Source organism: Eleutherodactylus coqui, chromosome 4 (assembly GCF_035609145.1).
Source record: "Eleutherodactylus coqui strain aEleCoq1 chromosome 4, aEleCoq1.hap1, whole genome shotgun sequence".
NCBI lineage: Eukaryota > Metazoa > Chordata > Amphibia > Anura > Eleutherodactylidae > Eleutherodactylus > Eleutherodactylus coqui.
Window position 1 is genome coordinate 151,309,815 of NC_089840.1, and position 288,358 is coordinate 151,598,172.

Sequence of the window (288,358 nt, forward strand, 5' to 3'; positions counted from 1 at the left end):
AACTCACAAGGCATCTGAGCCGAGCCGCGGGAGGGGCCGATTTTTATACTCGGGTGACATCAGATCTCCCCAGCCACTCACAGCAGGGGGGTGGTATAGGGCTTGAACGTCACAGGGGGAAGTTGTAATGCCTTCCCTGTCTTTCAATTGCCCAGAAAAGCGCGCTAACGTCTCAGAGAGGAAACTGAAAGTAACCGGAACACCGCGTGGTACTCGTTACAAGTAACGAGCATCCCGAACACCCTAATATTCGCACGAATATCAAGCTCGGACGAGTACGTTCGCTCATCTCTAGACCCGAGCTTTTATTTTATGTCTTCCTGGATTCTAGGTGCCAGTGGATCCCCCTATACAAGGCGGATCCCACTGAGCACCAGGTGAGTCCTCAGCTTTATTCTTGAAATACTACATTGGAGCGCAGTTTCAATTGTGAATTTATTTCAATAATATCTACATGAACCCCTTAGTGACCACCCATTTGTGTTTTCACGTCCTGTGAAATCACTTTGGCCCAGTAAGATAAAGCCCCAGGGTCTGGAAGTGTGAACGGAGGTAGCCAAGAGACTGAAGCTGTCATGGGGGGCTGCGGTGTGCAACGGATAACGGCGATCACATAAAAGGAAAAAAAAGTTTCAAAAGTTAAAGCTTAATCTTCCCTAATAGATCCGTTCTGTGAGGGAAGCAGAAACTGTTCACCTAAGGCCTCCGAGATGTCCCCCGATGATCTCATCCTGCAAGGATCCTTCCCCAGTTTCTGCACCTGCGAGCCGGCAAAATGGCGACGCACATGCTTAGAGCCGGGAAGGGGCGGGAAATTTAAAATCTCATTGCGCCCGATTAGCAAAGGTAGCCAGAGCCTGGAGCTGTCACTGGTGGCGGCAGTGAGCGGTTGCTGATCACGCGACCCCCGTTATCCAATGGATAACGACGATCACATTAAGTGTAAAAAAAGTTAAAGCTTAGAGATGAGCGAGCACCAAAATGCTCGGGTGCTCGTTGTTCGAGTCGAACTTTCCGCGATGCTCGAGGGTTCGTTTCGAGTAACGAACCCCACTGAAGTCAATGGGCGACTCGAGCATTTTTGTATATCAGCCATGCTCCGCTAAGGTTTTCATTGGTGAAAATCAGCAAAACCCAAGAAAGTGATGGAAACGACACAGAAACGGATAGGGCAGGCGGGGGGCAATATGCTGGGCTGCATTTCAGGTTCCCAGGTCCCACTATTCAGCCACAATAGCGGCAAGAGTGGGCCCCCCCCTAACAATTTTTACTTCGGACAAACCCTCATGAGAAAGGCACACCTTAGCTAAGCACCACACTACCTCCAACTAAGCACAAGCACTGCCTGCTGGACACACCCCTGCCTCTTCTCCTGGGTTACATGCTGCCCAACCGCCCCGCACGACCCAGTGTCCACAGCGCACACCAAAGTGTCCCTGCGCAGCCTTCAGCTGTCCTCATGCCACACGCTGGCCTCACAGCCACACCACCCTCATGTCTATTTATAAGTACGTCAGCCATGAGGAGGAACCGGAGGCACACATTGCAGAGGGTTGGCAGGGCCAGGCAGCGACCCTCTTTAAAAGGGGCGGGGCGATAGCCCACAATGCTGTACAGAAGCAATGAGAAATCCAATCCTGTGCCACCTCCGTCAGGAGCTGCAAACGAGGGCATAGCAATGGGGAATCCATGTGCCACACAGTATTCATTCTGTCAAGGTGTCGCATAGCTCAATCCACACTGCAAGGGGAAAGCCGTCAGCGCTCTGCCCTCTACCCAAGTCAGTCAGTGCCTTTGTGCCAGACAGGTCAAACACCGCGATGGGAACTAAGTTTGCACCAACAGCATAGGGGGGTCCTAGGAAGCCCAAGACATGAACAAAAAATTGATCTGAGCGGCCAAACATGGCAGACTTGCACCGCGCCCACGACAGGCCTTGGCCCACAGCTTCAGCAATCCTAGGCAGGAAGCGGACTTTCACTGCACCAAGGACATAGGCCGCTGCACAAACCCTCAGCAATCGCGAGCCTACAGTGGACTCCTATGCTAGCGTAGCTGTGCACGTCTCATTAGCGCTGTATTGCTCCTGTAGTTTGTCCAATGCAGTGCCCCGGATAGTAGAGCCAACGTCAGATTAAATACAGGTGGGCTTCGGCCCACATTGCATGCCCCAGTCAGACCGGGGTTTTTTATAAATAGTCACAGGCAGGTACAACTCCGCAATGGGAATTCCGTGTGCACCCACAGCATGGGTGGCTCCCTGGAACCCACCGGTGGTACATAAATATATCCCATTGCAGTGCCCAGCACAGCTGAGGTAACGTCAGATTTTATGCAGGTGGGCTTCGGCCCACACTGCATGCCCCAGTCAGACTGGGGTTCTTTATAAGTGGACACATGCAGTTACAACTCCGTGTGGACCGACAGCATGGGTGGGTCCCAGGAAGCCATCGGTGGTACATAAATAAATCCCATTGCATTGCCCAGCACAGCTGAGATAACGTCAGATTAAATGCAGGTGGGCTTCGGCCCACACTGCATGCCCCAACCTGACCGGGGTTTTTAATACATAGACACAGGCAGGTACAAATCCCCTATGTGAAGTCCCTGTGGACCCACAGCATGCGTGGCTCCCTGGAACCCACCGGCGGTACATAAATATATCCCATTGCAGTGCCCAGCACAGCTGAGGTAACGTCAGATTAAATACAGGTGGGCTTCGGCCCACACTGCATTCCCCAGTCAGACCGGGGTTTTTAATACATAGACACAGGCAGGTACAACTCCCTAATGTGATGTCCGTGTGGACCGACAGCATGGGTGGCTCCCTGGAACCCACCGGCGGTACATAAATAAATCCCATTGCAGTGCCCTGGACAGCAGAGCTAACGTCTGATTAAATACAGGTAGGCTTCGGCCCACACTGCATGCTCCAGTCAGACTGGGGTTCTTTATAAGTAGACACATGCAGTTACAACTCTGTGTGGACCGACAGCATGGGTGGGTCCCAGGAAGCCACCGGCGGTACATAAATAAATTCCATTGCATTGCCCAGCACAGCTGGGGTAACGTCAGATTAAATGCAGGTGGGCTTCGGCCCACACTGCATGCCCCAGTCTGACCGGGGTTTTTAATACATAGACACAGGCAGGTACAAATCCCCTATGTGAAGTCCCTCTGGACCCACAGCATGGGTGGCTCCCTGGAACCCACCGGTGGTACATAAATATATCCCATTGCAGTGCCCAGCACAGCTGAGGTAACGTCAGATTTAATGCAGGTGGGCTTCGGCCCACGCTGCATGCCCCAGTCAGACTGGGGTTCTTTATAAGTGGACACATGCAGTTACAACTCCGTGTGGACCGACAGCATAGGTGGGTCCCAGGAAGCCACCGGCGGTACATAAATATATCCCATTGCAGTGCCCTGGACAGCAGAGCTAACGTCAGATTAAATGCAGGTGGGCTTCGGCCAAGAATGTTTTCATAGTTGGAGGAGGAGGACGGGAAAGTTTTTGAGGCAGTACGTGTCCTGTTCCCGTGTCCGTGGTTATATGCACCTTCCCAGTGACCGCATTGCTGAAAAGTTGTTGCGCCTGTGGAACCTAGTAGCGTGGCCTCGCCACCATCATGTTTTTGGAAAGCCTCCGTTTCCACTACCCTGTAACATTGCAGTAGCAGCAGTATAGGCAGAGCTGAGAATTAGTAACATTTCAGCGGTAAGAGTATGCACAAACCCCTGTAACATTTCATTGGCAGCAGTGACGACAGACCCCACTAACATTTCATTTGCAGCAGTATACACAGACCCCGGTAACATTTCAGTAGTATCAGTATAGACAGACCCCAGTAACAGTAACGTAGAATCAGTATGGGCAAAGCAGCAGATTCACATTTCCCTGGCAGCAGTGTAGGGAGAGCATAGTATTGGTAAGATTTCAGTAGTAGGAGTATAGTCAGGCCCCAGCAACAGTAACGTAGCAGCAGTATGGGCAAAGCAGCAGAAAAACATTTCCCTGGCAGCAGTGTAGGGAGAGCATAGTATTGGTAAGATTTCAGTAGTAGGAGTATAGACAGGCCCCAGCAACAGTAACGTAGAAGCAGTAGAGACAAAGCAGCAGATTCACATTTCCCTGGCAGCAGTGTAGGGAGAGCGTGGTATTGGTACGATTTCAGTAGTAGTATAGACAGGCCCCAGCAACAGTAACGTAAAAGCAGTATAGACAAAGCAGCAGATTCACATTTCCCTGGCAGCAGTGTAGGGAGAGCATAGTATTGGTAAGATTTCAGTAATAGGAGTATAGACAGGCCCCAGCAACAGTAACGTAGAAGCAGTAGGGACAAAGCAGCAGATTCACATTTCCCTGGCAGCAGTGTAGGGAGAGCATAGTTTTGGTACGATTTCAGTAGTAGGAGTACAGTCAGGCCCCAGCAACAGCAACATAGAAGCAGTAGAGACAAAGCAGCAGATTCACATTTCCCTGGCAGCAGTGTAGGGAGAGCGTAGTATTGGTAAGATTTCAGTAGTAGGAGTATAGACAGGCCCCAGCAACAGTAACGTAGAAGCAGTATGGGCAAAGCCCACTATTAGTTGGGGCGTAGCTCCGCCCCATGACGTGTGCCAGTTCCAGCCTCCTGATTAGCTGGAATCGGCACGTGACGGGGGCGGAGCTACGCGATGACGTGTACAAGGGGGCGGAGCCAAAACGCCGATGCTGCCGAGCGGAGCCGAAGGGAGAAGACCGCACAGCGCAAGCGCGTCTAAAAAAGCAAGAAGACACCGAAATTAGACAGAACCATGGCGACGGGGACGCTAGCAACGGAGCAGGTAAGTGAATAACTTCTGTATGGCTCATATTTAATGCACGATGTATATTACAAAGTGCATTAATATGGCCATACAGAAGTGTATAACCCCACTTGATTTCGCGAGACAACCCCTTTAATTTTTAACTAGGCCTTGAGGCAGCCCAGTTCACAAAACAATTGGTTCAGGTGGAAGTTTCAATGCTTTAATGAGAATTGAAACAGATAAATATTATTTTGAAAAGTAATATGAGCCTTTTGGCCCACAGAAAAATTGCCCATTCGCGGTGATTATGAGAGGTTTCAGGAGGAGGAGCCGGAGGAGGAGGACGAATACCATACACAGATTGACAAAGGTCTTTAGGTAGCGCTGCTGTTCGCTGGTGGAGAAGAGAAGTCTGGGGAAATCCAGGCTTTGTTCATGTTTATGAGTGTAAGCCTGCCGGCGCTGTCAGTTGACAGGCGGGTACGCTTGTCCGTGATGATTCCCCCAGCTGCACTAAACACCCTCTCTGACAAGACGCTAGCCGCAGGGCACGCCAACACCTCCAGGGCATACAGCGCGAGTTCGGGCCACGTGTCCAGCTTTGACACCCAGTAGTTGTACGGAGCAGAGGCGTCACCGAGGACAGTGGTACGATCGGCTGCGTACTCCCTCACCATCTTCTTACAGTGCTCCCTCCGACTCAGCCTGGACTGGGGAGGTGTGAGACAGTCTTGCTGGGGAGTCATAAAGCTGGCAAAGGCCTTGGAGAGTGTTCCCCTGCCTACGCTGAACATGCTGCCTGATCTCCGCGCCTCCCCTTCTACGTGGCCCTCGGAACTGCGCCTTCTGCCACTAGCGCTGTCAGATGGGAAGTTTACCATTAGTTTGTCCACCAGGGCCCTGTGGTATTGCATCACTCTCAAACCCCTTTCCTCTTCGGGAATGAGAGTGGAAAGGTTCTCCTTATACCATGGCTCAAGCAGTGTGTACACCCAGTAATCCGTCTAACACGAGGGTCACGAGAAAGGCATGCTAACATAAAGTCAGCCATGTGTGCCATGGTACCTGTACGCAATATATGGCTGTCCTCACTAGGACGATCACTTTGAGTATTCTCCTCCTCCTCCTCCTCAGGCCATACACGCTGAATGGATGAGAGGCAAGCTGCATGGTCACCCTCTGCAGTTGGCCCAGCTGTCTCTTCCTCCTCAGGCTCCTCCCCCTCCTCCTCCTCCTTCACGCGCTGAGATATAGACATGAGGGTGGTCTGACTATCCAGCGACATACTGTCTTCCCCCGCCTCCGTTTCCGCCCGCAAAGCATCAGCCTTTATGCTTTGCAGGGAACTTCTCAACAGGCATAGCAGGGGAATGGTGACGCTAATGATTGCAGCATCGCCGCTCACCATCAGGGTGGACTCCTCAAAGTTTCCAAGGACCTGGCAGATATCTGCCAACCAGGCCCAGTCCTCTGTAAAGAATTGAGGAGGCTGACTCCCACTTCGCCGCCCATGTTGGAGTTGGTATTCCACTATAGCTCTACGCTGCTCATACAGCCGGGACAACATGTGAAGCGTAGAGTTCCACCGTGTGGGCACGTCGGAAAGCGGTCGGTGCACTGGCAGATTAAACCGATGTTGCAGGGTGCGCAGGGTGGCAGCGTCCGTGTTGGACTTGCGGAAATGTGCACTGACCCGGCGCACCTTTCCGAGGAGGTCTGACAAGTGTGGGTAGCCTTTCAGAAACTGCTGAACAACCAAATTAAAGGTGTGGGCCAGGCATGGCACGTGCGTGAGGCTGCCGAGCTGCAGAGCCGCCACCAGGTTACGGCCGTTGTCACACACGACCATGCCCGGTTGGAGGCTCAGTGGCGAAAGCCAGCGGTCGGTCTGCTCTGTCAGACAGTGCAACAGTTCGTGGGCCGTGTGCCTCTTCTCTCCTAAGCTGAGTAGTTTCAGCACGGCCTGCTGACACTTGCCCACCGCTGTGCTGCCGCACCGCACGACACTGACTGCTGGCGACGTGCTGCTAGTGACAAATCTTGATTGCGAGGTAGAGGTTGCGTTGGAGGAGGAAGGTTTAGTGGAGGTGGCATACACCGCCGCAGATACCAGCACCGATCTGGGGCCTGCAATTCTGGGGGTGGGTAGGACGTGAGCATTCCCAGGCTCTGACTCGGTCCCAGCCTCCACTAAATTCACCTAATGTGCCGTCAGGGAGATATAGTGGCCCTGCCCGCCTGTGCTTGTCCACGTGTCTGTTGTAAAGTGGACCTTGGCAGTAACCGAGTTGGTGAGGGCGCGTACGATGTTGCGTGAGACGTGGTCGTGCAGGGCTGGGACGGCACACCGTGAAAAATAGTGGCGACTGGGGACGGAGTAGCGCAGGGCTGCCGCCGCCATCATGTTTTTGAACGCCTCAGTTTCCACCAGCCTGTAGGGTAGCATCTGCAGGCTGATCAATTTGGCTATGTGGACATTTAAAGCTTGAGCGTGCGTGTGCGTGGCGGCGTATTTGCGCTTTCGCTCCAACGATTCTGTTAGCGACAGCTGGACGCTGCGTTGAGACATTGCTGGATGGGGCCGAGGACAGCGGAAGTGAGGGTGTGGGTCCAGGCCAGGAGACGGTCGTGCCTGTGTCCTGAGAGGGGGGTTGGATCTCAGTGGCAGGTTGGGGCCCAGGGGGAGAGGCAGTGGCGCAAGCTGGAGGCAGTGAACAGCCTTCGTCCCACCTTGTGGGGTGCTTCGCCATCATATGCCTGCGCATGCTGGTGGTGGTGGCTCCCCGGCTGATCTTGGCGTGACAAAGGTTGCACACCACTGTTCGTCGGTCGTCCGGCGTCTCCGTTAAAAACTGCCACACCTTAGAGCACCTTGGCCTCTGCACGGTGGCTTGGCACGAGGGGGTGCTTTGGGAAACATCTGGTGGATTATTCGCTCGTGCCCTGCCTCCACCCCTGGCCACCCTACTGCCTCTTCCAACCTGTCCTGCGGCTGCAATTGCCTCCCCCTCTGAAGACCAGTCCTCAGTTGGCTTATCACACCAGGTGGGGTCAGTCACCTCATCGTCCAGCGGCTCTTCCTCCGAATCCTCTGTGCGCTCCTCCCTCGGCCTTACTGCCCTTACTACTACCTCACTGATAGACAACTGTGTCTCATCGTCCTCCTCACCCACTGAAAGCTCTCGAGACAGTTGCCGGAAGTCCCCAGCCTCATCCCCCAGACCCCGGGAACTTTTCAAAGGTTGGGCATCGGTCACGACAAACTCCTCCGGTGGGAGAGGAACCATTGCTTCCCAATCTGGGCAGGGGCCCGAGAACAGTTCCTAGGAGTCTGCCTGCTCCTCAGAATGTGTCATTTTCATGGAGTGAGGAGGCTGGGAGGAAGGAGGAGCAGCAGCCAGAGGATTCAGAGTTGCAGCAGTGGACGGCGTAGAAGACTGGGTGGTCGATAGATTGCTGGATGCACTTTCTTGCATCCACGACAGGACCGGCTCACACTGCTCGGTTTTTAATAAAGGTCTACGACGTGGACCCAAAAATTGCTATATGAAGCTGGGGACCCCAGAAACTGTCCTCTCTCCTACTCCCGCAGCAGCCGGCTGCGATTCACCTGGACCAGGAACTCGGCCTATGCCCACACCCTCACTTGGGACTCCGCGTCCTCGACCGCGTCCACGTCCTCTGCCCCTACCCCTACCCCTCAGCATGCTGGATTAAGAATCGAGTAGAGACAGAGCGGTGTAAAAATGTTTGTGAATTATTGCCGCGCAGTTGCTGGCTGCCAGTGGTTATATAACGCTAAATGAAGCCAGAGATAAATTGTAAGGAAGGCTGCACGCAGGCTAGGCTGTGAGCTATGCAGTTTGGATGCACGTAAAGTCCCACAGGCCACGCAGGCACATGCACTGGGTAACCGTTAGCCGTAAAAAGGAAATTTTTTTTTAATCTCCTTATTTTACTCTGCAATGCAGCCTGAGGCTAGGCAGTGTGTATTGCACTTTCAATCTATGGGCGTCAGGCAGACCGTGAACGTCTGAGACAGCACACATATAACAGAGCGTTGTAGAAAATGTGCGGTTTCTTGGCGTACAGAGGCAGACTGCAGTGACGCTACGCGGACAGAAAAATATTTCTAAATGAAGACTGCACGCAGGCTAGGCTGTGCAATGCAGAGGTACTACAACTCCCAGCAACCACGGAGTTCAATGCACACGGTCGCAGGTTGCCCTAAGAAGAACCGTTGGGGTAATTGTAGACAGGATTCTACACTACCACTGTCCCTGCCTGACCAATACTGCCCCTATACTGAAGTACAGACTGCAGCCTGAGAACGCTACAGCCTGCACGCCCGATATACATAAAAAAAAAATTGGTGCAAAAGTGATCACAGCACCCACTACAGGTACTACAACTCCCAGCAACCACGGAGTTAAATGCACACGGTGGCAAGTTGCCCTAAGAAGAACTGTTGGGGTGCTTGTAGACAGGATTCTACACTACCACTGTCCCTGCCTGACCAATAGTGCCCCTATACTGAAGTACAGACTGCAGCCTGAGAACGCTGCAGCCTGCACGCCCGATATACATAAAAAAAAAAAAAATGTGCAAAACTGCTCCCAGCAGCCACAACAGTAATGCACTAGGTGAGCTGTGGCCCTAAGAAGGGCCGTTGTGGTTCTTGAAGACGCTAGCACTGTCCCTATAGCAGCAGCAGCATCAGCATCAGCAGCACTGTCCCTGATCTCTCTTAGCGTGTGACTGTGTCGAGCCGCGGGCGGGGCTAATTTAAATACTCGGGTGTCATCTGATCTCCCCAGCCACTCACTGCAGGGGGGTGGGATAGGGCTGGAACGTCACAGGAGGAAGTTGTAATGCCTTCCCTGTGTTTCTATTGGCCAGAAAAGGGCGCAAATTTCTCAGGGAAGGAAATGTAATGAAGTTGAGTGCCGCATGGTGCTCGCCTCAAGTAACGAGCATCTCGAACACCCTAATGCTCGAATGAGCATCAAGCTCGGACGAGTGCGCTCGCTCATCTCTATTAAAGCTGCATCTCCCCTCACGAACTTGCGTTTTTGGTGCGTTGCGTTTTTAACATTAGAAAGTCCCATTGACAATTGGAAAAACAAACGCAGCGAAATTGCAGCAGAAAAAAAAATGCTACTGGGTCGGCACCCTGATAAGTTCTGTCCAGTTTTCTGTCATAATACTTGAAACACACTGCAGCATGCTGTTCTATTTTTCCGGCATGTATAACTGAATCCATGATGGAACGAACGGAAATGTGAATGGAGCTTTAGGGTTTGCTCATGTGAGCGTTCTATTTCATGTGAGGTTTGATGGCGTGAATAGGTGTGCGCCATGTGCTATTTCTGTGTTTGTTATGGCTGTTGAAGTTTGGTTTCTTGAGTATTCACTGCGGATTAGTGCAGCAACTATATGGACCCTTCTGTGTACGTTTTTGTGTGCGCAAACACACAGGAGCTGGCGAAATGCGGACGCCAGCGGTTTTTGGTCGTGTAAACACGCAGCATATTTACGTCACTAAATTACGCTTCGGCCCGTGTGAATGAGCCCTTAGAAATCTGATTACATCAGCTATGTCACTGACGGCGTTTCCTTGGGACGGGCTCATAGCGCAGGACGCAGCGACACATCGGATTCTTAAGCCCCTCACCTTTCTGTGAAGGCTTTTTTCTAAATAAAAGGGGAGATATAAAGCGAGAATGATTTGGCAGCCGCCATCTGGGTCAGGGACGGTCCCACTGGGACAGGAGTTCTGCATATTAGGGGGCCGGGATCGCCCAATCCGGACTCGGATGCAGGAGGACGTGGTAGGAATACGAATGAGCAGCAGCGGCGACGGGCGGAGGGAGGAGCAGCCAGGCTCCGGACTACTGCAGGCAGAGTTGCAGATAAGCGGCGACCAGCGGGCAGCAGGACGGGGACTCCGGCAGCAGGTAACGCTGAGCTCGGATGCGGGGGCAGGCTGGCCGGCCGGCCGGGCTAGGGCTCCTTGCTGCGGCGCCGGGCTCTGCGGTCCGCCCTCTACAGTAGCGCCGCACATTCTGCAGCATCAGCGCTCTGCGCCTCCCTCATCCCTGGCGCTAATCTACTGAGTGCAGCCGGGAACAGCCGCAGCGCCCGACTACTGGGGAGGGTGCGGAATGCGGCGTCCGGGGAGGCGGACCAGGGCGGAGGAGACGCGTCTTCCACAAGTTTGGCTGCTGCGGCTTTTTCTTCTCTTGGCAGTGGCTAGAATGTGATCCCTGCAGGCGGCATGGAGACAGGAGAGGACGGTCCTGCGGATTGTGTGCCCCCTGTATACCACCTTGTGTACCTCTATGTATACCTCCATGTGTACTACCCTCTATGCCCCCTGTGTACCTCTATGTGTACTACCCTCTATGCCCCCTGTGTACCTCTATGTGTACCACCCTCTGTGCCCCCAGGTCTCCCCATCTTCTGGTTGCTGTAGTTCTTGCCGCACCGTCTTCTCGTCTCTACGACTTTCTTATTTACTCCCTCATTTACTTCTGTCCAGGGTGACTTTGCACAGGAGTTCTGTATTCCTGTATGGGCGATGCATTGCTCAGCAGTGTTTCCTCCATCTGCATAGGTGGGAATACTGCAGGAGCACAGTGCACCATAGTGCATCATAGGGCATTGTGGGGTACCTTAGTGCATCATTGTGCATAATAATGCATCATAGGGCATAATAGGAGATTATAGGGCATCATAAGCAATCATTGAGCATCAAAGGGCATCATAAGGTATCACAGAGCATCATAAAGCATTGTAGGGTATCAGTGTAGCGCTGGGCACCATAGAGCATCATAGGTCATCATTGTACATCACTGTACTTAATAATACATCATAGGGCATCATGAGGTATTATAGCACATCACTGAGCATCATAATGCATTATAACACTGATGCCTATAATTATGCCGCTGATGCCGTTTGATGCACAGTAGTACACCATGGGGCATCATTGAGCATTAGAGAGCATTATAAGGTATCATAGGGCATCATAATGCATTGCAGGGTACCATAGTGCATCACAGGGCATCTCTGTGCATCATAAGGCATCACTCTGCATCATATTGCATTGTAGGGTGCCATAGTACATCATTGTGCATCACAGGGCATAATAATGCATCATGGTGCACAACAAGACATTACAGGGCATCATAGTGCATCAGGGGCGTCATAGACCATTACTGAGCATCAGAGGGTATCGTAGGGTATCACTGTGCATCATAAGACATCATAGGGCATTGTACTGTACTATAGAACATCATAGGGAATCATAGTGTGCCATAGTGCATCAGTACAGCATGATGCACCATAGTGCATACTAGGACATCAAAGGGCATTATTGTGCATCATGGTACACTATAACGCATCATAGGGCACCATAGGTCATTATAATGCATAATTGTGCAGCATAGGGCATTATAACACATCATAGGGCATCATTGTGCATAATGAAGCATCACAGGGAATCCTAGGGCATTACTGTACATCACAGAGCACTATTGGGAATCCTAGTATGCTATAGGCCATCATAGTGCAACAGAGTGAGTCATAGGCCATCATTGGGCATCATAGTGCCTAACAGTGCATCATAATGCGTCATAGTGCACCATAGTATATCATAGGGCATCACTGTGTGCCGTATTGCATCATAATGCACCAAAGCGTATCATTGGGCATCATAGTGTACCATAGGGGTATCACAGTGCATCATAAGGCATGATAGGGCACTATAAGTCATCATAATGCATAATCGTGCATCATAGGGCATCATTGTGCATAATGTAGCAGTATAGGAAATCATAAAGCATCATAGGCCATAAATGTACATCACAAAGCATCATAGGGCACCACAGGCCATCATTGGACATCATAGCGCACTACAGTGCGTCATAGGCAATCATTAGGCATCATAGTGCGCCATAGTGTATTATAGGGCATCACTGTGTGCCATAGGGCAACATAGGACATCATAGTACACTATAGAACATCATAGGGCATCATTCTACATTATTGAGCATAATAGTGCACTATAGTGTTTTGACTGTGCATCAAAAGTCATTATAGTGCATTAAAATGTATCGTAGAACATCATAAGACATCATAGCAAATCATTGGGCATTATTGTGCATCATAGAATAGCATAGGACATAATTGTGCATAAAAGGACATAATAATGCTTAATAGTTCACCATAGGGCATTATAGCGCATCATAGAGCTCCACAGGGCATCATAAGAAATCACAGTGCATTATAGGGAACCATAGTATGTCACTGAGTATCATAGGACATCATAATGTATCGTAGGACATCATAGCCATACATCATAAGACATCATAGGGTATTATTGTGCATCGTAGGGCACCAGAGAGCATCATAGAACGTCACTGTGCATCAAAGGGCATCATAGTGCACCATAGTGTATCACTGTGCATCATAAGTCATCACAGTGCATCATAATGTATCGTAGGGCATCATAAGACATCATAACAACTCATTGGGCATTATTGCGCATCATAGAACATGATTGTGCATCAAAGGACATCAGAGTGCATAGTAGTGTACCATAGGGCATCTTAAGGTGTCATAGTGCACCATAGAGCATTGTAGTGCACTATAGAACATCATAGTGCGCTATAGTGTAGCATAGGGTATCAGTGCAGCATAAAGCACAATAGAACATCATGGACAGTATTGGTGCATCATAGGACATCATTGTGAATCATGGTGCACTATTTGGCATCATAATGAACAGTAGTGCATCATATGACATCATAATGCATAACAGTGCACCATAGGGCATTATAGTACATCATTGTGCATCTTAAGGCACTACAGTGCATCATAGTGCACCATAGGGCATTATATTCCATTAATGTGCATCATAGGGCATGATACTGCATCATAAGACATCATAGTGCATTAGAGGGAATCATAGGGCATCATAGTCCTTCATAAGACATTAGTGCTGCATAGTGCATCATAAGACCTAATAGTGCACCACATGGTATTATAGCACAGCATCGGGCATCAAAGTGCACCATAGGGAACCATTGGGCATCATAGGGCATTGTAGTGCACAATAGGGCATCATATGGCACCATAGGGCATTATCGTGCATCATAAGGCATCAAAATCCATTGTAGGGCATCATAGTACATCATTGAGCATCATAATGCACCATAGCGCATCACAGGGCATCCATGTGCATCACAGCACATCATTGAGCATCATGGGGCATCATAGGGCTTCGTAGTACACCATAGTGTGACACTGGACATAATAGGGCATAATAGCACATCATAGTGCACCATCGGACATCATTGTGCATCAATGTGGATCATAGGGCATTGTTGATCATAGAAAACTATAGGACATTATTGTGCATCATAGGGCATGATAGTGCACCCTAGGGCAGTGGTGGTGAACCTATGGCACGCGTGTCAGAGGCGGCACTCAGAGCCTTCCCAGCTGGCACTTGCCGCCGTCGGCTGCTCACCACATAAGTAAATACTGGCAGGGGTGCCGCAGCTCCCCTGCTGGTATTCACTCAGTAGAGCTGCTAGGGGTGCTGATCCCGCTGATGTCAGTGTGCAGCCGGGATCCTCTCCCCCCACCCCCCCCCCCCTCCTCTGACGTCTCCTACTTGGTTTCACGAGAGCAGGGGAAGGGAGGAGGTGTCCGTCAGCACGTCACAGTGTGCTCCTGGGATCAGTGGCAGCAACAGCACCGAGCAGGGGAGGTGTGCGTGTGGGGGTGCTATTACTACAGGGGCCACTGTGGGATATCACTATTACTACTGGCTACTGTGGGATGTCACTATTACTACTGGGGATGCAGTGAAGTGTCACTATTACTACTGGGGACCACTGTGGGGTGTCACTATTATCGCTGGGGCCGCTGTAAGATTTCACTATTACTACTGGGGGCTGCTGTGGGATGTCACTATTACTCCTGGGGCCGCTGTGAGATGTCACTATTACTACTGGGGCCACTGTGGGATGTCACTATTACCACTGAGTGGTGTCACTACTACTACTCGGGCCACTGTGGGATGTCACTATTACCACTGAGTGGTGTCACTATTACTACTGGGGGCCACTGCGGGATGTCACTATTCCGACTGGGGCCACGATGCGGTGTCAATATCACCGCTGGGGCCGCTGTGCAGGGTCACTATAACCACTAAAGCCGCTCTGGGGGGGAGGGTCACTATTCGCGCTGGGGCTGCTCTGGGGGGGGGGGGTCACCCTTACTGCTGGGGCCGCTCTTGGGGGGATCAATATCACTGCTGAGATATGTTTACACGAAGTGGAAATGCTGTAGAATGTCCTCAGTAGAATTTCCATGGCAAATTCCACAGCATTCAAAAAAAGTCAAAATCTGCACCCGGTCTATTTTGAAACAGCCTTGTCCTTTTAAGAATGACGGAGCTAAAAATCATACGTTGTGATAAGCCCCGCCCCCTGACATGTTGGCACTTTACAATAAATAAGTGGGCTTTGAGTTGCAGTTTGGGCACTTGGTCTCTAAAAAGTTTGCCATCACTGCCCTAGGGCATCCTAGTGTGCCATGGTGCATCATAGGTTATTAATGTTCATCATTGCATCATAGAACATTATAGGGAATCATAGGGCATTATAGTACACTACAGGACATCAGCACAGCATAGTACATCATAATGCATAATAGTGCTCCATAGGGCATTATATCACATTACAGTGTAACATTGGGCATTATAGTGTTAGGGGGGGTCTTTGATCAGACCGTTCAGCTGATGCTGTCTGCTTCCGAATTAGTCTTAGATATGAGTACTCATAGACAACTCAGATGGATGACCACAAGGGTGTGCGGTTAGCCAAAGAAGAAGTGAAGTTTATTCAGCAGAGTTACAGAAGTTATAGAGGAAATCTCTTTACGTAAGATTTAATTACTGCGTGTGTCCAAGGTCGCTGGACATCTGGAGGAACAATTAATAATACTTCTTTCAGATATCTCCTACAAGAACAATATATCAACACTCGGTGACAACTGTATCAAAGCAAAATATATCCTTGAATAAGTTTCTCAGAAAAGTTTCTCAGAACAGGATGACATGGGAAAGTACAGATAAGACATGTGAGAACAAGATTCAGGGTCATATAGAGAGAGAAAGTTAGATAAAGTAAAAGTTGAAGGAGAAATTAAACGTATTTTTCTTTTATTTATTTGAGACAGGAGAAAATCTAGAATTAACCCCTCACAATAGCATATCATGTAGCATCATAGGGAATCAAAGTGCATGGGGCATCATAATGCACTAAATGGCGTCATTGGGCATCATAATGCACCATACGGCTTCATAGTCTATTAAAATAATGTACCACAGTATATCTTAAGGCATCTTTCTGCATTATAGGGCATTAATGTGCATCATAGTACGTCATAGTGCATCATAGAGTATCATTGTGCACCATACAGTATCAGGGCACCTTAGTGCATGATAAGGTACCATAGGGCATCATAACACATCATAATTCATCATAGGGCATCACAGTGCGCCGTAATGCAGTATAGGGCATCATAGTGCGTCATAGGGCATTACTGGGCATCATGGGGCACCACAAGGTATAGTATTGTGCCACAGTGCATAGTAGGGCATCACTGTGTGTCACAATGCATCACAAGACATTACTTTGAACCATAGGACAGCATTGCCGAGCACTGTCCATCATAGGGCATCATAGTGCACTATAGGGCATCATAGTGTGCTACAGGGCATCAGTTCAGTGTAGTGCACCATAGGACATCAAAAGGCATCAGGTGACATCATAGTACATCAATCATAGGGCATCATTTGTACATGCGTATCATTTCAGGGGAACTGGGATCTTATTTCTGAAGATGCTGCTATCCCTTAAGTGCTCTACGTCTGTCCAATGCTTCACAATATGATTGATGCTGGTTGTTTACAGTGGGGCAAATTCATCAGTAGGTTGCTGCGGCACAAAATTCACCATGAGATTATTATTATTATTTTTTTTTAATGTTAAGAAATCTCATGGCATATAAGAAACACTTGAAGACACTGCACTGACCTATACTTCCAGGGGCATACCTAGAACTTATGGGGGCCCATTACAAAACTCAGAATTGGACACCCCCACCCCAGGCCTTCCCAGTGGGCCGCATAGCATCTGCATCATCTTTTGCCATCGGCGACACAAAACTGTGTTTTAAATGTGGTGCAGGAACAGGCCTTGCCCCGACACGGCTTTTTTCACCACTAAAGTCTCTTAAGATGTTGAATGATGCTTCTGGTAGTGTCTCAGCGGTTTGCAGGACTTCCATACTCCAGTTTTAGTTGTTTAGCTGTGGGACAGCTTGCAACCATTAATATTAGTTTCGGTAAGTTCTTTTAGCTGATGTTGGGTTCTGTTGTAAGACAGTGGAGACTCTCAGACACCGTTGCTATCTGCATTACTACAGATACTCTGTCAGACCATCATGTCTTTCATTAGTATTGGAAGCATGTTTATTTAAAGGGGCACTAACTTTTCTGACAATTTATGCCCATCTACTGGCTTGTTAGTTTCATCATATCTGCAGTATACTTGCATTAACAATTTTGCTGCTTTACTGCTGTAAATCATGTTTGAAGTGGCTGCCACTAGGGGTCTCCCTTCCAGCTTCTCTGCAATCTCTGGTAAGTACAGAGCTTCCTCAGTAACAAGGACGCACAGATGTTTCTATAGCAACAGGGGGAGGGACTATCTTTACATGTGGCTCATCTGTACTTACAGGCTGCAGGCTGACAGATCTGTAGACACTGTGATAAGAATCCCCACAGTCTCCGCCTCTCCTGCTGTTACAGCATGTGTGTATACACACACACACACACACACACACACACACACACACACACACTCACTCTAGTGGGTATCCTAACCATTTAACCAGAATGCCTATAAATGTCTGTTCGCTCCCGGCACAGCAAAGGGGCAGATATTCAGTTACTGCCTTGCTGCTGATTGGAGAGAGACTGCAATGCAGAATGGGAAATAAGGAAGTCAAGACAGTGAACCACTGGCAGAATGCTAGGCTTGCTACACGCCCCTTCCTGAAAGTGGACTGCAAACAGCAGAGCAACAGAAAAAAAATAAGGAAGACCACTGTAGCAAGCAGAGTGCACACGCCTCGGGATCGCTGACCTCTTATATGGAAATGGCGCACCACACATGTAGAAACTCCAGAGACGTGGATTTCTTTATCTCTGGCTCCTGCCAGACTTTATTTTCACAGCATACAACGAAAACACAGTTCATATGTACCCCACCTTGGGTGGGAGTCCAGGGTTGTCGTCCCTGTCGGACTCTGGCTTTTGCTAGGCCACCAGCCTGCAGCACCTAAGCTCTACTGCACTGGTCCTCTCTCTCTGCTGCTTCCTGCACAGCTGCCTCTTTTGTAGCTAACTCTTGCTACAACTAGGGTATTAACCCTTTCTTTCCCTCTTGCAGGTATTAGAATGCCTGACTAGCACACTCTGCAGGTCATTCTGTGTAATGCACCGCTACACCACCTAAAATCAGAGAACCGGGGGGATTTTAGAAAACGTGTTGGAAACTCAGATACGCTTTTAACAAATAAGAAAAATCGAGTAGCGGGATTGTATGAAAAAATTCCTTAAAAACACTGCAGCGAAAACACAATTTTTCCATCTCAGCACCCCTCACCTGACTGCCTATCACACCCTGGACGTCTGTGAATATTGCAGCCACTTCCATTCGGTGTAGCCTTCTGTCTGATGCTTATCAGACACCTTCTTGATTCTAGAGTTCTCTATGCTTCCTTTTATGCTATTCTGTGCATATAAGTCCATGATGCATCAGCACAGCATCACCTGATTAGCCAGAGACAGTGCTATCTCTGCCTGCTGGGAGGACACTGTAATTATTATTAACCTCTACAACTACCTGAAGTAAAAGGTAAAGACCGTAAATATACAATCATGCAATCACCAGTAACTGTGATAGCAATCCACTCCCACCTCGCCCCGTGAGCAGCCTCTGTGGTACAGTTCATGAAGTTCTGGTTACGGAGTTCTGGTAACCCTTTGAGAGACCAGAAAGGCAAGTAATTCCCAGGGGTTCACAATGACATCACATGATGAAACTGAAGAGAGTAACTAAACAAGGTAATACCAGCTGACTTGTATATTCTGGGGGGCTAGTTACAAAGGAGAGAGGAGAGGGGTCCTGACTGGGGTTGCCCCTTGAGGACTATGAAATCTAACCAACAAGGACAAGTAAATGAGTAAGTGAAGCACAGGAGCTGCGGATTATTGGAAGAAATAGACGTGGGCTGCCCATTGCTACCACACAATGGCTGCTCCGGTAAAGGGGTTTTCTGGACAATTTGTATTGATGACATACGTCCAGTACTTCCAACAAATAAACATGAATCCATGGCTGCAACAAATGCAATAACAGAAGCACACGCTACAGCACTCAGATACATTTAATAGCTGAATACAATTGCACAACTGCTGGTTATACTAACCGCATGAAAAATGAAAGGTTCTTAGCGCACATTTTGATTGAAACATGGGCATGTCCGCCTTGACCAGATGACATAGTAACATAGTGTGTTAGACTGAAAACACACCTCTGTCCATCCAATTCAGCCTATTACTCCCCAATGTTGATCCAGAGGAAGGCAAAAACCCCCCAATGAGGTAGAAGCCAATTTTCCTTATATTAGGTGGAAAAAATTCCTTCCCGAGGCCAATTTGACAATCGGAATAATCCCCGGATCACCGACCCTTCTGAATAATCAGTGATATCACCTGTAATATTGTAACACTCAAAAAAGCTGTCCAGTTGAATCTTATTGAATGGACACACCTCTGTGGGCAAATCGCTTCCCAATAAATGGGGAAGCTGTAGACCTGGCTATATACTGTCACTGAGACCAATGGGTGAATGGAGAGCGCTACAAAAGTGCATAAATACAACAAAGATCAAAGTCAGCACTTCCAACAAATGTGAAGCCGTGGCTGCAGCAGACATGTGTTCTGGCACTTGTAAACATTTACGTCTTAGTGACGAAGCCAAATTTTGGAAATCTGATATATGTCACTTGAGCATAGAATAACTCCGTAAAGGTTTTGCATATCCAAGCGATTCTGTCATTGTTTTTTCGCCACATATTGTACTTCATTTAGGTGGTAAAAATAGACCAATAGAAATTGTGTATATTTATTAAAAGTGCCAAAATTGGGAAAATTTTGAAAACCTTTAAATTTTTTTTTTTCCATTTTCAACTGGGATATATCAAATATGTGCAAACATACTGTTCAAATGTTTGATAAGATATATATTTTCCTCTGTTTACTTTTACGCATTTGAAAAAACTTTTTTTGGTTTAACCATTTAGGAGACGTACAAATTTAACATTAATTATTAAAATTTAGAAGAACACTTTGTTTGCCTACACCAAGCCAAGATTGCAAAGGCTCATAGGTGCCAGAATGATAGATACCCCCACAGATTACCTAATTTTAAAAATTACACCCCTTAATATATTCATTGAGGGGTGTCATGAGTATTTTGACCCCATAGTTTTTTTTTTCAAGAGTTAATGCAATTTAAAAGTTGAAAAAATAAAATTTCATATTTTTGCAAATATGTCATTTTAAAGACAGTGTTTTTTTCTGTAGTGTAGATGAAAATGAGGATTTGCACCCCAAACTGAATACCCCTGTTTGTCCTGTGTTCAGAAACATACTCATTGTGGCCCTAACCTCAAGTCTCTATGCATAACAAGACCCAAACCGAAAGGGACAGCCGGTGGCTTTCAGAACAGACATTTTGCTTGAAGGTGTTTCAGGCCCCATTGCCCACTTGTAGAGCTCTTGAGCGGCTAAAACGATGGAGAATCCCCACAAATGACCCTATTTTGAAAGCTAGATCCCTTAACGAATTCATCTAGGTTTGTACTGTGTATTTTGACCCCACAGTTTTTGAATGAATCTAAGCAAAGAAGAAGGAAAAAATTTTGTTTTTAATTTTTACTTAAATTTTTTTTATGTACAGCAAATATATGAATGAAGACTTTCACACCAAAATGGATACCCCTGTTTGTCCTGTGTTCAGAAACATACCCATGGTAGCCCCAATCTATTTACAGGACACATGGCTAGGCCTGTAATGGAAGGAACACCCATTGGATTTCAGGGCACAACTAAATAAATTCCAGGGCCCATTGCTCAATTGTGCAGAAAGAAAATTGACTCCCTAAAAAGACGCCCCTCTCCCGGCCCCTCCCGCCTTTTGGCATTCCCCATATATTTGATAAGGCTACGGCCAAATGGGGCGGAAATCTCGCAGAATGACCGCAGTGGGAGCACACGGTAATACAGCGAGATTTCCGCGGCAGAAATGCAGCTTCAAAAATCATGCCATAGAGAGGAGAGATGGTTGCAGCGGAGACGGTGATAAAATTGGCATGCCGCAGCTTTGAATTCTACGCGGCATGTCAGTTTCATCGCAACTTGGCCACAACGGCTTCTCCACAGCGTGTGGACGAGATTTTTGCAAATCTCGTCCATTTTGCTGCTTTATCCCAGGATAAAAATTGCTGGCGGAATTTCCATGCAGAAAGGTCACACAGAAATCTCGTGGCAATTCCGCCCCGAGGAAACTCAGCCTAAGGCCCCCTGACCCTGGCAGTGATTTAGCCGGCGGTAAATCGCCAGCGAATCATGCTGGCTGAAGCTTTCCATAGCATGGCTCAGTGGCATGGATGGGGTGTAGAAAGTGGCGCTCTGTGAACCTTCACACCTTCTCAGACTTATAAGCTTGCTGAGGTACGGTCGTCTCACACAGAAGGTGTTCAACAAACTGCTCCTGGAACTGCAAGAAGGTGAACATTCCCGGGGACCACTTGTAAATTAGGTATTACAGGCAGCGATCTGAATTAGATAGATCGCTACCTTTTTATACCAGGCTCCGGTCTTATGCTTCACCAGGTATGGCTGAAGCACCTAGTCGGACAGGTCTAGACCCACCATAAATTTATGAAAATCAGTGACACAGACAGGTTTTCTTTTGTCCGTTGCAGCCTCCCTCTCCCTTACTGCTACTGAGATGTCTGGGTGCAGTCGAGAGCATGTAGATGTCCTTTTTGTTGTGCCACTTGACAGCAAGCAGTGAGTCACTTACCAGTGCGTATGACGCCCCCCTTTCCACCTGCCTGGACACAAGGTGTTGTGGGAATCCAACTCTATTTTTTTCTTATTATCCCGGCAGGCCCCTGTATTTGCGTCATGGAGGAATTTGAATAGTGGGACACTAGTATAGTAGTTGTCCGTATACGCATGGTACCCCTTATGTAAAAACGGCCTCATTAGCTCCCAAACTATTTTCCCATTTACGCCGATGTTATCTGGGGGATTACGGTATATCGCCGGTATATCCTGCTGCGCTCTTACACACCCTATATAATTTGATGCCATACCTGGCGCGTTTAGAGGGGATGAACTGACTGAAAGAAAGCCGCTCTTGAAAGTCATCAGGGACTCGTCAACGGACAGATTATTATCAGGGGGGAAATATAGTTTTAAAAGTTACTTTTAACAGGTAGATTAGTGCCCTCAATTTATATAACCTGTCATAGGCAGGGTCTCCTCTTTGGTATACTAGGGAATTATCAGCAAAATGGAAGAACCGCATTAGCGGGGCATAGTGAATGCAAATACTGGTGCTGTGTGCACAGCACTGGTAGACCAGTACGAGTGGATGGAGTACTTTTTTTTTTTTTTACTAATCCCATTAATAATATGATTCCCAAGCATTTTTTAATCGCTGTGATATTTGTGGGGGTCCACAGTCGGGAATACACAGAGGTGGGGTGCTCTGTAATAAATTGTCCAGCATAGAGGTTTGTCTGCTGCACAATTAATTCCATGACGTTATCACTAATAAATGTAAAAAATGAAAGGGGGCAAAATTAATGACTTCGACATTAACGCACGAAGTCGCTGCAAATTGGGGTATTTGGGGTGAAAATAGATCTGAGGAATCCCACATTGTGGGAGGCTTGGCACTACTCGGCCCTGATGACGCAACAACTGCTTCAACCTTCATAGGGCTAGTGGTAGAAGCAGAATCGTCTCTGTTGGAATATATGTCTTCCTCTGACACACTTTCAGTATCACTACCTGCACTGCTTGAACACAACAGCGTTGCTTTACACAATAACGTCTATGCCCCATTTTAGAACAATTTTTTTTCAATGTACGTAGACCAAATGTGTCTGTATATGATATATATATTAGTGGGAGGACAGCTCGGTAGAAAGCGGGTGGGCGGCAGTCAAAGGCGGAAACCAGTGGATAAAGTCCAAAAGCAGGCGTGACCTGCGTTTATTTCAGTCCAAAATGGTTAACACAAATGCAGCCTTAGCTTCAGGCACAAAAATAACAGTCCAGCAATAACAATAGGCAGCCTCTGCCTGACCAGGTCACGCTCCGCAGGTGCACCACACAGCAAGGTTTTTCAGCTCTTAGCAGGTATTACAGGCTGCCAGGGTCCAGCAGCTATCTCATTGTACTCCTGGCTTTTTCATGTTGCAAACAGCGGGACATGCACTTCCTCCAGCCCTACTAGGCATAATAGCAGCACCTAAGGGCGATGTAGCGACCATCCACTATCACGCCCCTCAGTACCTCACTATATATATATATATATATATATATATATATATATATATATATATATATATATATATATATATATAATTATAGTAATTGTTCTCCACACAGCAATTTGCCTATCTTTGTACCACATACAATAATAGTGCCCCCTTAGTGGAATCAACGCAGCAATAGTGCCTTTTTGTATCCATAATAATACCCCTTACTCCTCCCACACAGTAATACTGCTCCCATCTGCACAGTAGACCTGTCAATCAGTGGCTAAAGGAAGGGTAAGGGTTGGGGAGCGTTCATGCGAGAGTATCAGTAAGCATCACCGAACTCATCTTGGGCCCTGCACTACACACAAATATAAATTAGAAAAAATGCTTAACGGATCAATTTATGTGACAGATGATTGAAATTCGTGTGTCCTGAAGCGTTCTAACACCTTCTTGGGCTCAGTTGAAAATGTCTTGAGTGAACCCCCTAAATTTTTCAGTGCCTCAAACAAACACAAACATTTATACTCTCCTAACCCCACACACTGTGGCGCTCACCTGTTTGCTGTGCTCTCCTGGGGCCACTTGACACTGGTGCTCCGACTCAGGCTGCAGTTGCATGTTTTTCCTCTGTCTTCCTTCAGTGCAAACTGCTCCACTGCAAGACAGCTCTTCATCCCAACACTCCAAACTGGCCCCATTCTTTATTTAATACAGACCGCCATGAGGACTTCTTCCAGTCCCTTTATGCCCCCATAGTAATATAAGCCCTTCTGTTACCCCCCCACCACCCCATAGTGATATGTGGTTCTCTTTAGCTTTTCTTGACTGCCCTGTTTAACCCCTTCCCGCCCCAGGACGTATCGGTACGTCCTGGGAGCCTGGTACTTCCCGCAACAGGACGTACCGGTACGTCCTGGGGATAGCGCGGGATCATATGTGATCTCGCGCTATCCCGCAGCGGGAGCCGGCTATCAGTCACAGCCGTCGTCCCGCTGCAACAGCGGGGGGGCATCGGAGATGCGCCCCCCGCTGTTAACCCCTTCCCTGCCACGATCTAAGTAGCTCGCGGCAGCGAAAAAGTTCATAGAGGGACCGCACTCCCTCTGTGTCTCCGGCCGGCACTCGCGATGTCACTCCGGCCGTCACTCGCACTGGCGTCCTGTATTGCCTATGCCTATGATCGCTGTATAAGCGATAAGGCATGGCAGAGCAGTAGCTCTGCCATGCCTTATGGCTGCGATCATAGGCACAGTGCGGCAAGTCCCTCAGAGGGACTCAAATAGTGTAAAAAAAAGAAAATAAAAATGTAAAAAAAAAGAAAATAAAAATGTAAAAAAAAGAAAAATGTAAAATAAAAATGTAAAAAAACCCCTTTTTTATGCTTTTTCTAATATTAGCATAAAAAAAATGTAAAACCCCACATATTGGGTATTGATGTGTCCGTAACGACGTGTACAAAAAGAACACGCTTTTTATTTTGTACGGCAAAAAGCGTAACAAAAAACGCTAAAAAAGAGGCAAAATGCTAATTTTTAGCATTTTGCCTCCCAAAAAATGCAATAAAGTGATCAAAAAAGCCGTACATTCCCCAACATGGAACCAACAAAAACTGCAGCTCGTCTCGCAAAAAATAAGCCCTTATAGAGCTCCGTACATAGAAAAATAAAAAAGTTACAGGACTTTGCAGCTATAGAGAAAAAAAAATTTCCAAAAAAAAGGGCTTTTATTGCAAAAAAGTGTAAAAACCTAAAAAAAATATAAGAATTTTGGTATCGTTGTAACCGTACCGACCCGCAGAAATAATTTAGTGTGTCATTTATGCTGCATGATTAACGCTGTAAAAAAGAAAATCTATGGCAGAATTGATGCGTTTTCTCTCCCTGTTATCATAAAAAAAAATTATAAAAGTTTTACGATATAGCCTATGTACCCCAAAGTGGCACTGATAAAAAAAAAACAGCTGGCCACGCAAAAAACAAGCCCTTATAAGGCCGCGTCGACGGAAAAATAAAGTTATGGCTTTTGAAAAACGGAGATGGAAAAATACCAAAAATCGCTTGGTCCTCAACACCAAAATAGGCCATGTCATTAAGGGGTTAAAGTCCCATCCAGTGCTGTCACTTCTTGTTTAAAGGGGTTGTCCAACTTACATTTTTTTTACAGCCTTGTTCCTCATGCTGAAAAATTATAAACGGCTTCCTACTCCCCCTCTTTACTCCCGACGTGTCTCTCACTGGCAGCTCTGGGGTCTCCCCTTTGACGTAGTGTTTACAGGCTACAACAGTCTTTTACTGGAACTCGCAGGCTGCTGCAGCCTGTAAACAATATGTTAGAGGGGAGACCCAGAGCTGCCAGTGAGGGACACTTGGGGAGCAGGGAGACGTGAGCATGGGGAAAATGATTGTGTAAGAGAAATGTAGGTTGGCCAACCTCTTCAATGACCTGGCCTTGTATACATCCTGGCACACTTGATGTCCCAGCAACACGCGCCCACGGTCCTCCTCCTTTGTACCTTCTCTCTGGTTTCGGTGCAGTAGAGAAGGCTATAGAAGATAAGGACTGTGGCTGTGCACTGTATACAATGCCAGGGCATTAAATAAGGAGTACAGCATCAACATGGGACAACAAAAGAATCATTAATATGGCAGTCAGATTGTCTTCTGTGTCTCCCCCGTCTTGCGCTCAGGTTTTCAATTGTGCTCAATGTCCAAAGGGAGAATCGTGCTGCCAGCTTTTGCCAGGGGTTCTGTTGCAAGTGCACCATTTGCCCTATGGCTATAGCGATCTTGAGCATGTATGTCTTTGTATCTCATTAATGTTACTAAAGACTAGTTTTTTGGATTATAATAGTATAGAGCCTGTAGAATAACATTTATCTACACATGTAGCAATTGTTAACATGACCGACCTATCATAAGTCGATTTACAACAGTTGAGTTGTGATAAGGCAATAAAAGTCAAGTTAACGTTTGTTAATCCGTACATTTAGCAAAGAATGGATTGGAAGCCTGTACAGAATGCTGCTGACTCAGCGATCACATGATCAGTGCCCACTGCACGCTTGGTTGGTGAATGTGATGGTTAAAGCAAAAGCATCGATCAATAAATATCATTGTGTATGTGAGAGGAGGCAACAGTGGGACCCCGTAAGAGAGCAGGGATATCAGTGATGTGCATGGAGAATTTCCCTTTTATTTCACATTATTCCAAAAATGTCCCTGCCCTAATTAGCACAATTATCATGTCCGCATAATTCTCTTGTCCACTGCCCACATCCTCAGGCTATCGTGGTGTCGTTTCTCTCTCTAGTCCCTTCTCTTCTTGCCAAGAAGCTGCTTTTGTTGCGTCGCAATTATTTATGTATTTTATTTAACTTTCTAATGTATTTAGCGGAAGGTATGACGGGGGTATGAGGTATGACTGAGGTATGATGGGAGTATGAGGTATGGCACGGGTATGATGGAAGTATGATGGGAGTATAATAGAGGCATGATGGGAGTATAATAGAGGTATGATGGGGTATCAAGTACGACAAAGGTATGAGATATGGGGGGGTATGACAGGGGTGTGAAGTATGACTGAGGTATGATGGAGGTATGAGGTATGGCTGAGGTATGAGGTACAATGGAGGTATGATGGGAGTGTGCTGGAGGTCGGAGGTATGATGGAGGTATGAAGTATGATGGAGGTCTAAAGTATGATGCAGATATGGAGGTATGACAGAGGAATGAGGTAGGAAGTATGACTGAGGCATGAAGTATGACAGAGGAATGAGGTGTGACAGGTATGACGGAGGTATGATGGGAGTATGATAGAGGTATGAACTATGATGAAGATATGACGGGGGCATGGTAAAGGAAGCAGGTTTGGCAGCATATTTGCGTGCTAAGTAAAAGCAAACTTTATTGCCCCATCACAAAATAAAATGGGCCACGTTTCGACCGTGAGGTCTTTTTCAAGCTTGTGTGAAGGACACAAAACATTGATTGGAACTGATACAAACTATACAGTGGAAAAATTGATATATGTGGGTATCACTTGATGCTCTCTATACCAACATACCACACAACAAAGGCCTACAGGCGATCAAGTACTTTCTTGAAACAGATCCTTTAATGTCAAACAAACAAAAACAATTTATCATTGATTCCATAGAGTTCATTTTAAAACACTTATTTTATTTACAATAATGAATTTTACATTCAACAAAGAAGTACAGCCATGGGCACCAAAATTTGCCCCATGCTTTATCAACTTGAGCTGTTTATGAGAAACTCATCTATAGCCTTTCACAAAAGGTTTATAGATGACGTCTTGATTATATGGGACAGTTTTGAGCCGATAATACATGAATTAGTTCACTCAGTCAATCAAAACGATTGGGGTTTGGAGTTTGAATGTAAAATGGATGATATAAGCATATATCTTGGTATTTTTAGATTATGAGCTGTTTGTATCACACAACACTATACAAACAATGACACACTTTTAAGAAGTAGACTCAAATAGCTAACTCGACTTTAAGAGTTGTCATCAGAAACAGTGGAAACTTAATGTACTGTACGGACAGTTTTGTCGTTTAAGAGGCAACTGTTCCCAAAATTCTTACTTTATGAAACAATCAGATTTCCTAAAAGAAAGGTTTAAACAGAAAGGTTACCCGAAGGGCCTGCTAGATTCTGCAGTGAATAAAGCGAAACTAAAAATAATAAATACCGCTAAGAATGAAAACCAACCAAGACAGGAGAGAGAGAATAATAAAGTACAAGCTATAGAAGGGAGGAAAAATAATGTTATAACCTGGTATAATACACAACACAAAGTGATTAAAAAAATCCTTTACACACACTGGGAAATACTAAAAGGAAACCCATTTTTGAATAAACATCTGGACCCAAAATCCAATATAATATATTGGAAAAATAAAAATCTAGGAAATATACTGGCATCATCTTTGCTAAGTAATAAATATTGAAATCAAAGCAATCGACATATAGGGATTGACAAAAAATTTCTTTGTGGATCCCTTAAATGCAATATGAAAAATTGCAAATGCTGTAAAAATATTTGCAACAAAAGGAAAGAGATAAGCATACTGTCAGGGATCTGGGGTCCGGGTACCGGATTCCCTGAAAACAACCCACTACCCCTGTCCCTACCTACTTGCCCCCCTGGGCTAAGCCCCAGGGCGACAACTGGGCGATGGTCCCTACACTCACTAGGGAAGTGGGGCACCGGGACCGATACAGACAAACACTGGAAACAAACGAACACAGAGGAGAGTCAGACAGTCCGAGTCGGCAACTGGAGGGTATGAGGTACAAAGGGGTCAGGCAAAGCAAAGTCGGGTCCGAAGTCCGAGGGTCAAAAGCCGAGAGCACAATCCAAATATGCAGGTGTAGCCTAGAGACAAACATACACTGGCAATGCTGGGAGGAAACAGGCACGTTTTTAAATGCTGTAAGAACTCCCGCCCCAGCAGCTAATTAGGGCAGGGCCCTGCCAGCAACCAGACCCAGACATAAGACAACGAGTGCGGAGATCCAGACATCCAGCAGCAAGTGCAGATCATGCTAGTCAGGATGTCATGGCAACGGGGACAGCATCCCCAGCAACTCGATTACCCAGGCGCCGCCCCCTGAGCACAGGAGCATGCGCCCGGAGTCAGTGTCCGGGACCCCGACAGCCAGGGGAGGTCACCAAGACCGGAGCTCCCTGCGCCGCACCTGATCAGCTCGGGTGATGGGACCGGTGGTGCGGACACGGAGACCCTGAGAGCCGCTGGTCCTAACACATACCTGTGATAAAGAATGGGAAAACGGAGGAAAAGAACTATGGAATAAAAAAATTTTTGACTTGTGGCTCCAAATACGTAATTTACCTATTCGAATGCGTCTGTGGGCTTAAATATATAGGCCGAACCATTAATACCTTACGAACAAGGATAAATAAGCAAAGGTGGAATATCATAAATTGGTATACAAAACATGGGGTTTCAAGGCATTTTTCAAATTTCCTCAATAAAGACGCTTCTCTGATGAAAATAACACCTATTGAGCAAATACCTGAGGGCCAGTTTAATTTTTTCAAGAAGAAAGAGATGTATTGGACTTTTTTATTAGATACATTACTGGCCTGAACTGCAGGCGACCGGTTCAGCCCCTGGATTCTTCTTCTGTGAAGCCATGCTGTTGTGATGGATGTAGTATGTGGTTTAGCATTGTCTTACTGACCTATACAAGGCCTTCACTGAAAGAGACGTCGTCTGGATGGAGCATATGTTGTTCTACAACCTCTATATACTGCTCAGTGCCTGTCAGGATATGTAATCTGCCCATGCCATAGGCACTAATGCCACCCCATGCCATCAGAGATGCAGAACTGTTTACTGATAACAAGCTGGATGGTCCTTCTGCTCTTAAGTATGCAGGACATGGAGTCCATTGTTTCCAAAAAGAATTTCCCATTTTGATTCATCTGATCACAGAAGTTTTCCATTTTGCCTTAGTCCTTTGTAAATGAGCTTTGGCCCAGAGAAGACGTTGGTGTTTCTGGATTGTGTTGATATATGGCTTCTTTTTTGCATGATACAGTGGTAACTTACATTTGTGGATTAAATGGAGAATTATTTTAACAGACAATTCTTTCTGGAAGTTTTCTTGAGCCCGTGCAGTGGTTTGCATTACAGAATCATGGGTAGTTTTAATGGAGTAATACCTGAGGGCCCGTAGATCCCGAGCATCTACTGCAATATTGCCCATCAGCCTTGTCCCTTGTGCACATGAATTTCCTCAGATTATCTGACTCTCTTAATAATATTATGTTCTGTAGATGGTGGTATATTCAAAGTCTTCACAATTTTACGTTGAGGAACACTTTTCTATCATTCTTCCACAATTTTTCGATGCAGTTTTTCACAGATTGGTGAACCTGTGGCCATCGTTGCTCCTTCGATACTCTGCGTCTCTAATATGCTCCTTTTATACAGTCATGTGCCTTAGTAAAACATTGACCCTCCATCTGTTTTTTTATTAGAGCTACTTACTTTTACAGTCTTTTGTTAACCGTGTCTCAGCTGCTTTTGAGATGTGTTGCTGCCATCAATTTCTTAATGAGTTAATTTTGAAATAACATGGAATAATGTCTCCATTTCACCTTATGATCCTAAGCCAAAGGTAGTTAGGACAGTGCCTCCGCAAGCTGATTGCAGCCAGGAACTTCGCATCAGGAATGCCTATCACACTGAAGCACCTACAAGGAAAGCCGTGCACAGAGGAAACACCTTGTCCCAAGGGACATCCAGTAGAGAGCTGCAATAGGGAGAAGATACCTGTAGACCAGCAGGCCCCAGGTGAGCACTGTGAACTATAAATGTAGGAAAAAAAGAACCCCTGCGCTCAGTGTCCCAATGAAACCAACAGCACCAAGATACAGTGAGAGGTAATCAAACCAAGGCTGTATGCATAAAGGTGATGTGGACTCAGTAAGAGGAATGTATAGAAAAATACTGGTTTATTGAGTACAAAACAGAGAACAGTGCAACGCGTTTCATAACAAAATAAGTTCCTTTTTCAAGCACACAACTACAGGAGAATAGAGGAAAATGGAACACAGAATTTTGCATACATACATGAATGGGGGAGGGGAAACAAACAGAAAAGCACAAATTCTTAAGAAAAATTCTTGCTAGTAACCTATACATGGATATACATGTAGGATAAAAGGTACATAGATCAAATGCTTGAAGCAAACAGAGTATGCAAAAAAAAAATTGCATAAAAACAAAATATAAATATATGTATATACATATGGGTCTGAAAAAAGGCATCAAAAATGGCTTCTGTGAATGGGTTTTGAAAAAAGTATCAGGTTTAGCTATGTAGGGCTGTGAAATTGGCCACAAAGGAAGGAGCATTAAGGGAAAAAAGCTTATCAACCATTGCTCAGAAGAGCATAATGCTACACCAATACATAGGAGAAGAAAATGAAGGTACCTGATGGAAAGTGCATCGCAAAATAGCAGATTGAGAAGCACTTACCCAGAGTGGGTGACAGCAAAGCGTGCCATACTGTAGTAGGGGAGAGCCTTATATGCTGGGAAACACTGGGGGAGGATGCCAGAGAGTTAGCAGCATTGCAGGAATGGAACAGCGTGCAGCTGCTGGCATAAGCAGGAAGAAAGCCTGCTGCGTTCCAAACTCAATGGCCGTGTGTTCCACAGAAGAGAAAGTGAAAGAACACTAGCTTCCAGATAGATTGTAGTAATTTACAGAGCCCCTAGGGGCAGCAGAGTGAAGTGAAGGCAGGCATTTTGTATATTAAATATAAATAATAATGGGAGGAAAAGAATTATGGTGTGAGGCTGTATTTAAATGAATAAAAAAAAAATTAAGTAGCCATAAAGGTCATAAATGGACAGATAATGAGAGAAATTTTATAAAAGGAAAACATCAGTAATTCGAACCAGATTGCAGAAAATTGCCAAAAAAAGGAGAATCTGGGTATTACTATTACTACATTGATGTGTATATTCGAATTCCGTTTGGAGATAAGAATAAAACACACAGGCGCTGCCTATGTGACTATATGGAAAACAATTAATATGGATCTAATAAAAACATTTCATATATGTATAGGTTAATAAAAGTCACCAATAATCATACTGAATGGTGATTGGGAAATTAAAAAACAAACAAACAAATAAAACAGTAGTAATAGTAGAGGAGGAGCACAACAGTCCCCTGATACAAAGATCATATTTAGATGGGGTCAGGCACAATCATATTTTTTCTAGCACCTCATTGAGACCACCAGGTTTTAGAGTGCCTAAACGAAAGATCCAGAACATCTTTGTTTTTTAATTGCGAAAACAGACCTGTTGTCACTTTTTCAATAGGTGTTATATGCAGAAAGGATGCATCATTAGAGTGTGCATGGCAAAAGTGCTTGGAGACACTGTGGAGTAGATATCCCCTCAATGTTAGAACAGTGCTGGCTGACACAGGGTGTTAGTGGTGCACCCTACATATCTGAGTCCACATGGGCATTCGATTAGATATAAAAGGTAAGAAGAACCACGTTTTAAATTTTGTCTGATCTGGGAGGTCTTTCCGGTTCCTAATATTTATCTCTTTGGTACCATATTGGATATTTTGGCAGCATTTGCACTTAGATATTCCACATCAATAGACCCCCCCCATGTGTTAAATAAGGGGGAGAGTGTGGGTTTAATGGTATCCAAAGATTTGGGACAAGAAGGTGCCAGGATGTTCTTAAGGTTACGGCCCTTATTAAAGATGATTTTAGGTTTGGTGATCTCGTCGGCTAAAAAGGGATCACACTTCAGAATGGCCCAGCGTTTGTTGAGAATGCTTCTGACCAGTATGATGAGCATTAAATTGAGTTTTGAAAAGATTTCTAGAGTCAAACGGCACCATAGTGAACCGTTGGGAAATGGCTTTAGGTTCTGAAAGGCCCCGATGGTATGATGAACTGACTAGAGTTTTAGGGTACCCTTTTTCCTCAAAGCGTCTAATCAGGATTTTGGACTAATCCTTAAAGTCCTCTAACACAGAGCAGTTCCTCTTTGGCCTTCTGAACTGGCCGTAAGGTATGTTTTTCTTCCACTCTTTTGCGTGACTGCTGTTAAAGTTTAAATAGCTATTCACATTCACCTGCTTGAAGTTGGTCTTGGTCAGTATGGAGCCATTCCGAATGAAAATCTTAAGGTCCAGAAAGACAATGTTTTCTTTGCTGGTGGTACCAGTAAAAGTAAGCCACCACGTGTTGTTGTTCAGAGTTACCATGAAGGTGGACAGGTCCTCCTCAGTCCCATGCCAAATAATCAAGATGTCATCTATATACCTATGGTGGAAGATTATGTGGGGGTCCCGTATTCCAGACTCAAAGGCCCCCATATATAGGTTTGCATAACTGGGGGCAAATTTCGCCCCCATTGCGGTCCCATGGGTCTGCAGATAAAACTCCTTATTGTAAGAAAAATAATTGTCATGCAGTGTAAAATTTATAGATTTGAATATGAAGAGTTTTTCATGAAATGGCATAAAAAACAAAGCTGTTCTGGATCTTTCGTTTGGGCACTCAAAACCTGGTGGTCTCAACGAGGTGCTAGAAAAAATATGATTGTGCCTGACCCCATCTAAACATGATCTTTGTATCAGGGGACTGTTGTGCTCCTCCTCTAATATTACTACTGTGTATTTGTTTGTTTTTTTTTAATTTCCCAATCGCCATTCAGTATGATTATTGGTGATTTTTATTTTTACCCATATATAGATGAAATATTTTTATTAGATCCATATTAATTGTTTTCTATATAGTCACATAGGCAGCGCCTGTGTGTTTTATTCTTATCTCCTAATGGAATTTGTAGATATACATCAATGTAGTAATGGCAATATCCAGATTCTCCTTCTTTTTTTTGGCAATTTTCTGCAATCTGGTTCGAATTACTGATGTTTTCCTTTTATAAAATTTCTCTCATTATCTGTCCATTTATGACCTTTATGGCTACTTAATTTTCCATTCATTTAAATACAGCCTCACACCATAATTCTTTTCCTCCCATTATTATTTATATTTAATATACAAATCGCCTGCCTTCACTTTACTCTGCTGCCCCTAGGGGCTCTGTAGATTACTACAATCTATCTGGAAGCTACCCCATTTCCCTGAAAATAAGACATACCCTGAAAATAAGACATAGCATGATTTTCCAGAATTTTTGAGGATGCAAAATGATTTTCAGGCTTTTTGAGGATGCTTGAAATATAAGCCTTACTCCAAAATTAAGCCCTGCTAAGAGTTAATTAAATAAGTCAATTTAAATAGTGTCCAGGCAGCTATACATGTAAAAAAGTTAAACCTTTTTGAACAAAAATTAATATAAGACAGTGTCTTATTTTCTGGGAAACACGGTAGTGTTCTTTCACTTTCTCTTCTGTGGAACACACGGCCATTGAGTTTGGAACGCAGCAGGCTTTCTTCCTGCTTATGCCAGCAGCTGCACGCTGTTCCATTCCTGCAATGCTGCTAACTCTCTGGCATCCTCCCCCAGTGTTTCCCAGCATATAAGGCTCTCCCCTACTACAGTATGGCACGCTTTGCTGTCACCCACTCTGGGTAAGTGCTTCTCAATCTGCTATTTTGCGATGCACTTTCCATCAGGTACCTTCATTTTCTTCTCCTATGTATTGGTGTAGCATTATGCTCTTCTGAGCAATGGTTGATAAGCTTTTTTCCCTTAATGCTCCTTCCTTTGTGGCCAATTTCACAGCCCTACATAGTTAAACCTGATACTTTTTTCAAAACCCATTCACAGAAGCCATTTTTGATGCCTTTTTTCAGACCCATATGTATATACATATATTTATATTTTGTTTTTATGCAATTTTTTTTTTGTTTTTTTTTGCATACTCTGTTTGCTTCAAGCATTTGATCTATGTACCTTTTATCCTACATGTATATCCATGTATAGGTTACTAGCAAGAATTTTTCTTAAGAATTTGTGCTTTTCTGTTTGTTTCCCCTCCCCCATTTATGTATGTATGCAAAATTCTTTTTTTTTTTTTTTAAATTCGTTTTATTTTAAGAAAACTGAAGCATTGTAGAATACAGAATACAAAGAATTTGTTAGTTGTATCGTCGTTCATACATATATTTCCATTGTATTTAAATCCATATAACTTATTGCTGTATTTCTAGAATAACTTGACAACAATAAACTTTATAACTTTTTCAAAACGGTTCTGCTCTGGTTTGTTTCGGTCTTAATAGAGGAACTGTGGTGCAGGTCTGCTGACACTTATCTGAGGGGGGGGGGTGTAAGTCGGGATTCGGGGCTATTCCATTTGTAGGGTAGAGTGGGAGTCAATCCATATCCCCCATACTTTCCCGAATTTGGCGGGGCATCCTCTGTTTTGGTAGATGATTTTCTCGTAGGAGATTACGGTGTTTACCATTTGGGTCCAGTGTAGGATGGAGGGAGCCTCCACCGCCATCCACTTCATAGCTATTGTCTTCCGGGCCATGAACAGGACCTTTTCAAGAAAGGTGCGGGTATGGTGTGGCCATACTTCCTCCTCTAATAGGCTAAACAGCGCCACCTTGGGGTCTAATTCAATAGTCAGTGGGGGAGGCAATAGTGTGTTTTATGAGGTTGGTAATTTCCGACCAGTATTCATTAATTGGGGGACATTCCCATATCAAGTGCCAGAAGTTCGCCTCTGGTTGACGGCACCTGTGGCAAGCATTTGAGGATGCGGCGCCCATTCTGTATAAGCGGCTAGGGGTGAGATAAGCTTGGTGCGTTATGTATAGTTGGATTAATTTATTATTTACAGCAGGGGAAACTACCAGGTGGGATTCGGAGATGTCCTGCCATTCCTCGGGTGTGAGAGATGGAATAACTTGCTTCCATTTATCATATGCTACAAGTGGGTTAGGGGCTATTTTGGCCGAGAGGAGATGTGTGTATAGGGCCGAGATTAGCCCCCTAGGTCCCTGAGACTTGAGGATGCCGATTGTAGGGAATTTAGATATATGTGTTGAAGCGGGTGGGAATTGGGTATTTAGGGCGTGTCTCAGCTGGAAGAATCTGAATAGTTGGAGATGTGGGGACTGCAGCTTATCGCGTAGTTCTGTGAATGTAGGGAGTATTTCATCTGTGTATATGTCGTTTAGTGTGTGTACCCCTTGGGCCATCCAATATTGTGGATCTGGGATTGATTGTAGGGCGGCGAAACCAGGGTTATTCCAGAGACAGAGCTCGGGTATTATGTCTCGGTATCGTTGTAGCGCTTTCACCTCCCTCCACACCCCAAGAGCTAGTCTGTGAAGTGGGACCACGTCGGAGGGGTTAGTATATTGTGGGAATTCTAGGTAATTTAAAAGATTATTGCCTTTTACTTGTTTCGCCAGTTGTTTGTCTGCTATGGGCAGCTCCCTGTTCAAGACCCAGGTCCGTATGTTCCTCAGCTGTCCTGCCAAGTAGTAGAGTCGGAGGTCCGGGAGGGCCATTCCGGCTTGCTCTTTGGGTCTTTGTAATGTCGACAAGCTTAGTTTGGAACGAGTGGAGTTCCATACAAAGGAGATGATCAGGGAGTTTAGTGTCCGAAAGAGGCGTTTGGGGACTGTTACTGGCATGTGCTGTAGTATATATAAACATTTAGGCTGAATGGCCATTTTAATAAGATTTATGCGCCCCACCACAGAGAGTGGTAGTTTGGTCCATCCCTTTAGTTTGTGTCTCATATCGTCCAGCAACGGGTCTATATTTTCTGCTATAGCGTTGTTGTGGTCGTACGGCATTAGTATTCCCAGGTATTTGAATGTCTGGACTGGTCTTAGCCCGTATTTAGTTACGTAGGGGTCGTTTCCGGGGTTGGAGTTTGTGTATAGGATTGTCGATTTAGACCAGTTGACATATAGACCTGAAAAACTGGAAAACCTGTCTATGTGGGTCATGGCCTGGGAGAATGAGTTCGTTGGGTCTGATAGGAAAAGAATTGTATCGTCCGCGTATAGTCCCACCTTACTCTCAATGTCCATCCATCTAATACCTTTTACATTAGGGGTATCTCTCAGACGTATCGCCAACGCCTCAATGGCTATGGCAAATAGGGCCGGGGACAAAGGGCATCCCTGCCGGGTGCCTCTTGCCAGTTGGAATTCGGGTGATGGGATGCCATTTACCACTACGTTCGCGCTCGGGGATTTATATATGATTTTGATCCATTGTTGAAATTTGGGTCCAAATCCAAAGCGGGCCAGACAGGCCTCAAGAAAAGCCCACTCCAGTGAGTCAAAGGCCTTTGCCATGTCCAGTGAGACTAAAGCCCAGGGCATATTATATTGCTTTCCCAGTTGCATAGCTGTCTGAACTCTACGGATATTTATTGTCGTAGATTTCCCAGGCATGAAACCCGTCTGGTCCGGATGGACAATGGATAGAATCACTTGATTTAATCTAGTTGCTAGGATTTTGGTTAGGATTTTGTAATCGGCATTTACCAGTGAGATTGGGCGGTAGGAGCTACAGTCTGTCGGGTCTTTTCCAGGTTTCTGTATCACTACTATGGAGGCTTTGTAGAATGAGGATGGGAGGGTGTTGTCTATTTGGGCTTGATTTAATGTCTCTAATAGTAGCGGGGTTAATTGTTCACTGTATTTCCGGTACGTCTCTATTGGGAGACCATCTAGACCGGGTGATTTATTAGGGGCCATATCCTTAATTACCTGCTGGATCTCCTCCAGCGTGATAGGCGCTTCCAGAAGTTCGACCTGATCTGCGGATAAAGTTGGGAAGTTTAAATCCTCCAAGTAGCTCAGGTTATCCGCCACTGTGCTCTGAGAGGAAGAGTTATATAGATTACTATAGAAATCTTTGAAACAGTTTGTAATGGATGGGCCGTCAGTCAGCTCTACCCCGCTTTGGCTTCTGATCCTAAGGACCGTATTTGTTTTGTTTCCCCGCCTAATGAGGGTGGCCAGTAGGTGACTGGATTGATTTCCCAGTTCAAAATAATGTTGCTTGGTAAAGAATAATTTGCGTTTAGCTTTAGCATATATTTGATGTTTATGAAGTCGAAGTAGGCTGAGCCAGGCTGTTTTATTGGCATCTATGGGGTTGGATGTGTACATCTTTTCGGCCTCTATTGTCTGGGTTTCAAGCTCTCTGTCAGCCTGGGCTGTCGATTTTTTTAATGTATGAGATGGTGGACTTAAGGAATCCCCTTACGTAAGCCTTCAGGGTATACCATTTCAGGGCGGGGTGGGTATTCTCGCTGTGAGCCTCTAGGAACAGGGATATGTGAAAAGGCATTTGGTCGTCTGGTCCGATTAACTTCAACCAAAAGGGATGGAGCCTCCAAGTGGGTACTATAATTTGTTGAGGGAATTTCAGCGTTAGCAGTATGGGGCTGTGATCGGATATGCCACGTGGGCAGTGCGTGATGTTAGAGAGGTATAATGCCAGATCCGCTGAGCTAAATATGTAGTCAATCCTTGCCAGCGCGCTATGTCCTGGGGAATGACAGGTGAACTCTCGCACGTCAGGGTGTTTAAATCGCCAGAGATCGATCCAGCCGACACTTTCGATTAATTATTTAAGGGAAGAGTTTTGGGTGGAGGTCGTATTAGGGGATATGTGGAATCTGTCTACAGCTGAGTCCATTACCATGTTAAAGTCACCTAGGCAAATCACCCCCGCCGAGGGGTATTGATGTGCGTATGTTATAGCGGATTGTAGAAGGTGGAGGTTATTATGTGGTGGGTTATAGATGGATAGGATAATATAGGGTTTTGAGTCGATTTCGCCAGATATGAATATGAACCTGCCTTCTGGGTCCCTGCGAGTATTGATAGGGTTCCAACGCAATGACCTATGGATGAGCACAGAGACTCCTCTAGAGAAGGAGGTGTGAAAGGAGTGGGCAGCCCATTGCACCCACGGTTTTGCAAGGGCGTCGGCCTTTTTTTCTAGTTAGGTGGGTCTCTTGCAAACTTATTATGTGTGGGTTAGTTTGCCGAAATATAGGTAAAAACCGCTCTTCGCTTGAGGGCGGTGCCGAGACCCCGGACGTTCCAACTAAGGCATTTTAAAGCCATTTCTGATTATGTGAGCATGTACTTGAAGTGTTGCCTCTGTGTCCCTGGGGTAGGGAGAGAAGGGGGAGATCGGTAGGTGTAGGGAGGGGAGTTGTGTCGGTGCAGACCTGCTAAGAATATTGTTAAAGAGCAGATTACAACAGTTTAAACCTTTAACCTTTGACATTTTGCTTAATTTCGGCATAAATGTCAAAAACATCAAACAGAAATAAACAGTTTAGCTACAATCTATTCAGAAGTAGCAGATGTTTCTCTAATATGGGGGGGGGGGGGGGAATATCCCGGTGGCCTACAGAGGATCGTGGGTATTTGCCAGATCTATTGGCGATTCTAAGGTGTTGTCGCCCCACGCTTCACCGTCTATAGGTCAAAGGGGTATCAGTCGCACAAACTATGACTGGATATAAAGTCCTGCCGTAGATGTTGCGGGATCAATCGTCCTTCGGTGCTTGCGGGTGCATATCCAGCCACTCCGAGGCCTCGGTGGCGGATTGAAGAAAAATCACTTTTCCTTGGGCCACAATGCGCAAGCGTGCTGGGTATGCCATTGAATACGGGATGTTTCTTTCTTTGAACTTTCTTTTGGCTTCTATGAATGTGGCCCTTTGCTTTTGTAACTCGGCGGAAAAGTCTGGAAATATGGAGATTGTTGCAGTGTTGTGCTTTAATGGGCCCTTTAATCTAGCCTGACGGAGCGCCGCATCACGGTATCTGCAGTTGAGAATCCTCACTAGGAAGGGGCGCAGGGGGGCTCCCGGCTGCGGTGGTTTTGTTGGGACCCGGTGAGCTCTTTCCACTGCAAAATGCGTAGAGAAGGTTTCGTCGCTTAGTAGGGACTTCAGCCAGGTTTCGGCAAATGTTTCTGGGTGGGAGCCTTCTGACTTCTCGGGCAGACCAATTATCCGTAGGTTATTACGGCGCGACCTGTTTTCTAGGTCGTCCGTCTTGGACTGGCAATATTCTGCTACCCGTGTGGCTTTTTTAACTGCTACAGAGAGCGGGCGTAAGGAGTCTTCTGCTTTGGAGATGCGATCTTCCATTTCTCGCATTCTACCTCTCATGTTCTGCAAGTCCTGTCTCAGTAACGAGACATCGGACTTTATCTCTTCTATTTTATTGGTGAGAGAAGACTTGCAGGTATTAATTGCTTCAAGGAGCTGTCGCATGGTCGGTTCCGGAGACTGCCCGCTCTCGTCTTCAGGCTCCCTCATCTGGGTAGGTCGTATTGGCCGCGGCGTATGGTCTGGGGTCTTAGAGTGGGCAAACTCTTTTAGCTTCTCCGCTGCCGAGCCACCCCTGGCCCGCATGCTCATGGTGGAGGGCGTAAATTGGTGTGGTGGTTTATGGGAGTGGATGCTTTTCTTCTTTTTTTCGTTTTAAGGTTTTAAGTTTCGGTGGTTTAATACGCCTCTTACAGAATTTGGATGTTGTCGGTTAGAGTCGCTATGGTTGTACAGTTGCGGTGGTTATTAAAGGATAAGGGACTTTTTCCGCTTGGCGTACTGCGATATATGAAGTATCAAGGGTTATTGATGTGATGAGGGCCGGAGGGCAACTCCAATAGCTCGGCGTGACTTTGCAACGCTTAGATGTTGATGGTTATACAGTTCTTGTGGTTTTGCGCTTATACTGGCTGTTAACAAGTGAAGATTTCTGTCTTTTCCCGTTCAGTGTAGTATAATATAGAGGGTATCAATGACGTTACTTGTGGCAGGCAACCAATGGTAGAGCCAACCGTTTGATGCGACTTTGTGGGATTTAGATTTGGTTAGTTATTCAGTCCTTGTAATTATGTGGTTGCAGTGATTGTTAGAGGGCGGAGGTCCCGCGGTCCGGGTCGCAATTATATAGAGTTTGGTTGAGTTTATGTTCGATTGCAATAAAGAGATAGGAGTTGGTGCCGGTTCTATGTCACGACACTATTCGCCGCGGGGAGTGGGTCGAGTAGATGGGGCTGTGGGCCCAAGCGGTCCGCTCCTCACGCACTCCCCCAGATATTGTTATGTGGTAGTATAGGCGGCTACAAATGTTTTTTTCCCCTCAGGGGGGTAGTAGGGGCCTATTGTTGTGGGCAATTTGCCCGGTGTATAGTCCCGGAGGGGTCAATGTCCCTTGATGAGTGCGTTGTCCCTCTGCTGTTTACTTACAGTTTAGCTGCCGGCTCCGCAGGGCCGGGTCCGGGGGAGGAGAGCACCGCGGCACGGAACTCCCGGGGTCGCCGGGTGTCGCGAAATGGGTCGCGGATAACTGACCGGTAATGTGGTCGGGTCGGCAGCTGTCTGTCTGGTAGCTGTTGATAGAAGTCAACCAGCCAAGGAGGTTCCCAGCTCGCCGGTCCGCAGGTGAGGCAGCTGTCAGGACTGGAGTTGGGGCTCTTTGTGGTGCCCTGCGTCACCGGAGGGCCGTGGTGAGGTATAGCACGACGGTCTGTGCGGCCGCGGTGTCCGTGCAGCCTCTGCACGGGAGAGAGAGGGTCGGAGGCTGTGAGCCAGGCAGCCCCCTCCGTTCGGGAGGGGCCAGCTCCCCGCCAAATGCAGAGGATCTTCAGCCGCTCCGGGCCGGACGTCGGATCAAGCCGCAGCTCCGGTCGGGGCCCCCGCAGCAGGTACTCCTTTCAGGATCGTGGATTGAGTCCTCCCGACCGGAGGGATGGGTCTCGTGCGGTCCGCGCGTCGGCGCGGGCGGGCGGCAGCGGAGGTCTCGGGACGGCGGGGCGGCCGGAGCGGCTTGCGAGTCACGGCTCGTCCCCCAGCCCCAGCGCAGCTGATTCCTCCCTCGCCGGGAGGGCAGGTCGTCCCGTCTCAAAGGCCGGGGTCCCGCCGGCGGGGGTCTTCCTCCACCCGGGTCGCGTCCGGCCGGCGGTAGTCAGGGAGAAGGGTCGGCTCGGGCGGTGACCGGGTCCCGGGGGAGGCTTGTCGGGCAGCTCTCAGTGGGCAAGGGCGGCTCTTAGGTCTCCACTTGGCCCCTCAGGCAGGGGAGCCGGGGAGATCCACGTCGGGCCGAGCGCGGGAAAATAGCGGGGCACTGGCGCCGCTCCCCCTCGGTCCGCGGCTCCGTTATGGGTTCAGGGGGCTCTTAATTGCTTCCGGGCGCGGTCCCAGCGTCCCCTCAGGAGTTAGGAGTTCCTAGGCGATGTCTGGGATCTCAGGATTTGGATCTGGCCAGGATTTTTGCAGGATTTTAGATTTTCTCCTCGGGAGCCCTCCTCACGTGCGACTGCTCATGTCGGTCGCTGGCCACGCCCCCGTATGCAAAATTCTTTGTTCCATTTTCCTCTATTTTCCTGTAGTTGTGTGCTTGAAAAAGGAACTTATTTTGTTACGAAACGCGTTGCACCGTTCTCTGTTTTGTACTCAATAAACCAGTATTTTTCTATACATTCCTCTTACTGAGTTCACATCACCTTTATGCGTACAGACTGTGTTTTTTTCCCCCTACATTTATAGTTCACCTTCTGATGTGTTCTATTGGAAATAAAATAGGGTTATATGACATTTCCAAATCCTTGCTGTTACATTCGTGCGTGCAAACAAACACCAGGCCCACATGAACGTGACCTGAGGACACTGGTTAGAGAAAACTGACCCTGTGCTTCAGGCCGAACTGACCTATTAAATGCACAAACTCACTTAGTACACAACCTCGCACACTAAAGCAGATGGTACAGCTGAATATAAAAGCAAGGGATTAGTTCGTACATTGGCCAATGAACTTAAGCTACAAGGCCCCAACGAGGCTCCTCGTTTCTTGCAGTCCCTTCTCTTGGAGCCCCCTACTCCTGGAGCTAGAAGTCATATTGCCATAATGACTTCTAACTTCAGAGTAGGGGGCTCCAAGTCCACAGGCTCCACCTCATGCATATAGTTCCTCTGAGTATTACCATAACCTGTCCTTGATACTCTGTTGGTCATTCAGTTCCTTTTCATTTTTGCCTTTGATTGTGCCATTGCATGCCGTGAAAGGTTTTCAGGGCCATCTAGATCTGTGAGAATAGGCCTCGCATATGCCCTTTCATGGCAACGCTCATTCCAGTCAAATTCCTTATCTTTCTTGGCAGCCCTTCAGATACAAGGGGCTGCTGATAAGTATTTGTGTTCTTTTTTTGTTTCTATGGTAACGAATGTTACATCACATGAAAGCCTTATGTGTCTAATGTATGTTTTCAAAATGTTGTGTTTGTAGCTTATGGCAACAGTGATCTAGGCATGTGGGAAAACAAAATGGCAAAGTCTAAGGCGATATTCACAGCAAATGAGAGCAGAGGAGTGATAAAATTCTTGTTTCTGCAAGAAAGTCCACGAAGGATATTCAGGGTGATATGTCACAGACATTGGGGGGATCAATGCCCTTCATATTCTACAGGTAATAACTGGGTTGCCAAATTTAAAACGGGCCCCTTCAGCACCAATGATGAGGAACGTCCTGGACGACCGAGAGCGGATGTTGTTCCGGAGATCGTCAATGCTGTGCACAACCTCATACTGGAGAATCGGCGAATGTCAGCTAAAGGAATAGCAGACATCATGGGGATTACTAATGAATGTGTTTGTGTCATCATCCATGAACATTTGAACATGAAGAAGCTATCTGTAAAGTGGGTCTCCAAATGTTTGACAACAGATCAGAAAAGCATGCGAGTGAAAACTTCCCAGTCCATTTGTCAGCGTTTCCGGACTGATAAGAACTTCCTGGATTGACTGGTCACTATGGATGAGTCCTGAATTTATTTGTATGACCCTGAAACCAAGGAGCAGTCAAGAGTGGAGGCACAGTGGTTCTCCTCGCCCAAAGAAGTTCAGGGTGCAAAAATCAGCCACTAAAGTGATGGCATCTGTGTTCTGGGATAAGGAGGGTGTTCTGCTAGTGGACTACCTTCAAAATGGTTCCACCATCAATGCAAGGTATTACATTGAACTTTTGGACCAATTGAAAGCAGCTCTGAAGGCCAAAAGACGCGGCTAGCTGTCCAAAGGAATCTTGTTCCTGCAAGACAACGCCTCCGCTCACACTGCACAAGCGACCCCAGCAAAACTGATGGAGCTAGGCTTCCAGCTGGTTGACCACCCACCTTATTCACCAAATCTAGCTCCCTCTGACTATCATCTGTTTCCAAACCTGTAGAAACACCTCAAGGGTACCAAATTAACACCATTTCTGATGCCATGGCTGCTACGGATGACTGGTTTGAGGCACAAACGAAATCCTTCTTTTTGCAAGGCTTACAGAACTTGGAATACCGATGTAAGAAGTGTGTTGACATCAGTCGAGTGTATGTGGAATAAATGTAAAGTTTCATCTTCCTATTTTGAAGTTTCAAAGAAAAAAAGTTTCTTTCCGCACTCCTGCTGTAGATCTTCTTATTCAGAGCCAACCAACTGTCATAGCAGATAGTCTTTATTGTGTAACAAATTTATTCCAAAACAAAGGATACAACGGGATTGCATACAAGAAAAATTCTTGCAGCAGTATTCATACAACGTGTTTCGGCGTTCTTAGACGCCTTTTTCAAGCATAACAATAAGTTGAAAATACATCTTTTAAATAGCATGTCTTACCTTGTGGAGGTGGGAGTTCTAAGTGCTCAGCGCGCGCCTCCATATCGTGTCGCTCTGGCGCGATATCTGGGCGTCAGGTGAGTTATTTCATCGTTTGTTATATGGTGGCGCGGATCGTTGTTCTAATCCCATCTTCCTATCTCGTTTCTGTCTGGGTAAAACCAAAGACTTATCAGCAGCCCCTCGTATTTGTAGACAGCTGTTAAATCTCCTCTCAGTCTTCTTTTTTTGCAAGCTAAACATTCCTAGATCCTTTAACCGTTCCTAATAGGACATGATTTGCAGACCGCTCACCATCTTGGTAACTCTTTTATGAACTTGCTCCAGTATGTCTGTCTTTTTTTAAGTGGGGTGCCCAGAACAGGACATAATATTCCAGATGAGGTCTGACTAAGTAAGAGTAAAGGGGAATAATTACCTCACTTGATCTAGACTCTATGCTTCTCTTAATACATCCCAGAATTGTGCTTGCCTTTTTGGCTACTGCATCACATTGTTGACTCATGTTCAATCTATGATCTATTAGTATACCCAAGTCTCTTTTACATATGCTGCTGATTAACCCAATTCCTCCTATTGTATATATGCTTTTTTTTTCACTTTTCTTGCCCAGATGTAGAACTTTGCATCTGCATAGTTAATCCAGAATTTTAAGCTGCTATTATCTAAATGGCCACTAGATGGTGCCACAGCTCTGTAGTTGTCAAATATCAGAGGTGAATAATGCAAAAAGTTCTTTTTCATTAATAATTAGGGCTCCGCTCCCTTACATGTGTGTTTTTTTTTTTCTGTCGCTTTGTGAACCCTCATTAGGAGGGAACTGAATAAATGAGAACTCGGCTCTAAAAGGAGTTTCAGTGGTGGGTTGGATGTCACAAGAGCTGGGGAGAGGCTGTTGGTGGCGGTGGTGGGGGAGGGGGGTTAAGGGTGTCTGGGGGAAGAGGGTGGACTTCTACAAGCAGGCTGCAGCAGACTTCCTGACCAAAGCTGTCCAGGACTGTGTCAGCACTATACCACCTCTCCAGTCTGTACCATAGTCCTCCCAGGTTTTGTGCTGGCCTCAAGGGATGTTTTATTCCGGACCAAAGAGAAAAAAAAACTGGACTTTGTGCAAATGTTCTGTGTTCGTGCGGCTGCAGCTAGCCATAATCGTATAGTTAGGGAATGACTCTGTTTACTAAGTGCTGGAGAAGCAGGATTTTGTTTGTGCCTAAAGCTAAGGGCTTTATTCAGACAGCCATATATCGGCCGGGTTTTCAGCCCGGCTGATATACGGTGTCCCTCTCTGCAGGGGGGGGGGGGAGTCTGGAAGAGCCGGAGCAGTGCAGTGAGCTCCCGCGCCCTCTTCGTCCCTTGCCACTATTTGCAATGGGAGGAGGCAGGACAGGGGCGGAGCTAAGTTCTGGCGGCGGCCTCCCACCCCGTCAATGTAAGGTCTTAAAAATGCTGACAGCGGCCCCTGCTGCAAGGGAAGTGCACAGCGGGTTGGGCAGCAGAGAGTCCAGAGCACCGTTTAGCGGATGTACCGGCAGCCTGCCCCCCACCCCATCCATGTAATGTAGTGTCGGCAGTGCGTACATCGCCCTCCCCATGGGACTTTTACCTCGCCTTTGCGTTAGCAGCGCCCCCTTCACCCATCATGTCATGCTTCCGTCGCCGCAGGGAGCCGACAGCGCCGGGGAGAGACACTGACAGATGGCGTCCAGAGACTGCAGGAGCTGAGCACAGATCACAGTGGCGATGGACAGGGAGGCAACTGCGGCGGAGCAATGACGAGTATGGTTACAGGGCTGCAGCATCACTGACATTCCAGGACCTTCGAGGACATTGCCATCTTGCGCCTATCAGGAACTAGGGGTGTGACTTGGGCGTTCCTCCTGTCAACCCCCTAGCTTCCGGTAGCGTCAAGGTACACCAGTACCCATTCATCAGTGTTTAAAAACATTTGTTATCTACAACTTCATCAGAGCTCGTGTATCTCACAATTTTGGGAATAATATGCCTGGGACCTCTGACTGACTGACATCTAACTGCACTGCTGTCCGCGCTCGCTGTCTCTTCAGATGGTCAACTATTCTCTTCTCTGACAGGCCACCACTCACCCGACGGCTCCTCTTCCCTGACTAACAACCCACCACACAGCCAACGGCTCTTTTGCTCTGTTTAACAACCCACCACTCAGCCGGCAGCTCCTCTGCTCTGACTAACAACCCACTACTCAAGCAACAGCTTCTCTGCTCTGACTAACAACCCACCACTCAGCCGACGGCTCCTCTTCTCTAACAACCCACCATTCAGCCAACGGCTCCTCTTTGCTAACAACCCACCACTAAGTCGACGGCTTCTCTGCTCTGTCTAACAACCCACCACTCAGCCGGCGGCTTCTCTGCTCTGACTAACAATCCACCACTCAGCCGATGGCTCCTCTTCTCTAACAATCCACCACTCAGCCGACTGCTCCTCTGCTCTGACTAACAGCCCACCACTCAGCCGACTGCTTCTCTGCTCTGACTAGCAACCCACCACTCAGCCGACGGCTTCTCTGCTCTGACTAGCAACCCACCACTCAGCCAACGGTTTCTCTGCTCTGACTAGCAACCCACCACTCAGCCGTCGGCTTCTCTGCTCTGACTAGCAACCCACCACTCAGCCGACGGTTTCTCTGCTCTGACTAGCAACCCACCACTCAGCCGACGGCTTCTCTGCTCTGACTAGCAACCCACCACTCAGCCGACGGCTTCTCAGCTCTGACTAGCAATCCACCACTCAGCCGACGGCTTCTCAGCTCTGACTAGCAACCCACCACTCAGCCGACGGCTTCTCAGCTCTGACTAGCAACCCACCACTCAGCCGACGGCTTCTCAGCTCTGACTAGCAACCCACCACTCAGCCGACGGTTTCTCTGCTCTGACTAGCAACCCACCACTCAGCCGACGGTTTCTCTGCTCTGACTAGCAACCCACCACTCAGCCGACGGTTTCTCTGCTCTGACTAGCAACCCACCACTCAGCCGACGGTTTCTCTGCTCTGACTAGCATCCCACCACTCAGCCGACGGTTTCTCTGCTCTGACTAGCAACCCACCACTCAGCCGACGGTTTCTCTGCTCTGACTAGCATCCCACCACTCAGCCGACGGTTTCTCTGCTCTGACTAGCAACCCACCACTCAGCCGACGGCTTCTCTGCTCTGACTAGCAACCCACCACTCAGCCGACGGCTTCTCTGCTCTGACTAGCAACCCACCACTCAGCCGACGGCTTCTCTGCTCTGACTAGCAACCCACCACTCAGCCGACGGCTTCTCTGCTCTGACTAGCAACCCACCACTCAGCCGACGGCTTCTCAGCTCTGACTAGCAATCCACCACTCAGCCGACGGCTTCTCAGCTCTGACTAGCAACCCACCACTCAGCCGACGGCTTCTCAGCTCTGACTAGCAACCCACCACTCAGCCGACGGCTTCTCAGCTCTGACTAGCAACCCACCACTCAGCCGACGGTTTCTCTGCTCTGACTAGCAACCCACCACTCAGCCGACGGTTTCTCTGCTCTGACTAGCAACCCACCACTCAGCCGACGGTTTCTCTGCTCTGACTAGCAACCCACCACTCAGCCGACGGTTTCTCTGCTCTGACTAGCATCCCACCACTCAGCCGACGGTTTCTCTGCTCTGACTAGCAACCCACCACTCAGCCGACGGTTTCTCTGCTCTGACTAGCATCCCACCACTCAGCCGACGGTTTCTCTGCTCTGACTAGCAACCCACCACTCAGCCGACGGCTTCTCTGCTCTGACTAGCAACCCACCACTCAGCCGACGGCTTCTCTGCTCTGACTAGCAACCCACCACTCAGCCGACGGCTTCTCTGCTCTGACTAGCAACCCACCACTCAGCCGACGGCTTCTCTGCTCTGACTAGCAACCCACCACTCAGCCGACGGCTTCTCAGCTCTGACTAGCAACCCACCACTCAGCCGACGGCTTCTCTGCTCTGACTAGCAACGTACCACTCAGACGACGGCCTCTCTGCTTTGACGCTCGACTAACTTACTATAATGACACAACTCTAACTGACCTCTCTCTCCTGTATCCTCCAATGACTGACTGACTCCAGCAATCTCTCTCTTCTCTCTTACTAACTCCTGACTGAACTGAACTGTCTCTCCTATCTCCTCCGACGACCAACTGCCAAAAATTATTTATCCTCCCGCGCGGGCTTTCTGGCGCTGTGTAGCAACAAACGCACCAATTGCTGAAGGCATCACTCCTGTCACCTCACAACTTGGCAGCCTATCAGGGTACTCGGCTCATCTCTGCTGCTGTCCAATAAGAGCTAAATCTGCTGTCAACCAATAAGAAATAAATGGCTCAGTTGCAGAACAGGTTAACCCGCGGTTAACCTCTACTTGTCCTGTAAAAGTTTTAATGCCTCCATATAACAAATCTTTTTGTCGGACCCCCGACCTATCAGCAATGTAAATTGCGGATGGGCCGTGGGTTGAATGGCTTCCATTAACTTTAATAGTGCATGCTGCGATTTTATTTATACTTGTGGAAATCGCAATTGCTGTCGAGTCATGTGAGCGGACATGTGCTATTCTTGTAATCTGTGCGGAATTCCGTAGATCGTGCGTGGGGGGACTAGTGAAAACATGGTTCAGACTCAATGTTCCGTTGATACGGAACATGGAGCCTGAACCGTGTTTTCACTAGTTTGTTGGCTTGAAAAAGACCTTGTTTGTAGGTCGAAACGTTGCCTCTTTTAAAACTGTGAAACAATAAAATATGCTCCTTTTTAATCAAGAAGCTTTTTTTCGCATCATTACATGCTGCCACAGCTTTGCTATAGTATTGGGATTGTGGAAGGGGCTTAGGTCCATAGCCCCGTTGCTGGCTTTGCATGAATATTTTTCGCTACAGTGAAGGAAACATTTTGAATTTCTCTCTGTCCCCCCCAAGTTTTCTTTTCTGGTGGGGTCGAGTGAGTGCCGTGGTTCTTTTTTGCTAATTTTGCTAATTACTGTGGATTATATTCCACTGTGTAGACCTTGAACGTGGCGTGAGCAGATCCTTGACTGTCCGTTTTCTGTACGTCCCTCCCCCCCCCCCCCCCCCCTGCATATTTCATTATTCCATGGTGGTCTCATCTCTGTCTTTTGCAGTGTTATTGGGGAGGTCAGCCACGGATCGGAGAAGATTCCTCCATTACACCCCACACAGAACTTGTGATTGTAAGCGGTGACCACAAGAGAAGGTAAGGCGATGCAAAGCTTAGCGGTTACTGAATTCATTTAAACATGTTTCAGAATATAATGGTGTTGGATTGTGTAAACACAGGACCTAACGGCAAGGAGTGAGAGTCGCTCGCTGGTCTTCGTCTATAAATGGACGCCTGTTAACTGCGAATGCAGCTGAAAGAAATCTCAGACGACCTCTGCAATACTCGCTGGCAAGACTGTTGCCCCGAATAAGAGTATCTTAAGTCACACCTTTGTGCAGGAAGAAATGTTGGTTAAATGTTTCTGCGGTAGATCCTATAATTGCCAGACACCCCTGACTGCACCTTTAAAGGGAACCTGTTACCTGCCTAATGCTCCACAAACCAACGTATGATGTTTTTAGGTGAGGTGACAGGGAGTGGGGTGATGTATGTTTTACACCTCCTGGTCCCCGCGGTGCCTGCCGCTGACAATTGCACCCCAGATGAAAATCTCACTTTTCATAGTCCTGTCCCATAGACTTGTATATGAGATCTCAGATTTTCGACTGGTGCATGGAAATCAGTGGTGGGCATTGCGGGAAGTGGGCGAGTATGAAAAATCCAGCACTCGACTGCCTGTCACCTCCCCTAACAGCGCCATATGTTAGTTTGTGGTGCTTCAGGCAGCTGACAGGTTCTCTAATCATCAGTAAAAGCATTCATAAAGCACTTTGCCTGGTCATTGGGAGACTCTACAGCTGCTCATACCTGCGCAGTTCTCCCTCTCCAGCACAGACGTGTATGATTAGTACAGGGCAACATGGAGAGCACTGTAGCAATTCATAGTACTTAATGCACAACACGCACATTTAGCTACCTGCTAATAGAGTCGTAGAGCCGGGAGAGGTAAGTAGATCAGACCACCAGCTGTAGGGCGATGTGACCGCACTAGCTCTGCAATGAGTTGACTGAAGCTCAGGGGGCATACTGTTGGAAGGTGAGATGGAAGGTTTCCTCTCTAGAAGCAGCAATGACTCTTCACAGATATCGACCATGGCAGCAGATGCCAGCCATCTGTCATCCCAGCAGCATCAGATTCTGGCGCAGATTACTTGTTTCCTGACGTTTAGAAGTTATTTTTGCTATGACAACCCATCAGCTTTTAAATTGTAGGTTCCTCCAGCTACAGGGACTCGTCGCTATCCGTTTCTGAGCTGGTTATTCTGCAGTCTCATTTGCTACCCATTTGAGTAGTATTGACCCTGTATTAGGTGCCTACAGAGAACCCGGACCCGAGGGACAACTAACATATGATTGACATACTGTGTTCGTTGTACCATTGATAAATAGCTGGTAGGTTATCCGTTCCTCTCTGTCAGATCTTTGTTCCCTCTGAGTTTTACAGAAATAAACCACCCTACTAATGAGTGAGCCCAAACTGTCCTCCGTCATCACTTGAAGTGCTGTAATATAATTGGAGTTTTTGAAGTGTTGTCTCCTGTCGCCCTTCTACAAAACCCTCTCTTTACCTTAGACCACCAAAGTTAGTGACATTAAAGGAGCTTTCCAGGCAGAATAGATTATCCATAGTTGATCGGCTGGAGTCAGTGGTGTACATGGAAGAGATGGGACCCCCATTATGTTGTCCAGGACAGGACAAGAGGGCCTGGTGTTTGTTTCCTGTACCTTTGTAATGAAGCTTACGCAAATTCTCCACCTCTTTGTTTGCTAACAATGCAGTTGCTTTTTGTAAGAAGATCTTTCATATGTTCTCCATACCCAGTATGAAAGGGGGTGGTTCAAGCAGTTTCAAAGTTTGGGCCCTCTCCTTCCAAGGATCCCATTGCAGTTGCATAGTCTGCCTCTATACTATGTTCACCCTTGGCTGAGATTCTGGTTGATCAGCTGCTCAGGCATCTGCTGCCAGCGCAACAACACCTGTACGGAGCAGAAACGAATCCCCCCAACCTTTGTGTAATAGCCTGCACTGATAATTGCAGGCATATCCCTCATTAAAGTCAATAGGAACTGCACCTGCAATTAGCAGTGTTAGCCACTACAGTACACTGTGATGTGGCACTAACAGTGAATCTTTTTATTATAGAAGTAAAAAAACATTACAGGGCGTAATAACAAAAATAGCAAAATAACAGAAGAAATTGCCAAATACAGTCGCAAGAAGCATATATACATATTTACAAAATAACAGAACAGAAATATCTCTGATTTACTGAGATTGACTTTAAAGTTAGACAACCTACCAAATAATTCAAATTCCTTCAGTATGCATGGGAGAGCTACTCTAGGGTTGGTGATATACACCAGGAGGTCATCTGCATATAGCGCGACTTTGTGTTCTGTTCTGCCCACCCTAACCCCCTGTATGTCGGGGTTGGCTCTCAACGCCCTCGCCAATGTCTCCATCACTAATATGTAGAGGAAGGGAGACAGGGGACACCCCTGTCTGGTGCCGTTGTTAATCTTGATTGGCTGGGACAGCTGCCCGTTGACCTGTACCCTAGCCACAGGGTCCCTGTATAGTGCTAAAACCCTGTCCAAGAAGCGTGGGCCTATGCCCACCATCTGCAGAGCCGCTTCTAGAAACCTCCAGTTCACCCTGTCAAATGCTTTCTCGGCGTCCAGGGATAGCAGGTACAGTGGGTCCCCGGAGCGGCGTGCCCTGGACACAATAGCCAGAGTTCTCATTGTGTTATCCCCTGCCTCCCTCCTGGGGACAAATCCCACCTGGTCTCTGTCTATCAGTAGGGGGATAAGAGGTCTCAGACGGGCCGCTAACATGCTAGAATAGATCTTGGTCTCGATGTTTAGCAATGAAATAGGCCTGTAGCTGCCACAGGCCAGGGGGTCCTTTCCAGGTTTAGGGATGACTGTTATGGTGGCCTGTAGGGCCTGTGGGGGGAATGGGCACTCACGCGAAACAGTGTTAAAGGCATCTAGCATTATCGGGGCCATTGCTTCACATATTTTAAAGAAGCGCGGCGTAAAGCCATCAGGCCTGGGGCTCTTGCCAATTTTGAGGGTCTTGATTGTGTCAGTTAATTCCCCTAGGGAGAAGTCTTCTTCTAGTGAGTACCCATCTGCCTCAGGGATGCGTTTAGGGCTATGCTGTGTTCAGTAAGTGTCTTGTAATGTTACTGCCTCGTATTCCAACCTACTAAATAGAGAAAAAACACACATTAGTAAAACAAGAATTTTTTTATCCCTCCCTCCCCCTCCTAAACTACACACGCATCATCCTCTACCCATCCCCTGGTCCACTGCCAATCATGCTTGTAAACATATAAGTTTTTTTGTTTTTTTAATATACACACCCACATAACATAAATACTACCCCCCACAAAAACTCAAAACATAATACCACCCATAAAACATGATACCACCCACGAAAAACCATAACACATAATGCCACCCACCAAACCATATAATGCATAATAATCCACAGCCTAAATATACAGAACAGGAAAAATTGACAAAAATATAACCATTACCTCCAGCCCTGGTTCGGGTCCTGTAAGCCTTTTATTCAAATTTTAACTTAAAACAAAACACAAAGCTAGGGTGAAAGAATCCAGCCCCCCACCGGTAAACAGCTCTCCAGGCTAGGGAACCCCAAAGCAAAAACCCCTCCAAAGGAAGGCTGCTCGAGGCCTACCCAACCTTTCAAACTCCAGAGAACACACATTCACCATGTCACCGAGAATGTTCCTACTTGCCTCGTCCTTGAGGAGGATTTTATGATGCGCCAATACTAAACACTGTGCGTTCCATGTGTAATACGTAACCACTAGACTTACTAAAAATAAAGTGCAGCGGTCCCTGCCACCCAGATCTCTGAATGCTCCATAACACCACTCGGCATAGGTAAGATCAGCCAGCCGAGGCCAACCGAAGGAAGCACCTACCCTCTTGTATACCTCTGTATTAAAGGGACAGTAAAGCAGGAAGTGGTCCATGCTCTCCAGAGTGTTGCCACACGCCTCTCAGGGACAACCCCTTTCCTCGTGGTCCTGTGCTTCAAGTTGTCCCCCACATACAGTTTACCATGGAAGCAGCGCCAGGTCAAGTCCCAATACTCCCTCAATCCCCACCTGGGCAGTCTCTGAGGGCCAATGGACTCTGAAAGCAGGTTGCCAAAACCCTCTGGTCCAGCACACGCCTGGCCAGCATCCTGACTTCCCCCACGGTCAGCCTCTATTGGCGTAAAACCTTCAGAACCGGTGCAATGTAAGGCGGAAGATGTCCGTGCGGTGTACGAAAGTCCTTCACACGCCCTCCTGTCTCCCACTCCTGGAAGAATGGCCGAAACCATCCCTTACAGGAGGATACCCACGGAGGAGTCTCTCTTTCCAGAGGTTTGCGATATTCGTTTTCAAAAAGGTATTCACGAGGAATACCACTGGGTTAACCATACCCAACCCGCCTAGTCTCCTCGTACGGTAAGTAACCTCCCTCTTGACTGGGTTCAGCCTATTCCCCCATAACAGCTGGAAGAACAGGCTGTAGACCCGTGACCAAAGAGGTTCTGGCAAAATGCAGACATTTCCCAGGGACATCAACAAAGGGAGCAGATAAGTCTTGATCAAGCAAACCCTTTCTCTTCAGGGTCAAAGACCACCCTTTCCATTGATCCACCTTTTGAGTGGCATTCCTCAACCTGCCTTCCCAGTTTTTCTCGGGATAATTTCCTTGGTCGAAATCGATGCCTAAAATTTTAGCGGAATCTTGGGGTTCTGGGAGAGTGTCCAGAAGATCAAAAACAGGATCTCCCCCTCCCAGCCAAAGACTCTCGCACTTTTCCAGATTGATCTTTGACCCAGAGACCTCCAAATAGCGAACAACTTCCGGCATCACCCACCCCGCCTCCTCACAAGAGGAGACAAAGATAGTAACGTTATTAGCGTACGCCACTGTCCTCAAGGCCGAGCCTGGCACCCCCTGGTCCATCCTCATCCACGCCAACGGTCCCCCGTCTACCCTTCTGAGGAAGGGATCAACAACAAACGTGTAAAGCAAGGGGCTCTGAGGACATCCCTGACGGACAACAGACCCGATTACAAAAGGACCGCGAACGCAACCGTTCACGAGTGGGAAACTCTCGGCCACTGAATACAATGTTTTTAACCATTTTACGAACCCCACCGGCAGACCATATCTCAAAAGGACAGACCAAAGGTACTTGTGATTTACTCGATCAAAAGCTTTAGCCTGATCCAGGGAAAGTAAAAACCCCTTCCCGCCCTGCCCTGCTCCACAGCCTCCCGGACACTCAGCACAGCGCTAAACGTGCTTCGACCGGGAACGGAGCAGTGCTGAGCCCCAGAAAGTAGCTCGGGTGCAAATTTCACCAACCTAGTGAACAGCACTTTTGCCAAAATCTTTCTGTCTGCATTGAGGAGCTCTATGGGATGCCAATTCTCAATACGGAGCGGATCTTTACCCTTTGAAAGAATAATTAGGGCCGACTTCCTCATTGACTCCAGCAGAACGCCCGAGGATAGACATTCATTAAAAACCTCAGTCAAGAGGGGAACCAAAATTTCCTTAAAGGCTTTATAAAACCAAGACGTTAAGCCGTCTGGACCTGGCAACGGTTTGGACCGAAGCCCATCAATCGCCAGTCTGACTTCCTCTTCTGTAATTGCTTCTGTCAAAACGCCAAGAGAGGGGTTTACTCCTGGTTCAGGAATGGTTTCCACCAGGAAAGCCGAGATTCCGTCCCGATTAAGTTCTTTCCTGCCGAAGAGATGCGGGTAGAAGGATTTGACGACCTCCAGAATTCCTGATCTGGACCTTTTCAGGGAGCTAGTACTCTCTAGCAGACCTGTAACCAATTTACAACTCACTGACATCTTACAGTTCTTGTAGGGGTTGGGCGAGCGGTACTTCCCAAAATGCCTCTCAAGAACCAAAGATGCGTGTCTATCATACTGACATCTCTTGAGCAAGGATTTCACTCTGGAGATCTACTCGTGGCTACCTCCAATCGAGACGAAACGCTTGAGTTTCCTCCTCAGGCTCTGATACATACGCTGTTTGTTCAGGCTTCTGAGGTTGGAGATCTGTCGGAAGAACCTCCTTACCCGATGTTTGAATGTCTCCCACCACACTCACTTACTGCTGCATAGGCCCAGTAGCGTTTCCTGGCTCTGAAGAAAATCCTCAAAGGACTATCTTATTTCCGCTTCTTCCAGGAGTGACGAATTCAACTTCCATAAACCTTTAGCCCATCCGAGGGGTCTCTGTGACATTCAGAGAAAAAAGAATCATACAGTGGTCGGAAAACTCCACCTCCACCACCGATAACGATGAGGAGACGGCTTCCTCCTTTAAAAAAAAAACCTATCTATCCTTGACCTGCAATAACTACCTTTAAACCAAGTGAATCCCGTGCGCCCTGGGGTGTGCCGATTGTGGACATCCACAAGGCATGTCTCACTAACTACGCTATTTAACGCAACGCTATCATAGCCTAGCCGGTCATTGGAACCTCCTCTATCACAGAGCCTTGTGACATTATTAAAGTCTCTTCTAATTTCTCGTTTTCCTCGTCCGCACTGTCTTCATGGGAGGATCCAGCAGAACTGGCAGCCACCTCCTCTCTCTCCTTCCTTCTGGTTTTCTTAACCACATCGCTTTCCCTTGGGGCCTCAGCAGCTCGACTCGCCTCCTGCCAGACTCCACCTGATAAACTATGCTCACAATAGGTCATCATTAAAAATTGCCAGGAAAAAGCCCTTTAACCTCTCAACTTTCTTGGACCCTCATGGAAGTTTTAATTAGTATGTTTTTTTTTCCTATTGTCATTGTTTAAACCCCGATGCATCCTGCTGTCTACTCGGGTGCATCTTATAGTGCGCAAATACAGTGCTTCGTCCAGGTATACTAAATAAGAGTGTGGCCTGTTTTAGACCTTAAGGATGCACAATTTTTCATTTCACATCTCCAATATAACCATTACTTGGCTTATTTTTGTAGAATGAGTTTTACTTCTTTTTTTTTTTTAATGGCACCTTTTTGGGATGCAAACAAGCAGCAGTGGGGAGATGATGAACGTGTCGTACGGACCAAAATGTAGTGAGACAATCAAGATATGGCAAAGGACTGTGAAAGGAAACACAAACTAAGCCCTTAGGCCAGGCTCACACGAATGTGTTCACTGGAGTGCCACACGCATCTCTCACATGCAAGCATACGATGACGTGTACTTGCTGCGTGCTCCCAATCCCTATACACAGTCTGTGTGTATGCAGTAGTGCATGCCACAATTTTTTTCACACTCTTAATTAGTAAGTGGCAACATTAAGGTTCATGGGATTTTGATACTGCGTATTACAGAAAACTGAGCGGCTAATGCACAGTGAGCATACGGTCGTGTGAGCTTTACTTTAAGCTTTTGTGCGGAATTATTCAGAAGATTGTAAAAAAAAAAAACTAAAATATTTGTTGTAACACCTTACAGACTGCATAACTGAAATGTATGCCATACAGTCAGCTAGCTCTGATCACAGTGATTAACCAGTTAGATGCTGATGGCAAGGCCTAGTAAAAGCTTCTAGGGCTGCCATGCACGGATGCTTGTAAATCCTATAAAGTGATCACAAGTCCTGTGGTGGAACTAAATAAAAAAATTAAAAAGTATTAAACTAAATAAAAAAAATTGTATTTGTGTAACAGGGAACCTCTCACACTGCTATTCCCTTTAGGCCTCATGTCCACTTGAAAAATACAAACCGCGCAGAATCTGCCGCGGATTTGCTTTAAATGGTATTTTTTTGTATGCATATATCCGCACACATTGCTATCAATGTGATAGCAATGTTGCCCATCCGCGCGGAATCTGCAGCAGAATGGAGCATGCCGCGGTTTTTTTCTTCTGCGCGTGAAAAACGCAATTCTTTTAAAATGCCATCCGACTTGGGGTAGGTTTACATGTGGCGTAAATTCCGTGGAATGTCAGTTGGTTTACATTTCGACTGGAAATCAGTCGTGTACCTTCAGTTGATTTCATACTGCTAGATTGACCCGATCTTCGCTACGCGAACATAAAATGTTTACCTTCATGTAGTGATGCTTAGTGTGTGTGCGTACATACGTGTAGTGATGCTGAGTGTGTGTGCGTACCCGTGTGTAGTGATGCTGAGTGCGTGGGCGTACCCGGGTGTAGTGATGCTGAGTGCGTGGGCGTACCCGGGTGTAGTGATGCTGAGTGCGTGGGCGTACCCGGGTGTAGTGATGCTGAGTGCGTGGGCGTACCTGGGTGTAGTGATGCTGAGTGCGTACCTGGGTGTAGTGATGCTGAGTGCGTACCTGGGTGTAGTGATGCTGAGTGCGTACCTGGGTGTAGTGATGCTGAGTGCGTACCTGGGTGTAGTGATGCTGAGTGCGTGTGCGTACCTGCGTGTAGTGATGCTCAGTGCGTGTGCGTACCTGCGTGTAGTGATGCTCAGTGCGTGTGCGTACCTGCGTGTAGTGATGCTCAGTGCGTGTGCGTACCTGCGTGTAGTGATGCTCAGTGCGTGTGCGTACCTGCGTGTAGTGATGCTCAGTGCGTGTGCGTACCTGCGTGTAGTGATGCTCAGTGCGTGTGCGTACCTGCGTGTAGTGATGCTCAGTGCGTGTGCGTACCTGCGTGTAGTGATGCTCAGTGCGTGTGCGTACCTGCGTGTAGTGATGCTCAGTGCGTACCTGCGCGTAGCGGTGCTGAGTGCGTGTGCGGACCTGCGCGTAGCGGTGCTGAGTGCGTGTGCGGACCTGCGCGTAGCGGTGCTGGATGCTGTGTGCAGACCTGCGCGTAGCGGTGCTGGATGCTGTGTGCAGACCTGCGCGTACCGGTGCTGGATGCTGTGTGCGGACCTGCGCGTAGCGGTGCTGAGTGCGTGTGCGGACCTGCGCGTAGCGGTGCTGAGTGCGGACCTGCGCGTAGCGATGCTGAGTGCGGACCTGCGCGTAGCGATGCTGAGTGCGTGTGCGTACCTGCGCGTAGCGATGCTGAGTGCGTGTGCATCACTGGGTGTAGCGGTGCCGAACGTGTGTGCGTACCTGCGTTTAGCGGTTCCGAGTGTGTGTACCCGGGCTGTATTTGCACCTACCTGCGCTATTTGTTGGCATACCGGTGCTGTGGGTGTGTGTGCGTAGCTGCATGTAGCGGTGCTGAGTGCGTCTGCGGACCTGCGTTTAGCGGTTCTGAGTTCGCGTACCCGGGCTGTATGTTGGCGTACCTGCGCTGTTTGAGGGCGTGCCTGCGTGTAGTGGCGCCTAGTGTGTGTGCGTGTATTCGCTTGCAGCGGTGCTGAGTGCACGTACATACCTGTAGCCGCGCTGATAATGGCTCAACGTTGAAAGCTTAAAAAGAAAACCCTGGTCTTTTGCTCGGTTTTGTTTCAGGCTTGGTACCTCCTCAGCGTTGATAAACTCGTCTCATTTAATTTGTTAAATATATTTTTTCAGCGATAATGCATTTCAAGAAAGCGGAGCCTCCGCCTGAAGCTCATACAATGCCGAGCAGCACAGAACCGCCGATCGTTTCGCAAGAAAACAGCACTACGGTCGCCGGATCCGGAGATAATAATGCCGACACATTCAGGAAAATCCAGCAGGAACTTATGAATCAAATAAACAAGATTCCATGTAAGTCCATCGTATATCAGTATCACATTGACTGTGAATGTAATATAAAACATGTAGTGTACCATTTAGAACTGTCAGTTCTTGGACAGTAATGGTGAGGGGCTTTGATGATTACGGGGGAAGAAGTGAAGACAGAGCTGCTAAATGGGTTCTGCAGTTGACAGCACAATTGAAATACCTAAAGAGACTTGGTCACCTACTTTTAGTACTACTAGTAATTATTAGGAAATTTATAGTACCAGTGCAATGTGCCACACACCTGTGCTACGTGTATGTTAAAAAAAACCCAGCTTTGTTGCATGCAACTCACACACACACAGCTCTGCTATGTGCACGACACACACACAGCTCTGCTACGTGCACGTCACAAACAGACATCTCTGCTACGTGTATGTCACACACAGCTCTGCTCCGTGTATGTCACATACAGCTGTGCTACATGCACGTCACACATACAGAGCCCTGCTACGCGCGAGTCTCGCGCGCACACCCAGGCAGCTCTGCCGCGCGCGTCTCGCGCACACCCAGGCAGCTCTGCCGCGCGCGTCTCGCGCACACCCAGGCAGCTCTGCCGCGCGCGTCTCGCGCACACCCAGGCAGCTCTGCCGCGCGCGTCTCGCGCACACCCAGGCAGCTCTGCCGCGCGCGTCTCGCGCACACCCAGGCAGCTCTGCCGCGCGCGTCTCGCGCACACCCAGGCAGCTCTGCCGCGCGCGTCTCGCGCACACCCAGGCAGCTCTGCCGCGCGCGTCTCGCGCACACCCAGGCAGCTCTGCCGCGCGCGTCTCGCGCACACCCAGGCAGCTCTGCCGCGCGCGTCTCGCGCACACCCAGGCAGCTCTGCCGCGCGCGTCTCGCGCACACCCAGGCAGCTCTGCCGCGCGCGTCTCGCGCACACCCAGGCAGCTCTGCCGCGCGCGTCTCGCGCACACCCAGGCAGCTCTGCCGCGCGCGTCTCGCGCACACCCAGGCAGCTCTGCCGCGCGCGTCTCGCGCACACCCAGGCAGCTCTGCCGCGCGCGTCTCGCGCACACCCAGGCAGCTCTGCCGCGCGCGTCTCGCGCACACCCAGGCAGCTCTGCCGCGCGCGTCTCGCGCACACCCAGGCAGCTCTGCCGCGCGCGTCTCGCGCACACCCAGGCAGCTCTGCCGCGCGCGTCTCGCGCACACCCAGGCAGCTCTGCCGCGCGCGTCTCGCGCACACCCAGGCAGCTCTGCCGCGCGCTCGGCTCTGCGCCTCCGTCTCTCTCGGGCGCGCGGGCTCGGCTCTGCGCCTCCGTCTCTCTCGGGCGCGCGGGCTCGGCTCTGCGCCTCCGTCTCTCTCGGGCGCGCGGGCTCGGCTCTGCGCCTCCGTCTCTCTCGGGCGCGCGGGCTCGGCTCTGCGCCTCCGTCTCTCTCGGGCGCGGGCTCGGCTCGGCTCCTCCGTCTGTCTCGGGCGCGCGCGGGCTCGGCTCCTCCGTCTGTCTCGGGCGCGCGCGGGCTCGGCTCCTCCGTCTGTCTCGGGCGCGCGCGGGCTCGGCTCTGCGCCTCCGTCTGTCTCGGGCGCGCGGGCTCGGCTCTGCTCCTCCGTCTGTCTCGGGCGCGCGCGGGCTCGGCTCCTCCGTCTGTCTCGGGCGCGCGCGGGCTCGGCTCCTCCGTCTGTCTCGGGCGCGCGCGGGCTCGGCTCCTCCGTCTGTCTCGGGCGCGCGCGGGCTCGGCTCCTCCGTCTGTCTCGGGCGCGCGCGGGCTCGGCTCCTCCGTCTGTCTCGCGCGCGGGCTCGGCTCCTCCGTCTGTCTCGGGCGCGCGCGGGCTCGGCTCCTCCGTCTGTCTCGGGCGCGCGCGGGCTCGGCTCCTCCGTCTGTCTCGGGCGCGCGCGGGCTCGGCTCCTCCGCGCCTCTCTCGCGCGCGGGCTCGGCTCCTCCGTCTGTCTCGGGCGCGCGCGGGCTCGGCTCCTCCGCGCCTCTCTCGCGCGCGCGGGCTCGGCTCCTCCGCGCCTCTCTCGCGCGCGCGGGCTCGGCTCCTCCGTCTGTCTCGGGCGCGCGCGGGCTCGGCTCCTCCGCGCCTCTCTCGCGCGCGCGGGCTCGGCTCCTCCGTCTGTCTCGGGCGCGCGCGGGCTCGGCTCCTCCGTCTGTCTCGGGCGCGCGCGGGCTCGGCTCCTCCGTCTGTCTCGGGCGCGCGCGGGCTCGGCTCCTCCGTCTGTCTCGGGCGCGCGCGGGCTCGGCTCCTCCGTCTGTCTCGGGCGCGCGCGGGCTCGGCTCCTCCGTCTGTCTCGGGCGCGCGCGGGCTCGGCTCCTCCGTCTGTCTCGGGCGCGCGCGGGCTCGGCTCCTCCGTCTGTCTCGGGCGCGCGCGGGCTCGGCTCCTCCGTCTGTCTCGGGCGCGCGCGGGCTCGGCTCCTCCGTCTGTCTCGGGCGCGCGCGGGCTCGGCTCCTCCGTCTGTCTCGGGCGCGCGCGGGCTCGGCTCCTCCGTCTGTCTCGGGCGCGCGCGGGCTCGGCTCCTCCGTCTGTCTCGGGCGCGCGCGGGCTCGGCTCCTCCGTCTGTCTCGGGCGCGCGCGGGCTCGGCTCCTCCGTCTGTCTCGGGCGCGCGCGGGCTCGGCTCCTCCGTCTGTCTCGGGCGCGCGCGGGCTCGGCTCCTCCGCGCCTCTCTCGCGCGCGCGGGCTCGGCTCCTCCGCGCCTCTCTCGCGCGCGCGGGCTCGGCTCCTCCGTCTGTCTCGGGCGCGCGCGGGCTCGGCTCCTCCGTCTGTCTCGGGCGCGCGCGGGCTCGGCTCCTCCGTCTGTCTCGGGCGCGCGCGGGCTCGGCTCCTCCGTCTGTCTCGGGCGCGCGCGGGCTCGGCCCCTCCGTCTGTCTCGGGCGCGCGCGGGCTCGGCTCCTCCGTCTGTCTCGGGCGCGCGCGGGCTCGGCTCCTCCGCGCCTCTCTCGCGCGCGCGGGCTCGGCTCCTCCGCGCCTCTCTCGCGCGCGCGGGCTCGGCTCCTCCGTCTGTCTCGGGCGCGCGCGGGCTCGGCTCCTCCGTCTGTCTCGGGCGCGCGCGGGCTCGGCTCCTCCGTCTGTCTCGGGCGCGCGCGGGCTCGGCTCCTCCGTCTGTCTCGGGCGCGCGCGGGCTCGGCCCCTCCGTCTGTCTCGGGCGCGCGGGCTCGGCCCCTCCGTCTGTCTCGGGCGCGCGGGCTCGGCCCCTCCGTCTGTCTCGGGCGCGCGGGCTCGGCCCCTCCGTCTGTCTCGGGCGCGCGGGCTCGGCCCCTCCGTCTGTCTCGGGCGCGCGGGCTCGGCCCCTCCGTCTGTCTCGGGCGCGCGGGCTCGGCCCCTCCGCCCCTCTCGCGCGCGCGGGCTCGGCCCCTCCGCCCCTCTCGCGCGCGCGGGCTCGGCCCCTCCGCCCCTCTCGCGCGCGCGCGGGCTCGGCCCCTCCGCGCCTCTCTCTCGCGCGCGCGCGCGGGCTCGGCCCCTCCGCGCCTCTCTCTCTCGCGCGCGCGCGGGCTCGGCCCCTCCGCGCCTCTCTCTCGCGCGCGCGCGGGCTCGGCCCCTCCGCGCCTCTCTCTCGCGCGCGCGCGGGCTCGGCCCCTCCGCGCCTCTCTCTCGCGCGCGCGCGCGGGCTCGGCCCCTCCGCGCCTCTCTCTCGCGCGCGCGCGGGCTCGGCCCCTCCGCGCCTCTCTCTCGCGCGCGCGGGCTCGGCCCCTCCGCGCCTCTCTCTCGCGCGCGCGCGGGCTCGGCCCCTCCGCGCCTCTCTCTCGCGCGCGCGCGGGCTCGGCCCCTCCGCGCCTCTCTCTCGCGCGGGCTCGGCCCCTCCGCGCCTCTCTCTCGCGCTCGCGCGGGCTCGGCCCCTCCGCGCCTCTCTCTCGCGCTCGCGCGGGCTCGGCTCCTCCGCGCCTCTCTCGCGCGGGCTCGGCTCCTCCGCGCCTCTCTCGCGCTCGCGCGGGCTCGGCCCCTCCGCGCCTCTCTCGCGCTCGCGCGGGCTCGGCCCCTCCGCGCCTCTCTCTCGCGCGCGCGGGCTCGGCCCCTCCGCGCCTCTCTCTCGCGCGGGCTCGGCCCCTCCGCGCCTCTCTCTCGCGCTCGCGCGGGCTCGGCCCCTCCGCGCCTCTCTCTCGCGCTCGCGCGGGCTCGGCCCCTCCGCGCCTCTCTCTCGCGCTCGCGCGGGCTCGGCCCCTCCGCGCCTCTCTCTCGCGCTCGCGCGGGCTCGGCCCCTCCGCGCCTCTCTCTCGCGCTCGCGCGGGCTCGGCCCCTCCGCGCCTCTCTCTCGCGCTCGCGCGGGCTCGGCCCCTCCGCGCCTCTCTCTCGCGCTCGCGCGGGCTCGGCCCCTCCGCGCCTCTCTCTCGCGCTCGCGCGGGCTCGGCCCCTCCGCGCCTCTCTCGCGCTCGCGCGGGCTCGGCTCCTCCGCGCCTCTCTCGCGCTCGCGCGGGCTCGGCTCCTCCGCGCCTCTCTCGCGCGCGCGGGCTCGGCTCCTCCGCGCCTCTCTCGCGCGCGCGGGCTCGGCTCCTCCGCGCCTCTCTCGCGCGCGCGGGCTCGGCTCCTCCGCGCCTCTCTCGCGCGCGCGGGCTCGGCTCCTCCGCGCCTCTCTCGCGCGCGCGGGCTCGGCTCCTCCGCGCCTCTCTCGCGCGCGCGGGCTCGGCTCCTCCGGCTCTCTCTCGCTCTCTCGCGCGCTCGGCTCCTCCGGCGCTCTCTCGCGCGCGGGCTCGGCTCCTCCGGCGCTCTCTCGCGCGCGGGCTCGGCTCCTCCGGCGCTCTCTCGCGCGCGGGCTCGGCTCCTCCGGCGCTCTCTCGCGCGCGGGCTCGGCTCCTCCGGCGCTCTCTCGCGCGCGGGCTCGGCTCCTCCGGCGCTCTCTCGCGCGCGGGCTCGGCTCCTCCGGCGCTCTCTCGCGCGCGGGCTCGGCTCCTCCGGCGCTCTCTCGCGCGCGGGCTCGGCTCCTCCGGCGCTCTCTCGCGCGCGGGCTCGGCTCCTCCGGCGCTCTCTCGCGCGCGGGCTCGGCTCCTCCGGCGCTCTCTCGCGCGCGGGCTCGGCTCCTCCGGCGCTCTCTCGCGCGCGGGCTCGGCTCCTCCGGCGCTCTCTCGCGCGCGGGCTCGGCCCCTCCGGCTCTCTCTCGCGCGCGGGCTCGGCTCCTCCGGCTCTCTCTCGCGCGCGCGGGCTCGGCTCCTCCGGCTCTCTCCTCCGTCTTCCTCCGTCTCTCTCCTCCGTCTTCCTCCCGCGCCCGCGCGCTCGGCTCCTCCGTCTCTCTCCTCCGTCTCTCTCGCTCGCGCTCTCGGCTCTGCTCCTCCGTCTCTCTCGCTCGCGCTCTCGGCTCTGCTCCTCCGTCTCTCTCGCTCGCGCTCTCGGCTCTGCTCCTCCGTCTCTCTCGCTCGCGCTCTCGGCTCTCCTTCTCCGTCTCTCTCGCTAGCGCGAGAATTTTTGTGTGATTCCCTGCATTCACCTTCATCACAGAGGTGCATCGGTGTCGGTCTGCTTACAATCACAGATTGTTGTTTTAGATCTTCTTGCAGATCGCTGCTTGTCGGATTGAGATCTTTGCAGGGTCTGAATCTTGTCAGCTGAAAGCGTTCCTATCTTTTGGTCTCCGCGCTTGTCCCCTTCATATTGCGGTGTGTGTTTTGCTGTTTAATTTACTCCCAATAAAAATCGATATTTTGGCTGTTCATGAAGCTGGAATTCATCCACTTTATTCAAGCTAAATCTTTGTGGCTTTTCGTATTGACTTATATTTGATAAAAATGATGTTTTATTCGTCTCAAAAAGCTACGGTTCAATGAAAAGTCTAGTTTTCTTTCCATGTACTGTAGTATATGAATATGCAATACAATAGTTTACATGAAGAACTGCTTGGTTGAGCCACCCCCAATTTGAAGACAAAGCAAATGAAAAAAGACATTTTGTTCTACCAATTGTGGTTTTGCACACAGGTTCTTGTGCTTGGGCGCAGAGCTACAGAGAGATCTTTGGTTATCATGTGGCCTAAGCCTTATTGCAAGGGCTAATTAGAATGATAGAAAGGTAGAGTTGGAAGGGAACTCCAGGGTCACCGGGTCCAACCCCTTGCTCAATGCAGGACTAATTAGATGAATTACTGTTCATATTCTTACTAATTTTGGATTTTCAGAAATGACCCATTGTTGGGGGTGAAGGAACTTTCTTCTAGAAAATTACGTTGCCTGGTAGAAACAGTAGAAAACTGCCTCCCTGCAGTTGTTATATAGACTATGCAGGACGGGGTCATTGATGGTGGCCTCAGACAATAATTCATGTTCTTGGCATCTGCTGTTTTAGTAGTAGCAGTAAATGAGTACAAATTCTCATTTGTTTTTCACTCTACCTTCTTACTTCTAGTGCCTCCATGGGCCATCATAGCTATAGCAGTGGTGGCCGGGTTATTGATTATCACCTGTTGCTTCTGTATATGTAAGAAATGCTGCTGCAAAAAGAAGAAAGGAAAGAAAGAGAAAGGAAAAGGGATGAAAAATGCACTGAATATGAAGGATATGAAAGGATCTGGCGGGCAGGTAATGAGTCACTATGCTTTCGACATAAGGTCTACTAACATAATAACATATGTGAAACCAGACATGTAACACTCAATTTACTCCAACCTTTATTACACAGGAATAATCCTTTGACCATATTTACTTGGGAAAGTCCTACTTAAAACTGTTCAACTTGCTTTAGACAAGCTTTTTAACATGTATTTGGGGCTTCTGCGTGCTCTAGAGGAGGATGTCTAGTCGCCCTCCACTGTTGACCAGAGCTGCGGAGAGCCTACTTTGCCTGTAGATTCAAAGGCTGACCACTAATTTTAACGAGTGTTATTTCACCTTCAGTGTAGTTTCAGTAGAAACTGTGGCCACCTTCCCTGGTAAGGCAACATGGAGCATTAGGCATTGGCATGAATTTCAAATTGATTGTTAATGGCTACAGTAGATGTAACTGAGGTTTACCTGCAGCCATAAGGGTTGACTCATTATTGGCCTCACAGCCTTGCAGGTAAATTGCAGTTTTACTGTGCTGCCATTAGCAATCAATTTGAAAACCTTGCTGATACTGCTTGCACTATGTAGCTTTACATGGGCTGTAACGGTTTATTCTTAAAGGACCTCTCACATCAAGAACTAATTTAAGAGGGTGCATAGTGTGTAAAAATGATCATGTTGTATTACATATGTTCAGAATCAGGGTGGCTTTATACACTGTTTTTTGGTGGCAGGTTATCATGCAGGATTTTTTTTTTGAGCCAAAACCAGAAGGTGAATTCAATAAGTTTAGAAATATAAAAGAAGGACTTCTCCTTCTCCTTCCTACTGGACCCACTTTTGGCTGTGGCTGAGAAAACGGCATCAAAAACTGCCACAAAAACCTGCGTGTAAAAAGCAAGACTTTGGAAGATGTTGAATTCCGTGCAGAAAGAGTCGACTTGTCAGTTCTTTTTTTTTCCCAATGTGGATTATAAAATTCTCATATTAAATAAACTGTGCTTTGTGAACTGCGTTGCAGATCTCCACAACATCCAATAGAATGGTAAAATGGTGCAGAATCTGCAGTGAGTTCACATAGATTTTTTTGTAGCAGTTTTTGATGCAGTTTTTTTTTGATCCAAGATCAGAAATGGCTCCAGCAGGAGGGAGTAAAAATTCATCCTTTATATTCGCCATTTCTTTTGAATCCACCTCTGCTTTTAGCTAAAAAAAAGTGCATGAAAATGTCTACAAAAAGCTTACCGTGTTTCCCCAAAACTAAGACCCAGTGTTATATTAATTTTTGCTCCAAAAGAGGCACTAGGTCTTATTTTTGGGGGATGTCTTATACTTATCTAGCAGGCTCGGTCCAGTCCCTCCCGCTGCTTCCGGGGCTTCCGATACACTGAGCCGCAGCATTGATTGGGCAATTCATAAATCCGGCCTCCATAACACAATGGCTGCGATTGGCTGAGAACCAATCAATGCAGCATTCGATGAACCAATCACAACCATCCCATTGGTTCATCGAGTGCTACATTGATTGGCTGAGCAGCGCTGGAGAAACAGTCAGAGCTGTCGCTTCCTGGAGGTGGGATTTATGAATCCCATAACCAAAAATTGATGGGTGAACAAGGACTGGAGGATGCACTGTGGATCTCCGGAGAGCAGCAGGAGGACCTGGACCAAGCCTGCTTGGTAAGTCTTTTTTTAAATGTAATTCAGCTAGGGTTTTTTACGGGGTAGGGTTTATATTTCAAGCCTCCTCGAAAAATCAAGGTAGGTCTTATTTTCAGGGAAACGGGGTATGTGTGAAACATCCCTAAGGCCAGTTTCAGACGAGCGTGTTGTCACACATCCAGAATACGGATGACATTGCAACTGCGTGTCATCAGTATTTGATCTATTGTTGTCTCTGTATTTGCTGTCAGTGGTTTATGTTCTACAGGGCAAATCTGTATTTTAAAAACACTTTTTAAAACATGGCCATGAAAAATTCAGGTATGTGAATAGGTTCACAGATTTCCATTAGCTCCGTGTTACGGTCCTTGAAACACAGACCAATTGCAAAGGAAAAAAATTGCTCATCTGAGAGTGGCCTAAAGAGGAATGTATGATTAGTAGGAAGAATGGGCTATTTTATTTTTTCTTCATTTCTGAAGGTACTGCACCCTCAGCCAAGGCCTGTTGCTTGTATGGCATCTCATCCCTTATGCAGGTGAATGAGTCTGAACTTCAATACCAGACACAACCCATGGACCGTGGTGGCACAAAAAGCAGAATCTATATTTCTAATCTCATACAGCACCTGGCGGGTCCACATGTAGCAGTTCCCTTGCAGTATAGCCAGGGTTTTTGGAAAAGCCCTAAGAAAAATGCTGCAGTTTTGCAAAAATGGAACCAAGATGTGTGGCCTCTTCCTTTACTGATTAACAACAAATTAATGCACGTTTGTAGTGTGGCACACAACAGGGCAGATTTACTAATGCTGCCTAATAGAAAATGCAAACTTAGACCACACAGATTTGTAATGAGTCAGATTTATGACTGGATGATAAATCTTTTGAATTAAAAAGCTATCTAGTATTAACTTTTATACCATCTAGTTGGCGTAGGTTATGCCAAAAATTGCACCAAAATTTTGTGGCAATTTGGCACATTTAGGCCACACACCTTTCCAAGCAGCCATGTTGGAAAAATATCTGAAAGTGTTCTATATTTCTGACTAGTTTAAGACAAAGTATGTTAATTAGCTTTTTGGCCTAATTTGCGCCAGTTATCTGTCAGCTTCTCAATAGTAAATCTGCCCCAATATTCTACGGGCGGCCTGGACAAGTAGTAGACAGTTTATTGTCTGGCACCTACATGTAAGTGTTCCTTTGTAGGTCCCTAATATCAACAATTGTGTTTGCATATCCTGATGTTATGCATGCAATGCACGGATCTACTGGCAGTAAAACAGAAGTGCATTATACAGCATTACAAAACCAAGGCTTCTTTCTTCCAAAAACAATACCATGACTGTTCAGAGGTTGCATGTCATATTTCGGCTCACATGTCCTAGAAATGTCCACTATGAACAAATCTGCTGCAAGATATGGATTCCACCATTTTCAAATTTACGTCGCCTGTGGGTCCACCTACAGTTTAGCACCATTCACTTCAGTCGAACCGAGCAAATGTACTAGACACATCACCAGCCTCAGGTTCCCCTGGCAGGGGTGTACATAGAAGAGATGGAGCCCCATAGCAAAAACTTCAATGGGCTCCCATTATGGTGCCCTTTTTTGCTACATTACCAAAAGCAGGAGGGCATGGTGCTTGTTTCCCATGCCATTTAACCCCTTAAGCCTGGGTTCACACACAGCGGAATCCCGGCAGAAATCTCGCGGTTTGGCTGCAGCGAAAAAGCGCGAGATTTCTGCCGGGAGAAGCGCTGCTTCAAAACCCGCTCGCTCTTCCGATCTTCCACTGCGGCTGGCTCTCCCATAGAGGAGAGCGTGGCCGCAGCGGAAGAAGAAAAAAAAAATAAACATGCTGCGGCCGGCGAATCCGCGCCACAGCGCCAGCTAAGAAATCTCGTCCACATGGCTGGCTAATCCCGGGATTAGCGGCCACAGGTGGACTTGCCACGGCAAAATTCCGGACGGAATTTCGTGGCAAATCCGCCCCATGTGAACCTAGCCTAATGACGCGGACCTTTTTGTTTTCCATTTTCGTTTTTCCTTCCCCCCTTTAAAAATGGTAACGCCCTTATTGATCCATCGACGTCGCTGTGTGAGGGCTTATTTTTGGCGGGACGAGTTGTATTTTTCAATGGTGATACATAGAAAAAACTTTTCTGTAAGCTGCGCTACACCATTAGCCCTTAAATAGACATCGGGAATAAGCTTCTAAGAACCGTAGTAGATAGAAAGCTAAATAGTTTATTCCCCCAAGAACATATACAAACAAGTTAAAAGCAACGCGTTTCAACGTCTCCTGACGTCTTTATCAAGCTTTACAAACAATCAATTGAATCACACACATATATATATATATATATATATATATATATATATATATATATATATATATATATATATATATATATATATATATATATATATATAAAAAGCATATACCTTGATCAGAGGTCCCGATAACTTCCATCTGCAGCCATTACCTGCAGCGTGTTGAGCATCGGTCAGGAGCGTGCAAACAGGAGGCGGGGTTGCCGCTCACCTGCCCGCATCATCCGACAGGTGCCGGGAGGTCTGTGCATTCCACCGACAGTGGAACGCCCCGTCCCTCATCATCAATGACGCCGTAGGGGGCGTGAGAGACAGGAGTTCAAAAACTCCCCTTTCCATATCTTCTACAAGGTGCATGTTTTGCACCCGGAAGTGTCTTGCTCCGTGCCTCATCGGCACTGACATCGTAAGGGGTATGATTTGCTAAAGCCAATCGCATCCCTCTTGTCTAACTTCTCCATTTAAACGGGATATTCCTGATAAAAGGTACATCACCTAGTGGATCATTGCTATCTTCAAGAAAGGAGCACTGTTACTCCCATTCACATAATCACAATATGCACCAACTATATGAACCTATAAATTAATTAAGGCTATAAATAATTAAATATATATGTAAATATAAGGATAAGAATAACGATCAGTAAAATAACCCAATAAATACAAAAAATACACTCTAGTACATACAATCCATAGATATCAAATCCATTAATCTATAGTCTAAAATACATTAAAAAAGCAACTAACACATAGGTAACTTCTCACCAGACGATTATAAATATTAAAACTACAATATATAAATCTATAATCTATCTTAAATAGTGTTAGGTAATTTTTTCTAGGGTTTCATTCAAACCATTGGGGAATAGAGAATTCATCCGAAATATCCAAAACATTTCCCGCTGGCGCAATTGAGAAAAAGATCTAGAAGGGATAGTTTCGAGTGGCGTAACAGTTAATTTAGTAGGGTCTTGTTTGTGTGCCTCTTTAAAGTGTCGTGATACACTATGGTTCGTAAAACCCGATACAATATTAAACCGATGTTGGTTGATTCTTACTCTTAAATTTTTTGTTGTTCGACCAATATAGCTGAGTCCACACGGGCACTCCAATAGGTATATAACCCATGCAGACTCGCAGTTTAAATATTCTTTAAACCGTACCGGTTTCCTCTCACGTTCTATAAAAATCTCTTTTCTCCCATTTGAAATAGAGGTACAACACTTGCATCAATTTTTTTTTTGGCATCTATATACCCCTATATTACATTCCCTTGATTTATCCTGAATTTTTCTTTTATTATTTGCAATTTTTTTCAATGGATCAGATGGTGCTATGATATTTTGGAGGGTTCTGTTCTTGCGATAAATAATCTTCGGCCCCTCCGATAATTCTTTAGACAAAAATGGGTCCTGTTTCAATAAATCCCAATTTTTTCTAATTATATTTTCTATTGTTTTGTGTAGCGTATTGAATTTTGTCAGAAATAAAAGTCTTTTATCAAACTCATTCTTCTCAATATTTTTCTTAACCCTTGCCAGAGGTGGTCTTTGCTCTGTTAAAACTTTCTCATATGCATCATTGATTACATTTATAGGGTAACCTTCCTCCATGAATCTTGTTTTAATTATCTCCGCTTGGTCTTTAAAAATCTCCACAGATGAAGCATTCCTTCTAAGACGTTTCAATTGGCCGTATGGGATGTTTGTTCGCCAAGATTTTTTGTGACAACTATTAAAACTCAGATAGCTATTACAATCAGTCTTTTTAAAATGTGTTCTTGTTTTAACTTCACCATTGTCAATAAAAATCACTAGATCTAAAAAAACTATTTCTGTGGGATGCATATGGCTAGTGAATTCAAGTTGACAATCGTTCTTGTTTATTTCACCAATAAAATCACCCAAATCTTTAGTGTCACCATCCCAAATCATAATAATGTCGTCGATAAAACGTTTAAAAAATACTATCCGACTATCATTAAAATGCTCCCTCTCAAACGCACCCATAAATAAATTTGCGTAACTAGGTGCGAAACGCGTCCCCATGGCCGTTCCGTTCGTCTGCTGATAAAAATGACCATTAAAGAAAAAATAATTATTATTTAAGATAAAACCTATAGCATCCAATAAAAATTTCTTTTGGGGTTCTGGCATCAGGGGATCGTCTTCAAGGAAAGATTGTATCGCTGATAGACCTAGATGGTGCTGTATGTTCGAATAAAGAGATGTGACATCAAGTGTGCACCATATATACGACTCTCTCCATGTTAATTGTTCAAGCAAAAACAATACATGCCCGGAATCTTTAATGTGAGAGGGAAGAGAAATTACAAATTTTTGTAGATGTAAATCAATGTAGTGTGACAGCGCACTGGTAATAGAATTTATCCCCGCTATAATTGGGCGGCCTGGGGGTCGTACAATATCCTTATGCATCTTTGGGAGAAAATAAAAAAACGGGGTCTCAGGATTCTTCACACATATAAAATCTCTCTCATTTTTGCCCAAACAGTTGTTTCTCAGGGCTTCATCGACCAGGCTAAATAATAGGTCCGATCTAACAGAGGGTATTTCGATTAGATTATTTAGCCTGGTCGATGAAGCCCTGAGAAAGCCCTTGGGTTATTTTACTGATCGTTATTCTTATCCTTATATTTACATATATATTTCATTATTTATAGCCTTAATTAATTTATAGGTTCATATAGTTGGTGCATATTGTGATTATGTGAATGGGAGTAACAGTGCTCCTTTCTTGAAGATAGCAATGATCCACTAGGTGATGTACCTTTTATCAGGAATATCCCGTTTAAATGGAGAAGTTAGACAAGAGGGATGCGATTGGCTTTAGCAAATCATACCCCTTACGATGTCAGTCCCGATGAGGCACGGAGCAAGACACTTCTGGGTGTAATACATGCACCTTGTAGAAGATATGGAAAGGGGAGTTGTTGAACTCCTGTCTCTCACGCCCCCTACGGCGTCATTGATGATGAGGGACGGGGCGTTCCACTGTCGGTGGAATGCACAGACCTCCCGGCACCTGTCGGATGATGCGGGCAGGTGAGCGGCAACCCCGCCTCCTGTTTGCACGCTCCTGACCGATGCTCAACACGCTGCAGGTAATGGCTGCAGATGGAAGTTATCGGGACCTCTGATCAAGGTATATGCTTTTTATATATATATATGTGTGATTCAATTGATTGTTTGTAAAGCTTGATAAAGACGTCAGGAGACGTTGAAACGCGTTGCTTTTAACTTGTTTGTATATGTTCTTGGGGGAATAAACTATTTAGCTTTCTATCTACTACGGTTCTTAGAAGCTTATTCCCGATGTCTATTTAAGGGCTGATGGTGTAGCGCAGCTTACAGAAAAGTTTTTTCTATGTATCTTCTTTGTTTTCCTCATTTGTTTATTTGAACTGTGAGGCATTTTCTCAGCTGCTGCTCTCCAGAGTAGCGTAGTTGAATCAATAGATTCCTTCACACTAGCTGTTCTGGATAAGGCCATCGACCCTCCGTTAAAGAAACTTCTGAGAGGTGAACGTGGACTCCTGGTGCAGGCGGGACACAATTGTCTTTTGTTGCTCCGCCTGGCACCCGGTAAGTAGAACCTTATATAGGTATCTATTTTATATTTATTTTTTTTTCCCCTCCTGGGCAATGGCGCTGTCCCTAATTTTTGTTTCTATATTTCAATGGTGCTATTTAAAGTACCATATAATGTACTGAAAAACTTGAAAAGGTAAAGTAAAATGAAAAAAAACGACATTTTGCCATCTTTCAGTGCGTCTTGTTTCTACGGCGCACAAACTGCAACAAAAATGACATAATAACTTTATTCTATGGGTCGGTATGATTACTACGATACCAAACTTGTATAGTTTTTTTTGCTGCACTACATTTATTTTTTTCAAAGACATTAAATTTAATTTTTTAAAATTATTTTCTGCCGTCATCTTCTGCTCGCAATAACTTTTTTATTTTTCCGTCAACGTAGTTGAGCAAGGGCTGATTTTTCGTTCGTACCATTTTGGAATACATAGGGCTTTTTTATCGTTTTTTATTGCATTTTTTTTTGGGAGATAGGGTGACTAAAAAAGTGCATTTCTGGTGTTCTTTAATTTTTTTGGGGGGCGACATTCACTGTGTGGGGTAAATAATGCGCTACTTTGATAGATTGGACCTTTATGGAGGCGGCGATACCAAATATGTATTTTTGTTTTATGGCTTAGATGTTTTATTATAGATACAGCAAAAGGTGGGTGTTATTACTTTTTTTTTTTTATTACAATTAATAAAATTTTATTGATCTTATTTTTACTTTTTTTTAGCCCCCCTGGAGGACCACAACTAGCGATGCTTTGATCGCTCCTGCAGTATGATGTAATGCCATAGCATTACATCATACTGCAGTCTGACACCCCACGGGGACGGCTTGATAGGCTGTCTGCTAAGGCAGCCCTGGGGCTTTTCAGAAGGACCCCAGCTGCCATTTCACCCACACGGCTCCTGGCGATCTCACGTGGGGGGGGGGGGGGGGCGTAAGGGACCCCCAAACATTGTTCGGGGGACTTAAATGCATTTGTCAGAATTGACAGAGGCATTTAAAGGGTTAATAGCTACGATCAGCTGCGCGGTCAATTGCAGCTATTGCCCGCAGGTGTCAGCTGTAATAAATAGCTGACGCCCGTGCTGTATGAAGAGAGGTCGCTCTGTGATCTTTCTTCATACACAGGCCATCAAAAGGCGTATCTGCGGTAATTAAGGAGTTAAAATGACCCTTGGGTCAATTCTGTACCCCCTTGTTTACTAACAAGGCAGTTCTACTTTTGAGTAAAGTCCTCCTCCTATACGTGTCCTTGCTTCTATTAGCAAAAGGGATTGTCCAATCAGAACTGAGGCCCCTTTCTTCATGGGTACAATAGCAGTTGCATGGCTGCCTCTGGGATACGTTTGCCGCTGCTCCCTGGTTATTCTAAAGGTACATTTATATGAAACCTCTTTGACTGCAAGATGTAATACAATATCGAAAACTGCAGTTTTTACATTTCAAATGTAAAATAAATGTGCTTCACCTGTAAAAACTGCACATGTAAAAAACACAATTTGTGATGTAATAATGTGCAGTTTTTGATGCTTTTTAGCCACATAGGTAAAGTCTGATGGAAAGGTACCCTAGGTATTTTAGCGTCTTTTGCCATTGAGGTGGTACTCATGGATTCTATCAAAAACGATGGAAAATGTATTGCAGCATGCTGCTGTATTTTTTTCAGTAAAATGATGAATACCGTGACAGAAACCTGACGAACCCTATTTTAGTCAGTGGAATCAATTGTGCGCTGTTGGTGACCATCAGCTAACGGATCCAGCACTGCTGGTATTCTGTTTTCTATTATGGAACTTAAAATAGAAATGCTGACACAGGTAAGAACTCGGCCAGAGTTACAGTTTATACGGGCTCTGCTTACATCATTGGTCTTCAACATGTGACTTTCCATTTATTGTAAAGCTACAACTTCCACCATGCCCGGATAACCTCAGGCTGTCTGCATGCTTATACAGTAGTTACATAGCTATGTCGGATGAAAAAAAAATACATGTTCAGCTTTTCTCTAACCTAGTCATTTGACTCAAAAAACCTACTGTAGCGATGCTGCAGCCGAGTGAATCAGAAGACCTACTATAGGGATGCTGTGGCTGAATGACTCAGAAGACCTACTGTAGCAAAGCTGTACCCGTGTGACTCAGAAGACCTACTGTAAGGAAGCTGTACCCATGTGACTCAGAAGACCTACTGTAGCTAAGCTGTAACTGTGTACTCGGAAGACCTGCTGTAGCTAAGCTGTAACTGTGTGGCTCAGAAGACCGACTGTAGCAAAGCTGTACCTGTGTAACTCAGAAGATCAACTTAGTGGGTCCCACTGAGATCATTGGGACCCAAGAAGTAGCCCAGCTATTCAACAATTTCCCATTGTTTTTAATTACTCTATACAAAATATCATTGTTCATTGAAAAATGGGGAAATGTTGGTCAACACCTGCTTCCTGTAGTGCACCATTTATAACAACAACAGTTTTGCATGCATTTGTGAGAGTTGGATCTCTCAAATGTGCAGTACCAAAGTTTTCATGAAAAATCTCCAGATACATCCTGAGCAGGAGGTAGATTCTCATCATCTGCTCCAGCCAAGACCTGCAACAGAAAATGAGTTCGACTTCCGGTTCCAGCGCCATGGAGTGAGCAGTGAAGCCACAGAGCTCCGACAACGCCGCTCCAGCAATCAACCTCAACACAGCTGCCGCCGATCCCCCAGCCGGGAGAAGACTACCCTAGCCCCAGTGAAGCTTCACAGAACTCTGTAGAAGGAAGGAGGACGGCAGCGCAAACCCCAACAGCCCGAAGAACTGCCGACCTCACGGTGAAACACGCTGGCCGCAGCCCTGGGACTGACACCCGAGAAATCCACTCAAGCAGAGTAGCGTGGAGGAACGGAGCCGTGCAAAACCGCGACAAGACAGAGCCCGGTGACACGGTGCGGACGGACCAGCCGGGATCGGACGAGTGCAGGAAACGGTAGGAGAAACATGTCCCCCCTCCCCCCCCACCCCCCCGAGAGAAGATATACTACCTGCACCCCGGCGGGCGGACGAGCGGCACTGCTACAGCATAGAGACCCGGATCGCTTGCCGGCAACCTCCCCAACTCACCAGCTATAGTGAGACTCCGGCGGGTGGAGGAGAGTGCAGGATAACAGTGGCGCCAATCACTGGAACAGTGGCAGCCTGACAAAGTCGGCGCCTCCACACACCGCTTGAAGGAACCAGGGAGGGGAGAAACAAGCCCTAGTGGGAGCCAGAGGGAGCCTGCCATGGGGGGCAACAAGCACCGATGGCAATATAGACCAGCTACCCTGCTAGGCACAGCAGCAGGACAAAGTGAAACATGCGCCCCCCCCTCCCCCCTCAGGGGTTACAACGGCCATTTTGACACCCATGTGGCAGTGAGACAAACTGCACAGGGACAAATTAATAGCCACTGGATCCCAACAGTCACCAGCCAAAAGACCAAAATAATAGAAAAAACGCCCCGGATCTGTCCCAGAGAACACACAAAACACAAAGAGAACTGTACAAAGCATACTAACAAAACACAACAGAGAAGCTGGTTAAAACGCGACATACGTCGTTAACAGATAATTGACGGCAGAAAATAGCAGATGCACCTCAACTTCTAGTCATAGTCATTCACCTGACAATCGCAAGTCACCAAAAAGAATCCTGTATCTCCAACACGCGTGGAGTACTATATATAACAGCATACCAGGACGTAAACTAATTACATGGAGCATTTTGTTGTCAAGATGGGGAGAACTAGAGCAAAGCAAAATGAAACACCGGCTAAGGCTACGGCTAAAACACTAACGGAAAAGGAGACGACGCCTTACAAAAATCCCCCCTCTATGCCTCCCCCACCATTAGACCAAGAAAATTTATTATCTCAAGACGTGACAACGTTAGATTACAAGGTCTTAGCGATTGAGGTGGCAAAACTGATTGCACCAGACATTCAAACTACACTGGCAAACACCGTGGCTGGCACCCTGCGTGAACTCAGAGACGCGGTATCCCAACATGGCAATCGACTAGACGTAATAGAATATGACATCGAAGCAATATCCTCAGAACATAGCGCTAACACCAAAAATGTAGAAAAACTGATACGAGACAATAGACTGCTTTGGTCGGAATTCCAGAATCCTACTTACAAAAAGACCTACGCCAACTATGTGAATCTACGATTCCCAATATTTTGGGGATCACCCAAACGTGTAGGATTGAAAGAGCACATCGTCTAGGCCCTGACAAACGCTCTGTAAACCCAAATACTAACGCAAACACAGCAACTAAAGTATGCCCGAGATTGACAATAGTAAAATACCTGGATTTTACAGACAAATCGTTAATTCTACGTAATTTCAAGAGTTGCAATAACATACTAGAACTCAAGGGCCACAAAATACTAATCTTTGCAGATTACTCAGCAGAAGTGCAACGCAAGAGAAAAGAGTTCTCCCGAATATGTTCAGAACTCTACAAGAAAAAATTAAAGTTTGCACTATTATACCCGGCGATATTAAAAGTGATCTATACTAATGGAGATACTCTCATTTTCCATGATCCGAGGAAAGCGGAACAGGTACTAACCTCCCCAAGCGCAAGAAGAACACCTGACAAACAGAGGAACCACTCAAACCTGACGACAGATGAAAATAGCCACGGACAAGCAGACAACCCAAACCACCCGTCAACACCAGAAGAAACGGCAATAACTAGAGAACCTCGCCGCAAGAGCACAGCAACGACTGACCCACCCCCATGAGATCGTCAGCCGTGAGTACGAAAACACACAAGAGAGACATTTCAGAGACATTTCAAGGGTAAAGAAACTTTGATCTAGATTATTTGACACAAAGAGAACTTTAATCAGTTTCCAGATACTATAGTTAAAAATGTTATAGAATGTAATCGAGCAAGACAATATAAAATGCTGGAGCGGAAAGAAAGAATACATTTATGTATGTAAATATTGGAGTGGAATAATTTCCATTCTATTCCACTGCGTGACTCACGTAGGAGCAAGGAATAAGAAAAAGACAGTCGATATTGCACGACTGCAAGTAAATCTTGCCCACGCAAGTTGCTCACGAAGTGGAATTGAAGGAAGTCAACTTATGCACTCCTCCTAGGGAGTTACGCAAGGCGTTGTACCCTAAGGGAGAAAGCATAATATTTCCTTCCTGGTGCCCGACTAACTGTTATCCCAGTATTAATCATTGGACGCAGTGAGAAAGACACCAGAGATAAGGAAAAGTTTAATCTCAGTTAGAAAGTTAAAGTTTATAAGTGGGGACTCGTTGATGTGGCTAGGGGAGACCGGCCCACGCAACAGTAGGACAGAAGCACAAAGCAACAGAAGATGAAAATTATAGCATGGAATGTTAAGGGTCTAAGATCACCCCACAAACGAACGGCTGTTCTCCGACATCTTAAAAGACTCAAAACAAACATAGCATTACTCCAAGAAACTCACTTAACTAAAGAAGACTTCTTCCGTAAGCGAAAGCTCTGGGTAGGGGAGGTATATGGATCACCATCAGTGCAATCAAAAGCAGGGGTGCTGATCCTTATTAGAAACGGCTTAAACCTTGAAGTTCAGGAACAATGGAGTGACACAGAAGGGAGGATTGTAAATTTACACATAAAAATAGGATCGGAGAGATTTAGTATCTATAGCGTGTACGGACCTAACTCAAACAACAAACAATTCCTAACAAAACTGTTCGACAGACTGCTTACTGACACAGAGCCCCATAAAGTGGTGGGAGGGGACTTTAACGCGACAATTAAAGCATCAGAAGACCGCCGTAACCAGAACAGCAAGGGAGATAGCACCAAACACCAAGACACCAATTTAAAGAACTTTGTACACAACGTTAGGCTCAAAGATATCTGGAGAGAACTCAACCCAGAGGGACGCGAATATACACATTTCTCAGATGCGCACACCTCATGGTCTAGAATAGACTACGTATTCACAGCACCTCAACTAGCTTCATGAACATCCAACATCACCATAGGCGAATTGATAATCTCGGATCACGCACCTGTGATATGGTCCCTGAGCGAGAAAACACCAAGGGGAACGGATTACATATGGAGATTCCCAACATTTCTTGTAGAGGACGAAACCTTCTGTACCCTATTAAGAGGGTGGTGGTTAGAGTATATGTCCGATAACGAATCACACACAAGCAACCCCCAATTGCTGTGGGATGCGGCCAAAGCAGTGATCAGAGGCAGAATAATAGCCTATGTAATCTCCCTTAAAAAGAAAATCAAGGACAAAATAAACAATTATAGCAATCAACTACAGGGAAACATACACCCAATTTCAGGGGAAACCAAATGAAAAAAAAAAAAATAAAATGGAAGTCAGCAAAAGAATCCCATGAGACATGGCTCCATAAAAGAGAACAACTGCTATACACACGGAAAGAGGCAAAATTATTGAAATATGGAAACAAAGCAGGGAAAATAATGGCTAACTTGGCAAGGGGACCGTCTCATAGGAACAATATAGTGGGCCTAAAAGACAATTCGGGGAAAACACAAAACCACCCACAAAAAATGAATCAACTATTTGACTTCTACTCCAAACTTTACTCCCACACGCAGATAGACAAGGGTCCAGAAATTTTCTAAACATACACTGGCCCACAGTGTCAGAAAACCAAAAAACAGAGCTAAATGCACCCATAACTATAACAGAAATCAAAGAATGCATATCGAGTTTGGGAAATAACAAAGCCCCTGGCCCAGACGGCTACACAGGTGAATTTTTCAAAGTACTAAAAGACCAGACCGCCCCGATACTGGAATCCCTATTTAACGGATACATGAAAGACAGCCCCATTCCTTCTGAGATGAATACAGCACATATCAAATTGCTACCCAAACCGGGAAAAGACCCAACAGACGTAAGATCATACAGACCAATATCTTTAATTAACACAGATCTGAAACTGATGGCCAAAATTATGGCTAACCGCCTGGCCGGAATTATGCCCCAATTAATCTCCCCGTTACAAGCCGGTTTCACAAAAGGACGCTCAGCCATCACGAATATACGAAAAATACTGACAATATTAGACGACATTAAAATACACCCTCTACTCCACCCCTCACCAGCCTTCCTGGCAATAGACGCAGAGAAGGCTTTTGACAAAGTCTTATGGCCTTGGCTAAAAACAGTAATGGACAAAATGAAGTTTGGGGGCCCCTTCTGCACCTATTTATGGAACCTATACTCCACACCGCAAGCACAAATATACACACCAGGTTTCCTATCACAAAAATTCCCCCTACAGAAAGGCACCAGACAAGGGTGCCCCTTATCCCCACTCCTATTCAACCTAGCAATAGAGCCCCTGGCAAGAACCTTAGAAGGCTCCACAGAGATTGAAGGGATCAAAATTGGGAACAAAACAATTAAAACCATGCTATTCACTGACAACATCCTGATAGCGCTAGGGCGACCGCACACAGACTTGTCTAAAGTCTTTAACTTATTGGGAATATTTGAGAAAAAAACAGGGTTCAAAGTCAACACCACAAAATGCGACTTGATAGATATCTCACCACGGGACAAACTGACAGACACAACCCTCAAAGACTACCTAGTAAATATAGTCAAGAGCAGTATCAAATACTTGGGGATACATATAGGAAAAAGACCAGAATCAATATATTCACTAAACTACCCCCCTCTGATAGCCAAAATAGTTAAAGAACTAGACAAATGGAGCAACTTACCACTCTCCTTATTAGGCAAAACCCATCTAATCAAAATGATCAGCTTCCCAAGACTGGTATATCCACTGCAAACAATACCCCTGTTACTACAAAGACGAGACCTGGAAAAACTCCATAAAGCGTTCACGACTTTTTTATGGTTAAGAAAAAGACCGCGCATCGCACTTAAAAAATTGATGCTCCCTAAAAGGGAGGGAGGCTTAAACGTCCCAGACATTAGACTGTATAATATAGCAAGCATTATGAGACACTCCCTAGATTGGCTAAAGGGAACCAGCAACTTCTCCAACTACAACCTTGAATCAGAGCTATTCGCCCCATGGAGCCTAAATGCACTTCTACACACCAGCTTCTCCAAACCCCCTATAGAAAGTAAACACTCGGTCATGGCCAAAGACACCATAACAGCGTGGAAAATAACCCGTAAACTATACGACTTGCCATTTAAAATTTCTAAGCACATGGAATTATGGAAACACCCCGAATTTAAAGAAGGCAGGGAAAATAAAATTTTCAAAATCTGTCAACACAACGGTATCCTAAAGACCCAACACCTTATGCACCCGGACATCTCGAGATATAAGAACTTCAAGGAACTGAGTGAAGAGTTTAACTTACCGTCATCCCACTTCCTCCCATATGCACAAGTGAAAATTTTTTTACGAAGTAGACCAACTGATGTTTCAAAAGAGGCAACTACTAACCTCATAGACATCCTTGCCAACAACTGCACCTATAGAAACTCAATCTCAATGATAAACTCTAGGCTCAGGGAAGTAGGGGGGAAAGACAAGGGCCCGAACACATTTAAATCATGGATCCGTGAACTACAAGACCCTGATTTACTCGAGGGAATAATTAAAGGCTGGAACTCAGTAAGAAAAGCGATACTAAATGAAAGATGGAGGGAAACCTATTTCAAAATAATACACAGGGCAATTTACGGATTTGACAAACCCCAAAACTCCAACGGTCCGATGAGACTGCAGGCATGCCCAAGATGTGCTTCACCTAATTCGAACTTTCTGCATGGCATTTGGCACTGCTCCAAAATCAAAACATTCTGGGTAGAGATCCAAAAACTGATACAAGACATAGGCGGACAACCCCAACCTCTACAACTAACACCACAAACATTCATACTGCATGTAATGCCAGACCAGACAAAAAAACTGCAATAACCCACACCATACTTTTGATTAGCAAAAGATGCTTACTCAATAACTGGCTACAAGCCGACCCACCGGGGGTAGGAGAGGTCATACAGCAGGTAAAATACCTTCTTAGAATGGAAAGAATTGAAATAGAACTCAAGGTGGAATCTCAAGCCCCAAAGTTTTTTGAGAAATGGAGGAAATTCATCGAAAAATTCCTCGACCACAACGAAGTCAAGGAATGTGTGATGCAATTTTCTAGCACTACTTGGTACTATAGTCAGAAAGATATGAACAGATTAGGAGTATTGGAGGTGTCGTGAGAGAAGCCAAACACAAAAGATCCAGATTATAGAAAGTTAAACTTTACTGAAAAATTGATACCATCAACGAGTCCCAACAGTTCCATATTTTAATGTTTAAATGTTGGTTTTTTTTTTAAATTTGATAAAGGTTATAATTAGAGATGAGCGAGCCTACTCGGCCACGCCCCTTTTTCGCCCGAGTACCGCGATTTGCGAGTACTTCCGTACTCGGTCGAAAAGATTCAGGGGGGCGCCGTGGGTGAGTGGGGAGTGGGGGGGAGAGGGAGAGAGAGAGGGCTCCCCCCTGTTCCCCGCTGCTACCCCCCGCGCCGCTACGCCTCCCCCTGCCCCCCAGCGCCCCCCGAATCTTTTCACCCGAGTACTGAAGTACTCGAAAATCGCAGTGCTCGATCGAGTAAATACTCGAAACGAGTAGATTCGCTCATCTCTAGTTATAATACAAGAGAGAGGAGACAATAAAGGAAAAGGAAAACATGATTATACCTGAGATTATGATAAATTTGAACAATCTGTAAGAATATAAAATAGAATACGCATAAAAATTTTTGCAAATGCAAGTTTATTGGAAAATTTTGTAAAAGTTGTAACCACAAACATAGATACAGTAGAAAAGTACACTCATGTATGTAATCTATGAAAATGCAAATAAAAAGAGTTTACAAAAAAAAAAAGGAAATCCAGTTCTAGGCTTCGTAACGTGTAGGAATCTTCTTCAATGTCCACATTTATACTGCTGCAGGCTTCTAGAGGTTACATCAGCCTCTTTAGTCGGAGAGGTACCATAATAAAGGGAAATCACGCCACAATATAACACTATTTCATAGGACTCAATTCCGAGCACTGTCTCTATTGTAACAAGAGCTACAGGGTACACCTTTGTATCCCCATTAAGCTCTTACTGACCAAGCTTTTTTTGTTTTTCCATTTTCATTTCCCCCCCCCCCCCTCCCTCCTTTAAAAAAAAATCGTGAGTCTTTTATTTATCCATTGACGTAACTGTATTAGGGCTTTTTTTTGTGGGGCGAATTGTATTTTTCAATCTTATTATTTAATGTGTCATATAATGTACTAAAGAACTTTAAAAAAATTCTAAGTGGAGAGAAATGGGGAAAAAATGAAATTCCGCTATCTTTCAGTGGTAATTGTTTCTACGGCGCACAAACTGCAACAAAAATGACATGATAACTTTATTCTATGGGTCAGTATAATTACTACGATACCAAACTTTATATAGTTTCTTTTTTGCTGTACTACTTGTATTTGTTTTCAAAGATATAACATTTTTTTAGATTATTTTCTGTCGCCATCTTCCGCGTGCAATAGCTTTTTTATTTTTCCGTCAACATAGTTGCGCGAGGGCTCATTTTCTGCGGGACGCCCTATAGTTTGCATTGTTAACATTTTGGAATATATACAACTTTTTGATCGCTTTTTATTGCATTTTTTCTTGGGGAAACGGTGACCAAAAAAGAGCATTTCTGGCGTCCTTTATTTTTTTTCTGATGATGTTCATCGCGTGGGGTAAATAATGAGTTACTTTGATAGATTGGACTTTTACGGATGCAGTGATACTAAATACATATTGTTGTTTTATTATTTAGATTCTTTTATTCTAAATATGGCAAAATGTTTTTTTTTTGTTTTTTTTTTAAAGTCTTGACAATAAGTAAAAGGGACTCAGCACCAAGGATGTTATTTTCATGCAACAACCATATATAGGCTGCTACCCTGACATATGGATAATAACAGTGGCAGAAAATCATAAAAAAGAACTGTGCGCAAAAAAATAATCATAAAGCTGTACACAACAAAAACAAATGGGGATTTATATGAAGTAAAAATCTTTCTTTCCTTTTCAAAAAAATCTTTTTCTACATACTTTTTTTTTCTACATAATTTAGCATATATTCATAAAAATTCTTTTAGTTATATATTTGTTTTTAGGGGAGGTTTACAAAGTGCCTGCATTTATAAAATACCTACATAATTTTTTTGGGGGGAAGAACAACCTCCATTTATTTTACTCTGCATAACCAGATTTAAGCTACACAGGATGCAGGATACTCTGTGGAAAGGGGTTAAACTCACCACATGGTTAGGAAAACATGAGTGGTTAATCTAAATCAACCAACCCCTGTTTTCTAAGGTTCCTATATATTGCTGCTGGACACTCGCACGGGACTGTTTTTTTTCCTCATGAAGAAGCCAGTTCTAGGCTTCGTAACGCAGCAGCGGCCAATGTAGCCAGCCATATGATGTCACAATTTAGCCCTCAGTCTCCTCTCACACCACTGCTTGCGGGCAGAGCGGCGTGTGCTTTTCTGAGTTAGTTCCAGTGTGCATTCTCTTTTTACATTCAGCATGCAGCGATAACCACTCCCAAATGAAGCTTTGAGCTCATAAGTCCCTGTCCCACGTGGTGCCAGCTCAGTAGCCCTTGTCTTTCTCTGCACACTGTGGAAAATCTACACCAAATCCACAGTAAATTCCGCCTCACAATCCGCTGAAGATCTTGACAAGGATTTTGATGCAGATCTGCAGCAGACTTCACACCTTCAATTAAAAAGGGCGAAATCAGCTGCAGATCTACATCAAAATCCACACCATATGGGCAGCATAGATTATAGTTCACATTTTGGTGCAGGTCTGCACCCTAAGGGTCGAAACACGTGGTGCAGCTGGCCATACAAAATACTGGCAAAATGGTGTGCCCACTGGTCTTCATGGGCAAGCGTGGTGTCTTTCTTAATTGTGTGGGCGAACTGGGGTCTTTCTACCATTCGATATGGCAGTGCCCCTATATATAGTGCTTTTGGGCTCAAGTTATCAGGTTTCTCAATGACCTGATGGGAGTCCCTGCCCCGCTTACCCTTACATTTTGTTGAGTTGCTTTGACCATCTCAAACTATTTCCCCCAACTAGAGTTGCTTTACGAGATTTTATTTCAAGCTAGAAGTGTGATGCACGTAACTAGGTGAATGTTGTTCTTCCTTCTCTTGCACAGTGGACAAGTAGTGTGAACTCCTTCTTACCATGTAAGGCACCTCTTTACCTTCATTGGGGGGTGCTGGATAAATACTAAGTATGACTGTCCTGCTTTCACTCCCCTTGCACGACACAATTTCATCTTTTGGTGGCTGCTTGACTCGGCCTGGGTGTTCCCATCTCCCTCCGATATCCCTATTGTTATCGGGTTGTGTTATAAGGTTTCGTGGGCAGATTCTATGTTGTGACACTATATTTATTGCCCTATTGTAACTATGCTGTGGCCTGTCTCTGCTATTGCTACCAAGGCCATTGGGGTTTTGCAGGATCATAGTTATCTCTTTCATCTTGCCACTTGATAGCTTTGACCAGGATCTTCAGCTATCTTTATAATTCTGGGGCCTCCTCAACTTTCTGCTCTATTGTAGGTTTTTGTGTATTTCTCGGATTGCATTCCGTCCGGGTTATTCTGTCCTGCATTACTTGCATTATGCCCTTATTTTGTCAGGTAATGAGTGTTTGTTTTATCCATGCGGTGCTATTAAGATATGATCTCTGATCTCTCTTTTATGTGTTTAATTGAATGCACTATTTTACCATGTAAATTGGATTCCCACTCATTGGTCTGGATATTTGATGCTCAACACCTAACATTGGTAACATAGCAGCAACCTGGTATTTCTTATTTTTTGCTTTCTTTGTTTTGTTTTAATAAAGACTTGCCGGATTAAAAAAAAAAAACTTGGAAAGAATTAGTCCTGTCAAATTAGACCATAAAAAGGGCTCGTCCTGCAACAGATTGTGTAGTTCAAATTTTTTTATATGTTGTTAGGAACTAAGCCAATAGTAAGAAACCAAGTTTGCAGCTTTGAAAGACTAAAAGTCCATGTGTAGCCTCTGCTATGGTTGGGTTTGCATGTTGTGGTAACTGCATGAAACCAAAACTTAGCGCACTCATGGTAGCCAATGGTAGATCGTGCAGTCATCAGATATCATTGGGGTTTCTGCCTCGTGAGCTACCGCAACCTGAAAACTCAGCAGAAGGACTAAATGAAAGGTCCGAACATTTCAGTCCAGCTTTGCAGCAGCTGCAACCGCCGCTGCAATCTTTTTTGAATTTGGCTTTGTGACTCACCCCTTCTTGGTTCCTACTATTGAACTCCGCACGTTGGTTGAAAATCTGACACTTTTCAGAGTTTCGTGCGCACGCTCTCTTATACAAGTCTATGGAGAACGTGCGCAAGAGATGCTGAAAAGCGTCAGATTTTCGTTCAGTGATGAGAACCAGGGAGTGGGTGCGTATAAAAAATACATAATCTGGCTCCCTGTCACCTCGCCTAACAGCGCCATAACCTATTTTATAGAACTTTAGGAAGGTGACAGGTTGTCCAGCCATGTTTTTCTAAATAGATTAATATACAGGGTGTCCCATAAGTGGGGAAACACCCATATAGCATTTACTAATAACACTTTGATAGATGGTGATCCAGTTTTGCATACAACCTTTGGAGATGGGGGAAACCTGTTAGGCCATGTTACCAATACAACAGCCATTTTGAACACTGCCATCTTGGATTCAATTCTCATTTTTCCAGTGAGAACTATGGTGTGTGATATATCAGAATGGCAGAGAATTTATTTATTCTCATTTTAACACAGATTTTTCTTCATTACAAGCAATGTGAATGATGATGTTATCTTAAGCAAAATGTGTTAAGCTCATTCTTGTGTCAGGTGAATGGAAGCACACATTTCAACATCACAGATTTCAATCAGTGGCACCCAACCAGACCTCCTATTACCCACAATGCAGTTGTCAAACTTCTTTCCAAATTCTGAGAAACAGGTTATGTTACTAATAAGCCAAAATCTGCTGAATGAGACCAAAACAACGGTTGCTAATGCTAAATCAGTAACCGTTTTTGATCATCTGGATTTTGGTTTATCAGTGTCACAACCTATTTCTTGGAATTTGGAAAAAACTTGGCAACTGCACTGAGGGTAATGGGAGGTCTGACGTGTGCTTTATTCACCTGACATTGAGAAATCTCAACACCTTCTGCTTGAAACAATGCCATCATTCACTGTCCTGGGCCCAGTGTGGTTCAACATTTTTATAAATGATCTGCAGAAGGGGAATTGAGGGGAAACCAATACAATTTGTTGACGACACAAAGCTAGGAGGGATAGCTAACACTAGAGAAGAGAGGGGGGATTAAAAAAGATCTATGAAAGCTTGAACAGTGTTGACGACTAACAAAATGGTATTTAACAGAGAAAAATGGAAAGTCCTACATTTAAAAAATACATTTAAAGAAGATCTACCACGATGGTGAGTGGTCTACAAATCATGTCCTATGAGGAACGGTTAAAGGATCTGGGAACTGTTCTGCATAGGACATATTTTGCAAACCGCTCACCATCCTGGTAACTTCTCTGAACTTGCTCCAGTTTGTTTGTCTTATTTAAAGTGGGGTACCCAGAACTGGACACAGTGTTCCAGATGAGGTCTGACCAAGGGGTACTAGAGGGTGATAGTTACTTCATGTGAGCTAGACTATGCTTCTCTTAATACATCCCAGAATTGTGTTTGCCTTTTTTGCTGCTGCATCACACTGTTGAATCATGTTCAGTCTGCGATCTATTAGTTATTAACTTTAGCTTTTCTTACACTTGCCCTACAGTTTCTGTAGACGGCATTATATTCTTCTTTGGATATGCCCCCATTTTCCACTTGATAAACACATTTTTCTTCCTTTTTCTGTTCTGTTTTGATCCATCCTGGTCTTTTAAATGCTTCTCATTCTTCTTTTAGGGATTATTAATGATTATGCTTTCAGAATCTCATTTCACAATATTTCCCAACCTTCTTGGACATTTTTGTCATTAAGATCATCCAGGCATTGCATCCTTCTTACAATTTTTTTGAGTCCATTAACCCCTTCCCGCTCCAGGACGTACCGGTACGTCCTGGGAGCCTGGTATTTCCCGCAACAGGACGTACCGGTACGTCCTGGGGATAGCGCGGGATCACATAAGATCCCGCGCTATCCCGCAGCGGGAGCCGGCTGTCAGTCACAGTCACTGGCGTCCTGTATTGCCTGTGCCTATAATCGCTGTATAAGCAATAAGGCATGGCAGAGCAGTAGCTGTGCCATGCCTTATGACAGCGATCATAGGCACAGTGCTGCAAGTCCCTCAGAGGGACTCAAATAGTGTAAAAAAAAAAAGAAAAGAAAAATGTAAAAAAAAATATAAAAAACCCCAATTTTTTATGCTTTTTCTAATATTAGCATAAAAAAGGGAAAAAAATTAAAACCCCATATATTGGGTATTGACGCGTCCGTAACGACGTGTACAAAAAGTTGAACATGCTTTTTATTTTGTACAACAAAAAGCATAAAAAAAACGCTAAAAAACAGAGGCAAAATGCTCATTTTTAGCATTTTGCCTCACAAAAAATGCAATAAAAGTGATCAAAAAAGCCGTACATTCCCCAAAATGGTACCAATAAAAACTACAGCTCGTCTCGCAAAAAGTAAGCCCTCATAGAGCTCCATACATAGAAAAATAAAAAAGTTACAGGACTTTGAATGCAGCTATAGAGAAAAAAAAAAGATTTCCAAAAAAAAGGGGGTTTTATTGCAAAAAAGAGTAAAAACCTAAAAAAAATAACAATTTTGGTATCGTTGTTACCGTACTGACCCGCAGAAAAAATTTAGTGTGTCATTTATGCTGCATGATTAACGCTGTAAAAAAAAGAAAAAGAAATCTATGGCAGAATTAATGCGTTTTCTCTCCCTGTTATCATAAAAAAATAAATAAAAATTTTAACGATATTGTTATGTACCTAAAAGTGGCACCGATAAAAACTACAGATCGCCACGCAAAAAACAAGCCCTTATACGGCCATGTCCACGGAAAAATGAAAACGTTATGGCTTTTGAAAAATGGAGATGGAAAAATACCAAAAAATCGCTTGGTCCTCAACGCCAAAATAGGCCGTGTCATTAAGGGGTTAAAATCTGCCTTTCTGAAACCCAACCTTTCTGAGTCTTCTTAGGTTTTCCTTCCCTTTTTATCTAAAATTCAAGGATAGCATGATCGCTGGCTCCTAAAGTCCCAGGCAACCATATTTCCTCAACCATTTCCTTCCTGTTGGTAAGAATTAGTTCCAAGATAGCAGATCCCCTTGCTTTCTCTTCTACCTTTGGAAGATACATTTGTCAGCAAGAGTGGATAAGAATTTGTTGGACCCATTACTTTTGCCTGAAAGATTCCCAACAAATATCTGGATAGTTAAAATCTCCCATGATCACTATGTTGTACTTTTTTGAGAACTTAGCCATCTGATGTAGAAAGAGTTCATTCATATGGATCAACAAAACAGGAGGCTAGACAGGCTGAACTAGATGGACATTGTCTTCATTCAGCCTTACGAACTATGTTACTATGTTACTATGTATATCTTCTGCTTGTTCAGGTGGCCTATAGTAAATGCCCACAACAGTATCCTTTCTGTTGTTCTCTCTTTGTATTCTTACGCAAACAATTTCTACAGAATTCCCATGCTCTGAAGCTTGAATCTCTGTGGAGATGATGCTTTCCTAATGTCCCATTTAGATGAGACAACTGTTGTCTAAACGACTGCAGGAGCGGGTCACCGCTAGAATATTAGCGTTCATGCAGAGCTTTTGGAGGCGGCCACGTGTCTAGAAGGGGAGCAAATAAGCCACCAGTCTCCAAGAAGAACATCAAGGACAGACTGACTTTCTGCAGGAATCACAGGGACTGGACTGAAGTGGACTGGGGAAAAAGTTATTTTCTCAGTGAATGCACGCTACATGCATAATCATTGCTTTTTTTTTTTACTCCTGAAGCCAGGAGACTGTGTAAAAAGAAAAAATTAAATCAATTGGTCCTTCTTGCTTTTTAGCATGTGTGAAAAGTGCAGTGAATATGTGCAAAAAAAACCCACAAACGCATTAAACACACACATATACATGCAGTCAAAACGTTGTGATTTTCATGCATCGAAATTGCATACGCCCAGGTGAATGAGGCTTTAGAATGCACCTTCCAAAAGGTGAAAATTTGCTCTGGGCACGAAGGCCCAAAACACCTGGTCATAAAGGGGTTAAAGAACAAAGCATAAAAACCCGATGACATTCCTGTAACCATTGTGGTTATACTGGACAAGAAAAAAAGAGCCATATTCTAATTTAAAAAAGGATTGACCTACTACTCTGCAGTTATTAGCTATGTATTCATTTCCCTGTCTTACCACAGATCATGGCACTACAGATTTAACTTTTTATCTGCCAATGTTCCAAAACTGGAACCGTGGATTCCCACTGCTGTCTTGCTTTGGATTCGTTAGGTTTATTAAGCCTTCGAGAAATAATATTCTCATTGTCATGTCCAGCACTGCCGATCCTACCTCTGCCTGGCATCTGGCTCTTGTTCGCCGTGCTCACCACTATTCAGCTCTCGCCCTCCCTGTTTAGCGTCCCATTCACAGCTGCTGCTTTCCTGCTGGGACTTGACTTCTTATGTTCTTTCATTTGCACAAGTGTTCTGACTTCTGGGTCAGTAAGGTCCAGCGTGTGCCAAAATGCTCCCTCTCCAACCAATATCTAGCTGCCCCAGGACTTTAAAGGACACATTTCCCATCACCCAGTGCTTGAGCAATAAGGAACCTTCAAGTTGTTCTATTACTTGACATTGCTTTTCTTTTACTCTAATTTACATGTCTGCTGTCTTTGTGAACCAGCTCTTACCTCGGGCTGTCTGCCATTATGAATAAATTTTGCCTGCCCTGAACTCTGCCTGGTTGACTACGATTTCAGTCTGTTGCCTTGGTACCACAATTTAGTGTTTTCAAATTAGCTATATGTCAGCTGTTTCAAATTGGGTGTAGTGACCTGGGATTCCCTGTGAAAAAAGTCCATACTTCCTTGAGGGAGTTTAGGGTGGAGAAGTCACAATCCCTTAGACTCTGTTCCCTGGTTTAGCCATAAGCCAAATCCTTTAGGAACCCAATGGGTCAACATCACCATCTCTGTTGACCTTGTAACAGTTTGCTTAGGCCATGGATTCTACTGACATACCCCTGCCTAAAGTCTGTGAGTTGGCTAACATACTTTCTCAGGAACCTGACCATCAGGGCCAACTATTCCAGGTTCTTCAGGACATTTCAACTAATTTGGATGCCTTCACACCTACTACTTCTGCACTGGTACTAGAAGCAGCACATTTGCCTACTCCTCATTATGACGGCAATCCCAAATCAAGCAGAGTATTTTTAAATCAATATATCATCTATCCAGACACATCTGTTCTGATAGGGCTAAAGTGACATACATTAATAAACTCATTAGTGTCAAGAGAATCATTGGCCGGGATATCATTGCTCTGGGAACTAAATGACTTGGTGATGTCCAATCTATAAGACTTCTTGGCCTCCTTTAGGAGAGTCCTTGAAGAACCCAGCTGGTGGTTGAATAAGATAATAGGTGCATATCTAGTGAGATCCACTGAAAACAAAAGCTGTTATGTTCACATGATGGTATTTTTCCTGAGAAAAATCGGATGTGTAATTGCCAAAGAATCTGTGGTGGAAATCTGAGTCTGATTTACAATTTGTAATACTGTAGATCCACACATGGATTAGCTCCATTAAATGGGGCAAATCCACATATAGCTAACAGTCTTTTGCTATATGTGCATTCCTCAGCCCCAATAAGTGATTTATTCTTTTTCACAAGTGTAGGAACCACGGCATGGATTCCCTTTGAAATCAGTGTGAGGTGGAATACATGTTGATTTCATTATGTAATGCATGCCAAAATCTTCGCGTAAATTCCACCATGTGAACATTCTTTTAGGATGTGCATTTTGCGTGTAAATTCCGGTTCTTTATATAGAAGAAAAAAATATGCTCTATGCTATATGGTAGCATTATGTATTTGCAGGTTAAAGATTCCACTCATTTTAATATATTAGAAAATAATAGGAGTTTGTATTTGCTGCGGCCTGTACTGAGAGAGATACACAGTATACCTCTTATTGTCATAGTACAGTCAAGTTACAGTGTAAGTTTTTGTGAAAATCGTGGAAAAAACACGATTTGACTACTGTGTAAATAAGCCAAAAGATAACTCAAATAATTTGAACAAATTAGCCAAACAGGAAATGCAATCAGTTTTTGTGACTGTAGAGGGAACTTGCTGGTTTATACAGTTATGTAATCACAGCAGCATCAGCACTGACTTAAACAGGCAGCTTCTGTCCTCAGAGTGAAAAGAGGGATGTGTAAGGCTGGGTCCACACGGGGGCTGATCTCAAATTCTGCAGGTTCTGTCACATATTTTTGTGTGGAATTCACCCGCCTATTGTGAAGAGGTGACTTCTGCAGCGGAAATGGTGATAAAATTGACATGCTGTGGAATTGAATTTTGTACCACATGTCAATTTCTGCTCAGGTTTTGTGTGGATTATATACGCAGCTTTTGGACAAGATCTTCAAAATCTCATTCACTTTGCTGCTACTATAACTGCTATAAGGGTGACTACCCACTACAGTTTTTTTTCACTACAAAATTTGCAGCGTTTTTTTTTCTGCAGGGGTCTATGGGACTTGTAATGTTAAAATCGCAATTTCACGGTAAATTGTGATTTTGTGCGATCGCGATTTTAACATTACAAGTGCGAATTTTGCAGTGAAAAAAAACTGTAGAGGGTAGTAACCCTAAGGGTGCTTTCACACGGCTGTGGTCAAATCAGCATATTACCACAGCAGACAATAATAATTACTTAATGAATTAGGAAGAAGATAATATCTGTAGGGAAAAGCGTCACAGAAGTACCGTAGAGTTCATAATGATGCAAGAGAGTTGAGTTTTTCGTAGTCTTTTGTTACATTGGCTTTATTTTCTTCTAACACCTAATTGATTTGTGCCTTTTATAACATTAATGAAATCCTAATATCTATACAAAAATAACATTCATACCCCAGAAAAACTAATTGCCGCTCCTTTTCCTCTCTTCTCTTGCTTCTTGTCTTTCTACTGTCATCAACTGATGTCTGTATGTGCCCTTGCTTCATCATGATAACCCCCTATGTTGGTAAGTGTATATGCATGACTGGTATTTTAAACTAGAGACCTATTTAATTCTGCTATGATGACGAGTGGGATTTGTGTGTGACGGGTGGGCTGCGCCCACATCTGCTCATCCACCATGAGCATTGGACTGGATGCTTTTTGTACTCCAACAATAAATTTCCAGAGAATAGTCCTTTGATTCTCTTGTGTACAGAAATAACAAATGTTATCCAATATTTGTCAAGGGTATATTCCCTGAGCACCCACTAGTGGATGTAGACAAAAGTCAGGGCACGAAATGTTTTGAGGATTTGGGGTAACACGTTATGGCACGAGTGCTTCACGCCTGTGCAGCATGCATCACTGTATCATAAGGTGGTTGATGGTGGATGAAATATGTTTTTATTTCATATTCCTTATTGGAGAGCAAATTACTAAAAAAATATTTCTATTACTTTCTATTAGATTTTCTGCGCAAGGACCTTTCTATGGGCTCCATAGAAAGTCTGTAGATTCCCTACACTGCTTGCCGATAGCAGCAGAACGGGCAAGCCTCACATAAGCCCTTCTGCTCATTTGTTTTAGCGATCAGTGGGAGTCTTAGCACCTGGCAAAACACAGATCAAATCCAAACTTGTGACATTCTGAAAGTTTTTAAAAAGCTTAGTTATACTTTAACAAAGTTTTTGGATATATTGGAGGAAAGGTATTTTACACATGAATTCGCAATCAAAGCAGTGTTGCGCTGACTGATAGCAGTTTGGGGTTAGCAGCTACCACAGTGATTTACTCTTCCCTGAGGATGGATGTCCAGGATAGCTTTTTCATGCACGGTCGTATCTAATAGGGATAGACAGTGTATACAAGACCCTGCACTGAGATACTATCAGGGTGCACATGAGTGGTTTTCGTGCTCGAGTTCCATCCGATCACAATATGTATTTCAATCTTTTTATACACTAATAGTCTAAGATAGAAAAATCATTGCATGTCCTATTTTTGGGCGATTCTTGTTTAATAATTGCCCATTATTTCCTATGACAGGCAATAAATAATTACATTGTATTCGTATGTAAATGTCAATTCATGCGAGTGCGATTTTTCTATCTTTACTATAGAAAAAAACTAGTTTTTTACAAGCATGACAAATGTGTGTGAAAACCTCAAGCGCAGCAATGCAACGCCTTTTTCCCACAAAACATATCGCAATCACAGGCAAAACTTTTAGGTGAAACAGCACAATATTGGTCGGAGTTTCCTGGATGAATATCACATTGGCTCTTGTGTACACACCCTCACAGAAACATCTCTGGTGAGGAGACAGTAAATCACAGTTGGCATCTCCCATCCGCTGACTGCTATCAGCCTATACAGCTCTGGAATGGAGGTTTACTTCACTTTGCTGCAGATCTTCCCTTCACCTGCTCTAATCTGAAGTGGATAGCTTCACACTTAGTAGCCGCAAACGCTCTCGTTCTCCTGTGAGAGGAGGTGCCGACCCAGCAATTTGCGCTGTTACAGCTTGTTAATAGCACTAATTGCTGGGAGGCACCTGCTCTCTCATTGTTGGGAAAGCAGGAGCAATAATGGTTAACACTAGAATTTGTTGTAATAGCACCCGAGAGGAAAAATTTATCACAACTGACATCGTAACATAGTATGTTAGGCTTAAAAAAGCCCTCTGTCCATCCAGTTTAGCCTATTATCCCACAATGTTGTTCCTAAGGAAGGCAAAAACCCCAATGAGGTAGAATCTAATTTTCCCCATTTTAAGGCCAAAGTCAAACGAGTGTTTTGTTTTTTTTTGTGCGCAAAAAAAAAAGCGTCTGTTAGAACAATTGGTTCCCTATGAAGTGTTCACATGTCCATTTTTTACAGGCACAAAATACGTGCACCTGCAAAAGATGGGACATGCATGCCCCGGGACGGTCCATGCTGCGTATAACATCATCTGATGTTACAAGGAGTTCTCTCATCCGTTAACACTGTGACAGCACTGTCACAGTGTTCAGTGATGATAGAACTGCAGCAGTGACGAAAGAATCCCCTGTCACAGCTGTGGCAGAGGATTGCGATATTCTCCCATTGCTTTCAATGAGGCCGGCGCTGCTGCCGCCCCATTGAGAGCAATGGGATGCAGGCAACCCACTCAGTGATTTTCAGGGTAGTGTTTGAAATATAGGCCCTTCCCTGAAAATCATCCCTAGCTCCTGGAAAAAATTAAAAAATATATATACATCTCCTCTCCTCTGCTGTCCAGCTGTGGCGCGCGTCTTCTCCTTGGCTCCCCGTCACTCCACTTTCTCCTGACTGGGGATTGCAGGGTGCTGTGCTTTTGCCATGGTAGTTGAGAAGCCTTCTGAAAGCCAATAGGACTGCAATTGCAGATTGCCTATCAAGCCCCACGTAGCTATTTGCAGACAGAGGCAAGTGTACAACTAAGGAACTTTTCACGCGGGATGGAATAGGCCAGATGACACACTGCAAGCTGTGATAAATTCTCACCAAAACCAGCAGGCTAGCTGCGGATTTTGATGTTGAAATGAAAATGACTTAAAATCTACCTGCAATTCAGCATCAAAATCTGCATCTAAATCTGCAGATTTTGGTGTGCAGTTCCACAGTTGGGGATTTGGCTGCCTCCTGCGGCGTAATTCTCTTCTGTGTGAAAAGTCCCTAAAACAGGATGCAACAGGGCTTATTTAAGAATAAGGGGACTGATGCCAGAAGTCTGACCAACTAGGTGACCAGTGCTAGAAGTCTGACCAATAAGAGGACTGATGCTAGAAGTCTGACCAATAAGAGGACTGATGCTAGAAGTCTGATGAATTAGATGACTAATGCTAGAAGTCTGACCAATTAGACAACTAATGCTAGAACCAATAAGGGTGACTAATGCTAGAGGTCTGACCAATAAGGGTGGCTGATGCTAGAAGTCTGACCAATAAGGGTGGCTGATGCTAGGACTCTGACCAATAAGGGTGACTGATGCTAGAAGTCTGGCCAATAAGGGTGACTGATACTAGAAGTCTGACCAATAAGGGTGGCTGATGCTAGAAATCTGATCAATAAGGGTGGCTGATGCTAGAAATCTGATCAATAAGGGTGGCTGCTGCTAGAAGTCTGACCAATAAGGGTGGCTGATGCTAGGACTCTGACCAATAAGGGTGACTGATGCTAGAAGTCTGGCCAATAAGGGTGGCTGATGCTAGAAATCTGATCAATAAGGGTGGCTGATGCTAGAAGTCTTACCAATAAGAGGACTGATGCTAAAAGTCTGACGAATTACATGACTAATGGTAGAAGTCTGACCAATTAGACAACTAATGCTAGAAGTCTGACCAATAAGGGTGACTAATGCTAGAGGTCTGACCAATAAGGGGACTAATGCTAGAAGTTTGATCAATAAGAGTGACTGATGCTAGAAGTTTGACCAATAAGGGTGACTGATGCTAGAAGTCTGACCAATAAGGGTGGCTGATGCTAGAAATCTGATCAATAAGAGTGGCTGATGCTAGAAATCTGATCAATAAGAGTGGCTGATGCTAGAAGTCTGACTAATAAAAAGACTGATGCTAGAAGTCTGACGAATTAGATGACTAATGCTAGAAGTCTGACCAATTAGACAACTAATGCTAGAAGTCTGACCAATAAGGGTGACTAATGCTAGAGGTCTGACCAATAAGGGGACTAATGCTAGAAGTTTGACCAATAAGGGTGGCTGATGCTAGAAATCTGTTCAATAAGGGTGGCTGATGCTAGAAGTCTGACCAATAAGGGTGGCTGATGCTAGGAGTCTGACCAATAAGGGTGACTGATACTAGAAGTCTGACCCATAAGGGTGACTGATGCTAGAAGTCTGACCAATAAGGGTGACTGATACTAGAAGTCTGACCCATAAGGGTGACTGATGCTAGAAGTCTGACCCATAAGGGTGACTGATGCTAGAAGTCTGACCCATAAGGGTGACTGATGCTAGAAGTCTGACCCATAAGGGTGACTGATGCTAGAAGTCTGACCCATAAGGGTGACTGATGCTAGAAGTCTGACCCATAAGGGTGACTGATGCTAGAAGTCTGACCCATAAGGGTGACTGATGCTAGAAGTCTGACCCATAAGGGTGACTGATGCTAGAAGTCTGACCCATAAGGGTGACTGATGCCAGAAGTCTGACCCATAAGGGTGACTGATGCCAGAAGTCTGACCCATAAGGGTGACTGATGCCAGAAGTCTGACCCATAAGGGTGACTGATGCCAGAAGTCTGACCCATAAGGGTGACTGATGCCAGAAGTCTGACCCATAAGGGTGACTGATGCCAGAAGTCTGACCCATAAGGGTGACTGATGCCAGAAGTCTGACCCATAAGGGTGACTGATGCCAGAAGTCTGACCCATAAGGGTGACTGATGCCAGAAGTCTGACCCATAAGGGTGACTGATGCCAGAAGTCTGACCCATAAGGGTGACTGATGCCAGAAGTCTGACCCATAAGGGTGACTAATGCCAGAAGTCTGACCCATTAGGGTTACTAATGCCAGAAGTCTGACCCATAAGGGGACACTGACCAATAAGATTGACGAACTGGAAGTAATAATGTCTGATAGTAACAGAGACCTGGTTGGATGAAAGCTGTGACTAGTCGGTGATCCGGGGATTATTCTGATTGCCAGATTGAAGTCGGGGACTAATATGGATTTAGAGGAAGGCAAGAAAAACAATGAGATGGAAGCCAATTTTCCCCATTTAAGAGAAAAAAAATTCCTCCCTGACTCCAATCTGGCAATTGAAATAATCACCGGATCACCGAGCCTTCTGAAGTTATTAATGATTATAACATGTAATATTGTATCGCTCAAGAAAGGTGTTCAGGACCCTCTTGAACTCTTGGATGATGAAAGAGATCTCTGTACTGATCTCTGATATATCTATACATAGTTGTTAGAGCACCCCCTTGTTACAGTCCTGGGTATAATAAATGATGGGAGAGATCTCTGTACTGACCCCTGATATATCTAAATAGTTATTAGAGCACCCCCTTGTTACAGTCCTGGATATAATAGATATAATAGATCATGGGGGAGATCTCTGTACTGACCCCTGATATATCTATACATAGTTATTAGAGCACCCCCTTGTTACAGCCCTGGATATAATAGATGATGGGGGAGATCTCTGTACTGTCTCCTGATATATTTACACATAGGTATTAGAGCGCCCCCTTGTTACAGTCTTGAATATAATAGATGATGGGGAAAATCTCTGTACTGACCACTGATATAGCTATGCATAGTTATTAGGTCGCTCCTCAGCTATCTTTTTCTAAACTAAGTAAACCCAATTTTGATAACCTCTCTGGGTCTTGTAGTCTGCCCATACCATTTATTACTTTAGTTGCCCACCTTTGAACCCGCTGAAGCTCTCATATGTCCTCCTTGAGTACCGATGCCCAAAACTGTCCCCAATATTCCATGTGTGGTCTGACCAGTGACTTGTAAGGAGTAAGAACTAAGTTCTCGTCATAAGCCCGTAGACCTCTTTTGATGCATCCCATGATCCTTTTTGCCTTGGCAGCAGCTGCCTGACACTGGTTGCTTCAGTAAAGATTACAGTTAACTAAAATCTCCAAGTCCTTTTCGATGTCGGTGTTCCCAGTGGTTTCCCATGTAGTGTGTAATGGTGACATGTATTTCCTCTGCCCATGTGCAAAACCTTATATTTATCACTTTTCTGCTCCCAACTTATCCAGATCCTCTTGCAACCGCCTTGTGTTCTCTCTCATGTTCATTTCTTTACGCAGTTTTCTGTAATCTGCGAATATTGATATTGTATTGTGCAATCCTTCTACCAGGTCATTAATACATGTATAAAAAAGTAGGGCCCAATACTACCCCTTGAGGTACCCCACTAGGAACAGTGACCCCTCCAATACTGCCCCCTGTGGTACTCCAATAGTAACGGTGACCCAATCAGAGTATGTACCAGTTATAACCACCCGCTGCTTTCTATCACTGACCAGTTGCTTACCCACCTACACACATTCTCGCCCAGACCAAGCATTCTCCTTTTACATACCAACCTTTTATGCACAGTATCAAACTCTTTGGAAAAGTCCAGATACACAAGATCTAGTGACTCTCCTCAGTCCAGTCTAGAACTTACCTTCTCGTAGAAGCTGCATAGGTTAGTTTTACAGGATCCATCCCTCATAAACCCATTGCCTATGTGCCAATCCAGTGGAACAGACCCCGTAACTATAGAGTCCTTAGATATAAGAAACACTAGTCTGTCTATCACATTACTTACTTCCCTTATTTTTCTATTTTATTCTTTTTAAGACAGCTCCGCACTTTTTCCTGGGTTTGGGCCAGAGAATTATCATTCAGAGTTGTTCAAAGTCCCGCGCTCCCGTGGGAGTAGTCATTTTGTGTAAATGCATGCAGAGACTGAACAACTGAGTGAGAGTTGTTCAGTCGTTCAGTTTCTACATGCAGAAAACTGAATGACTAGCTGTTCAGTGTGAACAGCAGTCATTCAGTACTGAATAACTGCCTGCTTACAGTTAATATAGGCAGGCGGGGAAAGAACGTTCCCCGGCCGGCCTGCCTCCATGCTGACTGAGCTCTAAGTGATGACAGCAATACTCGCTCCTCTATAACAACACAGGTGCGAGCTTCACTGGGACATGCTGTTGGGCATCGTTTGCCAGACAGTTCGTTTAGTGGAGAGTTTATTTTATAACTCTACATCTCATCATTTCATTTCCCTCTGAATACACTGGAGAAAAAGCTATTTAATAGATTTATTTACTCCTCAACACCCTCTACAATTTCTCCTACATTATTTATTAAAGGGCCAACACTTTCAGTATTTATCTTTTTACTATTTATATAATTGAAGAACAGTTTAGGGTTAGTTTTACTCTCTTTGGCAATACGTCTCTCTATCTCAATCTTTGCTGCTTTCATCTGATTTTTACATAATGTATTTTTTTCCTTATAGGTTTTTAGTGCTGCTTTGCTGCCTTCTTGTTTTAGTAGTTTAAACACTTTCTTTTTGCTTTTTATTGCCCCCTTTATTAAGCCATATTGTTTTTTTCCTGTTACTAAGTCTTTTATTCCTTTAAGGTAAGAATCTTTCACAGTAAGTAATCAGGATGTTTTTAAATGTTTTCCATTTATTGTTTGTACTCTTATCCTAGTCAATAAGGATAAGGGCACCTCTTTGTTGATCAAGCTTTGCCTTCCTGAAGTTTAGTATTTTCATAACCCCCCAATAAAACTCTCTCTTGAAAGACAAGTTGAAATGTATTCTATTATGGTCAGTATTTCCCAGGTGCCCCCCAATCTGCATTCCTGTTATTTTGTCAGGTCTGTTAGTTAATATTAATTTCGCAATGGCCTTCCCTCGAGTTGGGTCATGTACAAGTTGAGTGAGGTAATTATCTTTACTAATCAACAGAAACTTGTTACCTTTATGAGATCTACAGGTTTCGGCTTTCCAATTTATATCCGGATAGTTAAAGTCCCCCATAATAATTACCTCATTGTGATTTGCTGCTTTATCTATTTGCTTCAGTAATAGATTTTCGGTGGCTTCTGGTATATTTGGTGTCTACAGAAAACTATGAGGATTTTATTGTTGTTTTTCCCTTTAGGTATTTCTACCCATAGACACTCTACATGTTCATCTCTCTCATATATCTTCCTGTAATGTGGAGTTTATACAGGATTTCACATAAAGACAAGCCCCTCCTCTTTTCTGGTTTTTCCAATCCCTTCTGAACAGACTGTAACCTTGTAAGTTCACTGCCCAGTCACGGCTTTCATCCAACCAGGTCTCCGTTATTCCCACTCTCTCATAGGTTTCCTCAAACATTATTACTTCTATTTCATCTACTTTATCGGTCAGTCTTCTAGCATTAGTCACCATACAGTTTAGAAGGTTAAAGTTATTTTTTATCTTAAGTTTGCCCCTTTTAACTATTCTGCCAGTTCTAACTGTACTAATTCTTCCCACCTTTCAACCCTCTTTTTCATTACTTTGTCCCAGGTCACTGTCCACACTGTCTTCCCTTCTATCTCTCTGGTTGCCCTCCCTTCCCCCAGTCCCTAGTTGGCTTTGTTTTATTGCTTTTGCTTTCTATTTTTTGCGGTGTAGTCCGAAAAATGTGTTCAGTATTTTGTGCAAATTGTTATGAATGCAACAATACCAACTATGCAGTTTTTTTCCTTCTTTTTTTTAAACAAGAGGAAAAAGTGCACAAAAGTTTTATTTTTGTGTGTTTTTATTTACTATCTCTTTAAATTTTTTAAAGTCCCTCTACGGGACTTGAACTTACGATCAGTGATTAGTCTGATATCATTTCTGTACTGCAATGCTTTATTGTGTATCATAGCTATCACAAGCTATGGCAGACCCGAATGCCATTAACTTGGCAACCCATCAGCCCTCTACAATTACGTGCTGAAGGGCCAATGATGTCAGAGCAGACAGTCCTCCCTCTATAAACTTTTTACATGCAGCAATCAACTTTGAGAGGTTCCTGTGAATGGCTCTAAATATATAAAAGATCCAGCCAACCAACCAAATCCAGCCGTAGAGGGCTGTGATGTAAAAAAAAGGATTTTAACTTTCCAAGCTAGGAGCTAGCTGACTTATCAGCACAAGGGGTTAAAAGTAACTTTATTTCCAGTCTTTAAAAGAGTAGTCACGTTCAACAGGATTCAAAATGATGCTGGTTATGGGGCCTGACTTAGTCCATTATTCAGTGGTATAAACTGATGGAATTATGCTACATTGAAAATGTGGATCAGTAGACCTGTAGTCGTATATCAGTCGGATAACAGTTGGTGGCCTCCTCTGTATGATACATTTGATAAACATTCCCTGCCAGTGATAGTGTTATCCGGTATAACACATTTTTTAGTGGTGTTTTTGGTGACATTTTCTACTTGGTGTCATTTTGTGCATTTTGTTTCCCCTGGTGTTTTTCAAGCCCTATAGAGAACCCTGTGGGAAAAATGGTGAAGTCTTGTCAGCTCATCATGTCCTCATACAACTTGTAGTTGAGATTATGGCTTTTCTAAGGCAAAAGGGTATCATTATTGTTTCACATCAGGACAACATTATCCTATTAGCGGATTCTCCAATTCTTCTGCAGTCGACTATCCTTCATCCTTACACTTCTCAAAGTGGATAATCAATTATAAGAACGCAGACCTGCTACAAGAATCAAGAAAGATCTTCTTAGGAGTGATAATTTCCTGTCTTATGTTGCTTTTAGGCATAACGACTATCGTTCAAATAATCAATCAGGGGCATTGGCTCAACTTTGTAACCCCCTTGCTAAATGCATGAATGTGATGTTAAAAGTCATGATTAACCCTTTGCAATCCAATTTTGAATTCGGGGTTTCCTAGAGAGTTTTCTCTTTCTGCCATTATACAATGGGACATTAAACAGTGTAGTATGGGACATGCTGGAAAGGCCCCCCCGACAACAGAGCAGCCAGTAATAAACAGTAAGAATACCCTGCTGGACGTCTTCCGACACCGGCGCTGTAGAGCCTTCAATCAGAATGTCTGAAGACGTCAGACAGGGAATTGGAAAGGGTTGATATGCTTTGAGCTTTCTAAAATCAATAAAATTTTGTTAAATAATCATTCAAATAAGTGAAAGTGAACGATAATTGTTTGATCTAAATGCGAGCCAGCAACTGAACAAGAAACAAGAATCGTTCACTTTTCGTTTGTCGTTCATTTTATGCAGGCATAAAAATCATTGTTTGCTCGTATGCGTATCTTTCGGTTTAAACAGCAGCCATTTAGTCCCAGTGTTCCCTTATACAGGGACTGAATGATTTTCAATTGAATAAACCAATGATGCATTTTCCTGTCTAAGCAGCCTGCACGTTCAAATAAGACTTGGCTTGTCTAAAAAGACCGTTAGGAAATGTTGGAGGTTATCCAACAGAAGGTCCTGCTCTTCTCGAAGATAGGCCATGTGTATTTTAGGTCTTATGACCTCATGCTCAATTGTGGAGTCTGTTTCACTATTATCTCCTTCAACAGTTATTCCTGTCTTCCTGGGACTGGGACAAAAGCTCCTTGAATTTAAACATCGTCATTCCAGCAGCAGTAAAAGCTTTACTGTATTGGTGGACTTTTCCAAGCGTTCCTAGAAGAATGAGATTCCTTGGAAGCTCATTCTGTACATCCTGATCACCACAGTTGTCAGGGCTGAAGAGCTCTCATTCAAGATCAGTATTTGTAAAGTTCTTAAGACTCCAGACTTTCAAAGAAGATCCTCAGATTACAGATTTGAGAGCATTGTGGGAGACTAAAAAGAGCTCATCCTCGTCTGATAAGTTCTTACCTGAGGATTGTTTCAAGCAAAATCACAATAGTATCCTTCCTTTAGCAGTAAGGGGGCATATGGCATCTTCCCTTTATGTCCTGGATTTAGAAATATTTAGTTAGACCAAAAGAACAGTACTATTAATGTCAGAATCAATCAGTGGTGTTCTTGTCCCCATCTTCTATAAGACAAATCGGGTCCCCAATAAGTAAACCTATTTGCTACAAAAAAAGTACAGTAAAGTCATGTTCTTCTCTCTGAATCCCAGGGACAATCTACAAGCAATGGACGCATATCTCAACCATGGCATATGGATCAGGCCTATGCCTTCCCACCTGCTCATCTCGTCCCATCAATTCTTAGGAAGGTCCAAGAAGAGCTGGCAAAAGTGATCTTAATACTTCCATTGTGGCTTAAGTGGAACAGGTTCCCAGTCATGAAAACCCTAGCATTAGAGGATCCACTTTTCCTTCTGAAGGGAAGATCCCCTTCGCCAGGGTTTGATAAAGGCCTTTGTCCAAGTACATTCAAAGTACACATTTGTACTTTGGTGCGGTCTATGAGGAGAAAGATGTTCCCCTCTCATGGATAGCCTCTTGCCTGGCCAACCACTACCCTAGGCACTGATAAGTGGCGATAAGCTTGAAAAAGGGGTATGTACACCATGTAAGGTACTTTGGTTTATCATACATCCCTAGTTATCTGACAAGGCATGTTCATAGATCCGATATTACCACATAGGGTTCGTAAGTTCCAATAGACGGCGCTGTGAAGAATTATTCTGTCAGTCATTTCTGTTGTTTTGGCAAACATAAATGGGTTAAAAGATCTGTGAAAGAAAGCAATACTGAGGATAAGTCCACCTCTCAAAATATCAATCCCTCCATGGGACTTAAACCTAGTATTGCAGGGACCTTGCATAGATCCATTTGAACCCCTCTTTTCTGCCAACTTAAAGGGCCTTTCTGAAGTATTTGTTTCCCCTTTCCTTATGTAACCTGTCCTCCAGTATATAAGTCAGCTAGTATTACACTGTTCAGCTATTCCATTCTATCTGAAAACTCCTAAAGTCCTTCTCTCAAGGCAGTTTGTGTTTTCAATGTGACCATCTGAGAATTACTTGGCTTTGTGTTCTCTCAAATGTCACTTTTTTGTCAGCACAATTCTTGTATGATGAAACTACATGAACTGTACCACATGAACTCTTCATGGGGGTGTGTGTGTGTGTGTGGGGGGGGGGGGGGGGGACTCTTACCGCACTTACTGATGATTATACAGCTCCTGTCACATAGTTATAATGAAGGAGATGACACGTCATCTTCCCTGACTGTACATTTATGATTTTTAGCTTCTTACCAGTTACTATCGGGCAGAGATGGTACTGGCTGTAGCTGGTCATGTGTAGAAAAAGCAGGTAAAAAAGTAAAAATGAAATAGCCATTGAGACAAAGGATTGAGAGATATAAAGTCCCGCCATTGAAAAACTCTACCTTAAACTTTTGGATGATAAAATTGGCCAAAAATTTCATTGTGGATTTCTCCCAAAAGTACCTACTTTGTTTCATCGCAGTCAGGTGATTAAACTTCTTTTGTTCTACCCTAATCTCAAACCCAGTACTAGATGTGAGGCATACAGTTTTTCTTTACCTTAACACAAAAAGATTACATCACTGATTACTCAGAAGAGTTGGTGATCCGGAGATTACTCTGATTAACATCTTGGAGTCAGGAAGTATTTTCTTCCCTTAAATTGGATTTTCTTTTTGCCTTCCTTTGGATCAACATTAGGGGGTAATAGACTGAATTGGATGGACATATGTCTTTCGGCTTTACAAACTATGTTATTATGAAATTGGAGTCAAAAACTATTCAGTATGGAGGAAAGAAAGCTTCTAGAAGTACCTTGGCAAGATGGTTAAAATCTACAATTCAAAAAGCTTACAATATACAGACAATGGAAGCCCTAGGAGAAATCAAGGCCTATTTGGCAACAACAGTGTCTGCAGAAAGCATACAACTTGGTCAATCACATCTGCAAAGCAGTCACCATGATCGAATATACACACCTTACTGGACATTCTTTCTGACCAGAACTTGGCTTTTGGACAGAACCTCCTCCAAACAGTTGTTTCTAGCCTTTGAGCTTACTTATTTGTTACTGCTTCTCTGGTGCTGTCATGAGTGACATCCTGGAAAATAAAAATTAGCCCTTCAAATTATTTCCAGGAGCCCATCATGACACAACCCTTTTTTTTAACCTTTCACGGTTTGCATTTCTTCTTTGTAAAATCTAACATGATAATCAAATAAATTTTAAAAACGCCAGCGAGTGGGCGTGGAAGGGGCTCTTAATCTCTCTTTGTTGATGTACCTTTACATGTCCGGAGGGCAACCCTCTGTGTGCTGTCTTGATGGACTCCTGGAAATTCAGTAGGACGGATTGTCCTTTTACACTGACTGATAATGAGCTTGTCAGTCCACGCTCATTACTGCTGTGATTGATCAGCTGCACATCTCCCTGTTTACATGGAAAGTTGTACAGAGCAGCAAGCATTTTTATGCTCACATAAATGAGCCGATCAGCCAATGAATGAGTGCTTACTCTTTTGTTGGCTGATCTTTTGGCCCTTTACATGGCCCAATTGTTGGACAAATGAGCACTTGGAGGAACCATAGAAGGATCATAATTTTTAATTTCCCCTACAACAGTCAATGGATAGGTGTGCTGCACCAGTGGATTGCCATCTGGCTTAACCCTTTGCAATCCAATTTTGGATTCAGGGTTTCCTAGGGGGCTTTCTCTCTCTGCCATTATACAATGGCAACATCTGCTGTCTAGAACCAGTACTGCGGTATGGAACATGCTGGAGAGGCCCCCAACAACACAGTGGCCAATAAAATGCAGTAAGAATACCCTGCCGGGTGTCTTCCGACATCGGAGCTGTACAGGCTTCAATCAGAATGTCTTCAGACGTCAGACAGTGGATTTGAAAGGGTTAATAAAGCATGATTCAACGTCACTATTTGATCAGTATTTTTCATAGTGTTTTTTAGAAGATTGATAATGGAAAAGACCACGTAATCCATTTAGTCTGCTTTTGTATTATCTCCTTTTTAATTTTTTTCTTTAGGGATATGCTTACCCCTGGCAGCACAAATTCATTCACGGCTTTCTTTCCAACCACGTCTGCTGGAAGTTTGTTCCAATCATTTACTACTCTTTCTGACATTGATTCTCATCTCTCCCACCCCTAGAATTTCGTTAAGTTATAGTACATCTTTTCATCACAATTGAATACAAGCTTGTGCCATCCAGCAAAAAAAAATGCATACGTTAGTGTTTACTGTATACGTTAATTTTATTTTAACATGGGAGCATAAGGGGTGATGGATGGTGACAGCTGACATCCGTTGAGGCATCCGTCTGATGTATATTGTCACATGATTAACATGTGACGCCATACATCTCAGGATACGTAGAATCTAGAGGCAAGTTGAAGAAGGAAACATCTGTGAGAAGAGATGGACCAGTCTTTAGTCTAAAAACACACATGCAACTGTTCATGCAGCTTTAGGTCGAGTATTTGTTAAAAGTGTTTGAGCTAAAGCCAGAAGTGAATTCAGTAGCAAGGGAACATATAACTTGTATTCCCCATTCCTTTTGAATCCACTCCTGGTTTTGGCTCAAAAACTGCACAAAAATGTGTGATTTAGTCTAAGATCTTAAATAGTCTAACTGATTAGGATTAAGGCCAAACACGTTAATTTCTGAGACCATAACATTTACAAATATTAAATTATTATAGAGTCTAGAAATTAAGCAGTATTATTAGACTCACTTCTGCAGAAATATGCCATTTCTTTCCTGTAGAAAATGTATTTTGAATAGGGGTACACTTTTGCATAAGACTACATAATACTGCTCAGGCTGGAACAGCCAATGCCCACTGCACATGCTACCCCCATGGGTTAGAAGGGCTATAAGGCTCTGCTAGTAGAAAAATAACTGAAATGTAATTTTCCTTTTAAGAAACAGGTATGAAATAAAAACACTGGGGTACTTTTGCAAAAGTACTATTTTGCTGACTGCTTTCCCTAAAGTGGTTGTCCAAGTCACTTTCTTATTGTCCATGAATTTTCCTTTTCAGCCCGCTCTAGCTTTGTACAGTACATTACAAGTATGTTAATGAGAACCAGAATGGCGGCGCTGGAAGGGGTGACGATCGAATCGGTGCATATATATATATATATATATATATATATATATATATATATATATATATATATATATATATATATATATATATATATATATACTTTTTTCTTTATAACATTCCTCCTATCTGTCTGAATTTTTTAACAACTCAAACAACTGCATTAAACTTAAAGGACAATTTTTTACGGCTACAGTCGCATGTAGTTTAATTATGTACTTCAGCAGTACATAATTATGTACATGCCAAAATGTTGAATTCAGTTTTTAAAGGGTAGTGACCTCACAAACTTTTTATATTAAAGCAACAGCCAATTTGAGTAAACGCAGCTTCATGTATTTTGAGGTTATTGTATCTCTAGGGCCAAAATAAGTTACACGCCATCCTTCTTTAGCTTTTTAGGATGATGATGATGATGCAGAAACTGGTTTAACAGAAGGTGAAGACAAGGAGGATGAAGAAAAAGAAGAAGAGAAGCTTGGAAAACTACAATTCTCCTTGGACTATGACTTTCAAAGCAACCAGGTAACATCAACTAGGTAAAATAACCCCTTTTGATGCTGATGAAAAAGGTAAAACGTGCCCCGCCGCTCCACCCCCACCAATAGAAGTGTGCTAATAATCTTGAGGTGTATAATATATCGCCCACTACACATGTGGCAATCCTCTGGTCTATGTTTTCTTCAGTTCGAAAAGCAAAAATAAAATAATAACTTCACTGGTGTTTAGTAGGGTGGCATCAAGCAAAGCCACTGAAAAAGTGGTCTCATTCCGGATTTGAGTCTTAGCACATGGCCAAAAAATAAATTGGTTCATTATGGGACAAACAAACAAGAATGAGCAGACTTCCAAATGAAACAATAAGAGAAAAAACACAAAAAGGAGAGCACTTTGGTAGGTATAGCACCACACTAGAATGAATCATTGAGCACTTCATTTTTATTTTTAATCAATAAAAAATGTAATAAAAAAAAACAAAGTAAGTTATGTATCCACCAGATTGCGGAGAGCAGCAGGTCTGGTGAAATGCTAGAGACAACAAAATTGATCCAGGAACAAATTTGTGTAAATAAATCCCCAATTAGGAATGCGGGGACATAAAAATCACAGATCTGTGCTAACTTTAGATCCATTTACACAGGACGAATGTCGGAAAATGATGCCCGGCACTCGTCCCTGTGTTTCCTCGCTCCCGTGCTCCTGCAAGGGAGCTAGCAGAGCTTGGTCGCTCATGGAGCGACCAGCAGGGGGCCGGGGCAGTGCAGGAGATTTCTCTCCTCTCATTTCCCACCCCTGCATATGGTGCTGGATAGCTTTGGAACCTAATTGCGAAGGTACAAGGTCTCATTAGAAAAAGAGAGGGCATTAGAACTGCATTCCTTGCCAGCCAGTGAAGTCCGTTTTAGGGGTAAAATAGTTGTAACAGGTTTTCTTAGACTTAATAGCAGTCTACAAATATCTGAAGGGCTGTCACAGTGCAGAGGGATCAGCCCTATTCTCATTTGCACAAGGAAAGACTAGAATCAATGGGATGAAACTGAAAAGGAGGAGACACAAATTAGATATTAGACAGGGAGGGTGATCAATGAGTGGAACAGGTGGAGAGTTCTCCTTCAATTGAAGTCTTTAGAGGTTGTGCAGACATCTGTCTGGAATAATCTAGTGAATCCTGCATTGAGCAGGGGATTTAACCCGATGACCCCAAAGGACCTGATGACTGCGGAGATGCCTTCTAACTTTACCATTATAGGATTCTATGATTGATATGTTCAGTTCATTTTACTGCTCCCATATGCGAATATACAGCTAGGTTATTGTAAAAGCCACATTTAGCACTGAAAAAATGTATTAAATAGAAATACATTATGTAAAAGAATTAAAAAATGTGGGAGATTATAATCCATCAATTTTATAATGATATAAAATTATGGAAGCATAAGATTTATAATAGTTACAGAAATCACTAAAATTTATATTAAAAACATGATTAATAGTTTTATATATTGATGTTGTTAGCCATTTAGTCGTTCACGACCCTCGGCGACCCTAAAGGCTCCCTCTCTCCATGTTTTTCAGTTTTGCACTGCTTCTTTCAGTTGTGTGATATCCATGGCCATATCTGCTCTGTCTGGCAGTATCAGCCATCATGTCCTTTGGCAGCCAGGTCTTCTTTTACCACTGATCTGTCCAAGCATTATAGATTTTTCTAGCGACTTTGCTCGCATTACATGGCCAAAATACGTTATCTTTATACTTATATATATATTTATTCTTGCAACTTATTGCACTAGTCAAAAGCTTGGGGTCTACGATTCATCAGGTTGTTGTTTTTCTGTGCTTTTACAGCAATCATTCTAGAATACATCCAGCACTGTGTCCATGCATTTCTTCTAGGAACTTACACTGCAACTGTTCTGAATTTTGTTGTATGTACAGTATCTTAACAAAATGTCTAATGTTGATATTAATGTAGCGCTCTGGCCTTGCCTAACCGCTTAGAATGCCCCTTATAGAAACATATGCCAGATCAGTGGAACTGAGACTTTTAGCCAGACCTTCTTTTTCTTAGACCAAACGTTATTTCCCATTATAACATGTTCATTTGGAGGACTTTCTATTTAGAATTTCTGGATAGTGTGTGCGGCGGCTACAGGTCCCATAGAGAGAAGAACATAGGGGCTTTGCATGTACATTACTGACATTTTTGCAAACAAGGCAATGGAACATGTACTGGAAAAGTTTTATAGTGCAGGAGAACACGAGGAGACTTCTAGCAAAGTAATATTTAATGTAACCCTGTATTGGAGAAATTGTTTTACTGATAATACGTCCCCTTATAAATAATGTTTGCTTTTGAAAAACAACGTTAGAGGGGAAAGATGTCAGTCCTAGAATAAGAAAGTTGTTGTGACACATTCTACATGATGAGTATATGAATAGGTGCCAATGGTGCCACATTGCAGGTCTCCTAGACATACTGAAAAAGTAGATCTGTGATGAGTTAACATTTTTTTTCTCTTTTCAACAGATTCAAGTTGGTGTTATACAGGCTACTGAGCTACCTGCATTGGACATGGGAGGAACTTCCGATCCTTATGTAAAGATTTTCTTTTTACCAGATAAGAAGAAGAAGTACGAGACTAAAGTTCATCGCAAGACATTGAACCCAATATTCAATGAGACTTTTACTTTTAAGGTAAAACAAGCAAATCTATTGCATGAATGAAAACAAATTGCTGACATTTGTCATTGCAAACTACTGTCATGTTAAGAAAAAAGGTATAATGAAAAAAGTTTGCTACCATGTTAGGCAGTAGAGCAAAATGTGATTGTTCCCAGCAAGAGAAACCAAGTAATCCTGTACATATGATACCTTTTAATGGCTAACAAAAATATATGCTGTTAATGCGAGCTTTCAAGCCAATGCAGGGTTCTGCTTCAGGCTTAAATTAAATAGATCCACCCTTGTTGGCCCTCCCTTGGGTTCAAGGAGACATCCCAGCGGAGATTAGGTCGCATCCTACAATAGGACCCACTCTTAGGCCTCATGTCCACTGGGAAAATCAGGCCCGCTACGGATTCTCCATGGAGAATCCGTAGCGGGTCCCTCCTGCCCCGCGGACATGAGGGCTGAAAATAAGAATAAACTTACCCGCAGCGGACCAGGCAGGTCTTCTCTTCTTCGCGGCTGGATCTTCTTTCTTCGGCCGGCAGATGTGCTCGGCACGCCGGCTGCGTGCCGCGCGCATGCGCCGGGCACATCCGCCGGGCCGAAGAAAGAAGATCCGGCCGCGAAGAAGAGAAGATCTGCCCGGTCCACTGCGGGTAAGTTTATTCTTATTTTAGGTCTCCCGCGGATCCGGACGGCTTCCATAGGCTTCAATAGAAGCCTGAGGGAGCCGTCCCCGCGGGAGACCCGCATGAAAATGGAGCATGTCCATTTTTTTTCATGCTCCATATTTTTTAAAATTCCCTTTTATAGACCATCCACGGGTATTTATCTACCCGCGGGTGGTCAATGCATCCCTATGGGGTGCGGATCCGCGGGCAGGAGAAGAGTTAAAATCCGCTGCGGATTTTAATTCTTTTTTTCTCCGTGGACATGAGGCCTTAGAGTGCTATCTCGGGTACTCCACAGGCCTGGGGTTTCACCGAGTCCCTCACCACTGTTTCCTATCCTAGGTAACACAGTCTTCCCTCCTAGTCTAGAGGTTGGTGGGTTTCAAGCCTGGCTTCGTAACGGCAGGTTTAGAGCGTTCCATTTTATCTCAGAGGGACATTGGTTGTCAGTAGATGAGTTGACCAACATCACAGACCCAGTGTCGCTGAACTTCTGGCAAATTCATCAAATTAGGCATTTTCTCCTTTCTCTTCCCTCAACCACGGGATTTTCATGAGCAAAGACCCTATTTGAGCAACTTTGTAGTGGGGCGGGTCCATCACGCCATACCCTCTCACGCATGTATAATATTCTATCATTGGATGCAGAGAACTCCACACCTTCATATGTCTTGGCCTGGGAGAGGGAGTTGGAAATGTCATTTACACCTGAACAGTTAACAAAAATCTACACTTACACGCATAAGTCCTCCGTTTCAAGCAAGATTCAGGAAACAGGATTCAAAATTCTCTCTTGCTGGTACAGGGTGCCCTCCTGGTTACATAAAATGTTCCCTGCAGTATCCCCACTTTGTCGGAGATGCGGTGCTGGCCAGGGGACTTTATTACACATTTTCTGGGACTGCCCGATGCTGATGGGTTTTTGATCCGAGTCGTGGCGTATTGCCTCCAAATTCATGGACTTCGCTCTGCCAAAATCACCCGCATTCTTCCTCCTGCATCTCAGTGACATCCTGGAGTATACCTACAGGCGCTCAGTGGTGAGACACCTGGTAAACGCAGCAAGGGCCTGTGTCCCAAAACTTTGGAGACAAACACTACCGCCCTCCATTTCATTGTGGTTTCATCTTATATGTGAGATCAGAGAGATGAAAGAGCTCACAGCATCACTCAAAGACGCTCATGAAAAATTTGCCAAAACGTGGCATCATTGGTTGGAGTTCCAAAACTCTGATGAATATAAGAATCTTTCTGGACAGAACGTTAGGTAGCTTTCCCAACAGGGGTTTTCAGCCAGTTATTAAATCCCCCACTTCCACGCCTTATATGCCTTCTCTTACGGAACATAGGGACCTGTATTTGTTCTTCTCCCCCCTCCCACCCCACCCTTTTTTTTGTCTTATCCGTTTTTGTCTTTGTCTTCTTGCTTTTTCCTCCCCCTCAAACCTTCTATGTTCCCTTTCCTTACCCTTGCTGCAAGTTAAGGTACATATGGTCAGGACCTACCTGGTCCCATATTGTGACTGATATTTTGGAATGTTAAAGATGTATGTACACATATATTTTGTTCTTGTATTTGGTAAATGTTGAATTGCAGTTTTATATGGAAAACTTATAAATAAAGAATTAAAAAAATAAATAAATAGATCAGAAGAGGCATGCATATTTATACTCACATACTGATGACAAGAAACAGACATTGATGTGAATAATTTGCATTTGAAAGAATACGACACCAGAAATACAAACATCTTTAAATAGTCACTGATAAGGGAGTGAAGGTTTTTTTGATCCTTGGATCCTTGAATTAGTGTTGGGGGCATCAAATATTGTTATAAATTTATATTCACAAATTCTTCTTTGGCTTTGTGACTTGAAATTGCCTTTCAGTATCATAACTTTCATATCTTCTAGTCATGAACACGACATAAAAGATATGAAAGTTATGATACTGAAAGGCAATTTCAAGTCGCAAAGCCATAGAAGAATGGCATAAAAGATGTTTTGTATTTCTGTTGCAGTATTCTTTTAAGTGCAAATTATTCACATCCATGTCTTTGCCTTGTCATAAGTATGTGTGTATAAATATGCATGCGTGTGGGTGGAAACTAGAAATGACAGAAAAACCCGCACATAGATGGTAAAAACACTGAAACCCAATGACATGTTGCCTTTACTAATATTGACATCTAGGATGCATGCGCCCCTTGGCCACTGTGATCTGATCCCCCATGTTACCCCAAATGCTGCTCATTTTCCCAGTCTTATATGTTTATAGTGAAAGGATTTATCTTCTATTCTGAACTGTTTATTTGCTGTATTTAACTTGTACTATCTTGTCCCTTAGATTCCATATCAAGAGCTTGGGGGAAAGACCCTATGTATGTCCATATATGACTTTGATCGATTTTCTAAACACGACATTATTGGAGAGGTGAAAGTCGCAATGAACACTGTAGACCTCGGACAACCGATTGAAGAGTGGAGAGACTTGCAGAGTGCAGAAAAGGAGGAGGTATGCTGAAAGTGAATGTCAATCCGCTCTGGTTTTAAATTGGTTGAAAACTTTATGTTAAAGAAAGGGATTTTCTGGGACTGAACTATACTCCGGCTAGGTCATCGGTAGTTGTTTGGCGGGCTGCACCTCTCAGGACCCCCGATAATCTGTTAGTATCTCGCCAGCTGTCAGTGTGCTGGAGCTAGAAACAGACAACTCCATCCCATCGCAGTGCCCAACTTGGTTATTGCAGGTACAGGTGCATACACTTACCTTGCCAAGCCAGGTCGCTGCAGTGCAGGCAGAGCTCAGCTGGCTCAGAAAATCCCTTTAACTTGATATCCTTATAGACATTCCAGCTCAACTTTTTTCTGTTACAGAGCCCGTACAAAGTCATTAGATGGCCTGGGCTGATTATGCTAATGACCCCCCACAAACACATGTAGAATCCTTTCTCAACTATCTTACTATTGTAATAAAGTTTTGCTTAAGGGTGTATTTACATGAACTCATGCGAGTTCCATCACAAACTCTCAGAGTAACTCGCATGGCAGGACATCAGGTCTGTGTGCTCTACAAGGTGTGGACACCGCACATCTCATGTCCCATGCTTGTGTGATACTTGTACAAAAATGGTGCATGCAGCATTTTTCAAACTTCGACCTTTGGTACCTGCAAAAAATCGCTCATGTAGATGAACCTATTAAAATTACTGGGTTCATTTTTCATGTGAATTTTGTCCGTGTCAGAACAGAACTCACACAAGTTTATCGGCTGGATAAATATTGCCTCACTATGAGAACGTGCTGCAACAAGTCCGAGTTTGTAACTGAGCAATTTAAAAATGTTGAACTTCTACTTCATATCACTGGGCTTGGATCACATGTTTAATCCGATGTAGCAGCATCCATCCAAACCAATATTTTTTAACGTGTACATCTCGGCCTAGTCAGGAAGGGTAACATCTCTTGTTAGGGAGAGCACCAAAAAGGTGAGTAAGGAGACTCATAAGGCCATCTATGCTTTTGTGGGAAACATGCAAATAAGGCAGATGGAACATGGGATCTTATGCTCTAAACACTTTTATAAATATAAACAACGACACTACACCTTATTTCAGATTTAAAATGGCTGCGGCATTTATTTCTTTAAACGGTTTAAACCAAACTTTCAATAAATAATCAAATATATATACCAACTGCATAGACTTTGCCCTAGAAGCTCCAGTCTACTAATAAAACATTCAAAAACTCAGGTGCAGGCCCACCCACAGGAGGCGGGCGGCAACTTCATTGAGCATGCCCATGACAAAGATAAGTCCATAAAAACAGATCAACTTATGGGAGGGCGAAGGGGACAATCCAAGGTAGCTGACAGGAATGGGAATCCCGTCCTGTCAGCGATGTCTTAAATCAACTCCTACTGTCCCCTTGCCAGCCAATCAGCATCCTGTTGCTGTGGGGGAACATACCGTGTTTCCCCGAAAATAAGACAGTGTCTTATATTAATTGTTGTTCAAAAAGGTTTAACTTTTTTCATGTATAGCTGCGTGGACACTATTTAAATTGACTTTTTTTAAATTAACTGTTAGCAGGGCTTAATTTTGGAGTAGGGCTTATATTTTAAGCATCTTTAAAAAGCCGGAAAAATCATTTTGCATCCTCAAAAATTCTGGAAAATCATGCTATGCCTTATTTTCAGGGTATGTCTTATTTTCAGGGAAACAGGGTAGATACTTCTCCACAGCTTGTTCCCGCCGAAACTCACAACCAATCAGAGACTCCTCTGCCACCTTCTCCTTAGATACAGCCTGTTTTCAGCATCTCTTCTCTTGCAGTATCTGTAGAACTAGAGACAGCATTTAACCCCCCCATCCCTTTTCTTAGACACTCTTAACCCTTACACACCCAGGTCTCGCTCATATCCCATGAGGCTTCAGGACCTAAGCGTCCTTCAGCCGTACAATACGTCTGCAGCGCTAGCTATTAGACCCTTTATACAGGTCTGTAGAGCAATGATTGGGCATTTTAAAACCCAGCCAGAATCCATGCACAGACAGCTGTTTTGGGGGTTTTGCCCCTCATCAGTGTGCAGTAGGAGCTCAAACTAGTCACACATTTCCCACTTAAATGTAAAGCAATAACATGACTAGTGAGTTGTGATAACTCGATATCTAGCATTGCAGTATATTGTAGTTAAGTTAACCTTTTGCAATCCAATTTTGGATTCAGGGTTTCCTAGGGGGCTTTCTCTTTCTGCCATTATACAATAGCGCCATCTGCTGGCTAGAGCCAGTACTGCAGTATGTGACATGCCGGAAAGGCCTCCGACAACAGAGCAGCCAGTAATCTACAGTAAGAATACCCTGCCGGATGTCTTCCAAAATTGTAGCTGTACAGCCTTCAATCAGAATGTCCTTAGACGTCAGACAGTGGATTTGAAAGGGTTAACATAATGCGTTAAACGTCAAATTAACGTTTGCTACATTTTGTATTTCTGTCTGGGCACACCGCATAAAGAAGAGTGACCTCACCGTAGTTTGTGTGCTACACTAATGAGTAGCGGTTGCAAGCTGTGGCTGTAGATCTGTTACGAAGCTCCCAGTATACCCAACAGATGTAAATATTGGTGTTGTAGATTTAGAACAGCTGAAATAGGTTGTAGACTGCACTTTATAGTATTTAAGTGATTTGAGCCATTCCCTGTAGACAAATACCTGAAGTACAGTTGCACCCTTGTGAGGCATGCTCAGGTATATTCAATACTAAAGAGCACTCATCATATTGCATGTGCCTTCACAGATTTGTCATAACTTGGCCACAATCAAGTTCAGCGGACAACGGCATAATCAGACCTGATGCCTTAGACAGCGCTAACTGTAGATACAACACTTCTGGTACTTCAACTAACACGTGAAAAAATAGCAATCCTGACCCACATCACAGGGCTCTCACTAGCCAAGTCAGAAACCTGCACACTGATGAGAGGTAAAAAACCCCGAAACAGCTGTCTGTATATGGTTTCTGGCTTGGGTTTTCATTTCTCAGTCATTGTTACAAAGCTTGTACAAGGAGTCTAACATTGACTTGCAGGAATGCTGCCTTCCAATAAGTGGTGCTGCAAAAGCATTGTTCCATCTCCCTTATTTGCAACTAACATGTCCAAACACACAACTCGCCGTTCCTTAATACGGATAGGCTATAAAGGCAGGCGACCAGTTGCAGCGCAATTGTGTCTATAGAAACAGAAAGATGAGACTCCAGCGGGAAAAAGAGTACACAAAACTTGTGTCACTGAGCAGCGGGAAAACATCCCCTGGTCAGATGGATCCAGATTTCTTTTGCTCAGTGCTGATGGGAGGTCAGAATTTGGCGCAAGCAGCATGAATCTATGACCCCTTCCTGTCAGCTATTCAGAGCATTTCAGTACCTTCATCTAATTAGAGGCAACTGCATAAAGTTTCTGGTCCGCAGGGCCGATAGTCATTAAAAACAATTTCTATGCTTAGTGGAATCAACGCCATGAGGAATGCTGAAATTCTGAAGGCCAAAGAACTTCCAACATGCTACTAGTTCGGTGTCTCTAATAAAGTGGCCATTCGCGTAGATCAGTATGAAGTGGAGCTTCATAGAACTACAGATCCCATTTCAGCCTATGTGAAGGAAATGAAGGGACAAGTAGGATGTGTGCTAACACCATGCAAGCATAGGAAGAGAATCTGTGATCATTCCCTTGTTCCTCTATGGCTTATGATTAGAGATGAGCGAGCACCAAAATGCACGGGTGCTCGTTACTCGAGACGAACTTTTCGCGATGCTCGAGGGTTCGTTTCGAGTAACGAACCGCATTAAAGTCAATGGGCAACCCGAGCATTTTTGTATATCGCCGATGCTCGCTAAGGTTTTCATTTGTGAAAATCTGGGCAATTCAATAAAGTGATGGGAACGACACAGAAACGGATAGGGCAGGCGAGGGGCTACATGTTGGGCTGCATCTCAAGTTCCCAGGTCCCACTATTAAGTCACAATAGCGGCAAGAGTGCCCCCCCCCCAACAATTTTTATTTCTGAAAAACCCTCATTAGCAAGGCATACCTTAGCTAAGCACCACACTACCTCCAACAAAGCACAATCACTGCCTGCATGACACTCCGCTGCCACTTCTCCTGGGTAACATGCTGCCTAACCCCCCCGCACGACCCAGTGTCCACAGCGCATACCAAAGTGTCCCTGTGCAGCCTTCAGCTGCACTCATGCCACACACTGGCCTCATAGCCACACCACCCTCATGTCTATTTATTAGTGCGTCTGCCATGAGGAGGAACCGCAGACACACACTGCAGAGGGTTGGCACGGCCAGGCAGCGACCCTCTTTAAAAGGGGCGGGGCGATAGCCCACAATGCTGCACAGAAGCAATGAGAAATCCAATCCTGTGCCACCTCCATCAGGAGCTGCACACGTGGGCATAGCAATGGGGAACCCATGTGCCACACACTATTCATTCTGTCAAGGTGTCTGCATGCCCCAGTCAGACCGGAGTTTTTTATAAATAGTCACAGGCAGGTACAACTCCGCAATGGGAATTCGTGTGCACCCACAGCATGGGTGGCTCCCTGGAACCCACCAGCGGTACATAAATATATCCCATTGCATTGCCCATCACAGCTGAGGTAACGTCAGGTTTAATACAGGTGGGCTTCGGCCCACACTGCATGCCGCAGTCTGACCGGGGTTTTTAATACATAGACACTGGCAGGTACAACTCCCTAATGTGAAGTCCCTGTGGACCCACGGCATGGGTGGCTCCCTGGAACCCACCGGCAGTACATAAATATATCCCATTGCATTGCCCATCACAGCTGAGGTAACGTCAGGTTTAATGCAGGTGGGCTTCGGCCCACACTGCATGCCCCAGTCAGACTGGGTTCTTTAGAAGTAGACACATGCAGTTACAACTCCATCTGGACCGACAGCATGGGTGGGTTCCAGGAAGCCACCGGCGGTACATAAATATATCCCATTGCATTGCCCATGACAGCTGAGGTAATGTCCGATTAAATGCAGGTGGTCTTCGGCCCACACTGCATGCCCCAGTCTGACCGGGGTTTTTAATACATAGACACTGGCAGGTACAACTCCCTAATGTGAAGTCCCTGTGGACCCACGGCATGGGTGGCTCCCTGGAACCCACCGGCAGTACATAAATATATCCCATTGCATTGCCCATCACAGCTGAGGTAACGTCAGGTTTAATGCAGGTGGGCTTCGGCCCACACTGCATGCCCCAGTCAGACTGGGGTTCTTTAGAAGTAGACACATGCAGTTATAACTCCGTCTGGACCGACAGCATGGGTGGGTTCCGGGAAGCCACCGGCGGTACATAAATATATCCCATTGCATTGCCCATGACAGCTGAGGTAATGTCCGATTAAATGCAGGTGGTCTTCGGCCCACACTGCATGCCCCAGTCTGACCGGGGTTTTTAATACATAGACACTGGCAGGTACAACTCCCTAATGTGAAGTCCCTGTGGACCCACGGCATGGGTGGCTGCCTGGAACCCACCGGCAGTACATAAATATATCCCATTGCATTGCCCATCACAGCTGAGGTAACGTCAGGTTTAATGCAGGTGGGCTTCGGCCCACACTGCATGCCCCAGTCAGACTGGGGTTCTTTAGAAGTAGACACATGCAGTTACAACTCCGTCTGGACCGACAGCATGGGTGGGTTCCGGGAAGCCACCGGCGGTACATAAATATATCCCATTGCATTGCCCATGACAGCTGAGGTAATGTCCGATTAAATGCAGGTGGTCTTCGGCCCACACTGCATGCCCCAGTCTGACCGGGGTTTTTAATACATAGACACTGGCAGGTACAACTCCCTAATGTGAAGTCCCTGTGGACCCACGGCATGGGTGGCTGCCTGGAACCCACCGGCAGTACATAAATATATCCCATTGCATTGCCCATCACAGCTGAGGTAACGTCAGGTTTAATGCAGGTGGGCTTCGGCCCACACTGCATGCCCCAGTCAGACTGGGGTTCTTTAGAAGTAGACACATGCAGTTACAACTCCGTGTGGACCGACAGCATGGGTGGGTTCCAGGAAGCCACCGGCGGTACATAAATATATCCCATTGCATTGCCCATCACAGCTGAGGTAACGTCCGATTAAATGCAGGTGGTCTTCGGCCCACACTGCATGCCCCAGTCTGACCGGGGTTTTTAATACATAGACACTGGCAGGTACAACTCCCTAATGTGAAGTTCCTGTGGACCCACGGCATGGGTGGCTCCCTGGAACCCACCGGCGGTACATAAATATATTCCATTGCATTGCCCATCACAGCTGAGGTAACGTCAGGTTTAATGCAGGTGGGCTTCGGCCCACACTGCATGCCCCAGTCAGACTGGGGTTCTTTAGAAGTAGACACAGGCAGTCACAACTCCGTGTGGACCGACAGCATAGGTGGGTCCCAGGAAGCCACCGGCGGTACATACACTACCGTTCAAAAGTTTGGGGTCACCCAAACAATTTTGTGTTTTCCATGAAAAGTCACACTTATTCACCACCATGCGTTGTGAAATGAATAGAAAATAGAGTCAAGACATTGACAAGGTTAGAAATAATGATTTGTATTTGAAATAACATTGTTTTTACATCAAACTTTGCTTTCGTCAAAGAATCCTCCTTTTGCAGCAATTACAGCATTGCACACCTTTGACATTCTAGCTGTTAATTTGTTGAGGTAAGCTTGTGAAATTGCACCCCACGCTTCTAGAAGCATCTCCCACAAGTTGGATTGGTTGGATGGGCACTTCTGGTGTACCATACGGTCAAGCTGCTCCCACAACAGCTCAATGGGGTTCAGATCTGGTGACTGCGCTGGCCACTCCATTACCGATAGAATACCAGCTGCCTGCTTCTGCTGTAAATAGTTCTTGCACAATTTGGAGGTGTGTTTCGGGTCATTGTCCTGTTGTAGGATGAAATTGGTTCCAATCAAGCGCTGTCCACTGGGTATGGCATGGCGTTGCAAAATGGAGTGATAGCCTTCCTTATTCAGAATCCCTTTTACCCTGTACAAATCTCCCACCTTACCAGCACCAAAGCAACCCCAGACCATCACATTACCTCCACCATGCTTAACAGATGGCGTCAGGCATTCTTCCAGCATCTTTTCATTTGTTCTGCGTCTCACAAATGTTCTTCTTTGTGATCCAAACACCTCAAACTTGGATTCATCCGTCCACAACACTTTTTTCCAGTCTTCCTCTGTCCAATGTCTGTGTTCTTTTGCCCATCTTAATCTTTTTCTTTTATTGGCCAGTCTCAGATATGGCTTTTTCTTTGCCACTCTGCCCTGAAGCCCAAAATCCCGCAGCCGCCTCTTCACTGTAGATGTTGACACTGGTGTTTTGCGGGTACTATTTAATGAAGATGCCAGTTGGGTACCTGTGAGGCGTCTGTTTCTCAAACTAGAGACTCTAATGTGCTTATCTTCTTGCTTAGTTGTGCAACGCGGCCTCCCACTTCTTTTTCTACTCTGGTTAGAGCCTGTTTGTGCTGTCCTCTGAAGGGAGTAGTACACACCGTTGTAGGAAATCTTCAATTTCTTAGCAATTTCTCGCATGGAATAGCCTTCATTTCTAAGAACAAGAATAGACTGTCGAGTTTCTGATGAAAGTTCTCTTTTTCTGGCCATTTTGAGCGTTTAATTGACCCCACAAATGTGATGCTCCAGAAACTCAATCTGCTCACAGGAAGGTCAGTTTTGTAGCTTCTGTAACGAGCTAGACTGTTTTCAGATGTGTGAACATGATTGCACAAGGGTTTTCTAATCATCAATTAGCCTTCTGAGCCAATGAGCAAACACATTGTACCATTAGAACACTGGAGTGATAGTTGCTGGAAATGGGCCTCTATTCACCTTTGTAGATATTGCACAAAAAACCAGGCATTTGGAGCTAGAATAGTCATTTACCACATTAGCAATGTATAGAGTGCATTTGTTTAAAGTTAGGACTAGTTTAAAGTTATCTTCATTGAAAAGTACAGTGCTTTTCCTTCAAAAATAAGATCATTTCAATGTGACCCCAAAATTGTGAACGGTAGTGTAAATGTATCCCATTGCAGTGCCCTGGACAGCAAAGCTAACGTCAGATTAAATGCAGGTGGGCTTCGGCGGTACATTAATGTATCTCATTGCAGTGCCCTGCTCAGCAGAGCTAACGTCACATACAATACAGGTGTGCTTCGGCCCACAGTGCATGCCCCAGTCAGAGTGGTAATATGTACCTTAACAGTAACCGCATTGGTGGGAATGTGGTGGCGACTGCAGACCTAGTAGCGCGGTCTTATTTAGTTGGTTTTCGGAATGCGGCCAGGATTAAGTGGGCCGTGGCGGGGGGATGGTGGGGGGGGGCTCTCTTGTTGTGTCGGTAAAGGTGAAATTCTTGGACTGTCACCAGACGGACCTATGCAAAGGTATTTCCCAAGAATGTTTTCATTGTTGGAGGAGGAGGGGGATGTTTTTGAGGCACTACGTGTCCTCTCCACGTGTCCGTGGTTATATGCACCTTAACAGTAACCGCTTTGGTGGAAAATGGCCTCGCCACCATCATGTCTTTGGGAAGCCTCCGTTTCCACACCCCAGTGACATAGCATTAGCAGCGGTATAGGTAGAGCCCAGAATTAGTAACATTTCAGCGGTAGTAGCAGTCCAGACAGGCCCCAGTAACATATCACTAGCAGCAGTATAGGGGGAGCACAGTATTAGTTCCATTTCAGTAGTACTAGCAGTCCAGACAGGCCCCAGTAACAATTCCGAAGCAGCAGTATAGGGGGAGCACAGTATTATTTCCATTTCAGTAGTAGTAGCAGTCTAGACAGGTCCCAGTAACATATCACTAGCAGTAGTATAGGGGGAGCACAGTATTAGTTCCATTTCAGTAGTAGTAGCAGTCAAGACAGGCCACAGTAACAATTCCGAAGCAGCAGTATAGGGGGAGCACAGTATTATTTCCATTTCAGTAGTAGTAGCAGTCTAGACAGGTCCCAGTAACATATCACTAGCAGTAGTATAGGGGGAGCACAGTATTAGTTCCATTTCAGTAGTAGTAGCAGTCAAGACAGGCCCCAGTAACAATTCCGAAGCAGCAGTATAGGGGGAGCACAGTATTAGTTCCATTTCAGTAGTTGTAGCAGTCAAGACAGGCCACAGTAACATTCCCGTTGCAGCAGTTTAGGGAGATAACAGTCTCTTGCACATTTCAGTAGTTGCAGTATAGACAAGGCCCCAGTTACATTTATGTAGCAAAAGTGTAGGCCAACCCCACACACCTTGCTGTACCATGAGTGCAGGCGAAGCCCATAAAAATTAGTAGGATTGCACTGTAGGCGAGCGCTCCAAAAAATTGATGTACCAACAGTACTAATGTACCTCAGAAAAATTGCCCATGCCCAACCAAGAGGGCAGGTGAAACCCATTAATCGCTTTGGTTAATGTGGCTTAATTTGTACCTAGGCCCGGAGGCAGCCCAGTTAAAATAAAAATTGGTTCAGGTGCAAGTTTCAATGCTTTAATGAGAATTGAAACGTATAAACATTGTTTACTAAAGTCATATGACTGAGCCTTGTGGGCCTAAGAAAAATTGCCCGTTCGGCGTGATTACGTGAGGTTTCAGGAGGAGGAGCAGGAGGAGGAGGATAAATATAATACACAGATTGATGAAGCTAAAAGGTCCCCGTTTTTGATGGTGATAGAGAACGATGCTTTCATCCGCGGGTGCAGCCTACGTATTGTTTAGGTACCGCTGCTGTCCGCTGGTGGAGAAGAGAAGTCTGGGGAAATCCAGGCTTTGTTCATCTTTATGAGTGTAAGCCTGTCGGCACTGTCGGTTGACAGGCAGGTACGCTTCTCCGTGATGATTCCCCCAGCCGCACTAAACACCCTCTCTGACAAGACGCTAGCCGCAGGACAAGCAAGCACCTCCAGGGCATACAGGGCGAGTTCAGGCCACGCGTCCAGCTTCGACACCCAGTAGTTGTAGGGGGCAGAGGCGTCACGGAGGACGGTCGTGCGATCGGCTACGTACTCCCTCACCATCCTTTTACAGTGCTCCCGCCGACTCAGCCTTGACTGGGGAGCGGTGACAGTCTTGCTGGGGAGCCATAAAGCTGGCAAAGGCCTTGGAGAGTGTTCCCCTTCCTGCGCTGTACATGCTGCCTGATCTCCGCGCCTCCCCTGCTACCTGGCCCTCGGAACTGCGCCTTCTGCCACTAGCGCTGTCGGATGGGAATTTTACCATCAGTTTGTTCACCAGGGTCCTGTGGTATAGCATCACTCTCGAACCCCTTTCCTCTTCGGGTATGAGAGTGGAAAGGTTCTCCTTATACCGTGGGTCGAGCAGTGTGTACACCCAGTAATCCGTAGTGGCCAGAATGCGTGTAACGCGAGGATCACGAGAAAGGCATCCTAACATGAAGTCCGCCATGTGTGCCAGGGTACCTGTATGCAACACATGGCTGTCCTCACTAGGAAGATCACTTTCAGGATCCTCCTCCTTCTCCTCCTCAGGCCATACACGCTGAAAGGATGACAAGCAAGCAGCATGGGTACCCTCAGCAGTGGGCCAAGCTGTCTCTTCCCCCTTCTCCTCATGCTCCTCCCCCTCCTCCTCCTCCCTCAACGCGCTGAGATATAGACATAAGGGGGGGGGTTTTGACTATCCAGCGACATACTGTCTTCCCCCGCCTCCGTTTCCGAGCGCAAAGCGTCTGCCTTTATGCTTTGCAGGGAACTTCTCAAGAGGCATAGCAGAGGAATGGTGACGCTAATGATTGCAGCATCGCCGCTCACCATCTGGGTAGACTCCTGAAAGTTTCCAAGGACCTGGCAGATGTCTGCCAACCAGGCCCACTCTTCTGTAAAGAATTGAGGAGGCTGACTCCCACTACGCCGCCCATGTTGGAGTTGGTATTCCACTATAGCTCTACGCTGCTAATAGAGCCTGGCCAACATGCGGAGCGTAGAGTTCCACCGAGTGGGCACGTCGCACAGCAGTCGGTGCACTGGCAGATTAAACCGATGTTGCAGGGTCCGCAGGGTGGCAGCGTCCGTCTTGGACTTGCGGAAATGTGAGCTGAGCCGGCGCACCTTTCCGAGCAGGTCTGACAAGCGTGGGTAGCTTTTCAGAAAGCGCTGAACCACCAGATTAAAGGCGTGGGCCAGGCATGGCATGTGCGTGAGGCTGCCGAGCTGCAGAGCCGCCACCAGGTTACGGCCGTTGTCACACACGACCATGCCCGGTTGGAGGCTCAGCGGCGAAAGCCAGCGGTCGGTCTGCTCTGTCAGACCCTGCAGCAGTTCGTGGGCCGTATGCCTCTTCTCTCCTAAGCTGAGTAGTTTCGGCACGGCCTGCTGGCGCTTGCCCACCGCTGTGCTGCCACCCCGCGCGACACCTACTGGTGACGACGTGCTGCTGACACATGTTGATTGCGAGACAGAGATTGCGTAGGAGGAGGAGGAGGGTGGTTTAGTGGAGGAAGCATACACCGCCGCGGATACCAGCACCGAGCTGGGGCCCGCAATTCTGGGGGTGGGTAGGACTTGAGCATTCCCAGGCTCTGACTCGGTCCCAGCCTCCTCTAAATTCACCCAATGCGCCGTCAGGGAGATATAGTGGCCCTGCCCGCCTGTGCTTGTCCACGTGTCCGTTGTTAAGTGCACCTTGGCAGCAACCGCGTTGGTGAGGGCGCGTACAATGTTACGGGAGACGTGGTCGTGCAGGGCTGGGACGGCACATCGGGAAAAGTAGTGGCGACTGGGAACCGAGTAGCGCGGGGCCGCCGTTGCCATCATGTTTTTGAAGCCTCAGTTTCCACAAGCCTATACGGCAGCATCTCCAGGCTGATCAATTTGGCTATGTGCACGTTTAACGCTTGAGCGTGCGGGTGCGTGGCGGCGTACTTGCGCTTGCGCTCAAACAGTTGCGCAAGTGACGACTGGACGCTGCGCTGAGAGGCATTGCTGGATGGGGCCGAGGACAGCGGAGGTGAGGGTGTGGGTGCAGGCCGGGAGACGGTAGTGCCTGTGTCCTGAGAGGGGGATTGGATCTCAGTGGCAGGTTGGGGCACAGGGGGAGAGGCAGTGGTGCAAACCGGAGGCAGTGAACGGCCTTCGTCCCACCTTGTGGGGTGCTTGGCCATCATATGCCTGCGCATGCTGGTGGTGGTGGCTCCCCGGCTGATCTTGGCGCGACAAACCTTGCAAACCACAGTTCGTTGGTCGTCTGCACTCTCAGTGAAAAACTGCCACACCTTTGAGCACCTCTGCCTCTGCAGGGTGGCATGGCGCGAGGGGGCGCTTTGGGAAACAGTTGATGGATTATTCGGTCTGGCCCTGCCTCTACCCCTGGCCACCGCACTGCCTCTTGCAACCTGCCCTGCTGCTGCACTTGCCTCCCCCTCTGAAGACCTGTCCTCAATAGGCTTAGCAAACCAGGTGGGGTCAGTCACCTCATCGTCCAGCTGCTCTTCCTCCAAATCCTCTGTGCGCTCCTCCCTCGGACTTACTGCAATTACTACTACCTGAGTGATAGACAACTGTGTCTCATCGTCATCGTCCTCCTCACCCACTGAAAGCTCTTGAGACAGTTGCCGGAAGTCCCCAGCCTCATCCCCCGGACCCCGGGAACTTTCCAAAGGTTGGGCATCGGTCACGACAAACTCCTGCGGTGGGAGAGGAACCATTGCTGCCCATTCTGGGCAGGGGCCCGAGAACAGTTCCTGGGAGTCTGCCTGCTCCTCAGAATGTGTCATTGAAATGGAGTGAGGAGGCTGGGCGTAAGGAGGAGCAGCAGCCAGAGGATCCAGAGTTGCAGCAGTGGACGGCGTAGAAGTCTGTTTGGTCGATAGATTGCTGGATGCACTTTCTGCCATCCACGACAGGACCTGCTCACACTGCTCATTTTCTAATAAAGGTCTACCGCGTGGACCCATTAATTGTGAGATGAATCTGGGGACCCCTGAAATTTGCCTCTCTCCTAATCCCGCAGCAGTCGGCTGCGATTCACCTGGATCAGGAGCTCGGCCTGTGCCCACACCCTGACTTGGGCCTCCGCGTCCTCGCCCGCGTCCACGTCCTCTAGGCCTACCCCTACCCCTCAGCATGGTGTATTACGAGTAGAGCAGAAACAGAACGCTGTAATTTAATGTGCCGCTTATTGGCCTGTGGTTGGAGGCTGACTTCACTTACGGAACGCACAGCAGAGCCAGCAAACAATTTTGCGCACGCCTGCACTGTGACGTAGGTGCGTATGACTGAGCTAGTGGAATTCACAGCGCAGAAGCAGTCAAGTGGCCAAAGGCCACTAGTAGGCCCTAAGTATTTTGCTTCTATTTTTTTTAATGCAGAGCTGGTACAGCAGACAGATACTGTAGGCAGCGTATATTATGTATACTGTTTCCCTCTGGCGGGATGACGGCGGTGATGTAACAGAGACAGCAGAGCCAGCAAACAATTTTGCGCACGCCTGCACTGTGACGTAGGTGCGTATGACTCAGCTAGTGGAATTCACAGCGCAGAAGCAGTCAAGCCTGCTGTAATGCTTAGCTGCGTATTAATTAGGTCTACTACCCCCAGCAGACACGCAGTACACTGAAGACGGTCACAGGCAGCCAAAATATACTATTTTTCCCCAATTTTTTTGAAAAAGCCCACTGCCTATATCGCTTGTATATCTTTTTCCCTGTACCACTGTCCCTGCCTCACCAGTACTGGCCCTATACTCTGTGCAATGACTGCAGACTGAGGACGCAATGCTCTGCACGCCCAATATACAAAAAAAAAAAAAAATGTGCAACACTGCTCACAGCAGTCTCAACAGTACTGCACACGGTCAGATGTGGCCCTAAGAAGGACCGTTGGGGTTCTTGAAGCCTAATATAACTCCTAACGCTCTCCCTATAGCAGCAGCATCAGCAGCACTGTCCCTGATCTCTGTCAGAATGCACCTGTGGCGAGCCGCGGGCGGGGCAGATTTTAATACTCAGTTGTCACCTGATCTCCCCAGCCACTCACTGCAGGGGGGTGGTATAGAGCTGGAACATCACAGGAGGAAGTTGTAATGCCTTCCATGTCTTTCTATTGGTCAGAAAAGCGCGCTAATGTCTCAGAGATGAAAGTGAAAGTAACTCGAACATCGCGTGGTGCTCGTCTCGAGTAACGAGCATCTCGAACACCCTAATACTCGAACGAGCATCAAGCTCGGACGAGTACGCTCGCTCATCTCTACTTATGATACTTAATGAATCTACCCTGTTTCCCTGAAAATAAGACATACCCTGAAAATAAGACATAGCATGATTTTCCAGAATATTTGAGGATGCAAAATGATTTTTCCGGCTTTTTGAGGATGCTTGAAATATAAGCCCTACTCCAAAATTAAGCCCTGCTAACAGTTAATAATTAAAAAAGTCAATTTAAATAGTGTCTAGGCAGCTATACATGTAAAAAATTTAAACCTTTTTGAACAAAAATTAATAAAAGACACTGTCTTATTTTCGGGAAAACACGGTAGGGGCTCATCTAATCTGTGCTATTAACTTGACCTCGGCATAGTCACATACTTTCAGTGATAAGTTAGCAGTCAAATTTTGGGCACTCTGTCACTTCCTCTATTACTCTGAAGTAATTTGTTTTCACTTTTTTACCTCCAGCCTGAGAAACTTGGAGATATTTGCATTTCCCTCCGATATGTTCCAACTGCAGGAAAGCTGACTGTCTGCATTCTAGAAGCCAAAAATCTTAAAAAGATGGATGTGGGTGGTTTGTCAGGTGAGAAGTATTCCTTGTTCCATGCTCCAAGCTTTTTTGCTGTTTCTTTACTGACACTGACAATATTACCCGGCTTTAAAGGAGTATTCCGGGACTTTTACAATTGATGACCTATCCTCCGTCATCAATAGTTGATTGACAGGAGTCCACTGCTGATCTGTTGATCAGTGGGACGAACATCGTCTTCAGGGGTCAGGGCCCTAAGTGAACTGACAGCGGACCGGAGAATCAACCGATCGGTGGGAATCCCAAGTGGCGAGCTCCTGCTGATTAACTATTGATGACTGAAGATAGCTTATCAACAGTAAACGTTCCAAATCCCCTTTTCTCTGCTGTTACCATAGGTCTCCTTCATGAAGACTAGTAGATTAGCATGCATATTCATGCGTTACCGCAGGACTCAATCATGAAGACTACCGTACTCTGCAAAAGTTCCAGGCAGGAAAACTGCCTGAAAAAAATCTGCAAACTAAAAGTTATTTCTTATAGAAGTGTTAATATAAGAAGTGTTAGAAGTGCTAAATCAATATTTGGTGTGACCGCCCTCTTTCCCCCCACCCCACCTTTTACCTTCAAAACAGCGTCAATTCTTCTAGGTACACTTGTACAAAGTCAGTCATTTTGTAGAATCACAGTCTGGTGTATGATTATCCAGTTATACCAAACTGCTGATAAAAATCATCATTTTCATATGTAGGTTGAAGTACAATAAGTAATTAATTGAAAAAGAAATAGCTGTATAGGACGCTAAAAACTGTGTGAGGAATAGTCAGACTCTGCTACAAAGGTGAGGTTGTGGAAGACAGTTCCATGTCACAGGTTAAGGCAGATGGATGGTGGTGTGTATTGTGCATCAGTGACAGGTGAAAGGCAACAGATACAGTGGTACCTCAGGATGCGAGCGCCTCAGCTTGCGAGGTTTTTAACTTGTAAGCAGGCTGTCTCCCAAATTTTTGCTCTGAGCAAAAACGTGGGTTACGAACCTGCTTGCAAGTCAAAGTCAAAGTTGAGGCTCAGGGGGAAGGGGGGGGGGGTCAATGCTCACCTATCACTGGCGTTTTGTCCTTGTGATGGTCTGCGGCGCTGCTGCAGGCTGTCGCGCCCTCCTCCATGCCAACTGAGCATTGTTTTCTGGATTCGGGGCTTGAATGCCCCGCCTCCAACAAGCTAATCCTCTGATTGGTTAACTCAGCGTTAGGAGCCGAGTCAGGAGCCTAATAACTGAGAAGGCCTGAGACTTTGGGACACTACAGCAGCCAAACCAATCAGTTTGCACCAAAGTCTCGGTGACATATATTATAATCAGACCTAGCATGAGATACTTAGATCAAACAGACTCATAATAACGAGTCAAAAAAAGAAGAGGCAATGGTGATAAATTCATGCTACAGGAGTGACTATCAGGCCATCATTACAGATGGAAAAATGATTGTCATCAAACAGCAAAACCAATAGTGTGCAAAGGGTTGTAGAAATGAGCAACCACAGCATAATTATTAGCAAAGCAGAATCGCCAGCCCACAAGTTTGTCAATGTCAACAGACCTAATGCATTAAGATGGAGATAACAACCATCCCAGCAGCCCTGATGGTGGAGCGGTGGTGTTGGTAGGAGCCTCCGGTATAGCCTAATGATAACCAGTTTATAAAGTCCATTTAAGAACGCATACCAAGGAGGCTCCACAGTCCAATTGACTTGGGGCAGACATTACCAGAAGAGAGCCATTTATTTGGATATATGGTCGATCCCAGAGAGAATAGATCAAGTATTCCCAATATATACCCTGAATAGCTCGCTATCAGCATAAACGCTATAGGGTAGTAAATCCTCTATGCTGTAGAGATGGCGAAAACCAACAACACATGGAGAGTCTGTCACGATTTACATATTAGTAGACGCTCCACAAAGATGAATATAGGAAGTAGATGCGTGTGGTTAGAGGAAAGAGAACAATAAAACCTGTTAGTCCACCTTCCTCAAATACTTTCAAATGAAGCAATAGGACAGGATTTTATTGCAGCTATCAGGGGCCACAGAACTCAACCTATAAATCCAAGTTGTCTCTTTTGCATAGAAGCTCTTTATTAATATGCCCTCTCTTTCTATTAGAATGCATAAATGTTACTCCCTGGAAATGTAGCTGTGCAAGATCATTGTTATGGTATTGTCGCATACAAGCAGCCAATGGTGTTTCCTCATTGTGTTTGATGTTCCCCACATGCGCCAGTATTCGTCTTCTGAATTGTTGTGATGTCTTCCCAACATAATCCATAGGGCAAGAGCATTTTGCTAGACAATATTTGCGGTTTTACAGTTTATAATTTCTATATTTCTTGCCCGTTTACGCACTTGTGAATGATTGCCTTTTTTTAATGCATTTGTATGCGTTGCATTCTGAACACAGAATATGAAGAGCGAGAAGTCAGTGATCATCTGTCTGTCTAAACGCTGTGCACGAGCGCTAACAACTAGCGGTTATGTCACCTGCTCATGCAGTCATTTAGCCGACAGTCGTCCTGTTTAAATGTAGCATATGCCCACAAAAAATGTGTTCGATACTGCTCCAACAACAAGAATCCTAGTAGCAAGGGAGATCTCTATAGTGATCTCTATAGTGCAGGGTTGATCTTATCTTTCCTTTCTTTTCAAAGGTGAGGGTCGGTGAGAATAAAAGAGAGTAAGGGCGCTCACCAGTCTTGTCAGGAGAAGGGATTTTGGGTATAAGATTTTTCTGCTTGTGTCTGGGTGGTGTTGATGATAATTGGAGGAGCGAGTCTGGGATCAGACAGCTGCTGGCAAAATTGGGCAAATTCTGGAGATTGCTCCCCAAGCTGCACATCAAGACCGAGGCAAGATTCCCTTAGGAATCAGAAGAGTCGATCTCTTTTCAGAGGTATATACCTGATCGTTGTCCCTCTCGGATAATTAGGGGGAGAGGGCCTCACAATAGCTGATGTCCAATGCAGAGCCCCTAGCACCGCAGCAGGAGTAGGCCGCAGGGAGGAGGGGTGGGTGGGCTCAGGACTGGAGTGTCGGGTAGAGAAGATTTCCTACTGCAAGCAAGAGTTGGAGGCTCCTTATTGATGTATCGCCGCTGGAGCGATATTTCGCCGGGGCACCCCAAAAGCAGGGGGCTCACGGCCTCTGATGTTCAAAGTGGAGGTCCTGGTGCCACTGTTGCAGTAGGCCTTGGGCTGAAGCGAAGGTCAAGGACTGAACCGCCAAGTGAAATGAAGCGCCTGCCGGGATACACCAGGGTCAGTGCAGAAGCGTTGCTCCAACCCCTGTGTAGTGGCTGGTGCTCGTAATTGCAAGCGTAGCTCTCATTGAAATCAATGGGACCCCAGGCTGCAATTACAAGTTCAGCTCCCATTGCTTTCAATTACGAGCATCAGCCACTACACAGTGGTTGGAGCAGGATTTCCACTCTGACCCCAGTGTATCCCGGTGAGTGCTTCCTGAATAACCCCTTTAAGCTCATCGCGGGGATCAGGAGATGGAGGTCACTCCTCAGGGATCCACTGCCCAGAGCAGTGTCTCTTATAGTCATCTTGGAAGTGCAGGTCCTCCATAGATCCGGCACAGATGTCCTGACATCTCAGCAGGAGGGTCCGCGGGTAGTTGCAGGAGCCTTGGAACAGCAGGGTCCTCTAGAGAAGGCTCCCGTGGATTACCAAGCTGAGGGAAAAGTGAACCCAGGTGTTCCCAAGCCAAAAAGGCTTCTAAACATGGGGAAAAGTTCTCCTTTATAAGTCATTGCCTTAGGAGCTCAATAAATATTGAAAAGGGCTTGATTTTTATCTTATTTGCCTTCTTCAAAGCTAGTCATGGTCAAACCAAAAATGTGGTAGGTGCCTGATTGCAGCCAAAAATAGCAATAAGGAAAAAAAGACTAAAATGTAGTCTAACCACAAGTATGTATAGAGTAATAATAATAATCTTTATTTGTATAGCGTCAACATATTCCGCAGCGCTTACAAAGAAAGGGTGAATACAGAAAGACAAAAGTACAAAAATTATAGAACCACGGTTACATATAGTAATCAGTTGATGGAAACAATAGGGGTGAGGGTTCTGCTCCAACGAGCTTACATACTACAAATAATGGGGTGATACAGAAGGTAAAGGGGCTGGAGATGTGCACGGTATGGCGAGTTGGAGAGTGAGGGATGCTATACACATAAACAATAGTCAGCCGTTCAGCCGTGTGATAGCAGAATCGGTATGACTGAAGGGGTAGTTGATGGTGGCTAGCAGGGACTGCAGTCAATAGGTCAGGGAACATGTTATCAGGCTGAGTACAGAAGAGTTTGGTTTAGGGGATGTAGTATGCCTCCCTGAAGAGGTACATTTTTAGAGCACGCCTGAAGTTTTGTGAGTCCTGGATTGCCCGGATAGCCTTTGGTAGTGCATTCCAGAGGACTGGTGCTGCTCTGGAGAAGTCTTGGAGGCGGGAATGAGAGATTCGAATTAAAGGGGCGCTCAGTATGGTTTTGTTTAGTTTTAGGTAGAGTGAGGACATAGTGTTAGAGACAGCGGGCAGACAGTCAGTGATGTTTTGGAGGAAAGGTACACAGATGTCACGGGAAGAGGTGTATAGCTGGGTGTCATCAGCATAGAGGTGGTATTAGAGGCCAAATCTCCTGATAGCTTGTCCAATAGGGGCTGTGTAGATAGAGAAAAGGAGGGGGCTGAGGACCGAGCCCTGGGGGATCCCAACAGCAAGGGAAAGAGGAGGTAGATCCAGCAAAGGAGATGCTGAAGGGGCGGTCAGATAGGTAGGAGGAGAACCAGGAGAGAGCAGTGTCCTTTAGGCCAATGGAGCGGAGCATATTGAGGAGGAGTTTGTGGTCATCAGTCTTGTATGCTGCGGAGAGGTCGAGGAGGATCAGGAGGGAGTAATCGCCCCTCGATTTGGCTGTCAGGAGGTCATTTGACACCCTTGTAAGGACAGTTTTTGTCGAGTGTAGGGGTCGGAAGGCGGACTGTAGGGGGTCGAGAAGAGAGTTCTCTGATAGGTAGGTTAGAAGGCGGGAGTAAACCAGGCATTCCAATAGTTTGGAGATGAAGGGGAGATAGATTAGTGATGGGTCGGTTGTTGGCAGCATCATTCGTGTCAAGAGTTGGCTTCTTTAGCAGTGGGGATAAGATGGCATGTTTGAAAGAAGAGGGAAAGATGCCAGAGTATGTATATGTCCCACAAAATCTGAGGAGGCATTACCCCCAGCTTCCTGGTGTATAGAAAGAAATCAACAAGACTTGCTTCCAATCACTCAACAATACTTGGATATTGGCCACCAATCAGAACAAATAGAGATAAGTAATAATCTGGATACATTATCTAGGGCTGTGTGGAGTTTTCAACTTGAGTACTAATACACTTAGCCATTGGAGTTGTGGCCAAGCAGCCGAACTGACCGGCCACATGTAGCAGGAGCTCCTGCTATAGACCATGGGAACACATTATCTTGACCTGATCCTGGGTCCACTATAGAAAGCACGGACCATTCGGTGCCTGGGGAGACTGAGTGAAGCCTACTGGAGTGCGTCAGCAGTCATTGCTGGAGCCCGATCATCACTGGTGGGCTGACATGTGATGAGCACCGCTATCTTGTGGAGGAAGCGGACCGGCTGGATGGCTCTTAAGGCAGCGGGGAAGAAGGCGGAGGGTCACGCTGAAGCTGCAGGAGAGGTGAAGGAGATAAAGGCAGAGGGGACACGCAGCAGAGTGAGGCACTGGAGAGGGAGTCCAACCTGTGAAGCACGTTATGACTGCCATAACGCCTCGGGGCTGTTGAGGGAGCGTACAGGGACACTACAGTGAAGGGGAGCAGCACAGCTGGCTAAGGCATGAGCAGTTTATGAAGCAGTGGCTATGTGAACTTTTCCCAGATGCTTCCCTGTCACAGATCCCTTGTGGTGGAACGGGCCAACCGAGTACCCATGAAGCCGCCTATACCGGAAGTTCCTCTTAGACCCCTGCCAGCAAATTTGCCTAATTCCCACAATAGAGTTGTGATCCTGCCAGAAAAGGAGGCCCTCTTTGTTATAACAACGCTGTGATACCCATCTTCCCGGAATTCTCAAAAGCAGAGAGCGTCCTTCTTCAGGATCAAGAGGCTACTCGGAGACCTCCAGCTGCCATACTCCATGGCATATCAAGTAGAAAGAAAACAAAAATTATAAGCGCCTTTTTCAAGCATGACATGTATATAACAGCGCCGAAATGCGTTGCAAGTGTATACGTATTTTATGTGTACCATTTGAATGAATATATTCTGCTGAACATCATGGAGACTTGACAGTTTCCTCATCTGGATTGCAAGACCCCTGATAAGAGCGCAGGAGGAATTTTTGTTTTCTTTCTACTACATTTTCCCCACTGTTTGTTGAACACCTCCTGGGGCTACTCCCTCCTGCTGCATCTCCTTGGACCAAGGATTTTCGGGGATCCTGCATTTACATCTATAATTCTACAAGCTAACTGGGATCATCAGTGCAAGCGGGTTTTCCCCTACCTACCTGTGGGGATCCCGCTTTGCACCAGGTGAGTAAAACCCTCAACTTCGGATCTTTGTGTGGTGGCGCGGATCTGTACATATCCATGGCATATCAAGCAAGACTGCGAGTGGTACATGGTGACTGCACTTGTCTCTTCTCGTCTCCGTCTGAGGCTGAGGAGTGGCTGTCCACCAGGTGTCGACCAGAGGGACTGTAACTTATACTTAACTACCTTCTTTTTCAGGCAGTGGGACTGTTATGTGCTGAGCGGACATGCGTCCAAATTACCCTGTTGCACCACCGGGACTTTATGCTTAGAATATCTAATTTGCACTCATCACCTTGTCAGCAAGCCCAGGTCATATATTGTTTGCTATAGATTGCTGTGCTCCAGACTGTTGGGGATTGCTGCGGGTACTGTTCTCCCTCTCCTTTTCTCTACTGTTCCCCCTCTCACTCTCCCCTTCTTTTTCTTCTTTCCCTTTTTCAGGCACTATTTGCACATGAATTGGGCATTCAAACAAGCTAGAGGGGTCCTAGTCAAAAATATTTCACAAGTTAACGTTGGTCTATATTTTTGTAATATTGATTATCGTTTGCCTCAAGTATAGTTAAATTTAAGCTATACTTTGTAGGTTTCCCCTAATATTGGATTGCTAAGTACAAAGATCTAATGGTATGTGTAATATTTACTGCAAGTTCTATAACCGTTAATTAGTTGTCAGTTCGTAGTCTACTGCCTTAATGTTACCAAATTGCATACTTCAAACGATTTATTGCTATTATAAAGAAATGGGGAAATATTGCTATATAGTAAACTGTAATTATGGTATTCGATGCTGCGACAAGGCACAGGATCAACAGAGTGATGTGTGTAGTCCTTTTCTGACTAACCTTGGCCATATTCCCTTATAGCTGAGGTAGTTTTTGTGTCCTGGAATGTCAGGGGCATGGGATCCGCCAGGAAGTGGTCTATGATTTATTTCACTGCTGCGCTCCTGGAGATCACATGTGATATGCTTACAGGAGACCCATCTCACACCTGACACTGTAAAAGTTTTGTCTAAACCGTGGGTCAAATGATCCACTCACTCCTACCACACGTCATATTCTAGGAGTGTATCCCTGTTGATAGGAAAATCTCTCAGGTGGGAGGTAGATCAGCTGAAAAGGGACCTGGGGGGGCAGATATGTCTTTGTGCAGGCTAAAATTAATAGTGACCCGTATATTCTCCATTCTCCTATGTTATTATAACCCACCTCTTGCATCAACGGCCCTACTGGCAGATGGTATTGCATTGGCCTCATTCTCGCAAGAAGCACAATTCTTTGCATCGGAGACATGAATATGATAATGGGCCTATCTATGGCGTTTATTTCACCCTTGACAACAGGAATTTTCCCGCCACTCTGCCCACAATCACGCACTTAGCCATATTGATTATATGTTTGGGTCTCCCTCCTTATTCTCAAAAATTAGCTCCATAGAATTTCTCCATAGAGGGATCCCTAGTATTGGATCACTCACCCATTTGAATGGTTCTGAAAAATCCTGGCCAAGCAGTCCGCAGAAGATGGAAAGTACACCCGTTCTGGCTCCCACTGCTTGGACCTAATGACCATATACCGGATCAAATCCAAGTATATTATGATGCACATGTGGCATGCCCTGACACTATATAGGTTTGGGAGGTGTTCAAGCCCTATCTCAGAGGTTGTTTTAGATCCTCAAACTCCTTTATCAAAAAAGCTGCGGCACGGGAGGGGGAACTTTTGGCAGACAGTGTCAGTCGCTGGAAAGGGAATTTGTTGCTAACCCATCTGACCTTAATAGAAACAGATGGCTGCAGATTGGTAGGGATTATTTAATGTATTTAAGGGAAAAGGCCCAAAGGAATCTCTTCTTCTCCCAACAGTCTTTCTTTGAGCTGGGCAACCAATCAAGCAAGATACTGAGGATTAAATCAGCTGAGGGAGTCACATTCTCAGACTCAGTGGATATCCTGAATAGATTTCAACAGTTTTATAGCGCTTTATATCAGTCGCAGATTGATTACTTCACTACTGAACTAAATACTTACCATATTTAGCAGACATAGTATTCCCTAATCTACAGGACACTCATATATCCCTACTAGACACCCCTATTATGATGGAAGATGTTGTAGAGGCAATGATGGCCCTGACCAAGGGTAAGACCCCCAGGACCGGACGGTCCGCCGTTGGAAGCTTACTTACAATATAAAGAAGAAATTGTCTCATGTCGGCATTCCCTATACCAACGTATATTTGAGGAAGGACACCTTCCGGACTCTATGTCAGAGGCTAGCATAGTGCTCATTTTGAATCCTCATAAAGACCCAGAGGAATGGGGTTCTTATAGACCCATATCCCTATTAAACGCAGACTATAAGATTCTCACTAAGATATTGGCCTTCCGATTGAATCAAACAAAGAGAATCTTACACCCGGACCATTCCGGGTTTATTCCTGAAATTTCTATTTCGGACAATATTAGAAAGACACAGGTAGTCACACAGGTAGGATAAAGGTGGGGGTCGAACTGCGCAATGCCTTCATTAGATGCGGCAAAGGTGTTCGACTCTATCGAAGGGTCGTACCTGATAGGGGTACTCCAGAGATTCGGCTTTAGAGACTCATTTATTAAGTGGATCTCTATACCGTACAGTTCACCGGCAGCGACACCCGGCAGGGCTGTCTGCTCTTCCCCCCTCCTGTTTGCCATTGCCATAGATTTATCGATTTTAATCCTCTTTACCTGTCTCTGCACTTCCTCCTGTGTTAGGCATGCAATATTTAGTGGGATTTTCGTTTTATTCCCCTGCATCTTGTGTTACATTTTTTTTCTTTTTCATTCGTGAATACACTTGAAAATAAACTATTTAATAGCTTTGCCTTCCCCCCATCGTCTTCTATGGTTTCTCCTACATTAATTGTTAGAGGGCCAGTGCTTTCAGTGCAAATCTTTTACTGTTAATATAATTGAAGAATGGTTTAGAGTTATTTTTGCTGTCTTTGGTGATCAGTCTTTCTGCCTCCTCCTTAGCAATTTTGATCCTTTCTTTACATGACTTGTTTTTTTCCCTGTATGATTTTAGCACTTCTTCGCTGCCGTCTTGTTTTAGTAGTTTAAACAGTTTCTTTTTTTCGTTAATTCACCCTTACAGTCTTGTCGAGCCACATTGGTTTCCTTCTACTTGTAGTTCTTTTGTATTTAAAGGGTATGAACTGCTCACATGAGGTAATTAGGATGCTTTTAAACTTCTCACATTTGTCGTCTGTACTGTTCTTTACGAGGATGTTGTCCCAATTAATGTTACTGATAGTAGTTCTGAGCTGATCAAATTTTGCTTTACTAAACTTTAGTTTTTTTGTCCCTACCTGATAAAGCTTCTTACTGAATGGCAGTTGGAAATTAATTATATTGTGGTCACTATTTTCCAAGTGTCCCTCAACCTGCGTCCCCAACATTCTGTCTGGTTTGTTAGTTAATAATAAGTACAGAGTGGCCCTCCTTCTAGTTGGCTCCCGCACGAGTTGGGTAAGGTAGTTATCTTTGACCCGAATGATGCTGCCCACTACCGACCCGTCTCAAACCTTCCCTTCATCTCCAAATTACTGTAAAACCTGGTCTACTCCCGCCTCACATGCTTTCTCTCTGAGAACTCACTCCTCGACCCCCTCCAATCTGGTTTCCGCTTTCTGCACTCGACCAAAACTGCCCTCACAAAAGTATCAAATGACCTGATAACGGCAAAGTCGAGAGGTGACTACTCCCTACTAATCCTCATTGACCTCTCTGCTGCATTTGACATTGTCGACCATGACCTCCTTCTCACTATGCTCCGCTGTATTGGTCTAAAGGATACTGCACTCTCCTAGTTCTCCTCCTACCTCTCTGACCGCTCTTTAAGTGTCTCCTTTGCTGGCTCTATCTCCTCTCCGTTTCCTCTCGCTGTTGGGGTACCCCAGGGCTCGGTCCTTGGTCCCCATCTCTATCTACACAGCCCCAATTGGACAAACCATCCACAAATTCACCCTCCAATACCATCTCTACGCTGATGACACCCAACTATACACCTCTTCCCATGAGTTCTCTGAACAATTCCTCCAAAATATCACAGACTGTCTGTCCGCTGTCTCTAATACTATGTCCTCCCTTTTTCTCAAACTTAACCTCTCTAAAACTGACCACCTTGTCTTTCCGCCTTTTAACCAACCTCCCCTCAATATCTCTATTCCAGTGTCTGGCACTATCATAACCCCCAGACAGCATGCCCGCTGCCTTGGGGTCACACTGGACTCTGACCTCTCCTTTACCCCCCACATCCAATCTCTGGCCCAAACATGCCATATGCACCTAAGAAATATTGCTAAAATACGACTTTTCCTCACCATGTACACGCTAAAGATACTTGTGGTCGCCCTCATCCACTCCCAACTCGACTACTGCAACTCGCTATTCATCGGCCTCCCCCGCACCAGGCTCCACTCCAATCCATACTAAATGCAGCAGCTAGGGTCATTTTTCTATAAAGCTGTTACTCAGACACCTCAGCACTATGCCAGTCGTTGCATTGGCTGCCCATCCACTGCAAAACTAAATTTAAACTCCTCAGCCTTACGCACAAAGCTCTGCATGGCGCCCTGCCACCATACATCGCCTCCTTCCTGTCCGTACACCACCCAGCCAGCTCACTCTGATCCGCTAACACACTCAGACTAAACACCTCTCTGATATGAACCTGACATGCTTGCCTATAGGACTTCACCAGAGCAGCACCCACCCTCTTGAACGCTCTACCCCAAGGCATCCGGACAATTCCTGATGCACGAAATTTCAGATGCACCTTAAAAACGCACCTCTTCAGGGAGGCATACCAAATCTCCTGACCTAGTTCCCCGCCCCTCCCTGTGGCTCCCCACACCTTCCACCCTGCCTATCACAAAGGACCTCTACCCCTGCACCTCCTTACCGCCCCACCCCGTTTGCTTTCTAACTGATTTCCACATGAAATCCCCTACTGCCTGTGTTTCCCCATGCCTCGCTCCCCCCCTTGTACCTCCTGTACCACCCCCACCCCATTTATTTCAAACTGATTGTATCTCACATTGTAATCGTTGTATTGTTTGCATTTCTCCCATGGTTGAAAGTGCTGTGGAATAAGTTGGCGCTATACAAATAGATATTATTGTATTATCTTTAATTCTTCTCAAGAACTTATCACCCTTGTGAGATTTGCAGGTTTCGTTCTACCATATTATATCCGGATAATTAAAGTCCCCCATAATAATTACTTCATTGCGGTTTGACACCTCTTCTATTTGCCTTAATAATACTATTTCAGTTTCTTCTGTTGCTTTTGGTGGCCTATAGAAAACTCCTATCAGTATTTTGCTATTTTTTTTCTCCCTGTATTTCTACCCACAGAGATTCCACACGTTCATGTCCTGCCCCTATATCTTCCCGTAGCCTCGGTATTAAGTAGGATTTAACGTACAGACATACCCCTCCCTCTTTTTGTTCCCCATGGTCTCTTCTGAAGAGATTGTAACCCTGTAAATTCACCGCCCAATCGCACTTATCATCAAGCCATGTTTCTGTTATTCCCACTATATGGTAATTTTCATCAGTCATTCTCGCTTCAATGCTCACCTACTTTACAGATGAGACTTCTTGCATTCGTTGCCATACAATTTATATAGTTGTTCTTTATATTCATTGTGCTACTAATGGTACTATTGGCTGCTCTGTCAGTTCTAACTGTACTAACCCGACTCCCTGCTCGACCTCCATTCTCATTACTTGGTCTACACTGTCTACCCCCGTTTCTCTTTTTGCCCTCCCCCCAGTCCCTAGTTTAAACACTCCTCCAGCCTTCTAGCCATCTTCTCCCCCAGCAAAGTTGCACCCTCCCCATTCAGATGCAGCCCGTCCCTTCGGTAGAGCCTGTAGCCAACAGCAAAGTCAGCCCGGTTCTCCAGTAACCCAACCCCTCCTTCATACACCAACTCCGGAGCCACTTGTTTACCTCCCTAAGATCCTGCTGCCTTTCTAGTGTGGCTTGTGATGCAGGTAGTATTTCGGAGAAAACTACCTTGAAGGACCTCGCCCTAAGCTTGGATCCTAGGTCCCTGAAATCGTTTTTGAGGGCCCTCCATTGACCTTTAATTTGTTCATTGGTACCAATATGCACCGTGACCGCTGGATCCTCTCCAGCCCCTCCCAGTAATCTGTCAATCTGATCCGCAATGTGTCAAACTCGAGCACCAGGAAGAGGACACACCGTTTGATGATCCCAGTCTTTATGGCAGATTGCCCTGTCTATCCCCCTTATAATTGAATTCCCCAGCACTAGGACCTGTCTAACCTGCCCTGCACTTTCCGTCCCCTTCTCACTGAAGCAGTCAACTCTCTGGTGTTCAGAGGGCATGTCGTGCTGCAGCAGTGCTAGCTCTGTAATGGCATCCCCTTCATCCGCCAACTTTGCAAAGTTGTTGTGGTGTGCCAGTTCAGGACTAGCCTCCCTGGTTCTCTCCGCTCTACCCCTTCTAACTGTTCACTGGGACAGATCGGTTCCTATGTAGACTTGGAATTCACTGTGTACAACCTACTAACTAAAATATAACTTGTATTAATATATTTAAAATACGGGACCCACTACTAGAAACAAAGACAAAACATATATAGCTTAAATAGAACCCCGTATAATGGGAAGAAACCAGGTTTGATGAAATAGACCACTAAGGTGCTTGATGTTCCACACTACTAGAAAAAACGGGACCAAAAAGTCACTTTAGATTTAATATTGAACTGATGGCATACTGCCATCCCAATTCCGCCACTATACGGCCTGACCATTGTCTGTGTGTATAGCATCCCTCACCCTCCACCTCACCATACCGTGCACATCTCCAGCCCCTTTACCTTCTGTATCACCCCATTACTTGTAGTATGTAAGCTCGTTGGAGCAGAACCCTCACCCCTACTGTTTCCATCAATTGATTACTTTGTGTAACAGTTGTCTTGTGTTATTTTGCCCTGTATTGTAAGCGCTGCAGAATATGTAAACTGCATAATCATCCTATTAAAACAGTGGGGCGTATGATGACAGGATGGAAAAGAGGTTATATGACTTAAATTATATGTTTAGAAATTTTCAAAAAGGCATGCATTTAGATTTATGTAGGAGCCCTGTATAAACTAAGTATGGAAGTTCATTCATTCTACGGCCTGCAGTCATGTGACCGTCACTGTGGAACGGTTAATGCGCTCCAGTGACCGCGCAAGTGACGTACGGACGCAGGTAATCACCTGACATGGTGATCATGGTCACATGATCGGCATAGGAGAACGTCGAGTGCGTCCCAGTGAGAGGCACTGTGGAACGCCCACTATGCCCGAGCGTCAACGGAAGTGACGTGGAGGCATAAGCAACCACCCCACATGGTGACTGCCGTCACGGGACCGCCATTGGAGAATATCTTTGAAAATAGAGGTTTATCCGTTTTTGGTAGCGCAGGAGAATAAGGGTTTTTTTCTGGTATTTGGTTTTCGCTACCCGTTTTCTTTGTGAAAAATCGGGGTTCCCCTTAAAGCTGCAGCTCTCCAAGTTTTGGATTAAGTGGAAGAAACCTTCAAAGATATTGATTTAAAGCCCACCAGGATTGGAGGTGCAGGCAGGGTATCTTTACTAGTATTCCGCCTGACACCGGGTAAGTAGAATTTGGCTTTCTATATGTTCGTTCCCGATGTGTGAGGCGCTCTCCCTGATTTCTTTTCAATCTGTAACTGATATGGGTATTAGATTTCCCAACATCAGATTTTCTAGCTCCTAGCATCGACGCGTTTTCTCAGCCACTTATAAAGCTGTAACTGATACATCAGGATGGTAACAATTCAGACAAATGCCCACATAGAGCCCTAATAATGAGCTCAATGCTTTCATGCAGCCACAGACAACATATGAACGGCCGCTCGAGTCAATGTCTAAATTAGACCAGATGTCCACAATAAGCCCTGATATTACGCTAATTGTCCATATGCCCACAGACAGCCCTGATAGTGAGCTGAATGTTTGGTTGTTTTCATGCAGCCAGGGACATATATAAACAGCCACTGGATTCAATGTCACAGTTGGGCCGTGTGTCCACAAATAGCCCTGATGTTGGGCTAGATGTTAACCTGTAGCCACACACACATACATCCGCCGGGTACAAAGTCCCAGCACAATCTGACAGACTTCAACCCATTCTAACTGTCACCCAGCAGCTAACTGCCTGCTCCCCTTGCTCTTCTGAACTACCATGTGACCCCCGTTTCTACCCCAGCGAGTGCTCAGTGAGCAGCAAACTCCTTTTCATGTTGTCAATGGCTTTTAGTGTTGCCAGTCGCTCATTTAGATACAGGATTTGGGCTTCCAAATGTGCGACGAGCACGCATCTTGCGCAACAGTATGTACATTTCGCAATCAATGATCGCTGCATGCAAGCAGTTAACTGCGGCAATCCGTGTTCTCTAAAATTTCCGCTGCTGATGCGGGACCCAGGCTGTCAGTCACAGCCAGTTTCTGCTGCAGATGGTGCGGGGTCAGCTGCTGAGCCCTGTATGCCATAAATATACTGCATTTTGCTGGAACACCTTCCTTTCCATGACGTACATGTACTGGATTGGGCAGGAAGGGGTGAAGGAAATTAAGGATGAATTATTTTGTAAACAATGTGGAGAAGTACAAAGCCTTTATTTGCCTTATGTGTGGTGGATTGGAATGAATGAGCTGCAATGGACGTTTTTTACTAATTGGGGCAAATACTGAAATGTTTTCTTTTCCTTTAATCTATTTTTATATTCTGATTTAGTTGTTCCATTTTCTGTACGATTACGGCTGTTGCCATTTTTCTGCTGCTGCTCTTCTCTGTTAACCCCTTGAGTGGCACGCCCGGAAATTTTCCGGGACGAGCTTCACTGCTCATAGCAACATAGCCCGGAAGATTTCCGGGCTATGTATCACTATGGGAGCTGCAGAGCACAATGCCACAAGCTGTGGCACTGTGTTCTGCCTGCACAGACCCACATAGAGCAGTGCAGGACTTTGAAAAACCAGCAGAAGATATTGCCGATGTGCCGGCAATATCCTACTTTGTTTACAGGTTGCCATAGAGACCATCGGCTTGTCAGAAGCAAGCCGATGGTCTCTGTGGCAGGGAGAGCTTGCTGCTTGGCTGTCAGAGGACAGCTAGGTACTAGCTCTTACAGCAGAGATCAGAGAAAACCTCCGATCTCTGCTGTGTTAACCCTTTACATGCTGCAGTCTATGTGACTGCAGCATGTAAAGGGCTGTCAGTGCAGCATGTAAAGGGCTGTCACCATCGGACCCCCGGAATGTGATCAGGGGGTCCTGATGGGTCCCTGTGGAAGTCCCCTAAGGCCGCCTGCAGACGAGCGGAAATCCCGCCGCGGGATTTCCCGCGGGATTTCCGCCGCTGAAAGTCTGCATAGGAGTGCATTACAATACGCACTCCTATGCAGACGGCCGCGGTTTGGCCGCGCGAAATCTCGCGCGGCAAACAAACCGTGGCATGTTCTAATTTTCTGCGGGGCACGCACTCACCTGGCCGCCGGCTCCGGTCTGCGCATGCGCCGGCTGCGCGGCAGCCGGCACATCAAAGAGCCGGGGCCGCCAGGCGCGGGTGAGTACGCGCTCGTCCCTGCAGGCTCTGGGGTCGGATCGCGCGGCGAGATTTCTCGCTGCCGGATCCGACCCGCTCGTCTGCAGGCGGCCTAAAGGGACAAAAAATTAAAATAAAAAAAAAATAAATAAATAAAAAAGTTAAAAAATTATAAAAAAAATAATAAAAACACTTGTCTCCCTTTACTTTGTAAAAAATCAAAAATACAATCACACATGTGGTATCCATGCGTCGTAATGACCCAGAGAAGGAAGTTAATACATTATTTAACCCCTTAATGACATGGCCCTTTTTTTTCTTTTTTCCCCATTTCTTTTTTTCCTCCCCCGTTTAAAAAAATCACAACTTGTCCCGCAAAAAACAAGCCCTTATATGGCCATGTCAATGGAAAAATAAAAAGGTAATGGCTCTTGAGACATTCAATGATTAGACCATTTTAAAAAACCTGCCCTGGTGGGCACGACAGGGTGGTAGGAAACCCGCCACTCAAGGGGTTAATACCAACTAGAGATACCCTTTCCAGTAGTCATCGGGAGCATAGAGACCTGTAGTCTGAAGAGGTCTCTGCCTTCTATGGGAGAACTCTATGTGCAAATTTCTGTTCTGAAAGCAACCAGCTGCTCCTTTCATTTTGGGCCCTGTTGTTCAATGCAGAAATAAGATTAGGGCCAAAATGGATATATTTCTGAACACATGACAAACAAGGGTATCCATTTTGGGGTGTGAATCCTCATTTTCATGTGCACTATAGAAAAAAAGCTGCCTTTAAAATGACATATTTGCAAAAATTTGAAATGTTATTTTTCTCTCCTTAAAATTGCATTAGCTTCTAAAAAAGACTGTGAGGGGCAAAATACATATGACACCCCTCAGTGAATAGATTAAGGGGTGTAGCTTTTAAAATGGGGTCATTTGTGGGGGTATCTATCATTCTGACACCTATGAGCCTTTGCAATCTTGGCTTGGTGTAGGAAAACAAAGTGTTCATCAAACTGTTGATAATATAATGTTAAATTTGTTCAACTTCTAAATGGTTATTAAAAAAAAAAGAAAGTTTTTCAAATGTGGTTCCAGAATAAAGTAAACAGATGGAAATATATACCTTATCAAAAAATGTGTACAGTATGTTTGCACATATTTGAGATATTGCAATTGAAAATGTGAAAAAAATGTCAATTTTTTAAAAATTGTCCTAATTTTGGCGCTTTTAATAAATATCTACAAATTCTATTGGTCTATTTTTATGGCGCAAAGAAAGTACAATATGTGGCGAAAAAACTATGTCAGAATCACATGGATATGCAAAACCTTAACAGAGTTATTCTATGTTAAAGTGACACATGCCAGATTTCCAAAACTTGGCTTGGCCATTAAGGAGCAAACAGGCTTGGTGCCTAAGAGGTTAAATGATGTCTCTCCCTAGGATCCAAATTTGGACTGGACATCTGATTGGATCAAGAACAGGGATAGAAGTAATAATAAGCTGGTGACAAGTGTCTGCAAGGTCTCAGAGACATTACACTACAGACTGGGAAATCAGCAGGAAACTATAATGACAAGACAGAAAGAGAGGGGCAGTGGAGAAAAGCGGCCACCCATCACTCCAAGGGGGAATGACAACCCAACTCCTAGAATTAATATAATGCACCGCTTGCCTCCAGCTCTTCAATAGAAGGAGGGTTGCTGCAGATCTTCGGGCAGACATGAGCTGAGGAGCCTTCAGGGCATTTTAATGGGAAATGTTTTTTAACCTTATTTCTGTTCTGTAATCTTAGATCCATATGTAAAGATTCACCTCATGCAAAATGGAAAACGACTCAAAAAGAAGAAAACTACAGTGAAAAAGAAGACTCTGAACCCATACTTCAATGAATCCTTCAGTTTTGAGATTCCTTTTGAACAAATTCAGGTAAAATAGCATCTGCTTTGCAAGAAAGTAATGATCACATTTGGCATTGTTTATTTCTATATAATGAAAATACTGTCCTCTCATTCTGTCGATCTAGGAAAGAGAATTGCTTAGTCAGTTTATTCTGCCCTTGATCTGCTCTGCTGCCCTTAGTCGGCTCAGTCTGCCCTTAGCCGGCTCAGTCTGCCCTTAGCCGGCTCAGTCTGCCCTTAGCCGGCTCAGTCTGCCCTTAGCCGGCTCAGTCTGCCCTTAGCCGGCTCAGTCTGCCCTTAGCCGGCTCAGTCTGCCCTTAGCCGGCTCAGTCTGCCCTTAGCCGGCTCAGTCTGCCCTTAGCCGGCTCAGTCTGCCCTTAGCCGGCTCAGTCTGCCCTTAGCCGGCTCAGTCTGCCCTTAGCCGGCTCAGTCTGCCCTTAGCCGGCTCAGTCTGCCCTTAGCCGGCTCAGTCTGCCCTTAGCCGGCTCAGTCTGCCCTTAGCCGGCTCAGTCTGCCCTTAGCCGGCTCAGTCTGCCCTTAGCCGGCTCAGTCTGCCCTTAGCCGGCTCAGTCTGCCCTTAGCCGGCTCAGTCTGCCCTTAGCCGGCTCAGTCTGCCCTTAGCCGGCTCAGTCTGCCCTTAGCCGGCTCAGTCTGCCCTTAGCCGGCTCAGTCTGCCCTTAGCCGGCTCAGTCTGCCCTTAGCCGGCTCAGTCTGCCCTTAGCCGGCTCAGTCTGCCCTTAGCCGGCTCAGTCTGCCCTTAGCCGGCTCAGTCTGCCCTTAGCCGGCTCAGTCTGCCCTTAGCCGGCTCAGTCTGCCCTTAGCCGGCTCAGTCTGCCCTTAGCCGGCTCAGTCTGCCCTTAGCCGGCTCAGTCTGCCCTTAGCCGGCTCAGTCTGCCCTTAGCCGGCTCAGTCTGCCCTTAGCCGGCTCAGTCTGCCCTTAGCCGGCTCAGTCTGCCCTTAGCCGGCTCAGTCTGCCCTTAGCCGGCTCAGTCTGCCCTTAGCCGGCTCAGTCTGCCCTTAGCCGGCTCAGTCTGCCCTTAGCCGGCTCAGTCTGCCCTTAGCCGGCTCAGTCTGCCCTTAGCCGGCTCAGTCTGCCCTTAGCCGGCTCAGTCTGCCCTTAGCCGGCTCAGTCTGCCCTTAGCCGGCTCAGTCTGCCCTTAGCCGGCTCAGTCTGCCCTTAGCCGGCTCAGTCTGCCCTTAGCCGGCTCAGTCTGCCCTTAGCCGGCTCAGTCTGCCCTTAGCCGGCTCAGTCTGCCCTTAGCCGGCTCAGTCTGCCCTTAGCCGGCTCAGTCTGCCCTTAGCCGGCTCAGTCTGCCCTTAGCCGGCTCAGTCTGCCCTTAGCCGGCTCAGTCTGCCCTTAGCCGGCTCAGTCTGCCCTTAGCCGGCTCAGTCTGCCCTTAGCCGGCTCAGTCTGCCCTTAGCCGGCTCAGTCTGCCCTTAGCCGGCTCAGTCTGCCCTTAGCCGGCTCAGTCTGCCCTTAGCCGGCTCAGTCTGCCCTTAGCCGGCTCAGTCTGCCCTTAGCCGGCTCAGTCTGCCCTTAGCCGGCTCAGTCTGCCCTTAGCCGGCTCAGTCTGCCCTTAGCCGGCTCAGTCTGCCCTTAGCCGGCTCAGTCTGCCCTTAGCCGGCTCAGTCTGCCCTTAGCCGGCTCAGTCTGCCCTTAGCCGGCTCAGTCTGCCCTTAGCCGGCTCAGTCTGCCCTTAGCCGGCTCAGTCTGCCCTTAGCCGGCTCAGTCTGCCCTTAGCCGGCTCAGTCTGCCCTTAGCCGGCTCAGTCTGCCCTTAGCCGGCTCAGTCTGCCCTTAGCCGGCTCAGTCTGCCCTTAGCCGGCTCAGTCTGCCCTTAGCCGGCTCAGTCTGCCCTTAGCCGGCTCAGTCTGCCCTTAGCCGGCTCAGTCTGCCCTTAGCCGGCTCAGTCTGCCCTTAGCCGGCTCAGTCTGCCCTTAGCCGGCTCAGTCTGCCCTTAGCCGGCTCAGTCTGCCCTTAGCCGGCTCTGTCTGCCCTTAGCCGGCTCTGTCTGCCCTTAGCCGGCTCTGTCTGCCCTTAGCCGGCTCTGTCTGCCCTTAGCCGGCTCTGTCTGCCCTTAGCCGGCTCTGTCTGCCCTTAGCCGGCTCTGTCTGCCCTTAGCCGGCTCTGTCTGCCCTTAGCCGGCTCTGTCTGCCCTTAGCCGGCTCTGTCTGCCCTTAGCCGGCTCTGTCTGCCCTTAGCCGGCTCTGTCTGCCCTTAGCCGGCTCTGTCTGCCCTTAGCCGGCTCTGTCTGCCCTTAGCCGGCTCTGTCTGCCCTTAGCCGGCTCTGTCTGCCCTTAGCCGGCTCTGTCTGCCCTTAGCCGGCTCTGTCTGCCCTTAGCCGGCTCTGTCTGCCCTTAGCCGGCTCTGTCTGCCCTTAGCCGGCTCTGTCTGCCCTTAGCCGGCTCTGTCTGCCCTTAGCCGGCTCTGTCTGCCCTTAGCCGGCTCTGTCTGCCCTTAGCCGGCTCTGTCTGCCCTTAGCCGGCTCTGTCTGCCCTTAGCCGGCTCTGTCTGCCCTTAGCCGGCTCTGTCTGCCCTTAGCCGGCTCTGTCTGCCCTTAGCCGGCTCTGTCTGCCCTTAGCCGGCTCTGTCTGCCCTTAGCCGGCTCTGTCTGCCCTTAGCCGGCTCTGTCTGCCCTTAGCCGGCTCTGTCTGCCCTTAGCCGGCTCTGTCTGCCCTTAGCCGGCTCTGTCTGCCCTTAGCCGGCTCTGTCTGCCCTTAGCCGGCTCTGTCTGCCCTTAGCCGGCTCTGTCTGCCCTTAGCCGGCTCTGTCTGCCCTTAGCCGGCTCTGTCTGCCCTTAGCCGGCTCTGTCTGCCCTTAGCCGGCTCTGTCTGCCCTTAGCCGGCTCTGTCTGCCCTTAGCCGGCTCTGTCTGCCCTTAGCCGGCTCTGTCTGCCCTTAGCCGGCTCTGTCTGCCCTTAGCCGGCTCTTTCTGCCCTTAGCCGGCTCTTTCTGCCCTTAGCCGGCTCTTTCTGCCCTTAGCCGGCTCTTTCTGCCCTTAGCCGGCTCTTTCTGCCCTTAGCCGGCTCTTTCTGCCCTTAGCCGGCTCTTTCTGCCCTTAGCCGGCTCTGTCTGCCCTTAGCCGGCTCTTTCTGCCCTTAGCCGGCTCTTTCTGCCCTTAGCCGGCTCTTTCTGCCCTTAGCCGGCTCTTTCTGCCCTTAGCCGGCTCTTTCTGCCCTTAGCCGGCTCTTTCTGCCCTTAGCCGGCTCTTTCTGCCCTTAGCCGGCTCTTTCTGCCCTTAGCCGGCTCTTTCTGCCCTTAGCCGGCTCCTTCTGCCCTTAGCCGGCTCTTTCTGCCCTTAGCCGGCTCTTTCTGCCCTTAGCCGGCTCTTTCTGCCCTTAGCCGGCTCTTTCTGCCCTTAGCCGGCTCTTTCTGCCCTTAGCCGGCTCTTTCTGCCCTTAGCCGGCTCTTTCTGCCCTTAGCCGGCTCTTTCTGCCCTTAGCCGGCTCTTTCTGCCCTTAGCCGGCTCTTTCTGCCCTTAGCCGGCTCCGTCTGCCCTTAGCCGGCTCCGTCTGCCCTTAGCCGGCTCCGTCTGCCCTTAGCCGGCTCCGTCTGCCCTTAGCCGGCTCCGTCTGCCCTTAGCCGGCTCCGTCTGCCCTTAGCCGGCTCCGTCTGCCCTTAGCCGGCTCCGTCTGCCCTTAGCCGGCTCCGTCTGCCCTTAGCCGGCTCCGTCTGCCCTTAGCCGGCTCCGTCTGCCCTTAGCCGGCTCCGTCTGCCCTTAGCCGGCTCCGTCTGCCCTTAGCCGGCTCCGTCTGCCCTTAGCCGGCTCCGTCTGCCCTTAGCCGGCTCCGTCTGCCCTTAGCCGGCTCCGTCTGCCCTTAGCCGGCTCCGTCTGCCCTTAGCCGGCTCCGTCTGCCCTTAGCCGGCTCCGTCTGCTCTTAATTGGGCTTGTCTGCCCTGGTCAGTTCTAGAAAGTAGAATTTCTAGAGATCTTTGTGGCCATCCCAGCAGGTCCGCTGTCGGATACACACTGCACGCTATGGAGAAATGATGGGTTTCCCATTCTCGTATATGCAGGACTCAGAGGTTTTTCTGCTGAATCTAAAAGGAAACAAAAATCCTACTATGATTTATTCTATGCCATATTCTAGAGGAATTCAACAAACCTGCCTGGCAGCACACAGAGGTCATAATTTGTAACCCAGTAAGGACTTGGTACACAAGAGAATTAGCACAAATACACTGCGTATGTGCAAATGCATTGATTTTGTGTGTATATGCGCAACAAATATGTAGGTTTTCTACATATGTCATGTGCATTTCTCTTTCATCGAATTAACCATCACCACTTCCTCAGGAGAGAATTCCATAGTCTCATTGCTCTTACAGTAAAGAACCTCCTTCTATGTGGTGTAGAAACCTTCTATCCTCTAGATCAGTGTTCCCCAACTCCAGTCCTCATGGACCACAACAGGTCATGTTTTCAGGATATTCTATAGTAAGAACATCTGTGGGGTCCACGAGGACTGAAGTTTGGGAAACACTGCTCTAGATGTAGAGAGTTTGTACCATTTATAACCTCCCTCTGCTTTCTATCACTGACCAGTTACTTACACACATTCTTGCCCAGACCAATCATTTTCATTTTATATATCAACCTTTTATGTGGCACAGTATCAAACGCTTTGGAAAAGTCCAGATATACAAGATCCAGTCTAGACCTTACCTCCTTGTAGAAGCTGAAAAGGTTGGTTTGCCAGGAGTGATCTCTCATAAACCCATGCTGATACGGAGTTATACAGCTATTTTCTTTGAGGTTCCCCAGAATAGCATCTCTTAGAAAACCTTCAAACTTGTTACCCACAATAGAAGTAAGACTTAGCAGCCTGTAGTTTCCAGCTTTGCTTTTTGACATCTTTTTGAATATCGGCAGCACATTGGCTATACGCCCATTCAGTGGAACAGACCTTATAACTATAGAGTCCTTAAATATAAGAAACAAGGGTCTGTCTATCACATTCATTTTTTTTAAAACCCAGGGTGTATGCCATCGGCATCCGACGAATTTGTGTATTTTAATCTATTTAAGACAGCTCTGCACTTCTTCCTGGGTTAGACTGGTGACCTTTAGTAGAGAGTTTACTTTATCAGTCAGCATATCATCTGACTTTTCATTTTCCTCTGTGAATATACTGGAGAAAAAACTAGTTAATAGATTTGCTTTCTCCTCATCACTGTCTACAATTTCTCCTACATTATTTATTAAATGGCCAACACTTTCAGTATTAATCTTTTTACTATATAATTGAAGAACAGTTTAGAGTTAGTTTTACTCTCTTTGCAACAAGTCTCTATGTCTCCATCTTTGCTGATTTAATCAGATTTTTACATAATGTATATTTTCCCTTACAGGTTTTTAGTTTTTCTTCGCTGCCTTCTTGTTTTAGTAGTTTAAACACTTTCTTTTTGCTGTTTATTGCCCTCTTTATATCTTTATTAAGCCATATTGGTTTTCTCCTATTACTAAGTATTTTATTCCTGTAAGATATGAACTGCTCACAGTAAGTATTTAAGATGGTTTTAAACATTTCCCATTTATTATGTGTACTCTTATTTTTTGAAGACATTATCCCAGTCAATAAGGTTAAGGGCATCTTAGAGCTGGTCAAACTTTGCCTTCCTAAAGTTTAGTATTTGCATAGCTCCTCTCTAAAACTCTCTGGTGAACAATAAGTTGAAATGTATTTCGAGAGAGAAAAGGAAGATGAAAAAAAAATAAAAAATGGCCATGTCCTCAAGAGGTTAAAAAATATAATAAGCCTTTTTTTAAGGTAAATAAAGAATACTTTCTGTCAACATATATTTTTTATTTTTCCAGCAATGAGGTTGTGTGATGGTTTGTTTATGGGGTGAGCTGTAATTTCTATTGGTACCATTTGGGGTGCTTATGATTTTTTTCAATTTTTTCTTGAAGATGGGATGACTAAAAAAGTCCAATTTATTTCACGATGCCAATCACCATATTGGATAAAGAATATGATATTTCAATAGATTTATTATAGACATGACCATACCACATATGTTCTTTTTTTAAGTTAAATATGGAAAAGATTTTTTTTTTTCATTTTTAATATTTTTTGTGCTTTGTAAGGGCTCCTACCCACTAGCAATATGTTTTCTTGCGATGTTAAAGGTGAGTGAAAACGCATGATTATGAAACCAATGATTTTCAATGGTTTCATACTCATTTGTGATTATTTTCACTCAAGCCTCGCAGCGCTAAGAAAAATCTGCAATATCGCTCATTGTTTTCAATGGGGCCTCCAGAAAACGACTGCCAGGGCTGGACAGTTCTTCTAGGTGAGTAAAAAAAAATTTTTTATATTTTTTTTTTTCACAGCTAGGGCTGATTTTCAGGGAAGGGCTTATATTTCAAGCCCTTCCCCGAAGATCATTGATGTGGGGGTTGCCTACAACCCATCGCTTTCAACTCGCATGCTGCGAATTGCCAGCCACGAGCAGAAAATCCCAATGATTCTCTGCTTGTGGACACGGGGCCGGCGCTTTCCATAGTAATGCTATGGAAAGCTTCAGACGGCGTGATTTGTCGCCGGTAAATGACGTCCCTGGACAGGAGGCCTTACTAGGTCTTGTGTGTTTGCATGGTCACAGCGTATATACAGAGCTACAAACATGCAAATGTTGTGACCATTCAAAAACACACAAAACCCAGTAAAGCAGCTAATATTGATCAGTCCAATAAGAATGATGCTACTTTGCCCACAGCAAACTGGAGATGCATATAATGAATACAACATAAAGATAAGTGCACATACCTAGTTAGGTAAGTATAAGATCAGGAGAGGCAGTGATTGTGTACACACTGACTTCAGATCTGAGAGCAGTGTGAGTTCAGGGGAGCTGAGCTTGTGAAGACAGCCTCTCCCCCACAGCTAGGTAAACATCCAATGTCTCAGCTTCTAGGGAAGCTGAATGCCTAATGGTAAGCAGTAGATTGCAGAAGGGATGCACTTCAGCCTTGACTTACAGTGGTAAAACAAAAAATAAAAATTAAAGCTATTAAATGAGCATAAGCTGTTTGGAAATTTAGGTGTACTCTAAACATAATGCTAAAGTGGCTAACTACTGAACAAAGGAGAGAAACATAAAAAAATCAATGCACACATCTTATGAAGTCCCTGATGAAAAAAAGATGCACTTATTTGTGTTTTTTTGCATTAAGTTTTCCTTCTCATGCATTTAGAAAACCTCATACTTGGTTTGCAGGCTGCCTACCTTCAATTTGTGGCTCAGGGGTGTTCCCAGCACTGATCAGCGGGTCTCTCTCATGAAATGCACAAGCTTAGTTCTCCCTCTCCTTTCCTCTTTCAGAGGCAGTGTGGCATAACCACACCCACTCATTACTACACAGCTATCTCTCCTCTATCTCATCTTCTTTCTAAGTAGCTACTGGTCCTTCCCCCTCACTACTGATAAGAGCAAAAAGTTCACCTGGAGTTAATTACCGCCCTCTGTAATAGTAGCTTTCTCTGCTCTGATCTTCTCCATCATCTCCTGACACCATCATACAGCCCTCTGTAATAGCTCATTAGAAAGGCAGTGGATACATGTTCACAGAAGGGGGGCAGACTAGGGGAGGAGCTGTCAATTTACTCTGACTGACATAGTTTTCTAACATCTCAGTCCCCTGGCTGCAGCACCTTGGAAAAATAATGAAGTTCTGTGGGAACATATGTCTGATGCAGAACTTTACCTGCAGTCTCTACTAAGGAAACCTGATAGCACCCCTTGGAGACAATGCGACAAGCACACGGAGAATAGACAAATATTCAGATCGGTCTCCCACTTAGACATAAACGGAAGAGGGGCATTGGATGACAGAGAATTAAGGAAGGTGAATAAAATAAAAAATTAAAGCTCTCCTTGTGGGTTCTGCTTGACAAATGAGCTCAAATTGAGTAGCTGTGAAGAGGCCAGCACATAGGTTAATAGAGGAAAGAAAGTAATAGACTTGGAAGAAACTGAAAATGTCCTCATTAGGAAGATTATGACAAGAACAGAAGTCTCCGCATTAATTTATTAAGAACCGGAAAGTTAGAGATATGTTATGTAAACTTGGGAGTAGCATAGAGTTGGAGAGGATAGAAAAGAGCACTGAGGGATACGTTTGCGGGCTGTATTGAAAGCGTAGGAACAATCGTATATTATCCGTAAAAAGACTGGCCTTAAAAGTGCGATAATGTACTGTAACACCTTGGATAGATTGATGCGACTGGATAGCTTCAGCCAGTGGCTCTATCGCTAAAGTGAAAAATGTCAGTGAAAGTCGGTACCTCTTCTAATGCATATGAATAGGTGCTGAGTGCTAGGGAGCTTAACCCCTTAGTGACCACCCCATAGACTTTTTACGTCCGGCTTTGCTGGGCTTTAATCCCCAGGGCTGTAAAAACATGCTTCCACTAGGAGTTAAAACCCTGCAGACATTACAGCTCCATGCTGACAGTTACCGGAGGTAGCCGACAACCTGGCGCTGTCATGAGGGGCTGCGGGAAGCCCCCCACGGTTACCGCTATCCAATGGATTAGTAGAAAGATAGAGGAAAAGCACTCGCTCGAAGGATGCTGGGAAGTGTAGTTAGTAGATGGTCCCAAATTCTAAAGAAAGAAGGAAGTTCGTAGGTGCTGGAGACAAACTCATATAAATATGAGAGAGCGGCTAGAGGAAACTCTGATCATATGATGAGGGAGGAGAAATGGATATAAAATAGAAAAAAGTCCTCAGCGCTCATACCATAGGAAATGGAAAATATGCATATGGAAATTTAGTTATGTAACTTACTTCATGGAGGCGCCCCTTGCGTAGGCGCCTCCTAATCCAAGATGACGTATCAAGGGGTGGCACAAACCAGCAGTGATGAAAGGTTCCACGGTTTAATGTACAGGATAAATACAATACACAACGCGTTTCGGCCGCACGACCTTTTTCAAGTGTATCCAATGGATAGTGGTGATCTCATGAAAGTAAATAAAAAGTTAAAGATTCAGCTCCCCTCATGGATCGGATCCATGAGGGCAATTGAAAATTCTCACCCCCTTCCTCCTCCGCGATGTCCCGCGTCGATCTGATCCTCCAGGACCTGACGCTGGTCTTCTGCGCAAGCGCGACAGACGTCATGACGTCAGCCACATGCGCAGAAGGCCGTGAGGCCAGGCAAATTTGAAATCCCCTGGCTCTCAGCTACCTTTAAGAAATATCACCGGGGGCCACGGGGGAGATGAAATTACGTCCTGTTGCGGGAAGTACCAGGCTCCCTGGGGAGGGAAGGGATTAAGCACCCTCAGAAAGCTAAGCTTATGAAGCCTCACAGAGCGCCACTTTTACATTATTATTTTTGTCTAAGATTTAGGGTATGCCAAAAAATGGTGGTGGGGGGATTATTATTTATTTTTTGCTGAAGTGTGCAATTGCACCTTGAATTTATTTAGTTATGCCCTGAAATTCAGTGGGTATTCCCTCAATTACAGGCCTAGCCAAGTGTCCTACAAGCAGATTGGGGCTACAATGGGTATGTCTCTGAACCCAGGACAAACAGGGGTATCCATTTTGGGGTGAAAGTCTTCATTCATATATGTGCTGTACAAAAAAAACTGTTTTTTTTTTATTGACACAATTGCCAAATAATGCAAATCGTTACTTTTTCCTTCTGCTTTGCTTAGATTCATTCAAAAACTGTGGGATCAAACTACGCAATACACCCCTAGATAAATTTGTTAAGGGGTCTAGTTTTCAAAATGGGGTCATTTGTGGTATTTTTTTGTCGTTTTGGCCGCTCAAGGGCTCTACAAGTGTGCAATGGGGCCTAAACGAATCAAGCTAAATTTCTGCTTTAAAAGCCATCGGCTGCTTCTTTCATAAGATTAGAGCCACAATGGGTATGTTTCTGAACACAGGACAAACAAGGGTATTCATTTTGGGGTGTAAATCCTCATTTTAATATAGAAAAAAAACCTGCCCTTAAAATGACATATTTGCAAAAATATGAAATTTTATTTTTTCTCCTCTAAATTGCATAAATTCCTGAAAAGAAACTGTAGGGTCAAAATACTCATGACACCCCTCAGTGAATACATTAAGGTGTGTACTTTTTAAAATGGAGTCATTTGTGGGGGTATCCATCATTCCGACGCTTATAAGCCTTTGCAATCATGTTCATCTCGTAAATTGAAAAAAAAAAAAACTAAAGTTTTTCAAATGTGCATCCAGAATAAAGTAAACATATGGAAATATATATCTTATCAAAAATTTGTACAGTATGTTTGCACATATATGAGATATTGCAATTGAAAATGACAATTGTTTTTGCAAATTTGGCGCCTTTGATAAATATCCACATTCTATTGGTCTATTTTTATGACCTAAATGAAGTACAATATGTGGCAAAAAGAACAATGTCAGAATCACTTGGATATGCAAAACCTTAACAGAGTTATTAAACCATGTTAAAATGATACATGTCAGATTTCCAAAATTTGTATTGGTCATTAAAGCACAAATAGGCTTGGTCACTAAGGAGGTAAAGGAGTGCCGAGGGGAAATCGTATAGCATTTTAAAAGCTTTGACAATTGGGCACCTTCCAGATCCACTCCCTCCTAACCCAATTAGAGCTCAGGTAGCACAAAGGGGCTGAGCCATAGCAGGAGATTTCCCAGTTGCTAAGGCCAGCATATTTCTATATCTCAAGATATACTGGAGATACTGGCATATAGTGAAACCTAGTACAATAAAAATGCATATGGTAATACCATCACCCTGAGATTTTAATAATAATCAGAAGTGCCAGTACTGGGTTACAACAACTTTCCCCCCTTTTAACACAAGCTGTCCTCATCATTTGACTTTCTTTAAAGATAGCAGCAAAAGTTCCTCAGGTCAGGTGCTAATTTGGTTATGCAATAATTTGTCTGTCTGCAGACCATATCTAGTCACAATTCGGAGCGGCCAGCATGGGGGCGGGGCAGTGCAGGAGATTTCACTCCTCTCGCTTCCCCGCTCCTCTCCATTCACATAACACAGCGGCCGTCGCTACTTTATGCAGCATAAAAGATGAGCAATGAAGCTCATCGGGCAGTTTAAACAGCGGCTGTTCAGTAGCGAACGGCCACTGTGTTATGTGAATGGAGAGGAGCGTGGGAGCGAGAGAAGAGAAATCTTCTACACTGCCCCTTCCCCCTGCTGACTGCTCCGTGTGCGAGTCAGCCCTGCTAGCATGTGCACGTGCACGTGCATGAGCACGAGCACGGGAGCGGGAAGACACAGGGACGAGTATCAGGCATCATTTGCCTGACACTTGCCCTGTGTAAATGGGCCTTTAGGAATAACACTACAAAGGCTGAGTTTTTGGATTTAAAGATATATGTCATTTTTTTATCTAATTTTCATTTTGGGCTATTGCATGAAATATGGCAGTTATAATGTTATTTTATATCATGTAACTAATATATTTTTTCATTTCCTGTATATTAACTTTTTTTTCCCCAAATTTCTCATAGAAAGTGCAAGTTGTAATTACTGTTTTGGACTATGACAAGTTGGGTAAAAATGAGGCAATCGGCAAGATCTTTGTTGGATGCAGTGCCACAGGAACTGAGCTTCGCCATTGGTCTGACATGCTGGCCAATCCCCGACGTCCCATTGCTCAGTGGCACCCACTGAAGCCAGAAGAAGAGGTGGATCTTGCACTGGCGGGCTCCAAGAAGTAATGAGCCCTTTCTTCACATCTTTTCCCTTTCTCCCTTCCTTCTGACCCTCACACTCTGCTATGCAGACTACAAGCACCTTCTGCTAAACCCACAGGCTCTCCCTACAACACAGCAGCCAAGACGTAAGGAACACATAAAGAGGTGTCATCAGTAAACAAGCAGTTTCTCTGTAATGTACGTGTTTTTGAAGTTTCTTTGGGTCAACTTCAAAAGCATATTTGGGCTATGCCTCACTTTGTGTTCTAGCAGTTTTTTTTATTGTTCTCTTAAGCTAGATGAAGGAAAACTGTGTGAAGTATTAGTCTTCCAAAAATAAGCGTTTAAATTCTATTAATATATATACAGTCACTTTCACATTAACATAGTAAATAGTCTAATTGAAATATCCATCTGCATTAAATAAATATTTAAATAATATATTTCATACATTTTTGTAAAAATTTGGTAAGGATTGAAAAACAGCTCATATGCTTCTAGCCTGAAAGATAATAGACATTTGCGTATGCTGTACATGTCCAAAGTGAAAGTCACATTTCTTTTAAAAGCTGCTGCTGCTGCATATGTACACTACAACAAGATTAACCTCAAACTTGTTATTGTATATTTAGTTGTATTTCCATGAGAGACCACATTTTGGCATGCCAGAATCATTGAAACGTCTTCCGTATTTTCTAAAACAAACCTTTTCTCAAATCTGTAACCAGGTACAGCATATCCTCAACTACATAACATGGCTTATTGGAGAGACATGACAAGACCTGGTAGAAATAGCTATTATAATCATGGTAATAACAATGCTTAACAATTACCAGGCGACAGATAAGGGAAAATATTGCTATGTAAAATGCTGCACAAAGCGGTTTGTTGTCGTAGATGAACATGCGATGAGGAGGAACAGTTTGGAAGTCAGGGCACTTGTGGGTTTAGAGGTCACAAATAAGGGCATATATTGACTCGGTTACTCAGCCTGAAGAACGTAAGACTGTTTTCAACCCAAAAGATGGACAACTAGCATTAGGTAGGGAAAAGGGACTCCTAACAATACTGTGTTTCTCTACAAAAAAGCTATAAATGACTTGTGCATATTGTCTGTGGTGTAACTTTTAGTATGTTTTTATTTGTAGAAATCTATTTTTTCTATTTCACAAGAAATACTCGGTTTAATAAGCACGTTTGTGGTGAGATCAGAAATCTAACTTAGTCTTATCAATGGGCCAAGCATAGCGGTAATGTAGGCATATGATTAATCTCATTTTCATAGAAATCTTGGGCTTCATATGCCCAGGGAGTTACTTGAAAGTATCTTTTCATTTTATTATCTATAGATGACATAACCAATTTAGAAACATTGTTTATATGTGGAAATGAGTTTATTATTTACTCGCTCAACTTTTTGTATGCTAAATATTTTATAAATAATTTTTAGGTGCAGATAGACAGAATATTTTAACTGGGCAGACATAAGCTTTTCATGTCTCTGTAAGTGAGCTGTAGAAGAGGTTTTTGGATATATTAAAGTATATCGCAAAATGTAAGTAATATGTTCATAGTGGTTCTTGTATACTATTTATAGGAAAATTGCTCAGGAAAGAAGAGCGGTACTTACCCGTGTCCTCAGTATTGCTGCTGGTTTTGCAGTCTGTTGGATTCCTATGTTCCAAGCACTATCGCTCAGTGTTTGTGATGTGGACTACACATTTCAGCATGCAATGCACTGCTGAATGTATTCAACATGTGAAAGACATGGAGAAGGGAGCAGCCAACCAATATTTCCTACCCAATTTCTCACTGGCCACTATAACAAGAGGCTCTATTTGTTCTTGCAGATAGATTGTCTTTAGAAACTACACTGCATAATTGTTGTCAAGCCTGTGTATTACACTCATTACATACACTTGCATGCAAACAGTAAAATGTTGATGTACAGGGCTAACTATAATGAGAAACTTTGTTTAAGAGCCAAAATCCCCTTATTCATTCTTATCATGCCAGCATGTTCATCTATATGCTTTAGGACTTGATCACTTTTCTGAAGTGCTAAAAACTAAAATGTTTATTGGTAATTTATTGAAACATACTTGTAACTGGATATGTGTTTTTACTACACCCATTGGAATGGTATTCACCTCTGCAATTTAATTGATTCCCAGAATGTGATGCTTTCTTGAGATCATTGAATTTATATCATCATTGCACATGGTAACTTAGGGTTGGTTCAGCAGAGTTGCAGCAGTTTTAGTGATTGCAGCTAAAATGTGGTTGTGTTATATGGCCATCTGAAGGTATCCCAGGGCCACTGTCCCAAGATAGGATTTTGCATAAGTATTTGGAAGCCCAAACCATGTGTGTACTCTAAACAGAGTAAAAGTGGAATGAAAACATTTTCACACCTCCTGTGTTTGCATCCACTCCTAGTTTTCATTTACAATTGCAAATGCAAAATACTGGACTAAGCCTACATCCACATAAGCGTGAATCTGGCACTAGTTTTGTGCTTTGCGAGACACCCCAAAATTGCGCATGTATGAACTCCATTCTTTTGAATAGAGTCATACACGTGAGCGATGTTTTCCCTCACAGAGGTGCTGCATGTCCTGTTTTTTCGAGTCACTCGGAACGCATCGCCTATTGTTTTCAATGGAACAGTCAAACACATTGCATGCCATGTGATGTGCACACGAGTGTGATGTGATGTTTCCATCAAAAACAATGGGAAACACTTGCCGATCATCCAACACGCATGATACAAGTTTGTTTTTTTTTGCATGAAAACACATTGGGTCTGTGGGTAGAACACACGTTCAGAAGCCGTTATCGGGCCGGGTTTCTCGTATGCCTGTGTGAAGGTAGCCTTAGGCTATGATTATATGTCAGTTGGGAAATCTCACATGTCCAGTATTAATGTGGATTTGGCAGTGAATATCTCACTTAATACTCTACATTTAGTAATTTTCAGCATGCACTGAAATCCACCTAGATTTTCTCTTGCAGCTCACTCGAACCAAACTTCAAACAGCATAAGGTTCAGTAATTTTGCAGGATGTCCCGTTGTAGCCATAGACACTGTAATGCACTTGAATTACAGCTAAGGGAAGGCTTAGTTCACAGTAACTTTTGTCTACTTATTTGAAAACTAAACATTAAAGGAAATCTGTCAGCTAAAACAGGCTGTCCATACTGCAGGCATGATGTTATAGAGCAGAAGGAGCTGAGCAGACTGATGTATAGTTTTATGTGAAAAGATTCAGTGGAATCTGATTGCCTGCCACACTCTGGGGTTATCCTCTGTGTATTGCAGTCATTCCATAGAGTGCAGCTCCCTGTTTGATGCTTATCAAGCACTACCTTGATGTTGTTTTCACTTCAATCCCATGATTCGTCATTACATGATCAGCTACAACTTGTACTATCTCTGCAACACTGCTATTACCATCTGTATTCAATATTCACCTAAATAAGCTACAAACCACAAGTATACAGTCAGGAGGATGAGCTTTAATCTCCTTCATTATAACTGTGTGACAGGAGCTGTGTGTCTGTATTCCCCTATTCTGTGGTACACTCCACATAATAGAATCATACAGACTGAGAAATTGACTAGAAACTGAACACAAAGCCCCAAGTAAATCTGAGCTGGTCAGAATTGAGATCACATGACCATCTGAGGAGAAAAAGGCTGGGAATTTCAGACAGAAAGAAATAAGTATACAAGGTAACACTCTCTCACTTACCTATGAATGAAAAACATTCACTGGAGTGGCCCTTTAAAGCTTTGCTAATTCGGAGCTGAGTGGTCCAGTGGGTCTTCTTTGCTACTGCGCCCACAGAGGGACCTGCCAATCAGCATCTGGAGGCCAGGTGGAGCATGCACATATGAATATTCATGAGCTTTGTTGGACTTCTCTCCAGTGAGATTGACATACTGGTGTAATCAGCATGCCTGTCACTAGACCATGCTGCTGGCAGCCAGGACAGCCTGCAGGAACTGACAGTCTCCCTATAAAGTGTAACTATTATTTATTTATGTAAAGAAAATGCAATTTTAAGAGCTTTTTTTAATCTATTTAATTACCATTTCCAGGCTGCTTTTCTTTGAACATCCCGCCCCTATCCTATTCAGTGATGTAGCTGATGGATGTTCCTAGGTAAATATCCATATTTCGCTGCATATAACCAAAAAGTCCTTTTTCTCAAGTACTTTGAAATATAGGATGATTTTCTTAAAAGGCATTTACATGTTTGACATATTTGCTTTCAGCACATACCCACACAGCAAGGAAATGATAAAAAAAGAAATGAATAGTTACTTCTGGCACAGTGGGCAAAGACTCGTAAATTGTTTATTTATGCCTACTGTACATTCAGAAGCTATGTATCTGTGTTACACACCAGTGGTTGAAGCTGCATAGTTGGCCACCGAGGGCATAAAAGAATGATTTGCATGCCTCTGCATGTTTATTTGGAGGCTTACATAGAATGTAGAAAACGAGTATCAACTACAACTGACAAGCTAAGTTTTCCTTCACCCAGGACAAAACTTTAGGCTGCTGCCTTACCTAAATACCCTGGCCAAGAGTGGCTTGTTTGCTCCCACCCAGGGCCTGCTGCAAGTCCTGTGCCAGCTTTTAGCTACAGTACATCTCTGAGATCAGCAATTCTTTACCAAAAATAAAATAGAGACATATAGAAAAGTAGCAATACTGAAAGACACATAATATCAGGCTTTATTGCTCTACATGATTAGCATGCTCCAAAGATGTTCAATTATTTTTTTTGTGTGTGTCAAACAAAAGGAATTAAAAGATATATTTAATTTTCAAATAACATCTAAAGCTATAACAAGTGCAGAAACATTGAGTCTAAAGGTGAAAGTGCATATAATCAGAATGAAAGCTGGAATGAGGTTGATTTGTTTCTTCAGTTACAGAGTTTAATAAAAATAAAACGTGCTATATGGACAAGGCCGATTAAAGAGAAGTAAAAATGGGATGAGCATTACAGGGTAGCCAAGAAAGAAGACAGAGGAAAGCAGCTCTATTATGCATGCTGAGCATTACGGCACATACTTCATCCTCTGTGTTCATATAAGCGTGTAGCTGGTCAGGAGTTGAATGTATGTTTGATATATTGTATATAATATGCATGTAACACTTTATACATAACAGCATGGGGCATAGATGTGTGCTGCATATATTAATGAGACCAAAATGTACTCATTTTTTAACCTGTTTACTGCTTTCAAATATTTTTGTGATTTCAAACAACGTAGTAAAAATTCGAACAAAGAACATTCAGCTGTACAGCGAAATCCTTTATGCTGATCACTTATGGACTGACATTGGTTTAATCATGGGGTAAACAGGTTAACAATAAGGCTATTTACACATTTTATTCTGCTTTCATATGGGTCAGTTTTTAATTTAGAAAATGACACAGATTCAATGCCACCTTTTTTTAAAAAAACGAAGTAATAGCAAGACTTTACTTCGCCCTGTCCTAGTAGAAATACCCAAGACCCGAGCACTCGAGGCACACCATCCTGAGCTTCTATGCTTCCGTATTAAATGCACCCCAATGGCATCTATTTTTACCCTTCTTCCCTCCACTTTGGTGCCAATTTTTTCTTAAACACAGCCACTGCTGACAAGTGTGCACATAGCCTTTGGCTCATATATGATGAGTTTAATAATATAGGCAATATGAAGGTTCTGAAAACCAATCTAGGACTTATCTAGGGGTTAGTGTATGTTTATTATTTACACTTTTGAACGTATGCATGCCAAGAAGAAATTGAAGTGCATAGTTTTATATATATATATATATATATATATATATATATATATATATATATATATATATATATATATATATATATATATATATATAATGATAAATTCATGTTGAAAATGGAAGGATCAGTGTTTAACCAATTTTTTTCCACTTGTGTATGTCTGGGTGATGTCTTGTAAACTGCTAAATGTTAATGGACAATTATCCATGCAATAGATTCTGGCCTTTACGCTGGCCTAATGATGAATCCTTTTTGTGTCTTGTGCTGTCTGTATAATAATTTCTGCTATTATATAAAAGCCATAATTTCCAAGAGAAGTATACCCTTGAGGGTACACTCGGAGTAAATATGCATGTATACTGTCTTTGTCTCAGTGTTTTCTGAAAATGAATGAGGTGAGATTATGGGAAGGCATCTTGTGGGCTATGTTTTCCAGCTCACCTTAAAATGTTTAATGTTTGTGTGAAAATCTTGTTTTGTCTTTGTTATTTTGTAAGATGTCTCCTTAATAAAGAAATATTGAAACCATTTTATTACAGCTTTATTTTTTATAGCTGGTAAGATGTTGACCTCCAATTCATCTGTATTTCCGAATAGCTACAGGAGCTCCGCACAGGCAGATGCTAAATGGAATTTAGATTTTTTTTATTCTCATAATTAGCAAATGTGACGTTAAATACTCTTGAATAAAAAAGACAAAAGTATTATTACTTTATTGGCTAACCAGAAAGATTATATTTGCAAGCTTACACAGCTCTTTTATTAGGCCAATGACAAATGAACAATTGAGAGAAGGGCACAACAATTTTAAATGATGTTCAAGATAAACCAGATGAAGATACACCAGAGCCATAGAACTAAGGCTTGTACATAAGATGAGAAGGAAGAGGTGATGACTTAGAAAGCCACAAATCTAGCTGATGGGTGTGAAGTATCTATGCTCCCAACCTTTTCTTTCTCTCTCGTCCTCACTAGATTTTTAGATCCATTAAACTGTGACCTGGTCTAGAGAAATGGATCCACAAAAGCACATCAAACTTATATTATTGTATTTCTGTGCAAAATTTATCCTGTACTGTTGTCTCTGTTTTGTTTTTCCAATGTAAATTTCCTCAGGGCTCCTTATACAACGTATCATGTACACTACACTGGAAGATGTACAGGGGAAAGTATTCAGGGATTTTATTAATTCTGGGGTTTGTTGGGTGTGGACGATGTCTGTTGGTAGGATGTGGGTACAGGTCTTGCATTTTGTGCTGATACAAGGGAACGTGCCAGTTTCTCATGGTGTTGAAAGGGCACTTCCTCACAAGGAGATTCCTTAGAATTGGTGGCTGCTTATCTGAGAGAAGAGGTAAATCCAGGAATATTTCTTTCAGTCTTTTGTCTTTATGAAGTATGGGCTGGAGATGAGCAGTGATTTCCCAAAGAGGTTCATCTGGAGGTTGTGACCAGGATGGGCACCCTGCTGTTTTCTTCCTTCTGTTTGTATTCTAATAGGCTGCTCTGTGTATCTGATCATCTATAACTAATAAATGGCAACCTTGTTGTAGGAATGTATAGATGATAGATGTTGCTTTTTCTCTTCACTGTCCGAAAAGATCTAGTTGTATCTTAGAGCTTGACTGCAGCTGATTGATTTATGTGTCGTGGATGAAAGCTATTCCATCTTGGATATGCTAGAGGGCCTGTAGATTTATGGTAGATTGATATTTATATGGTATAGTTTTTGATCTATATGGTCGTGTCCAGGAAATATATCGAAGACCGTGAGTGATTGAGAGAAAGCCTGATAGTTGGATGAAACTTGTTGAAGTATTTATGCAAAGTCAGAAGCTCATCTTTAGTGCCCATCCAGATTATTAGCAGATCATTAATCATAGAGGTAGACAAAAATGCAAGACCTTTACCCACATCCTACCAACAGACATCCTCCACATACCCAACACACCCCAGAACTAAAATCCCTGAATGCTTTCTCCTGTACATCTTTCAGTGTAGTGTACATGATACGTTGTATAAGGAGCCCTGAGGAAATTTACATTGGAAAAACAAAACCGAGACAACAGTACAGGATAAATTTTGCACAAAAATACAATAATAAAAGTTTGATGTGCTTTTGTGGATCCATTTCTCTAGACCAGGCCACAGTTTAATGGATCTAAAAATCTTATTTCTCTAGTTTGTGTTACGATCGTGTGGGCAACCTAAGCACGGGAGCCCACACGATCGTACCCAAAAAGGGTTTAGAATGGATGGGATGGACGCACACAGGTAGCACCAGGGTCACACGGGATTCACACAGGTTTCAGGCAACTGACCCTGTTCTACACAGGAGGATGGCATGGCCCTACCTAAGCGGAGGATTCGCCCCAATAAAGGGCGGCCCAGCGGTCTTCGGATCTGGGCCCCTAGCTGATCCTAGGAGCCACGCCACAGAACAGGAGACATACACATGCTACATGACAGAGACAGAACCACAAGATACACAGAGCCAGAATACAAGCATACAGCAGCCACAATGCAACCACTAGAAACAGATAAGCTGAATGTAAATACCAGGTATTGGTTGACATTTTGAACAAAACATGGAAGCTAGCTGGCCACTTCACGGCTCCTGGTTATACCGCTAGTCCCTACACTAACCAGGAGTCCAGCAGAATCGGACAGAGTTCACACAGAAAGCTGCGACAGGACACAGATAGCAGGTCACGCAGCAACCTGACACAAAACTGACAGAATTTAAATGTACAAACGGACATGAACCAGCAAGACAGAGATCACTCAGCAAAGCTTGCAACAGGACAGAACAGAGCACTGGACACAGTCAGCTGCAACATATAGAAACCCCAAAAAAGGTGTGGGAATCCGGACACATGGATAAAATTTTTCCTTTGCTTTATTTCCATATCAGGCTTGCGTAGTCAGGTACATGGTTTCACAGATACATGGTTTTACAAGTACAAGAACGCGTATCGGCGTAAAGCCTTGTTCACCTCAATGTACAAAACATAAGACTGCTTATTTATAGGTTAAAAACAATCACTGCTAATACCAAATATCTGATCTGTTAACTCCTTCATTACTTGCTGGTTATCTGCTGGTTTACAAAAAGACACATATAGAAACCCAGACAGACTCCACCCAGAACTCACATGTGCACAGATGAAACTCACAGCAAGTCTATGTGTCCTCATACCAGGGAATAGACAGACAGCTACACAGACTTACTTGCATAACACAGATCAGAGTGGGAACAAGCTGAACATGACTGATAAGTTACAGAAGTAACATAATTGCTCACCCTGGGGGCACAGCCAGACTGACCAGGAGCTGGGTTTATATGTGAGCACAGATCCAGGAGATTGGCTAGCAGGAAGTACCACACCCAGCCAGCTCAATTAACCCTCAACCACCTGTGGCTGTGCTGCTAGGAGTACATAGTACAACAGATCCCAGCAGCACATCCTGACAGTTTGACCAAGAACAAGTTTGCACATTGTGGTGATGTTTTGCTCCTCAGAGCACTTCAATTATAGTCCAGGTATATGTATTTCCCAATTGAAAAGTAATTGTGATTAAGTATTAAACCTGAGCAGTTCTGTGGTTGGCTTTGCAGCTAGATTGTTTTTCTTTTTTGGGGGGATGCATTGGCATGCAGCTATTTAATCTATGTGGAGAACATTAGAGTACAGGGACAATATGCTCATAGTTACCAGTATTGTGCCCTCTGGTTGTTGGCCCAGGGCTAAAAGTTTGCAGAGAATATCTATGTTGTCCTGGACATAGCTTGGTGTGTGCCTCATCAAGGGTTTTATTATAATCATAAAATGGTAGAGTTGGAAGGGACCTCCAGGGTCATCAGGTCCAACCCCTCTGCTCAATGCAGGATTCACTAAATCATCCCAGACAGATATCTGTCCACCCTTTGTTTGAAGACTTCTATTACAGGAGAACTCGCCACCACCCATGTCAACCTTTTCCACTCATTGATCATCCTCACTATCTAATATCTAATCTGTGTCTCCTCCCTTTCAGTTTCATCCTATTGCTTCTAGTCTTTCCTTGTGCAGATGAGAATAGGGCTAATCCCTCTGCACTGTGACAGACCCTCAGATATTTGTAGACAGCTATTAAGTCTCCTCTCAGCCTTCTTTTTTACAAGCTAAGCATTCCTAGATCCTTTAACCGTTCCTCATAGGACATGATTTGTAGACCACTCACCATCTTGATAACTCTTCTCTGAACTTGCTCCAGTTTGCCTAGGTCTTTTTTTAAAGTAGGGTGCCCAGAATTGGACATAGTATTCCAGATGAGGTCTGACCTAGGAATAGTAGCGGGGGATAATTACCTCATGTGATCTGGACACCATGCTTCTCTTAATACATCCCAGAATTGTGTTTGCATTTTTTACTGCTGCATCACAGTGTTGACTCATGTTCAGTCTATGATCTATTAGTATACCCAAGTCTTTTTCACATGTGCTGCTGCTTAGCTCAATTCCTCTAATTCTGTATATGCTTTTTGCTTTTTCTTGCCCACTTTGCATTTCTCCTTGTTAAATACCATTCTGTTAGTTGCCACCCACTGTTAAAGCTTGTCTAGATCTTTCTGAATCCTCTCTCTCTCTGTTCTCCAGTGTTAGCAATCCCTCCTAGTTTTGTGTAATCTGCAAATTTGATCAGTTTCTCCTCAATTCCCTCCTCCAGATCATTTATAAACATGTTCAATAACACTTGGTCCAGGACAGAGCCTTGTGGTACCCTGACAGAGCAAAAGAAAGTCTTCAAAATGGTGAAGAAAAAAGAAATGTCAGGTGTAACTGCAGAAGCAGAGGAATGGAAGCATGTGAACCAAAGAAGCAGAAGAGTCAGCCAGCACCCATACTGCAACCAGTACCCGGTTCTCACGCAGGGGAACCTAGTACTGGTTACTGAGCAGGAGGAGAAAGAGGTACAGCGAGAAATGACTCTACCCACAAAGAGCAGAGGAGAAAGAAGTACAGCAAAAAATGACTCTACCCACAAAGAACAGAGCAGAGGAGAAAGAGGTACAGTAATAAATGCCTCTACCTGCAAAGAACAGAGCAGAGGAGAAAGGGGTACAGCAAAAAATGACTACCCACAAAGAACAGAGCAGAGGAGAAAGAGATACAGCAAAAAATGACTCTACCCACAAAGAACAGAGCAAAGGAGAAAGAGGTACAGCAAGAAATGACTTTACCCACAAAGAACTGTGTAGCAAGCACACAGAGTCATCTTGAATGGAGTAAAAGAAGTGCTGTTGCGAAGAAGAAAAGGAGAGTGGTGGTTGTTGGGAATTCCCTACTGAGAGGAACAGAGGCCGCTATCTGCAGACCTGACACCTCACAAGAGGTGTGCTGTCTTCCGGGTCGACAAATCAGAGATGTGACTGATAGGCTGTCAAGACTCTTCAGTCCTACAGAACACCACCCATTCCTACTAATATATGTAGGGACAAATGACACTGCAAAAAAGGACCTTGCAACTATCTGCAGAGACTTTGAAGATCTTGGAAAGAAGGTGAAGGAACTAGGAGCACAGGTGGTCTTCTCATCCATCCTCCCAGTGGATGGCCATGGAATAAGAAGATGGAACAGGATTCTAGAGGTTAACATCGATGGTGCTGTCAGCAAAGATTTGGATTTCTAGACCATGGAGTGAATTACCTATATAATGGACTGCTTGCTAGAGATTGGTTCCACTTTACATATACAGGAAAGCATATATTTAATGGGCGCCTTGCTTCACTTATTAGGTGTTGTATTGTATGTTAGGAAAACTCTAATCTCCACAGAGATTCAAGATTCAGAGCATGGTAGTTCTGTAAAAACCTTTTGGGTAGGAATACAAGGAGAGAATAACAGAAAGGACACGATTGTGGGCATTTACTTAGGTAAAAGTAATGAATGCAACAGATTCTTATCTGCACATGCTGACAAGTTTATCTTCCAAAAGATAGAAGAGAAAACAAGGGGATCTGCTATCCTGGACCTAATTCTTAGCAACAGGGAAGAAATGGTTGAGGAAGTAAGAGTGGCTGGGACCTTAGGAGGCAGTAATCATGCTATCCTTGAATTTTGGATAAAAAGGGGAGGAAGACCTGAGAAAACTCAGACCTCAAGGTTGGATTTCAGAAAGGCAGATTTTAATGAACTCAGAAAGAGGATAGGACGAATCCAATGGATGGATGTTCTTAAGGACAGAAATGTCCAAGAAGGTTAGGAAATATTGCAAAATGAGATTCTCAAAGCACAATTGTTAACAATCCCTAAAAGAAGGAAAAATGGGAAGCATTTAAAGAGACCAGGATGGATGAACACACAACTTGCACACATGTTAAAAAGGAAGAAAAATATGTTTATCAAATAGAAAGAGGGGGGAATATCTAAAGAAGAATATAATGTGGTCATCAGGAACTGTAGGGCAAGTGTCAGAAAAACTAAAGCTAATAATGAATTGAGGCTTGCAACAGAGGCCAAAAGCAATAAAAAAGGATTTTAGGGGTATGTCAAAAGCAAAAGAAAAGTCAAAGATGCTACTGGATACTTACAAGATGAAAACGGTGAATTGGTTAAGAATTATGTAAAGAAGGCCAAACTTTTAAATTCCTATTTTGTATCAGTTTTTTTTCTCAGAAAGTAGATGTAACATCAGTTGGTCTTTTCTGTGCTATTGTGGAGAATAAAAGAATACAGACTATTTATAAGCAGAGAGATGGTGAGGGAACACATAGCTAACGTAAATGAATTCTCAAGGTCCAGATGAATTACATCCTAGCATACTAAAGGAAGCAGCGGAGGTAATTGCTGAACCACTTTTCCTGTTCTCCAGGAATTTTCAAAGATTATAATTATAATTGATCAGGAAAAGTCCCAGAAGATTGGAAAAGGTCAAATGTTGTTCCTATCTTCAAAAAAGGGAAGAAGGTGGATCCAGGAAACTACAGGCCTGTGAGCCTGACTTCTATACCGGGAAAAATCTTTGAACACATTTTGAACAAATTAATAAACAGCATGTATGCAAGTACTTGGATAAAAATGGAGTAATTAACCAGAGCCAGCATGGGTTTGTAACAAACAAGTCATACCAGACAAATCCAAATTTCCTTCTATGACAGAATCACCGACTGGGTTGATCAGGGAAATGCGGTATAGTATATCTTGACCTTAGTAAAGCATTTGACAAAGTATCTCATACCATACTTATTGAAAAAATGACCAAATATGGGATTGACAAGGCAACTGTTAGGTAGATTCAAAACTGGATGAGTGATCATAAATAAAGTGGTCATAAATGGCTACACATCCAAGTGGAAGAATGTATCAAGTAGGGTAGCACAAGGCTCTATCCTAGGACCAATGTTGTTCAATATTTTTATAAATAATCTGGAGGAGAGAATTGATGGGAAACTGATCAAATTTGCTGACGACACAAAGCTAGGAGGGATAGCTAAAACTATAGAAGAGAAAGAGCGTATTTAAAAGGATCTAGAAAAGCTTGAACAGTGGGCAGCGACTAACAGAATGGTATTTAAGAAGGAGAAATGCAAAGTCCTTCATCTGGGCAAGAAAAATGAAAAAAGCAAATACATGATGGAAGGAATTGGACTAAGCAGCAACAAATGTGAAAAAAAACTTGGGTATACTTATAAATCGCAGACTTAACATGAGTCAATAGTGTGATACAGCAACAAAAAAGGCAAACACAATTCTGGAATTTATTAAGAGAAGCATAGAGTCTAGATCACGTGAGGGAATTATCCCCCTGTACTCTTTCTTCCTTAGTCAGACCTCATCTGGAATACTGTGTCAAGTTCTGGGCATCCCACTTTAGACATAGAGAAGAGCTACCAAGATAGTGAGTGGACTGCAAATCATGTCCTATGAGTAACGGTTAAAGGATTTGGGAATGTTTACCTTGCAAAAAAGAAGGATGAGAGGAGACTTAATAGCTGTCTACAAATATATGAGGGGCTGTAACAGTGCAGAGGGATCATCCCTATTCTCATTTGCACAAGGAAAGACTAGAAGCAATAGAATGAAACTGAAAGGACGGAGACACAAATTAGATATTAGAAGAAACTTTCTGACAGTGAGGGTGATAAATGAGTGGAACAAGTTACCACAGGAGGTGGTGAGTTCTCCTTCAATTGAAGTGTTTAAACAAAGGCTGGACAAATATTTGTCTGGGATGATTTAGTGAATCCTGCACTGAGCAGGGGGTGGGCCAGATGACCTTGGAGGTCCCTTCCAACTCTGCCATTCTATGATTCTACCCCACTTGACACATTTTTCCAACTGGATGTGCAGCTCTTTATGATCACTCTTTGGTACGATCACTCAGCCAGTTGTGAATCCACCGAACAGTGCCTCCTCTGTCCTATATTTGTTCATTTTTTAAGATAAGGATTGTATGAGATACTTTGTGAAATCAAAATATTAACGACCACCTGTTCGTCCATGAGTTACATGCTCCGCCCCCATGTCACATTACGGTGACATCATCATAGGTCCTTCATGCCGAGGAGGATTCTTCTTCCAAGCTCTGTATTCATCTGCACTGCACCCCTGCATTGGTCTACTGCTCCTAGTAGTCCTGCCTGCAGGCCAAGCTGATCACATGACAGCCTGGAGGCGCCAAGATCTACTCAGCAGAGCAAAGACAACCTTGTTGGCTCCATCTAATCAGGCCGGCACCCAGCAGCAACTAGCCACTCCAGCTCCAACGAAGCAGGACTTGGTCTAATTTTTAGTGCTGCCTGCCTCAGGGTGTAAATGGTCTAAATTCCAGACTGGAATATTATCACCACAGCTTACCATAGGTCTGACATTCTCCTATCTCTACCAGCACTGCTGCCAGCCCCATGTATTGTATAGATATAACGATGTGTGCATATGCTTTCCATGTTTTAAGTTTCATAGTTGACATGTGTTGGCTCTATTGGCAAGTGAAATTTTCAGCAACTTTTGTTTGTGAAATATTTTGTCAAAGGCGGTGGGTCTGCATAATAAATTGACAAATTATCATTTATTTGACTATAGTAATCTGCTAAATGTCCAAAAACATTCTTGTTAGGCATTGAGAAACTTCTGCAGAAGGCTCAGATGTGTATTCTCAATTACAGTTATCTGGAATTTGTTGGTACTAGACTGAGTAATAAATTACACGGTCATTTAGTTACCATTTTTGATGTTTTCTATGGTTGATGTTTTTTGAGGGGTTTTATACAATTCTTTTTTTTTAATTTATGCTTTGAAAAAGAGAACATTTACAACAATGTTTAACAAGCAGATAAAGCCATTTGTGGATTAGTTACATAACAGAATTACATTGATGATAACTGAAGCAAATAGCAAGTGATTTTTCAGATGATAAAACCGTTGAATTTAACATAAAGTTCTTAATTGTAAAAGTGGTAAATATAAATTGGTGGCCTGGCCATGGCCTAATTACAGAGAAATAGTCATGGATTGGAAGGGAGAGAGGGAAGAGAGAACCGTCTCCCATGAAGTCTTTATTTAGAGAAGGCACAAGGCCATCTGAAGATATTTTGAAGAGCTAACTATAAGGAGATTAGGGGTCTGTTATTTTGAGAAGGAATGGTGTATTCTATTCATTAGACCCAAACTCTCAGAAATCTTGTGTTTGTCTAAAATTATCCATGTTCATTTTTAATAAACTAAGTACCCATTTCGTTCGACGTTTCACCTCAGAGAAGTCCAGAGATATTTTTCGCCAAGATTGGACAATAGCTTGTTTAGTGGCTAAGAAGAAAAAGGAGATTAATCTCTTGAGAGTCTGGGGAAATATTCTCAATGCGTTTATTCAACAATGCCTTCCAAGGATTTTTACGTATATTGCAATACGTTACAAAATAGATCAGTGAATACATTCTGATCCAAAGCCTCTTAACTTGGGGACACGTGGAACATGTTACCCAGGCATATGCAGCCACAAAAACAATTTACTAGATAACCTGATACTGTGTGAACTATTCTGGTAGGGACTGTATACCATTGTAAAATTTTAAACAATGTCTCCAACATTAGACTTACAAGCACTACTGTTAGTCGAATTCCATATTTGGGCTCATTGTTCATCAGAAAGAGTGTTGCCCATGTCTTCCTCTCAATGTGAGACATAGGTCAATTGTGTGCAGTAAGAGGAGTGGACCAGTCTAAAATATATTTGAGAAATGAAGCCTTTAGCATGTGGATGTTTAAGGCAAAAGATTTTGAAAAGGGGTTGAAGCCAGAGAATTGTTTGTGTTCTTGAGAAGGGAAGATGTAAAGTGTTTCGGAGAGATTTGGAAATGGGGTGGTACCTCCTGATAATAGATGATATATTTGGTGAGGTCTTTTGTCTCTCCAAACTGTCCAAACGTGTCTGGAGGAGATCCTCTGCTGCAAAATGATCACCCGGGAAGCCTCTCAGGTCACTCACAGGACAGTCTAGGGATTCCCTGGTAAACCAGTACACTGATTCTAGGTGGCTATATTTCAATTTTTTCCCACTTGGTTTACAAGAGCTAAGCAAGCACACATTGTCATTTTCTCAGCAGTTGGCCACTCCCCCTAAGTAATGGTTGATGTATTTTAATACCTTTGGTTATAAAGGAGATGGAATAATATTGGAAGGCAGCATTTCTTCAAGCCAAAGTCAGACTCTTTATACAAGCCTTGTAACAATGACTGGGAATTAAAAGCAAAGCCAGATTCCATGTACAGACAGCTGTTTTAGGGTATTTGCCCGTCATCAGTGTAGGTACGAGTGACAGGCCTGGGACGGAGGTCAGAAACACTATCTTTTCTTCTTAGGGAGAGCACCTAGATCAGTGTTGGCGAACCCATGGCATGCGTGCCAGGGAGGGCACGCCGAGCCCTTCCTGCTGGCACGCGTGCTGTTCGCTACTATCACCCACCCGTCGGCCCTGTCAAAAGTAAGGCGGGCAGTTGAAATCCAGCGCTGACGGCAGAGTGAGCTGAACGGGATTGCTGGCACGCGCTGTAATCTAGCGGCTCCTCTTATCCCCCGCCCCTCCACACAGCCCAATGGGAGCGCTTCCTTACTCAGCTGTCACTGCTAAAGCGGGAAATTTAAATGAAGCACAGAGGTGAAGGGGATGCCGGCACACGCTGTTAGCAAGCGGCTCCTCATATCCCCGCCCCTCCGCACAGCAGCCTAATGGGAGCGCTTTCCACCTCCCATGTCAGAAGTAAGGCGGGGATTTCAATTGCGGAGCCGACAGCAGCCTGCGCTCAGAGTGACTGCCCTGTGGTTGGAGAGAAGCAGAGCAGAGCTTGCAGCAGTAAAGAAGATCTGAGAGGTTTAAAAGAGCTACCTGGTTAATGTAAGAAGCAAAGATAACTGCTAGACACTTCTCAGTTCACCAACTGCACCCATAAACACAGATGATTGGCATTGCGGAATCCGGAGCGGGCGTCCGCCTCCGGATTCCGCAATGCAAATACTGCACATAGACATGCTGTGGAAAATCCCTTTTCCATGTCTACGAGCAGAAATCAATTGCGACTTTTCGCTCGCGGATGGAAAATCGCAGCATGTTCTATTTTGCCCGAATGCACACAGCGGGCATCCACCTCCAGACTCCACAGCAAATACCACCCATAGCATGCTAGGGAAATACGGGATTTCACTTTCATGAGCAGAAATTGATTGCGATTTTCCGCTCGCGGAGGAGAAATCACATCATGCAGTAATTCTGTGTGGGCTACGCACGGACCGCTTCCAGTCAATGGAAGCAGTTTGTCCTGCGGCCATTCCGCAGTCATAATTACACAGTGGCCGCAGGACCCGTGTCAACGCAGCATAATCTGTACTGCGCATGCGTGCTGGCTGGCAGATCCGCAATACAGATTATGAAGAACCCGGATAGGAACGCGGGAGTCACTGGCCAGGCACGGGGTTGATTCCGCTGGGGGATCTGACCCGGCTGTAGGCGGCTCAAAGGTCACGTTTAACCCCTTAATGACGCGGACCCGTTTTTCCCCCCATTTTCGTCTTTTCCTTTTAAAAAATCGTAACTCCTTTATTTATCCATCGACGTCGCTGTATGAGGGCTTGTTTTTTGCAGGACCAGTTGTATTTTTCAATGGTGCCATTTAATGTACTGTAAAACTTTAATAAAATAATAAGTGGAGTGAAATGAAAAAAAAAAAACTACATTCCACCATCTTTCAGTGCGTCTTGTTTCTACGGCGCACAAACTGCAACAAAAATAACTTTATTCTATGGGTCAGTACAATTACTGCGATACCAAATTTGTATAGTCTTTTTTTACTGTACTAATTTTATTTGTTTGTAAAGACCTAATTTTGTAAAATTATTTTCTGTCGCCATCTTCTGCACGCAACAACTTTTAAATTTTTCTATCAACATAGTTGTGTGAGGGCTCATTTCTTGCGAGATGTCCTGTAGTTTATTTTAGTATCATTTCAGAATACATAGGACTTTTTGATCGCTTTTTATAGCATTTTTTCTGGGAGACAGGGTGACTGAAAAAGTGCATTTCTAGCATTCTTTTTTTTTTTCGGACGATATTCACCGTGCGGGGTAAATAATGTGCTACTTTGACAGATCAGACTTTTACGGACGCGGCAATACCAAATACATATTTTTATTTTATGATTTCGATTTTTTTTATTTTTATTATAGATATGGCAAAAAGGGGGTGATTTTAGCTTTCCTTTTTTTACAATTAATAAAACTATATTGATCTTGTTTTTACTTTTTTTTTAGCCCTCCCTTTGGGGACTACAACATGCAATGCTTTGATCACTCCTGGAGTATGATGTAATGCCACAGCATTACATCGTACTGCGATCTGACAGGCAGTCTATCGAGCCATTTCATGCAGGGGGGGTGTACGGGACCCCTGAACATTGTTCGCCGGAATTTAAATGACGCTGTCAGAATTGAGTGCTGCATTTAAAGGGTTAATAGCTGTGATCAACCGCGTGGCCGATTGCAGCTATTGCCAGCGTGTGTCAGCTGTAGTAAGCAGCTGACACCCGCGCAGTATGAAGAGAGGTCGCCCTCTCTAAATGTACATCATATATCAGGCAGGGGTTAATAAGCAAACTGTAAACATATAGGTGGGGTTCACATGGAGTGGTATTCTACAATATTTACAGTATTGGCAAAGTGGACAAGATTTTGAAAATCTTGTCCAGAAGCTGTGGAAATAACCCGCATAAAACATGTGCGAAACTTGTGGCGCAGAATTTAACCCGCACCTGTCAATTTTATTGCTGTCTTGGTTGCAAAATTCACCCCCTCTCAATGAGGGTGTGAATTCTGCCCAGGAATTCACGATGAAACCCGCTTCCAATGGTGTTTGTCTGGAGGCAGGCTTTCCGCAGCGGAATGTCAGGACAGGGCTAATCTTTTCTCAGCCATAGTATTAAAGGGCAAGGAAAGAACTAGTGAAAACAAAACCACTGAAATCCATTGACTTCAGTGTTTTTTTTGTCCTGTTATATGGACGTGATTATTACAGAAGCATAAGAGGAGAAAACTATGTTCATCTGAAACTGCCCCTATGGGTTAAAACAGACGTCCATATGTGCAACTATGCTGCCACTACAGAGCATAGTTGCGCATGAACGTTTTTTTTAAAATCAGGCCATTCAAACTCGCCGCCATAGCAATCTAGTTTAAAAAAAATGTGGGAAGATAGGCAAGTCCTATCTTTTCCCACCCATACTATTAACAGGCGAGAATCCCATCTCCAAATAAAAAATGTAATAAAAATGATCAAAAAGTCGTATGTGCTTGAAAATGGTACTAAAAAAAATACAGGTTGTCCCACAAAAAAAACTGAGCCCTTGCGCAATTATGTCAACAGAAAAATAAAAAAAGTTATTGCTATCAGAAGATGGCAGCAGAAAATACTTTTGAAAAATTAAATATGTTTGGGAAAAAATAATGGCAGAACAGCAAAAAACATTAAGCTATAAATTTGGTATCGTAGTAATCGTACTGACCCACAGAATATAGTTGTGTCATTCATTTTTGCTGCAGTATGTACGCCATAGAAACAAGACCCCTTACCAAAGGACATGGCCCTTTTTTTTCAATTTTTTTTTCTTTGTTTAAAAAAAAAACATAACTTTGTTATTTATCCATTGACATGGATGTATGACTGCTTTTTATTACATTTTTTATTTGAGAGGAGGTGACCAAAAAAGCAGAATTCATGTGTTCTTTTTTTCTCTCACTACATTCACCATGTGGGGTAAATAATGCATTACTTTGATAGATCGAACTGTAACAGACGCAGCGACACCAAATATATTCTTACATTTGTTTTTTAGTCCCCAGAGGGGACAAGAACTTGGGATAGTTTGATCGCTCCTGCAGTATGATGTAACGCCATAACATTACATTATACTGCGATCTGACAGGCAATCTACCAAGCCACAGGCCTGGTGTGATAGGCAATCTGCAATAGCTGCCCTGTAGCTTTTTAGAAGGCCCCCAGGCTGTCATGACAAACGCTTCGCAACCCGCGATCTTATCACAGGGGGCAGTGCTGGACCCCGAAAATCAGTAGGGCCTTTAAATTCTGCTGTCAGAATTAATGCCGCAATTTAAAGGGTTAATAGCTCCAATGAACAGTGCAGCTTATCAGAGCTGTTGCAGGTGGGTGTCAACTGTAAGAAACAGCTGGCACCCGCATTGTATGGAACGAGATCACCCCGTAATCCCCCTCCATACACACCCAAAACTTGCAGGACGTAACTATACATCCTGTAGTGTTAATAGGTTAACCTGTGGAACTCCTTGCCACAGGATATGGTGATGACATCTAGCCTACATGCTTTTACAAGAGAATTGGACACATTTCTGGAGAATAAGTCCGTCACAGGTTGCTAATAATATTAGCTATTTTTGGTGTAGAAAGAGATTAGATTGCTTAATTTTTTTACATTTTTTTTAATTATTTTGTGTTTTTGTAGACTCCCAAAAATGAGTACAGCAAAAAAATCAAAGCCAGATAGTGGAAGATCATTCCAAGAGGCCTGGACAGAGTCATTTGGAGTGATTGAATGCAATGGGAAAGCCTTATGTATTCTATGCAATGAAAGTGTTGTGTGTCGCACATCAAGTATCAGACGACACTTTGACACCAACCACAAAAGTGTTTCCCAACTTGGCAAAACAGAAAGAAAAGAGTTTTTGGAAGGAAAATGGAGGAAATATAATTCCCAGCATCTTAGTTTTTGCAACTACCTTTCTAAAACAAATCATCTGACAGCTGCCAGTTTTCAAATTTCGCTGTGCATAGCAAAGCATGGTAAACCCCTCTCTGATGGGGAGATGATCAAACAATGTTGTCTGGGAGTAATTCCCTCTTTCATGATTTCCTAAACAAAGATAAAATTATTCAACGCATCTCTGAGATGTCACTTAGCAGAAACACTGTTAAAGATCAAGTCCAGCACATGGCATGTGATGTTAGTCAGCAGCTCACCACTGACTTACAGAATGCAGCCTGTTACTCCATGTACTTGGATGAAAGCACAGATATAAATAATCATGCAAGGCTAGCCATAATCTTGCGTTATGCAGTTGGTGACATAATGAGAGAACAACTGGTGAAACTGGTGTCTATGCCTAAAAGAACACAAGGGATAGATATCTACAATGCTGTGATGGAGGCCTATAAGTCACAAGACATAAGAACAGGAAAAGTGGTCTCCATTACTAGTGATGGGGCACCTTCTATGGTGAGGGCAACATCTGGCTTCATACAATTCTTTGTTAAAGAACCAAAGCATGAAGTCATTCAGTTCATTGCATCAAACACCAAGAAGCTGTTTGTACCAGAGAAAGAAGCAAAAAATTTGATGATGTCCTCAAAGATGTCACAAAAATGGTGAATTACATCATGGCTCATGCTCTAAATTTTCGACAATTTCAAGCACTTCTTGAGGAGGTTCAGGCAAAGTATATTTGTTTGCTCATGTATAATAATGTGCAGTGGCTGAGCAGAGGCCGAGTCCTGGAGAGATTTGTAGTCTGCTTGGATGAAATTAGGCTATTCATGAATGAAAAAGAGCAGGAATATCCAGAGCTCACCGATATGGCCTGGCTTACCAACCTCATGTTTCTCACAGATTTTATGCTACACTTCAATGCACTGAACAAACAGCTGCAAGGTGCAGGGAAAACTGCAGAAAGGATGTTTTGTGATATTAAAACATTTGAGAGAAAACTGCAGGTTTTTGAAAGAGACCTTGAAAGTGGGCAGCTCAAATATTTCCCAAGTCTAAACAGGCATTTAGACAATTCTACGACTTTTGCAGACAATTCTGCAAGCCATCGGGAGATCTACAAAGAATTTTCTAGCATTGTAGGAGCTGCAAAAGTGAATCTTAATAACCGGTTTTCACAGTTCCGTAAGTTGGAGACAACCCTGTATTTTCTTACTTCTCCAGATAAAGCAAAATGTGAAGATCTTGATCTTTCCAGCTTACAAAGTTTAGATTTAGGTAATCTGGAAATGGAGCTCTTGGAATTTCAAGAAAACAGTATCTGGAAAAATAAATTCTCTGACCTGCGTCAACAACTTGAGGAGATAGAAGGGATGACAAATGACAGCACACTTAGTTCTGAAAATGAAATCCTTCAAGTGTGGAATTCTCTCCCAAATACTTTTAAGTCAATGAAGGCACTTGGGATTGCTATCCTTACTTTGTTTGGATCATCCTATGCTTGTGAGCAGCTGTTTTCAGCTTTGAACTATATCAAATCTGACACCAGAAGCCGACTAACAGATGACCTGAGTGCTGCTTGTGTTGCTCTCAAACTTACAAAGTATGAGCCAAGGTTAGACAAATTATCAGCATCCATACAACAGCAAAAATCACATTAATTCTTCAAAAGCATGCCAAATGCAAACATTTACCATTCAATAAAAAGTTGGTAGCATCATTGAAAGCTCTGTTATTGTGTTATTTTTAAGACAAAAGATGTAAGTGTATGCATTATTTGATGCATATGGGGCTGTTATTCATGGGGGTATTCCCGCATGCATAACTCCGAGAATAGAACCCTTTGTTTTCAACTGGTTCATTCTCACTTCCTCTTTTTGCTTCCATGATTTTCACAGAACGTAAAAATATAGGACTTGCTCTAGGGGACAGCCGTAAAACAGACATGTTAACAAGCCAAAAAAACTCATTCAGGTGCAAAAATGATGCGCAGGAATCAGCGTTTTTGCGCTCACGCGCCTCTGAAACCTTCCGGTTACGTTGCCGTGTTGGCACTTTGCAATAAATATGTGGGTGTTGGGTTGCAATTTGGGCACTTGGTCTCTAAAAGATTCGCCATCACTGACCAAGATGGTGAGTGAGGAGACTCAAAAGGCTATTCATACTCCTCTGAAGTAATGCTGCCTTCCAATAGGTGGCACTGTGGAGGTATTATTCCATCTCCCTTATTTGCATATTACCCAGAGGAGCATGATTGGCCTTTTGAGTCTCTTCACCCACCATCTAGGTCAGGGATGGCAAACCTTTTAGAGACCGAGTGCCCAAACTGCAACCCAATACTCACTTATTTATTGCAATGTGTCAACACATCAGGGGCAGGGCTTATCATAGAATGGTAGAGTTAAAAGGGACCTACAGGGTCATCGGGTCCAACCCCCTGCTCAGTGCAGGATTTTATCACTACATATGACTTTTACCTCCGTTGTTCTTAAAAGGACAAGGCTGTTACAAAATAGACTGGGTGCAGATTTTGACTGCTTTTGGATGCAGAAATGCTGTGAAATTTGCCACGGAAACTTCCACTGAGGACGTTCTGCAGCATTTCTGCTTCGTGTAAATATATCCTAGCAGTTATACTGACCCCCCCAGAGCGGCCCCAGTGGTAATAGTGACCCCCTCCCCCCCAGAGCTCCCCAGTGGTAATAGTGACCCCCCCCCCCAGAGCAGCCCCAGTGGTAATAGTGACCCCCTAATGCAGCCGCAGTGGTAATAGTGACCCTCTAGTGTGGACCCAGCGGTAATAGTGAACCCCCACAGCGGCTTCAGCGGTAAGTGCCCCCCCCCCCCAGAGCAGCTTTAGCAGTAATAGGGACCCACATAGTGGCTTTAGCGGTAACAGTGATCCCACAGCAGCTTCAGTGGTAATAGAAAAGCCAGGCTCCTACTCTACACTGTAATCTATAAAGATTCTGACTTTGGCTTGAAGGAATGCTGCCTTCCAATAGGTGGCACTGTTTGCATATTACCCAGAAGAGCATGAATGGCTTTTTACATCTCCTCACTCACCGTCTAGGTGCTCTCTGTAAGGAGAAAAAATATATTTGGTCTCATCTCTTAACACTAGGTTAAATGGGTTAAAAGGACTGTTTAATTACTAATATTTTTATTAATAAGGACTTATGACATCCATTCCTATGAAGCCAGCGGTTAATCCCTTGGCATTGTTTTTGTCCTTCACAATGAGTCGATTTGAAATATATTTAGTTTTTTTTTTCATATATTTCATCACTGCCTTTAAAAAATCATAACGTTATTATTGTTCTGTTGCTATAACTATAAGACTACCTTTTTTGTGGCTTCCGTTGTACCTTTTAAAGGGACCATTTTGGGGTACCTATGAATCAATCATATTGAAATTATAATAAATGCCTTATTAAATTTTTTCTGCAACTCAGTAAATTATATGTTTTTATGTTGTCATATTCTGAGAGCAATAACCTGTTGGATCTTTTGAATAACAGAGCTGTATGAGAGCTTCAAAATATATATATCAGGATGGCGCTTCTTAGGTTGGAGATAAATTCCAAATGGGAAAGTGGATCTAGACTTACCCGGTGTGTAGTGGAGCCTGAGTGGACTCCACTACCACCTCCACGTCCAGGTACGCCTTAATATCTTAAACTCTGATGGTTCCCCTGCGTGTCCTCAAATCCAGATGGGCTTTTCCGGAGAGCCGCTGGGTGCCTGTGTCTCACTGGATAGTGAAACCCACTATAATAGGTTTCTCCAAAAGTAACAAAAAACCCTGCGCTCCTTCTGAGGTAAATAATTACTCCAGGGGAAGGATATTATCCAAAATCCAATCCTTCTTTATTCCAATAAAAACATAGTGCAACGCGTTTCGTCGTATAACACGACTTTTTCAAGCACATCTTACATACAATTTCATTGCCCTTAATATACACTTATTCATTAATCCTTAATTACCTTAACCCCTTAGTGACGGCGCTATCGTAAAACTACGTCCTGCTGTTGCAGTACGTGTATGGAGGGAGGTAGCGCCGCTATCTCCCTCCATACAGCGCGGGCGTCAGCTGTTTATTACAGCTGACACCCGCGGGCAATAGCCGCGCTCGGCCATTAACCCTTTAAATGCCGCTGTCAATTCTGACAGCGGCATTTAAATCCCCCGAACGCTGTTTGGGGGTCCCGCACGGCCCCCCCGCGGTGAGATCGGGGAAGCCGTGCAGGTGTCATGGCAGCCGGGGGCCTAATGAATGGCCCCAGGGCTGCCTTAGCAGACTGCCTATCAAGCCATCCACACAGGGTGGCTTGATAGACTGCCTGTAAAAAAGCAGTATGACGTAATGCTATAGCATTATGTCATACTGCAGGAGCGATCAAAGCATCGCATGTTAAAGTCCCCTAGGGGGATTTCAAAGTAAAGTAAGAAAAAAGATCAATAAAGTTTTTTAAATTGTAAAAAAAAAAAAAGTTATAAAAGTTTAAATCACCCCCCTTTTGCCATATCAATTACTAAAAAATCTAAATCATAAAATAAAAATATGTAGTTGGTATCGCCGCGTCCGTAAAAGTCCGATCTATCAAAGTAGTGCATTATTTTTCCTGCACGGTGAACGTCGTCCTAAAAAAAAAAAAAAGAAAAGAATGCCAGAAATACACTTTTTTAGTTACCCTGTCTTCCAGAAAAAATGCAATAAAAAGCGATCAAAAAGTTGTATGTATTCCAAATTGATACTATCGGAAACTACAGGACATCCCGCAAAAATTGAGCCCTTGCACAACTACGTCGACAGAAAAATAAGAAAGTTATTGCCCGCACAAAATAATTCAAAATAATTGAAAAAAATTAAATATCTTAAAAAAAAAATACAAGTACTACAGCAAAAAAAAAACTATATACGTTCGGTATCGTAGTAATCATACTGACCCATAAAATAAAAATATCAGGTCGTTTTGTTGTAGTTTGTGCGCCGTAGAAACAGGACGCACCGAAAGATAGTGGAATGTCGTTTTTTTTTCCATTTCTCTCCGCTAAGAATTTTTAAAAAGTTTTTCAGTACATTATATGGTACAATAAATAGTGCCATTGAAATATACAACTCGTCCCGCAAAAAACAAGCCCTCATACAGCGATGTCGATGGATAAATAAAGGAGCTACGATTTTTTAAAAGGGAGTAGGAAAAAACAAAAATGGAAAAAAGCAAAAAAGCTGCGTCACTAAGGGGTTAAAGAAATCTCTTCCATCCACCCTCTTTATTCAGCTCTCCATTGTGTACTAGCAGGATTACATGATCTCACGGGCGTGATGACATCACCACGTCCACGCCCCACGTGATCAGCCCTTCATAGAGAACAAGGAACAATGTCCAAGTGTTAGCGTGATGGCGTCATGACGTGGAACGTCATGATGTCTGCGCATCATGTGATCGGCACTTAGTATGATGTTAAAAACCCTGGCTGCGTTATAACGTATATGGCGTCATGACGTGATGACGTCCCCGTGCCACGTGATCAGCGTATGACACGCAAGGTGGAACGCATAATGGGAGGATACTACACCCATTATCTGAATGATGACGCTCCTGAGGGGGAGGACACATGGGCAGTTTCCGATGATGGTTATCAAAGTGATTACTAAGGAATACAAATCCCATTTTTACTACCATTGTAGGGTTAAACTATATGAGCGCTATAGCCCTTTAGCGCTCATACGTCAATCCCTCATATATGTTAACCCCTACTGTTATCTGAATACCAGGCTATACAATTCATTACACAATAATGGTAATATCATAAATAATGCCTAAAATGTCTCACAAATGATGTCTATAAAATCTCTATACACACTTAAAACTTGGTTGTCAGTAATATTAATACCTATAATAGCAATACTGATCTCATGTTTTCCCTAAAAATTTCATTTATATACATATTAGTTATAAATCGATACATAAAAGTATTAATAAATATACATGAATATAAAAATTATTAAATTTTCATCTGCTATCATAATAATAATAAAATTATTCTCGTAAAATATGCTCCGACTCATAACTCATGTTCATCCCTTTACAAGTACAGATAGAGTCAATCTCACACATCTATATATATAAAATTGAATGTATGTCTGTCTGTGTGCGTGTCTGTCTGTTTGTCCTTTATGCGCTACTACGCCATTCATCCGATCACCATGAAACTTTGGGAAGTTGTTGAGTACACTCCTGGGAAGATTATAGGCATAGTACATTTATGCTATGATAAATGGCGCGCGTGCGAGCGTCGTCGACAGTTACGACCCCCCCACGTAGATCGTTCGATTTCCATCATTGCCACTAATTTTCTCACTTCCCGATGTTGTGGAAACATGAAATTTGGCAGGAGCATTGATTATGTCATAAATAGGAAAAGCTAATGGGTCCCAGCTCGATTATTCAATTCTATGCGCAAAATAATTAGCGTCCAAATTTTACGTACGGAATCTAATTCTCTCACTTCCTGATGTCATCTATATATATAAAAAGGAATGTATGTCTGTCTGTCTGTCCTTTTGGCGCTACTACACCATTCATCTAATCACCATGAAACTTTGGGAAGTTGCTGAGTACACTCCTGGGAAGATTACTGGCATAGTACAACTATCCTATGATAAATGGCATGCGTGCGAGCATCGTCGACAGTTATGCCCCCCAGACAAAGATCGTTTGATTTCCATCTCAAGCACAAAAGCAAAAGGCATAACGATCAAGCATGTTCAACTACAAAATGATGCATCCGCCGAACGTTTCGCAAGACAATTGCTGGATATTGAGAATGCTGAGGTAAAATGAAAGCTGTGCTGTGATTGGTTGCAATTTCTTATACTGCTGAGGTAAAATGAAAGCTGTGCTCTGATTGGTTGCTATTTCTTATACTGCTGAAGTAACATGAAAGCTGTGCTGTGATTGGTTGCTATATATTATACCGCTGAGGTAACATGAAAGCTGCTGTGCTGTGATTGGTTGATATATATTATACCGCTGAGGTAACTTGAAAGCTGCGCTGTGATTGGTTGTTATCTAGATATATAAAAACGAATGTATGTATGTATGTCTGTCTTCGCAGCAACGCGCGACGGGTACGCTAGTATTAATATATAGATGTTGATATCCATGGCCCCCTTGCATTCATATGAATGTTATTGCAGTTGATCTATTGTTACAATTTTTCCAATATTTCATTCAAACCGTTCGGTACGAGGGTATTCATTCTAATAATCCAGTACATCTCTTTTTCTGTTAATAACTGTATGGATTTAGAGTGTATGAATTCTAAAGGAGTTACCTTAAGTCCCTCACTGTTATTGTTGTGATGTAACGAAAAATGCCTAGACACACTGTGTTGCAAATAACCCTTTTTAATGTTGCTCCTATGGTTATTTATTCTTTTCCTGAGGGTATTGATTGTTCTTCCTATATATCTTGTTCCACAAGGACATTCTAACATGTAAATAACTGATTTGACACTACAAGTCATACGTTGTCTTATTTTGAATATCTCTCCATTATCTAACTTTACTTCCATTCTTCCTTTTTCTATATTGGAGCAACATTCACACTTTTTTTCACCACATTTATGTACTCCCCCTTTGTCATTTTGTATTTTGTGTTTCTCATATATGTCTTTTCTTTCTTTCTTGGGGTAGGAGGGGGCCAGCAGGTTCTTAAGTGTTTTATTCTTCCTGAATACACACCGGGGGTTTGGGGGTATCATTTTCATTAGGAAAGGATCCTCCTTCAAAACACTCCAATTATCTTGTAATCTCTTGTTAATTCTGGTGTGTTGTAGGCTATATTTTGTAATAAAGGCAGTTTTGAATGATTGATTATCCCTTTCTTTGTTTTCTATATTCTTCCTGGGTCTATCTTCAACTTTTCCACTCAATACTTTATTGTATGCCGTTTCAATTATGTTTTTTGGATACCCTTTCTCCAGGAACCTATTTTTTATTACTGCGGCTTGTTGTTCGAAATCAGACATTTTAGTACAGTTCATTCTGATTCTATGCAATTGGCCTTATGGTACATTGACTCTCCATTTTTTGTGATGACAACTCCGGTAATCGAGGTAACTGTTTGTGTCTACCTGTTTAAAATGTGTGCGAGTGATGATCTTATCTCCATCCGCCTCCAGTTCTAGATCTAGATAGGTTACTTTCTTGGGATCTATATTATAGGTAAATTTGAACTCAAACTCATTATTCATAAATTCTGTTATGAATGCAGACAATTCTTCCCTATCCCCATCCCATATGATTAATAAATCATGAATGTACCTTTTATATAGAATGATCCGTGTGTCCTGAAATCTATGTTTCTCAAATAATCCCACAACTAAATTAGCAAAGCTAGGGGCACACTTTTTGCCCATGGCGGTCCCAATTAATTGCCTATAAAAACCCCATTGTATGTAAATATATTGTTTTCCAGTATGAAAGAAATGCTTTTAAGTATAAAATCTCTCTGATTGGGTGGCATTAAAGAACCTTCACTTAAGATTTTTTCCACTGCCTGAACCCCTGTAGCATGTCCAATGTTTGAATACAGGGACTCAACGATTGGGCGTCCTGGTGGGTTATTGACATCATTATGAATTTTAGGAATATGGTAAAAATATGGGGTCCCTATAGGTGTTTCCTTTATATATTTATACTCTAATTTGGATAGGCAATTTTCACTATATGCATTTTGGAGAAACTTATAGAATTCTTTTTTAATACCATCCGTCGGATCCCTTCTTAATTGTTCATAATAATCTCTATCATTCAATATCCTCAATGCCTCTTGGTTGAATTGATCATAATCCGTGAGTACTATACCACCCCCTTTATCAGCCCCTCTGATGACAATGAAATCTTCTTGCATTAAACACTTAAGTGTACCTCTTTGGGGTTTAGTTAAATTATCCATCCTTATACGTTGCTTTTCATCACACATTTTACCAAAAACCCTCATTACGTTTTGATAAAATAATTCTACATATTCCCCCTTTGCTTCTATGGGGTAGAATTTACTATTAGGCCTTAAATCTGTGATGATGGGGTCATCTATATTAAATTCCCTTTCGTAGGCTCCAATGTCATCTACTTTATTTGCCCCTATGCCCTTAATTGCCTGAATGTTATAATATCTATTCAGTGTGTTTTTCCTAATAAATGTATTAAGGTCCACAAAGAGCTCAAATAGACTGGAGGACGTTGTTGGACTAAACAACAGTCCTTTGGCCACTACCTCCATTTCTTTTTTTCTTAGTAGGTATTTTGATATATTAAATATCCCCTGTGTTTTGGCTTTCTCAAAATCAATTATTTCTTCACCTCGGGACCCGACCCGAGCGACTGCAGAGAGCAGCGCATACTCACCCGCGCCCCGCAGCTCTGTATCTTTCATGTGCTGACTGCCGGGCAGCCGGCGCATGCGCAGACCGGAGCCGGCGGCAGGTGAGTGACGTTTCTGCGAGCCCCGCACAGAAATCGAACATGCTGCGGTTTGTTTGCCACGCGAGTTTTCACGTGGGCAAAGCACAGCCATCTGCGTGGGATTGCATTTGCTAACGCAACCCTATAGCAGCTTCCAAGGGCGGAAATTCCGCGGGAAATCCAGCCACGGAATTTCCGCCCCCGTCTGCAGGTGGCCTAAGTATAGGGTTTTTTTAAATCATTTTCACTTTTCCCCAATAATAAGAGACTTTGTAAGAATATTAACTCCTTGATGACGGCCCCATCGGGATTCTACGTCCTGCCTAAGTGGGCTTTAATCCTAGAGGATGTAGAAATATGCATCCTCTTTGGATTAAAGGGGTTGTCCCGCGAAACAAAGTTGGGGTATACACTTCTGTATGGCCATATTAATGCACTTTGTAATGTACATTGTGCATTAATTATGAGCCATACAGAAGTTATTCACTTACCTGTTCCGTTGCTGGCGTCCCCGTCTCCATGGTGCCGTCTAATTTTCAGCGTCTAATCGCCCGATTAGACGCGCTTGCGCAGTCCGGTCTTCTCCGTGTTGAATGGGGCTGCTCGTGCTGGAGAGCTGCTCCTCGTAGCTCCGCCCCGTCACGTGTGCCGATTCCAGCCAATCAGGAGGCTGGAATCGGCAATGGACCGCACAGAAGACCTGCGGTCCAACGAGGGTGAAGATCCCGGCGGCCATCTTCGCAAGGTAAGTAAGAAGTCACCGGAGCGCGGGGATTCGGGTAAGTACTATCCGTTTTTTTTTTCAACACATGCATCGGGTTTGTCTCGCGCCGAACGGGGGGGCTATTGAAAAAAAAAAAAAACCCGTTTCGGCGCGGGACAACCCCTTTAAGGCCCCTCAGGCTCTGGACGTGACAGCTCCATGCTGTCGGTGCCCGCAGGTAGCCGACAGCATGGAGCTGTCATCCTCGGCAGCGGGCAGTCCCTCCCGGCAATGCGATCGGCGCTATCCAATGGATAGCGCCGATCGCAATAAACTTTAAAAAAAAGTTAAAGATTCAGCTGCCCTGATGAATCGGATCCATCAGGGAAGCTGAAAGTACTTACCCGGCTTCCCCGAAGTCTGCCGCAGTGAAAGGGTCCTCTGGGACCCGGCGCCGCTCTTCTGCGCATGCGTGCCAGACGAATGACGTCACACGCATGCGCAGAAGGCCGGGAACCCGGGTAAGTTTAAAATCTCCCGGCTCTTGAAGGTAGCTGGGAACCAGGAGATGTCCCGGGCCCGCGATCGCCGCTATCCAGTGGATAGCGGCGATCACGAAAAAGTTAAAAAAGAGTCAAAATAACGTTAATTTTACCTCCCCTCATGGATCGGATCCATGAGGGAAGGTGAAAATACTCATCCCGGGGCCACCGCGATGTCCCCGTCTTCCGGGACCTGAGTCCCCTTCTGCACGTGCACGCCCGATGTCAATCATCGGACACGTATGCATAGCGGGGCTCAGGACCCGGGAAATTTAAAATCCCTCTGCTCCTGGCTGCCATGTGTAGCCAGGAGCAGAGGGATGTCACTGGGAACATGATCACTGTTATCCAATGGATAACTGTTATCCAAAGTGATTATTTCAAGTAAAAAAAAGTAAAAAAGTTTTTTAAAAAGTTTTTTAAAAAGTTTAAAACGCTAACGTTTCATCTCCCCTCACGGATCATATCCGTGAGGGAGGATGAAATTACGTACCTAGGGCACTTGAATTTACACAATTCCGCTCACATTAGTGGATTGGAATTGCGTAATCCACTCGCAGAAAAGAGAACGCAGCAGGTTCTATTTTACCGCGGATATCCGCAGCATAGAGCCTATTGTGCTCCATGGTCGTGGATATACCCGCAGCACATACGCAACTACATTGTATACGGGCTGCAGGTACCCATGTCAGCGCTGAGCGACGTGGCGGGAAATACAAACAAAAAAAAAGTGTACTGCGCATGACCGCCTGCGTGAGTAGGCAGTTATGCGCAGTACATTACGTGTCCGTATGCAGCGCCCTGGCAGGGCTCACAGCTGGGATCCGCTGCGGGCCTCCGCAAGCAGATTCCACTTATGGCCGTGTGAACCCAGCGTTATTCAGATCGCTACCTGTAATCCGTAATTTACAAGAAGCCCCGGGAACGCTCGCCTTCTTGCAGTTCCAGGAGCAGCTTGTTGAGCGCCTTCTGTGTGAGACTGCCGCACCTCTGCAAAAGAGACTCAGTGCCGCTTTTTAGGCTGGGTTCACACTGGGCAGATTTCGGGCGGAAATCTCGTAGTTTGGCCCAAGCGAAGAGCCGCAAGATTTCTGCCGGGAATCCGCTGCTTCACAACGTGCGGCACTTATTCGCAGGTTTTGAAGCGGCCTGGCCGCTTGCTTCTCCGCTGCAGCCGGTGCTTCCATAGAGGAGAACGCGGCCACAGAGGAAGAAGCGGCACGGGTTTGCCGTCCCGTGTGGACGAAATTTCTGAGAAATCTCATCCACATGGCTGGTGAAGCCCAGGATTAGCAGCCGCAGGCGGATTTGCTGCAGCGAAATTCCAGACGGAATTTCCGCGGCAAATCTGCCCAGTGTGAACACCCCATCCTTACACCCCATCCTTGGCACTGAGGTCAGAAGTACCCCACAAAAAGCATGAGAAGAGGGGGGATACCTGGTTCCCATCCCAACCAGGCCCCCTTAATTACCCATGTCTTCGGGGAAAAAAAAGCACACAGTTCACATTATTACTTTTATCTAAGATTTGGGGGAACGCCAAAAAGGGCGCAGAGTGTGTGTGGGGGGTGTGTGTGTGTGTGGGGGGGATTTTTAGGGAGTCAATTTTTTTTTCCTGCACAAGTGAGCAATGGGGCCTGGAATTTATTCAGTTGTGCCCTGAAATCCAACGGGTGTTCCTTCCATTATAGGCCTAGCCATGTGTCCTGTAAGTAAATTAGGGCCACAATGAGTGTGTTTCTGAACACGGGACAAACGGGGGTATCCATTTTGGGGTGAACGTCTTCATTCCTATGTACACTGTAGAAAAAAGACTGGTTTTAAATTGACAGAATTGCCAAAAAAACGAAAATCGTAATGGTGCTTAGATTCATTCAAATACTGTGCGGTCAAAATACGCAGTACAACCCTAGATGAATTCATTAAGGGGTCTACTTTCAAAGTGGGGTCATTTGTGGGGGTTCTTTATCGTTTTGGCCGCTCAATGGCTCTACAATTGGGCAGTGGGGCCTGGAATTAATTCAGTTGTACCCTGAAATCCAATGGGTGTTCCTACCATTATAGGCCTTGCCATGTGTCCTGTAAGTAGATTAGGGCCACTATGGGTATGTTTCTGAATATGGCACAAACAGGGGTATCCATTTTGGGATGAAAGTCGTCATTCATATGTGTGTTGTACAAATAAAACAGTTTTTAAATTGACACAATTGCCAAAAAAAAGAAAATCGTAATTTTTTTCCTACTGCTTTGCTTAGATTTATTCAAACATTGCATGGTGAAAATTCGCAGAAGACCCTTAGATGAATTCGTTAAGGGGTCTAGTTTTCAAAATCGGGTCATTTGTGAGGGTTCTCTACGGTTTTGGCCACTCAAGGGCTCTACAAGTGGGCAATGGGGCCTAAATCACCTTCATGCAAAATGTCTGTTCTGAAAGCCACCGATTACTCTTTTCTTTTTGGGCCCCATTGTGCATCCAGACATAAGATTAGGGCCACAATGGGTATGTCTCTGAGCACGGGAGAAACAGGGGTATCCATTTTGGGGTGGAAGTCTTCATTCATGTGTGTGCTGTACAAAAAAAGCTGTTTTTAAAATGACAGAATTGCCAAAAAACTAAACCCATAATTTTTTCCTTCTGCTTTGCTTGAATTCATTCAAAAACTGTGGGGTCAAAATGGGCAGTACACCCCTAGATAAATTTGATAAGGAGTGTAGTTTTCAAAATGGGGTCATTTGTGGGGGTTTTCTATGGTTTTGGTCACTCAACAGCTCTACAAGTGTGCAATGGGGCATAAAAGGCCTTCAAGCAAAATTTCTATTCTGAAAGCCACCGACTACTCCTTTCATTTTGGGCCCCTTCATGCATCCAAACATACGATTAGGGCCACAATGGGTATGTCTCTGAACACGGGAGAAACAGGGGTATCCATTTTGGGGTGCAAGTCTTCATTCATGTGTGTGCTGAAGAAAAAAAACTGTTTTTAAAATGACAGAATTGCCAAAAGAACAAAACTCATAATTTTTTCCTTCTGCTTTGCTTGAATTCATTCAAAAACTGTGGGGTCAAAATGGGCAGTACAGAAGGGGCGTGGCCTGGCTAATGGAGAGCTAGGACGTGCAGAGCCTGCGCTCCGTCTTCTCCACGGCAAAACCGAATAAAATAGAGGCATCCACTCACCAAATCACTACAGGAGAAGACCATGGGGAAGAAGAAGGGGAATACCACTTCATGCCGACCCAAGGAAGAAGATTCGGGCCCCGTAGACCGATACATGGCCACCGGCGGGGACCGCCATAAGCAGGACGGAGGAGGCAGGAAATCGCCCGTTGCAGAGACGACTGTGGAGTACCGAAAGAAGAGACCCCAAGTACAGACCCCTTCGGCAGCATCCAACGGGGATCAGCCCCGACGGGGAGACGACAGCGCCGCTTCACCTGAGCTTCCAGCAGCTGCGACGGGACTCCCGGGCTCCATTCAAGATGGTGGGCGGGCGCATCGCGGAAGATGACGCGCGGCAACGACAGACAGCAGACTCGGGGCCAGACCAGAGCAGGGCGACCCCGGTGCTAACCCCGAACCCGAAACTCCACGTATCGCAGGTGGGGAAACCTCAGTTAAAGGCGCCGAGACCGGGAGACCTGCAGGCCGGACCGGAAGTGAGGGCTCGGCCGCCATTTTCCTATAGCCCTCCACTAGAAGTGAGGGAATTCATGAGCCCACGGCCACCGAGAATAGCAAGAAGTGATCCCGAGGCAGCACAGAACGCCAAACGATTTGCAGGTACGGGGGAAAAGGACACAAATTACCTAACCACCCAGTGGGAGGCCAAAACAGCTCCGGAGGAGCCTGGGAGTGAGCTGACAGGCCAAGAGTGGGCACGCAATAAGCCACTATCACCCCCAGGGAGAGATACAACAATGGAGGGGGGGAGGAATGGGCCGCTACGCCAGGGCCCTCCCCTGGGCCTCAGAGGGGGAGAGAGAGTGAGAGACCCCCAGACCCCACAAATAAGGAAACAAGGCCTGATAAATATGTAGACACCACCGCACGAGATGCAGCGGGAGGTAACAAAATAATGGCGAGTGCATCACAGCCACCAGTCCATGACAGAGCAGCAGTGGACCTCACCCCCCCCCCCCCCCCAAACAACGAGAAAAAAAAAGGCCAAATATCAAGACCTCACAAGAAACACATGTACAGGGAACAGCAGGAAACTCTATAAATCCCAGTAAAGATACACCAGATACTTGGGATTGGAAGGAGCACCTTAAGTCGATCCCCACCAAAGAGGACCTTGACAAGCATTTTGCCCAGTTTGCCTCATCACAAAAGTCAGCATTGGATTCTATACAAAGAGAAATACAACAAATGGGGCACCGCATCAGAGAAACAGAGGAGACACAAAAGGTAATGCTTCAGCATCTAAACGAGCATCATGACATCCTAAGCGAACATGCTTTTCAAATTGCTGAACTTCCCAACCACTTAGACGACATAGAGAACCGTCACAGATGAAATAACCTAAGAATCCGAGGTCTAAGTGAAGACTTAGAAAACAAACATCTAGAGGCCTGGGCCATTAAGTATTTTGGAGATCTCCTGGAAAGACTGCCAAATGATCCAATAGAGATTGATAGGATCCATAGGGCCCAGGGCCCTAGGCCTACAGACCCCGAAAGACCTAGGGACGTGGTCTGTAGGATACACTTTTTCAAAGAAAAAGAAGAGATCCTTCGCCAGATCAGAAACAAAGGTCCGGTCAAATTTCGAGAAAAAAATCTGCAGTTTCTACCAGATCTCTCCAGGAAGACACTCCAACAACGCCGAGCACTTAGACCACTGCTACTATTGTTAAAGGAGCGAGAGATCCCATATCGGTGGGGATATCTGTTTCAATTGATGGCAGGCTCAGGGAGAGAGGGGGCAATCTTTAGATCTCTGGGAGACCTCCCTAAATTCCTTACGACACTCAAGTTACCGATGGTCTCATTGCCAGAATGGCCTAAAATGTGCTCTCCCTCACTCGCTCCCCCTAGGGGGCAATGGCAAACAGTAAATAATAGCCACAGAAGGCCAACTTTGAATAATCAGGATTATCCCTCACAGACCCGTACTTAAGGAGAAAGAGGAGCTGCATACTTAATATGTGACTTTCCCGAGGAAGGCAAGGGGGCCCTGATGAAACACAGAGACACGGATACATGACACAACAATTACTCCTAATGAAATCACCGACTCTGAACGAACGGGACCGGCACCCTGCCTCAAGAATCAAGACACCTCACCAACCCGCCACCGGAACAGATAGACTCTCTATCTATGGGCAGACTTCCTTCCAGGGACAGAATGCCCGCTTACTCTGGGATATGGGGCTTTCTTTCATTTCCTTACGATTCTGTTTGGCTCCCCCATTTGCTGGGGTCCTCTTCTGTTCCCGTGACTTCTTTTTAATCTTCTTTCTCTCCATATCTCTTTGCCTGAGTTCTCTCTCTTTCCCTCTTCCCTTACTACATAGATGTGGATGCCTAATATGTTGATTCCAGCCGCCGTGGAGGAGGGGAGCTGGTCTCGGACCTGGACTAGGCCGGACCCAGTCACCCCCCCCCCCCCACTAGGGACTGCAGCCTCACAAGGCTGTGCAGACGATAGTCGTTTGCTAGTAATGGAACATTGTCCACGCACGAGACCAAAGCCTGCAATGCTACCGTATTTGTATAAGTGGATGTGTGTTATTCAGGTTTTTCCCCACCCATCTATCCTTATGTGTGACCCTTTCCCCTCTCCAACCCAGACCATCCGTTTAGTAGGGAAACCACCTATCTACACCAGAGGACTATCATCACGTTCCCTGCATACAATAAGATGGCCCGATTGAATATCTGCTCTTTTAACGCAAAAGGTCTGAACTGCCCTAACAAGCACAATCAGGTGTTGTAGAGGCTCCACAGGAAAAGGGTATTAATTGCCTTGCTCCAAGAAACTCACTTCCCACGTAGTGGTCCTCCGGACTGTGGGAAGAACAAATTTTACCCTGTATGGTTTCACTCCACTCACCCAGAAAGCAAAATCTGCGGAGTCTCTATAACATTTCACAAATCCCTGACTCCTGTAATCCTGTCACAAGAACAGGGGGGATGATGGGAGATACATCTTCCTTAAGGTATGAATGGTATTTTTACGATCGCTAACTTGTACTTTCCCAACCAGGGCCAAGTGGGCTTTGCATTAAAGACGCTCCAAAAACTGCAAGACTTCGCGGAAGGCACACCAACCATCCTGGGAGGAGATTTTAACATGTGCATGGACCCCAGACTAGACTCCTCCATGGGACACTCCGTACTCACAAGAGCAGCCATACGTAAGGTCCAAAGAACACTTGTGAGTATGGACCTGATCGACTTATGGCGCACCCTCCATCTGTGTAAGCGTGATTATAGTTTCTACTCCTTGGCACACAATTCATATAGTAGAATCGACTATATATTCATCTCGCATAGCTTGCTCGACGGGGACCCTCAATGTTCCTTAGATGTACTTTTGTGGTCAGACCACTCACCGGTTTTTGCATCCATTGGCCCAGGGAATGGGAAAAGGGCGGATACACATGGCGCATAAATGATAACTTGCTCAAAGATACCATATGCCTAAATGAGGTAAAGAACACAATAGAAAATTTCAAAGTAGATCACGCGACGGACCCCACACCAGCCCCAATAAAATGGGAAACGCTGAAATGTGTGCTCAGGGGGGTATTTATCTCCCATGGAGCCAGGATTAAAAAGGAGCACACGGCCAGACTCACCCAACTAATAAGAGACCTTAATGCAAAAGAAACGTCAAATAAAACACAGGCTACCGCCACCCTACAAGTTGAAATTTTGGAGCTAAGACACAAAATATTAGACATTTTAGACCAAAAAGCCCTGGGAAGGAAAGATAAACTGAAAGCGGGATATTATGAATATGGGGATAAAAGCGGTAGATGGTTAGCCAGAGCATTACACCCTCGGACTTCCCATCCACACATACACTCGATCAACTCGGCCGCAGGTAGACCATTACACGCCCCGAAGGACATATTAGAGGAGTTTCGCTTATATTACTCGAGACTATATAATATTCCCAAGACGCATTCCACATCGGAAGGCCAAATCGGACAGAGGATTGAGAGATATCTCGATCTCCATGTCTCGAGGCATCTCACCCCGGAGGAATCTCTGGCCCTAGAGGAGGACCTAGAGGCAGAAGAGCTGAAACAGGTGATCCAAGGAATTAAAACTGGGAAGAGCCCAGGGCCAGATGGGTTCTCCCCGAGGTTTTACAAGGTTTGTGGAGGCTTATTTTCTGACTTGCTCCTGAGGGCCTTCAATGCTATATCCCGGGGAAGCCCGTTACCGCCTCAGGCCCTTCAGGCTCACATCGTACTGATTCCTAAACCTGGAAGGGACCCCCTCGCATGTGGCAATTACCGACCAATCTCACTGATCAATTGTGACCTAAAATTTTTTTCAAAGATCCTAGCCAATAGAATAAACATCTCGATACCGTGACTCATACACGGGGATCAGGTGGGTTTCATCCCAGGCAGGGAGGCCAGGGATAACTCGACCAAGACCCTGTCCTTGATTGATTGGGCAAAGAAAAAAAGATCGCCACTTTGTTTGCTCTCTGTCGATGCGGAAAAAGCATTCGACAGGATCAGTTGGAGATTCCTAGAAGCGACACTACAAAAGGTAGGCGTAGGGCCTAGGGCCCTCGCATGGATCATGGCACTATACAAAAACCCCACGGCTCAGGTCAGGGTCAACGGTAGTCTATCCACCCCTTTCGAGATCAAGAATGGTACGCGCCAGGGGTGCCCTCTATCCCCCACATTATACATATTGGTGATGGAGTCTTTGGCCAACGCCATTAGGAACAATCCTTCAATAAAGGGTATACGGGCAGGCAGGGAGGAACACAAGACCTCACTTTACGCAGATGATTTATTGGTATACATCACAGAACCACGAGTAGGCATCACGAATATCATGCAAGAATTCACAGCCTTTGGCAAATTAAAGGGGTTGTCCCGCGCCGAAACGGGTTTTTTTTTTTTTCAACCCCCCCCCCCCCCCCCCGTTCGGCGCGAGACAACCCCGATGCAGGCGTTAAAAAACAACACCGGACAGCGCTTACCTGAATCCCCGCGCTCCGGTGACTTCTTACTTACCTGCTGAAGATGGCCGCCGGGATCTTCTCCCTCGGTGGACCGCAGGGCTTCTGTGCGGTCCATTGCCGATTCCAGCCTCCTGATTGGCTGGAATCGGCACGTGACGGGGCGGAGCTACACGGAGCCCCATTGAGAAAAGAAGAAGACCCAGATTGCGCAAGCGCGTCTAATTTGGCCATTAGACGCCGAAAATTAGACGGCTCCATGGAAACGAGGATGCTAGCAACGGAGCAGGTAAGTGAAAAACTTTTTATAACTTCTGTATGGCTCATAATTAATGCACAATGTACATTACAAAGTGCATTAATATGGCCATACAGAAGTGTATAGACCCACTTGCTTTCGCGGGACAACCCCTTTAAGCAATTATAAAATCAACGCACAGAAATCGGTGATTCTTAATGTATCGATCCCTAGAAGAGAAACAGGAACTGGCGACAGCCTTCCCATTTCTCTGGAAAGCTGATTCCCTTAAATATTTAGGGATACAGATTCCGATGGATCTGACAAGACTATACGAACTAAACTATAAACCAATCCTATTGACTCTAGCAAGGGACTTGGAGAGATGGTCCGGGACACCATTGACATGGTTTTGCAGGATGAGTGCAGTTAAGATGGAAATACTCCCAAGACCTACTATACATTTTTCAGACTGTACCGTGCTGCCCCCCGAACACTTTCTTCGAGAAACTGCGAGGCCAACTACTCAAGTTCATCTGGAAGGGCGGCTCCAAAAGACTCAGTCATAAAAGTCTAACCAAACCAAAAGAAGGGGGTGGAGTGGGACTGCCTGACATGCGCTTATATCATAAAGCGACCATCGGAACTTTTATACTAGATCTGTTTCATCACAGAGAAGACAAATATTGGGTACAAATAGAAAACAGTAACAACATCCCTGAGACCAGGGGGATGTTCTGGATCCCGGGTAGGGTGCAATGGAAGAAGGTAGAGATATCATATATGATTAACACACTGTTAAAGGCCTGGAAAGGGGGATGCAGGATTTCGGTTCCGGGGCCCCTTACCCCTCTGGTTGGGAACCCGAATATCCAGGCAACCTTACGGACAAGCAACTTGGTGTTTCTACCCCCAGGAGTGGAAGCCAGGGTGGGGGAACTGGTGGAATCAGGGGACACACGAGACATGGGGTCCCTGGGGGATCTGATAGGCCGGCCCCGAGCTCATGGATGCAGTACCTACAGATACGTAGCTACCTAGGCAAGATCAAACCCTCCCAGGGTTGGAACATGACACATACCCCCTTCGATAAACTATGCTGTGCCTTGGAAACCCCTAGACACACAGTATCAATACTCTACAATTTATTAGTAGAGGAACATCTGGGAAATCACCAACCCAGATGGATAGGTGCATGGGAGGAGACATTGCGCAGGCCCTTCCGGCGGAGTCATGGAGTAAAGCATTCCAGCTTACTCATAAAATGTCAATATCCAGCAGGTTTCAGGAGCTAAATTTTAAGATTATCTCGAGATGGTATCTGACTCCAGAGAGATTACACTCTTTCTTTCCTTCAACTCCTAACATATGCTGGCATTGTAGAGCAGACAAGGGCTCAAGGCTCCACATATGGTGGGATTGCCCCATGGTAGTATCCATATGGCAGAATATGAAAAACCTATACGAAAGAGTGTGTAGAGAATCACTCACCCTGACACCTGAGCTGGCACTTATGTCCATTACCCACGAGGATCCTCAATCACTCAAAGCAGGCTTGCTAAAATTCTTTATCATAGCCACTAGACAAGTGATCCCTAGATTCTGGAAACAGAGCTTAGAGATCCCTAGAAGCGCATGGGTGGGAGTGATGGATGAGATCGAGAGAATGGAAAGGCTAAGATTGGCGGAAGATCCGACTGTATATGACAAGTTTTATCGAAATTGGGCAACGTGGATAGACATAAGAAATACACCCTTGTTCTCAAGATGGCTAGCCACAGGCAACTGCGAGTGAGTGTGTGGTACATAGACAACAACTAGTAAAAGTAAGGATGGATCTTGGATGACCCCCCCTCCTTCCCTCCCCCCTAACACCCATCCCCCCCTCTCCCTTGTCTTTTCCCCCATGTCGGTTCGTACTCTACCCTCCCCTGTTAACGTTAACTAGAAGAAAGCATGCGCATAGGAAGAATATTTAGTTCAAAGAGTTTTATTGGTTGATTTTGTACAAGAAATTTGAAAATGCCACTGGTTGTTTTTCACAGGTCTGAGTTGTACAGTATCGTCAAAATTCTCCCATATGTGTGATAATTTATACAAGTTTTGTTAAGGAAAAAGCAATAAAAACACTTTGAAAGAAAATGGGCAGTACACCCCTAGATAAATTCTTTAAGGGGTCTAGTTTTCAAAATGAGGTCATTTGTGGGGGTTTTCTATGGTTTGGGCCGCTTAAGAACTCTACAAGTGTGCTATGGGGCCTAAAAGGCCTTCAGGGAAAATTTCTGCTCTGAAAGCCACCGACTACTCCTTTCATTTTGGGCCCCGTTGTGCATACAAGCATAATATTAGGGCCACAATAAGTAAGTTTCTGAAAACAGGACAAACAGGGGTATCCATTTCTCATGTGCACTATAGAAAAAAAATATGTCTCTAAAATGACATTTTCAAAAATGTAAATTTTTATTTTTTCTCTTCTAAATTGCATTAACTCCTGAAAAAAAACTGTGGGGTCAAAATACTCATAACCCCCCTCAATGAATACATTAAGTGGTGTATTTATCATTAAGTGGGGTGTAGTTTTTAAATTGGGGTCATTTGTGGGGGTATCTATTATTCTGACACTCAAGAGCTTTTGCAATCTTGGTTTGGTGCAGGAAAACAAAGTGTTCCTGAAAATGCTGAAAAGTAATGTTAAATTTGTACGTCTCCTAAATGGTTAAAAATAACAAGAACGTTTTTCGAATGTGCATTCAGAATAAAGTAAACTGATGGAAATATATACCTTAGCAAAAATTAGTACAGTATGTTTGCACATGTTTGCGTAATTACAGTTGAAAATGTGAAAAAATGGCAATTTTTTCAAAATTTTCCGAATATTGGCACTTTTAATAAATATTCATAAATTCTATCAGTCTATTTTTTCCACCTATATGAAGTACAATATGTGGCGAAAAAACAATGTCAGAATCACTTGGATATGTAAAGCATTTACGGAGTTATGCTATGTTAAGTGACGCATGTCAGATTTTTAAAATTTGGCTCCGTCACTAAGGCGCAAACAGGCTTCGTCACTAAGGGGTTAAGTACAGGGGTAGTTTATATGCAGGGGCAGAAAAGGTGGCATTACCTACAGGGGCAGAGGTGGTGGCCTTAAGAATTGCAGGGGCATAAACAGTGGCATTATTTATTACAGGAGCCGAAGAGCCACATAATTAACCCCTTAATGACATGGCCTATTTTGGGCTTAAAGGAGTTGTCTCGCGAAATCAAGTGGGGTTATACACTTCTGTATGGCCATATTAATGCACTTTGTAATATACATCGTGCATTAAATATGAGCCATACAGAAGTTATTCACTTACCTGCTCCGTTGCTGGCGTCCCCGTCGCCATGGTGCCGTCTAACTTCGGTGTCTTCTTGCTTTTTTAGACGCGCTTGCGCAGATGGATCTTCTCCCTTCGGCTGGTCTCGGAAGCATCTGCGTTTTGGCTCCGCCGCCTTGTACGCATCATCGTGTAGCTCCGCCCCATGACGTGTGCCGGTTCCAGCCTCCTGATTGGCTGGAATCGGCACGTGACCGGGGGGGGGGGGCGGAGCTACGCGATGACGCGTACAAGGGGGCGGAGCCAAAACGCTGATACTTCCGAGACCAGCCGAAGGGAGAAGATCCATCTGCGCAAGCGCGTCTAAAAAAGCAAGAAGACACCGAAGTTAGACGGCACCATGGCAACGGGGACGCCAGCAACGGAGCAGGTAAGTGAATAACTTCTGTATGGCTCATATTTAATGCACGATGTATATTACAAAGTGCATTAATATGGCCATACAGAAGTGTATAACCCCACTTGATTTCGCGAGACAACCCCTTTAAGGACGCAACAATTTTGGGTGGATTTTCTTCTCCATTTTTCAAAAGTCATAACTTTTTGATATTTTCGTCGATGCGGCCGCATAAGGGCTTGTTTTTTTGTGTGGCGAACTGTAGTTTTTATCGGTGCCACTTTTGGGTACATAGACTATATTGTAAAACTTTTATTATTTTTTTTATGATAGTAGGGAGAGAAAACGCATCAATTCTGCCGAATGAATGACGGGCGAGAGCTGCCTGTGATTGGCTGAGCACCTCAGCCAATCACATTCAGGTCTTTCAGCAGGCGGGGATTTTAAATCCCCGCCTGCTGATAGATCAGCACCACAGTGCAGGGGACAGCAGGAGAAGACGCAGCTGTGCCCCGGCAGCTGAAGCAAGGTGAGTATCTATTTTTTTTGTTTTTTAAACCACTTTTACTTGATTTTCTGGGAAGGGCTTATATTTAAAGCCCTTCCCTGAAATCAATTGCCAGCAGCAGAATCCTCTATCGCAGCAGACGTGTGACAGCTGCGGTAGAAAATTGAAGAATTCCTCTGCTGCATCTGTCACAGATGTTGCAGATGTAGCAGCAGGGAATTCTTTTAACTAGTGGGGATGAAGGAAACATATGCCGCATGCGGCAGATGTGTTCTTCATCCCCGCGGGGGACACAGCAGCGGTGGACAGGTAAGTAATTTTTTTTTTTTAAACTAAAATTTTAGTTTTTCAGGGAAGAGCTTATATGTAAAGCTTCACCATGAAAAACAATTCAGGTCTGCTAGCAGACCGTTGTCTTCAATGGAGCCGTCAGCAGCAGCAGCGGCTTCATTGAAGAGAATGCCTGCATTTTTTTTTTACACTAAAATTTTTCTTTTTCAGGGAAAAGCTTATATGTAAAGCGGAGAGAAATAGAAAAAAAATGACATTCCATCATCTTTCGGTGCGTCCTGTTTCTACGGTGCACAAACTGCAACAAAAATGACCTGATAACTTTATTCTATGGGTCAGTACGATTACTAAGATACCATGCTTATATAGTTTTTTTTTGCTGTACTACTTGTATTTTTTTTAAAGATATTTAATTTTTGAAAATTATTTTCTGTGTTCATTTTCTGCGCACAATAACTTTTTTATTTTTTTGTCGACATAGTTCTGTGAGTGCTCATTTTGTGCGGTATGTCCTGTTGTTTCCGTTGGTACCATTTTCGCATACAATTTACTTATTGATCGGTTTTTATTACAATTTTTTCTCGGAGATAGGGTGACCATGTTTATTTTTTTTTCTGACCATGTTTACCGTGCGGGATAAATAATACATTACTTTGACAGATCGGACTTTTATGGATGCAGCGATACCAAACACGTATTATTGGTTTATTATTTAGATTTTTTTTATTGCAAATACGGCAAAAGGGTTTTTTTAAAAACTTTTATTACTTTTTTTTAATAATTAATAAAACTTTATTGATCTTATTTTTATACTTTCTTTTAGTCCTCCTAGAGGACTACAATCAGCGATGCTTTGATCGCTCCTGCAGTATGACGTAATGCTATAGCATTACGTCATACTGTTTTTTGACAGGGTGATTGAAAAGCAAGGAACCAAAAATTTCTGTGTGTCAAATTCTGCAGAGACAGGTTGTGGCCGGGATGTTATCACAATGTGGGCGCCGATCGAGAAGAGAAGAGAGAAATAACAGTGCCATTCAGAGATGATGCCACGGCACTGCAATTAATGTCACTATGTAGATCTGACTGCAGTAAGAAAGGAGGTGGATCAACCCCGTGGTGGTGTATGTAGATTAGATATTGTCACTAGAGTCCCAAGCAGGATCTCGATGAGGATCTATACCCAGAGATTTATGTGAAGGTGCCACGAACCAGAGTTGTGCCTGTATGGACAGGGCATGAAACTGATAGAGTCATAGCTAGAACTACTTGGTGCAACCCTCTAAAAAGACTTGAAAAAACAGTTAGTAGTAATTAAAAGCGAGCAAAAACCGAGTTTCGCTGACAAAGCCCCTCCCCCAGTTTGGCTGGGTTAAAGCATTAGAATAGGTGATAACAAAAAAAAACCAAGTACCATATATAATCGAGTATAAGCCTAGTTTTTCAGCACATTTTTTTATGCTGAAAAAGCCGTCCGCGGCTTATACTCGAGTGAGGTTAAAAAAAACCCCAAAAACGCAATACTCACCTCCCAGCCTGCGTCTGTATCCCCGACGCAATGGTCTTCCCGGAGGTGCGGAAAGCTGCTTGAGAATTCTTCCCACTGTCATCTCCCTGCTCAGCTTTGAATTCCCCTGCTACCAGCACTGTGTAGGTAAGCGATGTGATTGGATCGAGCGCCAGCCAATCACAGCCGGCGCCCGATCATTCACAGCCATTCAGTGAATGACATCACTGAATAGCTGTGATTGGTTTATCGATGCGTCGGCTGTGATTGGCTGGCACTCGATTCAATCACAGTGCTTACTTACACAGCGCTGACGGCGGGGAAATAAGAGCAGGGAGAAGTCTGAAGCAGCTTGCTGCACCGCTGGGAAGAACATCGCGCCGGGGACACAGACGCAGGCTGGGAGGTGAGTATTGCGTTTTTTCTTTACCTAGTATATACTCGAGTATAGCTAGGCTTATACTCAAGTCAATAAGTTTTACCAGTTTTTTTGTGGTAAAACTTATTGACTCTGCTTATACTCAGGTCGGCTAATACTCGAGTATATACGGTATATAAAATATTCAACATAATATCATTACCAAAACAGTTAAAAATAGTCAATAAAATATGGATGACTATAAAAATGTGTCACACAATGGATACAAAATGTATCTAAATATATGGGGAGAAGGGGGACAGAATGGGAAAAGACAAAATAAAAATATGAAACAAAAACAAACAATAATATAATGTACATTTAAGCAAACGTGTATGAGGGAGGGGGACAGAACAGAAAGAGGGAAATAAAATAAGAGATAAGAACACAGGAAAAAAAAAAAACAACAAAAAATAAATGAGGAATTAGGGTAGGATAAAGAATAAACGTGAAATGTTACGTACAGATAGTGTAAGTGTAAATTATAACTAAAATAGGTACATCACTCATTAAAAAACATGCATATACAGTCCTCTATAAAAGGATTTACCAAATTAATATATTAAACATAAACTAATGTGAAGTAGGTGTCATACTAATATTAATAAATGGCTGTCACATAAAAAGGCAATAAAGTAATATTTATCATACTGTCATTCAGCGCAGAGCTGCCCCTGATTGGTCCCTGCGCTGAGCTAATCAGAGGCAGCACTCACTCACCCATTCATGAATTCATGAATGGGTGAGTGAGAGCTGCCTCTGATTGGTGAGGGCTGTGACCAATCAGAGGCAGCTCATTCAGCAGGCGGGGATTTTAAATCCCCGGCTGCTGAATACTACTCATAGCAGTTCAGGAGAACTGTCGGCCGGCCGCGGCTGAACTCCGTCTGCCGGGACAAGGTGAGTATATTTTTTTTTTACTTTTTACACATTTCTGGATGAATTTTTAAGCCCTTCCCGAAAATTCATCGTGCGATCGCTGGCAGCCCATTACTTTCAATGGAGCCGGCTGTATTGCCGGCTCCATTGAATTCAATGGGCAAACATCATTCTTCTCTGCCACAGCTGTTACAGCTGTGGCAGAGGAGAATGATTTGTCTGGTATATGTTCTCAATGGGGTCGGCGCTGCTGCCGCAGGCCCAATTGAGCGCATATGAAGAGGAGAACAGGAATCGCAGATCGCAGACAGGTGCGATCTGCGATTTCTGTTCTATAATTTATCGTACGAGCGCATAAAAAGCGCTCATGTGTCCGATACAATTGCAAAGCAATGGTTTTATAAAATCGCACATCGCATGCGCAGATCGCACGGAAAATCGCCCGTGTGACCGAGGCCTTAGGGTGCGTTCACACGAGCTTGTTTTTGTGCGTACTTAGGCCTCATGTCCACAAGCTAAATGGAATTGCGGAATCCGCAGCGGATTTTGCCCATAGAGAATCATTGGCCACCCGCGGATGGCATTTTAAAAGAATTGCGTTTTTCAGGCGCGGGAGAAAAAAACGCGGCATGCTCCATTCTGCCGCGGATTCTGCGCTGATCGGCAATATTGCTATCACATTGATAGCAATGTGTGCGGATATCTGCATGCAAAAAAATACCATTTAAAGCAAATCCGCGCAGACTCCGCCGCGGAAATCCGAGGCAGATTCTGCGCGCGATTGTATTTTTCTAGTGGACATGAGGCCATAGGTGCGTACATACGTCCGCACCTAGGTACGAGCAAAAACACGCGTGAACACAGCTGCGTGCTTGTTGTCAATGGAGCCGCGGCTGCTGCCAGCGGCTCCATTGAAAACAATGCTCTGCCGGCCCTTTGCAGTCTTTTTCAGGGAAGGGTTTTAAATATAAGCCCTTCCCTAAAAAAGAAACATTTTAGTGCAAAAAAAAAATCTTACCTCTCCACCGCTGCCGTGACCCCCGCGGGCATGAAGAACACATCTGCCGCATGCAGCAGATGTTTCCTTCACCCCCGCTAGTTAAAAGATTTCCCTGCTGCTACATCCGTGGCAGATGCAGCACAGGGAATTCTTCAATTCTCTACCGCAGCTGTCACACATGACAGCTGCGGTAGAGAATCTTGCTGCCGGCATCCCGTCAATGGCTTTTCAGGGAAGGGCTGAATAAGCCCTTCCCTGAAAAACCATTTAAAAAAGTGTATTAAAAAAATACAGCTGCCAGAGCTCAACCGCGACTTCTGGCACTGTCCCCGACACTGTAGTTCTGAGCTATCAGCAGCCGGGGATTTAAAATCCCCGCCTGCTGGTAGCTCTGATTGTGATTGGTTAAGCACTTCAGCCAATCACAATCAGAGCTACCAGCAGGTGGGGATTTTAAATCCCTGGCTGCTGGTAGCTCAAAACAGCAGTGCAGAGCCGGGGACAGCGGCAGAAGTCGCCGCTGAGCCCCGGCAGCAATCAATGACTTTATAGGGAAGGGCTTCATAAGCCCATCCCTGAAAAGCCTTTTAAAATAGTGAAAAAAATAAAAATACTCACCTGCCGGGGCTCGGCGGCGGCTTCTGCTGCTGTCCCCGGCTCTGTAGCTCTCAGCTATCAGCAGCCAGGGATTTAAAATCGCTTCAGCCAATCACAATCAGAGCTACCAGCAGGCGGGGATTTTAAATCCCCAGCTGCTGATAGCTCAGCAGCGCTACAGAGTCGGGAACAGCAGTAGAAGTCGCCACTGACCCCCGGCAGCTGTCAATGGCTTTTCAGGGAAGGGCTTCATAAGCCCTTCCCTGAAAAGCCCTTTAAAATAGTGTACAAAAGAAATTAAAATTATACTCGCCTGCCGGGGCTTAGCCGCAGCTTCTGCAGCTGTCCCCGGCTCTGTAGTTCTGAAATATTAGCAGCAGCGGCTTAATTGAAGAGAATGCTTGCATTTTTTTTTTTTACACTAAATTTTTTTTTTTCAAGGAATAGCTTATAACTAAAGCTCTTCCCTAAGAAACAATTCAGGTGTGCTAGCAGACCATTGTCTACAATGGAGCCGCCGGCAGCAGCAGTGGCTCCATTGAAGAGAATGCCTGCATTTTTTTTTCTTTTTACACTAAAACTTTTCTTTTTCAGGGAAGAGCTTATATGTAAAGCCCTTCCCTGAAAAAGAATGCAGGGAGCCGGCAGACCATTGTTTTCAATGGAGTAGATGGCAGAAGCCATAGCTCCCTTGAAAACAATGCGTGCATTCCCTATGGTGCACGCATGTCCTATCTTTGCAGACACGCACCTGTAAAGTACGGACATGTGCACACACCATAGGGAATGCATTGTTGCAAATAGAAACATGTTTTTGTGCGTGCGTATGTACACACAGGAACACGCTTGTGTGAACGCACCTTTAGGCCTTAGTCAGACGGGCATTTTTAGCCGCGATTTGCGCATGTGCATGCGTCCGGCGATTTTATAAAACCATTGCTTTGCAATGGTATCGGACACATGAGCGCTTTTTATGCGCTCGTCCGATAAATTATAGAACAGAAATCGCAGATCGCACCTATGTGCGATCTGCGATTCCTGTTCTCTTCTCTATATGCGCTCAATGGGGCCGGCGTTGAGAACATATAGAAGACAAATCATTCTTCTCTGCCACAGCTGTAACAGAGAAGAACGATGTTTGCCCATTGAATTCAATGGAGCCGGCAATACAGCCGCTCCATTGAAAGCAATGGGCTGCCGGCGTGCGCGGGGTGAATTGTCGGGAAGGGCTTAAATATATAAGCCCTTCCTTGCAATTCATCCTAAAATGTGTTAAAATAAAAAAAATTGTATACTCACCTTTCCGCTGCAGCCGGAGTCCAGCCGCGGCCGCTGTCGGTTCTCCTGAACTGCTTCTCGGCACTATTCAGCCGGCGGGGCTTTAAAATCCCCGCCTGCTGAATGATCTGTCTCTGATTGGTCACAGCCCTGACCAATCAGAGGCAGGTTTCACTCACACACCCATTCATGAATTCATGAATGGGTGAGTGACTGCTGCCTCTCAGCGCTGAGCCAATCAGGGGCAGGTCTGACTCACATCCATTCATGAATTCATGAATGGGTGTGAGTGAGACATGCCTCTGATTGGCTCAGCGCTGAGCCAATCAGGGGGCAGGTCTGACTCACACCCCCTTCACACCCACTGCAGGACGGCCGCGCGGAGCTCCGGCTGCCGGGAGAAGGTGAGTACATATATATTTTTTATTTTTACACATTTTAGGATGAATTGCAGGGAAGGGCTTATATATTTAAGCCCTTCCCGACAATTCATCCCGGGCTCACCCGCAGCGCATTGCTTTAAATGGAGCCGGCTCTATTGCCGTCTCCATTGAATGCAATGCGCTGGACAGCTCCGGCCCGTTTCTAATGAAACGCGGCTAGGAGCAGATTTTCGGGCGATTTGCGGGCGACTTGCGCGCACCGGTCACGCGATTTGCGATGCGCATCCGTCATGCGATCCGCAAATCGCGTGAAAAAACGCCCGTGTGACTAAGGCCTTACAGTGAGAAGCTATCAAGAACATGACATGGAAATTTGGTGCTGTGTGTGTATTGCAGTGCAAGCTTTATGCACTGACAGCAGTTAGCAAGGGAGGGGGGGTGTATCATAATCAACTGCTCCACACTTTGGTTAGCGTTAATCTGGCCCTGATCCTGCGTCTACTGTAGTAACCTACACCACCCAAAGATTGCCTAATTTTGTTACTACTGGTCACCTTTCAATAACTAAACTTGTACATGTTTTACCGATGCCTATCACGGAAAATTAGTGACCTTCAGCTTCATACCTCTGGCATGGCACAGCTAGTTCACACAGCCATAGCTGCAGACACCAAGGTCCCAGATATTATTTGCTATCCCTAATGACACAATTGCTGAACCACAACAGTAACTCATCTTGCTTGCCTTATTACATTTTGCCAGCATCAGTCCAAATGGAGTGGTATTATTGGAGTTGAGACGTCTCCGTATATCCCTTCCTCTTTACACTACCAATCTGCAGCTTGCTTCACCGCTTTCATTATTCCTAGAAAATAGAAGGACAAATTCTTTAACAAACCTGACAATAAACTACAGAACCGTGTCAGTATAAAACTAAACCAATCAGCTACTAAAAATCTGTACATGGCAAAGTTACAGACAAGTGGACTAACCCTCCCTAAAGTCACACAGGGTGGCAATACTCAGGAAGAACCAGCATCTTTGTAGCAGTATACCTCTCAAGGGAACAGTACCGCCCCTAGCTTCTCCCCACCATCTAGTCCCTATACTGACATTACTTCTACACTGAACCAAGCTACTGAAGTTGCTTTCTTTGTTCAACAATTGCCTAGATCTCATTTAAGCTTCTATTAATGCTGCACTGCCACAGGTTACTTCCAATGCACACAGGATTTCAGAACTAGAAACTCGCCTCCGAACGTGCAAAGATACTTTGCAACACATGGATCCATAAGTGTACCGGCAGGGGGTGCCAGGGTCGCAACGGCAACTTGGCCCCTCTGCTTGAGGGGGCCTAGCGGCTGCCCTCCACCATATACAGCTACACTTTCACTTCGCACTGTCGGCGGCCGCGTGCTAAGTTAGTGCAGTCCGGCCAACAGCACAAGCCAGAGAGGAGAGTAGGAGAAGGGAGGGGGGAGGACCTGGAGAGACGACAGTGGAAGAGGAGGGGGGATGGGGGAAGGAGCAGAGACGACACAGACTCACGGCACACGGGCACAGCAAGGCATGGAGTGGAGCAGGGATGATGTAATCTCCCTGCTGCTTCCCTCCTGCTGACACTGTATACAGCTGCTCTGCTCTCCTCACCAGAGAAGTAGTCCGGGCACCAGGGTATATATCTATCTATCTGCTTGTCTGCCTGTCTGTATGTCTTTCGTTGTTTCTATCTATCTATTTATCTATCTATCTATCTATCTATCTATCTATCTATCTATCTATCTATCTATCTCTCTTTTTCTCCTATCTATCTCTCATTCTTTCTCTCCTATCTATCTATCTCTGAATCTCTCTCATATCTATGTATCTATCCATCTATGTATCTATCTATCTATATCTCACTTTTAGGCCTCATGCCCACTTGCACGCACGGATTTCACTGCCGAATCCCGTAGTAAAATCCGTACATGCCCGCGGACATAGAGAGGGAAAATACATTATACTCACCTCTCCGGACGCTGCGGGGCTCTCCTCTGTGCAGGCCGGATCTTCTTTCATCCAGTCGGCGGCCGTTCTCGACATGCCGGCAGCATGCCGCGTGCATGCGCACCAATATTTAAAAAAATCTCCTGTTCTCCCGCGTATCCGTGGCACAGCACAAAAACAGCTGCGGCTGTGCCGCGGATATGAACGGCTTTCATAGACTTCATTTCACATTATGGAAAGCACGATATGGCGGCGGGATTTATAGCCCCACATCGCACTTATTAGTGTGACGTTAGCCTTATAGATAGAAAAGGCTCAAAATGGCAACTGGCTACTAAAGGCAGCCGAGAACCTGGAGTAGTAACCAAGGGCCGCAGTGAGCGGTCCTCGGTCACCTGATTGCTGTTATCCAATGGATAATGGCGATCACGTAAAAGTTAAGACAGTTGAAGTTTGATACTGTGTTTGGTTTGGGCCCTGTTGTGAATACAGACAGAAGATTAGGGCCGCAATGGGTATATTTCTGAACACAGGACAAACAGGGGTATCTATTTTGGTGAAAGTCTTCATTCATATGTGTGCTATACAAAAAAGGTGTTTTTAAAATGACACAATTACCAAAAAAAACTAAAAACTTAATTTTTTCTTTCTGCTTGCCAGCAGATTTTCTTGCCAGAACTGTACCAGGCAGTCACCGGCCTAATTTCTTTCACCAAGCCCAATACTTCCTGTGATGGTTGCTTCTGTCTGGCTGCAGACTTTGTAATTGAAGTCGCCCATAATGTAAATGATGTCTTTCTTTGGCACTTCATTTAGAGTTTTCTGGACATCGGCATGAATCGTTTCCTCATCAGCATCAGTCATTGGGGCATAGATTGAGATATTATTATGTATCTGGATAACAATGATACGGTCGCTCATTGTTCTAAAACTTTCTACTGCTTTTTGAGGTCTGCCTGTTTGTAATAAAGACTAGGTTCTATAGGAGTCATCCATATACCCAGGCCCAAGCCCAGATAAATGAGGAGGGAGAAACCTGTTGACCTACTTTTGCCTTGGAAACCCTATGAAAGAGCTCTCAAATGATTCAGATATTGCAGTGGTGGCGAACCACTGGCACGCGTGCCAGAGGGGGCACGCAGAGCCCTCCCTGCTGGCACGCGTCGCCATCGGCCGCTCGTTATGATAGTGAATACCGGCAAGGGCCGCAACTCCCCTGCCGGCATTCACTCAGCAGTGCTGCTATCTGCGCTGATCCCGGCGCACACTGTGACATCAGTGTGCATCTGGGATCCTCCCCCGACGTCTCCTACTTGGTTCTGTGAGTGCAGGGGGACGAGGTGTCCGGCAGCACACTGACGTCAGTGGGCACCTGCGATCAGCGCTGCTGGAGGGCGTGCCGGGCAGAGGAGGAGCGGTGCCTCCATGAGGAGGAGGGGGTAAGTATGTGGGTCTTGGGGGTGAATGGGGGACCACTGTGAGAGGTCACTATTACACTGGGGCAGCTGTGGGGTGTCACTATTGCTACTGGGTTCCGCCGTGATGTGTCACTATTGCTACTGGGTGCCGCTGTGGGGTATCACTGTTACTACTGGGACCGCTGTGAGGTGTCACTATTATTACTGGGGGCTGCTGTGGGGTGTCACTATTATTACAGGAGGCTGCTGTGGGGTGTCACTATTATTACTGGGGGCCGCTGTGGGGTGTCACTGTTACTACTGGGGCCGCTGTGGGAGGGGGTCACTGTGATACTGGAGGCCGCTGTGGGAGGGGGTCACTGTGCTACTGGGGGGCCGCTGTGGGAAGAGGTCACTGTTATACAGGGGGCCGCTGTGGGGGGTCACTGTGATACTGGGGGCTGCTGTGGGGTTTCATTTGGATACTAGGGGCCGCTGTGGGGGGAGGGAGGGTCACTATTACTGCTGGGAGGGTCACTATTATTGCTGAGGGATCCACTATTATCACTGGGGCTGCTGGGGGGTCACTATTATCGCTGGGGCCGCTGGAGGGGTCACTGTTATCGCTTGAGGGTCACTATTATCGCTGGGGTATGTTTACATGTGGAGGAAATGGGCAGGGCTGTTTCAAAATAGCGTGCAGATTTTGACTGCTTTTTGGATGCGGAAATGCTGCAGAATTTTCCACAGAAATTTCTGCTGAGGACATTCTGCAGTATTTCCGCATCCAAAAAGCAGTCCAAATCTGCACGCTGTCTATTTTGAAGCAGCCCTGTCCTCGCCCCCTGATGTGTTGGCACATTGCAGTAAATAAGTGGGTTTTGGGTTGCAGTTTGGGCACTCGGTCTCTAAAAGGTTCACCATCACTGAGATATGGTATCTGATGGCAGGCTCCCCAGCTAAGGGGTTCTGCATGGAGCGCCCGGCTGTAAGCGCTCCAAGCTGCAAGCGAGGCTGCTTGTCTTCTGCATCCAGTTGTTCCCCGCTCAGAGTGTCCGATGCAGAAGACAAGTGGGGTCGCCTATCTTCTGCATCCAGTTGCTCCCCGCCCAGAAATGTCTTGCAGAAGTACCTTAACTTCACTGCTAAACTCACTATACTCCTTTTCCAGAGACCGTTTAGTTTGCGCTTTGTGTTTGGTCAGTTCCTTCACAACTTGACCATGATTCTTTTTGAGCTCCTCTACTTGAGCTTCATATACTTTAACTTTCTCTACTAAGCTTGTCTTCAACTGGGTCACCTCTTGCTCATGTATTACTTCCTTGGCTTGTTCAAGATTGTCTAGATCACTGTTTCCCAAACCGGTCATCCTGGCCCCCGACAGGTCATGTTTTCTGGATTTCCTCAATATTGCACAGGTAATGTAATTATTGTCAGTACCTCGGACATCGCCACAGGTGTTCTTCCTATTAAATATCCTGAAAGAATGACCTGTTGGGGTTTCCTGAGGACTGGAGTTTGAGAAAGTTGGTCTAGATCATTTTGAATCCTCTCTGTCTTCTCTAGTCTTAGCTATCGCTCCTAGCTTTTTTGATCAGTTTACCCTCAATTCTCACCTCTAGATCATTTATAAAAATGTTGAACAACACTGAGCCCAGGACAGAGGCTTTTGGTACCCCACATTTCCCTAATCAATCCAGTCCGTGATTCTGTCATAGAAGGAAATTATATTAGTCTGGCGTGACGTTTTTGTTACAAACCCATGCTAGGTCTGGTTAATTACTCCATTCCCATCTTAGTACTTTCATACATGCTGTTTAATAATTTGTTCAAACATCTTTCATGGTATAGAAGTCGGGCTCACAGGCCTGTAGTTTCGTGGGCCCACAGTCTTCCCTTTTTTGAAGATAAGGACATTATTTGCCCTTCTCCAATCTTCTGAGAAATCTGTTCTCCAGGAATTTTCAAAGATTTCAGGGAGCAATTCGGCAATTTCCTCAGCTGCTTCCTTCAGTATCCTAGGATGTAATTTATCTGGACCTTGAGACTTGAATTCATGAAAGTTAGGTAAGTGTTCCCTCACCATCTCTATGCTTATAGATAGCCTGCATTCTTTTATTTGCCCAATAGCACAGGGGAGATCTGTTGATGTTACATTTAGTTTGAGAGAAAACAGATGCAAAATAGAAGTTTTAAAGTTCTCAACATCATTTTTGACCAATTCATTTTCATCCAGTAAATATCCTATAGCATCTTTGACCTTTCTTCTGCTTTTGACCCTCAAAATTCTTTTTTATTGTTTTAATCCTCACCTGCAAGCATGAATTCATTATCAGCTTTAGCTGTTCTAACATTTGCCCTACAGTTTCTGCAAACAGAATTATATTCTTCTTTAGATATTTTCCCCTCTTTCCATTTGATAAACATATTTTTCTTCATTTTCAGCAGGTGTGTAAGTTCTGTGTTCATCCATCCTGGTCTCTTTAAATGCTTCCCATTCTTTTTCCCTTTTTTTACAGATTGCAAATGATTGTGGTTTGAGAATCTAATTTTGCTAAATTCCCCAACCTTCTTGGACGTTTTTGTCCTTAAGAACATCCAGCCTTTGGATCTTTCCTACCCTTTTTCTAAGTCCATTAAAATCTGCCTTTCTGAAAGACAACCTTGAGCTCTGAGCCTTCTCATGTCTTTCTCCCCTTGCTATCCAAAATGCAAGGATAGCATGATCACTGCCTCCTAAGATCCCAGCCACCTTTACTTCCTCAACCATTTCCTCCCTCTTGGTAAGAATTAGGTCCAAGATAGCAGATCCTCTTCTACCTTTTGGAAGATACAGTTGTCAGAAATTACTTTTACCTGAGAGAGATTCCCAAAAAATGTCTGGATAGTTAAAATCTCCCATGATCACTTTGTTGTATTTTTTTTAAATAATCTTATTTTATTAAGAGAGCCATATAAATAAAATTCAAGCTACATACAATCCAATTGAAAGATCTTCGAGAGTGAAATAAGAAAAATATACCGTATTTTTCGCTCTATAAGACGCACCTGATGATTAGACGCATCTACGTTTTAGAGAAGGAAAATGGGGACAAATTATTTTGAACTCCCTCAGACCAGGCAGTTAGGGAGGTATAACATTAGGAATGAAGAGCAGTAGTATGGCCTCAGAATGAAGTGTATACCACCAGATCAACCTGCCATTAAGGATCCAGGAAAGCTGAGTGTAAATGTAATGGTTATCTTTCTACTTGTCACCCAGCTTTCCAGGAGCCCTGAATGCCATATTTGACTAGTTATGCATGTGCTATAAATGCTTGCATAGCTCTGCAGTTGGCATTCAGGATCCTGGAAGACCTGGGTGACAATGCAATAAGGATTCCATTAGTTGCCACCCAACTTTCCAGGAGCCCTGCATGGCACACCTCATTATGGTTATGTATGGAGTATACATCTGTGCATAACTAAGCAGAAATGTATAAAACATACAGGCAGCTCTTTCTCCCCTTCCCCCTGCTATGTAGCCGGTAGATGTGAGAGCTGTCTTTAACTACAGCTGATTGATAAGTCAGAGGGGGGCGGCAGTTCTTCTTACTAATCAGCTGTTTTATGGGCGCTGGGCTCTGCTATGGAGCGATCGTTAGCATGCTGTCTGTAGGATTCATAGCAGGAGCCACTGGCTGCCTGACCAAGTGATGAGCTCCCTGCTGCTCCCCCTCCCCCACCAGTCAGCTGTTTTATGGGGCTCTGCTATGGAGTGATCATTATTACACTATCTGTGAGCTTCATAGCAGAGCTGCTGGCCGCCCTTAAAACAGCTGAGCTCCCTGCTACTCCCCCACCCCCACCAATCAGCTGTTGGGTGGGCCGCTCTGCTCTCCTGCTGCGTTGGCTTTGTATGCCGGCTGCACATTCGCTCCATAGGACGCACTGACTCCCCCCCCCCCCCCCACTTTGGAGGGAAGAAAAGTGCGTCTTATAGAGCAAAAAATACGGTAAATCAAGTGGGACATGCAGGTCCCTAATAATATTGACTTAACCACTTGTTATTCACAAGCAGACATATAAGTAAGGCCGCCTGAACACGGCCGGGCCAGATCCCGCTGCAAGAATTTTTGCAGCGGGATGCGACCCGTGCCCCGGTATTGACCTTATACTCACCCATCCAGCGTCTTCTCTCTCTGCACTGCGATGTACCGGCTGGCGCACAACCACACATGTACAGTTCAGAGCTGGCGCATCAGCGGTGATGTTTCTGTGCAGGGCTCTGCGAGGTTTGCATAGAAATAGGACATGCCACGATTTGTTTACCGCGCAAGTTTTCACGCGGTCAAATCGCGGCTGTCTGCATAGGATTGCATTATCTGATGCAATCCTATGGCAGCGTGCACGGGCGGAGATTCTGCAGGAATTCCACTACAGAATTTCTGCCTGTGTGCAGGAGGCCTAAAGCATGCAGGGGGTTAAATCTTCCTGCATAATTGCTACTGTGAGTATATGACAATCAATAAAATAAAACAGGAGCAGAAAATACATAAAATTAACACAAACTTTATGAGGACAGTCATATCAAGAAAGTTTCTGTCATTGACAAGTGGGTAACTAGGTAACGATTTAAGTTTCCAAATATGTACAGGTTACAGTCTGGGGCAAACATTTTTTTTTTAATTTATTGGAGGGACCAGGGCTTCCTACTCAATCCTAGTTACATGACTTGGTCCTAGGGTATCTTTTTCATTTGTACCCAAAGCCACAACCCAATCAATATGCAGGATACCAGTGGTGACCCATCAAACCTTTCTCTCTTTACACACATCTTTCTCAGGGTTATTCATCAAGAGATAGTACTTCTCATCTGTTTTTCATACCATGGGTTAGTCCAGAGCAGTGGTGGCGAACCTATGGCGCGTGTGCCAGAGGCGGCATGCAGAGTCCTCCCTGCTGGAACACGCGCCAGTGGCCTCTCACCACGGTAGTGAATACTGTCCAGGGTGCCACAGCTCCCTTGCTGGTATTCACTCAGCGGCGCTGCTAGTGGCGCTGATTCCAAGTGCACACTGTGACGTTAGTGTGCACCCGGGATCCTCCTCCTCTGACGCTTCCTCCTTGATTCCGTGAGAGCAGAGGAGAGGAGGCATCTGGACACATACACTAATGCCACAGTGTGCGCTTGGCATCAGCACTGCTAGCAGCACCGAGCAGAGGAGCAGCGGCGTGTCGACGAGAAGGAGGGGGTAAGTATATGGGTCTCAGGGGGTCGCTAATACTACTGGGGCCAATGTGGGGGGAGTCATTATAACTACTGAGGCCACTGTGGGGGTCACTATTACTGCTGGAGTATGTTTACACTTGGCGGAAGTGCTGCAGAATATCCTCAGTGGAAAGTTTTGTGTCAAGATTAGAGATGAGCGAGCACCAAAATGCTCGGGTGCTCGTTACTCGGGACGAAATTTTCGCCATGCTCGAGGGTTCGTTTCGAATAACGAACCCCATTGAAGTCAATGGGCGACCCGAGCATTTTTGTATATCGCCGATGCTCGCTAAGGTTTCCATTTGTGAAAATCCGGGCAATTCAAGAAAGTGATGGGAACGACACAGAAACGGATAGGGCAGGCGAGGGGCTACATGTTGGGCTGCATCTCAAGTTCCCAGGTCCCAATAGTAAGCCACAATAGCGGCAAGAGTGCCCCCCCTAACAATTTTTACTTCTGAAAAGCCCTCATTAGCAATGCATACCTTAGCTAAGCACCACACTACCTCCAACAAAGCACAATGACTGCCTGCATGACACTCCGCTGCCACTTCTCCTGGGTTACATGCTGCCCAACCCCCCCCCCTGCATGACCCAGTGTCCACAGCGCACACCAAATTGTCCCTGCGCAGCCTTCAGCTGCCCTCATGCCACACCACCCTCATGTCTATTTATAAGTGCGTCTGCCATGAGGAGGAACCGCAGGCACACACTGCAGAGGGTTGGCACGGCTAGGCAGCGACCCTCTTTAAAAGGGGCGGGGCGATAGCCCACAATGCTGTACAGAAGCAATGAGAAATCCAATCCTGTGCCACCTCCATCTGGAGCTGCACACGTGGGCATAGCAATGGGGAACCTATGTGCCACACACTATTCATTCTGTCAAGGTGTCTGCATGCCCCAGTCAGACCGCAGTTTTTTATAAATAGTCACAGGCAGGTACAACTCCGCAATGGGAATTCCGTGTGCACCCACAGCATGGGTGGCTCCCTGGAACCCACCGGCGGTACATAAATATATCCCATTGCATTGTCCATCACAGCTGAGGTAATGTCATGTTAAATGCAGGTGGGCTTCGGCCCACACTGCATGCCCCAGTCAGACTGGGGTTCTTTAGAAGTGGACACATGCAGTTACAACTCCCTGTGGACCCACAGCATGGGTGGCTCCCTGGAACCCACCGGCGGTACATAAATATATCCCATTGCATTGCCCATCACAGCTGAGGAAATGTCATGTTAAATGCAGGTGAGCTTCGGCCCACACTGCATGCTCCAGTCAGACTGGGGTTCTTTAGAAGTGGACACATGCAGTTACAACTCCGTGTGGACCGACAGCATGGGTGGGTCCCAGGAAGCCACCGGCGGTACATAAATATATCCCATTGCATTGCCCAACACAGCTGAGGTAATGTCATGTTAAATGCAGGTGGGCTTCGGCCCACACTGCATGCCCCAGTCAGACTGGGGTTCTTTAGAAGTAGACACATGCAGTTACAACTCCATGTGGACCCACAGCATGGGTGGCTCCCTGGAACCCACCGGCGGTACATAAATATATCCCATTGCATTGCCCATCACAGCTGAGGTAATGTCATGTTAAATGCAGGTGGGCTTCGGCCCACACTGCATGCCCTAGTCAGACTGGGGTTCTTTAGAAGTGGACACATGCAGTTACAACTCCGTGTGGACCGACAGCATGGGTGGGTGCCAGGAAGCCACCGGCGGTACATAAATATATCCCATTGCATTGCCCATCACAGCTGATGTAATGTCATGTTAAATGCAGTTGGGCTTCGGCCCACACTGCATGCCCCAGTCAGACTGGGGTTCTTTAGAAATGGACACATGCAGTTACAACTCCCTGTGGACCCACAGCATGGGTGGTTCCCTGGAACCCACCGGCGGTACATAAATATATCCCATTGCATTGCCCATCACAGCTGAGGTAATTTCATGTTAAATGCTTGTGGGCTTCGGCCCACACTGCATGCCCCAGTCAGACTGGGGTTCTTTAGAAGTGGACACATGCAGTTACAACTCCGTGTGGACCGACAGCATGGGTGGGTCCCAGGAAGCCACCGGCGGTACATAAATATATCCCATTGCATTGCCCATCACAGCTGAGGTAACGTCCGATTAAATGCAGGTGGTCTTCGGCCCACACTGCATGCCCCAGTCTGACCGGGGTTTTTAATACATAGACACTGGCAGGTACAAATCCCTAATGTGAAGTCCCTGTGGACCAACAGCATGGGTGGCTCCCTGGAACCCACCGGCGTTACATAAATATATCCCATTGCAGTGCCCAGCACAGCTGAGGTAACGTCAGCTTTAATGCAGGTGGGCTAAAAATTACTAGGATTACAATGTAGGCGAGGGCCCCAAAAAATTGGTGTACCAACAGTACAAATGTACTTCAGAAAAATTGCCCATGCCCAACCAAGAGGGCAGGTGAAACCCATTAATCGCTTTGGTTAATGTGGCTTAATTTGTAACTAGGCCTGTAGGCAGCCCAGTTAAAATAAAAATTGGTTCAGGTGCAAGTTTCAATGCTTTATTCAATTGAGAATTGAAACGTATAAACATTGTTTACAAAAGTTATATGACTGAGCCTTGTGGACCTAAGAAAAATTGCCCGTGCGGCGTGAATACGTGAGGTTTCAGGAGGAGGAGCAGGAGGAGGAGGATGAATATAATACACAGATTGATGAAGCTAAAAGGTCCCCGTTTTTGATGGTGATAGAGAGAGAACGATGCTTCCATCCGCAGGTGCAGCCTACGTATTGTTTAGGTATCACTGCTGTCCGCTGGTGGAGAAGAAAAGTCTGGGGAAATCCAGGCTTTGTGCATCTTTATGAGTGTAAGCCTGTCGGCACTGTTGGTTGACAGGCGGGTACACTTATCCGTGATGATTCCCCCAGCTGCACTAAACACCCTCTCTGACAAGACGCTAGCCGCAGGTCAAGCAAGCACCTCCAGGGCATAGAGCGTGAGTTCAGGCCACGTGTCCAGCTTCGACACCCAGTAGTTGTAGGGGGCAGAGGCGTCACGGAGGACGGTCGTGCGAACAGCTACGTACTCCCTCACCATCCTTTTACAGTGCTCCCGCCGACTCAGCCTTGACTGGGGAGCGGTGACACAGTCTTGCTGGGGAGCCAGAAAGCTGTCAAAGGCCTTAGAGAGTGTTCCTCTGCCTGTGCTGTACATGCTGCCTGATCTCCGCGCCTCCCCTGCTACCTGGCCCTCGGGACTGCGCCTTCTGCCACTAGCGCTGTCGGATGGGAATTTTACCATCAGCTTGTCCGCCAGGGTCCTGTGGTATAGCATCACTCTCAAACCCCTTTCCTCTTCGGGTATGAGAGAGGAAAGGTTCTCCTTATACCGTGGGTCAAGCAGTGTGTACACCCAGTAATCCGTAGTGGCCAGAATGCGTGTAACGCGAGGGTCACGAGAAAGGCATCCTAACATGAAGTCCGCCATGTGTGCCAGGGTACCTGTACGCAACACATGGCTGTCCTCACTAGGAAGATCACTTTCAGGATCTTCTTCCTCCTCCTCCTCCTCCTCCTCATCCTCAGGCCATACACGCTGAAAGGATGACAGGCAAGCAGCATATGGGTACCCTTAGCAGTGGGCCAAGCTGTCTCTTCCCCCTCCTCCTCATGCTCCTCCACCTCCTCCTCCTCCTCCTCAACGCGCTGAGATATAGACAGGAGGGTGCTCTGACTATCCAGCGACATACTGTCTTCCCCCGCCTCCATTTCCGAGCGCAAAGCGTCTGCCTTTATGCTTTGCAGGGAACTTCTCAAGAGGCATAGCAGAGGAATGGTGACGCTAATGATTGCAGCATCGCCGCTCACCATCTAGGTAGACTCCTCAAAGTTTCCAAGGACCTGGCCGATGTCTTCCAACCAGGCCCACTCTTCTGTAAAGAATTGAGGAGGCTGACTCCCACTGCGCCGCCCATGTTGGAGTTGGTATTCCACTATAGCTCTTCGCTGCTCATAGAGCCTGGCCAACATGTGGAGCGTAGAGTTCCACCGTGTGGGCACGTCGCAAAGCAGTCGGTGCACTGGCAGATTAAACCGATGTTGCAGGGTGCGCAGGGTGGCAGCGTCCGTGTGGGACTTGCGGAAATATGCGCAGAGCCGGTGCACCTTTCCGAGCAGGTCTGACAAGCGTGGGTAGCTTTTCAGAAAGCGCTGAACCACCAAATTAAAGACGTGGGCCAGGCATTGTCACACACGACCATGCCCGGTTGGAGGCTCAGCGGCGCAAGCCCGTGGTCGGTCTGCTCTGTCAGACCCTGCAGCAGTTCGTGGGCCGTGTGCCTCTTCTCTCCTAAGCTGAGTAGTTTCAGCACGGCCTGCTGACGCTTGTCCACCGCTGTGCTGCCACGCTGCGCGACACCGACTGCTGGCGACGTGCTGCTGCTGACACATCTTGATTGCGAGACAGAGGTTGCGTAGGAGGAGGAGGAGGGTGGTTTAGTGGAGGAAGCATACACCGCCGCAGATACCACCACCGAGCTGGGGCCCGCAATTCTGGGGGTGGGTAGGACATGAGCGGTCCCAGGCTCTGACTCTGTCCCAGCCTCCACTAAATTCACCCAATGTGCCGTCAGGGAGATATAGTGGCCCTGCCCGCCTGTGCTTGTCCACGTGTCCGTTGTTAAGTGGACCTTGGCAGTAACCGCGTTGGTGAGGGCGCGTACAATGTTGCGGGAGACGTGGTCGTGCAGGGCTGGGACGGCACATTGGGAAAAGTAGTGGCGACTGGGAACCGGGTAGCGCGGGGCCGCCGCCATCATTCTTTTGAAAGCCTCCGTTTCTACAAGCCTATACGGCAGCATCTCCAGGCTGATCAATTTGGCTATGTGCACGTTTAAAGCTTGAGCGTGCGGGTGCGTGGTGGCGTACTTGCGCTTGCACTCAAACACTTGCGCTAGCGATGGCTGGACGCTGCGCTGAGAGACATTGGTGGATAGGGCCGAGGACAGCGGAGGTGAGGATGTGGATGCAGGCCAGGAGACGGTAGTGCCTGTGTCCTGAGTGGGGGGTTGGATCTCAGTGGCAGGTTGGGGCACAGGGGGAGAGGCAGTGGTGCAAACCGGAGGCGGTGAACGGCCTTCGTCCCACCTTGTGGGGTGCTTGGCCATCATATGTCTGCGCATGCTGGTGGTGGTGAGGCTGGTGGTGGTGGCTCCCCGACTGATCTTGGCGCGACAAAGGTTGCACACCACTATTCGTCGGTCGTCTGCACTCTCAGTGAAAAACTGCCAGACCTTTGAGCACCTCGGCCTCTGCAGGGTGGCATGGCGCGAGGGGGCGCTTTGGGAAACAGTTGGTGGATTATTCGGTCTGGCCCTGCCTCTACCCCTGGCCACCGCACTGGCTCTTCCAACCTGCCCTGCTGCTGCACTTGCCTCCCCCTCTGAAGACCTGTCCTTAGTAGGCTTAGCAAACCAGGTGGGGTCAGTCACCTCATCGTCCTGCTGCTCTTCCTCCGAATCCTCTGTGCGCTCCTCCCTCGGACTTACTCCAATTACTACTACCTGAGTGATAGACAACTGTGTCTCATCGTCATCGTCCTCCTCACCCACTGAAAGCTCTTGAGACAGTTGCCGGAAGTCCCCAGCCTCATCCCCCGGACCCCGGGAACTTTCCAAAGGTTGGGCATCGGTCACGACAAACTCCTCCGGTGGGAAAGGAACCATTGCTGCCCATTCTGGGCAGGGGCCCGGGAACAGTTCCTGGGAGTCTGCCTGCTCCTCAGAATGTGTCATTGTAATGGCGTGAGGAGGCTGGGAGGAAGGAGGAGCAGCAGCCAGAGGATTCAGAGTTGCAGCAGTGGACGGCGCAGAACTCTGGGTGGTCGATAGATTGCTGGATGCACTTTCTGCCATCCACGACAGGACCTGCTCACGCTGCTCATTTTCTAATAAAGGTCTACCGTGTGGACCCATTAATTGTGAGATGAATGTGGGGACGCCAGAAACGTGCCTTTCTCCTAATCCCGCAGCAGTCGGCTGCGATACACCTGGATCAGGAGCTCGGCCTGTGCCCACACCCTGACTTGGGCCTCCACGTCCTCGCCCGCGTCCACGTCCTCTAGGCATACCCCTACCCCTCAGCATGGTGTATTACCAGTAGTGCAGAAACAGAACACTGTAATTAAATGTCTTTCACGTTTTTCACTGTCCCTGCCTCAGCACTACTGGCCCTATACTATGTAAAATTACTGCAGTGCAGACTGTTTCCCTCTGGACAGGATGACAGCAATGATGTAACTGGCAACGCAGAGCCAGGAAAGAATTTTGCGCAAGCCTGCTGTAACACTTAGCTGGCTGCGTATTAATTAGGACTACTACCCCCAGCAGAGACGCAGTACAGTCAGGACGGTCACAGGCAGCCCAAATAGATTTTTTTGTCCCAAATTTTTTGGGAAAAGCCCACTGCCTATATAGACAGTATATGTCTTTCACGTTTTTTACTGTCCCTGCCTCAGCACTACTGGCCCTATACTATGTAAAATTACTGCAGTGTAGACTGTTTCCCTCTGGACAGGATGACAGCAATGATGTAACAGGCAACGCAGAGCCAGGAAAGAATTTTGCTCAAGCCTGCTGTAACACTTAGCTGGCTGCGTATTAATTAGGACTACTACCCCCAGCAGAGACGCAGTACAGTCAGGACGGTCACAGGCAGCCCAAATAGATTTTTTTGTCCCAAATTTTTTGGGAAAAGCCCACTGCCTATATAGACAGTATATGTCTTTCACGTTTTTCACTGTCCCTGCCTCAGCACTACTGGCCCTATACTATGTAAAATTACTGCAGTGCAGACTGTTTCCCTCTGGACAGGATGACAGCAATGATGTAACAGGCAACGCAGAGCCAGGAAAGAATTTTGCGCAAGCCTGCTGTAACACTTAGCTGGCTGCGTATTAATTAGGACTACTACCCCCAGCAGAGACGCAGTACAGTCAGGACGGTCACAGGCAGCCCAAATAGATTTTTTTGTCCCAAATTTTTTGGGAAAAGCCCACTGCCTATATAGACAGTATATGTCTTTCACGTTTTTCACTGTCCCTGCCTCAGCACTACTGGCCCTATACTATGTAAAATTACTGCAGACTGAGGACGCAATACTCTGCACGGCCGATATACCAAAAAAAAAAAAAAAAAGGTGCAACACTGCAAAAAGCAGCCTCAACAGTACTGCACACGGTCAGATGTGGCCCTAAGAAGGACCGTTGGGGTTCTTGAAGCCTAAAATCACTCCTAACACTCTCCCTATAGCAGCTCCAGCATCAGCAGCACTTTCCCTGAGCTATGTCAGAATGCATCTGTGGCGAGCCGCGGGAGGGGCCGATTTATATACTCGGGTGACACCTGATCTCGCCAGCCACTCACTGCAGGGGGGTGGTATAGGGCTGGAACATCACAGGAGGAAGTTGTAATGCCTTCCCTGTCTTTCTATTGGCCAGAAAAGCGCGCTAACGTCTCAGAGATGAAAGTGAAAGTAACTCGAACATCGCGTGGTGCTCGCCTCTAGTAACGAGCATCTCGAACACGCTAATACTCGAACGAGCATCAAGCTCGGACGAGTATGTTCGCTCATCTCTAGTCAAGATCTGCACACTGTCTATTTTTTAACAACTGAAGTAAAATCATGTTGTGTTAAGCCCCGCCCTCTGATGTGTTAGCACTTTGCTATAAATAAGTGGGTTTTGGGTTGCAGTTTGGGCACTTGGTCTCTAGAAGGTTCACCATCACTGGTCTAGGGAGTTGGGGGAGTGCAGGGATTTATGATATATTGATATATCACCCTAGGTGATAGTTTTGTCAGAGAATGATACCATTTGAGGCAAGGTAGTTATACTAGGGCTTCCAGATGTTTAGAAAAATGTCTTGTACCGTTTTCCCAATTCGCAAATTTTTGAAGCGGCATAACTGAGTTTTTATCAGCCCATTGGGACAAAGTGGGAGGTTCGGTTTTGTGCCACATCAGGGGAATAAGGAGTTTAGCAGGAGATATTAGGATAGTAGGGAGGTTTTTACTAGTAGGATGAAAACTAGTGGAAGGTTTCCACAAGACAATATTTACTGTCGATGTTTTAATATGAGTTGAGAATATTTTCTATTATTTGTGACCAAAAGGTGTGATCTTGGGGCATTCCGACCAGATGTGGAGCAAAGAACCCCTGCCCAGGCCGCATCGCAAGCAACAATCTGGCATATTAAGCTTTGACCTAGCCAGATTTTAAGGTGTCTTACAACAGATTGTTAAAAGTTTAAAAGAGTTTTCCTGGATACGAACACATCTACTGAACCTACGGGAGATAGGAAGTATTTTAGTGGTATCCTCTCTGGAGAAAGTGGTCCTCAAGTTCTTCTCCCATTCTCTCAGGTACCATGGTTTGGTAGAAGCAGAGCTTAATAATAAGCTTTTATAAGAGTTTAGAGGTAAGTTTGTTCGGGAGGGATGGAAGGGAGACTTCGAACCAGAGTAGATCTTCAAGTTTGTTTTTGTACATGGCTTGAGTTTTTTTTTGTAGATTAGTAGATGTACTATATCGTACTTTTTTTGAGAACTTAGCCATCTGATGTAGAAAGAGCTCATCCATATCTTCTGCTTGTCCTGGCAGCCTATAGTAAATGCCTACAATGGTGTCCTTTTTGTTGCTCTCTCCTTGCATTCTTATCCAAACAGTTTCTACAAAATTACCATGCTCTGAAGCTTGAATCTGTGTGGAGATTATGTTTTCCTAACATACAATACAACGTCTCCTCCTCTTTTATTAGGTCTGTTTCTTATACATAAGTTGTATATTTCAAGCCTTGTATTCCAATCATATGTATCATTCCACCAAGTTTCTGTGATGCCCATGACATCATATTTCTATTCCTGTGTTAACAGTCTAATTCTCCTTGTTTGTTTCCCATGCTCTGTGCATTTGTGTAGAAACATTTTAGTTTGTGTTCATTGTCTCTTGCTCCTTTACTTTCCTTCTGAATTTTGTCCTTATTCATTTTTTTATACTTCTAATCGCACTTAAATTGCATTTATTAGCTGTGCAGCAAGGTGTCTGCTAAATATGTGCTTTTCTGTTTTTGCAAGATGCAACCCAACTCTAAGAAGAAGTCCATCATATAGGTAATTTACTCCATGGTCTAGAAATCCAAATCCTTGCTGACGGCACTAACAACGAAGCCAGTTCACCTCTAGAATCTTATCTCCTTATTCCATGGCTATCCACTGGAAGGATAGAGGAGAAGACTACTGTTACCTTCAAGCAGGCTATGGGAACGGCAGCTTACATGAACGCAATGTAAATATGGTCTGGAAAGGAAATGGGAAATACAAACCACTACACAGACAATAGGCAACAAAAGACTTACCAACAGTATGAACACACATAGACGGATTGAATTGCTAATAAGTTTTTATAGGTATTGGTTTGTATTTTGCCCAGAATACGTAAGCTCACAAGCCGGTATTAAGGGTGCTCATTGTCTTTTTAAGTCCCTAATCTACCAAGACAAGTAAAAACAAAAAAAAAGTAAAGCCTGCCTTCCAGCCTTCCAGCGTGGGCGATTGTCCCAATAGAGATGACTCCATGCTGGAACCTAGGGGCCTGGCTCACCCTAGATGGTTACAGGTAGGAACACCAGACAAGGGAAATAACACAAGACGCATCTGCTCAACTACAGACACAGTGGAATACAACATAAATCTCACCTATGGGCAGACACTGAACAAGACACTGTTCACAACCAATGTCTGAACACCTGTAAACAGACATTTAAAAAAGTCATTTTTCAAATCAACAAAACAGACAATGGAAACCAACAAAGAACCTCATGCAAGCAACTTACACTGAAGCAGGACATGCATGACTTCAAGCACCAGAGTTCTGAGAGGAGTTCTGTGAGGAAATGAGATTATGAGTAAATTACCCGCACCCTTTAGTAAGAGGGGCTGGTATTTTTGTGAACAAGACAGATTGTGATTCACTGGCTGGAGAACTCCACACCATCAGCCAGTCAAATCAACCACACCTGTAGCTGTGTGCTCCTGGAAACCCATAGAACGACAGGTCCCAGGAGCACAACATGGCAACCCATGCTCCCAGTTCCCTTACTTTCCTGACTAGGTCTTTAAAGTCTCTGCAGACAGTTGCAAGGTCCTTTTTTTTTGTCATTTGTCCCTACATGTATCAGTAGGAATGGGTAGCAGTGTGTAGAGTCTTGATAGTGTGATGCTGCAGTTCATAGGATGGCTTGCAAAGGGCGTGAAGTCAGGCATTCTGTGTGCTAAATTTGATGGGACAGCTGTAAGGGTTTGGTTGGAAGAGCTAAAACTTCCAGACACAATCCTGAAAAGGGTAAGGAAAGCAGACAACTCAGGAGAGCTGAAAGGGCTGCAAGCCCAAGGTCTGGTGCGGACAAATAAAGGTCCCGAGTCTAACAAAAAGGATGCCCATAGACTCACATTCTGGTTGTTTAGGGATAATGAACTTTTTTGATGGTATGGCATTGTGATCAGAGATGAGCGAGCACCAAAATGCTCGGGTGCTCGTTGCTCGAGTCGAACTTTCCGCGATGCTCTAAGGGTTCGTTTCGAGTAACGAACCCCATTGAAGTCAATGGGCGACTCGAGCATTTTTGTATATCAGCCATGTTCCGCTAAGGTTTTCATTGGTGAAAATCTGCAAAACCCAAGAAAGTGATGGAAACGACAAAGAAACTGATAGGGCAGGCGAGGGGCAACATGCTGGGCTGCATTTCAGGTTCCCAAGTCCCACTATTCAGCCACAATAGCGGCAAGAGTGGGCCCCCCCCTGACAATTTTTACTTCAGACAAACCCTCATTAGTAAGCCACAACTTAGCTAAGCACCACACTACCTCCAACTAAGCACAAGCACTGTCTGCAGGACACACCCCTGCCTCTTCTCCTGGGGTACATGCTGCCCAACCCCCCCGCATGACCCAGTGTCCACAGCGTACACCAAAGTGTCCCTGCGCAGCCTTCAGCTGCCCTCATGCCACACGCTGGCCTCACAGCCACACCACCCTCATGTCTATTTATAAGTGCATCAGCCATGAGGAGGAACCGGAGGCACACACTGCAGAGGGTTGGCAGGGCCAGGCAGCGACCCTCTTTAAAAGGGGTGGGGCAATAGCCCACAATGCTGTACAGAAGCAATGAGACATCCAATCCTGTGCCACCTCCATCAGGAGCTGCAAACATGGGCATAGCAATGGGGAATCCATGTGCCACACAGTATTCATTCTGTCAAGGTGTCGCATAGCTCAATCCACACTGCAAGGGGAAAGCCGTCAGCGCTCTGCCCTCTACCCAAGTCAGTCAGTGTCTTTGTGCCAGACAGGTCAAACACCGCGATGGGAACTAAGTTTGCACCAACAGCATAGGTGGGTCCTAGGAAGCCCAAGACATGAACAAAAAATTGATCTGAGCGGCCAAACATGGCAGACTTGCACTGCGCCCACGACATAGGCCTCGGCCCACAGCTTTAGCAATCCTAGGCTGGAAGCGGACTTTCACTGCACCCAGGACATAGGCCTCTGCACAAACCCTAAGCAATCGCGGGCCTACAGCAGACTCCTATGCTAGCGTAGCTGTGCACGTCTCATTAGCGCTGTATTGCTCCTGTAGTTTGTCCCAATGCAGTGCCACGGATAGTAGAGCTAACGTCAGATTAAATACAGGTGGGCTTCGGCCCACACTGCATCCCCCAGTCTGACCGGGGTTTTTTATAAATAGTCACAGGCAGGTACAACTCCGCAATGGGAACTCCGTGTGGACCGACAGCATGGGAGGGTCCCAGGAAGCCAGCGGCGGTACATAAATAAATCCCATTGCATTGCCCAGCACAGCTGAGGTAACGTCAGATTAAATGCAGGTGGGCTTCGGCCCACACTGCATGCCCCAACCTGACCGGGGTTTTTAATACATAGACACAGGCAGGTACAAATCCCCTATGTGAAGTCCCTGTGGACCCACAGCATGGGTGGCTCCCTGGAACCCACCGGCGGTACATAAATATATCCCATTGCAGTGCCCAGCACAGCTGAGGTAACGTCAGATTTAATGCAGTTTGGCTTCAGCCCACACTGCATGCCCCAGTCAGACTGGGGTTCTTTATAAGTAGTCACATGCAGTTACAACTCCGTCTGGACCGACAGCAAGGGTGAGTAACAGGAAGCCACCGGCGGTACATAAACATATCTCATTGCAGTGCCCTTGACAGCAGAGCTAACGTCAGATTAAATGCAGGTGGGCTTCGGCCCACACTGCATGCCCCAACCTTACCGGGGTTTTTAATTCATAGACACAGGCAGGTACAAATCCCTTATGTGAAGTCCCTGTGGACCGACAGCATCGGTGGCTCCCTGGAACCCACCGGTGGTACATAAATATATCCCATTGCAGTGCCCAGCACAGCTGAGGTAATGTCAGATTTAATGGAGTTTGGCTTCGGCCCACACTGCATGTCCCAGTCAGACTGGGGTTCCTTATAAGTAGACACATGCAGTTACAACTCTGTCTGGACCGACAGCATGGGTGAGTCCCAGGAAGCCAGCGGCGGTACATAAATAAATCCCATTGCATTGCCCAGCACAGCTGAGGTAACGTCAGATTTAATGCAGTTTGGCTTCGGCCCACACTACATGCCCCAGTCAGAGTGGGGTTCTTTATAAGTAGACACATGCAGTTACAACTCCGTGTGGACCGACAGCATGGGTGGGTCCCAGGAAGCCACCGGCGGTACATAAATATATCCCATTGCAGTGCCCTGGACAGCAGAGCTAACGTCAGATTAAATGCAGGTGGGCTTCGGCCCACACTGCATGCCCCAACCTGACCGGGGTTTTTAATACGAAGACACAGGCAGGTACAAATCCCCTATGTGAAGTTCCTGTGGACCAACAGCATGGGTGGCTCCCTGGAACCCACCGGCGGTACATAAATATATCCCATTGCAGTGCCCAGCACAGCTGAGGTAACGTCAGATTTAATGCAGTTTGGCTTCGGCCCACACTGCATGCCCCAGTCTTACCGGGGTTCTTTATAAGTAGACACATGCAGTGACAACTCCGTGTGGACCGACAGCATGGGTGGGTCCCAGGAAGCCATCGGCGGTACATAAATATATCCCATGGCAGTGCCCTGGACAGCAGAGCTAACGTCAGATTAAATGCAGGTGGGCTTCGGCCCACACTGCATGCCCCAACCTGACCGGGGTTTTTAATACGAAGACACAGGCAGGTACAAATCCCCTATGTGAAGTTCCTGTGGACCAACAGCATGGGTGGCTCCCTGGAACCCACCGGCGGTACATAAATATATCCCATTGCAGTGCCCTGGACAGCAGAGCTAACGTCAGATTAAATGCAGGTGGGCTTCGGCCAAGAATGTTTTCATAGTTGGAGGAGGAGGACGGGAAAGTTTTTGAGGCAGTACGTGTCCTGTCCCCGTGTCCGTGGTTATATGCACCTTCCCAGTGACCACGTCGCTGAAAAGTTGTCGCGCCTGTGGAACCTAGTAGCGTGGCCTCGCCACCATCATGTCTTTGGGAAGCCACAGTTTCCACCACCCTGTAACATTGCAGTAGCAGCAGTATAGGCAGAGCCGAGAATTAGTAACATTTCAGCGGTAAGAGTATGCACAAACCCCTGTAACATTTCATTGGCAGCAGTATACACAGACCCCAGTAACATTTCAGTAGTATCAGTATAGACAGACGCCAGTAACAGCAACGTAGAAGCAGTAGGGACAAAGCAGCAGATTCAAATTTCCCTGGCAGCAGTGTAGGGAGAGCATAGTATTGGTAAGATTTCAGTAGTAGGAGTATAGTCAGGCCCCAGCAACAGTAACATAGAAGCAGTAGGGACAAAGCAGCAGATTCACATTTCCCTGGCAGCAGTGTAGGGAGAGCACAGCATTTGTAACATTTCAGTAGTAGCAGTAGTCAGACCCCAGTAACAGTAAGGTAGAAGCAGTATGGGCAAAGCAGCAGATTCACATTTCCCTGGCAGCAGTGTAGGGAGAGTATAGTATTGGTACGATTTCAGTAGTAGGAGTATAGTCAGGCCCCAGCAACAGTAACGTAGAAGCAGTAGGGACAAAGCAGCAGATTCACATTTCCCTGGCAGCAGGGTAGGGAGAGCATAGTACTGGTAAGATTTCAGTAGTAGGAGTATAGACAGGCCCCAGCAACATTAACGTAGAAGCAGTAGAAACAAAGCAGCAGATTCACATTTCCCTGGCAGCAGTGTAGGGAGAGCATAGTATTGGTATGGTCTGGGGAAATCCAGGCTTTGTTCATCTTTATGAGTGTAAGCCTATCGGCGCTATCAGTTGACAGGCGGGTACGCTTGTCCGTGATGATTCCCCCAGCTGCACTAAACACCCTCTCTGACAAGACGCTAGCCACAGGGCACGCCAACACCTCCAGGGCATACAGCGCGAGTTCGGGCCACGTGTCCAGCTTTGACGCCCAGTAGTTGTATGAAGCAGAGGCGTCACGGAGGATGGTGGTATGATCGGCTGCGTACTCCCTCACCATCTTCTTACAGTGCTCCCTCCGACTCAGCCTGGACTGGGGAGGTGAGAGACAGTCTTGCTGGGGAGCCATAAAGCTGGCAAAGGCCTTGGAGAGTGTTCCCCTGCCTGCGCTGAACATGCTACCTGATCTCCGCGCCTCTCCTTCTACGTGGCCCTCAGAACTACGCCTTCTGCCACTAGCGCTGTCAGATGGGAAGTTTACCATCAGTTTGTCCAACAGGGCCCTGTGGTATTGCATCACTCTCAAACCCCTTTCCTCTTCGGGAATGAGAGTGGAAAGGTTCTCCTTATACCGTGGGTCAAGCAGTGTGTACACCCAGTAATCTGTAGTGGCCAGATTGCGTCTAACGCGAGGGTCACGAGAAAGGCATGCTAACATAAAGTCAGCCATGTGTGCCAGGGTACCTGTACGCAACATATGGCTGCCCTCACTAGGAAGATCACTTTGAGTATCCTCCTCCTCCTCCTCCTCCTCAGGCCATACACGCTGAATGGATGAGAGGCAAGCAGCATGGGTACCTTCTGCAGTCGGCCCAGCTGTCTCTTCCTCCTCAGGCTCCTCCCCCTCCTCCTCCTCCTCCACGCGCTGAGATATAGACATGAGGGTGCTCTGACTATCCAGCGACATACTGTCTTCCCCCGCCTCCGTTTCCGCCCGCAAAGCATCAGCCTTTATGCTTTGCAGGGAACTTCTCAACAGGCATAGCAGGGGAATGGTGACGCTAATGATTGCAGCATCGCCGCTCACCATCAGGGTGGACTCCTCAAAGTTTCCAAGGACCTGGCAGATATCTTCCATCCAGGCCCACTCCTCTGTAAAGAATTGGAGGCTGACTCCCACTTCGCCGCCCATGTTGGAGGTACTTGTAGACAGGATTCTACACTACCACTGTCCCTGCCTGACCAATAGTGCCCCTATACTGAAGTACAGACTGCAGCCTGAGAATGCTACAGCCTGCACGCCCGATATATATATAAAAAAAAAAATTGTGCAAAACTGCTCACAGCAGCCACAACAGTAATGCACTAGGTGAGCTGTGGCCCTAAGAAGGGCCGTTGTGGTTCTTGAAGATGCTAACACTGTCCGCAGCATTAGCAGCACTGTCCCTGATCTCTCTTAGCGTGTGTCTGTGGCGAGCCGCGGTCGGGGCTGATTTAAATACTCGGGGGTCACTTGATCTCGCCAGCCACTCACTACAGGGGGGTGGGATAGGGCTGGAACGTCACAGGAGGAAGTTGCAATGCCTTCCCGGTGTTTCTATTGGCCAGAAAAGGGTGCAAATTTCTCAGGGAAGGAAATGTAATGGAGTCGAGTGCCGCGTGGTGCAGTGTAGGGAGAGCATAGTATTGGTACGATTTCAGTAGTAGGAGTATAGTCAGGCCCCAGCAACAGTAACGTAGAAGCAGTAGGGACAAAGCAGCAGATTCACATTTCCCTGGCAGCAGTGTAGGGAGAGCATAGTATTGGTAAGATTTCAAAGATTTCAGTAGTAGTAGTATAGACAGGCCCCAGCAAAAGTAACGTAGAAGCAGTATGGGCAAAGCTGCAGATTCACATTTCCCTGGCAGCAGTGTAGGGAGAGCATAGTAATGGTACAATTTCAGTAGTAGGAGTATAGTCAGGCCCAAGCAACAGTAACGTAGAAGCAGTAGGGACAAAGCAGCAGATTCACATTTCCCTGGCAGCAGTGTAGGGAGAGCATAGTATTGGTAAGATTTTATTAGTAGAAGTATAGACAGGCCCCAGCAACAGTAACGTAGAAGCAGAATGGGCAAAGCAGCAGATTCACATTTCCCTGGCAGCAGTGTAGGGAGAGCATAGTATTGGTACGATTTCAGTAGTAGGAGTATAGTCAGGACCCAGCAACAGTAACGTAGAAGCAGTAGGGATAAAGCAGCAGATTCACATTTCCCTGGCAGCAGTGTAGGGAGAGCACAGCATTTGTAACATTTCAGTAGTAGCAGTATAGTCAAACCCCAGCAACAGTAACGTAGAAGCTGTATGGGCAAAGCAGCAGATTCACATTTCCCTGGTAGCAGTGTAGGGAGAGCATAGTATTGGTACGATTTCAGTAGTAGGAGTATAGTCAGGCCCCAGCAACAGTAACGTAGAAGCAGTAGGGACAAAGCAGCAGATTCACATTTCCCTGGCAGTGTAGGGAGAGCATAGTATTGGTAAGATTTCATAGTAGGAGTATAGACAGGCCCCAGCAACAGTAACGTAGAAGCAGTAGGGACAAAGCAGCAGATTTACATTTCCCTGGCAGCAGTGTAGGGAGAGCATAGTATTGGTAAGATTTCAGTAGTAGGAGTATAGACAGGCCCCAGCAAAAGTAAGGTAGAAGCAGTAGGAACAAAGCAGCAGATTCACATTTCCCTGGCAGCAGTGTAGGGAGAGCATTTTATTGGTAAGATTTCAGTAGTAGGAGTATAGACAGGCCCCAGCAACAGTAATGTAGAAGCAGTATGGGCAAAGCAGCAGATTCACATTTCCCTGGCAGCAGTGTAGGGAGAGCATAGTATTGGTACGATTTCAGTAGTAGGAGTATAGTCAGGACGCAGCAACAGTAACGTAGAAGCAGTAGGGACAAAGCAGCAGATTCAAATTTCCCTGGCAGCAGTGTAGGGAGAACACAGCATTTGTAACATTTCAGTAGTAGCAGTATAGTCAGACCCCAGTAACAGTAACGTAGAAGCAGTATGGGCAAAGCAGCAGATTCACATTTCCCTGGCAGCAGTGTAGGGAGAGCATAGTATTGGTACGATTTCAGTAGTAGGAGTATAGTCAGGCCCCAGCAACAGTAACGTAGAAGCAGTAGAGACAAAGCAGCAGATTCACATTTCCCTGGCAGCAGTGTAGGGAGAGCATAGTATTGGTACAATTTCAATAGTAGGAGTATAGTCAGGACCCAGCAACAGTAACGTAGAAGCAGTAGGGACAAAGCAGCAGATTCACATTTCCCTGGCAGCAGTGTACAGAGAGCATAGTATTGGTACGATTTCAGTAGTAGGAGTATAGTCAGGCCCCAGTAGCAGTAACGTAGAAGCAGTAGAGACAAAGCAGCAGATTCACATTTCCCTGGCAGCAGTGTAGGGAGAGCATAGTATTGGTAGGATTTCAGTAGTAGGAGTATAGACAGGCCCCAGCAACAGTAACGTAGAAGCAGTAGATACAAAGCAGCAGATTCACATTTCCCTGGCAGCAGTGTAGGGAGAGCATAGTATTGGTAAGATTTCAGTAGTAGGAGTATAGACAGGCCCCAGCAACAGTAACGTAGAAGCAGTATGGGCAAAGCAGCAGATTCACATTTCCTTGGCAGCAGTGTAGGTAGAGCATAGTATTAGTACGATTTCAGTAGTAGGAGTATAGTCAGGCCCCAGCAACAGTAACGTAGAAGCAGTAGGGATAAAACAGCAGATTCACATTTCCCTGGCAGCAGTGTACAGAGAGCATAGTATTGGTACGATTTCAGTAGTAGGAGTATAGTCAGGCCCCAGTAGCAGTAACGTAGAAGCAGTAGAGACAAAGCAGCAGATTCACATTTCCCTGGCAGCAGTGTAGAGAGAGCATAGTATTGGTAAGATTGCAGTAGTAGGAGTATAGACAGGCCCCAGCAACAGTAACGTAGAAGCAGTAGGGACAAAGCAGCAGATTCACATTTCCCTGGCAGCAGTGTAGGGAGAGCGTAGTATTGGTAAGATTTCAGTAGTAGGAGTATAGTCAGGACCCAGCAACATTAACGTAGAAGCAGTAGTGACAAAGCAGCAGATTCACATTTCCCTGGCAGCAGTGTAGGGAGAGCACAGCATTTGTAACATTTCAGTAGTAGCAGTATAGTCAGACCCCAGTAACAGTAACGTAGAATCAGTATGGGCAAAGCAGCAGATTCACATTTCCCTGGCAGCAGTGTAGGGAGAGCATAGTATTGGTACGATTTCAGTAGTAGGAGTATAGTCAGGCCCCAGCAACAGTAACGTAGAAGCAGTAGAGACAAAGCAGCAGATTCACATTTCCCTGGCAGCAGTGTAGGGAGAGCATAGTATTGGTACAATTTCAATAGTAGGAGTATAGTCAGGACCCAGCAACAGTAACGTAGAAGCAGTAGGGACAAAGCAGCAGATTCACATTTCCCTGGCAGCAGTGTACAGAGAGCATAGTATTGGTACGATTTCAGTAGTAGGAGTATAGTCAGGCCCCAGTAGCAGTAACGTAGAAGCAGTAGAGACAAAGCAGCAGATTCACATTTCCCTGGCAGCAGTGTAGGGAGAGCATAGTATTGGTAGGATTTCAGTAGTAGGAGTATAGACAGGCCCCAGCAACAGTAACGTAGAAGCAGTAGATACAAAGCAGCAGATTCACATTTCCCTGGCAGCAGTGTAGGGAGAGCATAGTATTGGTAAGATTTCAGTAGTAGGAGTATAGACAGGCCCCAGCAACAGTAACGTAGAAGCAGTAGGGACAAAGCAGCAGATTCACATTTCCCTGGCAGCAGTGTAGGGAGAGCGTAGTATTGGTAAGATTTCAGTAGTAGGAGTATAGTCAGGACCCAGCAACATTAACGTAGAAGCAGTAGTGACAAAGCAGCAGATTCACATTTCCCTGGCAGCAGTGTAGGGAGAGCACAGCATTTGTAACATTTCAGTAGTAGCAGTATAGTCAGACCCCAGTAACAGTAACGTAGAATCAGTATGGGCAAAGCAGCAGATTCACATTTCCCTGGCAGCAGTGTAGGGAGAGCATAGTATTGCTAGGATTTTAGTAGTAGCAGTATAGTCAGGCCTTAGCAACAGTAACGTAGAAGCAGTAGGGACAAAGCAGCAGATTCACATTTCCCTGACAGCAGTGTAGGGAGAGCACAGTATTGGTAAGATTTCAGTAGTAGGAGAATAGACAGGCCCTAGCAACAGTATCGTAGAAGCAGTAGGAACATAGCAGCAGATTCACATTTCCCTGACAGCAGTGTAGGGAGAGCATAGTATTGGTAAGATTTTAGTAGTAAGAGTATAGACAGGCCCCAGCAACAGTAACGTAGAAGCAGTATGGGCAAAGCAGCAGATTCACATTTCCCTGGCAGCATTGTAGGGAGAGCATAGTATTGGTAAGATTTCAGTAGTAGGAATAGAGTCAGGCCCCAGCAACAGTAACGTAGAAGCAGTAGGGACAAAGCAGCAGATTGACATTTCCCTGGCAGCAGTGTAGGGAGAGCATAGTATTGGTACGATTTCAGTAGTAGGAGTATAGTCAGGACCCAGCAACAGTAACGTAGAAGCAGTAGGGACAAAGCAGCAGATTCACATTTCCCTGGCAGCAGTGTAAGGAGAGCATAGTATTGGTACGATTTCAGTAGTAGGAGTATAGTCAGGCCCCAGCAACAGTAACGTAGAAGCAGTAGGGACAAAGCAGCAGATTCACATTTCCCTGGCAGCAGTGTAGGGAGAGCATAGTATTGGTAAGATTTCAATAGTAGGAGTATAGACAGGCCCCAGCAAAAGTAAGGTAGAAGCAGTAGGAACAAAGCAGCAGGTTCACATTTCCCTGGCAGCAGTGTAGGGAGAGCATAGTATTGGGTTGATTTCAGTAGTAGGAGAATAGACAGGCCCCCAGCAACAGTAACGTAGAAGCAGTAGGGACAAAGCAGCAGATTCACATTTCCCTGGCAGCAGTGTAGGGAGAGCACAGCATTTGTAACATTTCAGTAGTAGCAGTATAGTCAAACCCCAGCAACAGTAACGTAGAAGCTGTATGGGCAAAGCAGCAGATTCACATTTCCCTGGCAGCAGTGTAGGGAGAGCATAGTATTGGTACGATTTCAGTAGTAGGAGTATAGTCAGGCCCCAGCAACAGTAACGTAGAAGCAGTAGGGACAAAGCAGCAGATTCACATTTCCCTGGCAGTAGTGTAGGGAGAGCATAGTATTGGTAAGATTTCAGTAGTGGGAGTATAGACAGGCCCCAGCAACAGTAACGTAGAAGCAGTAGGGACAAAGCAGCAGATTCACATTTCCCTGGCAGCAGTGTAGGGAGAGCATAGTATTGGGTTGATTTCAGTAGTAGGAAAATAGACAGGCCCCAGCAACAGTAATGTAGAAGCAGTAGGGACAAAGCAGCAGATTCACATTTCCCTGGCAGCAGTGTAGGGAGAGCATAGTATTGGTAAGATTTCAGTAGTAGGAGTATAGTCAGGCCCCAGCAACAGTAACGTAGAAGCAGTAGGGACAAAGCAGCAGATTCACATTTCCCTGGCAGCAGTGTAGGGAGAGCATTTTATTGGTAAGATTTTAGTAGTAGGAGTATAGACAGGCCCCAGCAACAGTAACGTAAAAGCAGTATGGGCAAAGCAGCAGATTCACATTTCCCTGGCAGCAGTGTAGGGAGAGCATAGTATTAGTACGATTTCAGTAGTAGGAGTATAGTCAGGCCCCAGCAACAGTAACGTAGAAGCAGTAGAGACAAAGCAGCAGATTCACATTTCCCTGGCAGCAGTGTAGGGAGAGCATAGTATTGGTACGATTTCAGTAGTAGGAGTATAGTCAGGACCCAGCAACAGTAACGTAGAAGCAGTAGGGACAAAGCAGCAGATTCACATTTCCCTGGCAGCAGTGAAGGGAAAGCATAGTATTAGTACGATTTCAGTAGTAGGAGTATAGTCAGGCCCCAGCAACAGTAACGTAGAAGCAGTGTGGGCAAAGCAGCATATTCACATTTCCCTGCCAGCAGTGTAGGAGGGAGAGCATAGTGTTAGTACGATTTTAGAAGTAGGAGTATAGTCAGGCCCCAGCAACAGTAACGTAGAAGCAGTAGGGACAAAGCAGCAGATTCACATTTCCCTGGCAGTAGTGTAGGGAGAGCATAGTATTGGTAAGATTTCAGTAGTGGGAGTATAGACAGGCCCCAGCAACAGTAACGTAGAAGCAGTAGGGACAAAGCAGCAGATTCACATTTCCCTGGCAGCAGTGTAGGGAGAGCATAGTATTGGGTTGATTTCAGTAGTAGGAAAATAGACAGGCCCCAGCAACAGTAATGTAGAAGCAGTAGGGACAAAGCAGCAGATTCACATTTCCCTGGCAGCAGTGTAGGGAGAGCATAGTATTGGTAAGATTTCAGTAGTAGGAGTATAGTCAGGCCCCAGCAACAGTAACGTAGAAGCAGTAGGGACAAAGCAGCAGATTCACATTTCCCTGGCAGCAGTGTAGGGAGAGCATTTTATTGGTAAGATTTTAGTAGTAGGAGTATAGACAGGCCCCAGCAACAGTAACGTAAAAGCAGTATGGGCAAAGCAGCAGATTCACATTTCCCTGGCAGCAGTGTAGGGAGAGCATAGTATTAGTACGATTTCAGTAGTAGGAGTATAGTCAGGCCCCAGCAACAGTAACGTAGAAGCAGTAGAGACAAAGCAGCAGATTCACATTTCCCTGGCAGCAGTATAGGGAGAGCATAGTATTGGTACGATTTCAGTAGTAGGAGTATAGTCAGGACCCAGCAACAGTAACGTAGAAGCAGTAGGGACAAAGCAGCAGATTCACATTTCCCTGGCAGCAGTGAAGGGAAAGCATAGTATTAGTACGATTTCAGTAGTAGGAGTATAGTCAGGCCCCAGCAACAGTAACGTAGAAGCAGTGTGGGCAAAGCAGCATATTCACATTTCCCTGCCAGCAGTGTAGGAGGGAGAGCATAGTGTTAGTACGATTTTAGAAGTAGGAGTATAGTCAGGCCCCAGCAACAGTAACGTAGAAGCAGTAGGGACAAAGCAGCAGATTCACATTTCCCTGGCAGCAGTGTAGGGAGAGCATGGTATTGGTACGATTTCAGTAGTAGGAGTATAGTCAGGACCCAGCAACAGTAACGTAGAAGCAGTAGGGACAAAGCAGCAGATTCACATTTCCCTGGCAGCAGTGTAGGGAGAGCATAGTATTGGTAGGATTTCACTAGTAGGAGTATAGACAGGCCCCAGCAACAGTAACGTAGAAGCAGCAGAGACAAAGCAGCAGATTCACATTTCCCTGGCAGCAGTGTAGGGAGAGCATAGTATTGGTAAGATTTCAGTAGTAGGAGTATAGACAGGCCCCAGCAACAGTAACGTAGAAGCAGTATGGGCAAAGCAGCAGATTCACATTTCCTTGGCAGCAGTGTAGGTAGAGCATAGTATTAGTACGATTTCAGTAGTAGGAGTATAGTCAGGCCCCAGCAACAGTAACGTAGAAGCAGTAGGGACAAAACAGCAGATTCACATTTCCCTGGCAGCAGTGTAGAGAGAGCGTAGTATTGGTAAGATTTCAGTAGTAGGAGTCTAAATAGTCAGGACCCAGCAACAGTAACGTAGAAGCAGTAGGGACAAAGCAGCAGATTCACATTTCCCTGGCAGCACTGTAGGGAGAGCACAGCATTTGTAACATTTCAGTAGTAGCAGTATAGTCAGACCCCAGTAACAGTAACGTAGAAGCAGTATGGGCAAAGCAGCAGATTTACATTTCCCTGGCAGCAGTGTAGGGAGAGCATTTTATTGGTAAGATTGCAGTAGTAGGAGTATAGACAGGCCCCAGCAACAGTAACGTAGAAGCAGTATGGGCAAAGCAGCAGATTCACATTTCCCTGGCAGCAGTGTAGGGAGAGCATAGTATTAGTACGATTTCAGTAGTAGGAGTATAGTCAAGCCCCAGCAACAGTAACGTAGAAGCAGTAGAGACAAAGCAGCAGATTCACATTTCCCTGGCAGCAGTGTAGGGAGAGCATAGTATTGGTACGATTTCAGTAGTAGGAGTATAGTCAGGACCCAGCAACAGTGACGTAGAAGCAGTAGGGACAAAGCAGCAGATTCACATTTCCCTGGCAGCAGTGTAGGGAGAGCACAGCATTTGTAACATTTCAGTAGTAGCAGTATAGTCAGACCCCAGTAACAGTAACGTAGAAGCAGTATGGGCAAAGCAGCAGATTCAAATTTCCCTGGCAGCAGTGTAGGGAGAGCATGGTATTGGTACGATTTCAGTAGTAGGAGTAGAGTCAGGACCCAGCAACAGTAACATAGAAGCAGTATGGGCAAAGCAGCAGATTCACATTTCCCTGGCAGCAGTGTAGGGAGAGCATAGTATTGGTACGATTTCAGTAGTAGGAGTATAGTCAGGACCCAGCAACAGTAACATAGAAGCAGTAGGGACAAAGCAGCAGATTCACATTTCCCTGGCAGCAGTGAAGGGAAAGCATAGTATTAGTACGATTTCAGTAGTAGGAGTATAGTCAGGCCCCAGCAACAGTAACGTAGAAGCAGTAGGGACAAAGCAGCAGATTCACATTTCCCTGGCAGCAGTGTAGGGAGAGCATAGTATTGGTACGATTTCAGTAGTAGGAGTATAGTCAGGACCCAGCAACAGTAACGTAGAAGCAGTAGGGACAAAACAGCCGATTTACATTTCCCTGGCAGCAGTGCACGGAGAGCATAGTATTGGTACGATTTCAGTAGTAGGAGTATAGTCAGGCCCCAGTAACAGTAACGTAGAAGCAGTAGAGACAAAGCAGCAGATTCACATTTCCCTGGCAGCAGTGTAGGGAGAGCATAGTATTGGTAGGATTTCAGTAGTAGGAGTATAGACAGGCACCAGCAACAGTAACGTAGAAGAAGCAGAGACAAAGCAGCAGATTCACATTTCCCTGGCAGCAGTGTAGGGAGAGCATAGTATTGGTAAGATTTCAGTAGTAGGAGTATAGACAGGCCCCAGCAACAGTAACGTAGAAGCAGTATGGGCAAAGCAGCAGATTCACATTTCCTTGGCAGCAGTGTAGGTAGAGCATAGAATTAGTACGATTTCAGTAGTAGGAGTATAGTCAGGCCCCAGCAACAGTAACGTAGAAGCAGTAGGGACAAAACAGCAGATTCACATTTCCCTGGCAGCAGTGTAGGGAGAGCGTAGTATTGGTAAGATTTCAGTAGTAGGAGAATAGACAGGCCCCAGCAACAGTAACGTAGAAGCAGTAGGGACAAAGCAGCAGATTCACATTTCCCTGGCAGCAGTGTAGGGAGAGCGTAGTATTGGTAAGATTTCAGTAGTAGGAGTATAGTCAGGACCCAGCAACAGTAACGTAGAAGCAGTAGGGACAAAACAGCAGATTCACATTTCCCTGACAGCAGTGTAGGGAGAGCATAGTATTGGTAAGATTTCAGTAGTAGGAGAATAGATAGGCCCCAGCAACAGTAACGTAGAAGCAGTAGGGACAAAGCAGCAGATTCACATTTCCCTGGCAGCAGTGTAGGGAGAGCGTAGTATTGGTAAGATTTCAGTAGTAGGAGTATAGAGAGGCCCCAGCAACAGTAACGTAGAAGCAGTAGGGACAAAACAGCAGATTCACATTTCCCTGACAGCAGTGTAGGGAGAGCATAGTATTGGTAAGATTTCAGTAGTAGGAGAATAGATAGGCCCCAGCAACAGTAACGTAGAAGCAGTAGGGACAAAGCAGCAGATTCACATTTCCCTGGCAGCAGTGTAGGGAGAGCGTAGTATTGGTAAGATTTCAGTAGTAGGAGTATAGTCAGGACCCAGCAACAGTAACGTAGAAGCAGTAGGGACAAAGCAGCAGATTCACATTTCCCTGGCAGCAGTGTAGGGAGAGCACAGCATTTGTAACATTTCAGTAGTAGCAGTATAGTCAGGCCCCAGTAACAGTAACGTAGAAGCAGTATGGGCAAAGCAGCAGATTCACATTTCCCTGGCAGCAGTGTAGGGAGAGCATAGTATTGCTAGGATTTCAGTAGTAGGAGTATAGGCAGGCCCTAGCAACAGTAACGTAGAAGCAGTAGGGACAAAGCAGCAGATTCACATTTCCCTAACAGCAGTGTAGGGAGAGCATAGTATTGGTAAGATTGCAGTAGTAGGAGTATAGACAGGCCCCAGCAAAAGTAAGGTAGAAGCAGTAGGGACAAAGCAGCAGATTCACATTTCCCTGGCAGCAGTGTAGGGAGAGCGTAGTATTGGTAAGATTTCAGTAGTAGGAGTATAGTCAGGACCCAGCAACAGTAACGTAGAAGCAGTAGGGACAAAGCAGCAGATTCACATTTCCCTGGCAGCAGTGTAGGGAGAGCATAGTATTGGTATGATTTCAGTAGTAGGAGTATAGACAGGCCCCAGCAAAAGTAAGGTAGAAGCAGTAGGAACAAAGCAGCAGATTCACATTTCCCTGGCAGCAGTGTAGGGAGAGCACAGCATTTGTAACATTTCAGTAGTAGCAGTATAGTCAAACCCCAGCAACAGTAACGTAGAAGCTGTATGGGCAAAGCAGCAGATTCACATTTCCCTGCCAGCAGTGTAGGGAGAGCATAGTATTGGTACGATTTCAGTAGTAGGAGTATAGTCAGGCCCCAGCAACAGTAACGTAGAAGCAGTAGGGACAAAGCAGCAGATTCACATTTCCCTGGCAGTAGTGTAGGGAGAGCATAGTATTGGTAAGATTTCAGTAGTAGGAGTATAGACAGGCCCCAGCAACATTAACGTAGAAGCAGTAGGGACAAAGCATCAGATTCACATTTCCCTGGCAGCAGTGTAAGGAGAGCACAGCATTTGTAACATTTCAGTAGTAGCAGTATAGTCAGACCTCAGTAACAGTAACGTAGAAGCAGTATGAGCAAAGCAGCAGATTCACATTTCCCTGGTAGCAGTGTAAGGAGAGCATAGTATTGGTACGATTTCAGTAGTAGGAGTATAGTCAGGCCCCTGCAACAGTAACGTAGAAGCAGTAGGGACAAAGCAGCAGATTCACATTTCCCTGGCAGCAGTTTAGGGAGAGCATAGTATTGGTAAGATTTCAGTAGTAGGAGTATAGACAGGCCGCAGCAAAAGTAAGGTAAAAGCAGTAGGAACAAAGCAGCAGATTCACATTTCCCTGGCAGCAGTGTAGGGAGAGCATAGTATTGGGTTGATTTCAGTAGTAGGAGAATAGACAGGCCCCAGCAACAGTAACGTAGAAGCAGTAGGGACAAAGCAGCAGATTCACATTTCCCTGGCAGCAGTGTAGGGAGAGCAATAGTATTGGTAAGATTTCAGTAGTAGGAGTATAGACAGGCCCCAGCAACAGTAACGTAGAAGCAGTATGGGCAAAGCAGCAGATTCACATTCCCTTGGCAGCAGTGTAGGTAGAGCATAGTATTAGTACGATTTCAGTAGTAGGAGTATAGTCAGGCCCCAGCAACAGTAACGTAGAAGCAGTAGGGATAAAACAGCAGATTCACATTTCCCTGGCAGCAGTGTAGAGAGAGCATAGTATTGGTAAGATTGCAGTAGTAGGAGTATAGACAGGCCCCAGCAACAGTAACGTAGAAGCAGTAGGGACAAAGCAGCAGATTCACATTTCCCTGACAGCAGTGTAGGGAGAGCATAGTATTGGTAAGATTTCAGTAGTAGGAGAATAGACAGGCCCCAGCAACAGTAACGTAGAAGCAGTAGGGACAAAGCAGCAGATTCACATTTCCCTGGCAGCAGTGTAGGGAGAGCGTAGTATTGGTAAGATTTCAGTAGTAGGAGTATAGTCAGGACCCAGCAACAGTAACGTAGAAGCAGTAGGGACAAAGCAGTAGATTCACATTTCCCTGGCAGCAGTTTAGGGAGAGCACAGCATTTGTAACATTTCAGTAGTAGCAGTATAGTCAGACCCCAGTAACAGTAACGTAGAAGCAGTATGGGCAAAGCAGCAGATTCACATTTCCCTGGCAGCAGTGTAGGGAGAGCATAGTATTGCTAGGATTTTAGTAGTAGGAGTATAGTCAGGCCTTAGCAACAGTAACGTAGAAGCAGTAGGGACAAAGCAGCAGATTCACATTTCCCTGACAGCAGTGTAGGGAGAGCATAGTATTGGTAAAATTTCAGTAGTAGGAGAATAGACAGGCCCTAGCAACAGTATCGTAGAAGCAGTAGGAACAAAGCAGCAGATTCACATTTCCCTGACAGCAGTGTAGGGAGAGCATAGTATTGGTAAGATTTTAGTAGTAGGAGCATAGACAGGCCCCAGCAACAGTAACGTAGAAGCAGTAGGGACAAAGCAGCAGATTCACATTTCCCTGGCAGCAGTGTACGGAGAGCATAGTATTGGTATGATTTCAGTAGTAGGAGTATAGTCAGGCCCCAGCAACAGTAACATAGAAGCAGTAGGGACAAAGCAGCAGATTCACATTTCCCTGGCAGCAGTGTAGGGAGAGCGTAGTATTGGTAAGATTTCAGTAGTAGGAGTATAGTCAGGACCCAGCAACAGTAACGTAGAAGCAGTAGGGACAAAGCAGCAGATTCAGATTTCCCTGGCAGCAGTGTAGGGAGAGCACAGCATTTGTAACATTTCAGTAGTAGCAGTATAGTCAGACCCCAGTAACAGTAACGTAAAAGCAGTATGGGCAAAGCAGCAGATTCACATTTCCCTGGCAGCAGTGTAGGGAGAGCATTTTATTGGTAAGATTGCAGTAGTAGGAGTATAGACAGGCCCCAGCAACAGTAACGTAGAAGCAGTATGGGCAAAGCAGCAGATTCACATTTCCCTGGCAGCAGTGTAGGGAGAGCATAGTATTAGTACGATTTCAGTAGTAGGAGTATAGTCAAGCCCCAGCAACAGTAACGTAGAAGCAGTAGGGACAAAGCAGCAGATTCACATTTCCCTGGCAGCAGTGTAGGGAGAGCATAGTATTGGTACGATTTCAGTAGTAGGAGTATAGTCAGGACCCAGCAGCAGTAACGTAGAAGCAGTCGGGACAAAGCAGCAGATTCACATTTCCCTGGCAGCAGTGTAGGGACAGCGTAGTATTGGTAAGATTTCAGTAGTAGGAGTATAGACAGGCCCCAGCAACAGTAACGTAGAAGCAGTATGGGCAAAGCAGCAGATTCACATTTCCTTGGCAGCAGTGTAGGTAGAGCATAGTATTAGTACGATTTCAGTAGTAGGAGTATAGTCAGGCCCCAGCAACAGTAACGTAGAAGCAGTAGGGACAAAACAACAGATTCACATTTCCCTGGCAGCAGTGTAGAGAGAACATAGTATTGGTAAGATTTCAGTAGTAGGAGTATAGACAGGCCCCAGCAACAGTAACGTAGAAGCAGTAGGGACAAAACAGCAGATTCACATTTCCCTGACAGCAGTGTAGGGAGAGCATAGTATTGGTAAGATTTCAGTAGTAGGAGAATAGATAGGCCCCAGCAACAGTAACGTAGAAGCAGTAGGGACAAAGCAGCAGATTCACATTTCCCTGGCAGCAGTGTAGGGAGAGCGTAGTATTGGTAAGATTTCAGTAGTAGGAGTGTAGTCAGGACCCAGCAACAGTAACGTAGAAGCAGTAGGGACAAAGCAGCAGATTCACATTTCCCTGGCAGCAGTGTAGGGAGAGCACAGCATTTGTAACATTTCAGTAGTAGCAGTATAGTCAGACCCCAGTAACAGTAACGTAGAAGCAGTATGGGCAAAGCAGCAGATTCACATTTCCCTGGCAGCAGTGTAGGGAGAGCATAGTATTGGTACGATTTCAGTAGTAGGAGTATAGTCAGGCCCTAGCAACAGTAACGTAGAAGCAGTAGGGACAAAGCAGCAGATTCACATTTCCCTGACAGCAGTGTAGGGAGAGCATAGTATTGGTAAGATTGCAGTAGTAGGAGTATAGACAGGCCCCAGCAAAAGTAAGGTAGAAGCAGTAGGGACAAAGCAGCAGATTCACATTTCCCTGGCAGCAGTGTAGAGAGAGCGTAGTATTGGTAAGATTTCAGTAGTAGGAGTATAGACAGGCCCCAGCAACAGTAACGTAGAAGCAGTATGGGCAAAGCAGCAGATTCACATTTCCTTGGCAGCAGTGTAGGTAGAGCATAGTATTAGTACGATTTCAGTAGTAGGAGTATAGTCAGGACCCAACAACAGTAACGTAGAAGCAGTAGGGACAAAACAGCAGATTCACATTTCCCTGACAGCAGTGTAGGGAGAGCATAGTATTGGTAAGATTTCAGTAGTAGGAGAATAGATAGGCCCCAGCAACAGTAACATAGAATCAGTAGGGACAAAGCAGCAGATTCACATTTCCCTGGCAGCAGTGTAGGGGGAGCGTAGTATTGGTAAGATTTCAGTAGTAGGAGTATAGTCAGGACCCAGCAACAGTAACGTAGAAGCAGTAGGGACAAAGCAGCAGATTCACATTTCCCTGGCAGCAGTGTAGGGAGAGCACAGCATTTGTAACATTTCAGTAGTAGCAGTATAGTCAGGCCCCAGTAACAGTAACGTAGAAGCAGTATGGGCAAAGCAGCAGATTTACATTTCCCTGGCAGCAGTGTAGGGAGAGCATTTTATTGGTAAGATTGCAGTAGTAGGAGTATAGACAGGCCCCAGCAACAGTAACGTAGAAGCAGTATGGGCAAAGCAGCAGATTCACATTTCCCTGGCAGCAGTGTAGGGAGAGCATAGTATTGGTACGATTTCAGTAGTAGGAGTATAGTCAGGACCCAGCTACAGTAACGTAGAAGCAGTAGGGACAAAGCAGCAGATTCACATTTTCCTGGCAGCACTGTAGGGAGAGCACAGCATTTGTAACATTTCAGTAGTAGCAGTATAGTCAGACCCCAGTAACAGTAACGTAGAAGCAGTATGGGCAAAGCAGCAGATTTACATTTCCCTGGCAGCAGTGTAGGGAGAGCATTTTATTGGTAAGATTGCAGTAGTAGGAGTATAGACAGGCCCCAGCAACAGTAACGTAGAAGCAGTATGGGCAAAGCAGCAGATTCACATTTCCCTGGCAGCAGTGTAGGGAGAGCATAGTATTAGTACGATTTCAGTAGTAGGAGTATAGTCAAGCCCCAGCAACAGTAACGTAGAAGCAGTAGAGACAAAGCAGCAGATTCACATTTCCCTGGCAGCAGTGTAGGGAGAGCATAGTATTGGTACGATTTCAGTAGTAGGAGTATAGTCAGGACCCAGCAACAGTAACGTAGAAGCAGTAGGGACAAAGCAGCAGATTCACATTTCCCTGGCAGCAGTGTAGGGAGAGCACAGCATTTGTAACATTTCAGTAGTAGCAGTATAGTCAGGCCCCAGTAACAGTAACGTAGAAGCAGTATGGGCAAAGCAGCAGATTTACATTTCCCTGGCAGCAGTGTAGGGAGAGCATTTTATTGGTAAGATTGCAGTAGTAGGAGTATAGACAGGCCCCAGCAACAGTAACGTAGAAGCAGTATGGGCAAAGCAGCAGATTCACATTTCCCTGGCAGCAGTGTAGGGAGAGCATAGTATTGGTACGATTTCAGTAGTAGGAGTATAGTCAGGACCCAGCAACAGTAACGTAGAAGCAGTAGGGGCAAAGCAGCAGATTCACATTTCCCTGGCAGCACTGTAGGGAGAGCACAGCATTTGTAACATTTCAGTAGTAGCAGTATAGTCAGACCCCAGTAACAGTAACGTAGAAGCAGTATGGGCAAAGCAGCAGATTTACATTTCCCTGGCAGCAGTGTAGGGAGAGCATTTTATTGGTAAGATTGCAGTAGTAGGAGTATAGACAGGCCCCAGCAACAGTAACGTAGAAGCAGTATGGGCAAAGCAGCAGATTCACATTTCCCTGGCAGCAGTGTAGGGAGAGCATAGTATTAGTACGATTTCAGTAGTAGGAGTATAGTCAAGCCCCAGCAACAGTAACGTAGAAGCAGTAGAGACAAAGCAGCAGATTCACATTTCCCTGGCAGCAGTGTAGGGAGAGCATAGTATTGGTACGATTTCAGTATTAGGAGTATAGTCAGGACCCAGCAACAGTAACGTAGAAGCAGTAGGGACAAAGCAGCAGATTCACATTTCCCTGGCAGCAGTGTAGGGAGAGCACAGCATTTGTAACATTTCAGTAGTAGCAGTATAGTCAGACCCCAGTAACAGTAACGTAGAAGCAGTATGGGCAAAGCAGCAGATTCAAATTTCCCTGGCAGCAGTGTAGGGAGAGCATAGTATTGGTACGATTTCAGTAGTAAGAGTATAGTCAGGACCCAGCAACAGTAACATAGAAGCAGTATGGGCAAAGCAGCAGATTCACATTTCCCTGGCAGCAGTGAAGGGAAAGCATAGTATTAGTACGATTTCAGTAGTAGGAGTATAGTCAGGCCCCAGCAACAGTAACGTAGAAGCAGTAGGGACAAAGCAGCAGATTCACATTTCCCTGGCAGCAGTGTAGGGAGAGCATAGTATTGGTACGATTTCAGTAGTAGGAGTATAGTCAGGACCCAGCAACAGTAACGTAGAAGCAGTAGGGACAAAACAGCCGATTTACATTTCCCTGGCAGCAGTGCACGGAGAGCATAGTATTGGTACGATTTCAGTAGTAGGAGTATAGTCAGGCCCCAGTAACAGTAACGTAGAAGCAGTAGAGACAAAGCAGCAGATTCACATTTCCCTGGCAGCAGTGTAGGGAGAGCATAGTATTGGTAGGATTTCAGTAGTAGGAGTATAGACAGGCCCCAGCAACAGTAACGTAGAAGAAGCAGAGACAAAGCAGCAGATTCACATTTCCCTGGCAGCAGTGTAGGGAGAGCATAGTATTGGTAAAATTTCAGTAGTAGGAGTATAGACAGGCCCCAGCAACAGTAACGTAGAAGCAGTAGGGGCAAAGCAGCAGATTCACATTTCCTTGGCAGCAGTGTAGGTAGAGCATAGAATTAGTACGATTTCAGTAGTAGGAGTATAGTCAGGCCCCAGCAACAGTAACGTAGAAGCAGTAGGGACAAAACAGCAGATTCACATTTCCCTGGCAGCAGTGCAGAGAGAGCAAAGTATTGGTAAGATTTCAGTAGTAGGAGAATAGACAGGCCCCAGCAACAGTAACGTAGAAGCAGTAGGGACAAAGCAGCAGATTCACATTTCCCTGGCAGCAGTGTAGGGAGAGCGTAGTATTGGTAAGATTTCAGTAGTAGGAGTATAGTCAGGACCCAGCAACAGTAACGTAGAAGCAGTAGGGACAAAACAGCAGATTCACATTTCCCTGACAGCAGTGTAGGGAGAGCATAGTATTGGTAAGATTTCAGTAGTAGGAGAATAGATAGGCCCCAGCAACAGTAACGTAGAAGCAGTAGGGACAAAGCAGCAGATTCACATTTCCCTGGCAGCAGTGTAGGGAGAGCGTAGTATTGGTAAGATTTCAGTAGTAGGAGTATAGACAGGCCCCAGCAACAGTAACGTAGAAGCAGTAGGGACAAAACAGCAGATTCACATTTCCCTGACAGCAGTGTAGGGAGAGCACAGCATTTGTAACATTTCAGTAGTAGCAGTATAGTCAGGCCCCAGTAACAGTAACGTAGAAGCAGTATGGGCAAAGCAGCAGATTCACATTTCCCTGGCAGCAGTGTAGGGAGAGCATAGTATTGCTAGGATTTCAGTAGTAGGAGTATAGGCAGGCCCTAGCAACAGTAACGTAGAAGCAGTAGGGACAAAGCAGCAGATTCACATTTCCCTGACAGCAGTGTAGGGAGAGCATAGTATTGGTAAGATTGCAGTAGTAGGAGTATAGACAGGCCCCAGCAAAAGTAAGGTAGAAGCAGTAGGGACAAAGCAGCAGATTCACATTTCCCTGGCAGCAGTGTAGGGAGAGCGTAGTATTGCTAAGATTTCAGTAGTAGGAGTATAGTCAGGACCCAGCAACAGTAACGTAGAAGCAGTAGGGACAAAGCAGCAGATTCACATTTCCCTGGCAGCAGTGTAGGGAGAGCATAGTATTGGTAAGATTTCAGTAGTAGGAGTATAGACAGGCCCCAGCAAAAGTAAGGTAGAAGCAGTAGGAACAAAGCAGCAGATTCACATTTCCCTGGCAGCAGTGTAGAGAGAGCACAGCATTTGTAACATTTCAGTAGTAGCAGTATAGTCAAACCCCAGCAACAGTAACGTAGAAGCTGTATGGGCAAAGCAGCAGATTCACATTTCCCTGCCAGCAGTGTAGGGAGAGCATTTTATTGGTAAGATTTCAGTAGTAGGAGTATAGACAGGCCCCAGCAACATTAACGTAGAAGCAGTATGGGCAAAGCAGCAGATTCACATTCCCTTGGCAGCAGTGTAGGTAGAGCATAGTATTAGTACGATTTCAGTAGTAGGAGTATAGTCAGGCCCCAGCAACAGTAACGTAGAAGCAGTAGGGATAAAACAGCAGATTCACATTTCCCTGGCAGCAGTGTAGAGAGAGCATAGTATTGGTAAGATTGCAGTAGTAGGAGTATAGACAGGCCCCAGCAACAGTAACGTAGAAGCAGTAGGGACAAAGCAGCAGATTCACATTTCCCTGACAGCAGTGTAGGGAGAGCATAGTATTGGTAAGATTTCAGTAGTAGGAGAATAGACAGGCCCCAGCAACAGTAACGTAGAAGCAGTAGGGACAAAGCAGCAGATTCACATTTCCCTGGCAGCAGTGTAGGGAGAGCGTAGTATTGGTAAGATTTCAGTAGTAGGAGTATAGTCAGGACCCAGCAACAGTAACGTAGAAGCAGTAGGGACAAAGCAGCAGATTCACATTTCCCTGGCAGCAGTTTAGGGAGAGCACAGCATTTGTAACATTTCAGTAGTAGCAGTATAGTCAGACCCCAGTAACAGTAACGTAGAAGCAGTATGGGCAAAGCAGCAGATTCACATTTCCCTGGCAGCAGTGTAGGGAGAGCATAGTATTGGTAAGATTTCAGTAGTAGGAGTATAGTCAGGCCTTAGCAACAGTAACGTAGAAGCAGTAGGGACAAAGCAGCAGATTCACATTTCCTTGACAGCAGTGTAGGGAGAGCATAGTATTGGTAAAATTTCAGTAGTAGGAGAATAGACAGGCCCTAGCAACAGTATCGTAGAAGCAGTAGGAACAAAGCAGCAGATTCACATTTCCCTGACAGCAGTGTAGGGAGAGCATAGTATTGGTAAGATTTTAGTAGTAGGAGCATAGACAGGCCCCAGCAACAGTAACGTAGAAGCAGTAGGGACAAAGCAGCAGATTCACATTTCCCTGGCAGCAGTGTACGGAGAGCATAGTATTGGTATGATTTCAGTAGTAGGGGTATAGTCAGGCCCCAGCAACAGTAACATAGAAGCAGTAGGGACAAAGCAGCAGATTCACATTTCCCTGGCAGCAGTGTAGGGAGAGCGTAGTATTGGTAAGATTTCAGTAGTAGGAGTATAGTCAGGACCCAGCAACAGTAACGTAGAAGCAGTAGGGACAAAGCAGCAGATTCAGATTTCCCTGGCAGCAGTGTAGGGAGAGCACAGCATTTGTAACATTTCAGTAGTAGCAGTATAGTCAGACCCCAGTAACAGTAACGTAAAAGCAGTATGGGCAAAGCAGCAGATTCACATTTCCCTGGCAGCAGTGTAGGGAGAGCATTTTATTGGTAAGATTGCAGTAGTAGGAGTATAGACAGGCCCCAGCAACAGTAACGTAGAAGCAGTATGGGCAAAGCAGCAGATTCACATTTCCCTGGCAGCAGTGTAGGGAGAGCATAGTATTAGTACGATTTCAGTAGTAGGAGTATAGTCAAGCCCCAGCAACAGTAACGTAGAAGCAGTAGGGACAAAGCAGCAGATTCACATTTCCCTGGCAGCAGTGTAGGGAGAGCATAGTATTGGTACGTTTTCAGTAGTAGGAGTATAGTCAGGACCCAGCAGCAGTAACGTAGAAGCAGTCGGGACAAAGCAGCAGATTCACATTTCCCTGGCAGCAGTGTAGGGACAGCGTAGTATTGGTAAGATTTCAGTAGTAGGAGTATAGACCGGCCCCAGCAACAGTAACGTAGAAGCAGTATGGGCAAAGCAGCAGATTCACATTTCCCTGGCAGCAGTGTAGGTAGAGCATAGTATTAGTACGATTTCAGTAGTAGGAGTATAGTCAGGCCCCAGCAACAGTAACGTAGAAGCAGTAGGGACAAAACAGCAGATTCACATTTCCCTGGCAGCAGTGTAGAGAGAACATAGTATTGGTAAGATTTCAGTAGTAGGAGTATAGACAGGCCCCAGCAACAGTAACGTAGAAGCAGTAGGGACAAAACAGCAGATTCACATTTCCCTGACAGCAGTGTAGGGAGAGCATAGTATTGGTAAGATTTCAGCAGTAGGAGAATAGATAGGCCCCAGCAACAGTAACGTAGAAGCAGTAGGGACAAAGCAGCAGATTCACATTTCCCTGGCAGCAGTGTAGGGAGAGCGTAGTATTGGTAAGATTTCAGTAGTAGGAGTATAGTCAGGACCCAGCAACAGTAACGTAGAAGCAGTAGGGACAAAGCAGCAGATTCACATTTCCCTGGCAGCAGTGTAGGGAGAGCACAGCATTTGTAACATTTCAGTAGTAGCAGTATAGTCAGACCCCAGTAACAGTAACGTAGAAGCAGTATGGGCAAAGCAGCAGATTCACATTTCCCTGGCAGCAGTGTAGGGAGAGCATAGTATTGGTACGATTTCAGTAGTAGGAGTATAGTCAGGCCCTAGCAACAGTAACGTAGAAGCAGTAGGGACAAAGCAGCAGATTCACATTTCCCTGACAGCAGTGTAGGGAGAGCATAGTATTGGTAAGATTGCAGTAGTAGGAGTATAGACAGGCCCCAGCAAAAGTAAGGTAGAAGCAGTAGGGACAAAGCAGCAGATTCACATTTCCCTGGCAGCAGTGTAGGGAGAGCGTAGTATTGGTAAGATTTCAGTAGTAGGAGTATAGACAGGCCCCAGCAACAGTAACGTAGAAGCAGTATGGGCAAAGCAGCAGATTCACATTTCCTTGGCAGCAGTGTTGGTAGAGCATAGTATTAGTACGATTTCAGTAGTAGGAGTATAGTCAGGACCCAACAACAGTAACGTAGAAGCAGTAGGGACAAAACAGCAGATTCACATTTCCCTGACAGCAGTGTAGGGAGAGCATAGTATTGGTAAGATTTCAGTAGTAGGAGAATAGATAGGCCCCAGCAACAGTAACATAGAAGCAGTAGGGACAAAGCAGCAGATTCACATTTCCCTGGCAGCAGTGTAGGGGGAGCGTAGTATTGGTAAGATTTCAGTAGTAGGAGTATAGTCAGGACCCAGCAACAGTAACGTAGAAGCAGTAGGGACAAAGCAGCAGATTCACATTTCCCTGGCAGCAGTGTAGGGAGAGCACAGCATTTGTAACATTTCAGTAGTAGCAGTATAGTCAGGCCCCAGTAACAGTAACGTAGAAGCAGTATGGGCAAAGCAGCAGATTTACATTTCCCTGGCAGCAGTGTAGGGAGAGCATTTTATTGGTAAGATTGCAGTAGTAGGAGTATAGACAGGCCCCAGCAACAGTAACGTAGAAGCAGTATGGGCAAAGCAGCAGATTCACATTTCCCTGGCAGCAGTGTAGGGAGAGCATAGTATTGGTACGATTTCAGTAGTAGGAGTATAGTCAGGACCCAGCAACAGTAACGTAGAAGCAGTAGGGACAAAGCAGCAGATTCACATTTCCCTGGCAGCAGTGTAGGGAGAGCACAGCATTTGTAACATTTCAGTAGTAGCAGTATAGTCAGACCCCAGTAACAGTAACGTAGAAGCAGTATGGGCAAAGCAGCAGATTTACATTTCCCTGGCAGCAGTGTAGGGAGAGCATTTTATTGGTAAGATTGCAGTAGCAGGAGTATAGACAGGCCCCAGCAACAGTAACGTAGAAGCAGTATGGGCAAAGCAGCAGATTCACATTTCCCTGGCAGCAGTGTAGGGAGAGCATAGTATTAGTACGATTTCAGTAGTAGGAGTATAGTCAAGCCCCAGCAACAGTAACGTAGAAGCAGTAGGGACAAAGCAGCAGATTCACATTTCCCTGGCAGCAGTGTAGGGAGAGCATAGTATTGGTACGTTTTCAGTAGTAGGAGTATAGTCAGGACCCAGCAGCAGTAACGTAGAAGCAGTAGGGACAAAACAGCAGATTCACATTTCCCTGGCAGCAGTGTAGAGAGAACATAGTATTGGTAAGATTTCAGTAGTAGGAGTATAGACAGGCCCCAGCAACAGTAACGTAGAAGCAGTAGGGACAAAACAGCAGATTCACATTTCCCTGACAGCAGTGTAGGGAGAGCATAGTATTGGTAAGATTTCAGCAGTAGGAGAATAGATAGGCCCCAGCAACAGTAACGTAGAAGCAGTAGGGACAAAGCAGCAGATTCACATTTCCCTGGCAGCAGTGTAGGGAGAGCGTAGTATTGGTAAGATTTCAGTAGTAGGAGTATAGTCAGGACCCAGCAACAGTAACGTAGAAGCAGTAGGGACAAAGCAGCAGATTCACATTTCCCTGGCAGCAGTGTAGGGAGAGCACAGCATTTGTAACATTTCAGTAGTAGCAGTATAGTCAGACCCCAGTAACAGTAACGTAGAAGCAGTATGGGCAAAGCAGCAGATTCACATTTCCCTGGCAGCAGTGTAGGGAGAGCATAGTATTGGTACGATTTCAGTAGTAGGAGTATAGTCAGGCCCTAGCAACAGTAACGTAGAAGCAGTAGGGACAAAGCAGCAGATTCACATTTCCCTGACAGCAGTGTAGGGAGAGCATAGTATTGGTAAGATTGCAGTAGTAGGAGTATAGACAGGCCCCAGCAAAAGTAAGGTAGAAGCAGTAGGGACAAAGCAGCAGATTCACATTTCCCTGGCAGCAGTGTAGGGAGAGCGTAGTATTGGTAAGATTTCAGTAGTAGGAGTATAGACAGGCCCCAGCAACAGTAACGTAGAAGCAGTATGGGCAAAGCAGCAGATTCACATTTCCTTGGCAGCAGTGTTGGTAGAGCATAGTATTAGTACGATTTCAGTAGTAGGAGTATAGTCAGGACCCAACAACAGTAACGTAGAAGCAGTAGGGACAAAACAGCAGATTCACATTTCCCTGACAGCAGTGTAGGGAGAGCATAGTATTGGTAAGATTTCAGTAGTAGGAGAATAGATAGGCCCCAGCAACAGTAACATAGAAGCAGTAGGGACAAAGCAGCAGATTCACATTTCCCTGGCAGCAGTGTAGGGGGAGCGTAGTATTGGTAAGATTTCAGTAGTAGGAGTATAGTCAGGACCCAGCAACAGTAACGTAGAAGCAGTAGGGACAAAGCAGCAGATTCACATTTCCCTGGCAGCAGTGTAGGGAGAGCACAGCATTTGTAACATTTCAGTAGTAGCAGTATAGTCAGGCCCCAGTAACAGTAACGTAGAAGCAGTATGGGCAAAGCAGCAGATTTACATTTCCCTGGCAGCAGTGTAGGGAGAGCATTTTATTGGTAAGATTGCAGTAGTAGGAGTATAGACAGGCCCCAGCAACAGTAACGTAGAAGCAGTATGGGCAAAGCAGCAGATTCACATTTCCCTGGCAGCAGTGTAGGGAGAGCATAGTATTGGTACGATTTCAGTAGTAGGAGTATAGTCAGGACCCAGCAACAGTAACGTAGAAGCAGTAGGGACAAAGCAGCAGATTCACATTTCCCTGGCAGCACTGTAGGGAGAGCACAGCATTTGTAACATTTCAGTAGTAGCAGTATAGTCAGACCCCAGTAACAGTAACGTAGAAGCAGTATGGGCAAAGCAGCAGATTTACATTTCCCTGGCAGCAGTGTAGGGAGAGCATTTTATTGGTAAGATTGCAGTAGCAGGAGTATAGACAGGCCCCAGCAACAGTAACGTAGAAGCAGTATGGGCAAAGCAGCAGATTCACATTTCCCTGGCAGCAGTGTAGGGAGAGCATAGTATTAGTACGATTTCAGTAGTAGGAGTATAGTCAAGCCCCAGCAACAGTAACGTAGAAGCAGTAGAGACAAAGCAGCAGATTCACATTTCCCTGGCAGCAGTGTAGGGAGAGCATAGTATTGGTACGATTTCAGTAGTAGGAGTATAGTCAGGACCCAGCAACAGTAACGTAGAAGCAGTAGGGACAAAGCAGCAGATTCACATTTCCCTGGCAGCAGTGTAGGGAGAGCACAGCATTTGTAACATTTCAGTAGTAGCAGTATAGTCAGACCCCAGTAACAGTAACGTAGAAGCAGTATGGGCAAAGCAGCAGATTCAAATTTCCCTGGCAGCAGTGTAGGGAGAGCATAGTATTGGTACGATTTCAGTAGTAGGAGTATAGTCAGGACCCAGCAACAGTAACATAGAAGCAGTATGGGCAAAGCAGCAGATTCACATTTCCCTGGCAGCAGTGTAGGGAGAGCATAGTATTGGTACGATTTCAGTAGTAGGAGTATAGTCAGGACCCAGCAACAGTAACATAGAAGCAGTAGGGACAAAGCAGCAGATTCACATTTCCCTGGCAGCAGTGAAGGGAAAGCATAGTATTAGTACGATTTCAGTAGTAGGAGTATAGTCAGGCCCCAGCAACAGTAACGTAGAAGCAGTAGGGACAAAGCAGCAGATTCACATTTCCCTGGCAGCAGTGTAGGGAGAGCATAGTATTGGTACGATTTCAGTAGTAGGAGTATAGTCAGGACCCAGCAACAGTAACGTAGAAGCAGTAGGGACAAAACAGCCGATTTACATTTCCCTGGCAGCAGTGCACGGAGAGCATAGTATTGGTACGATTTCAGTAGTAGGAGTATAGTCAGGCCCCAGTAACAGTAACGTAGAAGCAGTAGAGACAAAGCAGCAGATTCACATTTCCCTGGCAGCAGTGTAGGGAGAGCATAGTATTGGTAGGATTTCAGTAGTAGGAGTATAGACAGGCCCCAGCAACAGTAACGTAGAAGAAGCAGAGACAAAGCAGCAGATTCACATTTCCCTGGCAGCAGTGTAGGGAGAGCATAGTATTGGTAAAATTTCAGTAGTAGGAGTATAGACAGGCCCCAGCAACAGTAACGTAGAAGAAGTATGGGCAAAGCAGCAGATTCACATTTCCTTGGCAGCAGTGTAGGTAGAGCATAGAATTAGTACGATTTCAGTAGTAGGAGTATAGTCAGGCCCCAGCAACAGTAACGTAGAAGCAGTAGGGACAAAACAGCAGATTCACATTTCCCTGGCAGCAGTGTAGAGAGAGCAAAGTATTGGTAAGATTTCAGTAGTAGGAGAATAGACAGGCCCCAGCAACAGTAACGTAGAAGCAGTAGGGACAAAGCAGCAGATTCACATTTCCCTGGCAGCAGTGTAGGGAGAGCGTAGTATTGGTAAGATTTCAGTAGTAGGAGTATAGTCAGGACCCAGCAACAGTAACGTAGAAGCAGTAGGGACAAAACAGCAGATTCACATTTCCCTGACAGCAGTGTAGGGAGAGCATAGTATTGGTAAGATTTCAGTAGTAGGAGAATAGATAGGCCCCAGCAACAGTAACGTAGAAGCAGTAGGGACAAAGCAGCAGATTCACATTTCCCTGGCAGCAGTGTAGGGAGAGCGTAGTATTGGTAAGATTTCAGTAGTAGGAGTATAGACAGGCCCCAGCAACAGTAACGTAGAAGCAGTAGGGACAAAACAGCAGATTCACATTTCCCTGACAGCAGTGTAGGGAGAGCACAGCATTTGTAACATTTCAGTAGTAGCAGTATAGTCAGGCCCCAGTAACAGTAACGTAGAAGCAGTATGGGCAAAGCAGCAGATTCACATTTCCCTGGCAGCAGTGTAGGGAGAGCATAGTATTGCTAGGATTTCAGTAGTAGGAGTATAGGCAGGCCCTAGCAACAGTAACGTAGAAGCAGTAGGGACAAAGCAGCAGATTCACATTTCCCTGACAGCAGTGTAGGGAGAGCATAGTATTGGTAAGATTGCAGTAGTAGGAGTATAGACAGGCCCCAGCAAAAGTAAGGTAGAAGCAGTAGGGACAAAGCAGCAGATTCACATTTCCCTGGCAGCAGTGTAGGGAGAGCGTAGTATTGCTAAGATTTCAGTAGTAGGAGTATAGTCAGGACCCAGCAACAGTAACGTAGAAGCAGTAGGGACAAAGCAGCAGATTCACATTTCCCTGGCAGCAGTGTAGGGAGAGCATAGTATTGGTAAGATTTCAGTAGTAGGAGTATAGACAGGCCCCAGCAAAAGTAAGGTAGAAGCAGTAGGAACAAAGCAGCAGATTCACATTTCCCTGGCAGCAGTGTAGAGAGAGCACAGCATTTGTAACATTTCAGTAGTAGCAGTATAGTCAAACCCCAGCAACAGTAACGTAGAAGCTGTATGGGCAAAGCAGCAGATTCACATTTCCCTGCCAGCAGTGTAGGGAGAGCATAGTATTGGTACGATTTCAGTAGTAGGAGTATAGTCAGGCCCCAGCAACAGTAACGTAGAAGCAGTAGGGACAAAGCAGCAGATTCACATTTCCCTGGCAGTAGTGTAGGGAGAGCATAGTATTGGTAAGATTTCAGTAGTAGGAGTATAGACAGGCCCCAGCAACATTAACGTAGAAGCAGTAGGGACAAAGCATCAGATTCACATTTCCCTGGCAGCAGTGTAAGGAGAGCACAGCATTTGTAACATTTCAGTAGTAGCAGTATAGTCAGACCTCAGTAACAGTAACGTAGAAGCAGTATGAGCAAAGCAGCAGATTCACATTTCCCTGGTAGCAGTATAAGGAGAGCATAGTATTGGTACGATTTCAGTAGTAGGAGTATAGTCAGGCCCCAGCAACAGTAACGTAGAAGCAGTAGGGACAAAGCAGCAGATTCACATTTCCCTGGCAGCAGTGTAGGGAGAGCATAGTATTGGTAGGATTTCAGTAGTAGGAGTATAGACAGGCCCCAGCAACAGTAACGTAGAAGAAGCAGAGACAAAGCAGCAGATTCACATTTCCCTGGCAGCAGTGTAGGGAGAGCATAGTATTGGTAAAATTTCAGTAGTAGGAGTATAGACAGGCCCCAGCAACAGTAACGTAGAAGAAGTATGGGCAAAGCAGCAGATTCACATTTCCTTGGCAGCAGTGTAGGTAGAGCATAGAATTAGTACGATTTCAGTAGTAGGAGTATAGTCAGGCCCCAGCAACAGTAACGTAGAAGCAGTAGGGACAAAACAGCAGATTCACATTTCCCTGGCAGCAGTGTAGAGAGAGCAAAGTATTGGTAAGATTTCAGTAGTAGGAGAATAGACAGGCCCCAGCAACAGTAACGTAGAAGCAGTAGGGACAAAGCAGCAGATTCACATTTCCCTGGCAGCAGTGTAGGGAGAGCGTAGTATTGGTAAGATTTCAGTAGTAGGAGTATAGTCAGGACCCAGCAACAGTAACGTAGAAGCAGTAGGGACAAAACAGCAGATTCACATTTCCCTGACAGCAGTGTAGGGAGAGCATAGTATTGGTAAGATTTCAGTAGTAGGAGAATAGATAGGCCCCAGCAACAGTAACGTAGAAGCAGTAGGGACAAAGCAGCAGATTCACATTTCCCTGGCAGCAGTGTAGGGAGAGCGTAGTATTGGTAAGATTTCAGTAGTAGGAGTATAGACAGGCCCCAGCAACAGTAACGTAGAAGCAGTAGGGACAAAACAGCAGATTCACATTTCCCTGACAGCAGTGTAGGGAGAGCACAGCATTTGTAACATTTCAGTAGTAGCAGTATAGTCAGGCCCCAGTAACAGTAACGTAGAAGCAGTATGGGCAAAGCAGCAGATTCACATTTCCCTGGCAGCAGTGTAGGGAGAGCATAGTATTGCTAGGATTTCAGTAGTAGGAGTATAGGCAGGCCCTAGCAACAGTAACGTAGAAGCAGTAGGGACAAAGCAGCAGATTCACATTTCCCTGACAGCAGTGTAGGGAGAGCATAGTATTGGTAAGATTGCAGTAGTAGGAGTATAGACAGGCCCCAGCAAAAGTAAGGTAGAAGCAGTAGGGACAAAGCAGCAGATTCACATTTCCCTGGCAGCAGTGTAGGGAGAGCGTAGTATTGCTAAGATTTCAGTAGTAGGAGTATAGTCAGGACCCAGCAACAGTAACGTAGAAGCAGTAGGGACAAAGCAGCAGATTCACATTTCCCTGGCAGCAGTGTAGGGAGAGCATAGTATTGGTAAGATTTCAGTAGTAGGAGTATAGACAGGCCCCAGCAAAAGTAAGGTAGAAGCAGTAGGAACAAAGCAGCAGATTCACATTTCCCTGGCAGCAGTGTAGAGAGAGCACAGCATTTGTAACATTTCAGTAGTAGCAGTATAGTCAAACCCCAGCAACAGTAACGTAGAAGCTGTATGGGCAAAGCAGCAGATTCACATTTCCCTGCCAGCAGTGTAGGGAGAGCATAGTATTGGTACGATTTCAGTAGTAGGAGTATAGTCAGGCCCCAGCAACAGTAACGTAGAAGCAGTAGGGACAAAGCAGCAGATTCACATTTCCCTGGCAGTAGTGTAGGGAGAGCATAGTATTGGTAAGATTTCAGTAGTAGGAGTATAGACAGGCCCCAGCAACATTAACGTAGAAGCAGTAGGGACAAAGCATCAGATTCACATTTCCCTGGCAGCAGTGTAAGGAGAGCACAGCATTTGTAACATTTCAGTAGTAGCAGTATAGTCAGACCTCAGTAACAGTAACGTAGAAGCAGTATGAGCAAAGCAGCAGATTCACATTTCCCTGGTAGCAGTATAAGGAGAGCATAGTATTGGTACGATTTCAGTAGTAGGAGTATAGTCAGGCCCCAGCAACAGTAACGTAGAAGCAGTAGGGACAAAGCAGCAGATTCACATTTCCCTGGCAGCAGTGTAGGGAGAGCATAGTATTGGTAAGATTTCAGTAGTAGGAGTATAGACAGGCTGCAGCAAAAGTAAGGTAGAAGCAGTAGGAACAAAGCAGCAGATTCACATTTCCCTGGCAGCAGTGTAGGGAGAGCATAGTATTGGGTTGATTTCAGTAGTAGGAGAATAGACAGGCCCCAGCAACAGTAACGTAGAAGCAGTAGGGACAAAGCAGCAGATTCACATTTCCCTGGCAGCAGTGTAGGGAGAGCATAGTATTGGTAAGATTTCAGTAGTAGGAGTATAGTCAGGCCCCAGCAACAGTAACGTAGAAGCAGTAGGGACAAAGCAGCAGATTCACATTTCCCTGGCAGCAGTGTAGGGAGAGCATTTTATTGGTAAGCTTGCAGTAGTAGGAGTATAGACAGGCCCCAGCAACAGTAACGTAGAAGCAGTATGGGCAAAGCAGCAGATTCACATTCCCTTGGCAGCAGTGTAGGTAGAGCATAGTATTAGTACGATTTCAGTAGTAGGAGTATAGTCAGGCCCCAGCAACAGTAACGTAGAAGCAGTAGGGATAAAACAGCAGATTCACATTTCCCTGGCAGCAGTGTAGAGAGAGCATAGTATTGGTAAGATTGCAGTAGTAGGAGTATAGACAGGCCCCAGCAACAGTAACGTAGAAGCAGTAGGGACAAAGCAGCAGATTCACATTTCCCTGACAGCAGTGTAGGGAGAGCATAGTATTGGTAAGATTTCAGTAGTAGGAGAATAGACAGGCCCCAGCAACAGTAACGTAGAAGCAGTAGGGACAAAGCAGCAGATTCACATTTCCCTGGCAGCAGTGTAGGGAGAGTGTAGTATTGGTAAGATTTCAGTAGTAGGAGTATAGTCAGGACCCAGCAACAGTAACGTAGAAGCAGTAGGGACAAAGCAGCAGATTCACATTTCCCTGGCAGCAGTTTAGGGAGAGCACAGCATTTGTAACATTTCAGTAGTAGCAGTATAGGCAGACCCCAGTAACAGTAACGTAGAAGCAGTATGGGCAAAGCAGCAGATTCACATTTCCCTGGCAGCAGTGTAGGGAGAGCATAGTATTGCTAGGATTTTAGTAGTAGGAGTATAGTCAGGCCTTAGCAACAGTAACGTAGAAGCAGTAGGGACAAAGCAGCAGATTCACATTTCCCTGACAGCAGTGTAGGGAGAGCATAGTATTGGTAAAATTTCAGTAGTAGGAGTATAGACAGGCCCTAGCAACAGTATCGTAGAAGCAGTAGGAACAAAGCAGCAGATTCACATTTCCCTGACAGCAGTGTAGGGAGAGCATAGTATTGGTAAGATTTTAGTAGTAGGAGCATAGACAGGCCCCAGCAACAGTAACGTAGAAGCAGTAGGGACAAAGCAGCAGATTCACATTTCCCTGGCAGCAGTGTACGGAGAGCATAGTATTGGTATGATTTCAGTAGTAGGAGTATAGTCAGGCCCCAGCAACAGTAACATAGAAGCAGTAGGGACAAAGCAGCAGATTCACATTTCCCTGGCAGCAGTGTAGGGAGAGCGTAGTATTGGTAAGATTTCAGTAGTAGGAGTATAGTCAGGACCCAGCAACAGTAACGTAGAAGCAGTAGGGACAAAGCAGCAGATTCAGATTTCCCTGGCAGCAGTGTAGGGAGAGCACAGCATTTGTAACATTTCAGTAGTAGCAGTATAGTCAGACCCCAGTAACAGTAACGTAAAAGCAGTATGGGCAAAGCAGCAGATTCACATTTCCCTGGCAGCAGTGTAGGGAGAGCATTTTATTGGTAAGATTGCAGTAGTAGGAGTATAGACAGGCCCCAGCAACAGTAACGTAGAAGCAGTATGGGCAAAGCAGCAGATTCACATTTCCCTGGCAGCAGTGAAGGGAGAGCATAGTATTGGTACGATTTCAGTAGTAGGAGTATAGTCAGGACCCAGCAGCAGTAACGTAGAAGCAGTCGGGACAAAGCAGCAGATTCACATTTCCCTGGCAGCAGTGTAGGGACAGCGTAGTATTGGTAAGATTTCAGTAGTAGGAGTATAGACAGGCCCCAGCAACAGTAACGTAGAAGCAGTATGGGCAAAGCAGCAGATTCACATTTCCTTGGCAGCAGTGTAGGTAGAGCATAGTATTAGTACGATTTCAGTAGTAGGAGTATAGTCAGGCCCCAGCAACAGTAACGTAGAAGCAGTAGGGACAAAACAGCAGATTCACATTTCCCTGGCAGCAGTGTAGAGAGAACATAGTATTGGTAAGATTTCAGTAGTAGGAGTATAGACAGGCCCCAGCAACAGTAACGTAGAAGCAGTAGGGACAAAACAGCAGATTCACATTTCCCTGACAGCAGTGTAGGGAGAGCATAGTATTGGTAAGATTTCAGTAGTAGGAGAATAGATAGGCCCCAGCAACAGTAACGTAGAAGCAGTAGGGACAAAGCAGCAGATTCACATTTCCCTGGCAGCAGTGTAGGGAGAGCGTAGTATTGGTAAGATTTCAGTAGTAGGAGTATAGTCAGGACCCAGCAACAGTAACGTAGAAGCAGTAGGGACAAAGCAGCAGATTCACATTTCCCTGGCACCAGTGTAGGGAGAGCACAGCATTTGTAACATTTCAGTAGTAGCAGTATAGTCAGACCCCAGTAACAGTAACGTAGAAGCAGTATGGGCAAAGCAGCAGATTCACATTTCCCTGGCAGCAGTGTAGGGAGAGCATAGTATTGGTACGATTTCAGTAGTAGGAGTATAGTCAGGCCCTAGCAACAGTAACGTAGAAGCAGTAGGGACAAAGCAGCAGATTCACATTTCCCTGACAGCAGTGTAGGGAGAGCATAGTATTGGTAAGATTGCAGTAGTAGGAGTATAGTCAGGCCCCAGCAAAAGTAAGGTAGAAGCAGTAGGGACAAAGCAGCAGATTCACATTTCCCTGGCAGCAGTGTAGGGAGAGCGTAGTATTGGTAAGATTTCAGTAGTAGGAGTATAGACAGGCCCCAGCAACAGTAACGTAGAAGCAGTATGGGCAAAGCAGCAGATTCACATTTCCTTGGCAGCAGTGTAGGTAGAGCATAGTATTAGTACGATTTCAGTAGTAGGAGTATAGTCAGGACCCAGCAACAGTAACGTAGAAGCAGTAGGGACAAAACAGCAGATTCACATTTCCCTGACAGCAGTGTAGGGAGAGCATAGTATTGGTAAGATTTCAGTAGTAGGAGAATAGATAGGCCCCAGCAACAGTAACATAGAAGCAGTAGGGACAAAGCAGCAGATTCACATTTCCCTGGCAGCAGTGTAGGGGGAGCGTAGTATTGGTAAGATTTCAGTAGTAGGAGTATAGTCAGGACCCAGCAACAGTAACGTAGAAGCAGTAGGGACAAAGCAGCAGATTCACATTTCCCTGGCAGCAGTGTAGGGAGAGCACAGCATTTGTAACATTTCAGTAGTAGCAGTATAGTCAGGCCCCAGTAACAGTAACGTAGAAGCAGTATGGGCAAAGCAGCAGATTCACATTTCCCTGGCAGCAGTGTAGGGAGAGCATAGTATTGCTAGGATTTCAGTAGTAGGAGTATAGGCAGGCCCTAGCAACAGTAACGTAGAAGCAGTAGGGACAAAGCAGCAGATTCACAATTCCCTGACAGCAGTGTAGGGAGAGCATAGTATTGGTAAGATTGCAGTAGTAGGAGTATAGACAGGCCCCAGCAAAAGTAAGGTAGAAGCAGTAGGGACAAAGCAGCAGATTCACATTTCCCTGGCAGCAGTGTAGGGAGAGTGTAGTATTGGTAAGATTTCAGTAGTAGGAGTATAGTCAGGACCCAGCAACAGTAACGTAGAAGCAGTAGGGACAAAGCAGCAGATTCACATTTCCCTGGCAGCAGTTTAGGGAGAGCACAGCATTTGTAACATTTCAGTAGTAGCAGTATAGGCAGACCCCAGTAACAGTAACGTAGAAGCAGTATGGGCAAAGCAGCAGATTCACATTTCCCTGGCAGCAGTGTAGGGAGAGCATAGTATTGCTAGGATTTTAGTAGTAGGAGTATAGTCAGGCCTTAGCAACAGTAACGTAGAAGCAGTAGGGACAAAGCAGCAGATTCACATTTCCCTGACAGCAGTGTAGGGAGAGCATAGTATTGGTAAAATTTCAGTAGTAGGAGTATAGACAGGCCCTAGCAACAGTATCGTAGAAGCAGTAGGAACAAAGCAGCAGATTCACATTTCCCTGACAGCAGTGTAGGGAGAGCATAGTATTGGTAAGATTTTAGTAGTAGGAGCATAGACAGGCCCCAGCAACAGTAACGTAGAAGCAGTAGGGACAAAGCAGCAGATTCACATTTCCCTGGCAGCAGTGTACGGAGAGCATAGTATTGGTATGATTTCAGTAGTAGGAGTATAGTCAGGCCCCAGCAACAGTAACATAGAAGCAGTAGGGACAAAGCAGCAGATTCACATTTCCCTGGCAGCAGTGTAGGGAGAGCGTAGTATTGGTAAGATTTCAGTAGTAGGAGTATAGTCAGGACCCAGCAACAGTAACGTAGAAGCAGTAGGGACAAAGCAGCAGATTCAGATTTCCCTGGCAGCAGTGTAGGGAGAGCACAGCATTTGTAACATTTCAGTAGTAGCAGTATAGTCAGACCCCAGTAACAGTAACGTAAAAGCAGTATGGGCAAAGCAGCAGATTCACATTTCCCTGGCAGCAGTGTAGGGAGAGCATTTTATTGGTAAGATTGCAGTAGTAGGAGTATAGACAGGCCCCAGCAACAGTAACGTAGAAGCAGTATGGGCAAAGCAGCAGATTCACATTTCCCTGGCAGCAGTGAAGGGAGAGCATAGTATTGGTACGATTTCAGTAGTAGGAGTATAGTCAGGACCCAGCAGCAGTAACGTAGAAGCAGTCGGGACAAAGCAGCAGATTCACATTTCCCTGGCAGCAGTGTAGGGACAGCGTAGTATTGGTAAGATTTCAGTAGTAGGAGTATAGACAGGCCCCAGCAACAGTAACGTAGAAGCAGTATGGGCAAAGCAGCAGATTCACATTTCCTTGGCAGCAGTGTAGGTAGAGCATAGTATTAGTACGATTTCAGTAGTAGGAGTATAGTCAGGCCCCAGCAACAGTAACGTAGAAGCAGTAGGGACAAAACAGCAGATTCACATTTCCCTGGCAGCAGTGTAGAGAGAACATAGTATTGGTAAGATTTCAGTAGTAGGAGTATAGACAGGCCCCAGCAACAGTAACGTAGAAGCAGTAGGGACAAAACAGCAGATTCACATTTCCCTGACAGCAGTGTAGGGAGAGCATAGTATTGGTAAGATTTCAGTAGTAGGAGAATAGATAGGCCCCAGCAACAGTAACGTAGAAGCAGTAGGGACAAAGCAGCAGATTCACATTTCCCTGGCAGCAGTGTAGGGAGAGCGTAGTATTGGTAAGATTTCAGTAGTAGGAGTATAGTCAGGACCCAGCAACAGTAACGTAGAAGCAGTAGGGACAAAGCAGCAGATTCACATTTCCCTGGCACCAGTGTAGGGAGAGCACAGCATTTGTAACATTTCAGTAGTAGCAGTATAGTCAGACCCCAGTAACAGTAACGTAGAAGCAGTATGGGCAAAGCAGCAGATTCACATTTCCCTGGCAGCAGTGTAGGGAGAGCATAGTATTGGTACGATTTCAGTAGTAGGAGTATAGTCAGGCCCTAGCAACAGTAACGTAGAAGCAGTAGGGACAAAGCAGCAGATTCACATTTCCCTGACAGCAGTGTAGGGAGAGCATAGTATTGGTAAGATTGCAGTAGTAGGAGTATAGTCAGGCCCCAGCAAAAGTAAGGTAGAAGCAGTAGGGACAAAGCAGCAGATTCACATTTCCCTGGCAGCAGTGTAGGGAGAGCGTAGTATTGGTAAGATTTCAGTAGTAGGAGTATAGACAGGCCCCAGCAACAGTAACGTAGAAGCAGTATGGGCAAAGCAGCAGATTCACATTTCCTTGGCAGCAGTGTAGGTAGAGCATAGTATTAGTACGATTTCAGTAGTAGGAGTATAGTCAGGACCCAGCAACAGTAACGTAGAAGCAGTAGGGACAAAACAGCAGATTCACATTTCCCTGACAGCAGTGTAGGGAGAGCATAGTATTGGTAAGATTTCAGTAGTAGGAGAATAGATAGGCCCCAGCAACAGTAACATAGAAGCAGTAGGGACAAAGCAGCAGATTCACATTTCCCTGGCAGCAGTGTAGGGGGAGCGTAGTATTGGTAAGATTTCAGTAGTAGGAGTATAGTCAGGACCCAGCAACAGTAACGTAGAAGCAGTAGGGACAAAGCAGCAGATTCACATTTCCCTGGCAGCAGTGTAGGGAGAGCACAGCATTTGTAACATTTCAGTAGTAGCAGTATAGTCAGGCCCCAGTAACAGTAACGTAGAAGCAGTATGGGCAAAGCAGCAGATTCACATTTCCCTGGCAGCAGTGTAGGGAGAGCATAGTATTGCTAGGATTTCAGTAGTAGGAGTATAGGCAGGCCCTAGCAACAGTAACGTAGAAGCAGTAGGGACAAAGCAGCAGATTCACAATTCCCTGACAGCAGTGTAGGGAGAGCATAGTATTGGTAAGATTGCAGTAGTAGGAGTATAGACAGGCCCCAGCAAAAGTAAGGTAGAAGCAGTAGGGACAAAGCAGCAGATTCACATTTCCCTGGCAGCAGTGTAGGGAGAGCGTAGTATTGGTAAGATTTCAGTAGTAGGAGTATAGTCAGGCCCCAGCAAAAGTAAGGTAGAAGCAGTAGGAACAAAGCAGCAGATTCACATTTCCCTGGCAGCAGTGTAGGGAGAGCACAGCATTTGTAACATTTCAGTAGTAGCAGTATAGTCAAACCCCAGCAACAGTAACGTAGAAGCTGTATGGGCAAAGCAGCAGATTCACATTTCCCTGCCAGCAGTGTAGGGAGAGCATAGTATTGGTACGATTTCAGTAGTAGGAGTATAGTCAGGCCCCAGCAACAGTAACGTAGAAGCAGTAGGGACAAAGCTGCAGATTCACATTTCCCTGGCAGTAGTGTAGGGAGAGCATAGTATTGGTAAGATTTCAGTAGTAGGAGTATAGACAGGCCCCAGCAACATTAACGTAGAAGCAGTAGGGACAAAGCAGCAGATTCACATTTCCCTGGCAGCAGTGTAAGGAGAGCACAGCATTTGTAACATTTCAGTAGTAGCAGTATAGTCAGACCTCAGTAACAGTAACGTAGAAGCAGTATGAGCAAAGCAGCAGATTCACATTTCCCTGGTAGCAGTGTAGGGAGAGCATAGTATTGGTACGATTTCAGTAGTAGGAGTATAGTCAGGCCCCAGCAACAGTAACGTAGAAGCAGTAGGGACAAAGCAGCAGATTCACATTTCCCTGGCAGCAGTGTAGGGAGAGCATAGTATTGGTAAGATTTCAGTAGTAGGAGTATAGACAGGCCCCAGCAAAAGTAAGGTAGAAGCAGTAGGAACAAAGCAGCAGATTCACATTTCACTGGCAGCAGTGTAGGGAGAGCATAGTATTGGGTTGATTTCAGTAGTAGGAGAATAGACAGGCCCCAGCAACAGTAACGTAGAAGCAGTAGGGACAAAGCAGCAGATTCACATTTCCCTGGCAGCAGTGTAGGGAGAGCATAGTATTGGTAAGATTTCAGTAGTAGGAGTATAGTCAGGCCCCAGCAACAGTAACGTAGAAGCAGTAGGGACAAAGCAGCAGATTCACATTTCCCTGGCAGCAGTGTAGGGAGAGCATTTTATTGGTAAGATTGCAGTAGTAGGAGTATAGACAGGCCCCAGCAACAGTAACGTAGAAGCAGTATGGGCAAAGCAGCAGATTCACATTTCCCTGGCAGCAGTGTAGGGAGAGCATAGTATTAGTACGATTTCAGTAGTAGGAGTATAGTCAGGCCCCAGCAACAGTAACGTAGAAGCAGTAGGGATAAAACAGCAGATTCACATTTCCCTGGCAGCAGTGTAGAGAGAGCATAGTATTGGTAAGATTGCAGTAGTAGGAGTATAGACAGGCCCCAGCAACAGTAACGTAGAAGCAGTAGGGACAAAGCAGCAGATTCACATTTCCCTGACAGCAGTGTAGGGAGAGCATAGTATTGGTAAGATTTCAGTAGTAGGAGAATAGACAGGCCCCAGCAACAGTAACGTAGAAGCAGTAGGGACAAAGCAGCAGATTCACATTTCCCTGGCAGCAGTGTAGGGAGAGCGTAGTATTGGTAAGATTTCAGTAGTAGGAGTATAGTCAGGACCCAGCAACAGTAACGTAGAAGCAGTAGGGACAAAGCAGCAGATTCACATTTCCCTGGCAGCAGTGTAGGGAGAGCACAGCATTTGTAACATTTCAGTAGTAGCAGTATAGTCAGACCCCAGTAACAGTAACGTAGAAGCAGTATGGGCAAAGCAGCAGATTCACATTTCCCTGGCAGCAGTGTAGGGAGAGCATAGTATTGCTAGGATTTTAGTAGTAGGAGTATAGTCAGGCCTTAGCAACAGTAACGTAGAAGCAGTAGGGACAAAGCAGCAGATTCACATTTCCCTGACAGCAGTGTAGGGAGAGCATAGTATTGGTAAGATTTCAGTAGTAGGAGAATAGACAGGCCCTAGCAACAGTATCGTAGAAGCAGTAGGAACAAAGCAGCAGATTCACATTTCCCTGACAGCAGTGTAGGGAGAGCATAGTATTGGTAAGATTTTAGTAGTAGGAGCATAGACAGGCCCCAGCAACAGTAACGTAGAAGCAGTAGGGACAAAGCAGCAGATTCACATTTCCCTGGCAGCAGTGTACGGAGAGCATAGTATTGGTATGATTTCAGTAGTAGGAGTATAGTCAGGCCCCAGCAACAGTAACATAGAAGCAGTAGGGACAAAGCAGCAGATTCACATTTCCCTGGCAGCAGTGTAGGGAGAGCGTAGTATTGGTAAGATTTCAGTAGTAGGAGAATAGACAGGCCCCAGCAACAGTAACGTAGAAGCAGTAGGAACAAAGCAGCAGATTCACATTTCCCTGACAGCAGTGTAGGGAGAGCATAGTATTGGTAAGATTTTAGTAGTAGGAGCATAGACAGGCCCCAGCAACAGTAACGTAGAAGCAGTAGGGACAAAGCAGCAGATTCACATTTCCCTGGCAGCAGTGTAGGGAGAGCATAGTATTGGGTTGATTTCAGTAGTAGGAGAATAGACAGGCCCCAGCAACAGTAACGTAGAAGCAGTAGGGACAAAGCAGCAGATTCACATTTCCCTGGCAGCAGTGTAGGGAGAGCATAGTATTGGTAAGATTTCAGTAGTAGGAGTATAGTCAGGCCCCAGCAACAGTAACGTAGAAGCAGTAGGGACAAAGCAGCAGATTCACATTTCCCTGGCAGCAGTGTAGGGAGAGCATTTTATTGGTAAGATTGCAGTAGTAGGAGTATAGACAGGCCCCAGCAACAGTAACGTAGAAGCAGTATGGGCAAAGCAGCAGATTCACATTTCCCTGGCAGCAGTGTAGGGAGAGCATAGTATTAGTACGATTTCAGTAGTAGGAGTATAGACAGGCCCCAGCAACATTAACGTAGAAGCAGTAGGGACAAAGCAGCAGATTCACATTTCCCTGGCAGTAGTGTAGGGAGAGCATAGTATTGGTAAGATTTCAGTAGTAGGAGTATAGACAGGCCCCAGCAACATTAACGTAGAAGCAGTAGGGACAAAGCAGCAGATTCACATTTCCCTGGCAGCAGTGTAAGGAGAGCACAGCATTTGTAACATTTCAGTAGTAGCAGTATAGTCAGACCTCAGTAACAGTAACGTAGAAGCAGTATGAGCAAAGCAGCAGATTCACATTTCCCTGGTAGCAGTGTAGGGAGAGCATAGTATTGGTACGATTTCAGTAGTAGGAGTATAGTCAGGCCCCAGCAACAGTAACGTAGAAGCAGTAGGGACAAAGCAGCAGATTCACATTTCCCTGGCAGCAGTGTAGGGAGAGCATAGTATTGGTAAGATTTCAGTAGTAGGAGTATAGACAGGCCCCAGCAAAAGTAAGGTAGAAGCAGTAGGAACAAAGCAGCAGATTCACATTTCACTGGCAGCAGTGTAGGGAGAGCATAGTATTGGGTTGATTTCAGTAGTAGGAGAATAGACAGGCCCCAGCAACAGTAACGTAGAAGCAGTAGGGACAAAGCAGCAGATTCACATTTCCCTGGCAGCAGTGTAGGGAGAGCATAGTATTGGTAAGATTTCAGTAGTAGGAGTATAGTCAGGCCCCAGCAACAGTAACGTAGAAGCAGTAGGGACAAAGCAGCAGATTCACATTTCCCTGGCAGCAGTGTAGGGAGAGCATTTTATTGGTAAGATTGCAGTAGTAGGAGTATAGACAGGCCCCAGCAACAGTAACGTAGAAGCAGTATGGGCAAAGCAGCAGATTCACATTTCCCTGGCAGCAGTGTAGGGAGAGCATAGTATTAGTACGATTTCAGTAGTAGGAGTATAGTCAGGCCCCAGCAACAGTAACGTAGAAGCAGTAGGGATAAAACAGCAGATTCACATTTCCCTGGCAGCAGTGTAGAGAGAGCATAGTATTGGTAAGATTGCAGTAGTAGGAGTATAGACAGGCCCCAGCAACAGTAACGTAGAAGCAGTAGGGACAAAGCAGCAGATTCACATTTCCCTGACAGCAGTGTAGGGAGAGCATAGTATTGGTAAGATTTCAGTAGTAGGAGAATAGACAGGCCCCAGCAACAGTAACGTAGAAGCAGTAGGGACAAAGCAGCAGATTCACATTTCCCTGGCAGCAGTGTAGGGAGAGCGTAGTATTGGTAAGATTTCAGTAGTAGGAGTATAGTCAGGACCCAGCAACAGTAACGTAGAAGCAGTAGGGACAAAGCAGCAGATTCACATTTCCCTGGCAGCAGTGTAGGGAGAGCACAGCATTTGTAACATTTCAGTAGTAGCAGTATAGTCAGACCCCAGTAACAGTAACGTAGAAGCAGTATGGGCAAAGCAGCAGATTCACATTTCCCTGGCAGCAGTGTAGGGAGAGCATAGTATTGCTAGGATTTTAGTAGTAGGAGTATAGTCAGGCCTTAGCAACAGTAACGTAGAAGCAGTAGGGACAAAGCAGCAGATTCACATTTCCCTGACAGCAGTGTAGGGAGAGCATAGTATTGGTAAGATTTCAGTAGTAGGAGAATAGACAGGCCCTAGCAACAGTATCGTAGAAGCAGTAGGAACAAAGCAGCAGATTCACATTTCCCTGACAGCAGTGTAGGGAGAGCATAGTATTGGTAAGATTTTAGTAGTAGGAGCATAGACAGGCCCCAGCAACAGTAACGTAGAAGCAGTAGGGACAAAGCAGCAGATTCACATTTCCCTGGCAGCAGTGTACGGAGAGCATAGTATTGGTATGATTTCAGTAGTAGGAGTATAGTCAGGCCCCAGCAACAGTAACATAGAAGCAGTAGGGACAAAGCAGCAGATTCACATTTCCCTGGCAGCAGTGTAGGGAGAGCGTAGTATTGGTAAGATTTCAGTAGTAGGAGAATAGACAGGCCCCAGCAACAGTAACGTAGAAGCAGTAGGAACAAAGCAGCAGATTCACATTTCCCTGACAGCAGTGTAGGGAGAGCATAGTATTGGTAAGATTTTAGTAGTAGGAGCATAGACAGGCCCCAGCAACAGTAACGTAGAAGCAGTAGGGACAAAGCAGCAGATTCACATTTCCCTGGCAGCAGTGTAGGGAGAGCATAGTATTGGGTTGATTTCAGTAGTAGGAGAATAGACAGGCCCCAGCAACAGTAACGTAGAAGCAGTAGGGACAAAGCAGCAGATTCACATTTCCCTGGCAGCAGTGTAGGGAGAGCATAGTATTGGTAAGATTTCAGTAGTAGGAGTATAGTCAGGCCCCAGCAACAGTAACGTAGAAGCAGTAGGGACAAAGCAGCAGATTCACATTTCCCTGGCAGCAGTGTAGGGAGAGCATTTTATTGGTAAGATTGCAGTAGTAGGAGTATAGACAGGCCCCAGCAACAGTAACGTAGAAGCAGTATGGGCAAAGCAGCAGATTCACACTTCCCTGGCAGCAGTGTAGGGAGAGCATAGTATTAGTACGATTTCAGTAGTAGGAGTATAGTCAAGCCCCAGCAACAGTAACGTAGAAGCAGTAGAGACAAAGCAGCAGATTCACATTTCCCTGGCAGCAGTGTAGGGAGAGCATAGTATTGGTAAGATTTCAGTAGTAGGAGTATAGACAGACGCCAGCAACAGTAACGTAGAAGCAGTATGGGCAAAGCAGCAGATTCACATTCCCTTGGCAGCAGTGTAGGTAGAGCATAGTATTAGTACGATTTCAGTAGTAGGAGTATAGTCAGGCCCCAGCAACAGTAACGTAGAAGCAGTAGGGATAAAACAGCAGATTCACATTTCCCTGGCAGCAGTGTAGAGAGAGCATAGTATTGGTAAGATTGCAGTAGTAGGAGTATAGACAGGCCCCAGCAACAGTAACGTAGAAGCAGTAGGGACAAAGAAGCAGATTCACATTTCCCTGACAGCAGTGTAGGGAGAGCATAGTATTGGTAAGATTTCAGTAGTAGGAGAATAGACAGGCCCCAGCAACAGTAACGTAGAAGCAGTAGGGACAAAGCAGCAGATTCACATTTCCCTGGCAGCAGTGTAGGGAGAGCGTAGTATTGGTAAGATTTCAGTAGTAGGAGTATAGTCAGGACCCAGCAACAGTAACGTAGAAGCAGTAGGGACAAAGCAGCAGATTCACATTTCCCTGGCAGCAGTGTAGGGAGAGCACAGGATTTGTAACATTTCAGTAGTAGCAGTATAGTCAGACCCCAGTAACAGTAACGTAGAAGCAGTATGGGCAAAGCAGCAGATTCACATTTCCCTGGCAGCAGTGTAGGGAGAGCATAGTATTGCTAGGATTTTAGTAGTAGGAGTATAGTCAGGCCTTAGCAACAGTAACGTAGAAGCAGTAGGGACAAAGCAGCAGATTCACATTTCCCTGACAGCAGTGTAGGGAGAGCATAGTATTGGTAAGATTTCAGTAGTAGGAGAATAGACAGGCCCTAGCAACAGTATCGTAGAAGCAGTAGGAACAAAGCAGCAGATTCACATTTCCCTGACAGCAGTGTAGGGAGAGCATAGTATTGGTAAGATTTTAGTAGTAGGAGCATAGACAGGCCCCAGCAACAGTAACGTAGAAGCAGTAGGGACAAAGCAGCAGATTCACATTTCCCTGGCAGCAGTGTACGGAGAGCATAGTATTGGTATGATTTCAGTAGTAGGAGTATAGTCAGGCCCCAGCAACAGTAACATAGAAGCAGTAGGGACAAAGCAGCAGATTCACATTTCCCTGGCAGCAGTGTAGGGAGAGCGTAGTATTGGTAAGATTTCAGTAGTAGGAGAATAGACAGGCCCAGCAACAGTAACGTAGAAGCAGTAGGAACAAAGCAGCAGATTCACATTTCCCTGACAGCAGTGTAGGGAGAGCATAGTATTGGTAAGATTTTAGTAGTAGGAGCATAGACAGGCCCCAGCAACAGTAACGTAGAAGCAGTAGGGACAAAGCAGCAGATTCACATTTCCCTGGCAGCAGTGTACGGAGAGCATAGTATTGGTATGATTTCAGTAGTAGGAGTATAGTCAAGCCCCAGCAACAGTAACGTAGAAGCAGTAGAGACAAAGCAGCAGATTCACATTTCCCTGGCAGCAGTGTAGGGAGAGCGTAGTATTGGTAAGATTTCAGTAGTAGGAGTATAGACAGACGCCAGCAACAGTAACGTAGAAGCAGTATGGGCAAAGCAGCAGATTCACATTCCCTTGGCAGCAGTGTAGGTAGAGCATAGTATTAGTACGATTTCAGTAGTAGGAGTATAGTCAGGCCCCAGCAACAGTAACGTAGAAGCAGTAGGGATAAAACAGCAGATTCACATTTCCCTGGCAGCAGTGTAGGGAGAGCACAGCATTTGTAACATTTCAGTAGTAGCAGTATAGTCAAACCCCAGCAACAGTAACGTAGAAGCTGTATGGGCAAAGCAGCAGATTCACATTTCCCTGCCAGCAGTGTAGGGAGAGCATAGTATTGGTACGATTTCAGTAGTAGGAGTATAGTCAGGCCCCAGCAACAGTAACGTAGAAGCAGTAGGGACAAAGCAGCAGATTCACATTTCCCTGGCAGTAGTGTAGGGAGAGCATAGTATTGGTAAGATTTCAGTAGTAGGAGTATAGACAGGCCCCAGCAACAGTAACGTAGAAGCAGTAGGGACAAAGCAGCAGATTCACATTTCCCTGGCAGCAGTGTAGGGAGAGCGTAGTATTGGTAAGATTTCAGTAGTAGGAGTATAGTCAGGACCCAGCAACAGTAACGTAGAAGCAGTAGGGACAAAGCAGCAGATTCACATTTCCCTGGCAGCAGTGTAGGGAGAGCACAGCATTTGTAACATTTCAGTAGTAGCAGTATAGTCAGACCCCAGTAACAGTAACGTAGAAGCAGTATGGGCAAAGCAGCAGATTCACATTTCCCTGGCAGCAGTGTAGGGAGAGCATAGTATTGCTAGGATTTTAGTAGTAGGAGTATAGTCAGGCCTTAGCAACAGTAACGTAGAAGCAGTAGCGACAAAGCAGCAGATTCACATTTCCCTGACAGCAGTGTAGGGAGAGCATAGTATTGGTAAGATTTCAGTAGTAGGAGAATAGACAGGCCCTAGCAACAGTATCGTAGAAGCAGTAGGAACAAAGCAGCAGATTCACATTTCCCTGACAGCAGTGTAGGGAGAGCATAGTATTGGTAAGATTTTAGTAGTAGGAGCATAGACAGGCCCCAGCAACAGTAACGTAGAAGCAGTAGGGACAAAGCAGCAGATTCACATTTCCCTGGCAGCAGTGTACGGAGAGCATAGTATTGGTATGATTTCAGTAGTAGGAGTATAGTCAGGCCCCAGCAACAGTAACATAGAAGCAGTAGGGACAAAGCAGCAGATTCACATTTCCCTGGCAGCAGTGTAGGGAGAGCGTAGTATTGGTAAGATTTCAGTAGTAGGAGAATAGACAGGCCCCAGCAACAGTAACGTAGAAGCAGTAGGGACAAAGCAGCAGATTCACATTTCCCTGGCAGCAGTGTAGGGGGAGCGTAGTATTGGTAAGATTTCAGTAGTAGGAGTATAGTCAGGACCCAGCAACAGTAACGTAGAAGCAGTAGGGACAAAGCAGCAGATTCAGATTTCCCTGGCAGCAGTGTAGGGAGAGCACAGCATTTGTAACATTTCAGTAGTAGCAGTATAGTCAGACCCCAGTAACAGTAACGTAAAAGCAGTATGGGCAAACCAGCAGATCCACATTTCCCTGGCAGCAGTGTAGGGAGAGCATTTTATTGGTAAGATTGCAGTAGTAGGAGTATAGACAGGCCCCAGCAACAGTAACGTAGAAGCAGTATGGGCAAAGCAGCAGATTCACATTTCCCTGGCAGCAGTGTAGGGAGAGCATAGTATTAGTACGATTTCAGTAGTAGGAGTATAGTCAAGCCCCAGCAACAGTAACGTAGAAGCAGTAGGGACAAAGCAGCAGATTCACATTTCCCTGGCAGCAGTGTAGGGAGAGCATAGTATTGATACGATTTCAGTAGTAGGAGTATAGTCAGGACCCAGCAACAGTAACGTAGAAGCAGTCGGGACAAAGCAGCAGATTCACATTTCCCTGGCAGCAGTGTAGGGACAGCGTAGTATTGGTAAGATTTCAGTAGTAGGAGTATAGACAGGCCCCAGCAACAGTAACGTAGAAGCAGTATGGGCAAAGCAGCAGATTCACATTTCCCTGGCAGCAGTGTAGGGAGAGCATAGTATTAGTACGATTTCAGTAGTAGGAGTATAGTCAAGCCCCAGCAACAGTAACGTAGAAGCAGTAGAGACAAAGCAGCAGATTCACATTTCCCTGGCAGCAGTGTAGGGAGAGCATAGTATTGGTACGATTTCAGTAGTAGGAGTATAGTCAGGACCCAGCAAGAGTAACGTAGAAGCAGTAGGGACAAAGCAGCAGATTCACATTTCCCTGGCAGCAGTGTAGGGAGAGCACAGCATTTGTAACATTTCAGTAGTAGCAGTATAGTCAGACCCCAGTAACAGTAACGTAGAAGCAGTATGGGCAAAGCAGCAGATTCACATTTCCCTGGCAGCAGTGTAGGGTGAGCATAGTATTGGTACGATTTCAGTAGTAGGAGTATAGTCAGGACCCAGCTATAGTAACGTAGAAGCAGTAGGGACAAAGCAACAGATTCACATTTCCCTGGCAGCAGTGTACGGAGAGCATAATATTGGTACGATTTCAGTAGTAGGAGTATAGTCAGGCCCCAGCAACAGTAACGTAGAAGCAGTATGGGCAAAGCAGCAGATTCACATTTCCCTGCCAGCAGTGTAGGAGGGAGAGTAAAGTGTTAGTACGATTTTAGAAGTAGGAGTATAGTCAGGCCCCAGCAACAGTAACGTAGAAGCAGTAGGGACAAAGCAGCAGATTCACATTTCCCTGGCAGCAGTGTAGGGAGAGCATAGTATTGGTACGATTTCAGTAGTAGGAGTATAGTCAGGACCCAGCAACAGTAACGTAGAAGCAGTAGGGACAAAGCAGCAGATTCACATTTCCCTGGCAGCAGTGTACGGAGAGCATAGTATTGGTACGATTTCAGTAGTAGGAGTATAGTCAGGCCCCAGTAACAGTAACGTAGAAGCAGTAGAGACAAAGCAGCAAATTCACATTTCCCTGGCAGCAGTGTAGGGAGAGCATTTTATTGGTAAGATTGCAGTAGTAGGAGTATAGACAGGCCCCAGCAACAGTAACGTAGAAGCAGTATGGGCAAAGCAGCAGATTCACAATTCCTTGGCAGCAGTGTAGGTAGAGCATAGTATTAGTACGATTTCAGTAGTAGGAGTATAGTCAGGCCCCAGCAACAGTAACGTAGAAGCAGTAGGGACAAAACAGCAGATTCACATTTCCCTGGCAGCAGTGTAGAGAGAGCATAGTATTGGTAAGATTTCAGTAGTAGGAGTATAGACAGGCCCCAGCAACAGTAACGTAGAAGCAGTAGGGACAAAACAGCAGATTCACATTTCCCTGGCAGCAGTGTAGGGAGAGCATAGTATTAGTACGATTTCAGTAGTAGGAGTATAGTCAGGCCCCAGCAACAGTAACGTAGAAGCAGTAGAGACAAAGCAGCAGATTCACATTTCCCTGGCAGCAGTGTAGGGAGAGCGTAGTATTGGTAAGATTTCAGTAGTAGGAGTATAGTCAGGACCCAGCAACAGTAACGTAGAAGCAGTAGGGACAAAGCAGCAGATTCACATTTCCCTGGCAGCAGTGTAGGGAGAGCACAGCATTTGTAACATTTCAGTAGTAGCAGTATAGTCAGACCCCAGTAACAGTAACGTGGAAGCAGTATGGGCAAAGCAGCAGATTCACATTTCCCTGGCAGCAGTGTAGGGAGAGCATAGTATTGCTAGGATTTTAGTAGTAGGAGTATAGTCAGGCCTTAGCAACAGTAACGTAGAAGCAGTAGGGACAAAGCAGCAGATTCACATTTCCCTGACAGCAGTGTAGGGAGAGCATAGTATTGGTAAGATTTCAGTAGTAGGAGAATAGACAGGCCCTAGCAACAGTATCGTAGAAGCAGTAGGAACAAAGCAGCAGATTCACATTTCCCTGACAGCAGTGTAGGGAGAGCATAGTATTGGTAAGATTTTAGTAGTAGGAGCATAGACAGGCCCCAGCAACAGTAACGTAGAAGCAGTAGGGACAAAGCAGCAGATTCACATTTCCCTGGCAGCAGTGTAGGGGGAGCGTAGTATTGGTAAGATTTCAGTAGTAGGAGTATAGTCAGGACCCAGCAACAGTAACGTAGAAGCAGTAGGGACAAAGCAGCAGATTCAGATTTCCCTGGCAGCAGTGTAGGGAGAGCACAGCATTTGTAACATTTCAGTAGTAGCAGTATAGTCAGACCCCAGTAACAGTAACGTAAAAGCAGTATGGGCAAACCAGCAGATCCACATTTCCCTGGCAGCAGTGTAGGGAGAGCATTTTATTGGTAAGATTGCAGTAGTAGGAGTATAGACAGGCCCCAGCAACAGTAACGTAGAAGCAGTATGGGCAAAGCAGCAGATTCACATTTCCCTGGCAGCAGTGTAGGGAGAGCATAGTATTAGTACGATTTCAGTAGTAGGAGTATAGTCAAGCCCCAGCAACAGTAACGTAGAAGCAGTAGGGACAAAGCAGCAGATTCACATTTCCCTGGCAGCAGTGTAGGGAGAGCATAGTATTGGTACGATTTCAGTAGTAGGAGTATAGTCAGGACCCAGCAACAGTAACGTAGAAGCAGTCGGGACAAAGCAGCAGATTCACATTTCCCTGGCAGCAGTGTAGGGACAGCGTAGTATTGGTAAGATTTCAGTAGTAGGAGTATAGACAGGCCCCAGCAACAGTAACGTAGAAGCAGTATGGGCAAAGCAGCAGATTCACATTTCCCTGGCAGCAGTGTAGGGAGAGCATAGTATTAGTACGATTTCAGTAGTAGGAGTATAGTCAAGCCCCAGCAACAGTAACGTAGAAGCAGTAGAGACAAAGCAGCAGATTCACATTTCCCTGGCAGCAGTGTAGGGAGAGCATAGTATTGGTACGATTTCAGTAGTAGGAGTATAGTCAGGACCCAGCAAGAGTAACGTAGAAGCAGTAGGGACAAAGCAGCAGATTCACATTTCCCTGGCAGCAGTGTAGGGAGAGCACAGCATTTGTAACATTTCAGTAGTAGCAGTATAGTCAGACCCCAGTAACAGTAACGTAGAAGCAGTATGGGCAAAGCAGCAGATTCACATTTCCCTGGCAGCAGTGTAGGGTGAGCATAGTATTGGTACGATTTCAGTAGTAGGAGTATAGTCAGGACCCAGCTATAGTAACGTAGAAGCAGTAGGGACAAAGCAACAGATTCACATTTCCCTGGCAGCAGTGTACGGAGAGCATAATATTGGTACGATTTCAGTAGTAGGAGTATAGTCAGGCCCCAGCAACAGTAACGTAGAAGCAGTATGGGCAAAGTAGCAGATTCACATTTCCCTGCCAGCAGTGTAGGAGGGAGAGTAAAGTGTTAGTACGATTTTAGAAGTAGGAGTATAGTCAGGCCCCAGCAACAGTAACGTAGAAGCAGTAGGGACAAAGCAGCAGATTCACATTTCCCTGGCAGCAGTGTAGGGAGAGCATAGTATTGGTACGATTTCAGTAGTAGGAGTATAGTCAGGACCCAGCAACAGTAACGTAGAAGCAGTAGGGACAAAGCAGCAGATTCACATTTCCCTGGCAGCAGTGTACGGAGAGCATAGTATTGGTACGATTTCAGTAGTAGGAGTATAGTCAGGCCCCAGTAACAGTAACGTAGAAGCAGTAGAGACAAAGCAGCAGATTCACATTTCCCTGGCAGCAGTGTAGGGAGAGCATTTTATTGGTAAGATTGCAGTAGTAGGAGTATAGACAGGCCCCAGCAACAGTAACGTAGAAGCAGTATGGGCAAAGCAGCAGATTCACATTTCCTTGGCAGCAGTGTAGGTAGAGCATAGTATTAGTACGATTTCAGTAGTAGGAGTATAGTCAGGCCCCAGCAACAGTAACGTAGAAGCAGTAGGGACAAAACAGCAGATTCACATTTCCCTGGCAGCAGTGTAGAGAGAGCATAGTATTGGTAAGATTTCAGTAGTAGGAGTATAGACAGGCCCCAGCAACAGTAACGTAGAAGCAGTAGGGACAAAACAGCAGATTCACATTTCCCTGGCAGCAGTGTAGGGAGAGCATAGTATTAGTACGATTTCAGTAGTAGGAGTATAGTCAGGCCCCAGCAACAGTAACGTAGAAGCAGTAGAGACAAAGCAGCAGATTCACATTTCCCTGGCAGCAGTGTAGGGAGAGCATAGTATTGGTATGATTTCAGTAGTAGGAGTATAGTCAGGACCCAGCAACAGTAACGTAGAAGCAGTAGGGACAAAGCAGCAGATTCACATTTCCCTGGCAGCAGTGTAGGGAGAGCACAGCATTTGTAACATTTCAGTAGTAGCAGTATAGTCAGACCCCAGTAACAGTAACGTAGAAGCAGTATGGGCAAAGCAGCAGATTCACATTTCCCTGGCAGCAGTGTAGGGAGAGCATAGTATTGGTACGATTTCAGTAGCAGGAGTATAGTCAGAACCCAGCAACAGTAACATAGAAGCAGTAGGGATAAAACAGCAGATTCACATTTCCCTGGCAGCAGTGAAGGTAAAACATAGTATTAGTACGATTTCAGTAGTAGGAGTATAGTCAGGCCCCAGCAACAGTAACGTAGAAGCAGTGTGGGCAAAGCAGCAGATTCACATTTCCCTGCCAGCAGTGTAGGAGGGAGAGTATAGTGTTAGTACGATTTTAGAAGTAGGAGTATAGTCAGGCCCCAGCAACAGTAACGTAGAAGCAGTAGGGACAAAGCAGCAGATTCACATTTCCCTGGCAGCAGTGTAGGGAGAGCATGGTATTGGTACGATTTCAGTAGTAGGAGTATAGTCAGGACCCAGCAACAGTAACGTAGAAGCAGTAGGGACAAAGCAGCAGATTCACATTTCCCTGGCAGCAGTGTACGGAGAGCATAGTATTGGTACGATTTCAGTAGTAGGAGTATAGTCAGGCCCCAGTAACAGTAACGTAGAAGCAGTAGAGACAAAGCAGCAGATTCACATTTCCCTGGCAGCAGTGTAGGGAGAGCATAGTATTGGTAGAATTTCAGTAGTAGGAGTATAGACAGGCCCCAGCAACAGTAATGTAGAAGCAGCAGAGACAAAGCAGCAGATTCACATTTCCCTGGCAGCAGTGTAGGGAGAGCATAGTATTGGTAAGATTTCAGTAGTAGGAGTATAGACAGGCCCCAGCAACAGTAACGTAGAAGCAGTATGGGCAAAACAGCAGATTCACATTTCCTTGGCAGCAGTGTAGGTAGAGCATAGTATTAGTACGATTTCAGTAGTTGGAGTATAGTCAGGCCCCAGTAACAGTAACGTAGAAGCAGTAGAGACAAAGCAGCAGATTCACATTTCCCTGGCAGCAGTGTAGGGAGAGCATTTTATTGGTAAGATTGCAGTAGTAGGAGTATAGTCAGGCCCCAGTAACAGTAACGTAGAAGCAGTAGAGACAAAGCAGCAGATTCACATTTCCCTGGCAGCAGTGTAGGGAGAGCATAGTATTGGTAGAATTTCAGTAGTAGGAGTATAGACAGGCCCCAGCAACAGTAATGTAGAAGCAGCAGAGACAAAGCAGCAGATTCACATTTCCCTGGCAGCAGTGTAGGGAGAGCATAGTATTGGTAAGATTTCAGTAGTAGGAGTATAGACAGGCCCCAGCAACAGTAACGTAGAAGCAGTATGGGCAAACCAGCAGATCCACATTTCCCTGGCAGCAGTGTAGGGAGAGCATTTTATTGGTAAGATTGCAGTAGTAGGAGTATAGACAGGCCCCAGCAACAGTAACGTAGAAGCAGTATGGGCAAAGCAGCAGATTCACATTTCCCTGGCAGCAGTGTAGGGAGAGCATAGTATTAGTACGATTTCAGTAGTAGGAGTATAGTCAAGCCCCAGCAACAGTAACGTAGAAGCAGTAGGGACAAAGCAGCAGATTCACATTTCCCTGGCAGCAGTGTAGGGAGAGCATAGTATTGGTACGATTTCAGTAGTAGGAGTATAGTCAGGACCCAGCAACAGTAACGTAGAAGCAGTCGGGACAAAGCAGCAGATTCACATTTCCCTGGCAGCAGTGTAGGGACAGCGTAGTATTGGTAAGATTTCAGTAGTAGGAGTATAGACAGGCCCCAGCAACAGTAACGTAGAAGCAGTATGGGCAAAGCAGCAGATTCACATTTCCCTGGCAGCAGTGTAGGGAGAGCATAGTATTAGTACGATTTCAGTAGTAGGAGTATAGTCAAGCCCCAGCAACAGTAACGTAGAAGCAGTAGAGACAAAGCAGCAGATTCACATTTCCCTGGCAGCAGTGTAGGGAGAGCATAGTATTGGTACGATTTCAGTAGTAGGAGTATAGTCAGGACCCAGCAAGAGTAACGTAGAAGCAGTAGGGACAAAGCAGCAGATTCACATTTCCCTGGCAGCAGTGTAGGGAGAGCACAGCATTTGTAACATTTCAGTAGTAGCAGTATAGTCAGACCCCAGTAACAGTAACGTAGAAGCAGTATGGGCAAAGCAGCAGATTCACATTTCCCTGGCAGCAGTGTAGGGTGAGCATAGTATTGGTACGATTTCAGTAGTAGGAGTATAGTCAGGACCCAGCTATAGTAACGTAGAAGCAGTAGGGACAAAGCAACAGATTCACATTTCCCTGGCAGCAGTGTACGGAGAGCATAATATTGGTACGATTTCAGTAGTAGGAGTATAGTCAGGCCCCAGCAACAGTAACGTAGAAGCAGTATGGGCAAAGCAGCAGATTCACATTTCCCTGCCAGCAGTGTAGGAGGGAGAGTAAAGTGTTAGTACGATTTTAGAAGTAGGAGTATAGTCAGGCCCCAGCAACAGTAACGTAGAAGCAGTAGGGACAAAGCAGCAGATTCACATTTCCCTGGCAGCAGTGTAGGGAGAGCATAGTATTGGTACGATTTCAGTAGTAGGAGTATAGTCAGGACCCAGCAACAGTAACGTAGAAGCAGTAGGGACAAAGCAGCAGATTCACATTTCCCTGGCAGCAGTGTACGGAGAGCATAGTATTGGTACGATTTCAGTAGTAGGAGTATAGTCAGGCCCCAGTAACAGTAACGTAGAAGCAGTAGAGACAAAGCAGCAGATTCACATTTCCCTGGCAGCAGTGTAGGGAGAGCATTTTATTGGTAAGATTGCAGTAGTAGGAGTATAGACAGGCCCCAGCAACAGTAACGTAGAAGCAGTATGGGCAAAGCAGCAGATTCACATTTCCTTGGCAGCAGTGTAGGTAGAGCATAGTATTAGTACGATTTCAGTAGTAGGAGTATAGTCAGGCCCCAGCAACAGTAACGTAGAAGCAGTAGGGACAAAACAGCAGATTCACATTTCCCTGGCAGCAGTGTAGAGAGAGCATAGTATTGGTAAGATTTCAGTAGTAGGAGTATAGACAGGCCCCAGCAACAGTAACGTAGAAGCAGTAGGGACAAAACAGCAGATTCACATTTCCCTGGCAGCAGTGTAGGGAGAGCATAGTATTAGTACGATTTCAGTAGTAGGAGTATAGTCAGGCCCCAGCAACAGTAACGTAGAAGCAGTAGAGACAAAGCAGCAGATTCACATTTCCCTGGCAGCAGTGTAGGGAGAGCATAGTATTGGTATGATTTCAGTAGTAGGAGTATAGTCAGGACCCAGCAACAGTAACGTAGAAGCAGTAGGGACAAAGCAGCAGATTCACATTTCCCTGGCAGCAGTGTAGGGAGAGCACAGCATTTGTAACATTTCAGTAGTAGCAGTATAGTCAGACCCCAGTAACAGTAACGTAGAAGCAGTATGGGCAAAGCAGCAGATTCACATTTCCCTGGCAGCAGTGTAGGGAGAGCATAGTATTGGTACGATTTCAGTAGCAGGAGTATAGTCAGAACCCAGCAACAGTAACATAGAAGCAGTAGGGATAAAACAGCAGATTCACATTTCCCTGGCAGCAGTGAAGGTAAAACATAGTATTAGTACGATTTCAGTAGTAGGAGTATAGTCAGGCCCCAGCAACAGTAACGTAGAAGCAGTGTGGGCAAAGCAGCAGATTCACATTTCCCTGCCAGCAGTGTAGGAGGGAGAGTATAGTGTTAGTACGATTTTAGAAGTAGGAGTATAGTCAGGCCCCAGCAACAGTAACGTAGAAGCAGTAGGGACAAAGCAGCAGATTCACATTTCCCTGGCAGCAGTGTAGGGAGAGCATGGTATTGGTATGATTTCAGTAGTAGGAGTATAGTCAGGACCCAGCAACAGTAACGTAGAAGCAGTAGGGACAAAGCAGCAGATTCACATTTCCCTGGCAGCAGTGTACGGAGAGCATAGTATTGGTACGATTTCAGTAGTAGGAGTATAGTCAGGCCCCAGTAACAGTAACGTAGAAGCAGTAGAGACAAAGCAGCAGATTCACATTTCCCTGGCAGCAGTGTAGGGAGAGCATAGTATTGGTAGAATTTCAGTAGTAGGAGTATAGACAGGCCCCAGCAACAGTAATGTAGAAGCAGCAGAGACAAAGCAGCAGATTCACATTTCCCTGGCAGCAGTGTAGGGAGAGCATAGTATTGGTAAGATTTCAGTAGTAGGAGTATAGACAGGCCCCAGCAACAGTAACGTAGAAGCAGTATGGGCAAAACAGCAGATTCACATTTCCTTGGCAGCAGTGTAGGTAGAGCATAGTATTAGTACGATTTCAGTAGTTGGAGTATAGTCAGGCCCCAGCAACAGTAACGTAGAAGCAGTAGGGACAAAACAGCAGATTCACATTTCCCTGGCAGCAGTGTAGAGAGAGCAAAGTATTGGTAAGATTTCAGTAGTAGGAGAATAGACAGGCCCCAGCAACAGTAACGTAGAAGCAGTAGGGACAAAGCAGCAGATTCACATTTCCCTGGCAGCAGTGTAGGGAGAGCGTAGTATTGGTAAGATTTCAGTAGTAGGAGTATAGTCAGGACCCAGCAACAGTAACGTAGAAGCAGTATGGGCAAAGCAGCAGATTCACATTTCCCTGGCAGCAGTGTAGGGAGAGCATTTTATTGGTAAGATTGCAGTAGTAGGAGTATAGACAGGCCCCAGCAACAGTAACGTAGAAGCAGTATGGGCAAAGCAGCAGATTCACATTTCCCTGGCAGCAGTGTAGGGAGAGCATAGTATTAGTACGATTTCAGTAGTAGGAGTATAGTCAAGCCCCAGCAACAGTAACGTAGAAGCAGTAGAGACAAAGCAGCAGATTCACATTTCCCTGGCAGCAGTGTAGGGAGAGCACAGCATTTGTAACATTTCAGTAGTAGCAGTGTAGTCAGACCCCAGTAACAGTAACGTAGAAGCAGTATGGGCAAAGCAGCAGATTCACATTTCCCTGGCAGCAGTGTAGGGAGAGCATAGTATTGGTACGATTTCAGTAGTAGGAGTATAGTCAGGACCCAGCAACAGTAACATAGAAGCAGTAGGGACAAAGCAGCAGATTCACATTTCCCTGGCAGCAGTGAAGGGAAAGCATAGTATTAGTACGATTTCAGTAGTAGGAGTATAGTCAGGCCCCAGCAACAGTAACGTAGAAGCAGTGTGGGCAAAGCAGCAGATTCACATTTCCCTGCCAGCAGTGTAGGAGGGAGAGTATAGTGTTAGTACGATTTTAGAAGTAGGAGTATAGTCAGGCCCCAGCAACAGTAACGTAGAAGCAGTAGGG

General features: G+C 45.8%; 1 protein-coding gene across 1 annotated transcript; it reads left to right on the forward strand.

Annotated features, from left to right (window-relative positions):
- The first annotated feature begins 10,696 nt into the window (after nt 1-10,696).
- LOC136625810 (synaptotagmin-2-like) lies at nt 10,697-165,251 on the forward strand. The gene is made up of 10 exons (XM_066600323.1): nt 10,697-10,748; nt 49,846-49,937; nt 59,352-59,531; nt 65,817-65,989; nt 108,867-108,989; nt 111,493-111,660; nt 114,652-114,819; nt 129,528-129,645; nt 147,633-147,766; nt 159,249-165,251. The coding sequence occupies exons 3-10, from the start codon at nt 59,357-59,359 to the stop codon at nt 159,456-159,458; spliced, it is 1,269 nt and encodes a 422-aa protein (XP_066456420.1). The 5' UTR covers nt 10,697-10,748; nt 49,846-49,937; nt 59,352-59,356; the 3' UTR covers nt 159,459-165,251.
- The last annotated feature ends 123,107 nt before the right edge of the window (nt 165,252-288,358 follow it).

Bases quoted from the DNA above. Each gene is read 5' to 3' on its own strand.
- LOC136625810 (XM_066600323.1), top strand. From the start codon at position 59,357: ATGCATTTCAAGAAAGCGGAGCCTCCGCCTGAAGCTCATACAATGCCG. The intron at 59,532-65,816 runs GTAAGTCCATCG...TCTTACTTCTAG, and splicing joins TCAAATAAACAAGATTCCAT to TGCCTCCATGGGCCATCATA. The intron at 147,767-159,248 runs GTAAAATAGCAT...AATTTCTCATAG, and splicing joins TTCCTTTTGAACAAATTCAG to AAAGTGCAAGTTGTAATTAC.